This window comes from Python bivittatus, unplaced genomic scaffold, assembly GCF_059951505.1.
Source record: "Python bivittatus isolate LINGU-HERP-01145 unplaced genomic scaffold, Pbiv_v1 ctg000700_np1212, whole genome shotgun sequence".
Taxonomy (NCBI): domain Eukaryota; kingdom Metazoa; phylum Chordata; class Lepidosauria; order Squamata; family Pythonidae; genus Python; species Python bivittatus.
Window position 1 is genome coordinate 82,757,160 of NW_028277098.1, and position 236,916 is coordinate 82,994,075.

General features: G+C 39.5%; 4 protein-coding genes across 6 annotated transcripts; 1 reads left to right on the top strand and 3 right to left on the bottom strand.

Annotated features, from left to right (window-relative positions):
• Positions 1-10,751: 10,751 nt before the first annotated feature.
• STK4 (serine/threonine kinase 4) lies at positions 10,752-87,168 on the bottom strand. Its single transcript, XM_007426738.4, has 11 exons — positions 87,011-87,168; positions 81,153-81,233; positions 77,040-77,168; positions 72,187-72,301; positions 71,704-71,868; positions 70,448-70,615; positions 68,775-68,912; positions 68,125-68,253; positions 66,531-66,717; positions 47,698-47,849; positions 10,752-14,096 (listed from the first exon to the last, which is right to left on the bottom strand). The coding sequence occupies exons 1-11, from the start codon at positions 87,040-87,042 to the stop codon at positions 13,938-13,940; spliced, it is 1,455 nt and encodes a 484-aa protein (XP_007426800.1). The 5' UTR covers positions 87,043-87,168; the 3' UTR covers positions 10,752-13,937.
• Positions 87,169-90,024: 2,856 nt separating this feature from the next.
• On the top strand, positions 90,025-110,557 carry TOMM34 (translocase of outer mitochondrial membrane 34). The gene is made up of 7 exons (XM_007426740.4): positions 90,025-90,246; positions 92,861-92,960; positions 94,820-94,972; positions 96,170-96,336; positions 97,955-98,102; positions 106,790-106,916; positions 107,445-110,557. Exons 1-7 carry the CDS (start codon positions 90,126-90,128, stop codon positions 107,547-107,549), a joined length of 921 nt encoding a protein of 306 aa, XP_007426802.1. The 5' UTR covers positions 90,025-90,125; the 3' UTR covers positions 107,550-110,557.
• PABPC1L (poly(A) binding protein cytoplasmic 1 like) lies at positions 96,850-133,780 on the bottom strand. The gene is made up of 15 exons (XM_088153276.1): positions 133,167-133,780; positions 131,707-131,900; positions 130,921-131,036; positions 129,446-129,585; positions 128,435-128,529; positions 128,011-128,148; positions 125,964-126,059; positions 124,198-124,464; positions 122,982-123,072; positions 122,573-122,701; positions 121,737-121,876; positions 120,818-120,911; positions 113,252-113,382; positions 111,537-111,625; positions 96,850-97,880 (listed from the first exon to the last, which is right to left on the bottom strand). Exons 1-14 carry the CDS (start codon positions 133,357-133,359, stop codon positions 111,542-111,544), a joined length of 1,908 nt encoding a protein of 635 aa, XP_088009402.1. The 5' UTR covers positions 133,360-133,780; the 3' UTR covers positions 96,850-97,880; positions 111,537-111,541.
• A 6,632-nt stretch (positions 133,781-140,412) lies between these two features.
• Positions 140,413-159,580, bottom strand: YWHAB (tyrosine 3-monooxygenase/tryptophan 5-monooxygenase activation protein beta). 3 transcript variants are annotated; one of them, XM_007426742.3, is made up of 6 exons: positions 159,455-159,580; positions 151,782-152,083; positions 147,828-147,951; positions 145,767-145,930; positions 143,024-143,119; positions 140,413-142,601 (listed from the first exon to the last, which is right to left on the bottom strand). In XM_007426742.3, the coding sequence occupies exons 2-6, from the start codon at positions 152,073-152,075 to the stop codon at positions 142,545-142,547; spliced, it is 735 nt and encodes a 244-aa protein (XP_007426804.1). In that variant the 5' UTR covers positions 152,076-152,083; positions 159,455-159,580; the 3' UTR covers positions 140,413-142,544. The 3 variants fall into 3 exon arrangements, with proteins under 3 accessions (XP_007426804.1, XP_007426803.1, XP_025021526.1); XM_007426741.4 differs by having other exon boundaries at positions 159,347-159,486; XM_025165758.2 differs by having other exon boundaries at positions 159,459-159,477.
• Positions 159,581-236,916: the final 77,336 nt, after the last annotated feature.

Sequence of the window (236,916 nt, forward strand, 5' to 3'; positions counted from 1 at the left end):
TGACACATGTACTTTTATTGACAGAAATGCACAAATGGTTTGCCACTACATTCTTCATGGTGTTTTTTAAAATTTTCAGTAAAGCTAAAGCTCTAACGTTTGCCAGTAGTCTTCCACCCAAGATAGGCTTCTGTACCTAAGCATGATGATATCAAATGGACAAAATATGCATTGTGACATCACAATGCAAGCCCTATCATATCATGATATCACACACCCCTATGTGAAGCAGAAGTTATTATTGCAACATCATGACTCATGTTTGTCACTTGCTGCTGCCACCCACCCACCCCCCATGCCTACATAAGCAATTCTATCTCTACTTAGCTTTTTCAAGATCAGCTAGGGGTCGGCAGGTGCTATCACATAGAGGTGGGCTTCAAAATGATGCTGTTCACTAAAACATTATTTGGTTCCCGTAACCAGGAGAGCTATACAAATAAAGGAGGGTGGGTTGGATATGTTGAAGTACTGTAATTTACACATTTTCCTCCCATCTGCTGCAACTGAGCCTCAAACAAGAACTTTGATTTTCAGGAATTAGCAAATTTCTGCACAGAGTTAAGATAAAGCTTCTTCTCTGCTTCCAGTTGCTACAGATTAAGGCACTTTTGAAAGCACAGCTGCAGCTGAAAACCAAGCAGCCTATTCTGCTACAACTTCTATCAGCACAAGAACTAGAATGGAGAGTTTCCCCTGTAATGAAATTGTGTGTAAGGTGGAAGAATGAACTCCCTCTTTGCCAATCACTTCTTAAGTAAGTGTTTTTCTGCATCACAGAACATTTTGTCTTTTTTTATATATATTAAAGAGAAGGCAATTCCAGCATCTATCATGAAAGTCTCAACACTAAAAAAATGAACTCAGAAATATATCACCTCCAGCACTGGTTTCTTTGCCCTTCTTCAAAACGGATGCCCTGCAGGCATTGTGGGAATTAAAATCCAGGTCCAGGAAATTCTCGCTGGACATGGAGGATTCAATAACCAGTGCCAGCCTCTTCTTTGCCTCTCATCGAGAGTCTGCAAACTAAGATAGTAAAGTAAGAGTCTGTTCCTCCCTACTGAAGGAGCGAAAATGTCACTGGTTCCAGAGGGTCTCACTTTACAAACATAACTGTTTTTTTTCTTTTTTCTGATACTCATTGAAGCTGGCTGATCTCATGCAGTTCTGAGTATTTAAGGAACTCAGACTTCTAGTTGATCAAACATGTTTATGTAAAAGAACTAAGAAGAAGAGTCTGCTGTAGTTTTGGCCTGTGGCCAGTTAGGGTTTCTTCCTATGACTTTCATTCTTGGGAAGATATTAGGTCTCAGAAACAGCATCCTTTTTCTCTTTTGTTACAAAAGGCAGATATATAAAAGCAGTCCGCATCTAAGCCCTAGCTTATCATACTGCTTCTAGATCACCTTCATGACAGGTGATCAGGAATTGCCCAAAGGGGAGTGAATAAGCTGGTAGAGGAAAGATATCATTATTGATCCTTTGCCTCAATCACAGTAGCAAGTAAGTTAACCCACTTTTACACCTTGTTTCAGTTTGGTCATAAATGGCTCAGCTTGGCCCTATTCACTTCTACATTTCTCACTGGTTTATAAAACTGGGAAATTGAATCCAATATTCAAAGAAAATGTTTTTACTTATCCAGAGCTGTCTGTTGTATGACCCCAACCAGCATGACTAGTTTGATTCAAAGTTTTTTATGAATCCAGAAAACGGAGTTAATTTGTTAAACTATGGTTCAGTTAACTATAGAAGGCATGTCTTGTGAGCACAGAGAAGGATGGGCTGGGTTCAAACGGTTTAATCATAACTTGTTACAGGCTGGGTTCACAAATAACACAAAGCCATAAAGTATAGTTTATCTTTCAAAACAGTTGGGTTCAGACAACATTCAGAACCAAAAACAAACATATCTCATTATACTGTAATGCAATCTGTGGATTCATCAATGCAATATTTTCTTATTTCCCTGGTTTTCCTTCATTTCTGCCTCCAATATCTGTTCCGAAGCTATCAAAAATAAACCAGCTCAAAATCTGCATTTTCATGCCCTCTTCCTATGTAAAGAGCCTTGGGTGTTCCAAGGAAAAGTTTCTTTTCCATTCTTCCTCCTGTTCCCTTGCATTTTCAAAGAAAAAGGGAAGCAAACTTTCCCTACTCTTTCTGGAATACCTAATATGATCTTCCAGGGATTACCTATGGAAGGCATATTAAGAGAGAAACCTTACAATTCAACCTTCCCAAACTGGTGCTCAAAATATATACTGGTTTGCTGGCTGAGGGTTATGGGAATTGCAGTCCAACACGTCTGGAAGGTTGGGAAGGATGCTGTAAATTTTAAAACAGTGACTACAGCATTCCCATCACGTTTCCCTGCCTTGGTTTCAATGGGGACAGCAATTTTCAAGTTTTCTGCTGATTCAAGATAGCACTTCAACTCAGCTGTGGGGAAAGTAATATACAGCTACATTAGTACTTTGTTTCCATGGCTACTGCCCATTTCTTTCAGTCTCCTCTTGCCACTCTTTTTAATTGCAGTTCTGGAACAGATGTCTTTATGTTGCTTCTAGGACTAGAGGCGCTCATGTTGCCGTAATCATTTCACCCATGCTTTTCAGGAGTGTTTCAAGGAACTATATTAAAAATTAAGGACTGTCCTTTTGTCTTAGTACATACTAGAAGTCTGAATTGATAGCATTTTCAAACTAAGGTATTAAAACTTGTACAGCATATGGTAGAAATGTTAGACCTGCTAACAGTAGATGTGGCTAATGCTGGCTATCAATTCTTTACCTTTTTCAGTCATACAGGATATATCCTGGAAATAACTATTGGGTAGAGTCATATATATTTTCATTATAGATGCTGCAGATCAACTTACTACTTGTTATGGCAAACTAAGAATGAAGGCCTCTCCTCACTAGCAACTTGTAGCATCTTCTAGTGTAACTGAGCTATCATTGCAATCAAAAGCTTGTCCTCATTGCTGTTACATCGGCATGATAGTTGGATGGCTCTGGAAGGGGTTATAAGTCACTAAGACTCAAATCGCCATAGAAAAACTTTAAAAAGTTCCTTCCTCCTACTACCGCTTTGGTGGTTTTCATGAAGAGCTTCTCTGCATTAATTGTAGTCTCTTTAAAATTATATACTTTGCTGCCAAAGCTTGTGGGTACTGACGGAACAGGTGCTTCATGCATTTTACATACTTGCCCTTCTACAGAACCTTTAGCATGCCATAGTCCAATCACAGAAGCTGTAATCCTAGCTGTTACATTTAATACACAACCATTTGCTGTTGTAAGATTTGCATTATGAAAGTAACTAAAGTTTAAGAAAGATTAAGATTTCAAAGACATGGAGAGAAGATTCTCTTTGTGCCAGTTGAAGCCACTAGACAAATTTGTATGTCCCAAAAGCAATTTCTTCTGCTCCCCCTTTCTTCCTCTGCTTAGGTTTGGAGACAAGGAATGCATAGAAGAGTTCAGTGTGGTAACATAGCAGCTGTTCAGACCTTATATCTGAAGAACCAAGCAGCAGAAGCCAAGAACGCTTGCATTGTTTATAAACCAGATACCTCAAAAAGACGTTTCAGAAATAGTATGTAAGAATCTGGCCGATCCAAATCTTATGAACAGACTCTAACCCACTGATCTTTATAGGAGAAAGTACAGTACAGGTAGTTCTCACTTAATGACCATTTGTTTAATCATGGTTCAAAGTTATGATGGCCTCAGAAAGGATGCTTTACCGCCCATAAAGCACTTTGGCCATCGTAAAATGTTGCACTGCCCCCCCATGGTCACGTGGCCACATTGCGGACACTTGGCAAATGGCTCACATTTACAACCAGTTTCCAAGTGCCCTGAAATCATGTGATCACCATTTGCAATCTTCTTTGTCAGCTCCCCCATTGAAAGCCAGGAGGGAAGGTTGCAAGCAGAAGGGATGCAGTGGTGTGCAGGAATGGGACTCAAATCCTGAAGATTTGAGCTCTGTCCCTTCACAGCGGGGTGAAGGAAAGACCTCAAATCTTCAGGATTTGAGCTCCATAACTCCCCACCACTGGGAGGTTTCCCCTCCCCTCTCAGTGGTGGGCAGGCATGGACCTCAAATCCTGAAGATTTGAGATCTGTTCCTCTAGCCCCAGGAAGGATTTCCTCTCTGTCTCCGGGGGGTGGGGGGTGGGGAAGGCAAACCCTTCAGCTGGCTTTAGGAATGTCTGAGAGCAAAAGACCTGACTGCTGGGAGGATTTCAGCTCCACGTGAAGCTGAAACCATCTGGCAGGCAGCTTTTTCATTCTCCGAGAGCTGCCTGCCTGGAGGATTTCAGCTCCCTGCTGAGCTGAAATCCTTCAGCAGACAGCTCTTTTGCTCCATCCATTTAACCTGGGAAATTGTTTAATGACCGCAACCAGGAGTGCCTGGATTGCAGTCGTTGAGCGAAGCAGTCATGTAGGCATCTTGCTTAATGACCACTTTGCTCAACAACCAAGATTTTGGTCCCAATTGTGGTCGTTATGTGAGGACTATCTGTAAGGCAACACTTTCCAATAAAACCCATAGCCAGACTAATCATTTCACAAGGAATGGCCAACAAATCACTAAGTTCTTCAACAGAGGTAGCTTATTATGGTAATTTCAGTATTAACTTAGGTCTAGGGTAATGCTGTTGGAACATATTGGGGAACAAATACACTTGTCATTTGCAGGGAGCAGCCATAAACTGCATAGCCATCTTCATTTTTTGTTTGACCTAGCAGAGTTGCAGTTAGAGATAATTTCAGGGGTACGTTTGGCTTAGAATATCTTCTTTCTCACTTTCATTCTGGCACACCAGCAGGGCTCCCTCCCCTCCCACACCCACACCATTTTTCTTCAGAGATATTTAGTTTCTGGCTGATTGGTTGACTGGTTGGATGCTAATTGACAGTGTTCTTGAAATTCCCTGGCTCAGATTACCAGGAGCTGGCCTTCTTTCCAGATGTCTTTGAATCCACCTTGTAGAATAAAAGGCAGCCTTTCATCAAAAGATTAGGTAGGATAGAATGGTCAAGATACATGTTTCTGAAAGGGCCACAGACATTAATGTGGAAAGCTATACCCTTTCATCAGGGCATGGGTTAATTATCCTAGAAATACCAGGATGTTTCTCTTATCTTGTAAAGCCTTCTTAGTTTTTCCTATAGGTATTCTGTTTTCTACCAATGATCATTGTCCTTTGCTGCATTATGTTCCCCTCTGATCACATGGCTGGGTATTTCCCTTTACCACAACCCTCTTTTTGTGTGTCAATTTAGGATTGGTTGTCAGCTTCATGTCCCTGATGAAGTACATTATAGCCCATGAAGGTTGTGTCATGTTGGTTAACCTTCAAGGTACCACAAAAATCTTTGTTGTTGTAACTTCACCCCTACAAGCAATGCTTCGGGAAAATACAATTAATGGAGTGGACTACAAGAAGCAGTGAACATAGTTTTCATGGCTCTTTATTTGATTATTTTTGTTTTAGCTGTTGTAAAGCTATTTTGCTTAAATTATATTGTTTCTATTTTGATGCATGAGATTCCATGCTTTGTGGTTGTCTTGAATCACAAAAAAACAGGACAAGCCTTAAATAATCTTTCAGTGGTCAGGTTTTGTACTAATGATCTTTTCTTTTACCAATTGTGCAGCACAATTTCATTCTATAGTTTGTTATTCAAAGGATTAGTATACCAGCTCTACTTCCTGAAGTTTTTCTTCTTAACTTTCATTACATTTGTGAATTTGGTCCTGTGATTCTGGTCAATTTCTGATCACTAGAGAGCAATCATTTCCCCATCTTGCCCAGAGATAAACTTCCTCAAGGAGTTAACAATGAGGGTTGGAGAGATTCCAGCAACATCCATGGGTCAAATTTCACTCACTTCTGATCTAGCTTGCCAATAACTAGCCAAATTGATTCTGCTTCATAATTAGCATTTCCTTTGCTTTGCACTGTATCCCAGTTCCTTTTCAATCTGCATGTTGTAAATGTATGAATGTGGGGGAAGATGTAATTGATTTTCCAGCATCCTCTTGAAAAGAAGATTGATCTTGAAAAGAGTATCTTCAACCTCCTAAAACTTGGGGGGGGGGACACCAAGAATATTTGTAAAAAGGATTATCTTTGTTGTGGAATGGAATTTTACCCACAAGCGTCTCAGGCTGGTATTGGAGGATTGGTAATGACTACTATGTATTACTAGGCAAGAAGGGTACAGAAGGCAAGTTAGTACAGGGACTGTGCATCTCAGTGCATCTCTTCAGCTAAAATCTGGAATATAATGAGATGGTGGCTGTAGAAAGATGAAACTACTGTGTGAAATGGAAACTACCAGCCATAACACATTTATTTATTATACCTACAAGTCACTTTTCTATTAAACAATACCCAAAGCTATGAACTATGATAAAATTTACATGAAAAAGAGAACATGTTATTTATAGATCTCAGAACTGGTCCAGCACTGAAAACAACAGACTCAAGACTGTCAGTGAATGATGATGATGGCACCATAGCATAACGCTTGGGAAATCAGTTCTGGAGAATGATATCATATATTTAAGCAACTAGAAAGTTTTATCCACTTCCTAATGTGCCTGGGTGTCTTATATGTATTGTTTAAGCTTTCTTATTTAGGGTTTTAACATATTTTAGGGTACTTGATTTAAGCCTTATATTTATAGGTATTGTTCCCTTCCAGCAATAAAAGGTAAGATACAGTTTCCCTTGAGTTGAACTTCAGTGTAATTCTTTTGTTTTTAACAAGACGGGTATGATTTGCCATTGTCTTCTTCCAGAATGTTGTCATCTTTGAGTCAGTCTTAACTCCTCCCTGACTTGTCCAGGCAGTATTCTTGGCAAGGTTTTTCAGAAGTGGTTTGCCGTTGCCACTCTCCTATGGCTGAGAGAGTGTGATTAGCCCAAGGTCACCCAGCTGGCTTTGTGCCTAAGGCTGGACTAGGACACAGAGTCTCCCAGTTTCTAGCCTGATGCCTTTAACCACTACACCAAGCTGGGCTTCATCCTTCTCAGTGATGATAATCATCACGTGCCATCAAGTTGTTTTCAACTCTTAGCGACCACCTTTCCATGCCAATCTATTCCTGTTCTTTCAGGTTTCCCAACAGTACATTCATCACTACTATAACTGAGTCCTTCCACTGGTCATCCTCTTCTCTTTCCTTCCACCTTTTTCAGCATCAGAGCTTTCTCAATACTCATCTTCAGTTTGATGAGGAACTCTTGATGAGTGTATGTGTGTACTTTCGAATCAGTGTTGGCAACTGCCTAGACAAGTCCCTGCAGTTTTCTTGGCAAGATTTCAGAAGTGGTTTGCCATTGCCTCCTTCCTAGGGCTGAGTGACTGGCCCAAGGTCACCCTGCTGGCTTTGTGCCTATGGAGGGACTAGAACTCATGGTATCCTGGTTTTTAACCTGGTGCCTTAACCTCTACACCAAACTGGTTCTCTTTTGATAAGTATTGAGTACAATATTCAAACCAGTTATGTACCCCATCATCATAAATAAAGCTCACACTTAACTAGCTTCCTATCAGCATTCTATGAGACACCTTGTTGTTAAATCAAGATATATTACATCTAAAGCATCCCCAGAATGTATTAAGGAAGTTACCTGATCAAAAAATGAAATCTGTTCATGACAAATCCATGCTGTCTTGCTTTCAAAGTGCTTACAGATTAATCTTTTCTGCTCTAGAATCTTCCTAGGTATCAGTGTCAGATTGACTGGTCTGCAGCAGCTGGATTTTCTTTCCCCCTATCTGCTAGAATTTTTCCAGGATAATACATAAGAGCTCAGCCAGATGATCAGTTCCCTCAGCACTTTAGAATGCAATTTGTCTGGTTCTGGAAAATTAAAGAGGTATTCCATGATTATGTTTCTACCAATTTCAAGGTTCAGTCCTACCCCTTCATCCTGATCTTCACAATTTCATAGTGGAATACTCACTTTCCTTTGGAGAAGGCTAAACCAAAATAGGAGTTAAATAACTTTTTGTTGCCTTTTAAGATTTTACTATTTTCATTGAGCAACTGTTATACCAATTCTTTTCCTGTTATTTTTAACATATCCAAAGAAAACCTTTTTGTTATTCTTTGCATCCAATGCTAGCCTCAGCTTATTCTGAGCTTTCACTTTCCTAACACTAGTTCTACAGTACAAGTTATTGGTCTGTACTCTTTGTGACCACTTCCTCTTCCCATTTCCTGTACCTGTCCTTTTTTTGTTTGCAGATTATCACTGTTTTTATATAGTCATATTGTTGTCTTCTGCTGTCCTTTTTTCCATCATGTGAAATTGTTTGCAATTGCTGGTTCAGTATTTTCTTCTTTAAGAACTCACATCCATTTGGATTTGTAAATCAAGACCTTTTGTCTGGATTGCTACTTGTATTTGTAGCCCCAGTAACCCCTAAAATTTTTCAGGATCAGTACTTACATATTGATGGCTGTATTTGAATATCTTTCAAACCTTCATCCATTTGTTCTTGTCCTGCCCTCAGGCATTAAAGAAAACAAATTCACATTCTCTTTCCTGTGAAAGCCCTTCAAGTATTGGAAGACTGTCATCATGTCTCGCCTTTAGCCTTCTCTTTTTTAAGCAAAACATGCCCAGTTCATTTAACCACTCTTCACAGCATTTAGAGTCCAAGCCTTGCACCATCCTTGTCACTCTTCTCTATACTCTTTCCAGGTCCTCAGCATCCAAAACTGGACACAGTATTCCAGGTGGAGTCTGACCAGTGCAAAGTAGAGCAGAACCATCACTTCCCATGGTCTTGACATTGTATCTGTGATGTAACACAGTTCAAGACTGCATTGGCTCATGCTTAATTTGTGGTCTACCAGGACACCCAGATCCTTCTCACAAGTACTACTGCCAAGCCAGGTACTACCAAAATGTTCCTGTACATCTGTTGTTTTCCTACCTAAGTGCAGAACCTTTAATTTCTTACCATTGAATAGCATTATTTTAGATACAGTTCAAAGTTATCAAGAATCCTTTGAACCCTGAACTCATCTTCTGAAGTATTAGCAATCCCCCTATCCAGTGTTGTATTATCTGTAAATCCTCTCATCTAAGTCATTTATAAAAATGTTGACACTGGGCCCAGGACAGAATCCTGAAATAACCCTCTGCATAAGTCTCTCCATGTAGCTATAGATCCATTAAGGACCATGTATTGTGTACAGTTGTTCAACTGTGAATCCATCTGGTAGTGGGACCATCCATCCCATATTATTCAGTTTTATCAAGGAAGAGACTATGGCCAATTTTATCAAGTGCTTTACATCTCTTGACCAGAAAGGAAAACTCACAGCCTACATGCCACCAAAATATGACAGCAAAAAAGTGCAGCCTGCAGCTATAAAAGGGTTTCTATTCTGCCACAGTGTATTTCTTGAACATTCCATTCTCTTTATTTCATATAAACCAAACTTGTTAAAATAATGTATAGCATATAGGGGGAATCATCCATAATTTTTTTACATTCATTTATATTTCAAATTTAGACATCACCTATCTCATGAGGAAGTGACTCTGGGCAGTTAATATATTCAGAAATGAAAGATAAGATTTTGGGATATATATGCATCATTTATGGTGCATATGTATGTGTATATATGCATGAATCCTTAGTCTGTTTTAAGCAATTAAGATTTATAGTTTACATGTTGTTGTTTTTTTAAAAAAAATGTTGGCAAAATAACCAAAAACCTCCAATGTAATTATTTCCTGTTGCTGTCCTTTATGTATTCTACAGGATTTTGTTCATGTATACACATTAATCATGAGATTTAAAAATATACAATCCCCAACTAAAATAAGAGCGCTCCAAGGTTAGATTTTGATCTGTGAATCATAAGACATGTGGTGTGCAAAGACTGCTGATGCATTCTGCCTATCAGTGAAGGGAACTGGGACACTCAGAGACCTATGAAAGCATGTTTCAAATGAATATAGGCTGTGCACACACCATTTACAACTAAACTTAGTCAACTGTATTTTCTACTATGTTAAACTTAGCTTACATGGTTAGTTTGAGGTTCAGTGTGTCACGTAATTCAAGAAAATTGGACTGAGCAAATCAAGGTTGATTGTGGGTATGACTGCCATGAAAACACAGCCCTAGCTTGCAGCTTTCACTGGTTTATGTGCACAAAATGACCTATAAAAGTGAGAAAACAGGAAATTGGTTGTTCATTTAGAAGCAAAATCCTGGGTCCAGTTAGGAACATTTGTACCTGCTGATACAAACAGGAGAATGATTGTTTTACATGCAGGAACCAGTACCTCATTCACTGCTATTCCTAATATTTTCATGTATTTGGCAAGCAGATGGAATAATTTAAACAGGAATAGTTTAAAAGGCACCTAGGAGCTGTGAATAATGAATATATTCAGCCCATCCAGAATCAAAGCCAGGGAACTGCTGGTCTCGAATAGTTTTCAAACTTGCAGCCACTCCAAATTTCTGGGATTAAGCCTGAGTATGCTGCTCCTCATCAAACCCTACAACCTCCAGACACTGGGAGCTCAAGGCAACCCAAACTAATGGAGCATGAAGAGCAAGCCACAGGACCTGGGAGCAGAATCTCCAAAACACATTATCCAGTTGTGCTAGACATCATCGGAATCAGATTTTCCCCAGGAAAACAGATTTTATGGCAGATAAAGACAATATTTTAGAATAAGCAGAACAGTTTATTTTTTTCCCATGACACAAATTATGTTTAAAATCCAAAAAACAATTCCTGTATTTAGCTAAATAAGATAAAAAGTTACTTTCTTTCATATACAAACCAAGGTTTTAAACAATTATATACAAAACAGCCAGATCTCTAAAAAAGATCATTTCAAATTACACTGGTATAACTTTTATTACAAAACATTAAAGCTACTGGCTTCACATTTAGTTTCTCACAGAACTGAAACTAGATACTGGATTTAAGACTGAAAAAGGAAAAGGTGACAGCTTACTCAGAAGGCTTCAGTTGGTACATATGATCCATGTGAATGGAATGTATATATACTTTTAAAATACAGCTTGGATGATAGATGAAGTGATATATTCCTGTAAAGGACTCCAAAATAGGAAACAGAATCTCTTGTTTCAGCTGAAGTTACTGTAAAGAATAGGCATTCTGAACATAATTCTCAATTCTTGTAGCTTTGGAAACTGAGGAAGGAACTCAACTGCTATGATTGCTATACTCTTTCACTCCCTTTTTTTCTCTGCATTTTACCCAGAAACAAACTAGAATCTAGTTATGTCAGGCAGAGATCTTTTCCTACCATTGCTTGAAGTGAAGAATAATCACCAACTACCCCAGTAAAGCCAATTATTTCCAACCAAAGGACCATCTTTCCAATTTACTCAGGATTTACATGCATGAGTCACATTTTGCAGAAGCATCATTACCAAAAACAAAATGTCTTTAATTCAGAAGCTATTTAACAGATTACTAAAAGAGCTTCCCACTTTGTTTGTGTAGATGGAATTATACAGGAATGAGAACTATATAGGGGGAATTGTAAGGGTATAGATTAAAGAGATAGATGCAAAAAGAATTTAATCAGTAAACAATGGCACAGAGAGCATCCAGTTTTAGTTAAGTTGAATAGCAAATGACAATGTTTCTCGTCTTCATGGCAGATTTCTATTTGCCAGATTGTTTAACTAACAGAAACCAACAAGTTTAGCCTGTATGTAGTACCTGTCTAACATGGCTTTATATAGAACATAATTACTTTGGTTTATTATTTAACACTTTCTTTTTCAGCCCTGAACTTATACAAAAGGTTCGCTAATTGAAGTGGATCAATTAGTTTGGCTTTTCCCAAGATCTCTCATTCCAGGATGAGTCAATGGTATTAATGATGTAAGTTTTCAGAGAGAGAACTCAGTCAAACTGTTTTATAGCCAACAGTCTTAATAGTAGTATTTCCTTAATATCAATACTGAAAAGAACATGGGCTTACTTAAAATTATCAGATTCTTCTCTGAGAAATAAGAAGGGCCTGTCCTGACTCAACAATTCCCCATCTGACTTTGATTCATAGAAGATAGACAAAGTTGTAGAAATTAAAGTTTAAAACATCTCTTGAATTTGTGGACTAAACAGAATCCTTCTTCCCTGCTCTGCTCTAAGGGAATACAAAATTCAGTACATATACCCATTTGACAGTCTGCAATTTGGTGTGATAAATATAAAACAAATGTTTCCAGGTCTTGAGCAGCAAGAATGCAATCATATACTTCCATCTTTGTTCCTGTGGAAAAGTTATCAAACTGCAGTGTCATGAATTGTAGACAGTCACCAGAATTATAAGTTGTAGGCACAGTCTTCCATACACAAATATGATACTTCAACCATTCCCTTTCTATGCATCCTCTATAGGTCAAAAGAACCTCTGAGGATTAATGTACTAGGCACAAGAAGCTGCTGCAAGAATCGAAGAATTTCAAGTCTCTTTTCACATTCTGAACTCTGCATAACAATGCAGACCTCTTTGGAGTTTGATTGTTACATTCCAATAGTTTCATATATGTTGTGGGAGGAGAGGAGGAATATTTCTGTGGACACTTTATGAAACTTAGCTGCCATAGGCACATTCCACCATAAGCATTCCTTAGTACAAATCCAACCTTGAGATTTACACAAAGTATCTCTCCGTGAAGGCAACTGCTTTATCACAGATGTATCATGGTGTTTTTTAACTAAAGGGTATTTTGAAATTAATTTGGGTCTCAAGATCTTTATTTAGATCTTAACTGGTATGTTTACTTTTTCAATAAATGGAAAAGTTTACTCCAGTTTAAATTCAAAACTAGTACCACAAATCTTAGACAAATTCAGCTTGAAATAGCAAATTATATAAAGGACTACAATTCCTTAACTATTTTAAATAACATTATTATCAAAAGAGATTCTAATTTTTCCTGAACTGCGGGGACTAACATTCCTCTGCTACCAGAAAGTCTGAAAAAAAAATACTGAAGGTTTAAGATTCATTATATGACAGACATCACTGAAAAGATATTAGCATTCATTCAGAGTTATGCTCCTAGTAAAAACAAAAAGCAAAAAAAAATGTAACACTGAGAAATAATGCTTTAAAAAGGATATCAAAAAGCATGGAGCTCTTAGAAGTTTCTAGACTAGATAAAGTTCATATTCCTTTTCAAATGCTGGAGCAGGACATGTAAACTTGCCAATGAACCACTTTTCTTTTTGAACTTATTTCCAAAGTCTCATTAAACTAATAAGGCAAAGCTGAAAGTAAGGGTTATTTAAGACCCAGTGGTTGCTACAGATCAGAGTTAATGAACAAATAAAATGATGAACTTTTTATTGAATCAATTTAGATAACAGATTAGTGTGTAAGGACTCTGATTTCACAAACACTTTTAACAGTTCCATGAAAAAGCAAAAGTTTGAATTCCTATACTCCACCTCAGTATACAAGTAAGAATTACTGTTTTGTCTACTTGGGTTCTTCACACAGAAATGTACTATTCATCATGACAGAATATACTTATATATATGGTTTGGAACTGAACTGTAAAAACTGCCTGGAAATCTGAGTACCAACCTTCTTCAAGTCCATTTCCTACTGTTTCACAGATTCTAATACAAAGTTTAGCAACCAGCTAAGTCAGGATTTCTCAAAAGCAACATGCAATGTATCTAAAATCTACCTACCATTCATACAAAGCATGATCTGTTCATGAGGACTCCATTCAATGGCATACCTGAGTTAGAAAAGGTGCTACAGTAAATGGAAGGATCAGATACCAAATAGAAATCCACCTACACAGTAGTCATAGAAGAACAGTTTATTGTTAGGAATGATGGACATCTATTCTACTGCCAGGTTTTCCTCAGAAGTTCTGCTGGCGTCTTTTCTTTGCTTCAATAGCATCTAGAATTGGTTGCCGCTTTGACTGATACCTTTGGCGAACCTCTTCTATCTCCTGCTCCATCATGGGATCAAGTGCCCCAAGTCGTCTTTGAAGTTCTTCAACGGTCCAGTTCCTCAACTAAAGAAACATAGAAGGCAAAAAAAAAAAAAAGAGTAAACTTGCAACAGAGGAAAAGCAGGGCTGAAGAAATCGGAAGATGAAATCAAACATGGATTGGTTCTAACTAAGTGATTTGCTGAGCAGTAAAGTAGAGGAGTTTTACTTTTGGTAAATAAGTAATGAAATTTAGTGTTAATGCAAGGAACCAATTACTGCTTCAGCCTCAAACTGCCTTTCCAAAAATGCACTTTTAATCATGACTTTCATAATATCTGATTTCCAGGAACTGGGAATATTTACCCTTTGTTAATTCAAGAAATGATGCATTATTTTGTCTTAATTCAGCAGAAAGTATCGGCATATTATGTACTGTATTAAATACTCCAAGAGAAGTATTTACAGTACAATGACTATCTTAAATTGTTAACTATAATACACACAATATTACTTATTTTGTGGAGTTTCTCTGAGTTGTGCTGCAAGGTACAATGTATCTTCCCTTCCCCTACCACTGGGAACTTCTTTGAACTTGTTAAAAATAGATAAGACAAAGAATATAAGTCACTTAGCAAGAGGACACAGCTTTTGGTCTACTGGTTAAAGAAGATTATATATTATTCATACACATTAACACGACTTTAGCCAACAATCCTTTAAACATATTAAACCAGCTAAAATTTTACGCTACTTTTGTAACATCTGCTTCAGAAAAGATAATTCTTCAACATGCAACCCTCAGGAACCGAAATCATAGAATGAAGTATAATGGAAAAGCAGAAAATATTAATTCAGTGTTGAATGGAGTGTTTTGATTAAAACTTCCATTGCCTCAAATCTCTAAACAGCTGCTAGATGTCTGGTTAAATATCCTCTTCCAGCCTTACAGTTTTTCAAGAAAAAGTACTGAGTGCTTCCAAGATTAAGCCAAAGATTCCCCATTAATATACATGCAAATTTACATAGAAGGATTACTAGATACAAACACACGCACACACACAAAGGACTATTGCAAAAAGAATTTTGACTGATTTTTCATGATGGGGGGGGGGGAAAAAAAAGCCAGAAACGACCTATCCCTTTCCTTTCTCAATTTGCAGATAATTGAGATAAATAAGCCAGACTCAGGTTTGCAGGTGAACAAAATAATCATGGCCAGATTTTTGTTTTCTTCATTTATTTTTCCAAAATCCAGATGGGCAGAATGCATGAAACAAACCAGGAATAAGACAGGATTTTGGATTCAGACACAAGCTATAATTTTAAAAAGCCAGGATTTATATACTAATAACCAGTAGTTTACAAAGAAATACGTTGCCAAAAATAAGTCATTCTTTTTTTCACTGGTTGGATTTGCATGTCATGTTAAGCCAAAAGTAGTAAGTCACACTGTGGTATGGTAATGTATCAGCCAGGCCATATTCTTCTGATATAGAGATCCATGTTTCTCAGTCTGAATTCTATCAGCATTCTTGCAAAGTTCTTAGTAGAATTCTGCAGCTGTTATACATTATTTATTTGCATTGTTAAATTCCTTATCAATTTTACTTTAGTGTCTTCTGCTGAGAAAAGGGAGAAGGAATTGAGAAGAATATCATATGTTATAATGTTATATATTATACAGTCAGGTCCAGAAATATTGGGACATCGACACAATTCTAACATCTTTGGCTCTATACACCACCACAATGGATTTGGAATGAAACAAACACAATGTGCATTAACTGCAGACTGTCAGCTTTAATTTGAGGGTATGTACATCCAACTCAGGTGAACGGTGTAGGAATTACAACAGTTTGCATATGTGCCTCCCACTTGTGAAGGGACCAAAAGTAATGGGACAATTGGCTTCTCAGCTGTTCCATGGCCAGGTGTGTGATATTCCCTCAGTACCCCAATTACAATGTGCAGATAAAAGGCCCAGAGTTCATTTCAAGTGTGCTATTTGCATTTGGAATCTGTAGCTGTCTACTCTCAAGATGAGATCCAAAGAGCTGTCACTATCAGTGAAGCAAGCCATCATTAGGCTGAAGAAACAAAACAAACCCATCAGAGAGATAGCAAGAACATTAGGCGTGGCCAAAACAACTGTTTGGAACATTCTCAAAAAGAAGGAACGCACCGGTGAGCTCAGCAACACCAAAAGACCCGGGAGACAACGGAAAACAACTGTGGTGGATGACCGAAGAATCCTTTCCCTGGTGAAGAAAACACTCTTCACAACAGTTGGTCAGATCAAGAACACTCTCCAGGAGGTAGGTGTATGTGTGTCAAAGTCAACAATCAAAAGAAAACGTCACCAGAGAGAATACAGAGGGTTCAACACAAGATGTAAACCATTGGCGAAACTCAAAAACAGGAAGGCCAGATTAGAGTTTGCCAAACGACATCTAAACAAGCCTTCACAGTTCTGGAACAACATCCTATGGACAGATGAGACCAAGATCAACTTGTACCAGAGTGATGGGAAGAGAAGAGTATGGAGAAGGAAAGGAACTGCTCATGATCCTAAGCATACCACCTCATCAGTGAAGCATGGTGGTGGTAGTGTCATGGCGTGGGCATGTATGGCTGCCAATGGAACTGGTTCTCTTGTATTTATTGATGATGTGACTGCTGACAAAAGCAGCAGGATGAATTCTGCAGTGTTTCGGGCAATATTATCTGCTCACATTCAGCCAAATGCTGCAGAACTCATTGGACAGCGCTTCACAGTACAGATGGACAATGACCCAAAGCATACTGCAAAAGCAACCAAAGAGTTTTTGAAGGGACAGAAGTGGAATGTTATGCAATGGCCAAGTCAATCACCTGACCTGAATCCCATTGAGCATGCATTTCACTTGGTGAAGACAAAACTGAAGGGAAAATGCCCCAAGAACAAGTAGGAACTGAAGACAGTTGCAGTAGAGGCCTGGCAGAGCGTCACCAGGGATGAAACCCAGCATCTGGTGATGTCTATGCGTTCCAGGCTTCAGGCTGTGATTGAATGCAACAGATTTGCAACCAAGTATTAAAAAGGAAAAGTTTGATGTATGATTATTATTCTGTCCCATTACTTTTGGTCCCTTCACAAGTGGGAGGCACATATACAAACTGTTGTAATTCCTACACCGTTCACCTGAGTTGGATGTACATACCCTCAAATTAAAGCTGACAGTCTGCAGTTAACGCACATTGTGTTTGTTTCATTCCAAATCCATTGTGGTGGTGTATAGAGCCAAAGATGTTAGAATTGTGTCGATGTCCCAATATTTCTGGACCTGACTGTATGTTATATAATGTCCCTCAAACAAAAAATTCACTATGAGCATGCATATAATGGAAGCTTGAATATGGTACTCCCAGCTTCTCAAAACAATGATGGCACAAGCACACATTAAAACTGATGTCTGGATGCATGGTTGAGGTGAGAGCATCTATTGATCTTTGTAGCTTTGGAACCAACACCACTGAAAACAGGCTAGAGAAGGACGTCTATTTAATGGGAGCCACTAAAATTCAGAAACAAGGCTTCAAGGTATCAGGAGAGGATCTCACTGTATGTCTCTTTTGAAGTATCAGCCCTTGTCTAGACTTTCTCTTGCCCTAGTAAGTTTTTGCACTACTGCAGAAAATGTACAGGTAGTCCTCATTTAGTGGCCACAATTGGGACTGGAAACTCAGTCATTAAAGGAAAGCAATTGCTAAGTGAAACCATTACTGTGCTTATGATCTTAACTTCAGCTTTCCGTTGCTTTACAGATCTGTGAAGGTCATAAATGCGAGAATTAGTCATAAAGTTACTTTTTCATCACTATCATAACTGTGAACAGTCACTAAATGAGGCAGTCAGTAAACAAGGACTACCTGTATTAGGTACTGACATAGAAAGATATGTAGTTGCAAAAATTGTATGCTCAATCTGTTTGTTGAAAACATCTGTTCAGCTGTTTGTGAATAAGCTGGAAGATCAAATTTATCTTTAACTTAAAAATACAAGGTCAATTTTACATGGCAGATTATTTTCATATTCTGAAAATAAGATAGAACCTCATTTGTTTCAGTTAAAATTACACACAATTGAGATGATTTAATTGACAATTTCTCAAAATGAAGGGTAGTACAAAAACAAAAACAAAATGCAGTAATATTTTTTTAGAATTCTCTTGGCATCCCAAAAGATTTCCTTGGTCAAAATTAATATGTTCTGTAAATGTTTGCTACTGCTTAAGCAAAGACACTGCCTCTATATGCTCAGAAGCTAGAAAATGATAGTAGTATCACTGCTAGATCAACTCAGTGTGCTCTTAAAATGTTTGATATATTTGGCTGTCAAATGTAACACATTCCAAAATGTATCCAAAAATACACTGCAGTCTGAATGACAAGAGGTCCAATATCTTCTTCCTGTTTGTAAGACATGTCTATCAAATAGTACTTCTTAGTAGGAAATGAGATACAAATGCCTAGAATAAAAATAGTTTGGGTGGTTACTATCCTTTTCCATGTAGCTATAATGCTCATAAGAGAAATACATTAAATCATGTACAAGACCCTGCCGCTCTCCTCTTCACTGGCCTCAGTGTCTGGGTTTTGATATCAGGTACGTTAAGGTTACAGCAGGAAGAGAGATATGCACAGCTTCTTATGCCACCGTGCTTGCTGCATATGGTCAGTGTCTCAGTTGCACAGAGACAGCAGTGAACAAAAATAAAAGTTGTGTGCAACTGCAGCCTATTCCTAAACCAATCTATTGTAATAGTTCAGGGCATGCTATGAGAAGGGAAGGGGGCTTTCTGATGCTTAACATCGACACCTTCCCCACCTATGTGAGGAAGAATATTGCCTCCAAAATCATAAAATGACATGATTTCCTTAATACAGAAATAAAGTCTATCCGTAATGGGCACCCACTGAACTTATTGGGGCCCCGTTATTTTACCACATAAAGCCAGTGTGGCCAGGGTAGGGAAAACGTCAGTAGTATTGTTCATGGATTCTTCTGCAATTACTCTTGTGCTCAAAATATTGATGCAATTTGCTTTCTCTTGCACCATGTTTCCTTGTCACTGTTAACTTCAATTCATGAATGTCCAACTCTAGGTTTGTTTAAAATCAGATTTTAACTGTTTGTGTTCTATTTTTTATTGTTAGTTGCCTTGAGTGCCCTCTAAGTAAAAAAGCAGGCTCTAAACTGAATAAATGAAAATGTAATTTTAAAAAAAAAATTATTAGCATATCTGCTTGAAATAATAGAGCAATTGAGGTAAAATACAGGAATAGGAAAGGAGATGAGGGATGACATGGAGAACCAGTGCTCTCAACCTACTTTCAAACTCCCTATGAGAGGGATCAATTCCAACCTTTGATATCTGTCCTTCCCTGCATCCTGATCATGAAAAAGGCTGGTATTGGCCAGAAAGAATGAATGTTTCTACCCACTTGTCTTATTCTGATTGAATCCCTGTCTACTTCAGCCTAACAAACTAAGTGTCACTCGACTGATTATCCCTGAAGAAAGTGATTATCCCAGTAAAAAAAAAAAAAAGCTGGCATCTGAATTAGAAGTTGATAAATTTAATCTGTACTGTGGGCCTTTAACAAATCTCCATACATAACCTGCACTGGAACCTTTACTGACTATTTAATGGCATATGTCTAGTATGAAGATCTAGGCAAGATACACTCTGAATAGTTACAAATACCACCAGAGACTTTGTCAAGTTTGAAAGAACAAATTATTATTATTATGCAAGTGTATCTTTTGATAACAAAATAAGGTACAACTTTTTGCTAAGGAGATAAACCGTATAATGCTTCGTTCTGCAATTATCCCTTAAAAATATTTGTCTGCTTGAGATTTTGATTGGTAGTTTATGCCCTTAAAATGGTCTTTCATCTGTTTTAATAGCATGGCAGTATAGCCTTTGTGATTTACTAAATTGCAGTGAAACTAAATAGTGAGAAGAAATACCTGAGAGCCCAAAACAGGAACATTAGTCCTAATTCACATTCTCAAGAGCACATCACTCAGTAACTTTAAAGTATCACAGACTGTTTTGACTCCAGATACCATTTTAAAACTGCAATATGGCTGTTTTCTCAAGATGGAATGGGAGAAGTACAAGCACTGCCAGAACTATAATAAAATAGAAGAGCAGGAAGCTGAAGCATGGGGGATGGGATGCAATGAATAAGTACAGACCTCTCCAGATGCAGATTAAGTGACACTACTCCATTCCAAATACACCATTAACATCTTCTACAGATTAAAGTTTTCAGATCATAAACTAGGTCCTGACAGAGGGCAGACACATTAGTCTATTTCCAGTCTCCTAGTAGACATGTATTCATTCATAAGTTCATTCTGCCCGTTTCCATCCAAGATCACCATAGAACAAAAAATTGAGAAGTGTGAAAATTAAACAATTATCTTACAACCAACACACAAATCTGGAAAACACAAACAAAACTGTTTACTTAACAACATAGACCAACTGTAATGCATGAGCACCTACTCTGGCAGTCAACTTTGCTGATTATATGAAATACTGAGTTGAGCTACTTGATAAGAAAAAAACCCCCAAAATTCTTGGTCAGGCAATAGTTTTATCAGCCCCCCCCCCAAGCAAGGATATATTAGAAGAGGAATAACAGGCTGAGCTAAAATTGAAATCATGAAGTTTATGTGAAGACAGAATGAAGATGGAATGAAGGAAAAGCTGCAGCCTCAAATGAATTATTTACAGAACATATAGAATTAGGCTCTACTGGAGTCAGGCAAGTTTCAATATGCCTGGGAATTCATCTTCATGCTGTATTTCCTGGGACTACAAAAACTCTGCTCTCAAGCATCTCATAAGCAGATTGTGTTTAGCCTAGCATGCAACAAAATGTTGAAGCCTTGGTACAATCTTGGCAACACAGGTGTAAAAAAGAAAATAACACTGCCTAGGAAGGCAGGCTGATAATCTTCCACTATCACATTTTATCCCATTGTCATATGGGAGAAAACTGCATAAGAGTTACAAACAACATCAGGCAGTGCTTAGAACATCTACGATGACAACACAGCACATCACTGTTCCTCCTGTTCCTCCACCCTGTAAGTGTTATAAGGAAATAACGTAGTTATTATAAGATGCAGAGATTCATTTCCCACTTTTAACCAACAATATTTTTATCATTTCCCTACACTTGTTTAAGTGTCTTACCTTTGAAGAGGGCAAATTGTAGCATGGATATTTCCTTTTTCCTAATGAATATGGGATTCGAAGCTATGACATGGCTGAATTGGCTTGTAGAGAAGGGACCTTCCAGCTGCGTCCCCTATTCTCTGGAAACCCTCCATAAAGAAATTCGCTGGGTATATATATTTCTTTCCAAGCCAGGTAGAAATCTTTTTATTCAAAATGTTTACAGTGTTAAGAACTATTTTTAGTGCTTTTACATCTTCTGATTTTTACCCACATTTGGTTTTGTGTGTAAAATTATTTCTATCCCTTGCTATTATTTTAAATGTATCACATGTTTTATTATACCATTATTTGTTTGGTATTTTATGTTTTAACTTACCTGTTCAGTATCCAGAAAAAAGTGGTTATTAAGCAAGCTGAAACTACAATCAATAATTCAATAATAACCATTCTGCAAGGACTAAAAATGGCATTGGACATGCTTTAATTATCTAGGTTCTAAGAAAGCATCGCCATTTAAATTTGCTTTTGAAAATGTTCAATTATGACCTGAGATGACTTCTGACATTAGAAATTACATTTGTTCTAACGTTAACAGGGACCCAAGCATCATACATAGCTATCTGCATGCTTGTGGAGGTTTTTCTAAAAACAGTGAAAACATTTTCCGAAATACGAGGATCCTTTGCAGCAACAGCTACTGGGGAAAAAAATGCCAATGATTCCCAGCCCTTCACATGCTCATAAGCTTCTCTGGACCCCAAGCACTATTCTGCTGCCAACGAGGCAGCTGGGCCAGTTTTCCATACAAATTTCATTCAACAGTTATTTACTTAACATTTGTTCTAAATAAACACCACAACAGGTGGCATAACATAGCTGATCTTAACTGATTTTGGAAAAGCTAAGATACAGATTAGTACCTGGATGGAACATCATCCGGAAAAGCCAAAGTGATGGTGTAGCCTTGGAAATTGAAAAAACACCCCAGAAAATGGTAACAGCAAATCTCTTCCATACTATTGCCAAGAAAACTGCATGGCACCAGGAGTCCAGCTTGATTCAAGCGTTTACTATTTCTGAATAAAAGCAATGCCCCCAATCCTCTCCAAACCTTTATAATAAAGTGCATAATTTAGTGTTCTGAAACATTTAATGCACCAAACCAAAACAAGCATGAAGCACAGGGTTTAGTTAACCAGTAGGGCTTGCTTTATATACTGTACTGAAGATTGCAAATTCAGTGCTTAGACTCTCCTATTCAAATATATCAGCTTGCAGACTTAGTAAAGAGTTATCTTTATCTGAAATCCTGAACAGCCGTAGCTTCTGGGAACACTGGGCTTATAATGTGGCCCACTGTAAGGAAATTTCACATGCTTGAGAAATGTAAAATGATTTTAATCACGTATTCCCAGGCTTCTATAAATGAGTTATATAGCTCTTATCATTTGAGCCTGTTCCATCTGGATGACTAAGTGTCCTATACACAATCTAAAAAGATTAATACTGGAGTAATCTACTGCAAATGGTAAGATAATACTTTGTTTCCCTTCAAAATTGAAAAAAACTGTACATAATACCCCACTAATTAATTATAATTAATATTTATAATTTTTCAAATTCAGGCACTGATTTCTTTTAAATATACATACTAGTCAGTGGTTACTTACTGCAAAATGGAGATTCTAGCATCTGCTTTTTTCCCAAAAGGAAATAACCATATTTATTGCTTTCCCCTTCCCTTCCTTTTTTGGTCTTGGCCAAGCTTGTCTGGTGTTGGAAACTTGTGCATGGTTAGACTTTGCCGGTGGAAAGGGAAAGGAAGTCTATCAGGAAATTCCAAGTCTTTAGACTGGAAGGGAAATTAAAAACAAACAAACACACCCAAAAGGCAGCAATATAAACAGAAATACTACCAAAAAACCTCCAGGAATTCTTTAAGAATGAAGCTAAATTTGACAGAGATTTTACTTTTACATATGTATCAGCTTAATGGTTGCATAAAGCAATCAATTAAAAATAATTCATTTTAGTACAGTGCATCTGGGCCTGTAATAGTTAAATGCATATATACATCTGTCTAAAGGAAGGAGGTTATTTGAGGGGGCGGGGAAGAAAGAAGGGAACGAAATAGTCAATCTACATTATCAGGAAGAAAAACTGCTAATGGTTACTATAAATACTTGTGCACAAGCTGACCCTCAAATATTTAACCAAAAAATCATGAAAAATGCACCACCCACAGATAAGCTGACTCTCAACATTTTTGTCAGTTTTAATTTTCACAATTGGCTTATCTGTGGGTAATCTATGGATATCCATTTTCCACGGTATTTTGGTGGAACATTCGATGGTCAACTTATCTGTGGATGGGCTTATACTCGAGTATATATGGGATATATGAGTACTTTAAGAAAGTATTACCATATATACCTGCAGATAAGCCCATCTGCAGATAAGCTGAACCCAATTTTTCAGATGTATTTTGTATCTAAAATTCTTGGCTTATTTCTGAGTATATATAGTAAATAAACAACTTAACATGGGAGATATTTTTTTGTTATGCTGAAACGTATTTATTAATGCTAAATTTGTGCAATCAATTGTCAAGAGTCCTGTAAGTACTTATGCACTCATCTAAATTCAGGTCAGCTTTGATTGGTGAATCTGTGGGCAAAGTAATTATTTGCTTGTGTCCCAGAAGCAGAAGATATGAATCAGGAAGAAGCCTTTTGAATTATCTAACTATCCTCTTTCATCAATGCCAGCAGCATCTTATTTTTGACATTCCCTATAATACAGTTACAAATTATATTCTACAACTAGCAGCTGCAAAACTAAACTGGGCTCTCTGATTGATTTCCTTTTCAGGGCGGGGAAGCGGCATACTGGGGAAAAAAAACCAGAACTGAAAAAGAACTCATTTACAGAAAATGTCACCCCCAAACAAAGGCATCTTAAAGCAAAGGTACTCTGGAAAATAATTAAGCATGTTCAGCGGCCTTGTTTACACTGGTGTTCTGTATAGTTTTTGTGAACTGGCAATGACAGTGAAGTAGGTGATGCTCCATGGGAAAGTGCAGTCCAAGCAAAGAAAATGCAATGTTAATGACTGCATGAAAAGCACAGGTTTAAGCATGAACAACAACAAAAAGAGGCTAAAGGAAATCCATTTGTAGAACATTCAAGGTGGCTAACAAATTAAACAACCCCCAACCTGAAAAAACAAGAGTTAAAAAAAAAGTTTAACAAAGGATAATAAAAAACCAAATACCAAAATCATTAACATTTGCCATTCTGATTATGTGCTGTTGACTCTTAGAGACCACGTTCTGGCGAAACAGGTATACTTAACTGCTGCTTTATAGGAAGAAGTGCCAAACACAACTCCTCAAAGAAGAAGGCCCTTCCCTGGGAATACAATAAATAGACTTCTGAAGGCAGGGTCTCTTCAAAAGGATCTCTCCTGCTGATATCCTTAATATCCTCGCAGGTGAAACAGGTCCCTCAGACCATAAGCCATTTTAGGGTTTTAAAATGTAACGCCAATACCTTAAATTGGGCCTGGAAAGGAACTGGAAATCAAAATAGATCTTTCAACATGGGCACCTTCCAGCAAAATTCTTTCAATTCATGACTTAACTATGACATTTTTAGATGAAAAAAAATCTCTTTGGAGGGGTATTGCCTTTTGTAGCCTATTATCACTACTAAAAGGATGTACAGGCACCCCCAGTTTAAGAATGAGTTCTGTTCCCAAGGTCTGTCTTTAAGTCAAATTTGTATGTAAGCCGGAACAGTATTATTGTATAATACTGTATAAGTAGTATTGTGTAATTAATTGGAACCACTGTATATATAACTCGAATTTTGCTACAAGAGGCTCCATTCTTAACTATGGGTCATCTATAACTGTTCTTAACCCGGGGACTACCTGTACAGCTTAGTACTCCCAAAGCCAATATTCTCAAAAGGTTTGATGCACACACACAAAGGCAAATTCCTCCCCCCAATACACACACGCTTTTTTTTTTTTTTTTAACATTCCTCTATAATGAGAAAATAGGGAAGTTTGCTAGCTGTATGTTTGCTATGAAATTGAGACTGTGCACTATGACTGATGCAGCAGGCAAGGTACAAATGAGAAGCCAGTATCAGAAGAGAACTTGGTCCACCCCATCTGCATCACAATACACATGAGAAGACAGGATATGTTATTAACCAGGGACTCTACAACATTGACAAGTCTTAGGATTCATTCTTTTAGTAAGCATTTTTAAAGCCTGTAGCATACAATCATAAACACTGGATGATGTCTGAATACAGATAGACCTCGCTTAACGGCCATTCATTTAATGATGGTTCAAAGTTACGACGCCCTCAGAAAAAGTGCTTTACAACCTGAACTCACACTTATGACCACTGCACCCCTGCAGTCATGTGATTGTGATTTGTGATGTTGTTAAGTGAATCACCATAGTCGTTAAGCGAATCAACATGGTTGTTAAGCAAATCATGTGGTCATTAAGCGAATTCCAGCAAAAACATCCATTGGAGAAGCTGGATTCATTTAACATCATGATTCGCTTAACAGCCACAGTGATTTGCTTAATGACCATCATAAAAATTATCATAAAATTGGGTCCAGTCACATGGTGACTCAATTAACAACCACCCCGCTTAACAACCAATTTTCCAGTCCCTATTGTGATTGTTAAGTGAGGACAACCTGTATCCTAAAAACAGCAATTAGTAGAAACCAAGCAGGAAGTAGCTGCTGCATCTGAACACAGAAATGACTAAGTATCTGGCAGAAAGATGACTATAAATAGTTTTTTTTAATGTCTGCATATCCCCTTGGAGTGAAAAGTATTCTAATTACAAGAACATAAACATTCCTGATTCAGTAACCTTAACTACAAGAGTTCTAGAATCAATACATATAATACAATATGCAATCTGGGGGTCCACCTGGAGTCACGACTCCTGCTTGAGGAGCAGGTGGCAGTCATGGCTAGGAGGGCCTTTGTGCAGCTTCGTTTTGTGCACCAGTTGTGCCTATTCCCAGATCGGGAGGCACTGCTCAGCCACTCATGCTCTAGTCACCTCCAGATTGGATTACGGTAATGCGCTCTACATGGGGCTGCCCTTGAGGAGTATGCGGAAACTTCAGCTGGTACAGAATGCAACAGCATGGGCAGTTATGTGTGCTTCCAGAACAGTATGTCACACCTCTGCTCTGTGAGCTGTATTGGTTGCCATTTTGCTTCTGGGTCCAATGCAAGGTGCTGGTTTTAACCTTTAAAGCCCTTCATGGCATGGGACCAAGTTAACTAAGGGACCGCCTCTCCCCAATTACTTCTGCCCATCCAATTAGATCTGGCAGAGAGGGCACACTTTGGGTCCCACCTGCTAAGAACTATCACTTGGCAGGTCCCAGGAGATGTGCCTTCTCTGTGGTGGCACCTGCCTTATGGAACATTCTGCCCCCTGAAGTGAGGTTAGCTCCACCCATTAATGTTCTGTAAGGCCCTCAAGACCTGGCTTTGGCATCAGGCCTAGAGGTTCCAGGGGACTGGAGATATTTTAAGATGGCTCTTATTGTGTTTAATTTACTCTCTCCTGCACCTGATGATCATATTTTTAATAATTGTTTTTTAATAATTCTTTTTATATATTTATTGTTTTATTTTAATTGTTGTACACCACACAGAGTCACTTCATGTGAGATGGGCAGCCATATAAATTTGATATATAAATAAAAATAAAAATAGATATAAGCTCCTTTTCAAATAAAAGTGTATGAACCTACAACCTCTTCTAGTACGATATGTGCTATGATGATAGGGAATTTTGGAAGCTGCAGTACCAACACTCTTAGATGCCACCAAGTCTGAGAAAGTTGATCAAGGCTACATGCTCAGTTCAAGTATTGGCAAACACGTTAAAAAACTGGTCAGTGTTAGTATGAACTCAATTCACATCCCAGTAAAAAAGACCAACAATCCTCAGCAACACAGAGGCAATTTTTAAAGACACAGATAAGCAGATGCAGAACAGTCTCCCTGTTCCTAGAAAACTTAAAGCATTGCTTTAGATCTAACTGATGGACAACTGCAAGCCATCATAAAGATATATAATCTCAGACTGTTTAAATTAAAAACAGCTGTCACTAGAGGCAAAGGGCTATATAACTCTAAATAATATTGGATGAGATTAATTATCAGGATCCACTTCCAATGGATTTCATCCTTTACAGAGAAACTGCTTCAACTATTCTGATGAATAAACTATGTCAGGAGACAGAGATGGAAGAAATAATTCTGGAATCTATTCTTGTAGACCTCTTGGCAGCTTTTTGATATCATTAATCTTGGTATTCTTCTGTATCAGTAGGGGAACTGATTCCGTTCCTACCTGGAAAGCAGATTACAGATATCTGTACTAGGTAGTAATACTTGGCTCCATGGCATTGTTATAAGATTCTGCAGCATTCTCTTTAGGTCTCAGTTTTTAATGTATATGAAATATATGAGCATGGTCAGAGATTATGACAGAGATATGTGACTGCTGGAAGACCTTAGAATCTAGCAGATCAACAGCCATTAAACCTCTGTCCAACTCCTATCATGTCTCTCAATTTTCCTAGTGTTGGATTTCCTAATACTGGAAAGACCCAGACTTAGAGGTTGTCAGAATGGATTTATAACATCAGTTTTCTCTCTCTGACAGCAGAGCAAGAAATTCAACATCTCTTACAATGTTGAGAGATTGGGGCTACCAAACTTCAATGCAGTTCCTCAGAACTGGCTAGAGGGATTGTATCTCACTAGTCCTCAAACAGCTATACTATTTTCCAGTCCATTTTGAGGCACAATTCAAAATTCTAGTGGTTATTTACAGTTCCATGTATATTGAGAGGACATTCAGCTGGCAGAACCTGGCCAATCTTATTTAAGTTCTGAAGCTAAACAGAAAGGCCTGGTTAGCAGATGGATGAGAAACCACCAACTCTAGGGATGTATGCTGAGAAATCAAAATCAAATTCCATAAAGTGGCAATGGGAAAGCACTTATATACTGTTGTTAAGAAAACTATACAAATGTCCCCATGTAGTCGACAGGACTTGAGCTCAACTTGGGGGAATCTTTAATTTCAAATATTTGGGAACTGGGTACCTGAAAGACCACCTTCAGTTGTACAAACCTACCTGAACCTTGAGGTTGTCATCAACACCATCTCTTTGCCCTAAATTTTACTACTGACACTAAGAGGATGGAGAGCAGGGAGAAATTTTTCTCATTAAATGTCATGGAAGGCTCACCTGGGGTCATTTAGGCAAAATGTTAATATTTTCTCTAAGGTTTCAGAGAACAGTATAAACTGGCATTTTCATGTTTGACCTGCTTTGTTGAATTTTATGTAAAGGTTGGCTTTACATACTGTAGGTAGTCCTCGACTTACAATCATTCATTTAACAACTGTTCAAAGTTACAATGGTGCTGAAAAAAGCGACTAACATCTGGTCCTTGCACTTACGAATGTCACAGCGTCCCTGTGGTCACATGATCAAAATTTGGTTGCTTGGCAACCAGCATGTATTTATGACTGTTGCAGTGTCTTGGGGTCACATGATCGCCATTTGTGTCCTTCCCAGGGCGCTTCTGACAAGCAAAGTCAATGGGGAAAGCTGGATTTGCTTAACAACCTCAGTGATTCACTTAATGACCACAGTGATTTGCTTGCTGGCATATATATTCTAGCCCTAGCACAAACTGGGGAGTAAGAAGATGTGAACAGAAAGTATCACGGACTGGAGATAACTGAAAAGGAACATCAAGTGCTGTATGGGAATTCCTGTAAATTTGCATGAAGAGCTATTAATATTTCAGAGGATCTAAAAAATAAAAATCTTAGCACAAGCTTCTACTTTTAATGCAGCTTAATAATTTAGGCATATTGGACAAGAAGATACTGTGAACAGCAACACAGAGCGCATTCATAACACTATATGCATTGCATTTTGATTGAAGATGTTGCAAAGTGGTGGGGAAAAGCACTTTATTCAATGATGTAGTTCCCTTATCAAGGACTGGAAGGCTTGAGAGACTTTAACTAATGTTAAAGTTTGGCATGAAAAATATGGGGACACATTTGCCATGTGTGACAGGGTTGCCTAGAATAGGGAAAATGGCAGCTCTCTTTAGAAGACAAACAGCCACCTAATCAGGAATGTGGAGGCACATAGTTCTTCAGATTCAACCAACCATCCTGTTATTTTATTTTTATTTATTTATATGTCACATTTATATAGCCGCCCATCTCACACAAAGCGACTCTGGGCTACTTAAACAAGGAGAGGGACTCCAGATACCTTGGGAAAGAAGGAAGATGTTGTTTGGAGAATTCCTTATGATGATTTTTTTTCTAGCAGGCAACTGAATTAGTGTTTCTTCACTCACAGGGGCCCAGGGAAAAAAAGCATGTATTAAATATGAATATCACCCAGTTTGCTAACTTCTTGTGACTAGCACTCATTTCATAATGATTTAAGTTCAATCACTCTAACAAATAATGTTATTCTGCCTAGATTAAAAAAATTGTTTCAGGAAAAGAAGTTGGAGTTTAATGAATAGTCATCAGGATCTATATATTCCCAACCGCACACTACCAAGTTTCAGCACTGTTGGGATGATCTAACACAACGTTAAACCGAATCCAGGTACATGAGTAAACTTCAATTTAACATAGTCTGTTGAGAGCAACATATAAAAGAAGAAGTCAGATGAGTAGAAGGGTATAGAGGAAACTCACACCATTGTGAGGAAACATGGCTGACTAAACTTTGTGAATTCTACAATTCCATGTAAATACAGAAAAACTGGGAATATGAATATGATATGACTAAGTACCAAAAGAACACCATATTTATCAAGTTTTTTGCCCTTATACTTACAAAATCATTTTGGAGATATGAAGTATCTGACAAAACCCCATTTGCTACAAATTTTTACTAACATGGGCCTTTATACTTTCCCGTGATTAGATATCAGAATAACACAAAACTAATGTGTGCAGACTTACTTTATGAAGTGATGGGGGGGAAAAACCTGTTGTTAAATTCTTCCCACCACAATATATTATTTTAGCTGAAGTGTATAATTCTTATGGAGACATTAGTGTGTACAATGAAACTGATGTAACAGTGAACACCTGCAACGCAGTAGGAATTACATGTTATTCTGGGTATATGTATGTGTTTGTGCATATGTGTGTATACACACACACACACACAAACAAATCCATACATGCATGTATATTTGCTTTAGATTGGAAATGCTTCTTTTGCAGAAATTGAAGCTGGACCATAATTTTCCAAGACTTAAACAGTTTTTAAAATATAATTTCCCAAGACTTAAGCAGTTTATTGTTGAAGGCTTTCACAGCCAGCATACGAAGGCTGGTGTGGGTCTTCCGGGCTGTGTGGCCATGTTCTGGAAGCTTTGTTTCCTAATGTTTCGCCAGCATCTGTGACCGGCATCTTCAGAGGGCAGGAGCACAGACAGGAGAAGTTCTCTCTGTGCCCAGGATGATGTGACCCTGTTGTGGGTATTTATGGAGATCAGCGAGGGTGCCTGAAGGGGGTGTGTGGGGTGTGTGTGGAGGGTGTGGGGGGGTTGGGTTAATGAGTGGCTGCTTGTTTTGGTGTCAGATATGTGTGTATCTTCTTGGGGGTTAGGCAGGGTTTTTTCTATTGAGTTGTTAACGAGTGGCTGCTGAGGGTGATTAGCATGTTCATTGTGTGAATTGTTCACGCATCCTGGTGGCTGAGCTGATCTCTATAAATACCCACAAAAGGGTCACATCACCCTGGGCACAGAGAGAACTGCTCCTGTCTGTGCTCCTGCCCTCTGAAGATGCCGGTCACAGATGCTGGCGAAATGTTAGGAAACAAAACTTCCAGAACACGGCCACACAGCCCGGAAGACCCACACCAGTCTTAAGCAATTCTTTAAAATATTATCTCCCAACCACTGAACAATTTCAAACCCATTTCTCAAAAAAATCTGGTGAAATACCACCATATCACCGAAGATGTAAACTACATACAGAGCATTGGTGCAGCAGTAGATGTAACTTTTAAATATTTCTATACTACTGAAGGGCACAATGGTCCTAATTCCTATACTTTTCCATCTTTCATTCAGCCCAATGCTTGCTTGCTTCAGCAGTATGAATATATCTACATTTGGTATTAACTGGAGTAACAATTCTCAAAGAAGATTTTTTCCCATGATTCACTGAATCGTCGGTAGAATACTGACAAAATCTCCTCCACTAACTCTGCACAGTAAGTAAATATTATCCCCAATCCTATAAAAACACTGAAAAGAGATCCCACTCACCAATAACAGACTTCTCAAGGTAAGTTCAGTTTATAGGATATCAAAGTGTGATACTCCTGAAGCAGAATTATTCCCCTGCCTACTCCCTAGTTCAAGAAACGGATCTCTGTCTTGCTAACTCAGTTTTATGAAACACCAAAATGCAGCGGCTTACTCCACAAAAAGAAGACAAACAATAGGGTTTGTTTGCATTTTACATAGCATGGTATGAAACCACCATTCCTAGAGAGCAATCATGATTTATAAGTCAGAGTATGAATTCAAGTATGAATTTGCAACTGTATTAAGCCTATGAAAGGGCATAGTAGTGGGGAAATTCAGACTTATGACTGTAAGCTGAACTGAAATCCTGTTGTGTTTGTGAAAAGGAAACATGGTTTACTAAAATCAAGTTATAAAAGGAAAACATGGAATTAACAGAATTTTTATTCTCACTTGGACAGTTTGATACTTCTGATCTATTTGCTTTGTCCAATTCTTCTGTACAGAAATGTAAGCAATATTATTTTACTTGTACAGACTATTAGGAATGTGTGTTGCAATATCTGCATTAAAGAAATTATATTTAGATTAAACAGATACTTAGAGTCACCCATGTGATCTAGAGACATCCATAAACATGATTATTTATTTATTTAGTATTTCGATTTACCCTTACCTCAGCTGTTAATAGATGCTAATTGGTTATGGCTAATAACGCAAGTAAAACAATTATAATAAATGGCATAAATTTACATTAACCAGAAACTGCAATGATAAGTAAACCTCGTGTTTACACCACCCAGTCAATCCTAAAGATTTCTGGAAAAGCCAGCTTTTGCCAATTTCCAGAAGGCTATTAGAGTGGGGCTATCCTTACCTCGTGGGGCACTCAGTTTCCTAGGACAGGACCCACACAGAGAACACGTACTGCCAACTCCCTCCCACTATACCTTAAGGTAGATAGGTACCTGCAGGCAGGATATGCATCTTGGCCATACAGGTAGTCCCCGGTTTAAGAATGAGTTCCGTTCCCAAGGTCTGTCCTTAACTTGAATTTGTATGTAAGCCGGAACAGTATAATACTGTATGAGTAGTATTGTGTAATGAACTCGAACCATTGTGTATTTAACTCAAATCTTTTGCTACAATAGCCTCTGTCCTTAACTATGGGTCATCTGTACCCCAGGTGTTCTTAACCCGGGGACTACCTACACTCTATTTCTCAGGTATTGTCTCAGGGAAAACAAGCAGTGAGTTTTGAGCTCCAGTCTCCATACCCTTTCTTTCTCTAACCCTCATGTTCCCTAGAGAAATAGATACCCTAATTTCAATCCTGCAGGATAGGAAAGATTTTAAAATGTATCACCTCATGACTCAAACACCCTTTTCATGTGTAACACAGGGCCAAGACTTTCTCTACCTACATTTCAGTTTAATTCTATGTAGAGAAATCCTGAGTGAACAGGGTTTTATACACTATATCTTTGTATACTAATGAACTAAGGTAAGGCAAATTAGTTAGCATTCAAAGATGTATTATGGGTATTTTGCCTGATCTGGATGTGTGCTCTTAGCTTCATGAATTACTTTCCGTTTCTAATTAGTTAACTGACATCAAACTAAATGTTCCTGCTTAGATGTAAAAGAAAACAGTAATTTAATATAATCGTTTAGAGGGGGAAAGAATGACAAAGAAGCGTGTAAATCCCACATTTGGGAATGTACATCTAAATCGGTCCAATGCTTCAGTTTGCCAATACTACAATACTTTTACGTCTACATGTACTACAAGTTTCATTTCTGCTAGCATTTTGATTTTGATACAAGCTTGCTTGAAAGGGAAGAAATCTCAGGGTGTCTCAATTGTCTTGTTTCATAAAAGCCAATTACAAACATTTCATCTACTAAATATTTAAAGGACATCGAAAGGCTTTGATAATTTAATCTAATAACACACAAAGGACACTGTCTTTCTTACTTTACTCCTATCCTGTAACTGAATTAAAAAAGCAAAGGTCAGCTTCTCAGGATCAACAAAAACGAAACACAGAGCTTCTTCGCATAGACATATATTGTAGTTGAAGCATTAAAATACTTACAAAGTGAGAAATGTTGGCTGTTTCATGTGGGCATATTTTCTTCTTAAAACAAGTACTTCTTTTTCTGATTTTTAGACAGCAAAGCACTTAAAAACTTGACAACACAATAAATCAAATTACTAAGCTTTGAAGGTCATATATGAGAACTACTTTTAATACACAAAACCCTGGAAGAGTTCAGCCTTCAAAAATTTCTGCCCCCATTTGCAGAAAAACATATTCTTCAGAGAGCCCTTGAGGAACGTGTTTTTCCTACCCTTATTTGAATATTATGGTTATTACAGTATTGCTATTCTATTATGCTTGTTGCTATGAATGGTATTGTTTTATTTATTTATTTATTGTGGGATTATATTGTCTTTTTGTATGCTGTTGTAAGCCACCATGGGTCCTAAAAATTTAGTACCAAACAAATTTGATGAATATATATCAATAACATAAACAATGTAAACTTTGTGCATTTAAATTCATTTTCTACAGAAATTATTAATCTTTATTTTGTTATTGGGCAATGGTGATGGATAGATATAAAGCAAATTACTAAAATGCAAACTTTTAATAGGGAAGGGACATTCATAGGTCATAGGATATTATTTACAACTTACTTAAGCCATAGAATACTTTGTAAGCTGCAGGAACTGATTCCATAGCATTCATAACCGATGAGAAATCAAATCTTGCAGTTTCAATTTACCAACACATTAACTATATTGAGCTTCTAAGAGCCTGAATCAATCCTCTGCAGTTAAAAAAAACAAAGAATCATCAGGCCCATGGGATAATTTCATTGAATTTGATTACATTAATTCATTCTGAATTACACATGAGTAATTATGCTTATAGCCAATAGTAAAAAGAAGTTACAACTACCCTAGCTTTCAAACTTAAGACAGGTTTAAGAAAATTTATTTTCTTAAATAAAATGTATTTAACACACATATTTTGAAGACCTCACATTATCTCATTTACTCCTTGTTGCAATACTTTCCTGCAGTAATTCTAGAACTATATTAACTTCACAAATCCAGACACTTGAAAAGGGGGAAGAAGTGGGTAAAAATAGCTTAGGAAAATGCACATACGCGCAACATTGGAATAAAGAGAGATAATCACCCTTCCTGAAGACGCTTCACAAAGGAGCAAAAGAGGCTTTATTACAAACAGCTGCAGTATGATTGCATTCTTAACCATCCTACTTCTGACTCTGCATAGTACTTCTCACTTTTAATTCTAACGTACTTTAGCTATTTAATTTAAACTAGATCATTAAAACCAGTTACTCATCATGATCTCTATGATTCACAGAAACAAGTTACTAGCAAACAACCTTACCAGGATGTGGGATTCATTTTATTTAGAAATAAAGCTGTCCAACTCTACAATAACTCTGGAGGGCTTATAGAAAAAATAATAATAAAATACAATTAAAAATGCCCAAACTCTGTAAGAAAAACAACCATTAAAAGACAATCAAACACACAGGACCCACTACCCACTCTAACCCCAAGCCTGGGTTACATTTTCAGGGCTCTTTTCAGCATGGCCAGGGTGGGGGCCAGATGTATTTGGCAGAGGGATGGTGTGCCAGAAAGTATGTTTCCTAGGTCTCATCAGGTAACAATACTTAATGGATGGGACATGGAGCATGCCAACTCTGCCCAATCATACAGGCTGGGCAGAAACCATGGAAGACAGAAGGTCTTTAGATAATCAGACCCTATGCCATGAAGGGCTTTATAGGTAATAGCCAACACCTTGAATTGCACTCAGAAGCCTACTGATAACCAGTGCAGCTCACGGAGCAAAGGTGTAACATGGACCTAACAACCTATGTCTATAATTATCTGTGCACCACATCTGGGACCAGCTGCAGCTTCTGAGTGGCTTTCAAGTAGAGCACATTGCAATAGTTAAGAAAATACTGACAATACTGCTCTGCCATGTAACCCATATTTTGGGGATCAAATATTAAGTCAAAACTGATGTATAAAAGCAGAATTTTGGAATCAAGTTGACCTCAGGACAATGGGCCACTCTGCAGGAAAACAACGTAGGAGGCCATCATTTTTACCGAATAACTGCAAATATCCTTTCCCCCTACCAATACCAATACAAGAAGATCATCACCCATTTCAAAAATCACTATAGCCCACTTATCAAAGCACTGTAAAAAAAAAAAAAAAAAAAGATCCTGGACTTGAGTCACTCCAAAACCTAAAGCAAATAATTAAGGATACTTAGGAAATGGAGCAGGTCTATCAATATGGAACACAAAAGCAATCCATACAGGGAGATTGTGAACAGAAGGTTGCAACAGAATACTGGGCTGTGTATAGCACAAACTGGTGAAATTTTGTGGTAACTGTAGAAAGAATCCTGGAGGAAACGGATTATCTGGAGCCCTTCCAGTCAGGTTTCAGGCCTGGATCTGGGACGGAAATGGCCTTGGTCACACTCATGGATGATCTCTGGCGGGAGCAGGATGGGGGCAGTGCATCCATCCTTGCTCTTCTTGACCTCTCTGCGGCTTTCAATACCATCAACCATGGTACCCTTTTGGGACGACTTAGAGAGTTGGGAGTGGGCAGCGCAGTTTTGCGCTGGTTCTATTCCTTCCTCCAGGGTTGATCCCAATCAGTGTTGATTGGGAGCGAGAGATCCAGGCCACGGCCCCTCCATTGTGGGGTGCCACAGGGTTCAGTACTATCTCTGCTCCTTTTTAACATCTACAAAAAACCACTGGGTGAGATCATCCACCACCATGGGATGAGGTATCATCAATATGCCAATGATACCCAGTTATACATCTCCATCCTGGGTGATTTGAGTGATGCCGCAATCACCATCTCATGGTGCCTGGAGGCTGTGGGGGTCTGGATGGGGAACAACAGGCTTCAGCTGAACCCTGGTAAGACGAAGTGGCTATGGATTGGAGACCACTCTGTATCTGAGAATTTACCATCTTTGGTTTTGGACCGGGTGGGACTGCCCCAGACAGGCCCGGTGCATAATCTGGGGATCCTCCTGGACTCATGACTCCTGCTCGAGGAGCAGGTGGCAGTCGTGGCCAGGAGGGCCTTTGCCCACCTTCATGTGGTACACCAGTTATGCCCCTTCTTGGATCAGGAGGCTCTCCAGTCAGTCACTAACACCCTGGTCATCTCTTGGCTGGACTACTGCAATGCGCTCTACATGGGCTACCCTTGAAGAGTATTCAGAAGCTACAGCTGGTTCAAAATAAAGCCATGCAGATGATATTAAGTGCCCCTAGGATGGCACATGTAACACCTTTGCTGTGGGAGCTGCATTGGGTGCCAGTTTGCTTCCAGGTCCCATTCAAGGTGCTGGTTATCACCTTTAAAGCCCTACATGGCATGCACCCTGGTTACCTGAGGGACTGTCTCATCCCCACTACATCAACCCCTCCCACCCAGTCAGGGAGAGAGGGCATGTTGCGGACACTGTCAGCGAGAGAATGTCTGCTGGCAGGGCCCAGGAGGAGAGCCTTCTCTGCTGTTGCCCCTGCCCTTTGGAATATTCTCCCCCAAGAGGTGTGGTGGGCCCCTACCCTCCCGGCTTTCCGAAAAGGTTTAAAGACCTGGCTCTGCCAGTGTGCATGGGATTATATGGGCTCTTGGGGGTGGTTAGCACCCTGACGACGCTCCCTTGAATTATCCGCCAATTCTCCATCTTTCTTGGAAGCTATTTATTATCAGGATTGTTTTACACTGTATTTTAATGAATTTCATCTTTGCTGTAAACCGCCCAGAGTCGTTTCAGTGAGATGAGCGGTGACAAATTTGATAAATAAATAAATAAATAAATAAATAAATAAATAATCCTTGTTACATTGTCAAGATAATTGATGGAAAAAAGTTGGACTCTGATTACATTAAAAAAAAAAAAAAAAGATCTCCAATCATGAAACTCACCGAGTTGGCTTTGTCAATATTGTTTCTCATTCCAAACTATCTTGGAGAGCTATTGTGAGAAATATAACTACCAAAGCATGCTCTACTCTGACATGGTCAATACACCGAGGAAGTGGGTGTCTTGATTCCTTTTAACTTTTTATATTAGTGATGTTGTTAAATGATTTAGAAAGGAAGTAAAGAGCCATCTTTTCAAGCAAACATCCCTGCTTTGCAGTTAGAAGTTCACTGTATGACATACAGCCAGAATGAGATCACATTTTTCAAGCTTGTAGAGCACCTCAGTGACACTGCTGCAACAAAGACAGTAGCTAATTGGGAACTAGGCTCACCAAGGTCAAGAGTGAGTCTGTTTCAAAAATACATTGGCAAACCTTGCAATCAAATCTTGTACATATTAGTCAGACCTGTTTTTGGTGGCTTTTGTAAGTAACATGTTTTGTATCCTTTATTATTGTTGGTCGCATATTCAGTCAGATGTTTAGACTGGATTTGGGATTTTTATCCACCTACAGTGGTACCTCGAGTTACGAACGCCCCTCCTTACGAATTTTTCGAGATACGACCAGCTCCAGCCCCAAAAATTTACCTCGACTTGCGAACTCTGCCTCGAGTTACGAACCGGATCCGCGGCCATTTTCCCTGCTGCCACACGGTCACGGCTTCCTGTGGGCGAGATCGCGGTAGCAAGGAGACGTTCGTGAGGCTTGTGGTGTGTTTTGTGGCGTTTGGAAGGTGTTTGGTGTGCTTGTCAGCATGGCTCCAAAGAAAATGCAGAGCAGGCTTGGCAAGAATAAGGCTTTGAAGAAAAAAGTGACAATCGAATTTAAGAAGGACATTATAGAAAAGCACGATCGTGGTATTCGTGTGACTGATCTGGCCTTGGAGTACAAGATGGCCAAGTCGACCATCTCGACTATTTTCATGTTTTTGTGGTTTAAAAATAAAATGCATATGTTTCAGAACTACTTAACCGTATGTATTTACATTGAACCTTATGGGGGAAATTTGCCTCAAGTTGCGACCAACTCGAGTTGCAACCAGAGTCACGGAACGGATTAAGTTCGTAACTAGAGGTACCACTGTACTGAGTCCTTCCCAAGGATCTGGGATAGGCAGATGTTGTTTCATGGTGTTAAAGGTATCATTGCAGGATGTAAGCTGTTCTGAGTAAAGCTGCCTTTTGCAATTGACTGATGGTGATTTTGTCAATGCCAATGATCTTCAAGTGGTGCTCCAGATGTTTTGGGATTGCACCTAAGGCGCCTATTACTATTGGTACTATCTTTGCTTTCTTTTGCCACAGTCATTCTGTTTCTATTCGCAGGTCTTTGCATTTTGTGATTTTCTCCAGTTCTTTCTCTTCTATTCTGCTGTCTCCAGCTATTGCAATGTCTACTATTTTTGTCTTTCTTATCAACAATTGTTAAGTCAGGGGTGTTGTGGGGCAGGTGCTTGTCTGTCTGGATTCTAAAGTCCCAGAGCACTTTACCGTCTTCATTTTCTATTACTTTGTCTGTTTTGTGGTCCCATCAGTTCTTGCTTGCAGGCAAGTGGTATTTCTGGCAAATATTCCAATGCACCATTGTTGCTACTTTGTCATGCCATTGTTTGTAGTCAGTCTGTGTGATCTTGCAGCAGCTGACTAGGTGGCCCACTGTTTCTTCAGCTTCTTTGCAGAGGCGGCATTTGCTGTCTGTTGCTGTCTTCTCGATTCTGGCTTTGTATGCATTTGTTCTTAAGGCTTGGTCTTATGCAGCCAGAACTAGCCCTCTGTCTCTTTCTTCAACTTTTCTGCTCTTAGCCATTGCCAGGTTTTGTTGTTATCTGCTTTGCCTGCTAGTTTTTTTGTGTACTGGTCACGTAATACTTTGCCTTGCCATGTCTCTTTTCTATTCTTCATTTGATCTTTCTTGTAGGCCTGTTTGGTCTCTTCAGTATTCAGTAAGCCTTCATGGTGTACTAGCTTCAGTGCATCTTCTTCACTGTCCTTCAGATATTCTTCCAATGCCCTTTTTTCTTCTTCAACTGTCTGGTGTACTTGCAACATTCCACACCCGCCTATGCTTCTTGGTAAGTAGAGTCTGTCAACATCGCTGCATGGATGAAGGACATGATTCATTGTCATTATATTTATGGTTTTCCTATCCAGGGCTTCCAGTTCTGCTTGAGTCCAGTCCACTATTCCAGCTGTGTATCTAATGACTGGAATTGCCCAGATGTTAATTGCCTTGATAGTATTTCCTCCACTGAGTTTTGACTTTAAGATCGTCTTCACTCTCATGATGTATTGACTACTAACCTTCTTCTTGACTTCAATGTGCTTGATGTTGTCAGCTTAAAGGGTGCCCAGGTATTTGTAGTGATTTTCTTCATCCAGATTCTTGATGTTATTTCTATAGGGCATCTTGATGCCTTCAGTTTTCGCTATTTTTTCCCTGTTGATGGCAATGGTGGCACATTTGTCCAGTCCAAACTCCATTGTAATATTTTGGCTGTATTAAGCAGCGATTCCATTTCAGAAGGTGTTTTCCATACAGCTTCAGATAGTCCATTCAAAGGATGTGGGATAGCCTGGCAAAGGTTTTGATGATGTTGTTGTTGTTATTATTTAATTTATTCCTTACTTCCGTTTTTTCAGAATTCTCTCTCATTATCTCTAAAACTCAAGAATATACTGATAATCTCACTGAGCTATGAACTTAAATTGAATCAGTTCAGCTATTCAGATTAGATATACAGGAAAACAAAACATTCTTAATATGACCTTCTGTTATAAACAATGTTTAAGCCCTAAGAGTCTTTATACTGCAGTGAGTTTGTTACAAACATAGCAAAGAAAAATGAAAAAAAGATTATATTTTTGGAAATCATATCAGTGTGAGTTTTCAAAACTCTGAAAAGAATTAAGGAAGAACCTGTTTATGAAGTGGGGTTTTAGCTCAGTAGGAGGAGAAAACAGAAAGGAAAAATGATCATATTTGAAAGCAGAAATGGGAAACAATTCAAGCTCTTAGCTTTGTGACTTTTTTCAATTTCAAATATGGACAGAAAAGTTTCTAAATCTAGGAATGAAGTACCACACAACTGTGGATTTGCAATGGAATTCCAAAATTCTCTGGTGTGCATTTATATGACAATCCTCAAGTTTATCACAGATACAATTTCAAGCAATTATATTCAGCAATACACAAAGAAATACATCATCCTAAATGAGAATCTGCAAGGAAGGGTGAGATGGGGGCATATTACCTTACGAGGAGCCAACTTAGAACACCAATCCATTACTTCAATAAAAGAAAACCACAATGTTTATACTTAAGCGGACATTCTAGCAGGATCTTCTAATTCACATATAAAATATGAACGATGTGGCTTAGAAACTACAGCAGGCATTTGAAGTGCAGAAAAATACAAACCATTCTGATTTGTGCAATGCAGCCCAATTTGTATCTATGCAGTAGTAACTCACTGATTACAATCACTCACAAGTAATTATATATAGATTATATCCTTCATGAACCAAGTTTCCAACCCTCCTGATTGCAAGATGAAGTCTCAGAATCCAGAAGTGTGAAACAAAGAGAAAAGAATTTCCATGCAAAGAGCAATGTAAGGAGGAAAAAACCCCACAAAATATATACAGGTAGTCCTCACTTACCGACCACTCATTCAGTGACTGTTCAAAGTTGCAACAGTGCTGAACGAGTGATATTTATGACTGGTTCTCAAAGTTCCGGCTGTCACACCACCCCTGCAGTCACATGATCACAATTTGGGCACTTGGCAACCAGCCTATATTTATGACAGTTGCAGCACCCCATGGTCACATGATCACCATTTGCGACCTTCCCTGTCAGCTTCCCACAAGCAAAGTCAATAGGGAACTCAGCAGGGAAGGTCGCAAGTCACTTCCATAAGTCCCCCTGGCCTCACTGCGCTCACACAGCACTCTACTTTCCCCAGTCTCCCTGTGCTTGTGCGGCACTGTGGTCTCCTTCCCTTGGCCTCCCTGCGCTTATGCATGGCCTGCGTTGGGCCTCCCCCATCTCCTCATGGCAGCCCTGTGCTCCTTACCTGGTACTCCTGCTGCTTCCCACTTAACAACCACATGTCTTGGAGTTACAATGGCAACCGGGACTGCTGGGATTGTCACCGCTAAGCAGCGAGGTCATGTAACACTGCGCTTACAACCACATTGCTAGCGATGGCAAATGTGGTCCCAATTGCTGAGTAACTCAAGAACTACCTGTACAGCTTACATAATTGTATGCTAGTTACAGAAATCTGTTTTTTCAAATAAGACATTGAGTTATCTTAGTATGGAATATTGTTTTCTTATAACCCTTTAATCACAATATTTCATCTTTTCACGATCTGCCAATGTTATGAAATGGTATAGGTTCTGACTCTGAATAGTCTTTTCAAATGTTACAAGCTCAAAACAAATTCACATGTGTTATTAGAGTTTTGTTTCAAGGTCAGAAAAACATATGCCTTTTGTTTGATCTTGGAGCAAAATGTCATTGATCTGGATCCTTCTAAACACAGCAAATGAAACAAAACTTGTTCATTATGAACACAGCAGTGTTTAGCCACATAAACAATTAATACAGGATCATTTACCTCTAGGTGAAGTCAATATTATTAAACATTTTCCTTCTTTAAAATATTAACCTATCACAATTAAAGGATTATGAGTGATTATATTGGAAGGATTTTTCCCCACTTATTTGAAAAACTAAGTATCTAGTGTCTTGGTTGCATTTTTTTTCTTCTTCCTGCAATCAGTCACAGGAAAAGATGGAGACAAAAAGAAAAAAATCTATCAGACTCAGTGAAAGTCCTATTTTTTCTTCCCCACTGCCTCTCATGCAACCATTTCACATATGCTGAGATTCTTCCAAGATGCTATAATTTGCCTTGGGAGGAGGAAGAGACTTCCAAAACCCACTGCAGCACCAGAGAACATATGAGATGGGGACCAAAGGGAAAATCTTTATAGCTTCATCTACTTCTTCAGCGCTGATTTCAATGGATGGTCTTCCCGCAAACTAAATGAAGGAAGGGAGAAAGAATTTTCTAAGAACTGTATATTACCATTTTTAGCTATGCTATGCTGGTCTGAGAGTGTTGAATTTTCCTGTGGATTGTCATTTTATGTTTTACTGTTAACTACCCAGAGTTGACTGACTGGGGCAAGCAAGCAAGCAAATAAATAGTGCTTCCCCTCTGAATATGACCTCTTTGCAGTAATCAGATTTTAGAGAAGATCTTGTTTGGCATCAAACTTTTCTCCAAGTTTGATTGCTGCCAAGGGGGAGTAGGAGGAGAAACATCAAGTTTAATATTTAGAAAAAAGAAAATAAACTATTTGAGGGGTATGTGTAGAGAGAAGAGAAGCAAGATACCAAAGCATTTATAAGACAAACAACATCGGCGCAAAAAACTGTAATACATCATCAGGCATATTGGTCATTGTAAACGAGAGCATATTTTCATTAATCAATAAACAGTAAATCACTTGGCATTTTAAAAGGCCTCACTATCAATCATTTCCATAAAGCATAATAGATGTTTCCTCTGTGCAACTGGTAAGACCATTAACATTCCTTGGAGCTGTTTTGAAGCACTTAATATATCAAATCTTAGAAAGTGAAATACGCTTGAGGATACTGAAAGTTTTGGTTACTTGACCTTTGTTATGGACCTATTCTACTGTAAAAGTTTTCTACAGAAAACACACTCTGCATATAGAAGATTCCAAACTTAATACTCAGCATCCTATGGGGTTATTCCCAAACAGGGAAAGGCTTTAGAGCTGCTGTTGGAGAAGAAACTATTAGAGATACAAGAATCAATCAATGATCCGATTTAAAAATTTACATAATTTAGCCTGGACTTGAAATTATACAACATATGTTAAAACCTATAAAGCCTCAAACACTATTCAACATTTTCCACAGTCAATCCAGGCAACTGGATTGGCTAGATTTAATATTTGTTCTCTCAAATGTCAAAGCACTAAATTCTCTGCAATGAGTTCCATGACTGGTGATTGGCCCTGACCCTGTTGGCCTTTTGCAAAGCACTTAAGACCTGGATGTGCTCTACAGCATCAGGATCGGGAGGTTAGATGGCCCCTGAGATGTTATTGTTCTGCTGAGTGACTACTGCAGGTTTTTCATGCTTTGTTGATACTGGTTTTTTGCATTGTTTATAATGTGTTATTAGCTGCCCAGAGTCACATCTGCGAGATGCATGGACATATAAATCGATTTAGTAAACTAAAAAACTGAATAAATAAGTGTATCACACATACACAATGCTTTCAACATGTTGAAAATGGGGGCATGAAGCACTTTCTTTTACAATTGCTGCACATTTAAAAACATCAGATTGCACCTTACCTCCACGGTATACAATGAGGTAGGACTAGGACTGCACAGAGCTTTGGATTTGGAGTACCAGCCCTATGAGGTAGACTAGATCAGGAAACTGACTCCACAGGAAGACTAGAACTGTGTTTTATTGAGATAGGCTGTAGTAACAGAATCTTGCAAGTCTGCTTAGTCAGGGAGGAGCCACTCAAGTCTCTTCCTAACAGTATCTCCTTTCCCCAGGCTTAAAGAATGTTCCTGCCCTTGTTTCTGTAATGGCTTCTGAACATTCCCTTCAAGGCCATCTCCATGGCTCTCTACACAGAAGAAAAAAATGTATTTCAGAGCATGACACTCAACATGTCTCAGCAATTCCTTAAAGGATCCTGCAGCAGCTGCAGATGGCAGCCATTCAATCTTGGAGAAAGGACACTGCTGCTTAAAGCAGCTGCTGGCAGGTGCAATATGGGTGCCTCCCTATAATCCAAAGCAGCATCTCTCCTTCAAATCTGCATTGCCACAGGCAGCACCAGACCAGACCTGTAATTTGTGCAGTTGAACCATTCATATACCACTGAGTAACTCCCTAATAAGCTCCTGACTGCTTCCAATAGTTTCTACAAAAAGGACGAGTAACTATTTTGAACTAGAAGCACATTTGGAATGTTGGGGGGTGTGGCAGATGCACTTAAGATGGCTGTCAGGATGGACCTGGCCAGATGGAAAAACCCATTTAACCAGAAGACAAGTCAGCCCACCCAGGATACTCTTTTCTATCCCACTGGAGAAGCCAAAAACATCGCTACAAATAAGTACAATGCTGGATGTCAGCACTCTGCAGTGCGCCAGCTTCCTACTGAACACTTTTTGTTAAAAGAGAATTTAAAGTAATATGTGACACTGAAAGTGTCTAGAACACACTAGTATTTACGGCATGTATGTAAACAGAAAATTCAGTTATAGAATGACATGCTAAAAGGATGTTTAGTATATCACAGAAAAAAAAATCTCCTTTGATTTAGTCACACACCTGCAATAAAAATACGTGAATTTGCTAATTGGTGGCATCTAAGTGACTTTGTGATTTCTTGGACCTGGCCAGAACTTGGATGGGAAATCTCCAGGGAACCCCACGGCTGTAGGCTAGACTGAGAAGTCAAAAAACAACTGTGGAAAAAAAAGCTAGATTAATGGCAAACAAATTCTGTATTGTTGTCAGGAGAACTACGTGAAAATGTTTAACTTGAATCAAGGGAGACTACTTTTTTTTAACTAATGAAATGTAATAAAAGAACACCCAGTTCTTTTGAACTAATGAAATAGTTAGAATAGAATAATAGAAACATAACTAATGAAATGTAATAAAAGAACCACTTTAATGTGGTTCAACAGCTGCGAATGATGTAGAAATGAAGGCAGTTGTTCTTACTGGCTTTTCCCAAAAATATTTTTGTCAGGTTATGCTGAGGGATAAAAAAAAAAAGTCATTTAAAAAAAAACCCTCTATTAAACAGAACTTAATAATTGCAATCTCCATGTTTATGTACACACAAGCAGGTTGTCTAGGAATTATTATCTAGGCCTGAATGTTCATAGTGAATAGCCTTATCCATGACTATTCTGGGTAAATCTGCATTGAGTGTCACTATCTTCTTACTGTTTTTCTGACGTCTCCCAATTTACAAATGAAACTGAGTGGGCCAAATAATCTTGAAGAGGTTTAAAGCAGATTAGAAATGCAATATAAAACTTTTCTGTATTATAAAAATCTGAACAGTTTAGAAAAAATAGAAAGGGAACACTTATCAACAAAACCTTTGAATGAAAAAATAAAATAATTTGTTCAAAACTGCAACAGTATAACACTAATTATATAACCTGATGTAATGCTAGTCAAGTCTTTGCTGTTAAATTACTACAAGTGCTCTTGATTACTGTAATCAGTAATTCTGTACACAGAACTCTTCCACCCAACACTCATCACCTACAAATTTTCATGCTAAAGTTTATTCCTTTAGCTATTAGCTACACAGAACACAGCAGGAAAAAGGCTACATCTTAAATAACGGATTTCCTTCAGTAACAGTTTATGTCAACCAGAATACAATTCTGTTTTTAAAAGCTGAGCACTAAGTAGTACATGATACCTCTAAAGGCACATAACTCTGAAGAAGATGCTTAGATTTTTTTTATGCAAACACTTCTAAGTAAAATCCCTGGTCTGGAAGAGCAGATAAAAAGTTACCTGCCCAAGAGTTAATAAAAATGACAGTCTGAGCAACTAGAAATCTGATTTGGTATACAGTAGAAATATCACCGTAATCTAAAATATTAATGAAACTACTATCAAAATATTTTCAACTGCAAGAATCTTGTCATTTGTATTATGCTGACACAAGATTTCAGCCCTTTATATTTCTATATAAAGAATGGAAGACTAGTTACCATATCTCAGAAGGCATCATAGAAATATACAGAATGAAATTCTGCAGTTCACAGAAGAAATTTATCCACATAAAATCAAAAGGCTCAAAAAGGATCACAATAATCTTATTCAGATTCTTAAGAACTTAGCTAGATCAACACAGATCTTACAATCTATCTAGGGTACACAAAATTAGAATGATTTTCCAAGCTCTGTCAGTGTCAACGTATTTTATTTATTTATAGCATTCATACCTTCCTTTCAGCCACAAAGGCTCCCAGAATGGCTTACAAATCAATAAAAAGGAGAGACAGTCTCTGACCTCAAACTTACAATCTAAAAAGAATGGCCTGAAAGAAAAAAAGAATGGGAAACGAAATGGAAAGCAAGTAAATTCAGGCCCAGGATCTTTTATGTTACCTAGCTCCATTAACAACTATCTGAATTAGCTTTAAAAAAGCCAAAATTGTCAATCTTATGATTAGCTAAAACAATTTAAAGAGAAGAGTCAAATACTTCTGGACTGTCAGTCGGGCCCAAAAACAGCCTGTTGTTCTCTCCCTCTGCTGCAATCTGATAGGCAGGGCTGCTGAACAACATTTAGGAGACAAATAAAGAAAACTAGTAGTTACTCTGGTCCACTTCTCTGTCTTTGCTGCGGCTTGAAGGAATGATTCAGAGAAAGATTCTATTAAAAATGCTACAAGAAACACTTGCTAAAAATCTACCTCTCAATAACAAGATGGTTACTATAGCTTCATGTTCTCTGGCCTATAGGAAAAAATTCCTCTTAATCAAAACTAGTTTACAGAAGACAAATAACACTGTAACAGCCCAAGCAAACCAAGTCAATTAAATTTAGGTCCTCCTATTCTTACAACTTTTCAAAAGGTATTGTAGGATAGACTTCAGAACTTGTCCCTAAATGTGCTACTGAGAGATCCCAAGAACAGTGGCCACAATAATGATAACCATTTAGCAATCAAAACTGTTATAAACCATTTTCACAGTAACTGATTTACTCACAATACATTATTTGTATTCTAAATGCTTTTAAATTGTATGCTTTAAATAAACACTTTACATTTTTGAATATAATACTAAAGTATTTTCTGTGTTTTTTTTTCAAGTTTGCCTTTGAATTGGTTATTTCTTTTTATAGTAATAAAAACAGAAAAAATTATAATGCTAGAACAGGCCAGGAGTATTTTACTTACAAATTCATAATCACCATCCAGAGGAACTCTCCAATCTGAGGAATATCTTTCAGGCACCTGCCTTCCATAGCTGTTTTGTCGATTCTCTTTTTCCTTTTGTTCAAAATATTCAAGGAAAGATGGTCTGACAGACTGCAAGGTTTCATCTCTCCCTACAAGTAAGACACATATGCTTATTGATTCAAAAGAAAAGGTGTTTAATGTATTGATAACCCCTTTTAAGCAAACATCACAATCAATTACATCAATCTCATGACTAATTCCAAGTAAATCTAAAAAATCTGATTCACAAAGAACTTTGCAAATATGTCACAGCAGCCTATCAGCCTACCCGTGAATGTGGCAAGCAGTGAGAAGTAGGCTTCCCTTCATTGCTGTTACCACCATAATCCTATACTGCGTTCAATCACTTTTTGTCTTTTGCTACCACTCCTCTAGGTGTCTTTTTACTCACTTCATTTCTCAGAGCTCCTTGGAGAACTATGGCACACCCTAGGATTAGTTAACTTAGTAAAGGCCACTCAGGAGCAATTTCATCCAATACTCTTACACTCTATCTTATCTCCACTGCAGGAGGTCTTCCATCAGGGATTGATTTTTCAAAAATGAAATAAATGCTGGATGATTCAAGTAAGAGGATAGAAATCATATTTCATTGTTTAGAAGAGAAGCAGGAACAAGTTTAGCAAGCCTAATTTATAAACTGGAGCAAAATTAGGAATACCATTAATTGCATTCATCTCCTATCTAATCACTCAGATTAGAATCTTTAGGTATCAATCAATTTCTATACCTCAAAACCCATGTTACATCACTGTAGTGCCCCAGGGCAGTGATTAACATGAAGAATTAAGACGAGGAAGATCCTGGTTCAAGTCCGTTGTCAGCCAGAGAAGTTCAATGACTGCCTTTGAGCCAATTCCAATCTCCCACTTTAGCCTAGTCCACAGTACTGTAGCTATGGGGGGGGGGGGGAAATGGAGGAGATAATGCTATATGAAATCTAGAGGTCCTAGAAGAAGGGCAGGCTATAAAGTTAACAAATAGAGAATGTTGGGTTTGAGTTATAAACCATTAAAATATTTCAGCAGCTGTTTTGCTTATATTCTAAAGATCGTTAAAAACACATTAAAGATGTTATCAAGGAGTTCTGTCTCAATGTCATTTTAGATAATGCAGTAGGAAACTGTCTTCAATAATCTCCATTTCACACAGAGAAGAGGAATCAAGTAAAGACTTCAAGAGCAGGGGGAAAACAACCCAGTATGTAGCTGGTGCATTTGTTTTATAGTATTCACTAGCAATAGCCTACTCTCACTATGTCATGAGATGTGAAAGCTTATGCAAATAAATGCCTCACTTTATAACTGGTTCTTACTGTATTTAAGGCATTTTAGACATATCCTTTTAAGTGACCAATCCGGAGCTAACAAGGAAAGCATCATTCAAAAGTTCTAGTTTCTCAGCAGAGGCAATGGAATAGCCTTGCTTCTCTTTTCTTTTTCTACTCCACAGCTTGATGGAATAGCTAACTGAGAAAGGGCAAAAGGCAACAGATATCTTAGAGGAGGGAATGGAATGTCAAGCTTCTGTTCACTCCCATGAACATTCAATTATGAGGCACACATTCTTGTATTGAACAACACAAAACACTTTCAGAAGCATTCAACAGATTTCTCCAAACTATCCAAAGCAAGCATAAGATGTTTTTACAAAAGCTTCTGTTTCACAGTAAAACTACCTCATTCAATGAATTTTGAGAAAGGTCCACCTGATGCTGCCCAACATTTGTAACCCACTCCTCTTTCCACTTAAAAGGCAAAATTGTTGCATGATATTTATGACTGGTAAACCTTGGAGTCCTCCATGTCAATGCAATTTATGCTTCATGGTTATCCAAAAGCTGCATATTAAATGCCAAATGAAACATTTGGTCTACAATTTTATATGCACTTATGTGTTATGAATGTAGTTGGAGTTCTCAATGAACAAGCATAAGACTGCTTTAAAACTACTGTATCAGTTTCACTGTACAATATTCTACATTTTAATGGTTTTTCTTTTCTTTTACTTTAAGGCATTCTAAAGCTCTTGTGTAATAAAGCAGGCTAGAAACATAATTTCTGCAACACAAAAGGTAAACTGCATGGCAATTCAGAATGTGTACCATTCTGGGAAATGGAGTAAAAAAAAATATATCTCCCCAATATATTTTGAAGTTTCTATAAAACTCATAAAAAGCTTTTCTAAAGTACAACATTCAAAATCATTATTCAATAGCCAATGGTAACACAAAATGCAAAATGTTCATCTTGATCCAGGATAGCTGTAAATGTTTGCTGAAAACAGCCAAATTTGCATTGTCTGCTCAGAAATACAAACATTGGTTGAATGATTTTCCCTTAATGGACATTCCACAACATCAGCATAACCACTAAAGAAGTATCACTCCAGGTCCTCATTAATCTTTGGGAAGATTACCTTATGCAAGGCCTTCCCAACCAACATCAGTTATCATGGAGGAATCTACAAAAGATAGTACCACCTTCAGTTATATTTTAGGTACAATATTTTCACATAAAAATCATGTCCTACTGCAAAGCCAATTAAAATGCCAACTGTTAACATCCTGTATTTCTCTATATTTTAAAAAATGTGATCTGCTCTAAGAGGCTGGCCCATGTAATTCTAGAAGTATGCTGGCTAATTCATTAGTCTGATGTTCTCTACAAAACATCCCCATGTGAATGGAATTCATGTAAAATGACTGTCAAATACAGTTTCTGCAAAATGAATCATAAGAAGACATAAGATAAAATCATCAATACTCCCAGCTTATTTACCAAGATGATTCATATATAAATGCAATATTGTTTTGAAGTGTGATGGATTCCTGCATGTAAATTGCCACCTACACACATTTATGAGTTTGCTCTGCAAGATCAAATCAATGTGTCCAAATTGTTAAAGAAAAATCACTTCTGGCTTTAAGTTGGTAATGCAAAGTATGGTTAGTCATAGAGGTTATCACAGACAGTCTAGGAACTCACATACAAGAAGATGTGGAACTGAGTCCTGGAATACAAACTACTCCTTAAGCCAATACAAAGTTCACTCACAAATCCATTTTCCCCACACATACTTCCTAAAGCAAATACAAATACTGTACACATATGCACAAATAACCCTCCAACCAGAAAACAAGTAGAAACCCTTGTGCTGTTTCTCTTCTCTTATTATCTCTCCCCCCAGTTCAATTACCCCTTATTCTTGCACCTCTCTACCACTCACCTGATGTTGTCCAATCACTTACGCTGTTCTTCAACATCAAGGGCCTAAGGCAGACATTTCCTCTCTCTCTCTTTTTGTTTGTTTTAAGCTTTTTCCGTAGTTGGGGTATGCTTCTAAAGCTAAGGGTTGGTCTTCAACAGCCATTTCCATGACGTGAGAAGGCGTTGTTCAAAAATCAAATGAAAATAGTGGTAGAAATACTGGCTCTTTACTTTGGAAGCACAGCCCAGCTATTTTGCAACATTTTATTTAAAAAAAAGGGAGAGACTATCCAATTCCCGGGGATAATCCGGAAATTCCAGATCTCAGTAACTAAAGAACAGGTATTTTAAGTTATTTGCCAAGCTGCTCAGAACCAATCTTTTCTAAACAACGTTGAATTGAAGAAACAGATGTTTGATCAAATCACAAGGAATCCTGACTTGATGTAATATATGAAAATTAGCAATGTTATGTTTCCTGGCATCATAGGTTGAAAGAACTGGAAAAGTCATTTACTCAAGAGCCATCTTGCCAGATTATATATTACTCAGATAAATAAATAAATGGACCACCAGATACAAAGCAGTTTCACGTATTTCCAGACCATTTATTTATGGCAATAAATAAAAATTAAAGCAGCACGCAAATCTGAACTTTTTATTAATGTTTCATAGCTATTCATACTTTAGGCCTCAGGCAAGATATTATACAGACCTGCCTCATTTTAATGTAACTATGTAAGGACCTTAGGAAGTTTCTTAGGCTTTCAACAAGAACAGAACTATAATGCTTGGGGAGGTGAACAAACAAGAGATTTGCTTACTCCTGAATGAGCCAATTTACTCAGCAGATAGTGTGACATTTCAAAGAACCAACCCTAAAGAAAGAAAGAGATGCCATCTAGCGGTCTCACATCTCTTCTTCCCAAAATTGTTCTCCTTCTAATTCCTAATGATCCAAAAGAAATAGACAGTGGAGCCTGCTAGAAGAGCAAATGAGAGCGAGATTTTCAAAAAAAAAACAGGTGAGAAGCAAAGGGTTCACCTTGAGCTGTGTTCCATAACAAAAGAAAACTTTTAGGGCAAGGATAGGAAACATAGCACCAAGGGTACAAATGTATCCCTGGATACCTACCTGCCTTGGTGCCACCAGAATCGCTATCCCACTTGACTTTTTAAAAATGATTCCCTGAACATTTATTTATAGCAATGTTTTTCAGATCTCACAAATACCCTACTGGGTGGTAGAAAACATTCTGCGTGCTATGGTCTTCTCAATGCCTCAGAGAGTGGGTGATGGCTTGAAAAATATTGCAAATTCAGAACATCTGATATTCTTTTATTATCTGCACAAGTAGCTAGCTCTCCATAAAAGGTTCTTACCAGGAAAGAGAAGAAAGATCTGCCCTAGTAATATCAGAAGTAAAGTGGAGTGAAACATTTGGTTTTAGGATTTCTGTAACTTCTACCCTTTTAATAAATCTGGTTAGAGAAGCCTATTTGAGAATCTTGGTCTGGGATTGGTTGTCAAAAGTTTTGACACTGTCTGGTAAGATCTTCTGGCAAATGAGAGCTCAATGACAGGCCATGCCCATCACTGCAGCCGCCCTTTGAGTTAATCTCCCATGTGCTATCAAACCCTAATTCCAAAAATTTTATAGATCAACATTTTTATTATTTGTGATACTATATGTCTGTTGTGACAGACAGAATAAAAAAAAAAAAACCTTTATAAGGATAATATTCTGTTCATGGCAGAGACAAATGACAAAGTGAACTCCCATAAAGAGATGGTCAATTGTTAACATTTCAAGGCATGGAAGGTAATGTGCACACACAGTCTAAAATATCAATATAAATCTTTAAAATAACAATAGCAATTCAACTAACACTCCTAGAAGTATTCAAGTATAAAAGTAAAGTATGGATTTCTGAATTATTAAAGACAAGATTTTTTTTCTGCTGCTTACTGCAATTTTCCCTTTGAATTTCACTTTACACAATGATATGACAAAGTGCCACAAAAGAAGATGGGTTATGTACAGGTGCAAAAAAAACAACAACCCTAATTCAACCCAGAAATATAGATTACCACAAGTCTTATATTTAGCAATGAGAGACTGTGTATTATTTCATTATGTCATAACAACAGAGTGAAAGCAAAAGTAATAGTCAATGGCTATTTGAGAATGAACAAGTTACTCCTTTTTTTTATATATAGTAATTTTATTAAAAATTACAATTACAACAGTAAAGACTAATAAAAACTGAAAAAATTAAAATAATAAAAAGAAAAACAGAAGGTGCAGAAAAGAAAAAAGAAAAAATAGAGATATAGAAAATAAAAAATAAGAATATAGTAAAGAAAAAGAAAATAAATATATAAAGAAATGACTTCCCCCTTTATCACAAGTGTAAACAATTTTAACAACTTATCATCTTCTCTTAAAGTATAACAAATGATCTCTTCTTCCCATATCCCATCTCTTATCTACAAACAAATCCATAAAGCCTTGTCCTGATGTCAGCAAAAGTCCATTAGGAGGTAACCAGAGATAACAACATATTGATTTTAACCTTGATCAAATAAACCAACTTTATATTCCTTCTTTATGATCTTTAAAGAAGGATCTTTAGTCCCTTCAAATAATGTCCTAGAAATTTATTTCTTTTCATTTTTTCTTTGTCCCTTCTCACAAAATTCTTCAAAATTTTAATAGTAAGTTGCTTTTATAAATCCAATATAGGAAAATTATCTGGGTCACTTTCTTGGTTTGTTATTTGTATATCCCTTTTAATTATTAAGACATCAGCCAGTTTCTTTTGTATGTCCAGTATAAGATCTTTTTCCATGTCATTCTTGTAGCCTGTCATTTTTAAATCCACTTTCGAATCAGTTTTGATCTTGTCAGGTAAAACTTGTTCCTCTTCCATAACATCTTTTAAACACAGTGTATCTACAGAGATAGACACTATTAAAATTAACATCTGGGTCCATTGTTCAAAAATATCCTTCAATATGTCCAATGTTAAAATATTTTGCTTCATTCTGTATTTCTAAGTCGGGTTTGAATGTTCTTCTCCTTTAATTATAAACTCTAGTTCCCTCTGGTGTCCAATTTTATCATTATGTTTTTTTTATAAAAATTCAAAACAAAAGCATTTTCCCACAGAAAGGATTCTTTATAATTAATTCCAAAATCTTATTTCAAATTTATCTCAACCCTTAATCTGTTTGTAACTTTCTAAAATCAAAGTTTTAATCATCCTTTTGCTGTTTATTCCCAAAAATTTAAATTAGTTTAAATTAAAACTTAAAAATTAAGTTCTTAAACTTGTAGCTAAAACATCTTTCACTAAGGATTGAAGGAAACTCACCCAGTGCTGTAAAATGTGTCAATCCAAAGGTTCCTAATAACTGAAAAGCAGTTATCAAGTAATTTCCGAAAGTGATTACAAAAAGAAATATGTGAACCCAATGTCCTTTTGAAGGTGCTGACTGCAGTTTCAGCAAAAAGATGACTATTTCCTCATCTCCCAGAGTTCTAAACCCACCAGAGACCTCTGTCTTGTGGTCTCCTTGTGAGGAGCAGCTGTCTGCATAAGTTGTGGTCAATCTCAGGTCCTCTCCTTGTCCAGAAAGAAAGTATCAAAGAGCCAGTCTACTTGCCAGCTCTTCATTCTTCTATAGTCATCCACTCCGCTTTTCGGAGCCATCATCAGTCCGCCATTTCTTCACCGGAAGTCTTGAACAAGTTACTCCTTAGTAAGTTAAAGAACATGTAGTAGATATTAACCAAACTGACGTGCTGGTTTTTTGGCTTCTTTGAATTTTTCAGATAAAGTGTTATGGTACTTTCATATAGGTTCCAACTTCTAAATGACATCACATAGACAAATGGTGCCTCTGCAACATCTCATTTTGGTATATGTACTACTGTGACTAGAAACACTAGCCAATTATATTAGAAATTCCCATTTGATAGAACAGTTGTCAAATGAAAGCATTTTCATTATCGCAGTCCTGGATCCAAGGTCTTTTGTTCCTACCGGAACAGAAACAGGAAAAAAAAGTATTTGGCTATGACAACAGCACTATTCAGATGAAAGGTACTTAAAGGAAGTACACATAAACAGTCTAACAATTAGCCAGTAACAGAGATTTAAATTTGCTGATGGAGAATCCATGACAGCCAGTCTTTGTTATTCTGAATAAGGGGGGTAAGGGGTATCTGCAGCCCCCAGCCTGATCCAGCCCATTTTCAAACACAATCTTTTTTTGGGGCCAGCTTCTCCTCCCATATCAAAATCGGTTGCATTACGTTCAGTTTCCAGAAAGTTATAGCACTGATGGAAGATGGACAGAGTCCTGATTCCTGTTACATAACTTCTTCCCAACATTTTGTTGGGCTGGGAAGAATAACTAGAAAGCAAAAGTATGAGGAACATAGCTTCTGAAATTCTTTCTAATCTCTTTATCAGCAGTGGCTATAAGAGGTATGTGTATATTCTTCTGTGTAACAAAGTTATATTGCATCTGTGTGTGTGTGTCTGTGTGCGTTTTTGTTCCTGCTTTGTATTGGGAAGGCCAGGGAGGGCTGCAGACAATTTTCCCTGAGTCCGGAATGGAGGGAGAGACTTAGAACAGAGCCATCATCGACATTCTGAACCACTACCCAACCATTTCTCCCATAGGGGCACACTGAGGGAATTTTTTCCCCCCACCACAACTCTTAGTCCAATCCAACCCCTTTTTAAACTTAATCTTTTTTTCCCCTTTTTCTTTTTTTGCTGGCTTCTCCTTCCTCAACCCCCTGCCACTAAATCTGGTCCTGTTCTGTTCAGTTTCAGAGGAGTTATCATACTGATGAACATACACAGATGGACCAAGTCCCAACACCCTTTATACAGTTCCTTTCCAACATTCCTTACATTGGAAAGAATAAAATGATATGCATGATTTAACTATTTTTGTCTAAACACAGCATCACCACTGACCAATCCTACAAAAATAAAAGCAGATTTCTGTAAGTTTACACTTAGCAAGTGACTATAACCTAACTGACTTTAGCATATGAAAAATTCAAGGTCCAACATGGATAGTACAGGGGTGGGAGACCACCAGAAACTCCTACACTAAAATTGGGAAGTCAAAAGAATGCTGTGTGAGAAGTAGAAAAGAACAGTTTAATTATTACTTCTGTTACTATAATAAAATCCTCAGAACACCCAGCACATGGAATTACAACAATCCAAACAAGAAGGGATGAGGGCATGCATGACTGTAATCAGTGATTCCCATTCAGGAGAGGCTACAACTGGAACACCAGCTGAAACTGGGCAAAGGCCTTCACAGCCACAGCCTCTATCTCCTCTTCCAGCAAGAGCCATGATCCCAGGAAGATCTCCAGGTTATAGGCCTGATGTAACTTTGGATCACTTTTCTCAATAATCAATGAACAAGTATAATGTTTTTGACTCATTTGTTTAATGGGTTCTCTTTTTCTAGCTCTAGGACTTGTGAGGAGAACAGATCACATTTTAGGTCATATTTATGTAGAAATGTTGAAAATTCAAAAGGGTTCACAAACTTTTAAGCACCACTATAAATGAATGCAAAACTTGAATGTAGTTATAGAGATGGAACAATGGAAGTTCCAGTAGAAAAAATATTAAATTTACTTTGAATATTATACTCAGAGAGAATTGATATAAGATGCTTTACCATTAGTATATTACTCCAGTTATGATTGCCAGAATGAACAACTCCTTACCCCCGAAATGCTGGAAGTACAATGAAAATAACAGATCTTTCTTCTATATTTGGTGGCAATGTTGCAAAGCCCAACAGTATTACAAAATCATTCATTGCAAAATGCAACAAATTTTGAAAGTCATAATTCCATTCCATCCTGAGATATTAACATTTATTAAACTGTGTATTTTCTCAAAATAATACAGAACCAACATTGTATGGGTTGACAGCTGCAAGGATTATATTCACTTTCTACTGCAAAAGATCTTTGATTCTGCTATGGAAGAATGGCTGGCTACACTGTGGGAATATGCTTCAATTTCCAGAATGATAGTATACTTATAAAGTAAATCTGATGTACAATTCAAACTTATTTGTTAACCATTTTTAGACTATAATTCTACACATGGAATTCTGCCACATCTATAATTTGGGTTTTAGATTTTATATTTAAATTTAATATATAACCTCTATCTTATTTACCATATTCTCTTAATGCATTATTCATTATCTATAATTTGTCTTTCCTTCTTCAGTTTTCAATTGTGTTAGCCAAATATTTCTAAAGCTCAGACACGTGCTTTGATTAGAAATTGTGTATGAAAAGTTTCACAGTAAAGTTTTTAATGTTGTATTAAAATACATTGCTATATGATATTTTAGATTTGTTTGGCTACCCAAGATTTTTTGGCTATCTGTCCCTATTTTATTGCTGAAATTGTTTTTTTGTAAATTATCTCTATGGCTATTCTTCTATATTGTTATAAACTTGTATCTGTACTGCATTAGTATTATTCTTTTCCTTTTCTCCTTGCAGATTATATTACCTAGCTTGTAAGAGTAATTAAATAGAGGAAAAAAGAAAGTGAACTACTGTATCCCCAAAGGATCAATGACAATACCTCACCAAACCACATCTCATCTGCTTTAAGTAAGAACCTGATATAGCCTCTAAAATGTAGCCTCCAAAATGACTTGGGACAATCTCATGCTTGTCATGATAGTTATGAAATCCTAAGCCAGAACTTATTTCTCCTCTGCCTTCCAGCTTTATTTGACTTCCATCTCCACTTCCAATATTGTTCCTTCTGCATATTCCTTTAAGGTTATATTGTGGGAATAAATTGAAGGGAATTGGGAAAAAAGAAAAATAGTTTGCATGGCAGACTTTTAATTTGAAGCAACATCTAAAGCAGTGATTCTGCTTCAGCTCCCTATTCTTAGTAAAGATAAGAACGTAATTACAACTTAGAAATGCAAATTATTTGTTCTTCTACAATCCTCACAACTGAGCTGTAGATTAAAATACTAAATACAGTTCTTGAAACTCTGAGCATGGGACAGAAACCTCACTCCTGAAGATGACTTTCAATGGAACCTGGAGTACCACCCTCCTGATCCTGTTAGATTGATTCTCAATAGCACAGAGCTTCAGTAGTACCCGTCTGAACTATCTGCAAGAACTGGGATTGAAGGAACCCTCTTACAGCAATTCTCTTCCTCCATAAGCAGTGTTAATATTGATGGAGGAAGAAAGTTCATGGTTCTAGTCACCCCAGTACGGGTTCAACAGGGTGTGGCCTATCCCTAGCTTATTTAATATTTATATGAAGGCTCTAGCAGAAATCATCTGTTGGTCAAGGTTAAGATTATCATCACTACGCTGATGATACCTAGCTATAAATCTCTACCCTGGGCCAAAAAAAAGATTAAATAGATGTCCTGACCAGGGGTCTGGAGGCTGTCAGGGACTTGATGAGTTGAAACAGGCTCAAGTTGAATTCCTTGCGAGACAGTGTGGCTGTTTGTTCAGAAATCTTCTGGCGCCTGAGATACTCCAAATTTGGCTCTGTATTTGGTTGCATTCTCCCTGACGGAGCAGGTCCTGACCTAGGACTTCAGTAGAACCTCTCCGTTTTGCTTAAATATTGCTTGTTTGGTTTTGACTTAATAAGTATGAAGCCATCCATTATATTCATAATCAGTGGTTTATACCTTAAAGCTGTATAAAACTAGCCAGGAGTTTTATTCAGTAAACCCTAGTTAAACAAACTATGACTACATAGTGTATAAGCCAGGTCTATGATTAGAACAGAAAGGCATGCTCAGCACAAAGTAATCAACTGCCATTTATTCCTATTTTTTATGTGCTCCATCTATCAATAAAAACAATCTTGTGATAAAGTGCTAAATAGTTAGACGTTAGAACTCAACTTCATGAGTCAAGTGTATAATATCAATAATGCTATATGATTTGAGTACTCTTAAACTTTACAACTGATAGGGTGTTTTTTTTTTAATCCATAGACAGCCATTCTGGAGGACAGAAAGAACTAATCTGCAACCATAATAAAGCCATCTGCTATAACAGTTATTTTTATTTTCAATACTGGGAACTGGGCATACGACGTAACAGAAAAAAAAAAATCCTGTTATTAAAGCACCTTCAGCTCTCCCTTATAAAAAATGTGATCAATAATGCTTTGTCTACACATTTAAAGAATGCTATTCTGAGGCTCCTATATTTAATTATACTGTTTCAGAGCTCCAATTTTACTGAGAAAAGAGAGCCATTGCTCTATATGAAAAATTACCAAGTGAAAAGTTTATTGAACTGAAGCAGCTGAGCTTCACTTTTCTAGTGTAATGCTATTACATTACTACTACTACTACTACATGACTTGATATGTGCTGGACAGTGGCTTCTCCCTTTGAAAAAGTTATTTTACTGTGTAGTGTTATTGTTACTGTTTATTATTTTTCTGTTGCTATCCAAACGCACCGTTGATCTTGCTGTTCATCACCAAAGACAAATTCCTTGTATATATTTTATACTTGGTCATTAAAGTATTTTGTATTGTATTTGTATTTGTATGTGGGAATGACCCTGGGAGGCAGGAGGAAGAGCTACTGTATATGTTGCTGTGCTCCCACAGGCTGAGGCAAATTCTGTCCCAGCTGTTGTTAGTTGCATCATGGCATTCTGTAAATGGGTTACTTGTACATCTACCTGCTGCTAGTGTTGCAACAACACTACAGCTAGGTGCTTGAGAAATATCTCACTAAGCTTCTGAAAGTTATTCATATTTTGGTCTTGATGGAAATCCCGTAACTTTGAACAAATAAGGAGAGTCCCCAGATTATACAAGCCCTGATTTATGTAAACCTGTTTTCACACTGGGGGAGTGTGTGTGTGCAGAATGGCAGCCACAATTTTGGGTATAGTCAAAAATGAAGGCCATCATTTTACATATGTGTGCAATGCACAATCTTATATATAGAACAATTAGCTTATGGAAGGGTTCCTGAAATGGAATCTGTGTGTAATCTAGGGATTGTGTCTACTAAAAAAACAAAAACAAAACCACTCTTCTAAAAAAGCCTTTCCAGCCTCCAAGTTCAGCAATAAAAACAGCACTTTGAAACTTGCACATTTGCTACTTTTGTGATGTCACAATCTCTTCAGCCTGAATGTTCAATGTAAGCACATAATGCTGATACAAAAACATATATGAAGATTAAAAGGAGCATATTGAACAACATACTTAGTACAGGGGAAAGCATTAGCAAGATGGCAAAACTTGCATATTCAACACAATCAGAAGGGAAACTAAATCAGACTACAGAGGAAAGCTGGACCAAAATGCCATTTCTTTGGATGTTGATTCCTGTAAGTTTGAGGCACACCCAGAGTAGTTTTAACAGCCAGGTTGTATTGCCCGCACTGAAAGGGATGAAATTCTCCACTAGTTTTTCCTGATACACAGTACTAATACGAGGGAAATCAAGAGTGGCAAACATTAAAAATGAAACTAAGGAACATCCTAATTCACTTCAATAAAATGTATGTTATTCTTTTAAATTATACAACTCATGGGGAGGAAGCAAACATTTTAATTCACTCAGGGAAGTAAAAGCATTGAATCGCCTTGCTGCCAAAACCAATAAATCAAAATATGAAAGAATGTTACTCCAAGCACCGACCTTGAAAAGAAATGTACAGTACTAGCAAACATCCCACCTCTCGGTCCAAGCAACAGATCAAAAATAATACAAATGAAGGTTTTCTCAGCAGGGTCTGTTTTACTTCTCAACATGCTTTCTCTATTTCAAAAGGTTTTACGCCAGCCTTCATCAAAACAGATTTCAGGATGGTGTAATGGAAGACGACACGCGCTTGCAGGAACTAATCAGAGCCAAATACAAAATGCCAGGGGAGAACAGAAGATTCCCTACTATGCCCCATGAACCAAGTGTTATATATTTATGATGCATGGAACTTTCTCTGAAAGTATTTCTGGAAAAAAAATAATCCGTCAGGTCCAAAAGGTAAAAACTGGTATGTATGACTTTTATCACCCACCCATTCTATGAGGAAGGGATTTATAATTCCTTTTTACCATTTAACACCCAGCATGAAATATGAGCCACTCTAGGATATTAATGACCTCCATTCAACTGCATTTAAAACACCATTTAGTTACAGTGATCATTAAAAACTCTTTCCCTGAAGAATCTTACGCAAGGCTGATAAATTTTTACAGCTAAATCAATTTAGTGGAATGTGAAAGGAATTATTACTGCAGAAGTGATAAGGAGAAAAACAGAGCTCTAGAAATAAATGTTTGCAGAGCACTCCACACATTGAATATGGCACAAGTCACCTTGCTAAAAAAATGAAATCAATTCATATTAATATGGCAATGACATTAAACTGCAAAACTGGAGTATGGACAAGTATACAAAGCTATTTTGATTAACAAGACTTATTGTATTTTATTGCTGAGTAGTACTAATAGGGAAACTGCAGACACCTCCACACAAGATCTCTGTAGTGGTTCGAAATCAGCTCCAGCGTTTCTTGTTCTCATGAAATCAGTAAAGCATGGGAACAGAGTCAATTTATTACATGCTTCATGTAACATATATGCATATATGAAACCACAGGAAATTTAGTCTTTTCTCTGCAACTCTGCAACTGTAGAGTTTCTGACCTGTCTGCTCCCTGAGTCTTGCCTTACCCCATCCCTAATGCCTCCGGTGGAAACTCTTACCACACCTCGACTCCTGGTTGCTCTCTCCCCCCACAATATTCTTCTCTATGTTTCAGGGCCGCAAAGACAGTTGCAGGTCAGCTTCACACTGGTTTTCAGTGGATTGGAAACAGTGATGTAGCAGTGATCACAAACATTCTTTCCATGCTGTATACAAGGTTCCAGTTTCAATCCACAGCATCTGTGGATGTGTCTTTTTAAACTCATTCTCCTGAAAACTGCTATTTGCACTCCACAACATGCGTCTCCCTGCATTTCTGTGTTATGAGCTCCCTTCCTTTTTCTCAGCTTATGACTCTTTCCTATTAGTTTTTGTGTTTTGCTTCCCGGACCTGCCAGTATCCCTTAAAGAAGTGGTGATAGCCATGCAGTCCCAAGAAAATATGTATTTGAATTAAAGAAGTGTCAATGGGGTGCAAACATGTTCCTCCCCACACCCGTCATCACCTCCTTTAAAGCATATTTTCCTGGGTCTGCATCTACAGCAGTGTTTCTCAACCTCGGGAACTTTAAGATGTTTGGACTTCAACTCCCAGAACTGAATGGCTGGCTGGGGAATTCTGGGAGTTGAAGTCCACACATCTTAAAGTTCCCAAGGTTGTGGAACACTGGTCTAGAGTGCGACCCCCAGGAAAAGGTGCAGGTAAGGAGGCCCAGACAGATGCAACAAACATGTGCATACCCTCACTGAAACATCTTTGCTGCTTTGGAGCCAAATAGCTGTACATCCCCTGGTTTACCATGAAAAGCAGAAAACTCAGAAAAAAGTTTCCTGACGAATATAATGTTACCACCAACATTTCTATCAGTCTCTCCTTTATACATCATATATTAGGCACATACAAACACACCAAATGATCCTTATGCAATGTTAGAATAATTCAGTAATTCTTTTTAACACTGTCAGTAACACCAGGGAGAAAACAAGTACTGAGAACAACTTTCTACTAATTTGAAGCTATCCTGGAGCTCCCTCTTTTGATTAACTGCTCTCACTGCTGTATTTTTAGCTTTATGTTCCATTAGTTCATTTTTTTCTGTTTATGTCAAGTAATGTTAACACAATACTATAGTAAAATTCATAACTCAGTACAATCCCTATTAATTTAAATAATTAAAGTAAGAAGACTACATATGGAATGCAAGACATCCTATTTAGAAATAAAGTATCAAAGGTCTTTAGTAGGTTAACAAAAATTGAGTGAAGGTTGCAAATTCTACAATGTATTGAAAGAATCAAATTGACAGGAGTTAATAATTTAGATCAAGTGTCTTCTCTGCTCATCTAAACCCCAAACTGTTGCACTATTTGTCACTGAAATGCTACAAATCCAAATAAAACCATGGACTAGGGAATTATGGGAAAAATCTGCCTATAGCAGAAAAGAAAAAACATTCAATTTTAAATTCCTTTCTTAAAATGATGTGCTTGAAAATAAGTACTGGATAAGGCATTTATGCTTTGTTCTCAATCTGGAGGGAGCAATCAGCATAGTTTAAACAAGCATTTTATTGTCATGTCCACTTGTAGTATAAGCACCTGTAAATGGTCTAAGTAGTAACCACCCCTAATCTCTGTGCTAAAACATCACCTATCACTCACACTAGCCTTTTCCTTATTTAAAGCTTAAATTTAGTATTAAGCTTAATGGCAGATTCAGATCGTTGAACTCCTTTTTGTTTTTAACAGCTTTCTATTAGGCTTCACAACTCATTATGGGTTCTGCACCTTCATCTTGTAACACTCATACCCTAGTTACAATCAGGAAAACATCTTAACAAGGAAATACACTAGCTGCTAGGTGGGCCAAGAATCAGGTCAGGAATTTATGAACCTCACAGTACAATCCAAAATGCATGTTTGATATTCAAGGAGATCCAGTTATAAAACTCTAAACTTTAGAGTCTAAAGCATAAACTCTGCAGATAGAAGGGCATGGACTATAAAATACTACAGAACATCACAGAACTGAGAAACTGCAAGAGGAAACAGAAAGATAAAAGAACAAGCCATCAAAAGAGACAAATCAGCTGTTCAACTAGCACTAATGAAAGTGAAAGCACCAAAAGTATGCCAGTACAACCTAGATGATGTTGTAAATTCAGTTGCTTTACCAGTTTCAGTTTCTGGTGAGCATGATGGGACACCCAGTCTTTCAGAGCTGGAGAGTGGGTCAGAAAATTATCTTTGGAGTCACTCAAAAGCTTAGGCTCTTTCCTTTACTTAAATCAGAGTAAAGACAGAGTCATGGTGATCACAAATGCTGGTTGTACAATACAGGTGAATTAACATTTCAAAGATTTAGTGCCAAGTAGAACAAACTGAATAGAAGATTAACAATCCAGCTGCCAGTCTGCGGCAACACCTTGTTTAGGGCAAGGCTGCTGGTGGACCAAGAATCAGGTCAGGAATTTATGAACCTCACAGTAGACAATTCAAAATGCATGTTTGATATTCAAGGATATATGACAGCACCGAGCATAGAGTTCCAACGTAGAGCTTATGATCACTCTAGTTTTGCAAGTTGGGATATCAACTGCAAGGGTAAATCAAGAAACACACTAGCTGCATCCACTTGACTCCCTTATGCATGGTTAACTTAGCCAAGATTTTCTCAGTTAACCTTGTTTTCTAGGTTCTGCTGACACAGTGATCTATAATCCAACCGTGCAGATTTGGTTGACACAACTTAGTAGGCTAAAATATGATGTGCTAATTTATGGTTGTGTGTCTCTTATAATCACAACTATTATTTTCTCTTTATTGTTGTTTAGAATTGAGACTTATTGAGAGCTATTGGGACCATTCTTATGCTGTCAATCATTAAGTCCTCCAGAAGAAACTCTCACAATAAGGCTTGACTTCCAAGTAAGCCCTTTTCAAGGGAAGACCTATTCTTCAAATGTGCATGTCTCTTTAATCTCGAGCCCACAGAAGCTTGTGTTTCTTGAGCTTTGGTCTTGTTTTTCAGACTTGGGTCTGATTATTTAGCTTCTTGTACTTCTAAACAAGGAGTGGCCCCCAGAACCCCATGATCTTGTTCCCAACATATCAAACATCTATGGCAAAATAGCCTAATTTCAGGAGTATGATTTTTTTTCTTTCTCTTGCCCTGCCCCCATCCCCCAAAGAAGTGGGAATGCAAGTGGAAGGAAAGCCTCTACTATTCTGATCCTAACACACACACACCCCAGCTTAAAAAACAGGCTGAAATCTTATCTCCAAAATTTGGCGGTAAGGGGAAGGAACCATCAGACATATTTATGGTAGAAACTGATGAAAGCACCAGAGGCTTCCTGCTTTCTTTCTCACCCTAAAAACTTTTCAAAGCACAGCAAACTGGAAAAAAATGTTTAGCCCTGCACCCTCTGGCGATGTTACCATGTCACCCAGATGTTTGCTGCGGAGAGGTTACTTTGCAGGTCATGTTTTCTAGTGGTAGAAATATTTTTCGGAATATGAATGATATCATAGAGTAAAACATTACTTTGAATTTTCATTTCATTTTCATTTGTACAATGGTATTAACAAAATTGCAATATTTTAAACAAAAAATCAGCAGATGCAACTACATAGTTTAAAAATCATTAATTTTTTTTAAAACTTTACTTTGATAGTAATAAAACTCCATAGAGAGATCAATCATTGGACAAGATAAACATGAGCCTGAAGGGTCTGGCTGCATTACAAAAAGCCATTTAGGTCAAAAGAAGAACAATTCTAAAATTTTCCCATGGAAAGAAATAATCAGAAAAATCTAAAATATGTGAAAATAAAAATAGCCAACAAAAAGTTAGAGCAGCAGCTAACTACATTGCCTAATTAGTGTTATAATTTGAAACAGCAAACATATAAAGCAGGCTGTCTGCCACTGATGCTACCCCAAAAGCCATGCAAATCTTTCCCTCTCTCCTTGCCAGCTAGGTAGGATATAGGACAGTGGCAGAACCCTTTCACTTCCATTATACTTCAAGTTTATACTAATGAGAGATGGCAGCAATGACAACTACAAGCTGATGCTTTTCAAACCAGGTTGCCAGAGGACATTTAATATCCCAGAAACATCTGTGTTTCAAATATAGCCCTATCAGTAACAGTTTGGGATGGCTGATATTTGAGAAATACAACCCGATAACCTGAAATGGTCCTTCTGGGGCCATCTGCTGTGCTAATGTTAAACTGAGAAAAAGAACGGTAATGTTTTACTGCAATAATAATATATTTCTTTTACCATGCATACTCACATATAAGCCCATCTGCGGATAAGCCAATTCTCAAATTTCTAATCAAAATACCATGAAAGATAAGCTGACCCACATTTTTCATAGTATTTTGGGTCTGCTTATCCACAGATGGGCTGATCCACAAATACATATGGGAAATGCAGGTACTTTAAAAAAGTATTGCCATATATACTTGTGGATAAGCCCAACCCAACATTCTGGGTGCATTTTGGCACTGAAAATTCTATCCACAAGTATATACGGTAAATTATTTTGTTCAACAGCTAGCACCATATTTAGTAGCTGTTGCTACATAAAAAGTTCATTCACAGAGTTTTCTACTAGACCAACTAGATTTCTGGGAATCTCCTCCTAAAACAAGGAAGTTCTTCTCACCTAGCAGAAATAACCAAATTTATATGAATTGCCACCTTTCTAACAATATCTTTTTAATACAGTTTTCTCCAGATTGAGTTCCTAAGCATCCTTGTCCTTTCACTGAATAATAATAATTTAAAAAGCACTTACTTTTCATGGTCCCCTCATCTTCCTCATCTTCCGCATTTATGACCATTGTTCCCAGTTGTGATTCTAAAGTGGCATTGTATTCTATCATGGTATTGATACCATCACTCATTCCACAAGCAGCTCTGACTGTACCACCCTCTTGTCCCCTTGCTCGAACCATGGTCCTAGAATCAGTTTCATCTTCTTCCTACATTGAGAGATAAGAAATACTTCTAACTTAAGTAAGACATTACTAGATGTCTAGAATAATTCAAGGCATCAGTAGGTCTCCAATTACCATTCAAACAATAGTGAAACAGGAGTATATGGTTTGTATCCAGATATACTTCTAACTCATCAAATAGCAACATATTTTGTTTCCTTTTTTGGCCACCAATGGACAGCAAAATATTCCTTCATGAGATTTATTATGTTATTGGAAGGAAAGACAAGAGGATGACCACCAGTAAGGTGGATGAAATTACAGTGGCAATGGATACACCATTGGAAGACCTGAAGGACCATGCTAGGGATAAATCATCCTGGAGAAAATCGATCTATGTGGTCGCTAAGAGTGACACCAACTTGATGGCACATAATCAATCAATTAATTCTGTTATTAAATACCAAGAATGCAAGGCATGGGAGCTAGGGATATTAAGAAGTTTGAAATATATCAAATGAACTGCAGAGAAACATCTGTAACAGAGCAACCACATATCTACTGAACTGGCTTCAATATACCCAAATGACCCATAGACAATATGCTAGGATAGCCTAAACAAAAAAGAGCCGCAAGCTTATAATGAGAGGGTAGCAAATGCTGCTTTTTGCTGTTTCTGACCTCTTCATTAGAGGAATTAACAAAAATCAGTAAGAAGACAGCCATGCTTAGAAAATAAAACAGAAGAAAAAAGCAAACTGAGAAGATGATATAACTCCTGGAGTAGATGATATATAACTGATAGACTGCTCTATCAGTCTATCTAGTTATAAGCTGCTCTATCCAGCTCTATCTAGTTCAAAGGAGGGTTCAAAAGCCTTGCCTTCCTGAGAATGGCAATAATGCAACCAGTATAGTTTGTTTGTTTATTAGATTATACCCCATCATTCCTTTAGGAGCTCAAGGCACCATAGATAGCGCTCCTTCCTTATATACCTTGTGGGGTTGAGCCTTGGCTTTCTAGACCTTTGCTGGAACCTGGCAATATCTCATCACTCCCAATACACACAAAAGCCATAGAGGGTTCGAGTGATCATCTACCATCCACAAAGCAGATGGTCCTGCTATTTCTCCTCCTCATAGAACAGGGAGGAAAGAGGTGAGGGCCCAGGCTGATGGTAAAGACTGCAGCGAGTTCATCTTGCAGTCTGTTGATGCTTCACCTCCAAAGAGATGGGTTTTTAAAGGAAACTGAAAACATTTAAGAAATTAATTACTGTGTTGTTTTTAATTTATAGTTTATGTTATATGCTGCTCAGAACTGGTTGGAACGGAGTGGCATAGAAATACTAGTAATAAATAAATGAATATTAAACAACAGAGTCAGCTAAACAGTATGGAAAAAAGAATTTATAATGATGCTACAGAAAGCTTAATGGCCTTAGTACTCACTGAATTTTCTTCATCATCGTGAAACAAGTCACGCTGTTGAGCTTCCTGAATTTTTAGTTTGATATCCATTGCCTCATTAATCAGATCGCGCAGGATGAAAACTCCTTTGGCATTTTTTACAAATGGGTGCTAGAAAACAGATATTAAAATTATTTTTTAAAAAAAGTTAAATGCAGTAAGAAAAAAAAAATCAGAACCCAATAATACGTTAATACGACTCCAAAGATAATGCTGGAAGCAAATCAATCTAACTTTAATGCAAGACCAAGTCAATCTTGTTCAACTTATGTAATTTATACGGGAAATGAAACTCTGATGTGCTGTTCTAAAATACTTTGATAGCCTAGAACAGGGAAGACCAATCTGCAGGATTCATCCAGTCCCTTTTAGCATCCTTGGAAGCTCCCAAATACAAGCAAAATTCAGTGGCATGATTTTTCAAATTTTGGTAAAATGAAATTAAAAGCCAAAAAAGCAAAGCTTCTCATTCTCTCTCTCTCTCTCTCTCTCTCTCTCACACACACACACACACACATACACACACACACATCAAAAGCACAGAAGCAAGTTCTACTTTGTTAAGCTTCCCAAATATGTGGATTGAGGGAAGAGCTCCATATTCCTTCCATTCCAGCAGAGCAGATACTGACCTGAAGCAACTGCGTAGCAGTGGCTCTTTGTTCTGGACACTTCACAAGACACTGTTTTACAAAATCTGTAAATTCGTCCGACCACAGTTCTGGCTTTCGAAATGTTGGCGGTGGATTTGTTGGAATCATGAAAATTGCCTGCGAATAACAACATTGGTTTCTGCCCTTTGCTCATGTTATAAAAATACATAAGCAAAAAATAGATACACAAGAAAAATACTTACAAGAGCCTAAAGCGCCAAAGCTTCCCTACCATTTTTCTGTAGGACAAGAGTGGGGCAACTAGTTGCCCCAAACCCCACACGGCTCTTTTTCCGAGTCACTCAGAGCCCCTCTGATCACAACTACTGAAAACTGATGACACGATTTTCTGCCATATTGAGGTTGGAAATAGATGAAAACTATAGTATTAATCCTGAAGTAGGTATTCCAAAAACAAAAAAAGTACTAAACTTCCTCAAGAAACCAAACCCTGCCTATGTGTGATATGGGTCCACACATATTGTTATCCTTAGCCTCCCAGAAAGTGTTAAAGGATAGCAATTGGAGAGCACAAGGCTGAAGCCGGCCATAACAGTAGCCTTCCCCAATATACCAGATGCAATGGCATCCCAACATCTTTGAATGGCCCAGACTGGAAAAGCGGTCCTAGTGGTCTTCATCCTCTGTTCGGTATAATTAGCAATGGCACTGCAATGTTTTCAAGATGGGCTACTTTACATATTTGCATCCAAAATAACTTATCTTTGAAATTTACTGAATCCAACTTCCTGCTTAAACTGGGCTGAAAATGGTAAACATTCTATTTCCTAAGAACAGCTAACAGAAAAACATAGATGCACCACTTATACAGGTAGTCCTCGCTTAATGATGGTAATTGGGACAGGTAACTCCATAGCTAAGTGACACGGTTGTAAAGTGCAATGTCATGTGACCGTGCCGACTTATGATAGCAGTTGCGGCAATCCCAGTTGCCACTGTTAGGTGAATCCCATGTGGTTGCAGTGTCCCGCAGTCACGTGATCACCATTTGTGACCTCCTGCAAGCTTCCCCATTGACTCTCCTTGTCAGAAGCTGGCAGCGAAGGTCGCAAATGGCGATCACATGACCAGGGGACGCTACAATGCCATAACTGTAAGCCAGTTGACAAGCACCTGAATTGTGATCATGTGACCACGGGGATGCTGCAACAGCCACAACTACGAGGACCTGTTATAAGTCCCCCTCATTCAGTGCCGTCCTAACTTTAAATGGTCACTGAACAAGTGGTTGTTCAACAAGGACTACCTGTAATGTTGATCCCAGAGGAACAGAACCAGAGGTTCCGGGCAAGCCCTAAAAGCTTTTGAGTATGGCCCCTATAGCCACACTAAAAGTGGACAGTAAACTGTAATTTTTAATGTGATGAGAGAAATTATTAAGCATCTGGGGAACAGACCATATTTTATTAATCAAATTTTTTCATGCGTGAAAAAAGTTAGGCAAATCTGATTTATCATACACAATCAGTTTCCTCACTATGCACATGGAATTTTATGAAATCGGTGTTTATAGACTATATCTAGCAAATAGGATTAATCAAACAAAAGGCAATAAGAACTAGGGCTCAATTTCACTACTGCATTAAAGCTACACTTATCCTTTTATCTTGGACTAGTTACCCAGCATTTACCCTCATTGGATGAATATCAGCATATGGAGGTTTTCCTTCAGCCATTTCAATGGCAGTGATACCCAGAGACCAGATGTCTGCCAGACAATTATATCCGATTTCTTGGATCACTTCAGGTGCCATCCAGAACGGAGTTCCTATCACAGTGTTTCTTTTTGCCATAGTATCCTATAAAGGGAAGCAAATTTTAAGGAAGTTAGCTATTTAAAAGGAATGTGCATTAATTAACAGAAAACCTGCTAAAAACATCTGCTGATCAAGTGTTCAGCAGGATTAAAAACATTTCAGAGATACTATAAACTATATTATAATTATATAATTATAGATACTATAAGCTACATTAAACATCCCTGAGCCAGTATGGTGTAGTGGTGACCCAGTTTGGTATAGTGGTGAAGGTGCTGGCCTAGAAACCAGGAGACTGTGAGTTCTAGGCTTCCCTTAGGAATGAAAGCTAGCTGGGTGACTTTGGGCCTGTCACTCTCTCTCAGCCCAACCAACCTCACAGGGTTGGTTTTGTAGAGAAAATAGGAGGCAGGAATATTAGGTATGTTCACTGCCCTGAGTTACGTACATACGTACGTACATACATACATACATACATACAAATAAAAGTGGGGTAAAAATATAATAGTAATATCCCAACTCCTAGAATTTTCAAAATATTTAATAGTAGAGATGGTCAAAACACTCTGTACAGAATAGCCTGGTTCAGGTTGACCATGCCTGCACTGGAACATATAGCTTTGTTCCAGGAAGGAGAGGCAAGGGTTTTCATCTAAAACCCAAACAACCAAAGCATTCTGGATTTTAATTTGTCTAAACTATGCCTGTCCTGAGAAAGTTAGCAAAACCTCCAGAATATGATGGTTTGTTCTGGGATGAAAACAATTTTTCCCACTTTGTGCACATCCAAGTCAACAGAAATGGATTCAAATGAAAATAGACATTTCTAAAAATCTAGAGCTTACAATCTTACAAAATCAGTTTATTTAAACCAGGTAGTAGTTCTCAGGTGACCATCTCATTATTACATAGTAAAGTTTGCATCCAGAAAATGAGTATACTCTTGCTTGGTTTATATATCACATTAAACTATGTTTATTTGGATACTGGCATTCTGTGACATATGCATCCAGTCATTATGGTTTATAAGCCATCATTAATAGTTTACTATGCTCCCAACTGTTGCTTGTTAAACAAACCAAGTCTTTGCACAAAGTATGAAGATTTGCATAAGCAATTTCTACACTTACGGTAAGCTGGCCGGCTACCCCAAAATCTGCAAGCTTAGCATGGCCTTCTGTATTGAGTAATATGTTGCCAGCTTTGATGTCACGGTGTATTTTCCTCATGAAATGTAGGTATTCCAGTCCTTTCAGTGTTGATTGTATTACTGTAGCAATTTCATCTTCCATCAGCTGTAGAAGAAAATTTACTAAATGAGCAGATAGTTATTACTAACTATTAAGATTCTATTACAGTTACTTAAAATACATATCTTCTGTTAGGATAAGGGATGGAGAATGCTACAGGAGGATATTACAACTTGCTCATCTCCAGTATTATTTATACAGAATAATTTTCAGCGGAACATAGAAGGAATGTTCAATTTATGAACTTTCACATCTTTTATCACTCAATAAATCAGGCTAAAATCGATAAAGTTCATCACTACCATTAAAACTTTTATCCAAAAAACCCTCAAGCATTTATTCAGATCCTGAAGCAGCACATACCGTTTTATTTCGTAGTCGAATTATATCAGACACAGATCCGGCACCGCAATATTCCATTACTATCCAGAGGTCCGTGTTCTTAAAATAGCTGCCATAATATTTGACTACATGAGGACTAAGGAAGACAGAATGTATTACTGAATTGACTCAAGTGCACATTTTGCAAAAAAGCCAGCTAAGAATCAGCCTAAAACGTTAGGATTTGGGGAGTATTAGGATCCTAAGTAAAAACATAAACTCATAAAAAGGAAATCCCTTTCCCTGGCCTTTCAATTGTGCATTTCCACTCCTATTTCAAAGGAGTGTATTTTTGCATGAGACAACTCATGCAAGTGGAAGAGTTTAATTTAGCTGGCTTGCTCTGAGGATTGAAGCTGGCAAGGCAAAAATCAAAGAGCTGCAGACCTGCAAGACCATTATGTAAACATGGGGGCAGGGGCCTTCCACATTCCATTCTGGGAAAAGAGCATCAAAATTACTGATACCATGAAAGGGCAGGAGAAGGAGACCTAGGATTTAAATCTTGGGTGTCCATCTGACTGTCTCTTTCTCTCACACACATATACAGGTAGTCCCCCAGTTTAAGAACGACTTCCATTCCCAGGATCTGTCCTTAAGTCGAATTTGTATGTAAGTCAGAACAGTATTATTGTATTAATACTGTATAAGTAGTATTGTGTAATTAACTGGAACTACTGTGTATATAACTCGAATCATTGGGTATTTAACTCTAATTTTGCTACAATAGGCTCCATTCTTAACTACGGGTTGTCCATAAACCAGGCATTCTTAACCCAGAGACTACCTGTACCCCAGGCACAGCTAGATTCCTGTATTCTGCAGCAACTGTGTAGCTATGACTTCTTAATTTGCAATAAAAGTTTATTTAATGGTGTTAAGTCTCTGAAACCTCTGTTGTTATCTAGCTATTGACTATGGGAGTGTTAGTTGAGTATCTGAAGAGTATCATATCAAATCAAGCTGTGCTTTTGCGAAGTCCAGCACCTGCAATGGCTACCCAATATTTAATAGGGAATATACTATTTGAAAGAAATAAAATAATTCAATAGGAATCAGAGTAGTGCGAAACATTATCTAAGTTGAGAATTTCAATACTTATTCCTCTAGGAATATTTTAGTTTCTTATAATAATATATTTAACAGAAAATATTGTGCAAGATATATTTCCACTGTTTCCAGAATTCTCTCTCTATATTATTTAACATTTAAAACATTTCTTTAAATAGTGATACATGGTGAAAACATTCACCTAACAAGGAGGTTCCCCTGCTGTATTGTTCTGTAGAAATTCTTCCATTGTTTCAAAACATTACTGACAATGAATGAATGGTTCATGAATGGTTTACACATTCTTACTGTGAGAAAGGTAAGTCCATCCATTACACACACACACACACAATTCTTGCTTCCTTTGTACAGTCCTGAAAATCTGCTCTAAGGCATTTGGGGATGGGGGAATTCTTGTAAGAAGGTTAGACCAAGGCAAAAAATGTATTTCCTCCAATAATTTTATTAAAGATTATATAAAACAGATAAAAATAATACAAAAACCTAATACAAAAATACATTAAAAGAAAAAAAAAGTGTAAAAAAATCCCCCCCAAAAGATAAGAAGAAACTTCCCCCTTCATCCCAGCAAATATATTCAACATTAACAACTTATCACTGTCTCTTAAAATACCACCAAATACATCTTCATTCCATATTTCACCCCATTTTCTATAGACCCATCTCTAAATCCTCAGCAATCCTTATTAATCAACAAAAGGTATAAGAATTAATAAGAATAACTAACATCATAAGCATTTAGTCCCCCTTTCCATTTAAACTTAATTGCCATAATCCCTCCTTAATAATCAAAATCTAATCCCAATTAACAATTAATCATTACAAAAAAATTAAAAAACCATTAATCACCAGAGATAACAACCTATTAGTAATCCCAATTAACAATTCAACATTACAGAAAAGTAAAAAACTGATAAACATTACCAAAAATAATAATCCCTTATTTATATACCAAAAATAGTAACTTAGATATGATAAACTAATCCATTATACCCAATTGAACATTTCAAAAAAAAAAAAAACTATCCAAAGTAACCATTAAACATCACCAAAGATAGCAACCCGTTACTTAACCATAATCAAATAATTTATATTTTTTCTTCTTCCATTAATCCTGCATTTCCTCAATTCTTTCCTCAGATCTCAGTCTCTTCAGCAAATGAAATAATCTATTAACAGTCAAATGAGGCAGCTTCACAGTTTTAATATATTTCAGATTGCTATGATTACTCATTATTAATCTACTATAAATGCAAATGCATAATTGAACTATGTGAACTGCTTTCAGCACCATTAGGTTTTTCTCTAAACTTAGATATATATTTTTTAAAATTATCTGAAATTTGGAGTATTTACCAATATTCCAATAATTTTCCAATAAAAATAAATCTCCATGTAAAGGTTCTGAACACAACATTTAAAGCTCATTAACCCTTTAAAAAAAAAATACTGTGGTTCAAGACGATTGTGGGAAATGAACAGAGCTCTCTTATTTACAAAATTCAAAACAACCCAAAGACACCAGAGTACATAAAGGAGATCAATATGGCCAAGTTAATAGAAACATTCGATGAGCTTTTAGAATACAGACTTTCTTGATACTGGTTTAACAGGACAGGAATGCAATAACTAAAGGGCGTAGGTGTTCAGAAAGGACAGAAGCAATAGAAGGGGAGGACACATTTAAATGTATATTAAAAATATCCACAGTTGCACAGATATCCAGGGTAATGACCTAGGCCATGCTGTTGAGAGCATCTTTATTAAAATAAACAGAAGGAATAAAAGCAACACAGCTGCTGGTATCCACTATCATTCTTGGAAATTCCAGGAAATTCCTGACAACCTTCTCCTTTAGAGGGAAAAGGTAGGAGAAGAGAATGCGCTATACCTCTCTTGATCCTAACCAATACAAAAGTTTTGGTAGATGAAATGGAAGTCATGGAAACTTTGGGGGAAGTTACAAGGTAATGGAGTTTCTGCTATCAAAAGCAAAGTTGAATGTAACTGTGATGGAATGGTTTGATGAAGGCCGCGCTCGGGGAGATAAGCATTTCCTTAGCCCCCAGCAGGAGCGTGGGAAGGTTAAGAAGTTGAGACTGGCACCACCCTAAGGAATTCACGGTGTTTTGGCTTGCTGGCTTGGGAAGTTTAGATTCAGTCTGGAGAGATTCTGTCTTGGAGATGGAAGCTAATAAATGCAACAGAACTGTATCTGTACTTCTCGTGGAGTTCTTTGGGCTGAACCTCAGTAACTGAGTAATATCTTGGACTTCAGATTTAATAAACTCAGAGCAATGAAAAGCTGATCCCACGGTAGGAAAAGCTAACAGAGAAAGGTGCTCAAAATGGATGAAAGAGTCTTAAGAAATAAAATATTAAAAGCACAATCATGAATAATTCCAGGAAGAGATAAAGGAAATGTGGCAGCACAAAAAGCTTAGCACAAATTAAAAAAAGGACACATATAGAAGTAAAAATGAGAGACAGGATACAAAGTAATAGCATATACAGGTAGCCTAAATTTGCAGGCAGTATCAGGAAAGTTAAAGTTCAAAATGAGCCAGTCAGTGAAGGATGTCATGAATGACAAGAGCTTCTTCGGGTATGGGTAAAAGGAAGAAAAAAAACATGTTAACACCTATTCAGTGAAAAAGGCAAAATGCTAACAGTTAACAAAGAAAAAGCAAAACTATATAACTCTTACTTTGATTTAGTCTCTGAGAAATCCTAGAGAACAGGTGACAGTCCATTCAGACAACTGTAGGAGGGCAAAATGGAATTCTGAATGCTACAGGCTATTCCATCTGAAATTTTTAACTGGAAATATTCTACAGCAGATTATAAAGAGTTTGATCTGTAGGCACCTTAAAATGGTGCAATGATTAAATCTTGCCAGACTAAACTTATCTAGTAATTTCAACAGTAGATTGTGAAATGCTATAGACATAATATATCTTAATTTCATATTTAAAGAGAACAAATCACTAGCTAGAGAAATAGGATGAAATTAACAATGCAATTTAAGAGAGACAGATGCAAAGTTCTTCTATTGTGAAATAAATCAAAGGCACAGGTATAGGTCCCCCTGGTAATAGCACACATGAGGTCTTGGAATTGTAGTTGATCACCAAATGACTATGACCCAGCAGAGTGACATAAAAACAAATGCAATTTTAAGCTGAATCAACAGGAATCTAGTGTATAAATCACAGGAAGTAATAGGTCTATTATATGTTGAATTGGTTAGACCTCACTTTAAGTACTGTATGTAGTTCTTGGCTCCACATTTCAAGAACAATCAGAGGCAGAAAAGGAAAATAAGATGGAGAATTTTATCAGAAGACACTATAGGAACTTGCTATGTTTAGCTGTGAGAAAAGACAAGTTGTGAGGGGGGGATATGATGACACTTCTAAAGTATCTAAAATTTGCTAGTTACTATATTAAAAATACAGCAAAAATAAAATAAAGCTTTCCTTAGGTAAAAGAATGGTCTCCATTGCTTTCTACCATTTTGAAGCAACAAAGCACTGCAGGAATTCTCTATCTTCACTCGGTCTCCATAGAAACATAGGGGGAAAAAGGACAAACCCGTCCTTTATTTCACCCAGCACATAATAGAGAAACCATCTCTTTCCTCCCATCAAACTATAGAAAAAAGCGACATAACCGCCCACATAATTTTTTTAACAGTATTTTAGGAGAATGAGGAACAAGGGATCCCCCACTGGTGAGTGAAAATACTGAATGCTGATACTTACCTATCACACTGCTGCATTATTGATATCTCCTTAATAATCTCCTGCAAATCAGACTCAACAGGAACTTGCTTAATTGCAACAACTTGGCCTGTTTCTTTATGGATAGCTTTGAATACGCTGCCATAGGATCTGTAACAAGAAACCCAAACCTGAAACTCAGCAAGGACAATAGAAGAAACCTGATCATTGTGCTGGAATGCCTCATGCCAAATCTTGACCCCTGAAAAATATATCTTTCCCTTGCTTCTTTCTCAAAGAAAGGAAGAATTATTTCTTTTTTAAAAAATGCAGGCACACATAAGATTTCACCCGTCAATTATAAAAGCACAAAGTGGCCAAGGGATGTCTTTCTGTTTTACATTAAAAATGACCATATATACATCCTCAACAATATGAGATTTTCTTCCTATAAATTTAAAGTCTGTAGCACTCCTGGACTGGTTATAAGAATGAATATAAGAACGTAAGCAGTGCCCTGCTTGACTGGACCCTTGCCAATCTGGACTAGTAGTGTGTTCTCACAGACTACATGGTCAGGTGACCATTCAGTATGGAGTAATCAAAAAGATTTGTCCAAGAAGAACTGCTAGGGCAGAAGCTGCTATGTGATCTTCACATACACCTTTCTGTTACAGCAGACTTTCTTTGAATTACTGTATTCTGTAGGAACAGAAGCCTGTGTTTGAAGACTGGATGGTTAAATACATCCTGTATTCCCTGTTGCATTTCTTGAAGTGATCTTCTAATAACACAGTGTCATACAGCTGCATGACTATTCCCAGAAGCACTGCTGACGTAAACTAGTACAGAACTTCACCCTGCAGTAAAACTAGTGCAGGACTTCACCCTGCAGTAAGGGCAGGCAGAGAATTGTAAATGAGAATAGAGATTTTCTCTGCCACCTGATACATTTTCTAAAGTTAGTATAACTTCCATGTGAATTTCTGAATAAATTCTCCCTTTTCCCTATACCTTTCACTTCCTGTTGTTTTGATCCCGTTCTACACAAATGTGTAAAAAAAAGGAGAGCAAGACTTTGGCAGTGTTATACTGCATGTTCAAGCACTCTACCTTGCACAACGAACTTACACTAACTCTCCTAATATCAAGGCATACAGTGGTACTTAAAAGTTTGTGAACTCTTTTGAATTTTCAATATTTCTGCATACATATGACCTAAAATGTGATCTGTTCTCCACACAAGTCCAATGACTAGATAAAGAGAACCGAATTAAACAAATTAGTCAAAAACATTATACTTGTTCACTGATTTATTGAGGAAAATGATCCAAAGCTACATATGAGGCTTTGCACACAGCATGGCTTCCTCAATTTGCCAGAAATGGACAACCTGAAGACACGGCAGCCCCCTTTTGGAACCCCTCTAACCACAGCAGCACAGAGTTTCCTATTGCCTTGCGGCAGGAAACTTACAGAACCTAAAATAGGCTAAACAAACAAAATGCCAGAAAGGGAGGGTGGGGGACAACAAAAAAGAAATTTTAAGAAATGGTTTTAAATGCTACTAACAACTTGACTCACATAGAAATGTTTACTTTACTTTAGAAGACAGGAACTACAATATTTATCTTCTGATGTATGTCTCTGCTTTCAGCCACCATGGAAATACAGAATATCTGACATTACAGGAATAGCAGTGGCATAATCTTTGGTTACATATTGCAAAAATGTAGATAGGAACAAAGGCTCTGCATAGAAATGACAAAACCATTTCATGGACCCTACTAACTGTACCCTTTTAGCTTTTTTTCCTCAGCTATGGTAGTAAAATCTTAATGGTTCCTTGGCCTGCTCAGAAAAAGTCTGCAGAGTAGTAGTGATGGAATCTTTAACAGAATTCCCGTCACTAAGCAACGTGGTTGTAAAGCATGATCTCACGTGACTGCATTGTTTAGTGATGGCAATCCCTGCATTCCCCATTGCCCTGTGTTGTTAAGTGAGCATCTCCTCACAACTACCTGCTGGCTTCCAACAACCAAAATCAGTGGGGAAGCCAGCAGGAAGTTGCAAGTCCCAGGTGGCTCACAAGCAGGCCAACAGACAGATAAGTGGCTGCTGCCAGGTGGGAGTGGGAGCAAGGGGGTGCACGGGTGGCTGGGGAGGTGCGGCGCAAGCATGGTAGGGCGTGGGGTGGCTGCTGCCAGATGGGGGAGGGTGTGCAAGAGTGCACAAATGGCTGGGAAGGTTGTGTGAGGGTGCGCAGCACGGGCACAGTGAGGCGGGGAGGATGCACGGGTGGTGGGGAGGTGACGTGTGAGCACTGTAAGGCTCTAAGAGGGTGCATGAGTGGTGAGGAGGCATGGCGCAGGCATAGCAAGGCTTGGGGTGGCTGCTGTCAGGTGGGGAAGGTGTGCGAGTAGCCAGGGAGGGTGTGCGAGTGACCTGGGAAGGTGAGTGAGTGGCCAGGAAGGGTGTATGGGTAGCCAGCATGATGCGAGCACAGAGGGGCTAAGGGAGTGTGCACAGGTCGGGGAGACTTACCCAAGTAACCTGGCAGCCTCTCTTGCCGGCTTTCCCATTGACTTTGCTTATGAGAAGCCAGCAGGGAAGGTCAAATTATCACATTCACATGACCATGGGACTCTGCAACTGCGGTAAGTGTGAGCCTATTGCCAAGTACCCAGATTGTGATCACATGACAATGGGGTGCTGGGATGGCTAGAGCTTTGAGGACTGATTATAAACACCACTTATTGAGCACTGTTGTAACTTTGAATGGTCCCTGAACTAGTGGTCATTAATTGAGGACCACCTGTATACATTTTGTTCGTTTGAGTACCCAAATGCATACAATCATAAACATCATCAGCAAACATTATGTACTAATTTAACAAAAAAAGCCACAGCAACTAGTGTAACCAAAATTCAAAGTAAAACATTGTTTTTCCTACATTTCAAAGCCATTAACCTATTTTAATTGGTAGCGACCTCCCCAACTTTACCCCACCTCCAATCCAGCAAGGCATGTTCCAGAATTTAGTATTCTGTTTGGCTAAGCCAGTGATCTGAACATGGAAGAACTTTCTGTAACTCCACTACACAGAGATCTCATTATCTGATCAATTTTAGACTGGCAGCTGCTCTAATCCTCTACAAGCTTAGAGGACTGGTTAAAATGATCCAACCCAGTTCTCCAGTGGAACTGGGGCTTAGGAGCACTGTTTTGCAATGGTTTGAGTCCTGCCTGTTGGGAATGCCCAAAAAATGGTGCTGGGGGACTACTCTTCAACATCTGGATCACTGATCTATTGTGTTCCACAGGATTCTGTCTTGTCTGCTATGCTGTTTAACATCTATAGGAAATCAGTGAGGGAGGTTTGGAGCTCTGGAGTGGGATGCCATTAATTTACTGATGACACCAAGCTCGACTGCTCCCTACCAAGTAACTTGGTAAGAAGAAAGCAATCAGTATCCTTGAATTCCTCCTAATCTTGATAATGGGCTAGATGAAGGAGAACAACCTGAAATTAAATCCAGATTAAGACAAAGGTGCCATTGGTAGGAAAAAGCTGGACTCTAGGACTGAGGTGAAACCTATTCTGGATGATGCTACATCACCCAGAAACAGCATGTTCACAGTTTGGATGTGCTTCCAGAACCCCAACCATCACTGAATTTGCATGTATAGGCAAAAATTATGTTTGCATAATTACAGTCCATGAAGCCATGTAATCTTTCCTCAGTGAGTGATTAGCAATAGTGATCAGTGCCTTAATTACAACTGCTCTTGACTACTGCACTCCACTTTACATGGGACTGCTCTTGAAAAGAGTCTGAAACTGTAATTCAAGCAAAATATGGCAGCCCAGTTACTGATTGGTACAACATTTGATGTCTATAATAAAACTTCTGCACACCTCCTATCTCCTGGAGTACAAGTCACTCTGTAACTAACTTTCTCTACTGCATAAAACAAGGTTTTGCTCTGAAATAAGCAGCCTGGTTTATTTACAATCTTCAAAATGACTTGCTGTTTCAAAGAGTTATGTTTACCTATGCATATCAGGAAATGACACCATTCTTATATACACAGCTATTATCTCTGGTAGCATTATATACACTGTGGTAAGGATGCTTATGTAATTCACTTACCCTTCTCCAAGTTTTTCTAACACATCAAACACTTCTTCAGGCTGTTTTGTCAAACTATCTTCATCTAATTTTCTTAGCTGCCTGGAATCAAATAATTAGACATTGTGTTATCAGATTTCGCTGGACAGACCTTCAATCCCAGCTCAATATCAGCAGTAAATATATTATAGTTTGTTACAAATTCTTCTACCAATACTGAGTGTAATCCATACATATACAACAACACACTTTTTAAGGACAGGCAGAAGAGAGACACCAAAAGTTCCCAGGCATCCTGACATTTGCATCAGCTCTTTCTCCTATACTGGAAAGTATTCCAATTCATAAAATATTTTTTTATCCAAAATGCACTATTCATAATGAAATGTTTTCTACATAGTTTCCTGAAAACTAGATATTCATTTTCTGAATGCAAAAAGACAAAAAGAATCAGCAGCATATGCAAACTGCACAATGAATTTAAAAGAGGAAATACTGCTAAGACTTTACCCAGGAAATGGTGAAACATGAGAACAAGTCTTAATGATAAAGCTTTAAGATTACAGAATAGATTCTGGTTTGGAATAGAAAACAGCAAATATGTTATCCTTCCCAAGCTGCAATTTGGGTAAGTGTTACAGCCACAAATGGTTCTAGCAATGCATTTTTAAATGAGCCACAATTGGCTATTTTCATATATCATGCTAATCCACATGTATTAACCATATTCATACATTTAACCAGTTAATTCACTTTCAAATGTTATCATAGCACATTTGACAACTACACACACTAGTTCTCAAACTCTGATATTTATTTATTTGGTAAATTTATACAGATAGTCCTTGTTTAGCAACCACAATTAGAATGGGCAACTCCATCGCTAAGTGGGAAATCATGTGACTGTGACTGAGCTTTCCAGCTCAAAACTGACGAGACTAATCAGTTTCACACCTTTTGGCTTTTGTTTGCCTCCTACAGGTAATCCTTGACTTAGGACCATTCATTTAACAACTGTTTGAAGTTACAACAGTGCTGGAAAATGTGACTAACAACTGGTCCTCACACTTACAACCGTCACAGTGTCCCTGTGGTCACGTGATCACAAGTTGGGCTCTTGGCAACCAGCATATATCTACGATAGTTGCAGCATCCCGGGGTCACGTAAGCGCCATTTGCAACTTTCCCAAGGGGCTTCCAACAAGCAAAGTCAATGGGGAAAGCCGGATTTGCTTAAAGACATGATTTGCTTAATGACTGCATGATTTGCTTAACAACCATGACGAAAAAGGTTGTAAAATCAGGCACAACTCACTTAATCACTGCACTGCTTAGTGATGGAAGTTCCGGTCCCAATTGTGGTCATAAGTCGAAGACTACCTGTAACCACTTCCCTACCTTTTGGAATATACACCCCAGCACTGGGATAATTAATAAGAACGGAATTAATGTTTGTATTTACATTCATTATAGAGAAAGGGATTACAAGAGAGCAAGCGGGCACATAATGGGGAATACACATCGAAAGCAATGAACTGGCACTGGCAGCCGTGAGCATGCTACGCAAAAAGCCTGGTGTATTCCCCATTATGTGCCTGCTTACTCTCTTGCATTCCCTTCCTCTCCAATCTCTCCACTCTGCAAGGCAGAGGGGGGGGAAGAAAAAAACCAAGCAATTTCTGTAGGCAATCTCTCCTGTGTCTGACCCATTCTCCCTCCCCCTTGCAGAGCGGAGAGACTGGAGAGGAGGGGATTACAAGAGAGTAAACTGGCATACAATGGGAAATACACCAGGCTTATTTTGTGTAGCTCGTTAGTGGCTGCCAGCACCAGCATATTGCTTTTGATATGTATTCCCCATTGTGTGCCTGCTTACTCTCTTGTAATCCCTTTCTCTCCAATCTCTCTGCTCTGCAAGGGAGGAAAAAAGATAAACAACAGGTCAAGCAGAGAACACCTACTGACTGTAATGATGATCACATGACTGTGGCAATCATGTGACTGAGGGACAGTATGGTCATAACTTGGAACTGTCACTGAATGAGGCAATCAGTAAGCAAGGATTACCTATATAGCTGTATATATAGCTCACAATATATATAATACATACATAATAATACACACTATATAACTCACAAATGTGACTTTGAGTGACATACAAAGTTAAAAAACACAAGAAATAATAGAACAAAATTACCAAAAAATAACAAAAATCATTTTTAAAAATTGAAAACAATAAAAACCATTAAAAAATGTTGCAAAGTACACTCAGTTTCCCTATTAATACAGCCACTTTACAGGCCCTATACTCATGTTACTAGATCCTCAAGCCGGATGGCAAAGCTATGTCTTCAGGCCCTTCTGGAAGGCCAGCAAGGTTGGGGTCAATCTGATCTCAGGGGGAATGATATTCCAAAGGGCAGGTGCCACAGCAGAAAAGGCTCTCCTCCTGGGTCCCGTCAGATGACATTCCTTGGTAGACAGGACCCGCAACATGCCCTACCTGCCAGACCTTATGGGACAGGTAGATGTAATTGGGGAAAGGTAGTCCCTCAAATATTTATGACCCCCTAAAGTGATAATGAATAAGATTAAGTAATAACTACAAACTACAAATTCCTATTTAATTATTTAGGGCTCGACCTAGTAGCTTAGCCAATCCCCCAAAACTCACTCTAGACTTTCCTCTCAACTTTGCCTGTACAAGCCCACAACAGGTTTGTGCAAAGTAGGAATGAATCGTGATAATGGTAAAACTGGTCAGCTTTTTTACAGATTGTGACCCTAACCCCATCCCACCCCACCCCTCACATTTGCTTGTAACTCTCTGAGTGGCCACAACCCACAATTTTAGAACCCTTGATATACACTCCCTGGCTTCACTAAGTAATTGCCTCAGATAAATATCACCAGTCAACTCACCAACATGTTATTTTATGTAAAACTGCTCCACTTTTATCATCATAAATTAAGAGATTTTAACAGAAAAACATTAACCCAATTTTAAAGTCACTTGTAAAGCTGCTGAAAAGTGATTGCAAAATTTCATAGTTATCAGCAATCTAAAGAAATGCAAGCATATTGTATGTAGGATAAACAAATCAATGTATACAGCTATAGACTAATTATGAGATACTATCAAAACAGAGAAATGTTACAAAGCAAATAATACATCAAGTAAAACATGAAAGCTAAAAAGATTGAAAAATAATTGGCAATAAAAGAAAAAAGGAAACAAACAATAATTGAGAATCCTAATTGTTCATATTCAAGTGACTATGGAGCGGCTGAGATGGTGAGGGACACACATGAGCACATATATGTATATATCTATCACCATTGCTATTGTGGAAAAAATGTAATTCATTATGCCACAAAACAAAGGAAACAGGTCTTTTTGATCAGTATGCAAATGCACTATCCAAAATTGAAACCAGCTACAATCTCTAATAACAGTCTAATGTTACAGAAATTCCTTCAGACCTCAATTGTCTTTAACTTGGGTTTTTTCACCTATTGCAATGGGTAGAGTACTGTATTTGTGGTTCTCCAGATATTAAATTGCAATATCTATCTATCTATCTATCTATCTATCTATCTATGAATGAGATTTAAAGGCTACTTGACTCCACAGAGCTTACACTACAAAATAGCAAACGATAAAAAGAAAATCTCATGTCCAGACAAGCACACTCCCTATAACAGAAAACACAACTAACAGGAGCTCCACATATACCCTATTCCAAGGCCTGGAAGAAGAGCCAAGTTTTCAGTTGTATTAACTAACTGCAGCTTCGCCAAGCATCGGAACAAATTCTGATTAACCCTAAATATGGTAAATAGGAAAAAACATCAAACCATAACTATAAACATGCAAGATCCAGTTTGACAACTGATATTCATCTTCCTAAGAACTTCTCTATGATTTAAGACAAAGAGAAGTCATGTTCTCAGGGATCTAGTCTCATCCTCTTTTTAAGTTTTAAATCTGGAAATATAGTTGCATGCAAAGATTTAGGTAATCTTATTCAAATTGCATGTTTCAATGAATCCCTAAATAAACAGAAACTGATACAACCTTTGCATGGTTGACAGTTAAGCACATCTCTATAAACTGAATGCATACTTATGTGCAGTTGTTTACAGATGCAAAATAAGAAAACTAAAAATACTGCAGGTGCAAAACTTCCAGTTGATTCAGTGCATTACTTTATTTTATTACATGAAAATCTGGAAAGAAGTCCAAACTTCTGCACCTGTCATACTCTTAGTTTTTTTATTTTGCATCTGCAAGTAATTACATTATGCATTCACATTTGCAGAAAGATGCTGTCTTTAATTTTGCACCATGTATAGTTGCAAATAACTGTATAGTCAAAAGTAAACTGCAATGTGGATTAATATATTCTTAAATATATAATGAAGCGTACAGCATTACCTTTTATTTAAACAGAAAGATAATGTATATCTAACTATCATTAGGTTTTCTTCCATAGTTCCATATTCCTATTCTGCTTTCTGGAAAGCAACTTCCTTCCAGATAATACCAATATCAAGCAGTTCTTAATAAATCTCTGGAAGTATTATGTAAATGGTTTTAGACATCTTCAGGTATCAAATTAATAGCAGTGTTCACAAAGTACTGTCACCGACATAACTTTTATGCTAATTTCATTCCTATATTATGATCAAGTTTTTTTTTAAAAAGTGGCATAAAAATCTAATAATAATTCAGTAAATTATATAATTTGCAATCTACACACACAGAAATATTTAATACTTTAAATGTCAAAACATGACATATAAAGCATGATTTAGGCAATTAAAACTGCACAAGAAACTGTAATTTTGACATTTAGAACTTCCCTTTATGCATTTTAAGTCACTGGGTGCTCCTTTGTTCACTTCCCCTTACCATGTTTTTAAGCAAGCAATGAACTTTGGTAACTAAAGAGCAACTTCCTGTGTAGATGGTGTCTAAAATGTCTGATACACATCAGAATGTATACATGAGAGCCCATCGTACGTTAGTTCAGTTTGCGCTCCACCTCCTACAGAAAAGCTGTTTCTAAAAAGACAACATATAACTTGCAAAGACTTCCGAATTCATAAAACACAACTTTCTTACTACTCACTTCTCTAATTTTATGCTGATGGTTCGACCCAAAAACTTGGAAATCAACCCTAACTATAGAAAACCACATGTTTTAAATGCCCAGTATCCCTGCCTGAGGGAAACGTATCTCAATATTTGGAAAGCTACTACCAGAGTCATCAATAATGGGATTTTACTCCAGGTCATCCTGCCTTAAGATGATAAGTCCGTATCTTTAGACACCATCATGTAAGTTTTGTCACACTAATGGTACCACTGCATTTTGGTTTTGTAACAGAAAAAGAACAAGCCTGTGCATTTCATTTCTGCTCTGGTTTTTACAGTGGAATATAACACGACAAAGGAAAACAAAATACACATATAAGATGACCCAGTACAGAAGCTTGGAATTTCAGGTGGAACTTAAATCCAAAAAAAGTAATTGGACTAACGGAGACAGAAGAGGCAAACAGCTGCAAAACGCAGACGCGACTCCACCAATAGGAAACACGCTGTGCACCCACTTTGAGACAAAGAATTACAGAAGGACGTCTGTCCTTGAGCACAAGATGCAAGCCAACCCCGGCCAGCGAATGCCGGCGGAGCAGGGGCACGGGACTTCCTCCGCAAGCAAGAGCGGAGAGGAAGTCTCAGAGGCAAGGAGAAGCGCATCCTGCGCACACCCCCGTCGCCTCGGCTTGCTCTGTCCTCGACGGCTCTTCCACCTTCCTAATCGCACGAACACGCCCTTTTCTCTACGGGCCCCCAAAGTCCGGCTCCTCACCGGCGCGGGTGTCGCAACTGCACGGTCTCCATGGCCGCAGGAGCAGCAGCCGGTGCGCAGGGCTGGGATGGTGCGGAGAATCAAAGAGGGGCGGCAGTCACCGGCGCGCCATCCCGCTCGCTTTCTCGCAGCTCTACCCGCTCTGACTGAAGGGGTGGCCCCGCCTCCCAAACAGCGGCTGCACTTCCGCCTCAGAGCAGCCTATCAAGGCGATGCCCGCAAAAGAGAAGCCAATGCGGACCCCGCCCGCCCGGCAGCCGGGCCTGACGGAAGACAGCGCCGGGGGTGGAATGGGGGGGGATAAAATTCACAGCCCGACCAACGTGGTTCGCAGGTCTCGGCGCCAATTCTCTCCGGGCTTTGGTGGGCGTGGCTACGTCCCTCCTCCTTTTATTCCTCCTTTATTCACAGGGGAGGGGGGCGATGGGCTCGCGCGTCTTCGAAGTTTGAGTAAGATGCGGCAGGCCTATTAACTTTGGAGGTGTTGGATTCACACATTGCATTAGAAGATGGTTTACCAACTACCGTGGGGGAATTTACAGCCTGCGCTAATCTATGTTCCTGTTATCGCATAACTTCGTTTTGTTGTTGCCCATAGGATCAGAAAACTAAAGAAAAAAAATTTTTTTTAAAGGACTGAAATGTGCTGAAACTGCCATCTGAAATCTCGCAAGATTTGAGGCAGGAACTTCAATCTCCCAAGATTTTAACAATTTTTGAATATATATTGGCAAAACTGAGGGACCACCTGCAGTGCGAACCCCTAACCACAGGTTGGCAATCATTGGCTGTGGGTGTCACACAAAGCCAACTTCTGTGGTTTATATTCCAATGTACTGCACAAACCCAGAAAATTCTGTTAAGTCAACACATTCACAGCCAGTAACTGGCCCAATGTATTTCACTAAGCTACCAGGCTGAGTAAACATTTGAATCTGGTAATTTACCTATCCTTATTCAAATGTATGTTAGCTATTGTACAGTGGGGTTTTAACTTCTGAATAAACTCACAGAATTACATTACATGTGGTTGTAATCTTATACATACAGCTAGGGCTACTTCTGAATATACATGATTAGGATACTGTAAGCATATGGTCTTAAGCACACTGAGTTCAGCAGAACATTCCTGATTATTTGGGATTGTTACTATCTGGATTCAGTTTTAAATCCATATACATGGAAGAAATCTCCTTTGAATTTAGTGAATTGTGTTTCTCATTAAATAATGCAGGGATTTTATATCTATCTATCTTAGCATGCATCTGGCTAAATTAGAATGACCTTAAAAGGTTCTAACTGGGGTCAATTGTATTATAGCAACTTCCAAGAAAGTACTTGGTATTTTAAAGGCTAATAAATTCCAGGCTTGGGGACTGGATATAGCAGCATCAAAGGGGATCAAAACAGCAAGATGGCAATCAAAGGGGCAGGATTGCAACGCTATATCCACCATTTATCTGTTTAAGCACCCTTCCTCCCTCCCTGCAGTCACCACTGCCTAGATATCTATCAAACCACCTCTTTTCAATTGTTTCTGTCCAGCGAGACCTGGCAGGGTCTGCATTCTCCAGGTCTTAGAAAAGCAGCAAAGCAATCTTGCAGGAACCAGGAGATGAGCCTTCTCTGTGGCCATCTCTGCCCTCTCGAGCAATGTTTCCCCAGAAGTTTGTACAGCCTCGACTCTGTTGTTATGACTTTTTCAACAGGTGATTGGTGACTCTTGGTGTAGTTTCTATTCCCAACATGGGTGGCTTTTATTTACTTATTATTGGCTATGTTTAGCCTATCTTAAACTCTTTAGTTTTGTACACTGTTTAGAGTTGCTTTGGCCATTGAAACAGCTAATAAATTGCTTAACTAAATTGTCTGTGGCATAAAGCTCATTAACAACAATCTGTTAACCAATAATGCAGGAGTGGGCAGGGTACAGTGGTTAGGAGTTGGCCCATTTTTTGTAGGTTTGAGGAAAAATTAAGGGGCAAAAGGAGTGTGTATTACCTGGGAAAATTCAGCTCTGCTGGGATTTTTAAAGAATAAAATGGGCACCTTAACTCTCTGCAAAGCTTAAGGCACCCATTTTACTTTTAAGGATGGTATATCATGAAGAGTCCTGAGGCTGGACTAGAAGACCCCCAAAGCCCCTTCCAATGGTATGATTCTGATGTTTAAAAAAGGGAAAAACAGGATTCTGAAGTCCAGAACAGGCCATGGAGGCTGTGCGTAGTCTGCAGGCAACTGGCGGTCTATCCTTATATTGTATAAGGCAAGGATATCCTTCAGTGATGAGTTGGGGCTGGATGGCACAAACAAATGGGTATACACTTATATATAAATCTAAATGCAATTAATTAAATACAGCTCATATTATTATTGTCATGTATTTAATGATTCTCCCTTCTGTGGCATTATAAATTTCAACACTGTAACAAATTTGGGTGGGACAAGTACAATTTGTGGTCCTCTGTTGCAAGGTCCCTCAAGGCTTAATCTTCTGTGCAGAATCCACCCCTTCAATAGAAAAGCATTCCGCCTTGGTCCAAAATTTGCACTGTCCTAGATTCCCACCCCATGGATGCTTTACTGTATGTCTGTGCTAAGCCTTTTGCTAGAAATGGGATGACACCCCCCCCTTTAATAATCTCGAGTATAACACAAATGCCACTCTCTGTTGGAAGGTCATTGCAACACACACACTGGCTGAAGTTAACATCTGCCTTCTCTCTCTCTCTCTCCTACTGAAACTCATTTCTGTGCAATTTTACGCGAGATTACTGCTTATAAATGTATTCGGAGATTATTCCAGAAGGAGCGCGCCGGGCTTTCCTCCCACAGAAGGAGCTCGAAATACTCAGTTGGCTTCACCTCCCTGTGAGGACCGTACCCGTCGTCCGGGCAGGTAGCTCTCCCCCCCCCCCCACAAACCGCCTTCCGAGCCCCACGCAGGGACCGCAGTGCCAGATCTCCCCGCGCACGGGCGCCCCTAAAGGAAGGAGGCGGGGCGTGGCCGGGTTGCGCCGCCCCTAATTAAGCCGAGCACGGAGGAAGGAAGCGTCTCCTCGTTTCTACGCCGCCAGCCGGTGCCGGCTTTCTCGGACCTCCCTCCCCCATTTTCATGGCTCCTGCGTCGCGGATCGCCGACCTGAAGCAAGCAGGGAACGAGCAGTTCCGCAATGGGCAGTACGGCCAGGCGGCTGCGCTCTACGGCCGAGCTCTGGAATTGCTGGAAGCGGCAGGTACCGGCGTGGAGCGCGAAGCCCCGCAAGGCCTCGCTCGGTGTCCGGGGCGGGAAGTTCGGGGATGAGGGACCTCGGTCTAGGAATCCGGGCAGCCACCTCCTTGCCCCTCTTGTAATGCCTCCGGCAGGCGTAGAAGGGGTTGCATCCTCAGCCGTCGGGGCGGCCCTTGCTCCGTACCGGCTTATTCCCCAAGTCTGACTCCATTTACTTCTTTCCTGCTGTGAGCGAGTTTTGGGTAAGGTGGGGCGGGGGCGTCTAGCTGGGCTTCAGAGCCACCTCCGGGCACCTTCCGTGTTCGGCTGTTTACTTTCTCTGCTCCAGAAAAGAATAATTCGGTTTCTTGTTGCTGGGTCTCGGGGGGGGGGTGATATTTACGTCTGTATTCCACATTTAATTTGCAAAGTCATGAAGGGCCTTTACGGTCTCTCTCAGAACATCTCCGGGTGATGACTTCACCCATTTCATAGGTGGGTGAAACTGAGGAGGAGAGATTCCCTGGCAGAGATGAGACTTGAATCTGTTGAATCAGCGATTGGGTAGTAAAATGTGCAGGCCACTATCTTTAATTTTGTCAGGGACAGGCAGAAACTTAGAGGGATACATAATTCAGAATTGGGTCTGGCCTGGGTTTAGAGTAATACCTATATTCCAAAACAGGTTCCTAGATGAATCCTAATGTATATCACCACTCGTTCTTATTTGGGCTTAAATCCTGCCCAGACATTAAAAAAAAAAAAACTTTTGTGTTAGTGACTAACATTTTAGGTTATTAGAGCTAGGACCAAGCTTGAGGATCATGATGTGTAAATGTACAAACAAGCCCACAAAGATGACTTTACTACTCTATACATGTGGGCACCCAGAATATTTTAAACAGTACCTGATGGCAGAATATAAAAACTCCATCCCATTAGCTGGTTTTGAGCGTTGTGGGCTTGTTACCAGCTTCTTAGGTAGAGATGAGGTGCTTTATGGTCCTCTGGATGAAAATGGAACAGCATTCTTTCTCTCACTACATATTCTTAGAATTGCAGCCCGTGGAGTACATAGACCAAATGTGGCACGTCGCGGTGGACATACAAGTAGAAGAACTTTAGGTCTTCATAATTTCTTGGTCTTAAGTTACTGGGAGCCTCTGAAACCTCCTTCATAATAAGCTTTAGACTTATTATGTCAGCAAAGCTATCTGCTGCAGTCACAATGAGAGAGTTTTGGCCACTGGCAGGAAATGAAAGTTATGTGTGGAGCCAGAAGTTGGATAGCTCACACGAAACACTTTCTTTTCCTTTCTATTGCCTGAGCCTCTGAGCATTCATAGGAGTGGCTCAGCCTTAAATACTTTCTGTTTATTTCTGCCCCCCCCCCCATGTTCCTCATGGACTTTAAGGTGAGGCACAGAAGCTTATCTAACTGCCTTCTAGCTTCAGCCTTGTCTCCCTTTCACTTATGTACTTTTAGCCCATGGCTTTTCCTAAACATGAGAGATAGCAAGCTTCTAAACAGAAAGCAACATTCTGGAATGGTGGAACATAATGAAAGGCCTCAGATGTCCAGTGAATAAATGAAGGAAACCAGAAGAGTTAAAAGGCCTTTTGTGACATAAGGACCATTTTTAAGGAACATTTCTTTGTCCTTATAAAACTAGGGATGCTTGTATTGTATATTGTGAGAAGGAATGTTAAATAACTAATATACAGTTATAACGGTGCTTGAAAGGATAATTAGCAGTAATTGAAGTCTTTCTATAATTTGTTTACATATCGTGTGGTCTTTTGTTTCTAATTATGTATGAATAATGATACAAAAGTTTACATGCTGCCTGTTGAAAAATAAGGCAAAAAGTTGCTAGCTCTGTCTCTCTTCCTTGACTAAATTCTATTTTAAATTGTATATGAACATTATTTAGGTACCCATTCATATACACTAACACAGCAAACATACATGTAGGAAAACGTCATTTTTGAGTGCATGTATTTATATTCTTTGGTACTTATATTCAATTATAAGGAAATTGGTAGACCATATTGGTTATTTTAGACATGTTTATAGTTTGAAAGCCAGTGTATAAGACTGGGTAGTGTTGAGTTTTATATCAAGTGAAAGGTCCATAGACCTTGGTAGTGTCTATTCCTGCGAATATGGCCTTTTTCTAGTCTTAACTGGAGATGCTGGTGTGTATGGGTGCATGTAAATTACATTTAAATGATCCTTCCTTACCAAAATTAGAATTAAAAAAAATTGAATTTAACTCAGTCATAGGAGCTAGGGAGAACCAGTTCTACTTCCAAATAAAAAGATATTATTGAGAATTGGACTTATTTCACAAAGTGGGTCTTTTGTTGGCACAAGATAAAAATATCATATATTCATGATAATATATGAAGTGATAGAGAAAATTCTGTTACTTAAAAGCCACACAATTCCTTTGATTTTTCCCAGTTATGACTTAAGACTATGTAGAAATCAGTGGGCTTAAAGCTTTACATGGACAGCAAAAGGTATTTCAAAAAGAGGAGAATGTGCTAAACCCATCTGTACCTTACCATAAACAAATGTTGTTCTTATACTTAGAACATGTTCCTCATATTTTAACGCTTGTCTCTACACATAGGGGATGTGAATACAGAAGAAAAAAGTGTTCTGTATTCCAATCGTGCTGCCTGCTATTTGAAAGATGGGAACTGTAGTCTTTGCATTAAGGATTGTTCTGCGTAAGTAGCTGCTCTCCCAAGAAAAGAAGAATGAAAGACTAGTGCATACATCACTGCTTTTTACTTCTTGGCTGCTCAATGCTTGATGTTTCTCATAGTCTGGTTGGGACTGCCCATAAAGAAAGTAACCCTGCTTGTTCAGAACTGTGAAAAATTCTCTCCCCATCTAGCTTTTCTTCTTTGTAGAGGCTGCATACACTACTTTATATCCAGTTACCAAGAGTTTCTTGATAGAGAGGAGAGGGGAGCATGGCATCCCTGATGGTTAGAAGTGTATTCTTTTAACTGACGAACTGTAAGAAAACTAGGAGAGGTTAAAAAATGGCTCACCATGATCCTTAAGATAGCAGCAGCCATAACTGCTGACAAGGAGTTAGTACTACAGCAATTATGTTTGGGAAATGTAGATATTTTTAAAAAATGGGAGTGTCATGTTGGTTATTTAGGTGCCATCAGGTTGGACGTCATCCCTGTTGATTATTTGGACAATATTTATTTATTTATTTATTAAACTTGTCCCCACCCATCTCCCCCCAATGGGGGACTCTGGGTGGCTCACAACATATTAAAACAATAAATAAATATACAATTAAAATTTATAACCGCACACGTTTACAAAATAAAAGGAAAGGAAAAAAAATCCAGGAGGCCGATAGTAGCAACACCAGGCCTCTAGGGGGCTAGCCAACCCCACATCTGATGACCTCCCTCCCCAGGTCAGATGGCAGAGCCAGGTCTTCAAGTCCCTCCGAAAGGCTGAGAGTGAGGGGGCCTGTCTCACCTCCGGGGACAAGATATTCCAAAGGGTGGGGGCTACAGCAGAGAAGGCCCGCCTTCTGGACCCTGCTAGTCGGAGTTCTTTTGCCGAGGGGGTCCAGAGCATGCCCTCTCTGTGTGATAGGATGGGACAAGTTGAAATTGTGGGGGAGAGGCGGTCCCTCAGGTAGCCTGACCCCATGCCATGTAGGGCTTTAAAGGTGATAACCAACACCTTGAATTGGACCCTGAAGCAAATCGGTACCCAATGCAGCTCACGGAGCAATGGTGTTATATGGGTCCTTTGTCGGACCCCAAAAATGGCTCGTGCGGCTGCATTCTGGACCAGCTGAAGCTTCCGGATACTCTTCAAGGGTAGCCCCATGTAGAGCGCATTGCAATAGTCTATCTGGGAGATAACAAGGGCATAAGCGACTGTTCGAAGGGCATCCCGATCCAGGAAAGGGCGTAACTGGTGCACAACCCGGAGTTGTGCAAAAGCCCTCCTGGCCACGGCTGCCATCTGCTCTTTGAGCAGGAGCCATGAGTCCAGGAGGACCCCCAAATTACACACTGGGGTCTGTCTGGGGCAGTGCTACCTCATCATGCTCACCATCGTGACCTGTCTGTGCAGCTGATTGAATTGAACAGATTTGGCATTCATTTTATAGGTGATTCAGAAGAAAAAAATTTATTGTCGCAAGAGTAGAAGATTAATATTATTAAATAAATATGCATTCAACTTAAGTAATGGTAATAAAGAGCTAGTTCTGGGGGTAGGAAGTTGTAATGGAGCAGCCATTCTTATATCACAAGCACAATATTTATATATCATACTCTGTTTTATTTTCTCTTGCACCTTGCAAACATTTGTCAGAGAAACAAGCACCATGTAGATATTTTATCCTCTTGGACCAGATGTTTCAAGCTGTTCAGATAATTCAGCCAAATTTCAAACATTAAGCAAATTTAATTTAAATATTAAATTAGAAAGTAAATATTTATATGAATGGAAGTTGTATGTACATAATCTTTCCAGCAATTAAATATGAACATTAACTTCTCTGCTCCATGAATTATTGTTTTCTCCTCTGCTGATTTAGCGCTCTGGATCTGGTCCCTTTTGGAATCAAACCTTTGCTGAGGCGTGCAGCAGCCTATGAAGCTCTTGAGCGATACCATTTAGCTTATGTGGACTACAAAACTGTATTGCAGATTGATTGCACTGTTCAGGCTGCACACGATGGAGTTAATAGGTAATCCCTTTCTTCTTTGTGTCTAATGAGTACACAAAAGTGGCTAAATAATCTGGAAATCTGATGCCATCCAGATGAATTGGACTAAACTCCTACAGTTTGTGACTCTTGCTCATAGTGACTGAGAGTTATGAGAGGTGACACTCAAAATACTTAGAGACTATCAAATTACTTAGTCCTTCAAGTAATATTATAGATTACTCTAGCCTCACTTAGGTAAGAAGTGCATGTTATGTACAGAGATGTGCAAAATGTTCTGCGCTGAAAGTTACAGCTTTGGAATAAAGCATACTATTTATTTATATATTTACTGAGTTTATATTCTGTCTTACCTCCAGGAGCTCAAGGTGGCACACATCACTCTCCCTGCACCATTTTTCCCCTAGCACACATGAGCTGGAACCATACCAGTATTAAGTTTCTTGTCAACATGGAGGCCATCAGATGTGGAGGATAGGCAATGGGGCAGACATTAATGCTATGCCAGTGCAAACCAGCTCTTTCTTGGGAATGCTGAAAGAAATACTCTAGAAATGGCCATAATGCCCAAGAAATTATTAATCAGCTACCAATTCATTTTTTATAAGTGACTGCCATGAAATGGTTATTATGTAACCAATAAATTCTTCTAAACTTATCAACCAAAATATCTTTCTTCACTTTTTTCTGGCAACAGACACAAATTTGTCTACCAGATAACATTTAAAAATAATTTTTCACACAACAAAAGTCACAGATTACTTCAAGAATGGGCAGAGGATAACATGCAGCCCTAGCATCCCATTTCTACTCCACCTTTATGGGATGTAAGCTTCTGTTCCCACCGAGCATCACCCCCCCAAAGGCCAACACCTCAAATGCAAGCGGGGGGGTGGGAGTGCCATTACCTGTGATGTCATTTCACTGGATGGCCTTCCAGTCAAAAGAGGCTGTATTGACATTTCTGACCCATAAAAGTTACCCACCTATAATCTGTTTGCATCAACATGGATTACATTTGTTTGAAGAAAGTATCACTCTTGGTATTCAAGTAAATACTGACTCTTTTAAGAGCGAGTGCAACGTACCCTCTCCCTGAGAGACTTACATCCATTTGTAGATTATTCCCCTCTGGGAATAATTCTTCATCTCTTCAAGAAGATATTACAGCAGATAATATGCATTACAATAAGTTTATATGTAGCTCTCTTCATTCAGAATGACAAAGGCTTTATTGGAAAAAGATGGTCTTCAATGGCGCCAGAAGTTACCCCCCATCCCAACTGTTCCTGTTTCTGCTCAGAGAAGGTGGGAGCCTCCTGCAGGAAGCCAGGAAGCTGCTCCAAGAGGCAAAGCAAGTAATTCTGTTCCTGTAACAAAGCAAGGTCAGTAGCCTTCTCATTTTGAGAGAGAGGAACAAACAACAAAGCATCAAGCTTAAGGAATCTGAATAGTAGTTGTAGATATAAATATTTTGGATCTGTAATAAGTATTCTAAAAAAATCATGCATAATTCTTACTAAGTGGTAAGTGACTAAGGCATCTTTAGCTCACATATACTTTTCTAAAATATGTTGTCCAAACAGTCACTTTCATTTTCATTGTGTTGTGTTTCCAAGGAGCCACAAGTGCATTTTGGAATGGCTGAGGGAATGGAGGAAGACAGAATCTTTTTGGGTGAAGAATGACTGATAAAAAACATGTCCAAAAACTTGCTATCAGCACGCATCACATCAATAAATAAGCATGTGGTGACCTTTTTTCCCAAACATTGGAGTCATAACAGGATATGATATTGTACCAATGTGTTGTTCTTTAACTTCCAGAATTTCCAGCCAGCATAATATGTGGGAAGCATCAGGTTAAAGAAAGCTGGCAAAAGCCCTGCATTAAATTCCTGTCTTCATCCTAGGCTGTCTTGGTGAAATTGAACAAAATCACTTCAGAGGCAAGGGGATGGAGGAGAGGGAGGCTTTTGTTTAGGAATAGCTCACACACACATCAGATGAGGAGATGAAAAGTTTCCCAGAATTTACCACTTCTGACTGTAGATGAGGTGTTTGTATCATAGAATACAATCTCAATCTCCATATTCAGACAGACAAAATCCATCTATGCATACAAAACAGAATGAGGAAAATCTGTGTTAAAATTCTTAATCATGACTAACTTATTTTATGAGAAAGCATTTAAATGTGCACTATTCAGCCTAGAATTTCAGATAGGAATACAGTCTAGGTACAGTTTTACTTTTCCATTGTTGTTTGATGTGAAGTAGGTCTGTGTAACTTCTGTATCAAACTGAATGGAACCCAGCTGACAAGCATTGTGCTCGCTGCATATATGATTTAACCAATCACTGCCACACAAACATACACTCAGTTTTTCTTGTCTAAAGCAGGCAACCAAATTGAAGTTTTCAGGATCACAGTTGATTATTGTACACAATTGTACATTAGATAAATTTGCACATATTTTCTTGACATGTTCAGTCCATTTTCATTCCCTATCATCAGCACCATGGACTTGGTATTAGACCCCTTTTTTAAATTCAAGATTAAGAATTTTCTAATGTTATTACATAAAGTAATAAACTAGACTTTTGCACCGATACACTTATATTTGTGTTCCTTAAGCTCTGGTAAACATTAGTAGGAAACTTGATTTTTTTTAAAGAGAGTGGCGTTCTATATGAATTGATATTAGGAAGGAGTGAAAAACCTACCATTCCATGCACCACAACCAGTTTCTGGTTCAGAAAATTAATTCTGGAAAAACATTGGACCACCTTTGTAACACTTGAAGTACCATGTTCTGTAGGAGAAGTGGTTAATTTCTGGAGTGGCAGGTTTTGTACTTCCCAATCTTAAGTACTGTCATTCAGCATTCCAAGCGTTCAGAACTGGATTTTCATTCCTGATATTCTCTCCTGTAATAATAAATGTGCAATGAGATGTTTTCATTTTACATTAATTTGCTGTTTTTCTTGAATATAAATCCCAGTGCCTACAGCTGCCTCAACTGAACGAGCAAATATGCTGAAACTAGAAGGAAATGAATTTGTGAAGAAGAGCAACTATAAGAAAGCTATTGAAAAATACACAGAGAGCATAAAACTCCACAAGATGGAATGCACAACTTACACTAACAGGTAATGCTCACGTAACCAAATCAAAAATAACAATCATTAGCTTGATTGTTAAGTAATCAGATCATGCCACTGGCTGACATTACATGCTAAACCACAGTTTGATTAATTATGGGTAACATAACACTAATTCATAAGTATTATTTTTACAAATTAAAGTTTTATTATTTTTAAATGGGTCATAAAAAGGAATTATCCTGGAGATTATATGTATTAAGCCAGCACCACTATGAGCAGCACTCTATGCAACTATTTCCCATATAGTTTGCTGCAATTTTGGGAGCTACTCAAGGCTGATTGCTGCTTAAATAGTGATCACTCACACTGGTCTTGGAGCACCATCTGGTGAAGTGAGATTTTACACATCCAATGACGTAATGAATTCTAATCTGAATTGAAAACAGAAATTATGGCCTCACCAAACTCCACTGAACTTGCAGAGTTTAGAGCACTTATTAGAGATAACAAAGCAATTCAGATAAGTTGATATGATGAGGAACATGAGGACTTGGTACAGCATCTCCAAACATTACACCCCAAGGACAGAGAAGGAAATAATTGATCTCCTTTTATAAAAACCATGGTTCAGTCATGAATATTTTGCCCATAAGGTAGACCCCAGTTGTCAATTGTACAATATAAAAAAACTATAAACAGCTGATCCACATCAAAAAAGAAAACATCATGAATGAGGGGAATTAATTGCTAAATAGCAGCTAAACTAAATCATGCCTCAACCTTCTGAAGATTGTTAACTTTCCATTTATATGCAGAACCATCATGCTGGGAATATCGTATTTCTGTAACAAGGTGGGAAGAATTTTTTTTTCATATTTAGAGCAGGTAGATTCAACAATCTTCTTGGAAGAAATTATTTATTTATTTATTACAAATATTTGAAAGCTGCTTGATTCACCAGGAAGATTCTGGACTCTCCCACTTCAGCCACATGTTTCCGGATCAATAGCTTCCAAACTGATCAGTCAGCTAAAATCTGAGAAGCAGCTGAACAGGTGATCCCTCCAGCATTGATTACCTTTTTGCAGCTAAATCTCTAGCACAGTACCTCAGTGGAATGAAATTAGAATTAGAAATAAGATGCCTCTGTTCATAGGCATCACAAGTGGGGGGAAGAAATGAAAATGCATGTGTAATGTCATCACAGCGATTTTTTTTTTTTTGTCTGCACTCAGTCATTGCTGACCCTGCAGTGACTGCTTAGACGAGTCCTTGCAGTTTTCAAGGCAATTGTTTTTTGGAAGTGGTTTGCCAGAGCCTCCTTCCTAGAGCAGAACCCAGCTAGCGAGCGCAGGAGGCGGGTTTCCGTTGCTTCGCGCCCTTTTCGGGCTTACCGGCAACTGCTCCCAACTCCTTTTTGCAAGGCGCCGCCAGCATTTTTCCTCCCACCGGAGTGAGAGTACCCATTTATCTACTCATGTGAGTTTTCGACCTGTTGGGTTGACAGGAACTGAGGAGGAAACAGGAGCTCACCCTGTTAACGCGAAGGCTGGACTCGAACCGCTGAAGCGTCGACCATTTCTGGCCGGCAACTTTCAGCGTCATTAAGCCGCTGCGCCATCACATCCCCCTCATCACAGCAATGCAAGTAAATAATTGCAGCATTTGTGTGGTGACATCACACATTTTCATTTTGATGTTATGGTGTGCCTGAGACCATTCAGACCAAATTTCTAGAGAAAACATTTCAAAGTATGTGGCATTTTGAACATAGCCCTCTGTATAGAGGTGGGCCTAATAAAAGTTGAACCTGGGGTCTTGATGAGGATATTGTATTTTTGCTTAAAGCTACTTTTTGCATCACAAGGCTGGCTTTGTGATTTCATAGACCCTTTTCATACATCCTAGTAGAGCAAGGTAGAGCAAAAACTGCTACAACATGGGGGTTTGCCCCCAGATGCTGGTGGGACTGAGTTATTGTCAAGAAAGGAAATGTGGAAACAATCTTCCTGAATAGATATGCAGAAAGATCAAGGTAGAATCTTTGCGAGTGCAGTAGCTGGGATTTGGTAACATAATCCCCAGGTAGCCAGATATCTCACCTTACTCTCCTAAAGTATTGCAAAGTATGCATACTTGTGCATTTTAACATCTCCAGCAGTTCTCAAAGACACTCAATGAAAGAGTGCCCTGTTGGAGCAGGTGTAATGGAAACATGGACCCATGTTTTCTGTACAGGTAGTCCTTGGGTTACATCCATTCATTCGGCGACCATTCAAATTTGTGATAGTGCTGAACAAGGAGGACTTACAACCAGTCCTCAGAGTTCCAGCCATCGCAGCATCCCAGAGTCATGAGATTGCAGTCCGGGTGCTCAATGTTGCAGTCACAATTTCCAACGTTCCCTGCCGGCTTCCCACAAGCAAAGTCAGTGGGGAAGCCAGTCGGAAGTTGCAGTCACATGACAACCTTGCTTAACGACAGCAACTAGAACTGCCATCATAAACCAAGGACTACCTGTACTCCCTCTTCTATGTGAATATCTACAATATCATGATAGTCTGTCCCCTTAATACAAATGTTTCCAGATGCTCTGGACATTTTTTAATATAAGTGGTTTACTTTTAGACAAGGACTGAAATCAAATGGCAAGGAGCAAACTATTTTTCAGCCTGTTGGGTACAGCCCCATCATATGGAACAAAAACTACAGGAAAATAGAAATCTCATCAGTGTATCTTATTGTATTTTATATTGAGCTTATATCCATCTCTTATTTTGTTATTATAATTTGAAGCAAAATAATGAATATTTTTGCTGCTCTGAGGCTGTAATGATATATATAATGCTTTGCCTAATATATGAACCAAGACGCTGTATCATAGTGTCAGGGTACTGGAGAATATTTTGATTATCAGTTTAAAATTATCCTGAAGGCAGACCACATTAGTAAATACTTCATTCACGGAAAACACATCTACACATGCCCTTTCTTTCTTCCATATTTCTTCTTGCTTGAATAGACTTTATTTTAGAACAGAATTTTCCTGTTCTACTTACAAGGCATTTATCTGTCTTTCATTGTAAGTTATACAGGTAGTCCTCGCTATCTGACCACAAGAGGGACTGGAATTTAGGTCGCTAAGCAATTTGGTCTTTAAGCAAATCACAGCTGATTTATGACCTTTTTACAATGGTTGTTAAGCACCATGGTCATTAAGTGAATCCAGCTCCCAATGGACTTTTTTGCTGGAATTTGCTTAATGACCATGTGATTCACTTAATGACCGCAGTGATTTGCTTAATGGCCGTAGTAAAAAAGGTCACAAATTGGGATCATGTAACCATGGGGATCATAAACCACTTTCCCCAAACTCATTGTAACTCCAGACCATCATTAAACAAATAGTTAAGTGAGGACTACCTGTAGAGAAAAAATATTTTACCCCCATTCTCTTTTGAAGGCAGTTTAGATCATTAAGTTAAACTGTGCCTGTGAACTGAAAAAGACCAGCATCCCATTTGCATTATATAAGAATACTGAATTAGAAAAGCCACTAACAATAATAATCAAACAGATAACAGTTCGCAAGGGGTGTAACGCAGTGGCGGGAAACCTTTTGGCAGATTGCAGTTCCATTTTTGCCTTCTGTGGGGCTGCAGGAACATTACTGGTGAAAAGAAACAAGTTGTCATTTTGTAGGCTTTTAGGAGAAGTTTAAGACATTCTGATTTTATTCTTTAAGCCTTCCCAAAACAGAAAAATTCTGGGGAAACATTGTGGACCTACAAATGGGGTGCTGGAAGGCCTTAACTTAGACCCATGGGCTGTTCCCACTTAGCATAATAGCAATGGAAGGAGGTTCTGAAGATTCCTACGCTTAATTCCTGTGGCTTTCTTATATTGCTCTGGTAATATGGTAATGTCCAATTTGTATCTCTGTATGATGGCATTTTAAAAAGATGTGTAGATTTAAAATGTTCCAAGTAAAACACATACTGGCAAAATGGCTTAGATTCTTAGCTAACATAAGAAAAGGATTAAATTAAATCACACAGCTACCAAGCTAAATCCAAAAAGTACAGCAAGCTATTTTTATTTTTATTTTATTTTTTTATACACATACACACACACCATACATAGTGCTATTCTGAGAGCCAGCGTGGTGAATGGTTAAGGTGCTGGACTAGGAGTAGGAAGACCTAGTTTCTAGTCGTCCCTTGGGCATGGAAGCTGGCTGGGTGATTTAGAGTGAGTCACACACTCAATCCTAGAAGTTGAAGAACATCTGTCTACCAACCTGCACTGGATCAACATGGTAGATTACAGTACATTACCTTCAATAAAGAAGCCTTCTGAGCTTGGTTGTTTGCTTGCAGACATTTCATTATCTGACTAGGTAACATCAGTGCTGCTGAGTGTGGGGTTTGCTCCCTATTTATATACAGTAGCTTGCCCTGCCGCTGTTGGTGGGTGTATGGTTTTCTCCTGGTAGTTCCTTAATTAGGGTATTGTTTCCTGCTTGTTTTTCTGGTGTTAATCCCTGTTTATCTGGGTGTTGGTTGCTGGAGAGGATGTCTTTTTGTTTCCTTCTTAGTTTTTTATTGTCTCTTTTGTATGGTGTGTAAATGTGGTTTATTGCTATGTGTCTATTGATGGCTGATTTGTCTGAGTGCCAAGCTTCCAGGAATTCCATAGCATTTTTGAATCTAGCTTCGTCTAGGATGCTCACAGTTTCCCAGTTGAACACTGGGAATTTACACACTATTCAAAAAAGACAATAAGAAGCTAAGAAGGAAACAAAAAGACCAGAGCACTTCCTCTCCAGCAGTCAGATGTGCCCAGCTGGGTTCTGGGTGTGGCACCAGCCAAGACCCCAGGTTAGGGGTGGTGGGATGCCAGTGGTCATCCAAGACACTTGGGAGGCATCAAGGGGTGCTGCTCCTCAGATTGCCAGGTGCAAGACCCTATTTGTTAAGGCTCTAAGAGGGATCAATTGGGACTGCTGCAATTGTACCAGCCTCCCTGCTGCATAGCAACCTCCCTGCCTGAGCTTCTTGACTTCATGGCTGATTTGGCTGTGGAGTTCCCTAGGCTTATGGTCTCCCCAAGATTTCAACTTGCCTTCTTTGGGAGCAGGGTCTGAGGTAGCTTGGGAGTTCATGGCCATCATGACAGCCATGGGCCTGTCCCAAGTCATCCAGGGCCCATACGCTTGACCTGGTTTTTCCTGTCAGAGCAGTGGCAGGGTGTTCTGGAATTGGAGATATTGGTTTCTCCCGTCATGGTCAGATCACTCCCTGGTGAGCCTCTAATTCTCTGGCTGTACCCCCTGCCGCCGCCACAGGGAGGCTGGGCCTATTAGATCAGCCTGCCCCAGACAATTGATGGAACTGATTGGGTTCCAGAGGGAGCTTGGGGTTGTTCCGGAAGGTCTGCTACATGGTCCAGCCAATGCCTTGGTAGCTGCCTGGAATGGGAGAGCGGCTGCAGCTTTGGACTAGATTGCACCTGAGTGGCCTCTCCGCGCCCATGGCTCTCAGAACTCTCTGTGGTATACGGAAGAGCTAAGGGAGCGTCAGAGAGCTAAGAGACACTTAGAGCGCCGCTGGTGAATGACAAAGAGCAAGGATGATTGAACACAAACTAGAGCCACAATTTGAGCCTACTTCATGCCTGTAAGGTTGGCAAAACGTAATTATTTCTCCACCCTTATCACGTCCACAGGTAGCCTGCCCAGTGGCCCTGTTTCAGGTGACCCGATCCCTCCTTGGAGGCAGTAATACTGGCATTCACCTACAAGGTTGCTGTGAGGAATATGCTGCATATCTCGTGGATAAAGTTGCTTAGAGTCACTTGGGGTTGCACTCCTGCCTTAGGGCGGAACCAGTGGAAGTTACAGGAGCTGAGTCTTGCACGGTTATTTGGGAGGAGTTCAAACCTGTTGAACCTGAGGAAGTGAACATGGTTCTTGAAGTTATTCGTTCAGCCACTTCTGTGTTAGATCTGGGCCTCTTCTGACTGGTCAAGGCTGCCCAGGAGAGTATGCATGATTGGGGAAGATTGTGGAGAAAGTGGTCACACAGCAGCTTCAAAGGGCCCTGGATGAAGCAAATTATCTGGACCCTTTTTAGTCAGGATTCAGGCCAGGTTATGGAACTGAGATGGCATTGGTCACATTCTTGGATGACCTCTGACAGGAGCAGGATGGGAATAGTGCATCTATCCTTGCTCTTCTTGACGTCTCAGCAGCCTTTGATACCATCAATCATGGTATCCTGCTGGACTGGCTTCAGGAGTTGGAGATGGGGGTACGGTGTTGTGCTGGTTCTCCTTCTTCCGGGGTTGGTTCCAGTCGGTGTTGATGGAGGGGAGAGGTCCAGCCCGCAGCCCCTACTTTGTGGAGTGCCGCAGGGCTTGGTCCTCTCTCCTCTGTTATTTCACATCTACACACGTCTGCAGGGTGAGGTGATCTAACAGTTTGGGGTGATGATACCTAGCTTTATATCTCCACCCCAGGCCACTTGAGTGATGCTGTGGATGTCCTGTCTGGAAGCTGTAGGGGCTGGATGGGGTGCAATGGGCTTTGGCTCAGCCCAAGCAAGACTGAGTAGCTCTGGGTACTTGCGCCTTGCAGTGTCAAGGTTTTTCCACCTTTGGTCTTGGATGGGGTGGCACTGCCCCAGATGGACCCAGTGCGTAATCTGGGGGTCCTCTTAGACTTCTGGCTCCTACTAGAAGAGCAGGTGGCATCTGTGGCTAGGAGGGTCTTTGCACACCTTCGGGTTGTGCGCAAGTTGTGCCCATTCCTAGACCAAGAGGCTCTGCTCACAGTCACTCATGCTCTCATGACCTCCTGTTTGGATTACTGCAATGCACTCTACATGGCACTGCCCTTGAAGAGCATTTGGAAGCTTCAATTTGTGCAGAATACAGCTGCACAGGTAGTAAATGGTGTTGGATATTTGACACATAATACCACTGCTTCATGAGCTGCATGGTTGCCAGTGTGTTTCTGGGTGCAAATCAAGGTGCTGGTTGTCACCTTTAAAGCCCTTCGTGGTTTTAGACTGAGGTATCTGAGGGACTGTCTTCTTCTGGTTGTTTCTATCCATCCAATCTGGTCCAGCAGGATGGGCATGCTCTGGGTCCTTGTCAAGGAATGTTGGCTGGCAAGGACTAGGAGGTGTGCATTCTCTGCCGTGGCTCCTGTCCTCTGGAACATTCTCCCTTCAGACATTAGGATGGTCCTGATCCTGTTGGCCTCTCGTAAAGCCTTGAAGACCTGGTTATGTGCCCAGGCCTGAGGCCCTGAAGGTGTTAAGGGCCTGGTTTCCTGGTTATATGAACATCTCTGGTTATGATTTTTCTTGGCTGCTATATATATTTATGTATTGTGTTTGTACTTGGTTTTAATTGATTTTATGATTGTTGCCCAGAGTCACTTGTTTGAGATGGGCGGCCAAAGAAACGAATGAATGAATGAATGAATGAATGAATGAATGAATGAATGAATGAACAAATGAACAAATGAAAAGACCAGAATATATCCTCTCCAGCAACCAACAACCAGATAAGCAGGGATTAACACCAGACAAACAATAAAGCAGGAAACAATACCCTAATGAAGGAACTACCAAGGAAAAAACCACATCCCCACCAACACTGGCAGGACAAGCTACTGTATATAAAAAGGGAGCAAACCCCACACTCAGCAGCACTGATGACGTTACCTAGTCAGGTAATGAAATGTCTGCAAGCAAACAACCAAGCTCAGAGAGCACCAAGGACTCCACAGTTCATCCCTGAGCGGCTCCTCTATTGAAAGAAGCCTTCACCCTGAAGTGAATTGATTTAGGATTATGTTTTTCAAACTTGGCAACTTTAAGATATGTGGACATCAGCTCCCAGAGTTCCACACATCTTAAAGCTGCCAGGTTTGAAAAATATTACTGATTTAGGATAGTAATAATAATAATAGCAACAACAAAAACAGTAATCATACTATTCTACAGGATCAAAGATTTCAATTTTCCAGAAATATTCTATTACATTTGCAAAGGGCTTGATAATATTTTCAAGAAGGCTCTGAAAATTAGTTTCAAAAGTCCTCAGGCAGTGCCTGGGGAACAAAATTTTCAATGACCAGATGGCACCAGGACAGTATCCTATCTTAATAGGAAAACTAGAAACATCATGCAAATTAGTAAGGGCTGCAGTCAGTATATTTGTGAAAAAATTCTGGAGAACTACTAGCTATAAATATTGGATTAGCCAGGTGTAGCATTCTGCATTTTTAGAACACACATTACCATTTATATGTATGAACTGAAAGAGATCTTTTGTAGCAGTTTAAATAAAAATTCTAGAATAATATCAAGGTATATATAACTGCAGTATTCTCAGCTAGTATTGAGTAGTATGTCACTGTGCAAATAAATTAATACTGGTGGCTACAACTAATGCCAAATAATTACAGCCATTATAGTTTCAGGGATATGGAGGGAGATTTACAGAACAAGCTTTTCAGAAAGCATGGATATGTTGCAAGATGTGTAAAGCCTTCTAACATCTTTAACACATCCATTGTATAGAAGTAAAATCTAAGCCAAATATTTTAAAATATAAATGGGATATTAGCACCACTAGTCTTTAAGAGATGAATCAATAACTTGAATCCTAAATTGTAACCAATTTTTGAAGACATTTATAGGTTATTTTCTATATTTCAGGGCTCTTTGTTACCTGAATCTGAAGCAGTACAAAGAAGCAATTCTGGATTGCTCAGAAGCCCTTAAAATAGACCCAAAGAACATCAAGGCATTTTACAGACGAGCCCAAGCATATAAAGAGCTTAAGGTAAATAACTTTTTTTGGAATTTTAGATAAGTGCACAGTCAGCATTGGACACCCAAATTTATATTGATCAGTAAGGAAATAACCCCATTAGGTTCTCTAAGATTTTTCTTCAGAGAGTATTCCTTAGATGTAGATCACCTTAACGGCATTGCATTTAAAGAGCCAGTTCGCAAATTTGCTGACACTGTTCAGTTTGTAAAAGCTTTGGTTTTCATATGCTGTTCTTAAGCCTTTTGTTCTAGTGGATAGCTATGGGAGCTGCTTATCATATTTTGCTTTTTACTTGTGTGTCTTCTGTGTGAGTTAAAAAAATACCAGTCCAAACAGTCCTTTCTTTGCTTATGAAAGTGGACAGTGCATGCAGGGGCTGGTCGATTCCTAGTAAACTAAAAGAAATAACAGTATTAAGAAGATTGTCTACAGTTAAGACAGCGTGGCTGCAACGTAATCACCAAAATATTTTAATCACTTCATTAGGTATTTTTCTCACGCAGGAATTCACAATTTTAATTGATTTTGTTTCTCTAGGACTATAAATCCAGCAAAGCAGATATCAACAGCCTCTTGAAAATTGAACCAGAGAACAGTGCTGCTAAGAAACTACAACAAGAATTAAACAAGCTCTTAAAATAAGATAGCTAAAGAGAACTTTGTGCTTTTCTGATATGTTTTTCTTGTTAAAAAAAGATTACTGGGATGCAGTTACAAAACCTTTCTAGACCTGCTGATGTTTCTCTGGTTCCTTCCCTTATAAAAAGTGTTCATTCTTCTTCCTCAGTCTTCTAAAAGTTCTGTGTTATCTCTTGAGATCTGCAGCTTTCTAGCAAATTACTTCAGAGAGGAGCTAAGCTGCAAGCATCTCTTCTAGAAAATTGTTTTTAATTAGAACACTGTTTGTCCAATGTATTTCTGGTGTGTTTGCAGAGACAGAACTATTATAGTGGCTGATTGATTAAAGTCTTGGCATAACAAACTGGCAGTAAGACTTTCAAGGATAGATCCCTGCTTTGCCTTAACTTTTATGGACTAGGCTTTGGTGGAACATTTTGGTCTTCAATGTGTTACCTGGAAATCTAAAAATGCTTTTGTCCTTTACCAAAGAATTTGGCATGTAGTCCTTTCTTCATTCTATATGTACCTTTTAGCAGTTAACTTTTTAGAGTTCTTGGTAATTAAGCTTAATTTCACGTTCTCTGAAGTTAAATACATGTTTGGAATCTGTTAGTCTTTTCCAAAGATACTTTTTCATTTTAACCTTGTTCTAAGCTAAAGTTCATGTCATGGTGGAGGAGGGAAGAGGTGATCAGTTGAGTGTGGCACAGTCTCAGGTAAAGGGGGCTGCTCCTACTGTATATCTGCTTACAGTTGCTTATCTAAGACCTAGATTCTTTCAAGCAGCAGATACTGAAAAAATCAGAATGATTTAAAAAACACCTCTGTAGATAGGAATGAGTCATGCATACTGGACAACTCACCATATCCCTCACACTGTCCATGTTTAGATGGGCCTATTGAGCAGTTTTAATTTGGGAACATATGGGTGACTTCACATTTTCCTATCCTGCTATAGAGAATTAGATTGTAGGACGGAAAACACTTTTGTTTAGTATTCAGCCTACTATGCTGATACTCTACTTGAGTGGAAGGAGAATTGAACTTCCAATTGTTATTTAGTAATAATGCTATCCAAGATTTTCCAATATGTCACCTTTTAAAAAATCCTTACATCTTTTACAGTACCTATATAGCTGTTGCTACTCAGATTATGCTGCCTCTGCAGCTTTTCCAAGGTGGGCCTGTAGGGAGCCACTTAGGGCATTGCTACTACTTGCCTTAGTGAGAAGAGAGCTTTGTATGCTTCCTCTTACCACAGACCTGCAGGGTAGAGACTATGCACGAAGCATTTTGAGAAGGTCCACCCTCAATATTGCACTGTGGAGTATCATTTGTCTCTGGAAATTTTAGAGAGAGAAAGTCTTTCTTTGGGCCTTATTGCAAGGAATAAAGCTTGATTCTTATAGTATCTATCAAGTTATCCTGTTATTTTGAACTTTCAAAATAAACAAACTGTTATTTTAGGCAATTTGGAAAAGTGAGAGGCTTTGTTGAGCATTTTACACCATGACATTCATTTTCCAGAGGAAAAGTGCGTTCAGGTTTGAAACAACCCTGAGAACATCTATGGGCTGTTGATAGGATTTAGCTAAGGGTAGCAGCATCATGAGTGTGGATGCTGTAAATCTGCAGAACATCCTGAATTGCAACTTTTAGGATCCCTGATCATTGGCCATGGTGGCTGGAACTACAGAGTTCTACAGGCCCCTTCTTTTGGAGTAATTTGGCCAACTGGAGAGGGATTCCATGCATCCCCAAACTAAGTGCAAGCATAGGCCCAAATGGTAATATAAAATGTAGCTCCAGTAATGTGAATGATACCCCCATACATGTCATGAAAATCAAAGTTTATAGTGAGTCTGGCTTATCGCAGTATGTTGGATGCCATAGACCAAAAGACCCAGGGCTCTTCAAACTAAAGGGAACATTATCTTGCATCTCCACAAAACCCCATTTGCTTTTTGGGTCTCCCTCGGCTGGCAAGTTGGTCAAGGTATCCCTCCAAACCAGCTCCTGGATCAGGAGGCTCTGCTCACAGTCACTCTCACCTGGATTAATACAACATGCTCTACATGGGCTGCCCTTGAAGACTACTCAGAAGCTATAGCTGATGGAATTCAGCAGCATGGATAATTATGGATGCACCTCACTACCCCCATATAATATCACCCCTGCGTGAGTTGCAGTGATTACTGGTATCCTTCTATTGCTATTTAAAGGATAGGTTACTGCCTACAAAGCCCTTCATGGCATAGGACTAGGATATTTGAGGGACTGTCCATTTCTCTGCTCAGCCAAGAATATCAGAGTCGGCATGCTCCAGGTCCTATCAAACAATGCCTTCTGGAGGGACCCAGAAAGCATGCTTTCTTTCTTGCAATTCCTGCTCAATAGGACAGCATCCCCCCTGAGATCCAGATGGCTTCAACCCAGCCAGCCTTTAGAAAGGCCCCAAAGACCTGTCTTTTCCCACAGCTAGCACATCAAGATGTTGCATGAGCCATCAGTGTGTTAATACAGGTAGTCCTTGAGTTACAACCAGTTATTTAGCGACCGTTCAGAGTTACAACAGCACTGAACAAATGGTACTTACAACAGGTCCTCATAGTCCTGGCCATCACAGTGAGCAATGGTCACGTGATTGCAATTTCCAACGTTCTCTGCAGGTTCCCATGAGCAAAGTCAATGGAGAAGCCGGCAGGAAGTCGGAAGTCACAGTCACATGAGGTCCTCACTTAATGACCCACGGGGTCCTCGCTTAACAACAGCAACCAGGACTGCCAGAACTGTTGTCACTAAACGATATAGTCATGTGATGTTGCTCTTAGTAATGGCAGTTCCAGTCCCAGTGAATTTTGATTTTGATGCTACAGATCTGTGTGCTTTTTAATGTTACTTTTCCATCTGGATTTTTATTATTTATATTCCTTTGCTGATTTCAGTGTTGCTAGTCACCAGAGTCATTTGCAAGTGGACAGCCATATAAACTGAATAAAATGAATACTAAAATAAACATTTGAAGAGTTTTGAATCCACCCACAAACAAAAAAGTTGGTTGTTTCTGCCATTTCTACAGTAAATGTGAAGAGTAGCATCTAGAAAAGGAGACAAAGGTTGGTGAAGTGAACTTTCAGCTCTTTTATCAAGTCAACAGCAGGAACAAATAAAATACTATTACAGGCCCCTAGCACTGATTCAAGCTTAAAGTTACTAAAAAAAAAAGAACCAGGATCAAAAAATGAATTTCCAAAAAAATCAACATAAGAGAATTGTTTTGTTCCATTTTCACCTTCCTACTGCATCATTATATACCAGGCCTACTAGGATTACGTATGGAAAAAGTAACTATAATGGCTATTCAATGCAAAAAAGAAAATAATTCAAATGGGGCTAGATTTTTGCATGAAGAACTAGTTTATACAGATATTCACAAAATCTCTGGTAGCATGAAGATTTCCACCTTGACGCTGCTCTATTCAGTGTGGATTGTCCATTTTCTTTTTTTCCTGCAAAGACACGTTTTAGTTTTAAATGGAGAAGCCAAGACTAAACTCTTTTCTTACAAAATGCTGCTGGTTAACAGGTTTTTAAGAGCTTCTTTCTTAGTTTCTCTGCCTCAGCAACAGCTTCTTTCTAAATCAGCAGTTCCATTTCAATGTGGAAGGGAGCATTTGCATCCAATTCCTCAATTGTAAATTAGGCCTGTCCTTCCTGATGGTCCTTCTTGCAGTCTTTGCGCACTTTAAATATATTATATCCTCAACATACGTTTCCTGCTAAAGTGGCGTTTCTCAATCTCAGCAACTTTAAGATGTGTGAACTTCAACTCCCAGAATGCAAGTGGTTGAGATTGAGAAGCATGGTGCTGAAGAGCACTGCACAGGGGAAAGTAGTGTTCACAGTGGAGGAGGGGAAGACAGCTAGGACAGCATATAGAGTTGGTAAAATTGCAGACAGTGTGGAAATGGAAAGCTAGGCTCAGCAGACAATGCTTACTCAGCGCACCTTCATCAGGGGAGGAATGCCATGGAATTGCTCTTGTGGGTTGCTTCAGAGATCTGATGGGCTTGAAGCACAGCTACTGCTTCCTCGATCTAACAAAGGCAAAGCCAGAGACAAGATGGAGGTTTAGAAAAGTCGGTTGCAGAGACTGCAATATCATTGTTTCTGCACCCAAAGAATCCAAACATGTTCAGCACAAAGCCTTTAAAAGGAAACTCCACTTGAGTTTTGCAAGTACAGTAGTAGCACATGGTTCCCCAGCCGGAGCCCTGCTGATGCTCTGAGATTAGAACTCCCAGAATTCCTTGGCTCCAATTCCAATTCTCCTGAAAAACCTCAAGTTGGAGAAGACTATAATAATATACTGAGAAAACCATTTTTGCCACAGTGGGCCCTGTTTAACAGATCTGGGAAGATGCCTTGATAGTCCAATTCATCTGTTTCCTTGTTGGCTCCCTCTCTGCTTGGCACTGAGCCCGCCTTTGCAAGCCTTCTGCTGAATAAACTTGCTATAAAACATTTTGGAGAGGGGCTAATAATTAAGAGCAATTCCACCTGCTTAAATATGTCTCATTCAAATTCAATTTTTTTTTTAAATCAGCATATGAGCTTTTGAAATACACAGAACTCTTTTTCATGCCAATGAAGATGCAGGAGAGGAAAGAAACAGATGTTTCTCAGCACAGAGATAAAGTAGCCCTAATACTTCTTTTGACTTAAAAAAAAAAGTTCTTGCAAACAGTGATGATAGGTTAAGGCCAGACCATGAACTAAAGTACTGTAGCCAGTCTGTCCTTCTAGGATCAAACCTGCTTCAGCACAGGTACATGAATGTAGATAACATAACAGGCTATAAAAACAAACACCTTGAAGAACAGATCCTTGCCAGTTTAAATATAATTTTCAGTGCAATCCTTCCCAACTTTTTTTTATCATCCCCATTATATCTGCTCTTAACCTCCAAGATTTTCTTAACACAGTTCCTTCCCATTGCCTTTTTCAACAAATCCAGCATTCTCACACTCTATCATACTTTCTTTAGACCAGAGTTCTGAAAATTCTCATACTCATAGTAGCACTCACATATTATGCTAAAATACATCAGACCAGCAATGAATGCATTATCGGTACATGCAGCCGCCAGATTTCTAAGTCAGAAATCTGGCAGTCAGTTGGGGAACAACCACCAGTGAGTGCTGTTTTCATAATGTCATCCTTACGGGCTTTCTGGAGGCATCTGGTTGGCCACTATGGAAGACAGAACATTGGACTAGATATACCTTTGCTGTAACTCTTCCAGCGTCCCTATGCTCATAAGGTTGACACAGGATTGAAGGTCTCCAGGAGTGTATACTATACAATCAACATCTCTAGGCTGTTGATCTCGGTTCTCTCCTCAAACTACCATTATAATGGTTTACCGCTGAAAAGTTAAAGAGGATGTGCATTTGTGCATCCATGCCACCCTTGAAGGACAATTACATAAACCCCAATCGTGTACAGTAGAACAAGGAATAATCAGGAGATATAAAAGTATAAAGCAGGTGGAAAATCAATCTGTTTGGGAAAAACTAAGTGGAAAGACATCCATGGAGACCCTACTAACCTGAGGCAATTTAACCATGCAGACCAACCTAACACAAAGCAGGACAGTTCATTTCAGCTGAAAAATTTGGAATTGCAGGATTAGGGCATTTTTAAGCATGGAATCCCAGTACCTTAGACTGAAGGGATTCTGGTGACTCCAGCATAAGTAGCAGATCAGAATTATCTATCTCCAACAGCATGCCTGTAATCTTTCCAGCCAGGGAGGGGTGCCTTGCATGAATTAGAGGATAGAGACGTTCACCTATGCGCAGCAAAAAAAGGATAAAAGCATGCATCATGAAGAACTGGGAAACCTAAATTTACCTTGTGTTTTATGAAGTGCCCCAGCCAGAGAAACTACATTCTAATTCAGCCCCACTTCTTGGGCAACTATCCGGGCCCACCAACACCAAGACTATGAGGTCTGGGAAGTCATCGTTTTAGGTTTCCTACAATCTTTGAAACATCTAGTATAAAACAATCATTGTTAGGTACTGTGGGAAATTTTAAATGGCAACTTCTTAGCTAGCCATTACCGTTGCTAGGGAACCCATATCTGGAAAGTAGGTTCATTAACATAGGAAGTAGAACCTAAAATGGCCCACCATTGCTTCAGTCCTAGACCTGTCTGTGTTCTGTCTTTAAGCTGTTGGGTAAGACTGAGCTGGGAGGACAGACTTCATCCTCCGCTGCAACCCATGGCTCCTCATGGCCACCATAGTTAGAAGATGATACACAGAATAGTATGGACAACCCAACTGACAGACAGTTTGGTGTAGTGGCTAAGGTGCTGGACTACAAACTGGGAGACTGTGAGTTCCAGTCCTCCTTTAGGCATGAAAGCCAGCTGACCAGTGATTCTCTCTCAGCCCAACCCACTTCACAGGGTGGTTGTTGTGGGGAAAATAGGAGGCAAGAGCATTATGTACACTGTCTTGAGCTGAACAAATAAAAAGGTAGGATATAAATCTAACGATACTAAAAGATGCCTTGATGACTATGCTGAATAGGTGTTTTTCTCTCATTATTCTTCTGTCAGCCATACTGTACTTATGTGTTACTTTTGTGGGTCTCTATCTCTGCATCAAGGCTTAGTGTTGCTCCTTAGATATTTTAAACTGAATGGGCTGCCAGTAAGGAAATACATGGACAAGTACATTCACATACTTGCTATAAAAACCAGATAATTTAAACTAGAGTAGGCAAAATAAAGTAAAGTAAAGTAAAATAAAATAAAATAAAGGAACATGGTATTTCAGTGAGCAGCAATGGCTATCAGTACTATGGTTGTCACATGGTTTGAGACAATAGCACAAAAAATGTGACAACCACATTTATTCTCCTACCACCCAAAAAAAGAGTGCAGATAAATTTCCCAATTTCCCCCCAATCAGAAGATTATTGAAGTTAACTGAAAAGTTCAGAAATATCAACATCTATTTAATAGGCAATTTATTCACAGGGAATACTGTGAATATATAAATGTTATATACAAGTTATAAATAAATATAACTTTAGATATATTCAGAGTTAAATCTGCCTGATCCTTAATCTTCAAGCCCCTTGAAGAATACTGGAAGTATTTTGAAAGTCCTCCTCCAGATATGCCTGAGTATCACTGGGCTCAGTGAGAAGTCAAATGCTTCCTTACTTTGCTTTAATGTAAGAGAGTTGGGAATTGTCGAAGGCTTTCACGGCTGGCATACGGTGGCTGGTGTGGGTCTTCCGGGCTGTGTGGCCGTGTTCTGGAAGTTTTGTTTCCTAACGTTTCGCCAGCATCTGTGACTGGCATCTTCAGAGGGCAGGAGCACAGACAGGAGCAGTTCTCTCTGTGCCCAGGATGATGTGACCCTGTTGTGGGTATTTATAGAGATCAGCTCAACCACCAGGACGCGTGAACAATTCACACAATGAACATGCTAATCACCCTCAGCAGCCACTCGTTAACAACTCAATAGAAAAAACCTGCCTAACCCCCAAGAAGATACACACATATCTGACACCAAAACAAGCAGCCACTAGTTAACCCAACCCCCCCCCACACACACACACCCCTTCAGACACCCTCGCTGATCTCTATAAATACCCACAACAGGGTCACATCATCCTGGGCACAGAGAGAATTGCTCCTGTCTGTGCTCCTCCCCTCTGAAGATGCCTGTCACAGATGCTGGAAACAAAACTTCCAGAATATGGCCACACAGCCTGGAAGACCCACACCAGCCATAGTTGGGAATTACTTTTCATGACTCATGTTTTACCCTCATTAAACATCTTGGTGGATAAGACCCAGCGAGGATTCCTTCTCCAAAAATTAGTCAATCGGACATCCTGAGAAAATGACAACTACTGTAGTATGTCCTATTTGCTTTCCAGCCTTTCTTATTCAGAAATGTGTCACTTCTAAGCATTACATTTTTCACTCTTTTACACACTACATGGCTAGATCAGCCTTCACCAACCTGGTGCCCTCTAGCTATTTGGGGACTTCTGGGAACTGAAGACCCAACATATCTTGAAGATGCCAAGTTGGGAAAGGCTGAGGTATATCAATCCTTCAAAAAAGTAAAGCAGAAGGAAAGAAAAAGTGATAATCACTTAGGTCCACACACATCTTGTGTGAACAGGTTCTCTTTTGTATAATATCTATTGAGTGTTTTTATAAATATCTGTAACAAATAATATTTAGACAGAGATTTCATATCTCACAGTGCTTTATGTGCATTAGCTATATTTAATCTGAACTGCAAACTTCCAGGCTGTCAGTATCCCTCTAGCCCACATTCTGGATTGGTTGGGGGTGGGTAATAATGCATGCTAAGGCCACTCACATCAGACTTTTGGGAGACACATGGTTCTAACAAGATTCTAATCAAGGACCTCCTGATTTATCACATGGTTTCTTAAATGCTATGACTCACCAGCCAACCCCTTGTTTTTGCTGTCCTATTACCACATCTTAGGTAAGAGCAACTAGATGACCTAGGCTGATCTCAGAAAGCTAAGTGGACTTCATCCTGATTAATGTCAGATAGGAGGCCACTAAGAAGTGCCTAGGCTTTAGGCTAAGTTGACAAAAACATCCCAGAAGACAACAATGGCAAGCCACTTCTATATTGTTAACAAAAAAACTACACAGACTGTCCATAAATGCATTAGAAGCTGAAGTTGACTGAAATAAGCTTTACCATTTGATTACCAAGTGAATTAAACTGAAAAACTCAAGATTTAGGATTCACCAAGGTAATGCTTGTCCTCCTTCTCTCTCCACTACTCACTGTAATAATAGTGTTCTTTCACCCCTTTTTCCTGCTTTCTTCTAAATACTATGAAGTGCACATGGGCAACATTGAACTAAGTCAAGAAGCTAGATTTTCCCCTTAGAGTATCTTGGATCTGTATTGTCCAGAAGCCCTTGAGCAGAGGAGAAAAACACCAAAGACTGACTCCAGGACTCAGTATTGTTGGCCAGAAGCATATCATTCAGGGTGAGGCTGATAGAAAGCTAAGTTTGCTGAAGATAACTAGATAATAATCCTCATTCTTGCAATAGAAAAGAAGTAGCATCTCTCCCAGGACCTTCTCACTACAATTTGGTTTATTCTTATATTCATCTAAGAGACTAACCTTCTGAAATATATGCCCATGATACTATACACAATTTGGCTGTGTAAACAAAAACAAAGGGAAAAGTATTTAAATTGGACTGCCTGTGAATGTTATTCTTGTGCAAGTCCAGAATAAACACACATCCTCAGTGCCTGGCGAAAGAGATGTGTCTACTGTATTGGTGAATAAAGGAAAATGAAGGAACTAAGGAAGAAGAGAAAAGATAATTTGTCTAGATGGAAGAGATTTTTTAAAAATACGCTGGAAGATTATAGACTGCCATGTCTACCAAAAAAAGGGGGGAGCGATCCCAAAATAATTACTGATAAACTGGAAGGACAAAACTTGCTTAAGAGAAAGATGCTGCTAAAAGCATGACTGAAAGAAGGCAGAAGAGCTGGAGAAGCTGTTGCCTTCATTTCAAAGACAGGAACGATCACTCATGCTCTGCGCACCTCTTTTTATCCATGAACAGAGGGTGTGTATTGACAAGGAAAGGCACAGCTCTATCCATGTAGGTTCTCCATAGAAATGAATACTCTGGAAAATCAGAATTCTCAGTCTTGATGGATAGAGAGGGTCTCCATTCCAAACACCTACTTCTACATCTAGAGGGGAGGGGAAGGAGGAGGAGGAGGAGGAGGAGGACACTCTGGCTGAACAAAGTGATGCTGTGCTCATTGATAAAGAAAGTTCTCTTTCAGAAAGTACCACTGTTTGCTGGTTTTTTTCCCGCTCCTTTAAATCAAAAGAGAAAATCTAGTGACATCACTAGAAGAGCTGTAACCAAATTCCACTTGAAATATAATTGTACACAGTTCAGCTTCATCAGCTGTTTTAGAAGATAGTGGCTGCTTAATCAGTAGGAAGGGCTTCCTGCTCCATGAAACCAGGGCCCTAAGAGATCCCTATTGCTAGGATTAGGGCAGTTGCTAGGGAAACAGGGTTTCACCAACACAAAGTGAATAGCAGATAATCCATTGCTTATTTGAACCCTGGGTGAAATGGATACTCAGAATATGTTTTCATATTGTTAATTGTCAGCAGCCAACACAATTACTTCCCTGCTGTTATTATAAGGTTAATTACCTGGTTTTTATAATTAAAAATTAGATCAAACTGGAGGGGGGGGGGTTATGACATGCAATCAAAAGAACACCATATAGAATTTGTAACAGCAGTAAGGATAACAATAACAACATAAAATATTGCAGCAAAATTCAGCCAAAGGCTTATGAGAATAAATATCTTCATTTGGAACCAAAAGCCTAAAATGGTTATTGCCACCTAGAATCAAGCAAGGTGGGAAGAAGTTCCACAGTTGGCATGTTATCATTAAGAAGGTCCTTATTTCAAGTCATTGCACTGTAGCCCATCCCCACAGGTGGGACCAGGAGAAAGGCTTTTTGGCCATACTCAGTAAATGGGTTGTTTGCTATTAGTGATGTCCACTACAATACTTCGGTCTTGAATTATTTTTGGCGTATACATTAGAATTAACACCTTGAAATGGGCTCAAAATCTTAGCAGCAGCTAAACCCTTGAGCACCTTGCTTCTCCATCCAGTAGAAAGAATTAAAATGAAGTTCTGTACAAAATATAAGCACTATACAGTAGTCCTCGCTTACCAAACCACTCATTCAGTGACCATTCGAAGTTACGACGGTGCTGAAAAAGGAGACTTATGACTGGTCCTTGAAGTTGCAGCATCCCCACATCACATGATCACAATTCGGGTGCTTGGCAACCAGTGCACATTTACAATGGTTGCAGCACCCTTTGGTCACATGACAGCCATTTTCAACCTTCACAGTGATGTTGTATTTAACGACCACAGGTGATTTGCTTAATGACCACAGCCAGTACTGACAAACTGATGTTGTAAGTCAGGTGCAGTCACATGATTTTTCACTTTACAATCATGTCACTTAGCGACAGAGTTCCTGGTCTCAATTATGGTTGGTGAGGATTACCTGTATATTATAGTGGACTTTAGGATATGATTAGACAATTTAACTTTACAATTTAAAAGATAAATTGTAAAATAAAGATGGGTGACCACAAACCACAGTCAGCATCCCATATGTACCTCAGATGGTTCAAATATAGCAACACAGGTATGTGTACACGTTTCCAGAATTAAAGGCTGGAATAAAAGTGGAAAGCCCCAAATCTCAGGTTGTTTTTTTTAACCAGATTTTGACTCGATTTTCAATTTTTTCAGGGATTTAAGGATGGGAAATAAAGGGGACATATCTGCAAGCCAAACTGCTTTTGTACCCAGCCTCCAAACCCATCAAAACTAATACATATATATACACGTACACACACACTGATAGTTTGTCCCAAACTATTTTTTACTTCTTTCAACATTCAGGAATGGTTTAAGGATGTAAATAGGAGCTATTTGCCTTCCAATCTTCCTGGCTTTCATTTCTACCTTTAAATTCTGCAAACACAGTGATAGCAACATGTCACCAGTTGGTTTTTTTAACTGAATTGTAGCCCGTGACCCTCAAACTTGGCCTACGCCTGCAACAAAAGATGAATTAGAGTACGCAAAGCCAGATTAGTTAACCTTAAAGCTGGATAACTGTAATGCACTTGTGGGACAGCCCTAGAAATTTCAGCTGACCCAGAACAGAACACAGCAATACAGGTTATGAATGACATGTTACAGACATGAGATACCTGTAACTCTCACTGATTTGCATATAAACATGGCACCCATGAAGTAAATACACTTTTGAGAAAACCAATATGAATTTCAAATGATGAAAGCAAAATAATTTCAAATCTCAGTGGGAAAAGATTTTTTAACTTTATAATTTAATTGGTCAGCTAAAGTTTTCTGTACATTTTTCTCAAAGCACAAGTGGGAATAGGATGTAATAGGGACACTATTAAAGCCTTTTAGGTTGATACGGATATAGATTCAAGGTTATAAATATTATATAAATTTGAACTGATAAAATTATGTTTCTTCGATAACAACTCAAGACAAATATAGACTGAACTGAGCAATAAATGCTGGAAATGAATGGATGCATGCTTTAAAGAGGTGGGTGCGCTCCAGTTACATTCCCTTAAAAATTATCATCTGGTGGGACCTTGGAGACACAACTTTTCGGTGCCTGCCCCAACCGTTTCAACAGCCTCCCCCCTGAGATTTGGAGGATCCCCACCTTATTGGCCTTTAGGAGGGCTGTGAAGATCTGGCTCTTCACCCAGGCTTTGGGCTAGGAGAGAAGTGAGCCCAGCAAATGTAAGCGTGTAGGAAGTTATATGATGTTGCAGCACTGTGTTTGGAATATATGGGGTTGGTTGTTTTATTTATTCTGTTTTTATTTAATATTATTGTGAGCTGCCTATGATTAATTTGTATAAGATGGGCAGTCATGTAAGTTTCTAAATAAATAACTAAAAGTAAAATCTTTACAGAGTTCGTAAAAAACATGATAGGCAGACTGAACTGCCATATAGAACAGGCATAATACAGGTATTCCTTGCTTAACAACCACTCATTCAGTGAGCATTTGAAGTTATGACAGCACTGAATGAGGAGTTTTATGACTGGTCCTCATATATGCAGTTGTTGCAACGTCCCCACAGTCACGCGATTGCAATTCGGGCACTTGGCAACCGGCTCACAATTATGATGATTGCAGTGTCCCACGTTCATGTGATTGCCATTTGTGACCTTCACAGCCAGCTTCCAGCAAGCAAAGTCAATGGGAAGCCAGCAGGAGGTCACAAATGGTGATCACATGACATTGCGCCTAACAACTGCACAGAATTCACAGTATTCAGAACTGCCACAACTGCAGTCATAAGTTGGTGCAGTCATGTGATGTCTCACTTTACAACCGTGCTTAGCAATGGAGTTCCCAGTCCCAATTACCGTTGTTAAGTGTTAAGCAAGGACTACCCATACATCTGTTTAGGGGGAACTAAACAATGTTTTCCAAGCTAAACTATCATAACATGAAGACATAAAACATTTGATTACAACTCTTTCCCTCAGAAAGACCTGGCTGAGGGGGAGGCTCACAGTGCTGTCTACTAGAAGAGGACACACGACCACTCACCAAGTATTTGTTTCTGTTCTTGAGGAGGGGCTGCAGCCAACATGGATGTCGTCAATGGCTCCTGTCCATGGATATGAATGACTGGTTCTACAGCCTAGAGCCCAAGAAACAGAATATATTGAGAAGAGCCCTTCTATTCCTATAGTTCCCTACTGAAGAATTAATACCAATTAATGGTACTCTGTGAAGAATGCATTCATGACAGCATTTCTTCTCTTTGCAAACTCATATAGCAGCTTTTATATAAGCCTCTTTCCAACCTCAAATCCCATCCAGTGAAAGGATTTCTTTTCCCTCCTGGCCATACTGAAGAAACAATACAGTACCTTTGATTTCTATGCACCATGCAATAAGCAATATATAGATTAAGTGAAATTAAAAGATGGAATGATGTAATACAGTGTCTCCTTTTCATACAGAAAGCCATATGCCTAATCCTTAATATCTGAAAGCAAAGCTGTCTTAAAGTCTGGAAAGCTGCTGTTAATCATTGTAGCCCAAGGGTCCCCACTGGACAGATATTGAAAGCACTTTGCAGGGTACTCTCAATCCTATATTTGTATTTTTTAAAATCATTTCAGTGGAGCCCAGACTGATCATGCTGGAACTGGTCAAACTCTTCAAATAATTGTATTAATTAATTTATTTAAAACATGTCCATGGTCGTACCAGTCCCAAATGGGCCCAAAACTGGAAGTTCATAGAAGAGGATCAAACTGAGCTAGATGGCTAATGTTCTGACTCAGTGGTTTCTAAATGAGTGAGTGCTCAGTGATACCTACCTCAAGACTAATCCCAAATCAGAGTCCCAGCTCTATGTATCTCTTTGCTACAATTTCCCAAATTCAACATGACAAAAATATCCCATCTAAGAGCAGTTTGAGTGTATGTTTTAATTGCACAGTGGAAGGATAGTGACCTGTTGCATTGGCAGAGGTGTTACTGTGCCCAAGGGCTGGACATTCCTCACAGCTGAAGAATACTTGTACTGCGAGATACCACGTGAGAAAGTTGGAGAAGAGGGTGCCCTTGCACCAATAGTCTGGGTTCCAATGTTGGCTGGAATAAAACCAGAAATAGTTTGAAGGATGGCCTTAATTTTTCCACAACATTCTCTTTTTTAAAAAAACAACTTTTTCAAACAGTACAGTTCTTCATTGTACCCAAACCTGAGGAGATACAGGCCTGTAATATTCTTGCCAGATCTCATGTGCATGATATGGTACAAAAGAAGAAAGATATAATCAATGACACTCTAGGAAGAAAGGCTAAATCAGACATGAACTCTTGGTGATCCTTTTGTCCAGAGCAGGCTCCCAAAAAGTTACCTTTTCCACTAGTATGCAGTCAATGCATATAGCCCTATTAAGCCCTAAATTTAATTTCTTGGGTTACACCTTATATTAAACCATAATATGTCTTATTTGTTTTAGCTTTGTGTAAACTCATTCTATTTGACTAACCCCTACAGGCTTGTTCAATAAGCCATAACTAAACAAAATCCAGATTTAGCATTACATGGTACTGTACTCCCAGACTATGTTTTCCAGTCATGCTACACAGCAACAGACTTCTAAAAATTAAGTTTTATGTTAAGAAATAAGTAGTGCTTTGTAGAGTTTACTAATGAAACTTTCAGGATCACTTTCCTCCCTGTTTCTGGTCAGCTGTTCCAAAACCAAGGCAAATCCATTCACTTGCGAGATATAAATTGCATTCAGCTGGATGATGAACTATCAGAACACCCAAACGTACCCACTCTCTGGCCAGTGGATGGTACTCTGGGAACTTGAGTGGAGGCTTGTCTCATAGTGCTGATGTTGGAGAGGAGGCGCCGAGGAGGTCCACTAGTTCTTACCATTGGAGTGGCTGCATGATAGGATGCTAAAGACAAGTAAATACTGTCAGTCAGAAACCTTGTTTATAGATGAGATCATAGCAGGAGTTAATACCAGAATTCTGCTTCATTTGCACTACTGAACTTGCAATTAAGACCACCATCCGTGTACACTACCCCACAATATTTGAATCATAGTTTGGTTGCTATTTTCAGAACATTTCTTAGTCCCAACACCATGCCATCAGTGGAAGAACTTCACACGTGGGCAACCTCACATCTTTACATTTACAGATATATTTTCTTGATAATAACATTTCAACTCACAAGGAGGTCTGGAGGATTGAGTATTCCAGCGTGGGGCAGGCCGGACTGGGGCAACTGGACTAGGACTGTAGAAAGTTGTTCTAGTCTGTGGCTGTGAAAGAGGAGGAGGAGGTGGCATGACATTATTATGTAGTCTAACAAGGTATTTATGTTTACATCTATCCCATAGCATTTTGAAATATACGAAGGAACCAAAATGGAGATTTTATAAGTTCTGTGGTTTTTATTTTTGTACTTCCAGTATTATTATAGATTTTTGCTATCCTCCACTGGGATTATAAAGTCAACAATCTAAGCAATGTTTCCCAATTTGGTGCCTCTAGATTGGGAATTTCAAGTCTAGCTCAATGACTGGTGAATTTATTAACATATCCAGCCAGGTTTCTTGGCAACAATATAAAAATATTTTGCTATGGCCTTCTTTTTATTTCCCAGTCTAGCCTTCAGTTATATGAATAATTTCCAGTGAATACTGCTACTGGCATTGTATTGTTTGAAGCTGCTGTCAACCTAGTGACCTTCCAGTGTATTGAATTATAGATTTCAGTCAGAGTTGATGAATGAGCAATAATGGCGCCTCTCTTCACATGCAACAATTCACTTCATTCCTTATTTGAAACAAATCATAGCTTGTTCTTCAGACTTCTCCTATAGCCCTAGAATCTGAGGGCATTCAAGTAAAGGTGACTGGGAGAAGATTTAGAAGAGCCAAAATAATACTTATTCAGAGAGTACATAATTAATTTGTGGAATTACTGACCACAATAATGATGATACCCACTAACAAAATTCTAACTTAGTGTTACTGTACCAAAAAGCTAATTTTTTCCAATTTTTTGTTGTAATATTTTAAGGCTCAGATAAATCCTTTAACTCTCTGTGAAGATTAAGGAGAACACATTTCACTCCCATCTCTGGGAAACAAGAAGGCCCCAAATTATCATCCAGCCCACTTGGGTGATACCATAACATCATTGGCATACTTGTGCGCCCCCAGGCAGGGCACAAAGGCAAAGGAGAGTCCCCAGCTTGGAAAAAAATAGTCCACCCTAATCAACACTCACATGCCTGAGCTATTATTTTGCTTCTGGTGCCTGATGGCACATTTTAAAATATGAGGGAGAAGTGTTTTCCTGTTCCTTGAGTTCCATGCTATAAAATGCTATTAACTTCATTTAAGCTTCCCTAATGGAAGTGGCATTCTTATAGGCCATACCTGTGGAATAGAGGGCAGGAAGTAGCCTGCAGGAGGCTGGAAAGAACATAGGAGTGGACCAGGCAAGGCCCTCATGGTAGCCAGTCTCTGCATGTATTGGTTGGTGAGAATGGCTTTTCTCTCCTCCTTCCGTTGGGCAAGGGCAACATACAAAGGCTTAGTGCTGACGATGCGCCCATTCATCTCAGTCACAGCCTTTGTTGCTTCTTCTGGGGAAGAAAAACATACAAACCCAAAACCTTTGCTGTGTCCGCCCTCTGTCATCACCTGAATGGAAAATTAAACAAAGTCCACTGAGCCCATGACTCTCCAATATGCACAGACAGGGACATCCACAGAGTATGGTCAAACCAGTCAAGATGGTGGTTGCAACACTGCAAAGTTCCACCTGTTTTTATGTGGGTCCCACCTAGAAAAACAGGCAGAGCTTCAACTGCACTTCTGTGGCCATCACCTTAATTTGTTTGGCTACATCCTGAAGACACCCCATGCACAGAACAAGTAAAGAGAAACGGATCAAAAAGAATGAACCAACAGCTTTTCCAAATTCTCTTGGGCATATTCTGGAAAAATAAGCTTTTTAAAGCAGTTTGCATGGATTAGGGTTATACAACTTCACATTTGGCAAATAGGAGATGGACTAGGGGTTAAGATTCTAAAAAGTAGTGATTCCCAGCACATCAGAACAGTGGATGGAGTCAGGAAAAAATTATTTTTGATTTGAGGTTGCCATTGCATGAAATGTAGTTAAAAATGTCATTAATAACGTTTGCTCTCTACTCATGTATTTAACAGTTTTCTTCTGATACATTAATAGTTATAATTAAGAACTTTTGGAGACATTAAAACTCTAATTTAAATTCTTGGTTTCCATTGAAAGCTAACAGTATATGGAATAGATTTCTCTTCACTCTTCTCCAAGCACAAGTCCCAGATCTTTTCCAAAACATTCCCCAACTCCAGAACAGATTTGAAGATGCATGAGCTTCAGAATCTGTCTTGGTGGTAAAACAGTATATGCCAGGGAAATGATGCTAGTTGATTCAGTCCTAAATGTCCTTTTCCAGCCCTTATTATAAACTTCATATTATACTCTGCCAAACATGCTACATACCTTCTAACACACAGTAATCAATATATTAAACTGGTTTAATATTATTTCAAGACTACATAATATTTCTTCCCTTTCCCCTCTCACCTAACAGAGAACTTGCAGAAATTTGGCTCTACTGTATAAATAATCGTATATCTATCAGTAAACCATAGTGCTATCCCTCTGCATTTAAGGACTGTACAAAACAGATCTGAGTGCCTTCAGACAGAAAAACTAGATTAAAATGTTTTAAATAAAAAACACAGCAATCAGAATTACTGCAGAAAAGACAAGGCATAGGGCGAGGCAAATAATTATAATTACATGGAGACTGACTTGGTGTCATAAAATAAGCTTTGGTTATTGGGCAGTTTAAACATTTTAATAAATAAATTAAACAAAACAAATCAAGGAGTGGTAATGGATTGCACTGTTCCACTCTGCAAGTGAGAGCTCCTATGATTATTATCCCTTCCATATCATGCAGCCCGACATATTAAAGCAGCCACTAGGTTTTGGTAAAGGACTCAGTAGATCATGAAAGAAGAGATCATTCTTTTGAGTCCAAACTGCATTCTGAAAGGATACAGCCCAGAAGTATCTTCAGTTGGTGAGAACAAACACTAAGCCTCCTCATCAAATATGCAAAGATACTCAGTTATTAGAATCTGACCTTGGCACTTGTGATGGTTCCGTAGGGTGAGAATTCTTTCCTCAACTGCTCATCATCAATCCCATCGTCCAAGTTCTTTACATACAAGTTCACTCCCTGAAAGCAAACAAGCACAGCCACTTTCTTCATAAATTATATTTAGACGCTACTTTTGCAATTACATACATACAAGTAACATCAGTGGATCCACCATCATAAGGCTGAAAGACCCCTAAGTGCCATCTAGAGCAATACCTAGGGCTTAGGATCAGTTTTCTCTGACTATTGGTCATGCTGGCCAAAGATAAAAAGTGTTACAGTTGAAAATATCTAGAAAACATCCCTGGGAAGAACCGTTCTATACATTAACTTTCAAATTCCTGTAAGCGGACTTCACATTGACCTATGCTAACTTCTATTATTTGCTATTTACCCAGCGCCTAAATCTATATTATGTTTTATTTTTATTGAACTTGTTCTCTAGTGTTAGTTGTTTATTTATATTTACTGTAGTTTACATGCTGCTAACGAGGGTCAGAGCTGTTTACAGCCAGAAGGAGCAATGCAACGTTAATATAGAAATGATCATAACCAACACAACAGAATAACAGCACCCTGAGGATCAACTACAACAACCAATCCATGGCAGGAGGATCCCTTTAATTATCAAACTATTGCAACACTCTCCAGAAAATCAAATATTAATGGTTTCTGAAAAACCAGTAGGGTGGAGGCCAGCCTAATCTTGAGAAGAATGCTGTTCCCAAGGAGGAGGACAGCAACTGAGAAGGCTCGTCCCCATGGTTCCCAAAGTGGCATTCCTTAAGAGAAGGGACCTGAAAAGAGCCCACCCTTCCCAATCTTAATGAATGGAGAGAAGCCACTGGGAGAAGACAGTCCATAGATATCTAGGTCCTAAGTCATGTAGCCATGTTCAGATTTTACAGAAGAAGAATAGCTGGCCAGAAAGATTCACCTAGATATTTCAAGTAGTCCTAACTCAAGTGATCTCCAAGTTCTTTCTGCCTACTGGACGACAATAATCTACATATACTTTTTCATGCAACAAAGACAATGAAGAGCCAATTATTAGAAAAAAATGCTCAACTAAAGAGTTCCCATTTTCATTTGAATCCCAGCTCAGCATTTTCTGAGGTAATCAGCCTATACATTATCAAAACAGGAATATCCATTAATCCAGATATGGATATATGGATGAGGATGACAGAATTGGACTACTTGAAAAGTATTTCAAACTACTTTGTTAGCTTCCAATTCAGTTAGTACTTTTACATCTTTACCTACATTTCTGGTTTTTGTTTAGGGCAAAATATACAGAGTTTATATATGAAGTAAGACATATGCAGGAAACTTGTTCCAAACTAAAGTAGAGAAAATACAAGAAAATGAGGCTTGTCCACAGTTCTCAAACTCATCTTGTGAAAAGGCACTCTGCTTATTAACCAAAAGGCATAGAAAGAAGACAGACATTGCTACACTTATTTTATCACAACCTGATACCTGCTGTTCAGAAACATCATAATCGGTAGTCCGTTCTTCATCCAGGCAGCCCCCATTCCCCATCTGCCTCCTTCTAGATAAAAGCAACACTGTAGAGTGAACCAAATTGCTAGGTTCATAGGAAAACATCCAAGGTATTGGATAAGCCAACAACAGTCACTTAAAGTCAACTCATTGCATTTCTCTGTTCAACAGGTCCTAGTACTGAATAGAAAAGGGGCTGAGTGTGTGAATGGAGGGAGAATGTTACTGTAATAAAGCTCTTGATAAAATACGTAACTGTGCTGCTGAATCAAATGAGATATAATACAAGATATTGAATCATAGCCAACCATACACAGGACATTTGAGATCATATAAGCAGAAAAAGGCAGTTTAGTTCAATTGCCTATTCTCAATCTCCCTCCTGGTCCTGTCTTCTTCCACCTCTGCCCCTTCCTCCAGCCCTCTTATTCTAGCAGAGGTGCATTTTGGAGTTCAATGACAGGTTTCTAAAAGACATCCAATGTTTATGTACCAGACACACCTTGCCTTCAGCTCATATTACCTGATATCGGCTCATTCTTTCCTGCTTGATTTGTTCAAATTTACGCTTCAGCTCACTTTGTCGCTCAATCCTCTTTTGAGCTCTGCCAACGAACACTGTTCGGCCATTGATCTCCCTCCCATCCATGTGCTCAACAGCCTGCGGTGAGAAGAGGTGACAGGCAACGCCATAAATTTATCTCACAGGAAATCATCTCATACTTTATCATTTAATTTTTAATTTATTTATTTTAGTCAAGGCCTGCTTTGAGCTGGCCAAAGAATGAAATGCTATCCTACCCCAGCCTAAAGAAATAATTGGATAACTAGTTCAACCTGTGAAGAGATACTGACTTAAAAACCCTATTAACTTCTTATTATGGTCCCCAAGTCTTTCCTCCCACCATTAACAGAGAATGGAAGAATGAGAATGAAGATTAACTTGCCTTCTGAGCATCTTGATGCTTCTCAAAATTGACAAAACCAAACCCTTTTGAGTGGCCTGTATTATCCATCATGACCTTGACACTCAAGGTCTTTCCTGGAAGTAGAACAAATACTTTCAGGCTAATACTACAATAAGGAAGGTTTTCAAGGAGTTCAGAGCCACAAGGGGCTCCACTCCACCTAAGGATAGTGATGGGTACATACCAGTAAATACCATATTCTTCTATTACATTTAAACTTTTGGCTCACATAAAGTTCTATTCCAGGGAGGCATTTTTCATGTCTTCAGAGTACTGTCTCAATTTAAGTTTGATTTTAGTATCAAAACTTGGATTTTGCACCAGGAAATCCAAATTTGTTTCATGGTATTTTGAGCCACCCAGAGTCACTTAAATAAGATGGCTGGCCATACAAATCAAATTATATTATCATCATCATCATCATCCTCAAAATCTTAGGCATCCTTTTCACTTTATGTATCTTACAATGAAGTCCTCCTCTTACCAAATGTGTCCATTTGCTAGATAGCTTAAGACAAACAGATCAGGTATTCTGCATGTACTGACTGGCAAGGATTTTCTAACTCTGATATTATTAGAAAGGGAAAAACATTTTTAAACTAGCTTACATGTAAAAATATAGCCTACCATAATCCTGTACCCTCCAGATATAATGGTTACCAGTTCTCATATTTTTCGGGGATCATGGGCAAAAGGCAAAAGGATTATGGGAGGTAAAGAGCATCACAACTGAATGGCAGTAGACTGAGAAAGCTTTCTGATATATATCCTTAAAACAGATGTAATATTATTGTTACCCTTATGGCTTAGATTATGATTTCATACTCTTAGTTTACAGTGGAGTGTTTTTGCCTGTTTGAAGGTAGGTCAGATCACAATGCTGGCTGTGTCTTCTGCTATTTGCTCAGAAAACTGAAGCAGCACCCATTCTGTTAATCTAATGCTCACAACCCTTATTTTATAAGCAGTGCTTTTAAATGCCACCCTTACCAAATTTTGAGAATATTTCTTGCAGCCTCTCATCAGTCATGTCATCTCCAAAGTTCTTGATATAGACATTAGTGAATTCCATTGCTTTGGCTCCATATTCCGCTTCACGTTCTCGGCGGGACTTAAAGTGGCCAACAAATCTACAGGGTCAAGACAGGAGACATAAAGCCAACTCCTAAAAGGGGATTGCATAGATCAGTGTTGTCCAAACTTGGCCACTTTAAGATGAGTGGAGTTCAACTCACAGAATTGCCCAGCCAGCCATGCTGGCTGGGGAATTCTGGGAGTTGAAGTCCACTCATCTTAAAGTGGCCAAGTCTGGACAACACTGGCATAGATGAAACCCTTAAAGACCTCCTGCACTCTTGTTATTCAACTGGCAAAGCATGCAGCTAGGACAGCTTTTTCCTCGCAGTTCTGCAAAGCCAAGGTTTGTCTTCTCAGGTGAATCTTTTAGAAGCCAAATTTTGATAAATTTCAAAAAGAGGCAGGATTGTGTGCCTTGGTACATTTGCAAAGGTATTTTCTCTAGGGGAGTCCAGAGCTTAAACAGTGATGAGATTGGGCAGTGTTTTTTAATTTAATATATTTTTAAAATCCAGATGCCACCCTTCAAAATAATATTTTCTAAGTGTGGCTTGCAATACCTTAAAATCAATATTTTTTTTAAAAAAAGGTAAAAAAAAACCAAGATAAGTTTAAGAACTATGTTTCACAGAATTTAAATTATTCATATATAAAAGGGAAAAATAAAAACTGCTTTACTACATAGTTTGTACCAAACTTGTAGAATGTTTTCAAGGTGTACAATATCAGTTTAAAAAAAAAAAAGAACTTGAGATAAAAAATCTAGAAGGGTGTCTGCAGCATTCAAGTGAGGACCATAGTTGGCTTTTGGGTAGTAGACCCTTATTCAAGGTGACATACTGTTAACAAGTATATGAAACCAAGATGAAAACTGTTTTAATATTAAATTCCTGTATTATAAAATGATGTTACTTTCCCCCTTACATTAAATGATATCCTTCTTTTAATACACTCTGAACTGAAATCTGATGGCAACCTGGGGGCCACATCCAAGGGTTTTGGGGCCACCTATAGCCTTGGGCTACTTCTAGTCTAAAAAATCAATCATGACCTCAATTGTGAGTTGAAAGTTAAGCTTCCAGACAAAATACTATAGCACCCACTTCAGAATATAGAAAGTGCCTTATGCTGATCAATCTGTCTGGTCTGGTAGACCTGACTGACTTTGTTGACCCTGACTGATAATGGATCTGCTAAGTTTCAAAGATTCAGACAAGGCTCTTCCCAGGAAATTCTAGGACTGGATCTGGACTTTGTACATTCAAAGCACACATCTATCACTCAGACACAACTGTTTCCTTAAACTATACTAGAATTGCAAGTTATTTCCACTGTAAAGGACATGCTGAAAGTCATTCTCTGCACCATCTGCTCAGGCTTCCACTTACACCTTCCGATCATTTAGCAGCATTCCATTCATTGTATCAATTGCTCTGTTTGCTGCCTCATGAGTCTCAAAATGGACAAAGCCATAACCCCTAGATCCATTCTCATCACAAACAACCTGTTAAGACATTGAAGAACAAGGTGAGAGAAAGAAAATGAGGAAAGTCAAAACTTGGAACTGACAGCCAGTCCATTGCTTGCCCTTTATATTCCCAATCTCTGTTATAGGACCCAAGTATTATAGCTATCACCTCCATTTCTCTGACTTAACCTGAAGCCATCTCAGAATGTTGGCTTGAAGTCCCATACACTCCAAGTAGTCTGGCCTGTTCATGCTGGATGGAGATTATGGACATTGAAGGCTACCATATTTGGAGGGGCATCAGTTTATAGACAACTGTTCCAGGGAGAAGAAGAAACAATATAATCTTGAATCTAAAATAAATCTTGCAACTCAAGATTCTGTGTCCCTCAGAATCAGCTGCTTTTCTGGGGCTGTTGTAGTAATTTTGACAGCCAAGAAACCATCATCTCTTGTCCCACCCTGAAAAGATGCTGGGAGAAAGTGGGGAAATAATCTAGATGCTTTGCTCAAGGGCAAAATAATTGGAAGTCTCGTTCAATTGGAAGCCTCGTTCAACTGGAAGCCACTAAATACTAATAGATACTGGAGCCTGAACTTTGATAAGACTTGAATACATTTTAAACTTCAGGACAAAAATGCAATATCACACACACACAAAAATGATAGAACCACATTTCATGATATCTGAAAAGGTTGCACCTACTTTGCAAGAAAGAATATTTCCAAAAGCCGAGAATGTATCATATAAGGCTTTGTTATCAATGGAATCATCCAGATTTTTGATGAAGATGTTCCCAACACCTGATTTCCTGAGTCCTGGATCTCGCTGAGACCACATGATACGAATGGGCCGACCTTTTATGACTTCAAAATTCATGGTGTCCAAGGCCCGTTCAGCTTGAAGAGGAAAAAATAAAAGCACATTCATTTACCAACAGGCCAAGCAGGCCTGGGAAAGACAAATTGTGATGCACCTAATATCTAACTTTTCAAATAGCTCAGCATTACCAACATAGATGATCTCCAAGACTTGAACATAAGAGATGGGATAGGGGTTTAAGAAATCAGTGGCTTCTGGAAAATATTCCTAAAAATTCTAAGCTTAAATAATTGCCACTGGGAATGTCATGCCTACTTCATCCATCTTTATATTACCTGGTTTTCATGAGTTGTTTGCAGGTGAAATCCTAAATTTAGAATGGAGGATCAAAATGAAAACTGCAGCACAGAACTGATAACATGTGGTATCTCCTATCAGTTGCATTTTTCTTTAGCAAAACTAAATCATTTTTTTTCTGATGAAAAGCTTAAAGAGTTTGAACATTTGATGGGTCAGGCATTATTTTACTGGGAAACAAGGGCAGTGTCAGAAACCACAAATTTAGAGGGAGGTTGACAAATTCAATTTATGTTCATTAACATTTACAAGCTGATCCATTGTTGGTGTTTGAAAAAATAAAATCCATAAGCACAACTTTGTGCATTGAAAAATTACATTTGCAATTGGCAGAATATGAATAGATGGGGTGGTCCTTGCTCCAGCATTTGCTTTCTGAAGACAATATGATTTTTATCATTTTTTAAAAATCAAAAGTGCTATTTTGGAAAGTTCTCCAATTTCTTCAGGTTGAAATACATCAACTAGTGACATCTAGGCTACTAACAGTAGCAGCACAGACTGTCATTAAGAGTTGGAGAAATGAAAAAGTCACATTTTAAAAAATGGATCAGTAAGTTTGACTGTTAATACAGTTATGAAAAATGAGAAAGACATAGACAGGAAAATCCAAATATTCATGAACCTCTTTTACTGAATACAGAATAAATTAACATGTAGCTATTGATAAATATTTGTGTCACTTTCTCTTATTAATCAAATTAAGTTCAATATCTTGATATAATGCATATATGAAATACTAGTTCAACGTTATTAGGCATTATTACATTTACTTGAAAAAGATATCACCCAGAATTTAATCACTCCTCCTTCACCACCTGAAAAAGGAAAATAAGACTGAAGAGGAAACCACATCCTCTCATTGCCTTCTTAGAAAATCTAAAGCTTTTAAAGATAAATTATTTGGAGAAAAATAGTCAAAGAAAATATATTTGAGTATATATTGCATTTGTGTATCAATATTATTAAAACAAAGAAGTTCTCACCATCAGCAGGCTGTTGAAAATTTATGTATGCATAACCTAGAGATCGTCGTGTGGCAACATCTCGACAAACTCTGATGGACATGATGGGTCCAGCAGGTGAGAACTTCTCATATAACATGGCTTCAGTCACATCTGGATGCAAGTCGCCCACATAGAGAGAAGCTAATGGATATCCTGGACCACTAGCATTCATGGCCAATCATCTAGTTTAACTTTGGAAGTGAAGCAGAACCTAGTTACTACTATGTTGCATAATGTGGACTTTTGAGACACAAAAACAACATGGGGTTGGAATAGCTATGACAGCCTCCATGTAACTTCTGACTGAGTCATTACCAGTGTCTGACAGCAGTGCAGTGAACAAACTCACATGGTATTGATGAAAAAATATTAAGACTGGACTACATTCCAATAACATATAATTGGAAGCAAAGTATGTACAGGTTCTATACACCCAAGACTACACAAGCTTGAATCCAATCCCATTTCCTTGTAGATTGCAATAAGACTAGGAGGGGGAGCAGTGGAACTCAACTCCCTATATCTAGAACACCAGAAATGAGAACTTACAGCTATCAACCCAAGATCCAAAGAGGCTGCACAAAGAATAAATGTGGCAGCTACCAAGGCCATTGGAATACTCAAAATAATCTGAAAATGAGTTGCAAAGACTTTTGCTTCCACCTCTACCATTTCCCTTTTAGTTCCTTCTTCTTTCAAATGTTATACATGGTTTCCTTTCTTCCATCTCCCAGGAAACTGAGGATTAGGGTTAAAGTTCACAGAAACCACCTTTGTTAATGCTATGAGACTGACTTCCATAGCTGGCATTATCTCATTTGCTGTTTGTCTAGTTTTCAAATTACTGAGAGCAGAACTCATGGGGTTTAGGCTATTTTACTTTAAGGAATTCTTTTGTTGTATTTTACACATTTATACAAGGTGACAAAGCTGGTGTCAGTTTTTAAAGGCTGATAAGACTCTTAATTGCAGTAGACCAGGGTTTCCCAGCCTCAGCAATGCTAAGATGTGTGGATTTCAACTCCCAAAATCCCCCAGCCAGCATGCTGGCTGAGGGATTCTGGGAGTTGAAGTCCACACATCTTAACATTGCTGAGGTTGAGAAACACTGCAATAGACAAATTTGATACTTCTTTGGAAACTATTTTATCTTCATAACTTCTTGGTGAGGTGTAACGGGCTGAGGTATTTCACTGAGCAATTATTCCAAGATTGCTAAACTAGAGTAACTATCTCAAGGTTGCTAATTTTTTATGGCCAAGCAATACTCAAAGCCAGGCCACACTATTCAAAGTCCAACACTACTCTCACAAGAGGTCATTTCTGAAATGATTTCATATTGGAGGAAGAAAGCAGAAGGTCTTAGAAACTGATTCACACACTTCCGCATATGCATATATGGGAGAAATAATATATGAAGCATCTTATATAAATTTTGACAGTAGACAGATTCATAAGTCAGAGACTCAGATGAAATTGCACTTTCTCTACAGGATATCTCAATCATAATCTCACACTTAATATTCTGAAAGGGGATGTTTAGCTACTTCCTCATATCATCTTCTCTCTAGGCTCCTTTTAAGTTTCCTCTCCTTAATACAAACAATTATTCTACTGCTTGTTCATTTGCAGAAAAAAAACCCCTTCATGATGTAGATAAAATCTACTCTTACATATCCTCCCTCATTCTTCTAAAGATGGAATAGTAAGACTCTTCAACTACAAACTCATAGTGTTAGTTCTTACTGATGAATTGTGTTTTCTGTATTTTTAAAAAGTACAGGGGTGATGAAGAGTTTTGAAGGGAAAGACTGGCTAGGGTACTAACGGTGTGCTTCTTTAGTTGCAAGATTCAGTGCAGTACCAGTTATTTCCTAATTATTCAAAACCACATCAAATGAGAGCTACAAATGTATCTAATCTTCCTAGGAAAATGATTTCTGGACATTGTAAAAAAAAGATTTTAAGTTAAAAAAACTCTCAAATGTATCAATAGATAAACTGTTTACATTACTAGTAATTCTTAAACATTGCTCCTTTACAATCCTCAATTGGTCAGGCTAGGTTGGGGCTGATAACAGAGGCCAAAACATATGGAGGAACCCAGGTTGTGGAAGGTAGCACAGATGTTTGATTTGAAGGCAAAACTATGTTTAAAATGGCCTGTATTTCTGGGTAATTAATTCAGAAGAAACTCAACAAAACAACTTTTTTTTAAAATGAAGACAGTTGTCTGTTTCAATCCTTATCTATACAATCATAATACCTCAGATTAGCCTTTCTCATTCTGGTACTCTCAATTTCCACAATACTCAGCCCATCATAACCAAAGGACTTGATAACAGACAATTCTGGGAACTGTAGTCTCAGCACAGCTGGAAGGTATGAGTTTGAAAAAGCCACCTCCAACCACATCTTTCCCATTATGGCTCAAAAAGACTGGGAAAAGAGGTAGCATAGCAGTTTTAATGTTTCTCCATTTAAAAGTGTTTCAATTTCAAAGACATGGAGGCTAGGTACTTTGCTCCTGGCATCACTACTTAAATTAAGAAAAGCACATACGATACATGTTTTCAGTAGATGAAAACACTTACCACAACCATTCTCCTACAAATATGCACATTTGCCAGATGACCGATGTTTACTTCTCCTTACCTTATTTTTCCAATAGAGCTCTATGTCCTCCCTGCCCCCACAACCTATCTTCACAACACCTCACTTAGCTTGAGTAATAGGGTGACTGAATCAAAGTCACACAGCTGGTTTGTGGGGCTGAGGGGAGACCTTAAGCAGCTGTGTGTGCACAACACACTGAACTACATATTAGCCAATCATATTTTAGCACAGCATGTTGTTTAAACCCAATCCATGTGGTTAGCTTATGGTTCTTGGGCTATGCGAACCCAGAAAATTAGGTTAGTTGAATAAACTATGGTTAAGTTAAACACAAGTAAGCATTTTATGCAAGCACAGCCACTGGCTGTGCTGCAAGCCATAAGAAACCAATCCATTGCAGGACAGGACTCCAACAGATTTGGGCTATTCAATACAATACACCTTTGAGTTAAATAACTACTGCAACAATTCACTTGCCTAGAGTACCTCTGTCCAATTTACCTCTGAAAATTAGTTCCCCCTTCCCAACAAAATGGGATTGCTCTTTCAGTAACTATGCTGGGGCTCAGATTTCTCCATCCACTCCCCCCCCCCCTTCCATCACTCACTGACTCACTTATGGCTATGCAAAACCACCAGCAAAAGCTCGTGTTTAGCACAGGTGCTCTCTAATGTGGATGAGGTTCTCAGAATTCCATAGCCCCACCCCTTTCACTCACAGAGCAGCAGGTGTGACCGCCAGACAGTTCCGGTTCCCACCATTCTAACCATGCTGCTAGTCCCCTCCAGTGAATCGGACAGGAGTAGGCAAAAAGCTTGTTCTTCTCAGCAGCACGGAGATGAGAAAAACATTATAGCAAGACTCTAGCTTAATGTCCACTTACAAGAAGCTTCAAGAACCATACATTTATCTGTGATTTAAACCAATTGCTTAGGTAATGAGCTATTAATGTCTAACTACACTGAGCTGATACAAAGTTCTGAGAAAGGTATCCAGGGATGGGGATCAAAAAAGTCAAGATAGTAGCTGTGACTGAGCATTTGAAGCCCCACCCCATGTTTAATGTGCATGGCATGTGTGTACACATAAAAAAGAGGCAGGGGTTTGGTGGTGGCTGCCATCTTGACTTTCTTGACACTCCCTCAGGTATGCCCCTTAGTGTTGGGGTTAAGGAATTGTATTAGGACCTCAGAAATTCAGGGTGAAGTTCATTTTTCATAGTAATTCATTGGGTGATTTGGGCTACACTTTCTCTTTGAGACCAATTTATCCCAGAGTAGGTCTTGCTAGAAGAGGAAATGCTAACATATGCTGCCTTGAACTCCAAGAAGAAAGGTAGGGTATAAACCTAACAACCCACATTTTAGTCTAGTATGTTAATTCCATTCTTTTGGTTAGCTTATGGCTATCATGAAAATTGGACTAAGTAAATTGTTCTCAAGCCTATAGTTTTGAATACAGCCAATGTTATTATCTATGCCAACACTGAAATTTTTAAAATTCTGATATGTGAGGATTACACTGACATAGTCTTGTTAAGATACACATATCTATATTCTAGGAATAAGAGAGGACAGAAAAATACCAGATCCTTCTTGTAAGCAATTCACTATCTATAGGGCTGTAATGAAATAATCTAGACCTAAGGCAATTCAATTCTGCACCTAATTTCCCATGAAATGTAAGAAGTATTTGGAAACTCATATTTGAAGACTACATACACCCATATCTATGCTAAAATTTACAAAAAAATAATCTCTGTGGAAGTGCAGACGAATCTCTATGGAAGTGCAGACAAAAATAGACTTTAAAAAAGTTATAGGAGCGAAAACTTTTTATTTGTGTTACTCAGATAAAACCCTGCTTAACTGGTGAACAAAGTATACAGAGCTATCGATCAGCAGCACTTTGCCAGAGTTGTATATGCCAATTTTCTTTGCGGACATATTTCATGGATAGATGGTCTTAGTTTCAGGTTGCAGGCATAGAACCACACTTCAATAGTGCTGTAATGCTGCTCTCACTAAGCCTCCCTGAGCAAACTTGAGACCTGGCTTATCATCTCCCCAACAGGAAACCTAATTGATAGGTCAACATTTAGTGGGTCCTGAAAACCCTGATTTTTCAGGTCTACTTAAAATTCAAATCTATTTTAACCGAGGGGTACTGCTATTACCTCAATTGTAGAGTTTTATTCCAAATTTGAGAATGAGTATTTCAACAACAGTAAACAAAAACCATCAGCTTCCAAGGAAGCTTGTCACCTTATTGAGGGGAATAGAAATGAAGGCGTTAAGATAATTTATCATAGAAGGAATAGAGACCAAAAAGATTAGGTCCATCTGTAGTCCATTGTGTATCCATTACAGATAGACCTTGCTTCATTCAGCGTTGTCTCATTCAGCAACCAGTTACGATAGTGCTGAAAAAAGTCTACGACCAATGTTCGCATTTACGACCTTCGCAGCGTCCCTGTCACGTGATCGCCATTAGTCAGTACATGTTGTGCTGTGCCTTTTTTTTTTCTCTAACCTTGCAGAGTGGAAAGATTGGAAAGGAAGGGATTACAAGAGAGTAAGCAGGCACACAATGGGGAATACACTGTGGGGAATACACATCAAAAGCAATGCACTGGCAGCTATGAGTGCGCTACGCAACAGCCCAGTGCATTCCCCATTGTGTGCCTGCTTACTCTCTTGTAATCCCCTCTTCAATGAATGTAAATACAAACATTAATTCCCTTATTATCCCAGCATTCCAAAGGGCAGGGGAGTGGGGAAAAGGAAAGTAGTCACGGTCACATGATTTCCCACTTAGCAACCACTTTGCTTAATGACAGAGCTGCAGGTCCCAATTGTGGTTGCTAAACAAGGACTATCTTTATCTTTCTTGCCTCTCAAACTGATGTCCCAATGGATGGATTACCTTTCCCATACTAGAGTTTTTTCAGCAAAAATAAACCAGTCAGACTTTCTTCATGTACTGTATGCAAGTGATTCTCAGATTTTTGTTATAGAAAGATCAAGCCATTTTTTCCAATTTATGGTTCCAACACCCCCAGTATGTTCTTTCTAAACCGATCGTTCAGATAGATATGCTCACCTTCTTCATGACTCTGGAGTCAAGACATAAAATAGTTACATTGCTCATTCCTTGATGGCTGAATCCCTGGCATCTGCCTCTTTGTATCTTTCTAGGAAAAATCCACAACTGTGGAATGTATTTGGATTGGTCGGGGAAACAGCCAGCCAGCTCCTCTTCTGTTGCTAGAAGACATCCTAGGAAACTAGAATCTCACTAAACCAAGTCTCAAAGAAAAACTTGCAAGCACCAACATCTGTGGAGAATGGGATGGGATGACACATGCATCATGACATAAATGAGGTGACTTTCATATTTGTGTTGGACATTACATAGACATGCCATCATGTCATTACTGTGGCTTGCTAGGACACCTATGCTTGGGATATGTAGCATACTTCCCATAATGTGATCACTGAATTTGAATAAAAATGTAAAATAGCATAGCTCAGCCATTCCTGTTAGGCACTTGATCACAACATATAGCCCAGAAATCTGTGATACTATGTTCTTGTGACACCCCTTCCTATGAATAAAACTAATTTCAATGGGGTTCACATTGGGCAAGAATAGGCCACTTGCTTATTAAATTCTAATCTATTTATTGCAGTTCTCAAAATTTCCAGTATTGCACCCAGCACTGGGACTTGCTCAAGCAATCTGGAAAAGCTGTCAAAATTTGCTCCTGCTTTACCTCTGCAAGCTTGAACCAAAACAAACAAATCACTATGGCCCACTTTGAAATTGCTTGTGACCATTTTGGGAGTCTCAGCCCAGCCTGAGAATCCCTTCTAGAAGCTCCTTCGTATTTCTGAGTCCACTATAAAATATAAAACCATGTAACAATCTTATTTTTGTAATAAACATAGCTTCTGAAAAAATGAGTTCATACTTCATTTCAGAAAGAATCTGAGGACCACAATCCATTTTGATATTTTTAAATATAAAAAGAATCTAAAAACATTTCAAAAAAAAAAATTTTTTTTTTTGCATTTACAAGAAATGCAAAACTACAGATGCAGAGAAATCCATGTGAACTAGATTTTTAAATGAAAGTGCCAAGGAGTTAATACATGGATAGAAACATTGAGCTAATTTCAGTAAAAAGAATTACTATCTTATCTGGGTTGTTGCAATGTTTTCTGCAATACATGGGTCACTTTAGAAACCCCTCCCCAAATATTGTGCTATAACCCATTCCTCTATTTGTAAATGTCAATTCCATTCCATAGATTACTTGAGCAATGTAAGAGTTATGTTATCTTTGTTTCCCATCTCGCCCATTGTTTGTAAGAAACAAATCTGCACTGAAAAGCTAAAACACTTGGGCATCAGGCATTGTCACAACAGCTGTAACTCCAGTGATACACAATTTTTTCTCATGGCCACACAAAAATAGCTCATCCTTTGTCTTCAGGCTGCTGCCATGGCACCTAGATTCTCCAAAATGTGAAGACTAGCTTTAAGATACCCATATTGCAAGAGATTCAATGAATATTTTAGTTGTGTCCAGATTAAAACAAGTACTCAAAGTAAATACTCCATTTTATTAGATCCAATATTTATATCAAAGGGCATTTTGTTCTGAAACGAAGTTTTACAAGATGAACTTCTCCGGCTATGACATGTTTGCTTTTCAACTCCTTTCAAAAGATGCAGACTATAGTATACCTTAGTTTTATGCCATTTATGCTGTTCAGCACTGGTGATGTTTCCAGGAGAATTTGACAGTATAGTATACGCTATCATGTTATAAAGTACAATTTTATTCCATGTAGAAAACCCAATTTCAATATTTTGCTCACAGAGAAATAGTAATAGTTTAAATCATTTCAGACCAATAGAAAAATCAGTTCATAGACATCACCTACACATTAATTACATCAATTGCATAATCTAATACAATCAGTATAGTTAGGGTCCCAAAATAACATAGCCATTCCATCATATCGAATGTAGCCATAATTCTATCAAATGGCTGTGATAACGTAAAAAAAAAAAAAAGAGAAACTACAAACTGATAAAATTTTTTATTTTTAAATTGTTTTACACTTTCCTGATTGTGTAGGGTGAAACTAGAACTGTTTAAAAGACATACACAAATCTAGTACATCGATAACCAGGTATTTCTTTTTGCTATACTATTCTCACAACCACATGTGTGCTAGTCAATACAACCATCACAGAAGCAAACTTTAGGCAAAATACTGGTCAGTAGAAACAATGCAAAAAGAGCTACCAGATATACAGACAGGCTCGGTTCCACATTCACTACTGCATTTATCAAGCGCCAAGTAAAACTGCACAATTTGTTCAGCTAGTAGAGGGGAATTTCGAAGTCAGTGCATGAATTTTTCTCTTCAGCAAACAGTTGAACAGACAGATGGACTCTAAAAGCCAAGTGGAATGTCACAAGCAGAGAAATGATACTGAAAAGACCAATAAGAGGAATATTATAATCTTCCACTGCATTATTCATGCAACTACTACTGAATTCCAATCTTTGACTGGACAAATTTGTATATAATATTATGGTCTATATTTCTAAGGAAGTCATGGGGGATGTCGTATACGAGCCTGATATGTGTTTTGAACCAGGAGTGGCAGATATTCATAGCAAAGAAACTATAGCAGCAATAGGCCATCAGCGTCTAAGTGAGACCTGTCCTCCAGCATATTTTAACTTTTACCATTGCCAGCAATCAAACCCAATTACAAGGAGCCTCTAATTTAAATTACAACAGGGGAGACACAGTTTGTACCAAGAACTCAGATATTTAAAGATACAGGTTTCTTTCCTGGAAGGAATTTTTAACTTTTTAAAATTGGAAAAGAATTCTATTTCACACAACTATTCTGCAACTAATAAAGCCATAAAAGTAGAAATCCTGGTGAAATTCCATATTAATCCATTAGTCTACAAGGTAAATGTATAACACATTACTGAGGAAAATGATGTTGCCCATGGTAAGAGCAGTGGACTATCTGCCCAGAGGCAAGGCCCAGATTTTCTGCCACTATTAAGCATTTGGAAGTTAGGCTTTCATTTCCCCTTGGCTTTAACTGAAGTCTCAGAAAAGATTTAAAATTACATGAGCATTTGGCTAAAAAGCAGTGCGTCCAGCATCATTTTTTTTTTAAAAAAAAAGTCAAAATGAATGTGCCTATTTAATTCACAGAAGTGAGCTTCTGAACTGGAATACCACACAGTAGATTGTTCCCCTTCCATGTTGCAGTATCACAATATAATCTCTATAATTTTCTGTACAACTTTACAGCAGAATTGTACGTCAACAACTTTGATACCAGATTATAATCCTTCCAAGGAATTACATGATTTGTATCTATTCTTCCATCATCTGAGTTTTGTAAAGTCAACTGCAATCACAAAACCCATAATCACAGTGTTCAGTTAAAAAAATATAAACACGGTAATCATAACTGCAAGTGTTCATAATAGGAAAGGTTCAGAATGCCATTGTTCAACTGATTTCCATTTGACATACACAGAACACCAACCAATTTTTTTTTTACCCCACAGACAGTTTGCTACGTTGAGGTTGTGAAGTCGATGTACTATTCTTTTTGCTTGCTGCACAAAGGAATATAATGTGTAGGATACAGAGTGACATTGAACACATAGTGAAGCACGACAGACATTAGTTCTCGCCTTCTCCAGCTTCCCCTTCATCTCCCTGGTTTTCCGATGTCCATAACTGCAAGAAAATACAAGCGTGTTTATGCTAAAAACATGCAGTTAATTGTGCTGGTCTAGAAAGCAGACCCTGGGCAATCTATTTTAACACTGACTTGGCTTCAGCATAGCACTGAAGGAAAACAGTTTACAAACAATGAACTAAAGACTACAGATTATATGCAGTTAAAGAAATGAGTATATAAAGCCTATTAGTAGAAAACAAAGATTTGTTAGCAGACTGGAAAGGACATTTGTTAAGTTTTCTAATAATAATAAAGCTTGCTTTATCAAGCTTTATGCTATCTCTCATAGCATTTCCAAAGATAACATTATTTTCCACAGGACTATTATCTCATAAATGGTAAATAACTGTATGTTTAGAACAGTGTTAACGATATGAAGCTCCATAGAAATTAAGCCACTTTTTCCGAAGTTACTTACAGTAAGATTATCTCTAAGTAGCTGCATAATCAGAGTGCTATCTTTGTAAGATTCTTCATTCAGTGTGTCCAGTTCAGCTATTGCTTCATCAAATGCCTAAAACAAATTCAAGTATTATTTGACTTGTTTTTTCTGCCATCTCCATCTAAGAAACACATGATTCACTTTTAAGCCTAATTACAGCTGGCTAAATGGGAAATACTACTGATATGGTTGAAGTTGGGCTCCAGGGAGCAGCCGGGTTTATTGCTGTTGCACTGGCCTCTCTGCTGCACTTCCCTGTCTAAGCTGTTCAACTCCATTGGTGAGCTGGCAGTGGCAGCCCCGCCCCAAGTGACTAATCGGCCCAGATGGGTTGGGGGGATGCTTCGTTTTTTTCCTGAGGATCTGGTAAGCAGTTCAACCAAAGTCTTAATCTCTGCTTGGAATGAGTGTGTGATTAAAATTTTAAATCAGATCGCTCCTATGCAGCCTCTCCTTGTTAGTCAATCCTGTGGAGCTCCCTAGCTTCCTGAGCAGCTTTGGGAGATAAAATGACAGAATAGAGCACCACTGTAGAAAGACAAAGAGTGAACCAGACTGAACATGCCTAAGAGCCCATTTTGGGGGTAACATTGTGGTGATAAGAGCAGCAAAAGCAGTTATTTTTCTGCTCTTCACTTGCCCATAATAGCTGGACAGCTACCCTGTTTAAAGTAAGCCATTCCCTGTTGGGGAGGGATGGGTCACAGGCATATCCATAGGGCCACTGTGAGAAATACTCTAGGCATTTGGTGGATAAAATTGTTCAGATATGCTCAGTTATATTCTAAGTGGCTAAGGTACAATCTTGTCCTGTTCCTTGGGAAGTGTCTGATCCTATGAAGCCTAAGGAAGTAAATAAGATTCTTGTGACTGTTAGTCTGACCACCTGTTTATTAGATTCATGTCTCTTCTGGTTAGCTAAGGCCTCTCAGGAAGTGATGTGTGGTTAGATCAGTGCAGTGGTAAATACATCTGTGTGAGAGAGGATGGTTCTACCTGCCTTAAGGAGGCAGTGGTGCATCCCCTCCTCAAGAAGTCACTGTTGAATGCAATCATTCTGAGCAATTTTCATCCAGTCTCTAACCATTCCTTTTTGAATAAGATTGTTGAGAAAGTGGCTGGGCTACAGTTTCACAGGGCCCTGGAAGAAGGGAATTATCGACTTGTTTCAATGAGTTTCAGAGCGGGGCATAGAGCCACAGCACTGATTGCACTTGTTGATGATCTCTGGCAGAACCTGGATGAGGGTGGTGTGACCGTCCCATTTCTTCTTCATCTCTCAGTAGCTTTTGATGGAAAAGAATGCAATCCTTTTCTACTGGTTATGAGGTTTGGTAGTAGGAGGCACAATATTGCAGTGGTTCTCCTTCTTTCTCCATGGCCAGTTCCAGTCAGCACTGACAAGTGAGGAGAGAGCCAGCTCAAAGCCCTTGATTTGAGGGGTGCCTCAGAGCTCAACACTCTTACCTATCCTGTTTAACATCTACATAAAACTGCTAGGTAAGGTCATCCATTGGCATGGGGTCAGGTATATCTTGACCCATGATTGACCAGTGATGCTGCCTAGGTCTTATCCCAGTAGCTGGAAGCTGTGTGGATCTGAATGAAGAGAACAGGTTTAAACTCAACCCTGACAAAACTGAATGGCTTTGGGTACATGATTCTTCCTGTGCCAGAGTTCTCCATTATTTGTTCTGAATAGGGTGGCACTTCCCCATACAGAACTGGTTTGTGACCTGCAGGTCCTTCTGGACTCACAGCTCCTGCTTGAAGAGCAGATGACAGCTGGGGCCAGGAAGGCCTTCACACAGATTCATCTGGTGTGCCAAATGCACCCTTTCCTGAAGGAATCCCTCCTCATAGTCATGCATGCCTTGGTCACTTTGTATATGAATTACTGCAATGCATTCTACATGGGAAGGTTCGGCTAGTCCAGAACAGAGTGGTGCAAACTGTTATGGGCATGTGACATATGCTATGTCCATGCCACATGAGCTTTGGGTGCAATTCAAGATGCTGGTTACTACCTATAAAGCCCTTTATGGCACTGGGCCTGGCTATACGAGGGATCACTTCTTTCCTGTTTCTGCCTGTCCTGTAAGATCTGACACAACAGGTGCATTTCACGTCCCATCCATTAAGCAATGTTATCAGATGGGACCTAAAAAGCACACCTTCTCTGCTGAAGCACCTTTTCTTTGAAACAGAAACCCTACTCCCAGTTCAGACAGCCCCAATCCTGCAAGCTTGAACAATCTGAAAACCTGTTTTTTCCCCCCAACCTCTGAAATAGGTCAGGGCATGCCCTTCTGACCTGCACTGCCTGTTCTGATATGTCTGTTCCTCTATTACAATATCTAAAAACAAAATGAAAAATAAATCAGTTTTCAATGTGTATGCTTAGTATTAGTGTTGAGTTGGGTATAAATCTAAATTGTAAATTATATAACTGGATCTAAATTAAGACCATAGCTTGTTTTTGCCACTAATACTGGAATGCTTTAGAATTTAAAAGCATCACATTTTAGATTACTGTTGTCTAGAGGCTATTTCCAGTTCCAGCTAGTTATTTTAGCTTAATATTTCATTTAAATACATTAGACGCTATAATTCTCAAATATTAATTCAACCTAAACCAACAACTGATGTTCCCAAACCACTTAATGTGTACCTCCTATTTTTCCCCATTCACCAGTTTTCAATAAAATTAAGTCCTTACTGTCTTCGCCAGACTACAGGCTTTCTCAGGTGAGTTTAGTATCTCATAGTAGAACACAGAGAAATTAAGTGCCAGACCAAGTCGAATGGGATGTGTTGGTTGCATCTCTTTCTTGCTGATTTCAAATGCTTCTTGATATGCCTGCTGAGAATTTGCTACTGTTGCTATGAAGAAAGATAAGTTTATTTTTAATGCCTGTTCATATGAGCAATCAAGAAACAAGTAATGAAAATCTTTAAGAACAATTAAGCTGAAATGTTCTTTCACAACTATTTTGGTACAGAAAAGCAAACAAATTAGTTTGTTATATTTTTAGTACATCCAAAAACAAATGTTCTTGGGAAAGAATACTTAAGATTCCCATCCAAGTATTAGCCAGGCCCAACTTGCTTAGCTGCTAAGCTTAGATAAGTTCAGCCAGGTGCTGTCACTTGTGAGTCAACGGATACAAAATACAGAGCCAAGGTGACATTGTATTATACAATTAGGCAACAAATTAAAGGCAACAGTAGGGCTGCTTTAGATTACAATCTCCACAGTCCCTAAACAGGGAAGGAACTGGGAGGCTGACTGAAATTGTAGGCTTAGAGGCCACCAGCACAGGAGGATGGTAGGGGTTTCCTTGGGATTGGATCCCAACCTTTTGGCCTTGCCTCCACAGGCATGCTCTGTCTCAGCTGGATTTCTTTTGGTGAGTTGCTGCTGAGAGTAAGTACTCTGCTCCTTTCTTCTCATCTCCTACTTTCAATGCACAGAGCCATGGCAGAAGCTCAATTGCTACTTGTGTCACCAATCTTTCTGCAGGGCTTTAACCCTCAGAACCATAAAGCCTGTGCCTGTTCTCTGGACTACTTCAAGGAACTGTCATTTTGATTGGCTGGTGAGGGGATAAAAAGCAGATGGGGCTTGTATCAATCCATTAAAGCACATCATAAAGTAAATCACAGGGCTGTACCCTTCATCAAATAAAATCTTGCAGAAGTTCCTATTTTATGGCAAGACTGTTTGTTCTTGTAGGCAGCGAAGGGGTGGTGATTGTGGGGGTCAGGATCTAGCCTAGGAGACTTTCTGAATTCCATGGGCGTGAAGTGTTTGTGGGGGAGATAATGAAGATTTTGGTTTGGAGGGAGCCAAGCAAGGCATAACTCATGACAAGCAACTAAACATTTTTGCTTGGTTTTCAGGACTTCACTACAGGGCTGAATTAACATCGCCTAAACAACTGAATCCTTCTACAGCATGATCTTAAATCTAAACATTCCCCATTCTGTTATCACAAGCTTAAAATCTTTTTTAAAAAGTAGTAAGATAAATGTGTCAATCAGTATGAGAGTATCTAAAGATTACATTTGGTTCCACACATGCAGAATTGCAAAGGATTTTTTTGAAATGGGAAAAGAGAAAAATATCTACAGATTGCTGTCTGTATAGTGGTTTTTGATCTAACAGGTCTCTCCACAATGGTATAAAAGATTGGGGTTGGGAAAGGTGAAGCATGGGAAATTAACCTAAGTTTCTGCCCATCTGTTAGCTGAAACATCTGGAATAGCACAACTGGAATCCAGTTCCAGTCTGAAAAAGATAGGTTAAACAGTAAAATAGCAATAGCTTAGTATAATGTGTGGGGATGTTCTTTTCACTAACATATGCACAGCCCACTTCATTCCAAGATTTTAAGGTACATGAAAAATTAGACTTCTATAAATATATATAGCAAACACATTTTATTCCATACATCTGTGACTTTACAGGGTTAAGATGTGGAGAACAAGAACAACAAATGACTCATGCTTTCTGCTTCCTACGCATATTTTAACATTTGAAGTAAAACGTTCACATTTTCTCTTGTGGTCAGATCTCAAGCTCTCCTTGCACTGGGAGCACTGGTTAACTTGGAAGACTTAAATGCAATTGAAAGTCACTTCTCCCCTGTATTATCAACATCTGACAATCCTGAGTCAATGTAATTTGAAATGTTGGAACAAACCTTTAAAATGTTATCTATAGCTCCTATAGAACATCATTAAAAAAAACCCCTACCAAATAAAATACTTCACCTACTTTGCTTGTTGTCACCGGATGCCACCTCTGAAAGGTATCTGTAGTAATCGCCTTTCATTTTCAAATAGAAGACTTTACTTTCTGGTTGTGTGGCATTAACAATAAGGTACTTATCTAAGAGTTCCTGAAAAACATATTAACCACATAATTATGTATGCTGTTGCTTCAATTTATCACTATTTGAGATGAATTTTAGCAAGTAATTTTCTGATGTTTAATAATGTCCTCAACACAAGCTAGACCTATACAGAATAAACAAGTGGCTGTACTCACCAAATAAAAATCATGGACACTCAAGTCCTGCTTACTAAAGAACGAACACACACAGATGAAACCTCTCCTTTCAGAAAATAATGAGTGAACACATCTAATAAACAGGCAAATAATTAGTGAGCATACCTAATAAACAAGCAAATCAAAGCAATTTTAACTACATTTAGACTAATGGTTCAAACTCAAGATTAATAAGAGAATAGCCAGCCATATAAATAGTTTCACCTATCTGCATTTAGAGTAATCTACCACAGCAAGCACAACTAGCAGTTTTTACCGACTGAACCAGGTATCTTATTAGAAATGGAACATAAGAATCATGGTAAATGTACAATGAAGACAAGTTATCCTACATTAGGTTACTCTTCTTATTCATTTCGCTAACCAGCCCAACCCCACTTTCAGGACCATTAGCTAAGGTTCTTGAAAGTTCACTATTTAGAGGGATAAAAAGAACATAAACAAAGGCAAAGCTGCAGAAGATTAGTCTGCTGGCATTCTCTCCTTCGTGAAAGTATCTGGGTGGGCAGGGTCTCTTGTCCCCATTACAGAAAAAGGACATTTGCAGGGAATTCATTGTTCCATTTTCCCGCAGTGGGAGAAGGCATCCAAGAGTGGGGCATACTAAGCAATCCTAAATAGTGGAAGAGTTTTAAATAAGGTCTAACTAGTGGGAGGAACTACTCTTTGCAGTACTGTTTAGCCAAAGGAGAATTCAAAAGAAGGTAAATATTTAACTTCTAGTAGTTGCAGTTGCAAATTATCTGTCATGCACCTATAAATGAGTGCAGTACATAGAACAAAAAACAGCAAATAATAGTATAATGCAGTACAAAAATGTAAGATCACAACATAAAGAAGCCTCTAGGAAAATCAACATGTATACATTCAATTTTTAAAATTTTAATAGCTTCATAATGCCCAAATAAAAGAAACATATGCTTTTGTAAAAAAAAAAAAAAAAAAGTTTGACAAACAATGCAGAATACCACATAGCTACCTTGCACATATCTCCTAGAGGAATATTAAAAGTAATTAAGGTGATAGCGCTTTATCTAGAATTGGCCATGACCCCCTCTGGGACATGAGATGACTGAACTCAGTAGACAGGGCAATATCCCAACACAGCAGGCCTAATGGCATGGAAACTCTGTAACCAAGGGCTGTTTGTTTCAAGGACATATAGAGGTAGTCGGTGACACTGAATTCAAAGGTTCTGGTCTGGTAGCCTTTTATAGCCTACAGAACTTCCATTTTGTGCCATGCCTTTTCTAACACTGACTTCAGTCTACAGGAAATGATGGGAGCTAATTTCAATATAACCTTTGACACTATGGTGTAATTCAGCCATAGGGCTGGGAGATATTCTTGAGGATAAGACCTTGAATCTTGAAAGCCAGCATGTCAAGGTAATGGCTATCAGCAAGGCTTTTCCACAAGAAATGGCTCTGAAAGTTTAGACTTGGCATACATGTTCCACATTGTTTTAGCTAAAGCTCACCTTTAGGGCCACAGCTCTCTCTGAATTTCTACAAAACCAAACCACTGATGACTTAGCTAATATTCACCCTCTATATGAGTTAAGTTCTGGTAGAATGAACTAGAACAGTGTTTGTTAAAGTGTGATCTGAAGACCCCTGGAAGTCTCCCAGGACCCTTTCAGGGGTCTGTGAAATCAAAATTCTTTGACAGAAGTTGAAGACATTTGCAAAAATGTAAAACCATTATCACTCTTCTCATTATTATTTTTGTTTGTTAAAAATATAGGGATTTTTCATGAAAAATATTTTATTTATGTTAATATCTAATGGGTTTAATATTGTTATTTTTACGTGATTCAATAAATATTCTATGAATGTGTGAATTTTAATTTTTAATACAATAAATACCAATAAATATAACCCATACAAACAAAAGCTCTTTTGGGGTCCTCCATAACTTTTAAAAGTGGAAAGGGGTCGTGAGAGCAAAAGGTCTGAGAAACACTGAACTACAGGAATTGCTTGGACCATAGGATGGAGACTGGCAAAAATGAATGCAGCTGTATAGCCATTTGTAAGGCCTCAAGAGGCTTTGTAGGAAGATTTTAGTCCTCCAGTCTTTTGGTGTGTCTTCTCTATTCTTATATACAATCATACAGATCACTAATGTAATAACTTGGGCATCAACTAGGTGCCCCTTGAGGGATTCCAACACTGGTTGCACACAGAGAATACAGACAAGTTGAAAAGTTCAGGGAAAGGAAGACTTCCAATTGGTTGGAAGCACTCAGAAAAACTTCTGTTGTCTGAGTCATGTTAGAGGTCTGTGACAGTGGTCAGCCCTACCCCCTTGATTCCTAGGTTCTTGTGAAATTTCTTAATTGAGTAAAGTCAATTTTCTGGATGTATCTAGAATAGGATGCTATTTCTCATTTGCTACAATATTGCCTTTCCTCCTAACTAATGAAAGAGAGAATGCAGAGCCCACAAAATCCTCATATGGGGACAGAAAGTAATGTCCTAGCGCCAGAATTTTCTACAGCAACTTACTCCTTCTCCACTTGCAAGAAGTTATGGTGAGTGGGTATCTGACCATGACTGAGGGAGTCTGAGAGAAAAGAAGTGTTGACTGTATTCTGCTTACATATATATTCCCCCTTTATAAGCAAGGTCATTTGGTGGCCTTGCTTAGCAAAAAAAAAAAAAAAAAAGCAGTTCCCATCTTATGATATCCTCAAGTTGGCAGGCGCTAGGTGTGCTGGGAAGAACTATCTTAGCATCACATTAATTGGACCTATATTCTTTCTTCTTCAGACCTTTAGCAATGAGCAGAGGAAACTCATACATATTTAGCTGTATATCCCCACCAGTACCTTTAAATATACTGAGATCCTCTTAATAAAGTCAGTGAACTGATCTGAATACTTTTCTATTCTGTCCATTGTTTGAATCATCTGACTTTCTAGAGTAGAGATGAGCCCATTCTCAGCACCAGGAGTCAGGAAGCTCATTGCAAGTTATCTCTATTGCCATGACTGCCACTGATTGCTTTTGAGGGATTATCATACCCCTTGAGCCCCTACTTGATCCCTGATGTTACAATCTCAGATGCTGGAGAGGTTTTCTCCAACAGGGACAGCATTGGGCATGCTGTGCATGTGGTAACAGGTTGAGGAAAAGACAAAGTGATTGAAAAAAGAAAGGCAAAGTAAAATGTACAAGATTGCAGAGTTTTGAAAGGTAGGCAGGAAGAACTGGAATTAGAAATGGCCTCTTTTTCTTCAGGAAAATCTGAAAGTCTGAACCTACCTAGCAGAATAAATGGGAGGAGTAACCCACTACTGGATGAACAGCTTATAATGTACTTCTATTAATTTTGTGGATTAAACAAAGAAAAAATTACGCAAGGGAAAAAGGGATCATACTAAATTCTTCTGAGTAGATATCTGCCAAGTATCAGGCAGAAATCTCCAAAGGTCTTGTATATATAATGATAAGTTTTTAATGCATGTAAGTGCGTAAGTTAAATATTAAGCCTTAAAATATTTCTTTCAGCAAATTAATTACATTTTTTTTCCTGTTGAACTATACTAGATCAAACAAGGAATAAAACTTATCCTGCTGACCCAATACTACAAGTACTTTTAGAGATAGTATACTTTAGGAAGTGCTGTGATTCAAATTGCTACTGGACTCTTACCAGAACATCATTGCAAATGTCCTGCAACTCAGCCTCAATCTTCTCACGATATTCTCTTCCCATCTGCTGTTTTTTCTCATTCCGTTCTGTCTTCTGTTCAATGCTGGAAATGACACGCCAGGAAGAACGACGAGCACCAACCACGTTTTTGTAGGCAACAGATAGAAGATTCCTTTCTTCGTTGGATAGCTCATGACCCTGCTCAGTGACAGCCTTCATGGCCGCAGCCATATCATCATAGCGCTCTGCCTGTTCAGCCAGTTTGGCCTTCTGTACAAGCTCACTTTTATCCATCGTTATTCCTAAAAAGTGGGGAAAATCTAAGTACCGTATAATGTATATTTCATATTCAGTGTCCTCCAAAGGTATAGAAAAAAAAAATAGTAAAAGCAATATACTTTTAAGTCTGAGCCAAAACAATGAGAAAAATTTGCTTATCAATAGTGTAGAAATTACACTGAGAGGTTGAGCTTCCCAGAGAAGAAATAAAGTTACAAATCTGCAATGTCAAGACAACTGATAACTAGCACCAAGCCTGAAAAATGAGAATAAAGGTGTCCATTAAGCCATGGGAAAGACAAGAAAAAGAAGTATTGGATTTGAAACTGCCTCCTCATACTGACAGACAACCATCAACTACTTAAAATTGCCTTATCCTAGTATGCAATAAAAATCCAGACAAGAGTTTCATGTTCAGTACACAGCTTCTACCGAGCTTGAACCAGGGAACCAAATAGGATTTAAAAAAAAAAACACCTTTATTTTGTTTACTAGCCAATTAATTTCTGATCACTACTTTTATACCCCATACTTGTTTTATCATAACATCTCTAAAAATTTGGTTGCATCACTTCCAAGTATTTGCTAGGAACATCAAATCCATGCACTATGCATAAAAGAAGAGATGAATGCCAGCCTGCTGTGAACTGGAATCTAACCAACTTAAAAAAACAGAGCAAGATAACTGAAAAATAGATCTAATTAATAGCAGATACCCTAAAATGATAGAATGACATGTCTCCCTTCTGTAACAAAGAAGGCTTATAGACCCAACTTTATATGCAAGTGATGGAGATATAGAACAGGCAGAAGTAAGGGCTGCCTGGATTTGTCTTCCAAAGAATTAAATCAGAGCCAGACTGAAATGTAGACAGCCTTATATTTTTCATATTCTTTGTTCCAAGTTCATATTAGAAGCTATAGAAACAGGAAGTGGAATTCCACACCAAAAAGTATATGTATATGTACAAATCTTCAAAGCATTATCTTCTAAGATTGAAGAGGGGATTAAGATTTCTCTTTTTCTGTTCTACAATCAGTGCAACAGCAACACTATGAGAGTCACTATGTGAGATGGGCGGCTATTCAAATATGATAGATAAATAAATAAATAAATCACCCAACAGATATTTAGAACTTGTAACTCTCTCATTCTTAAACATTTCCAATATAAAATAAAGCTTTGAAAAATACTCTAGAAACCATTTCTATGGAGGATTTCTGGGGAAGCAATGGCAGACTAAAGATGGCTCCGCTTCAGTGGAGCTGACGACTATGGTGGAACAAGGAGCTGGCAAACAGATGGGCGCCTCAAAATTCCTCTCCAGATGAAGGGGAGGACTTGGGGTTACCCACAAGTGCTCCATACAGAGGCTCCCTGTGAGGCCATAAAACAGCAGTCTCCGGCAGGTTTTAGAGCTCTGGGAGTCGAGGGAAAGTCAGCTTTGCCCAAGCCGCAGTTCAGAGCCTTCAAGTGGACACTGGGTTCAGCCACTTCCTTTCTTATTTCTGGAAATTATTAACTGCTTTTTGGACATTAAGAACTTTCAAAACAACAAGTTTCATCACACTGGGTGATTCTCCTTCAATCCTCAGCAAAAGAAATTTTATGTAAGTTTAAGGATTTTTTAAAAAAAATATTTTGAAATAAACAGCAAAAGGGTGATTAGAATGTTGATTTTGGAAAGTTACAAATGGACTAAGGGGCCAGATGGATTGGAAATAAGATTTTGAAATTAATTCTAAGAATCCTTCCTGCAGGTTGTTTAAAATCCTGTTTAAAATATATGAAGCTTTTGAATCTAAGTGTAAGAAACCTTCCCATGGGAAAATGTTGTGGATTAGAGAAAAACATGATGTCAGGCCCAGCCCAAGAACACAGTGAAATAGTCCAGTTGAGTTAAGTTCCTTTATTTGCTTACACCATATAGACAGAATCTTGCCAGACTAAATATATACTACTGCAACTAGTGGATATACCCTGGGAGATTCTAGGGAGTGGCTATCCTGAATCTCTTATGCTTCCCATGCTCCCCCTGCAGACTGTGTTGTCTTTTGTCTCCTTTCCCTTCCTGGTATGCACCCCTTCCCTCTTGATAGCCTTGCTCTCTGTTGCTATCCACCATATCACCCTCCCCTTCACAGATACATTCGATGACACAGGAGGAGACTTTGAAGGTTGGACACTAGAGGCAACCAGAAGGAACTAGAGATTATAATTAAAGGAGAAGAGACCCACTAATACAGAATGAAGAAAAATATTTTAACTTTGGAAGAATTCAAGGATATTTGGGAACAATGCATTCAGAAATTTGTCTTAAGATTGTCTGCTACCATAAAAATGGGTTTAAAATAGGAGATAGAAAAGGATACACCTGAGAATCAGGCTGTTATGGATCTGGATTTAAAAAGGACAAGTTACAAGAATGATATAGGAAAAGATGTTACACTGGATTTACAAATGAAATCGGCTGATGTCTTAATAACTAAAAGGAACATACAATAAATCAGAAGAGTGACTTTTTTCTTTCTCTCTGCACTTTTCCTTTTTCTATATTATTCTTAGTTTGTATTAGTTTTTATCTTTGTCTTTGTAAACTTCAGTAACTATTATTATAGAAATCATTTTTATGAACCTCTTACAACCAAAAGTAAAAGAGACACAAAAATAGCTATAATTGTTAATACAGTACTTGAACATTTTAGCAGCAGGAAGTAACTTTCAAGATTTTATCCTGAGAAGTTGAAAGACCTCAGCAATCTTTGACAAAGAGCTAAATCTGAATTATGGACAATATTAGCTTTAAATCAATCACAACATTTTCAGCTCTGTTAACCTCACATACTGGATTTGGTGTCTCATTCTGCTAGCAAAATGGTATCTGCAGAATAATTCACTGTTTGTCCCTTCTCGGCATCCTGAAGTCACTCTGCAGAGTTAGAGGATTCTCCAGAGCAGACTTAGAGTACATACAGTGAGAGGAGGAAAGCAAAAGTCTTTTAAGCTAAACAATGGATGTAGCCCTTCATGATTAAATATTGCTCACTTGAACAAACTTCCCCTGAAATAATTCATAAATACATATAGCTTCTAATCCAATTTTTTGTTGCTCAATTTATCATACTACTTGAATATCAAAGAATGGAAGTAGCTATGCTTCAGAAACTAGGACAATCAACAGAAAATCTTAACATCAAGTTCACCTGCATCTATAAATGCAGTTGATGAATAAAGTGGCACTCAGAAATTTAATTCTGGTGGACGTAACAGGTCTTCAAAATCTGGGAATACCTCATAATGGAATATAACGTATTTGCTGCCAATTTTAAAGAAAGGATTGCAGCTGATACCCTAATTGTCCTCTCTGCTTGGGAGTACAAAACCAAGACATTATGTTTCTGGAAGTAGGAATCATGAAGTTAAACCTTGCTAGCCACTAGAAATAATAGTTCAGGTAATTAAGGCTTATAATCCACACTGCATTAAGGGAAGCAAAGATACTTGAATTGTTCACAAGCATGGCTGTTTATATCTTCTTATTCTGGGATAATTACTTTGCTTCTGATTGAGTTACATAATTCATGATATCAAGTATAAAAGCAAGAAAACAAACCATTCTACCAAGGGATAGTTGTTCAAAATGGTAAATGTGAAAAATTGCTTAAATTGTTTTTAATGTTATTGGTTGCTTTATGATTAAGTATATGCCATTCTTCCTCAATCAAAAAGTATAAACAATATACAATATTAATATTGTACTTCATTAGGCGTTATCTATAATCCCTGAGAAAAGCATAAGAATGACCAAGAACGGTGTTGTTTGATCAAAAGGAACAAGCTTGGTTGAGATTTTTTTAAAATATCTAATTTCATGCCTTACAGGAGTTCCAGCATGAAATTTTGTTCATTAATATCATTAAACTTTGTATTTTACTGTGATAATAGGTTTTATACACACACACACACACATATATATGTTAATATATAACATTTATAACAGAACTTGTTAAAGACTCTGGAGACAATACATTCTTTCAAAAGAGGTAGGTTTTTTTTCATTAAGCTGCATGGGGTTAGATGAGTGAAGGAACAGTCTGAAAAATGGGAAAGTGTTTGGAAAGGGATCTCTGAACAAAAAGATTCAAACCTTAAAACCATTACTCAAATTGCATTTTATAAGAAAAGTCTACAAGGTCAGGATTCTTTTTCAAAAAAGTTCCTTGGAAACTGGCAGTTGCTTATGGGAGAAATAGAATGCATTTTATATTTTAACACCTTTTAATAGATACTGAAAAAGATATGAGAGAATCCATTAGCAAAACAAGAGTTTGTTCAGGATCACTAAAATTCATATTCCAAACTGATTATAGTAGCTTTTGAAGGTAAGTTACAGTTTCAGTTGTGGAAATATCATTCATGGATATTTTATTGGCTAGGTTCACACAATTTATTAAGCCATGATATAATCTGCTTGATTATGGATTAGCATATTACTGTATTGTATATGAAATAAGTCAGTGTTAGAAACTAAGTTGGAAGGGGCCATTAACAATCATTAAATCCAACAACCAGGTCATTGCAGAAATCCAAATTAAAGCATCCCAAACAGTGCTCTCTAGCCCAGTGTTGTCCAAACTTGGCCACTTTAAGATGAGTGGACTTCAACTCCCAGAATTCCCCAGCCAGCTGGCTGGGGAATTCTGGGAGTTGAAGTCCACTCATCTTAAAGTGGCCAAGTTTGGACAACACTGCTCTAGCCTATCAGAACAATGGATCCCACTACCTCTCTGGGTAACTGGTTCCACTATTATTTTTAAATTTTAAATTTTATGCTGCCAAATCTTTTAAATTTACAGCAGATTACAATAGCACAGAAACACAATACAGTAAATTGTCCAAGGTAAAAAAGCAAAACAATTTGCAATCAAAACATAAAGAAGATATAAACACAACACAAAATAATTGGATAACAAATTGCTCTTGCTCTTGGAGTTTTTAACTTAACATTTAATTTGAATCTGCCTTCCCGTAACTTAAATACATTGTTCTATGTCTCACATTTTTTACCTTGTTTGTAACCATGATCTAATATGTTGTGCAAACACTGCCAGTCATGGCTTATTTTATAAGCTATGGCTAATCATGATAAAAAAACCCAGATTCACATTTCTGCGAGCCACATCAGACATTCAAAACAAGTAACAATACTTAAAATACCACAGAAAAGGAAAAATAGTATTGAAATCCCTAACTTGTATAATACATGAAAATGGATTTAAGTTTTTTAATTATGGAAAACTAGGTCTTTGTTTATTACTAAATATTAAAAATCCAGAAAAGAAATGGATCCTAGTTTTCTTAACAACCAATTTCAACCCAATTTAAATAATAGCAAGACAAGTATTTGTCCAACAATTAGAGATTACCATTAGATCACAGATGCTGGAAATAACACAATCAACAACCAAATTTAGGAAATTTGTTTCCAACATAAAGAAGAGAGAAATGGAGAAGGGGGAGAGAAAAAAAGCTTCAAAAACAATCAGCAGATTTCTGTTAATAGCAAAGATAACTCCCTTTATAATTCAGGCACACAGACATGCTGATGCAAGACCAACAGCAGTATTGACAGATACTGCAGATTATGTGATGCTCTCCCAACAGGCTGCACAGCTGGTGGTGACTTTTCAGGGAGTGCAACAACAGTATATCCCTGAAGTCTATTCCAATAATATGGCAATAAGTCACTTTACCTTTATGGAAGAGCAAGTTTTTGCACACATTGTATGACTTATAATTACCATAGTTAAGTGAATAATTAGCTATGATTGATAACTCATATCTTACAAAATGGACAGTAGTCCACAGTACTTTATAAATATTAGATTATACTGTTACTAGCATCAGCATTGAAACAAACATGTCCTTTCTATATATAGTAAATTATGCTTATTAATAACTGTGTGAACAAGTTATCCATTTTTCTTGGCAACAATATGGTAGTGGTTTGCCACTGTCTTCTTCCAGGATGCTTTCTGAATCTCCAAGTCTAGCCTACAGCTCTAGGATTCCCTGGTAGTCTCCCATCCAAGTACTAACCAGGCCCAGCCCTGCTTGGTTTCTGAACTTGGAGAAGGCCAGCCAAGCGCTGCCATCTCCCAAGACACTCTAGATGATGCTGGCTTTCATTTTAGATTACACCCAGTGTTCTCAGACTAAGGGGAGAGGCTTCCCATGGGGAATATTCAATTGTGATAAGTTCCAAAGAAGAACAAAATTCTGGAGCAAGTGCAACCTTTAAAAAATGGCTCCTCAGATTTACATTGGGATGTCTCATCCTTATAGATCCAATCTGCTCTATCATTCTAACCCAGCTGGGAAAGAGATGGATTTGCTCTTTAGACATGTTCACACTCTATTCCTTTTTGCTAATGGAAATCCTGGATTAATAACCCAAACTTCCAGAATTTCCAAATCTACAACTGCATGCAACCATAACTTCTTCTGTGGTGCTACGTAAGATGCAAACTCGTTTTTTTTAAATCACTGAATTAGAAATACAGACCAACTCAGAAGACACACGACACGAATAATTCTGCTCCAGTCTACCTCGGAGCCTAGTTATGCCATTTAAGCCACGGGGTTCAAGGAACCGGGGCGCCGCCGTTCCAGGGGGACAAAGCGTAAAGGGCGGACAGAAGGGTTACGTTGAAAAAGAGGCCCGCCCTCCACTCTCCCTGCAACCGTAACGGGCGCAGCATGGCCTCTCCCAGAAGCGTCCCCGAGAACGAAGAGCCCCGTCTCCGGTTTGTTAGGCGCAGGTGAGTACGCCCATGCTTGGGCGGCGGCGGCGGCAGCAGCAGCAGCAGCAGCAGCAGCAGCAGCGGCAGAAGGTGACTCAGCCAGGGCGTGGCTCTCCCAAGCTAGGTGACCCCTCCCGGGAAGCCTCGCTCGAGCAGCGGAACAGGAGCAAAAGCAGCGCGCGAGAGCAGGCGGCTCCCCCTCCCTCCGCTTCAAAGGCGGCGCTCCCGTGCCGTTAGCCGGGCAGCCTCGGGGGAAACGTGTCGGGAGACCCCGCGGACTTCCGTGGGCCCGTCGCTTCTGCCTCTCGGGAAGGGCCCCTCCGAGAACCCTCCCGCGGGGTCCAGCAGCCGAAACCGAGCAGGCCTCGGTTACGCTTCCCCCTCCCTTCCGTTACGGGAGGAGGGAAGGGCAGAGCGTCGCCACCGCTCAGCGGCGCGGGCGGGGAAGTTCGGAGGGGGAGTTTTGGCGGGACAGCGCTCACCTGGCCGGGTGCGAGCGCGGCAAAACGGGTAGAGTGTTCAGGCCTCGGATCGCGGGCGAAGCAAGCGTGTCGGCGCGCAGCCACCCGCTTCCCTCTTACCACACTTACACACCCTGCGGCTCCTGCGGCTACTTCCGCCGCCAGGGCCACGCCTTTTCCGGCACGGACACGCCTCTCCTTCCTCCCCGCCCCCTTTTCTTGTCCGCTAAGCCCATTGGGCGAGCCGGACCGCGGAAAGGAGTGGGCCGGCGGCAGGCGAGGCGCGGGTTGCTTCGTAGTTAGGGCAACAGGCGTGTGCATTTGCGGGTCTGCGCTGGGGGGAGACAGAGGTGGTGGGTTTCTTCACGAAGTGCCTCCTCCTGCTGTGCAGCCCCGTCCTTGGCCGCTGTAGAACATTCATTCGCTTGGCTCCACCCTTTCCTTGGTTTAGCCCAGCCCGCTCCTTCCATGGGCCGGATCGGCCAGGTGCAGGATTTTCCGAAAGATGCTGAAGGAGAACCAAGCGGGGAGGTGCGCGCTCCCCTCCTTGCCTTTCCCGATGGTAGCTTCTCGCCCTGACCGAGCTTTGCGGCTGGATCTCGCAGCCGACTCCAAGAGGTGGTGGTTGCGGAGGTCCGGGGGGCGTTTGCCCTTCCCGAGAGGAGGAGGCCGCCAGGGTGGCCACTAGAGGGCAGCAAAGGGAGACCGAAAACTGAGCCCTCGCCGCCCTCTAGCGGTCGTCTGGATGTTTTCACACCAGATGTTGCGGCTCTAGTGCAGATGCGGCCTATTTTTTCCCGCTGCTGCTCCTTCCCGGAGTTGCTTGGATGTGTAAACCCCAAGAACAGTTTTGCTCTCTCAGATGCAGCTGCTTGTTCTTCAGCTGTTGACTACATGGGGTGGGGAGCCCTCTTTGGCAAGGCTTGCCTTCTGGCCCAGAGAGCTCCTGGACGAGCTCAAAGATGAAGGCCTTGCAGGGGAAGGTTTTCTTCTGTGGTGTCTCGGATCCAAAAGTACACTTGGCAGCTCTCAGCGGGCATGTCAGTTGTAGGCCAGCCCAGGCCAAGGGCATCTAGTGGGGAAAGACTGCATTCAAGCAACCTGCCAATCCCAGGCCGCTCCTCACGGCCCCCAGTTGTGCTATGGATGGCTTCCAGTGTTAATACAACAATATGTTATTTGTTTCAGTTGATCCCGCTAGGTAGGCAGGCTGTAGTTTATAACTTACATATAACTAAGTCAGGTTATGTACAACTGTGGCTTAGCAAACCAGCCATAATAAAAGTAATGCTCTCTATCTGAATTCAGACCCTGGTAACAAATGAACACAGTTGGGCATCTTTTGGGGCAATGGTACAAAGGGATTTTTTTTTTTTTTTTTTGCAATGGTTGCCTTCTGGAATGTTTTTCTAGTTGAATCTGTGGCCATGGGATTTCCTTGTGGTCTTCCATCCGAGTACTAAATAGGTCTGACCTTGCTTGGCTTTTCAGGGTTAGGGCAAATCCACAGAGCCTCCTTGCTCCTGTGGGAGAAGGACACGTCTATATACCTATATTATCTCGTCCACCCATGGCTGAGGCTGCCTGTGGACACTCCTTTCTGAAAGCACTCCTTTCTGGGAATGGAAATGGAAAATTGAGGTGGGGAGAAGAAGCAAGATGGCAATTCTGCCTCAAAGTTTACTGATTTCCTCAGTGGCTATTAACTATAGCATTTATTTTTGCATTTGTCTTGGACTAATATCCAGCCACGTGGTGTAAATGCCTTAACTGAAATCCACATTTAATCCTGAAACTTCCTGGGTAGCTTTGGACCTGCCTCACGGGGCTGTTGTGAAAATGAAGTTGGACCTGTGCCCTTCTGCCCTAAGCTCCCTTTTAAAAAGGACAGGGTGATATAATAGAAATAAAGGGTGCCCTTGTTCATTCCCCCTTTACTTTGTACCTTGCTTATGGGACCCTGCAGGATAAAGGAAAGGACATTTCTGTGCATCATGTTCTTCTTCAACCCCATAGAATTCCTCTGTCCAGATCAGATTGGCTAGAAATTTTATTTTAAATGGCCCATGAAGAAGTAAATAGTTTTCTCATACTTAAACCTAAAAATGGTCCATCCTTTGGAAAGAAAATAGAGCATTTATCAGTGTGGCAGCTGTTGGCCTGAGTAGAAAAAGATTTCATATACTAGCTGTCCACTTCCTGTTATGCTAATGAGAAATTCCTCTTTTATGTTCTCATCTAGATTTGTGGCCTAGTTCCTAGTAATCTGGGTGGGTGATATTTGTGCTTCTGAAACACGATTGAGCCCTGATAAGCCTCCAGGTTAAAGGAGTGTCCTTTCCCAAGCCAAAGCTCCTTACTTGAACAAAGACACATATTTCTATGATAAACGATGTGGGTGGAGAAAATGTATGCCTGGAAGAAATCCAGTTCGTTTAGACTTTCAGATAGAGTCCTTTACTTCTGCCAGTTGATTACAGCAGATCATCACCCTGTAAATGCGAAATAAATTGATTCCTCTCTGCCTGATTCTACTCAGCTGGGGAAACCTCGGTATTATAGTACCCTTACTTTGTCCCTGTCCATTCTAACTAGCAGAATATCATCCTTTTGTCAGGAGGAGAACAGGAAGCAAGTCCTCCTTCTGGAACCGGATGCTTCAGCTGTGCTTGGGAGAAGATCTACCTGTCTGTTGCAATTGGCCTGCCTATTTAGTCATAGCCATGAAATTTCTTAGGACTGTGGAGGCACTGAAAAAGGGAAGACAGGTGAATGAAAAAGAGCTAGAATGAGTCTTTAGACATATAATAATAATACTGCAGCAAAGCAGGGATGTTCGCAGGGGGGTAAAAAAAGTCAAGATGGTAGCCACAGCCATGGAATCAAAGCACCACCCATTTTTTATGTGCAGAGCTTTGATTGCATGGTTGTGGCCGCTATCTTGACTTTTGACCCCCTCCCGTGGACACCCCTGCAGCAAAGTTGAGGGAAGCAAAGTATTAAGAAAATACCATAGCAGGGCATCAATAGAAGGGTGGTGCTTGGGTTACAACCACTCATTCAGCGACCATTCAAACTTGTGACGGCACTGAGCGAGGGGGACTTACGACGGGTCCTTGGAGTTCCAGCCATCGCAGCATCCCCACAGTCATGTGATCACAATTTCTGAAGTTCCCTGCTGGCTTCTCACAAGCAAAGTAAGTGAGGAAGCCAGCAGGAAGTCGGAAGTTGCAGTCATGTGAGATCCTCGCTTAACAACCCGCGCAATCCTTGCTTAATGTTGGCAACCAGGACTGCCATTACTAAGCAACACGGTCACTCAACATCACACTTTATGACCGCATTGCTTAGTGATGGCAATTCCAGTCCCAATTTCCATCATAACTCAAGGATTACCTGTATATTCAAGGAATCCATTTACATCAGAAATGTCTTGCTAGCAAATGTTATCATAGACCTACCTTGAATTTTTGTGAAAAAAGTGACATAATACTTTAAAAAAATTCAGTACCTCCATACATACATCCCTTCATGTCAGGATGACTATGATCCTGGATACAATAATAGCCAGTGGCTAATTTCAAGCAGGAGTTTAATGCTAGATGAAGTCTTCTTGATTCAGTTTCATGCTCCTATTTTTAAGAGTGTTTACTAGGACTAGTTTTTAAATACATTCTTTTAAACATAATTTCTTATTGTATACTACCTTGAATGTTTCTTTGGTGTCTAAAATGCTAAAAATAATATACTGGAAAGGCAATTGGCTGCAAACTGAACACAGCTGTGTGATAGAGTTGCAAAAAAAAGATAAATATAATTTTAGACAGGATCAGTAGACATATAGTTTTTCAAATCACAGGAAGTATTATTTCCACTTTATACTGTACAGCATTAGGCAGACTCAGTGCAGGGACTGTGTCTAGTCTAGTCCTGGGTATAAGCTTCAGGGAAACAGGCTCAGAGAAAGATTAGGAAGAAATCAAGAGAATAGAAGCTATGAAGCATTGAAAGAACTGGGAATGTTTAGCCTTGGAAGACTAAAGTGGGTGGGAGGGATGTTAGGACATTATTCATCAAGTATCTGAAATAATGTTAAGCTCTGTTCTCCATCACTGCAGAGTATAGAATGCAAAGTCATGGGTTCTAGTTATAGGAAGGCAAATTCCAACTGAAGAAAGTTTGTAAAAGAAGTTTGACAGTGAAACCAATTACTGAGAGAGGCGGTGGGCTCCTGTTCTGTGACTGACCCCCATTTTTTAATTGACACCTGGAAGAGAGGCTGCTTTGAACAAGCAAGCTCTTCCTATTTACTCTCGTGGAGTTGTGAGATCACAAACTTCTCACTAGATAATTATTTCCCACTTTGTCTTAGCTAGGTGCCCAATACCTGTCATATACTTAGCAATGTAGCTTATTTATTTATTTACCAAATTTATATAGCCACCCATCTCACAAAAAGTGACTCTGGGCAGTGTACAGTAATTAATTAAAACAATAAATACATAAAAAACAGTTATTATAATCATTAATATGTCACCTTCCCATGCTGATGCCTAAACTAAGTAACTGGGGTTGGGGAGAGAGAGCGAGGTTGAAGGGCTATAAAACTTGCCCAATGAAAGCAACCCCTTTGTGAGCTACTTCCATGGAAAACTTTCCTCACTGCTGAGACTCACTGTGGTTGCCCGGGAGTGGAGTTATTTGGCGCTGTAAGTATGAGGACCTTTTTAATACATCTTTATTCATTGTAAGTGTCTTGGTGTCTTCTTTGGGGTTCTCTTTTTTGGTATCCAACCCACAAACACACTAGCCAGCAACGACTCCCCTTCACTGAAGGTGTTGAAGCAGAGGCTAGACAGCCATCAACTGAGGATTGTTCCATTTGGATTCCTGCACAACGACCCTTGGATTCCATGGGCTTTGAATTCTGTGTGTCTGTATAAAGTCCAGTATCACCTCTCTGCCCATGGAATGGCATCTAACAGCAAACAGATTCCTCCTCTGCCCCCACCTCCATCCAGCTGTCTCCTGATTTCAGGAGCACAGAAGTCTGTAGAGGAGACAGGTGGAAGGGAAAGTTATGTAGCACACAAAGAAAACTTGCACCCTTAAACTTCCTTTAATCTGGAAAAAAAAATGGCATAAGTGCTTCCAAGTCTATACAAGCTTGATGTAAGGTTTGCCCCGTTCGACAGAGAAACTCCCATGATACGTGTGGTTCACAAAAGAGGTTTACTCATGCGTAACGTAGCAGTCACAAGCAAAGCCAGGACTGGCTTGGTACAATTGCATCACTCGTTATATTCCCCCCTTCCCGCGCTTTTTTCTGCCCCGCGATCGCGTTACCGCTGCGGATTATCAGCCCCCCAATAATCCCTCTTGATTGTCCATGATGGCAGGTTCGGTCAGGGTCCATTGTCCTTGATTGGCAGTCCCCTCCGGCTTGGGTTGGTCCCTCCCCGTTACGTGCAAGCCCGAGGGTTCTGTGCTGCGTGGCGATCTTGTTTTGCTGCCTGCGGCCCCGTTCATTGTTGGCTCGCGCCGTTATCAGTGTATAGTTAAAGCTTCCGCTGCGGTTTTCCTGTTTGGCTGGGCGCAGGTGGCCCATTAATTAGCGGCGCTTTCAGTTCCTCTTTTCCTCGCTAGCTACCACCAGTGGAGTTCGCGTGGTCTGGCTGCGAGCTTCCCCGAAGCCCCGTGCTGACCGAACCTGACATACCGCCCCCCTGAAGACAACTCCCCCCCTGACTTTATTTCGGTTTCCCGGGGTATTTATTGTAAAAGTCCCGCACTAGGTCCGGCGCTCTTATGTGGGTTTTGCTTACCCATTCGCTGTGGGACTTGGGAAAATGTTTCCATTGCACTAGGAGCTGGACCTGCCCCTTGTGCCTCCTGGCATCCAGTATCTGGTTGATCTCGAAATGCTGCTCCCCACCGACCATGATGGGTGGTGGCACCCCCTCTGCCTTGTGCCAGGCGTTCCCCGGCTGGTGCAGCTTTAGCAGGCTGCAATGGAACACCGGGTGGATCTTCCCGAGGCTTTTCGGGAGCGTCAGCCTGACGGTTACTGGATTGATGACCTCTGCAATGGGGAATGGCCCCACAAACCTCGGGCTGAGTTTTTTCGATGTCTGGTGCGTCTTTAGGTTTTTGGTTGACAAATACACCTGGTCCCCCACTTTCCACTGCCCCTCGGGGAGTCTCTTGCGGTCCGCATGTTTTTTGTAATCGGCTTTGGCTCTTTGCAATGCCGCGTGCGCCGCTCGCCGGGTGGCGTCGATTTGGGCGAACCAGGCGTCCAGGGAGTTGATTTGGGATTCCGGCTGAGGCAACTCCGGCATGGGGACGAAGTCTCTCCCGGTGGCTACTTTGAATGGAGAAAAGCCGGTACTCTTGTGGACGGCGTTATTGTATGCTACTTCTGCGAATGGTAGTAGCTCCGCCCAATCGTCCTGTTGGTGCCCCACGTAGCAGCGCAGGTACTGTTCGAGCCCCCCGTTCAGGCGTTCCGTGGCTCCGTCCGTCTGCGGATGCGCCGCGGAGGAAAGGGCTTGCTTCGTCCCCACCCGCTTCAGGAACTCCCTCCAGAACCGCGCGATGAAGTTGCCACCCCGATTGCTGACGACCCGTCGGGGCGTGCCGTGCAGCCGGTAAATATGTTGCACGAACAGCCTCGCCAACCTCTCTGCCGTGGGGACTCGCCGGCACGCTACAAAGTGCGCTTGTTTGGAGAATAAGTCCGTAACCACCCAAATGGCGGTCTTCCCCTTACTTTCCGGGAGCTCTACTATGAAGTCCATGGCGATCTCTTGCCATGGGCCGTCGGGCTCCGCTACCGACTGGAGTAACCCCCTAGGCTTGCCTTTGGCCCCTTTCGCCGTCGCGCACACCGGGCAACCCCCCGAGTATGCCTCCACGTCCTTCCGGAGCGTTGGCCACCAGAACTGCCGCCGAATTAAGTGGAGCGTCTTCACGAAGCCGTAATGCCCCGCGTTCCGGCTGTCGTGGGCTCTTTCCATGACCTCCCGTCGGCACCCCTCGGGCACGTACAACTTCCCTTCATGCCACCACAAACCCTCTTGGTTGGTTAGCGCTTCTCGGTTTTGCTTGAGCCAAGCATCCCACTCCGCCGCCTCCGCGAACCCTTGCTTTACCTCAGGCGCCGCGTCCTGTCGCTCCCCCTTGGTCTGGCTCCGGGTCACCGCCTTTGCAGCCAGCCTGCTGGCAGGGATGATGGAGTCCACGATCTCCTCTCGTAGGCTGGCGTGCTGGGGCATGCGCGACAACCCGTCTGCTAGGAAGTGCGCTTCCCGGGGATGTGTTTTAGGGTGAACCTGAACCTCCCGAAGTATTGGGACCACCGCGCCTGTTTGGGGGATAGCTTACGCGGGGCCTTCAGGGCCTCGAGGTTCTTGTGGTCTGTCCACACCTCGAATGGTTCAGCTGCCCCCTCCAATAGATGCCTCCACGTGGCTAGCGCCCACTTGACGGCGTACGCCTCTTTCTCCCACACCATCCACCTTCTCTCTGTCTCTGTGAATTTGCGGGAGGCGTAGGCGCATGGGTGGATGGCCCCCTCCGGACTGGGCTGGAGCAGGACCGCCCCCGTTGCCACGTCTGATGGATGATAAACCGCCGATCTGGGTCGGGATGGCGCAGGATCGGCTCCGCTGTGAACCGCCGTTTTAGCTCCTCAAATGCCCCCTGGCATTCTGCAGTCCATGCAAGTGTCATGCTGGGCTTGGGGGGTTTTCCAGTGCCCTTGGTTTTTAGCAAGTCTGTTAGGGGAAGGGCGATTTGGGCGAAGTTCGGGATAAACTGTCTGTAGAAGTTCGCAAACCCCAAGAAGCTTTGAAGTTGCCTCCGGGTTCGCGGCGCTTCCCAGCCCAGAACATCCTTTACTTTCGCCGGGTCCATCTCAATTCCCCGACTGGATATCCGGTAGCCGAGGTAGTCCAGCTGCTCCCGATGAAACTCGCATTTTGATAGCTTCGCGTACAGCTGCGCCTTCAGCAGTCTCTGGAGCACCGTGCGCACCAGGCTCACGTGCTCCGCCAGGGTTTCGGTGTAGATGAGGATGTCCAGGTAGACCAGGACGCCCCGGTAGAGTAGGTTGTGCAGCACCTCATTTATTAGCTGCATAAACACCCCCGGGGCCCCTTTTAATCCGAACGGCATCACGGAAAACTGGTAGCTTCTGAGCGGTGTGTTAAACGCCGTTTTCCACTCATCTTTAGCGCGGATCCTGACCCTAAAGTAAGCTTCGCGCAAGTCCAGTTTTGTGAACACCCTCCCCTTAGATAGGTGCGACATTAAGTCCTTCATCAGGGGGAGGGGGTATTTGTACTCGGTGCTGATTGCGTTCAGCCCCCGGTAGTCCACGCACATCCGGAGCGAGCCATCCTTCTTCTCCCGGAATAGTACCGGGGCCGCTAATGGTGACTTCGCGGGTTGGATGAATCGCCGCGCTAGGTTCTTGTCTATGAACTCCCGCAGAGCCCCCATCTCCCTCATTGACAGGGAGTACATTTTCGGTTTGGGCAGCGTTGCCCCTGGCTCTAACTCGATGGCGCAATCACTGGGTCGGTGTGGAGGGAGCTGGTCGGACTCCTTTTCCCCGAACGCCGCCGCCAGGTCTCGATATTGCCTCGGGATTCGGCCGCTCGTCGTGGGTTCCCCGGACTCTGTCTCTCGTTTTACAGTTGTTCCGCCAGTCGCCGCTGCCTCCCCATGCCTCGGGATCGTTGCGAGTCTCCGGGGTTCCGGCGCTGCTGTTGCTGCTGTTGCCGCCCGGGTCTCGGGCTCCGTCTGCTCTCGCCCCGCCTCCCTGTGCCTCGGATCCTCCACTTGCCCGTCTGTGGTTGCGGTCGCGCCCGTTGCCACGGCCCGGTCCCCTCTGCTCTCGCACTCCGCCAGCCTGTCGACCCCGAATCGCACTGCCTCCGCCGTCCAGTCGACCTGTGGGTTCCGTCGCCGCAGCCACGCCAAGCCAAGCACCACCGCGTAGTCGGCCACCGGGACCACCACAAATCTTAGTTCTTCCCGGTGGCTCCCGATTGTCATCTGGACCGGCTCGGTGTAATACTGAGCTGGCCCCCCCCTGCCAGCGTGCCGTCTAGCTGGCTGAATGCAATGGGCTCCCGGAGGCGCCTCAGCTGTAGTCCGAGTCCCGAGACCACAGCTGGGTGCATCAAGCAGTGGGTGCAGCCTGAATCCAGCAGCGCCCGCAGCTGTGCCTCCCCTCCGGATCTCACCCCCCGGATGTGTATCCTCACCCAGAACGGAGGGCAGTCCTCATCCCCGATTGGGTCCGCGCGCCTCGGTTCCCCTGCTCGCACTGGGACGCCGTTCAGTGCGAGCGCGCCTCATTTCCCGCCGGCTCCGAGTCCTCTCCGGAGGACGCCGTCTCCGGGGTCAACCACCCCCGCCGTCCTCTTTCGGTCACCGCCGCCACTGCACTCTTCCGCGGTCGGTCGCCGGCCCTTTTCCCGGTAGGACGCGGGGGCTTGACTTTGGGCCGTGGTGAGGCTCCTTCCCGCTCCGTCGGGCACTGCGCCACTCGGTGGCCTCTGCCTCCGCACCAGAAGCACAGGTTCGGGGTTCTGGTCGCCTCTCGCCCCCCGGTGGACTGCCGCCGACTGCTCCGCCTTTCCTCTGGGGGTCTCTCCCTCGGCCGGTCCCTTGTCTGGTCCCGCCGCCTCGCGCTTTGTTGAATCTGCCGCCACGCCGACTCCGCCGTTCCGGCCAGCCAGATCCAATCTTTCACTGTGGACGGGTCATCCCGTCCCAGTGCCCGCTCCAGGATCTCTGGATTGAGCCCCCTCTTAAAATACTTCACCCTCAGGGACTCCGGCCAGTCCGTGAGCTTCTCTACCAACCTCCGGAACTCCAGGGCGTACTCCGATACCGACTTGTCCCGCTGTCTGAACTGCAGGATGTCATTCTCAGCCCGCTTGGCGCTCAATGTGTCCTCAAATCTGTCCCGGAGCGCCTGCATGAAGTCCGGGAAACTCCGCAGTTCCGCTGCGTTGGCGTCGTATAGTCCAATCACCCAGCTAGCCGCTTGGCCGTCTAACAGCTCGGCCACGTAGGATACTCTATCCTCGTCCCTAGCGAATAGGTGACCACCCCTCTGCATAAAACCCCTGACGTGCGTCAAAAAATGCGGCAGTTGTTCAGGGTCCCCTGAGAACTTCCCGGTGATGCCTCGAAGTCTCAGGGCATCCGCCGCCCGTCGGTCCACCGACCGGGGCATCGTGGGCGGTGCCGGCTGGGGTGCCGGACTGCCACCCCTGTTGCTTGTGCCATCGCTCACCGCCGATGGTCCCACTCTCTGTAGCAAGGTCTGGAGCATCGCCTCCACGGCGTCTAGGCGCCGCTCGACCCTCTCCTCTAGTCAGGCGAGCTTCTCGTCCCACTCGCGGTTCCGGGGCCCCGAACCCCGGGTCATCGTGACGCCTGAGCTGTCTGGCCCTTGGTTCACGCACATCGACCACCGCTCGGTTGGAGGGTACCCGGCCCTGGCCGCTGTCCCGTCGCTCCCGGGTGGCTCTGACCGTCCCTCCTCGAGCCTGGGTTCCTCATGCTCCAGCTGACCCACGGATTCCTCGTCGCTGGTCATGCCTGTATTAGAAAGGGAAACGCTCCTCGGTGGTACCGGGTAGCGCTAATGGTGAGTCCTGGCTTTATGTAAGGTTTGCCCCGTTCGACAGAGAAACTCCCGTGACACGTGTGGTTCACAAAAGAGGTTTACTCATGCGTAACATAGCAGTCACAAGCAAAGCCAGGACTGGCTTGGTACAATTGCATCACTCGTTATATTCCCCCCTTCCCGCGCTTTTTTCTGCCCCGCGATCGCGTTACCGCTGCGGATTATCGGCCCCCCAATAATCCCTCTTGATTGTCCATGATGGCAGGTTCGGTCAGGGTCCATTGTCCTTGATTGGCAGTCCCCTCCGGCAGTCCCCCGTTACGTGCAAGCCCGAGGGTTCTGTGCTGCGTGGCGATCTTGTTTCGCTGCCTGCGGCCCTGTTCATTGTTGGCTCGCGCCGTTATCAGTGTATAGTTAAAGCTTCCGCTGCGGTTTTCCTGTTTGGCTGGGCGCAGGTGGCCCATTAATTAGCGGCACTTTCAGTTCCTCTTTTCCTCGCTAGCTACCGCCAGTGGAGTTCGCGTGGTCTGGCTGCGAGCTTCCCCGAAGCCCCGTGCTGACCGAACCTGACACTTGAAACCCGTTTTAATGCAAATACAGAAGCTCCAGTGTGCTTTGACATGAGCAATAGCCCAAAGAAAATACCTTGTGTGTGATGGATTATGACTCAGATTGTGTAGGTAATTCAGATTCACATATTTTCATGGATAATATGCTGAACCAGGAAATTCAGACCCAGTAAGAGTGAGTGTTATAAAAGAATGCATGGAATTGTAGAATTTCAAACATAAATCTATCCATCTGAAGAAAAAACTTAAATATTATTTTATAAAGGATGTTTTTCGGTATTCAGTGCATATTTAAAGTAGCTTCAGAGGATGTGGATACCCTAACAATTTTATAAATGGCCTCAGGTAATAGATGTCAGAGAGCAAGGGCAGAGGCCTTCAGGCATTTGCCTCAGTTGGAGAACTATTTTTGCCAAGGCTGGAGCAGTCCTATTAAGCCATTCCTTGCTGAACCATGTAAGGGTGAATAAGCCCAAAGGGAGCTCATTCAATCTGCCAAGTTAAAGTCACTGTTTGGCCTAGTATGATATCCAGAATGGACAGCTGTGTCCTCTTGCTTCCTGAATGAGTCTACTATTCCTGATGTGCTGGAAGATACTATCCAATCATCTGTGTAGAATTAAAGTTCACCTACCAATACAGGTAAGGGTTTTTCAAGCAGCAAAATGTTATGGGCTGGATCTTCTGCCTTGAGAACATGACAATCTGTGCCGTGAAAAATTACCATGCTGTTATTCACTGGGAACTGCAATAAATGTTTTCAGGACAAATTGTATTTGCTTGAGATAGAATCTCTGCAGAATTATTTCGGTCCAGCAGATGGCAGCAAAGCCGAGACGGTTGGAGAATGTGGCTAAAATCTGAGAAAGCTATTATAGTCTCAGGCAGTCCTGTCCTCTCAAACATTTCTTTTTGTATTTTAATGCAGTGCTGCTAGTATCTCAAATGAGTTAAAAAAAAAAAAACACCTACAAAATGTTTCTTTATAGAAATTGGGATAGAAAACTGAAACAGCAGTACTCAGTGTTTGATTACATGTCATCAAGTTATTGTTGACTCTTAGCGACCACATAGATGGATTTTCCCATGATGATCTGTCCTTTATCTGATCTTTAAGGTCTCCCAACAGTTCACCCATTGCCACTGTAACTGAGTCCATCCACCTTGTTGCTGGCTATCCTCTTCTTCTCTTTTCTTCTACCTTTCCCAGCATTAGAGCCTTCTCCAGAGAGTTGGGTCTTTTTATGATGTGTCTGAAGTAGGATAATTTGAGCCTGGTCATCTGTGCCTTGAGTGAGAACTCTGGGTCAATTTGTTCAATGATCTATTTGTTTGTTTTCTTGGCTGCCATGGTATTCTCAGGAGTCTTCTTCAACACCAGAGTTCAAAAGCATCAATAGTCTTCCTATTCTGCTTTTTCAGAGTCCAACTTTCACTTCCATAGAATGTCACAGGAAATGTCACGGCTTGTACAGTTCTGATCTTTGTAGATAGAGACACATCACAACATTTGAATATATTTTCCAGGGCCTTCATGGCTGCTGTACCAAGTGCTAGTCTGTGGCACATGTCTTGACTGCTTGTTCCTTTACTGTGTCCTGTCCCAGGCCAAGCACACACAAGCACGCAGAGAGGTGGTTGCAACCTTTACTAAATAGTATCTGCAAAGTAAATAAGCAGCAAGAAAAATGAGAGTGCAAATACATGCACATGCAATAGAGAAATAAGTCCCCCAGAGTTTAGCGAGCTTGCCTTAAAAGAGTTCCAATCCAAAACAGTAGGCAGAAGAGTGGTCAGGCAAAGCCTGAGGGTCAAAACTTTGTAGGAGGTTCCTCAGTTGGTCTGGTTCCAGAGTCCAGGTCATTAGGTTTGCAGGTCAGGAGTCAAGGCACATGGAATAGGAGTTAATGTCTGGTTGTCGTCAACAGAGAGGCTTGAGCTCACTGCTCTTCTTAAATAGGAGTAGCCCTGGTGTTGCTCGTTTGGGAGGACAAGGTTCCTTCCTTGCGAGTGACCTCATGGAATGCCTTTCCTCTCCTCTCCTCTTGGCACAGCAAGCCCTTGCACTGGGAGGAGGTGGCACTCAGCCTCTTTATCTTCAGAGACCCACGGCAGCTGTGGCTGCTGGTTACCAGACAGCCCCACCTCCTCTGCCTACAGCTGTTCAGACAGCAGTTCGTCAGGTAACTCTGGAGCTGGCTGCTCATTGTCGGTCTCCTCCTCTGAATCTGAGCTCACCATGACATACTATTGATGGTTGATCCTAAAAGGCAGAAGCTATCCACCCCTTCAATATCTTTACATAGTGAACAATCCTAATAACATGTTTCAATTTATAAAATATTAACCCCATTTTTCTTACTGAGGCATTGTTGCAACCTCAGCAAGCACAATCATGTTCATTATAAACAATGGCCAAGTGAGAATGCACCAGTTCCTTCTTAACACCAGGATTTTGAGATCAAAATTACTTTGTTGATCTAACATAACCATGAATGCCATTTATGAGAGTTTTATACTGAGCTGCAGGGACTTGATATAACATCATAGGTGTTCCAGATACAGCCAAAGGATTAAAGATGTGGGTTCCCTGGTTAATGGAAGAATAATATTGCTTTGGACGAATTGAAGCATATGATTTCTGCGTGTAACATGCAGTTGGCATGTGAATATTATCTGGAAGGCAATAGGTTCAGGATGACTGACATACAACATCCAGCAAGATACCTTGTTAGTCTCTTGCCTAGGGCTACCAGATCTGGAGCAAAAATGAGAGGTTCCTGTATCTCTCTGCTGCCTTCTCACAGTCACTTGTTTGCATGCTAGAGTTTCATCAAATCAAGAGAAAGTCCATGAGGGTCAAGAGATGTGATTTGAGAAATCACACTGGAAACTGACACACTGTTCCACACTACTGAAAACTGAGGGCTTATTGAGAACTCCTGATGTCACTCCCAAAGTAGTGTTGGAGAGACATCAACCCCATGTTATATCCTATTGATTTCCATGTCATTAGGGTAGAGGTATCCGCAAAGGACTCCCTGTTTGCTCCTCTTCTTGATAGGAAGACTGATGCTCCTAGACATGTAACTTCCTTAATAAACTTTACTTGCCCTTTTGGACTTGAAGCATCTGCCTCTAGATCCCTTTAATTGGTTTTGTTCTACTCACACATATGCTTTGCTAATTACAGTTTGCAGTGAATTAACTAGAGGATTCCAATCTGTTTTTTTTAAGTGTCCTATAACTTCAGCTACTTATAATTAGGCCATCTAGAAAGATTTCCCTCTCTTGAGTAGATGCCTTTCCTCAAGTAAGGGGTTTGGTCATGAGGAGGCCTGTTTTTAGCCTAGCTGGATGCTTTTGCATTTTGACCTTAAGTGTCTGGAGCTGGAGAATACAATGGCACTTTCCCCTAACCTTAGTGAGCCTTCTGACCTGGCATAGGTTTGGATCCAGAACCTTGCCTTCAAAAGGTTTAGAACTCCCCAGAATGTGTCCAAGATGTAGCAGAACAGTCTCTGGCCAATTCTAATTCTGAAGACTCATTGTAATGTATCGTCGAAGGCTTTCACGGCCGGCATACGATGGCTGGTGTGGGTCTTCCGGGCTGTGTGGCCGTGTTCTGGAAGTTTTGTTTCCTAACGTTTCACCAGCATCTGTGACCAGCATCTTCAGAGGACAGGAGCACAGACAGGAACAGTTCTCTCTGTGCCCAGGATGGTGTGACCCTGTTGTGGGTATTTATAGAGATCAGTGAGGGTTCCTGAAGGGGGTGTGTGGGGGGTTTGGGTTAACAAGTGGCTGCTTGTTTTGGTGTCAGATATGTGTGTATCTTCTTGGGGGTTAGGCAGGTTTTTTCTATTGAGTTGTTAACGAGTGGCTGCTGAGGGTGATTAGCATGTTCATTGCGTGAATTGTTCACACGTCCTGGTGGTTGAGCTGATCTCTATAAATACCCACAACAGGGTCACATCACCCTGGGCACAGAGAGAACTGCTCCTGTCTGTGCTCCTGCCCTCTGAAGATGCCGGTCACAGATGCTGGTGAAACGTTAGGAAACAAAACTTCCAGAACATGGCCACACAGCCCGGAAGACCCACACCAGCCACTCATTGTAATGTTCTTCCAAGGGAGAACTTGATAGTGAATCAGCTTGTAGCTTCACACTTAGATAGCTGTATGCCTGAAAACCTTCACTTTCCATTCACAATATGGGACGCGGCATACAAATTGACTAAAAGAAGCATAATCTTTGCAAAGAATCTAACTATTCTCAGGTGTCATCACACACACACACCCTTCACTTTTTTAATTACCAGAAGATCCCCATGAAAATGAGCATGGTAAATAATTGAAGACTAATAACCTTCTCTGCTAGAAATTACTTTTCAGGTGTCAGGAGCCATATCTGAGGGAGATCTGAGATCATAATAGGAAAAGTCATTGTTGAAAAAAGGTGACTGATGTTATCGAACTTTGGATTATATGGGAAAAATTGATTGATTATGTACTTTTCTTCTTGCTAATTACTGTGTAGGGACAAGCACATTTTCTGAGAGTATGATAGATGTCATACTATATGAAATGAATATTTTGCAAGGCTTATGCTTATTGGTGCATTACAGAGGCATCTACGTAATGCTTTGCTAGACAAAAAATGATTTTGCTGGATCAGACTGAAAGTCTGTCTAGAAGCCAGAAGATAAGCCTCTGAGACAGTGATCTTTAAACTGAAGGTAATTACCCAAGGGGTGGGGTTAAGGAGTAATTTGGGCATATCCTGGGGTTAATGGAGCAATTTGTAATCACTTGTTTGTGAGTTGAGGATCCAGTTTGAGCCTGCCACTGCCAAGATGCTTGTGTAAAACAACAGAGTGTTTTTTTCTATTTTTGGTGGGAATAACATTATTCAAGGCTGGGAAAAGGGTAATTGGGTCAAACAGTTTAAGAACTACTGCTCTGAGAAGTATATAAGCAGAGCAGAAATACAATACACCTTCCACATATTCTTCCCCAATGTACTACCTCTGGACCAGGTGATGCAAAGCCATCTAGACTATCAGCCAGTGGAACATGTATTCTCCGTGACTTTAGTCAATTCCTTTTGAAACCATTTAAGACACACCTCTTTGCAGTGCTTTTGTCAGGTTCAGCCCAAAGAACTCCAAGTGACAATGCAAATACAGTTCTGTTGCGTTTATTAGCTACAACCTCCAGACAGGAAATCTCCCCTAGTTCCCAAGCCAGCCAGCCAGCCAGCCAGCCACAACACTGTGAATTCCTTAGGGAGGTGCCAGCCTCATCTTCTTGAACTTCCCATGCTGCTGCTGGGGGCTAAGAACATGCTTATCTCCCTGAGCCTGGCCGTCACAAGTTCATTCCATCACATCTTTCCATAGTTTAATTACACAATTAAATAGATGACCCCTCAACCTGATGTCCTCCAAATACAATGAATATTAACTCTCATGATCTCCAACCACTATGGCCTTTTGAAATCCAACTTGACATAAGTTTGAAGAAAGATGCGTTGGTCTATTTCATTTTGTTTCAAACTTGGCAAACTTAGGATGTGTAGAATGCCCCAGCCAGTTGGAGTTGAAGTCCACACATCTTAAAGTTGCCAAATTTGAAAAACACCAGTCTATTTAGTCCAGCATTTTGAAAAATGATAGGCATGTGTCTCTATATGATAGGCACATGCGTGTGCGTGCACATATTGGATCCTGGATCCTGAGCTTGATAGGAATACACTAGCATTGAAAAAACAATCATTAGTGAGGAAAACAATTAAGACTTATATGGAAGAATTGAATTTAGTAGACCCCTTGTGTTTGATGTATCCAACTAAAAGAGAATATACATTTTATTCAAATGTACATCAGAATTTTTTTAGACTTGATTATTTTTTTTAATATTGTCGACTTTCTATCATCAAATGCAAGAATATAACATTGATGTTTGTTATGTATCTGATCATAGTGCAACTACCTTGAAATGTGTGTTTCAGAAACTTGTTATCATTTCTTAGTGAACGGTTGGGTAAGCTATACAGAATGTACAGCATTTGCCCTTTGTGTAAAATGGTGTTATGAGGATTGAGTTGGCTTTACTCTCAGCACCAGACTTTCCTAAGAGCATTCCTTACCAGCTATTTTTCAATTAAATTTTTTAATTCAGCAAGCATTGCTATTCCAGAAGTGCATCTAACCATTGGCACAGGTTATCTCATTTGTCTCATGACAGATGTGCATGCCAAGATCTTTCCAAGTAGTCAGATATCTTGAAGTTGTTGAACAGGTTGCTGCTACAATCAGCATTACTTCAGAGATCCAGGGAACTTACATCGCATCTAGCTTTGCCATCACAGTTTGAGTGGGATGGAAGCTGTAGAAATCTGACTAGTTACAATGTCACTGAAAGTTTTACTGTTTATTTGTTTTACTATCAAATATTCATAGCACAACATTATTATCTATCGCTAATAGTATTAAGTCTGTCTAACTATCTGCCTGCCTGCCTGCCTGCTAATTTAGGCACAGTTCGCTCTGTTCTCACTAATTTGTTCCCACCTGTCAAACAGAGATGTAGAAGAATACGAATACAAACTTGCTCAATCTGCATTTCCCAAACCAATATGCAGACCTTTTCCAAATCCACACTTTCCCCATTTTTAAAATTCAATTTGCAAGGGAAGAAAAAACACACAAAATGCCAATACTAGGGGAAATGTGCCTTTAGAAGTAATAGTAGGGAAATGAGTGTAAGAAAAATGGATTGCATTTGGGATAACATGTTGTATTGCTTCCGCAAATGTGGACCTTTTCTTCCTCTTCTTCCTCATCATCCAACATCACCCTCTTCCTCATTGCAGTGGTATAATTTACTTCTGCATAATACTTCAGAGTGCTTCAAGTGTTTTGTCTCTATTACTGGAGGATTCTTGATCTAGAGTAGATCGAGATGGTATTCCCAACAAGAAGCGAGAGAGAAAGTTCTTGTTTTTGGCTATAGAAGCCAGATTTAGATTGTGAAATATACTGGTTCCTAGTTAAGCCTCTTAGTCTTTATAGCATATTATTTTGCGTGTTTTTTGTAACATATTTACTAAAGAAGAACTCTAAAGAAGATGTTTATTCTAAAGAAGATGTTTAGGAGTCAAAAACCTGCAGTCCCTTTTGTATTATTTTGGTTGGCCCCAGTAATGGTAATGACCACCTTTGGGATTTTTGAGGAATTCAATGTTAAATGTTGCACAGTGCTACCAAATGTGAGAGAGTCAGTATTGTGGTGTAGTGATTAGCAAGTGTGACAGATCAATGACTGTCTGCTAGCCTAACTAATCTGACTGAGACTGGGAGATTGAAAGGAGGAGTGGGAAGCTCGCTACCCTGGGCTGTTTGCAGTAGAGGGGAGATGATGATGATGATGATGATGATGATGATGATGATGATGATGATGAAAATAATAATAATAATAATAATAATAATAATAATAATAATGGAGAAAGAGAGAAAAAAAGTATGAAAGATGCACCCAGATACTTAGATTATATTTTCTGGATAGTTTTCCCAATTGAGATGTGAGGAACAATATTGAAAGAAAACTATGAACTTTTCTAAAAGGCTGTGATTGCAGGACATATTTACTGTTTTTAGAAAATTCTCTCTGCTGCACACAGTTATGATTCTCAGAGAAATGTCTTTTTTTTTTTCTGCCTGTAGTGAGGACAAATGTGGGTAAAAAGAACAATAAATCTAAATCCAATCTCAGAGGCAAAGGAAAGGCACATGACTCACAAAGTGCTGGTGGTTACCCTAAGAGTTGTCTGTATGAGGACACCTAATTTTTCTACTGTGCCATAATTCCAACCGAGACACTCAGCTCTGTACTGGGGAAATATATCTTAGGCTTCATAGAACCACTGGTTCTTCACTGATACTTGGCATTGCTCCCCATTTTCTCATAATATTGCTGCTCATACCCAGAGGAGATACAATTCTATAAGAACACCACCCTCAAACTTTGTATCTGGAAAATACCTCAGCAAATCCATAAAAACAAGAATTTCAGGGACACTTCCAAAATAATGTAGTATCATTCATGAGATGACTCTGAATTTAGCACCACCCCCACCATCCCCAACAAAGGAAGATTACAGAGAAAAACCCAGATTTGCTTTCTTTGCTATATTCCAGACAGTCTAAAGGGCCCTATGATTTTAAAGGTAAATTATTTGGAAAAACGATTGGTTTTTATTTCAGGTAAATGCAGTAGTTTCATTCAAATCAGAAAGAAATCCAAATATGGAGACTTGAGCAGTGCTAGGCAGAGATTAGTGCATCATTTGAAAGAATACTTTCTTTAAGCAAAGTATTAATACTGTACATGTGATCAGAACAGCTGGAAGCCCAAAGATAAGTCTTTTATTAATGTTTTACATGGCAGGAACATTGACCAGTGCTTCACATCTGTGCAATGTGCGCCTTCCCCATCATTTAATCACATTTAGCAACAGTTTTCGACCTCTTTTTTTTTTTTCCCAGAAGCAAGAAATAAATCATTGCCCCAGGAGACAAGTGAGTGAGGCAACATTTATAACAGCTTCGGGGCTAATAAAACATTAATTGCACAGTTCTGAAATAGGAATAGACAGATGCTTACTCCTACTGGTGAGAGATAATATATCCGGTCTAAGCAGATGGGCCAAGGCAGTATTTGGGGAAAGTTCCATTTCTAATTTCTCTGGTTCCTGAAGACAAGGTGTCAAATGAATTTGGACAAAAAGCTTGGCTTAAGCTTAATTTATCATCCCTCAGTGACACTGAATCTGATCAGCCAACCAAATGTCCACTGCAATGTTCACATTTGCACATAAAATAAGGGAAAACATGACTTTTATATAATAACTTGACAAATCCCAAGAATGCATATGACAATATCTGAAATTAGGGAACGGTCCATTTTCACTCCACTGGAATAAACGTAGCGATTTCCTCTACCTTCACACAACAGATGATGCATGTCAACAATGTGACTGTGGAAACAAACAGACTGAACGTTGCACACTGAGGCTCTGGTTTCTGTCTTTGAACATGAGCTGATTTCATTCCTATAGTCATGATGGTGCTATGACAGTTGAGCTTAAAATCCAAATTGCATATGCTTGGAGTATAGGAGATCTGAGCAAGCCATGACATAATAAGTGTCATGATGCTATTACACAAATAGTATGACATTTATAATTTGCACCATTTGAGGACAAATTATACATTATTATCTTGGTGGACATTATGTTACTTGCCTATCTGCAGATGTCCATAGCTGGGAGTCTTTTTTGTCCCCATTCATCCTTTTAAGATGACAAACTTTTTTGTGTTTTGCTCTAACCTGTCGAAGTTGTGGAAATAGTTGTGAACCATATAATGGAAGCATTATGGTGGGAAGGGTTATGTTAGTTGTGTGTGTGCTGTAGCTGAATTCACATAGCCATCTAAGAGAGGGGGCTGCTTTAAGATCTTAAGTCCAGAGTCTACAGTTATCTGCCTCAATGGCCATAACTTTCTGATGTAAAGACAGACAGTGATGTTCATCAAGTATTCCTTCCTATCCTACTGTCCTCAGTGACTGCTGAACCTCTACCTCTTCATATTATACTTTTCTTCATGAATCTAGAAAACTGAAGTTCTGTTTGGTCAGATGAAAAGTATCCACTGTTTTTGCCTGTTTGTTCTTGAACTAACGTCAACACTTTGAGGAATACCAAGTCAGGAAATCAACTCTGGAGCTCTGTGGTTGCAGAGTATAATAACAGAATCTTGAGATCTTGACAGGGATTCTCTCTCCTCCCTCTTACACCAAAGAGTATCAAGGCAGGGCAATCTTGAATTTCTTTCTCACTCCCTCCTCCCTTCCAGGGGCTAAGCTAGTGTTTATCTAAGGCAGTGTTGTCCAAACTTGGCCACTTTAAGACGAGTGGACTTCAACTCCCAGAATTCCCCAGCCAGCATGGCTGGCTGGGGAATTCTGGGAGTTGAAGTCCACTCGTCTTAAAGTGGCCAAGTTTGGACAACACTGATCTAACGACTGTTGAATACCTTCTTCAAGGCCGCTTCTGTACTCCTTTACTGCTAATAACTGAACTGGATGAGACCTATATAATATTTCAGTATCCAGAAAGTATGTGTGTTAGTTTTACACGCACACACACACACGTCTGACTGATGATGTTTTACAATTGCTTGCTTTCATTTGACTAGTTTCCTTCAAGTGTCATGGAGAAAATTATGGGCTTTTTAGAGAGAAGAACACTTTGCCTCTGCTGAGTGCAATTCTGCTGGGTGAGAAATGTTCCCCATGATCACAAGCAATTTCCATCTCATTCCTGAATTGTACATTTCCATCACATTATTTATGTTTGAAAGAAACATCAGGACTTTAGACAGATGATGTCAAATGTAAACTGATTATCTGCTTGCCCCACCGCATGGCCTTATGGCTTTTGTGTATGCAATGAGGAGAAAGGAAGAGGAGATAGGGATAGGAAGGTGAAATCATTTACTTTGCATATTTATGTCATTTTACCTACTTTTGCAATACATTTCACCAACACTTAAAAAGTATATTAAAGAAATGTCCGAGCCATAGTAATGGGGCAGGCTACAATTTTCCTGGTTTCTTCCATTTATCCCAGGGTTTGTGGGAGAGAGTTTAAGGGTAAAAAGGGTAAAGCTCATGTATAAGAGCTAATTCTGGCAAGATAAGAAACAGCCTGAAATTAGATCACTCAGGTACCATAACAAGGGACAGGTGAAAATCATTCCTCCCACTTAAAAGAGTGAAGCCTCTGATCCATTGCACAATCTGGGCAAGAGAAAAAGGTGCAAGATGTGAGTCTTGAGTTCATTCTAAATTGGGCTTTCATCTCATACCTAGCAGTCACTGATATTCTTAACAGTTTCAATATTTCCTGCAAGAAACTTAATTATCCTTGAGCATGTTCTTGAGGCATGTCTATACACTTCAGAAAACACCACCAAGATATTATGTAGGTATTTGCCTGTGGAAACCAGGTATCATGCCATTCCTGCAGCAGAAACCAAAATGGCCATAGAGGGACAGTGCCTAAAACTACCAGAAGGGAGGGGGCAAGTATGATGAAAGAAAAGAGCAAGCAATAAGAGTTGGGAAGACATAAAGCAAGGCTTGTAGCAGGAGAAGATGGAAAACATCACTTTAAGAAAGGACCAGCTAATATAAATTAAGGCAGCTTCACAGCCATGGACTGGAGAGGAGACAAGGCAGGGTCATGAGGGCATGTCCTTACCTGTTAGTGTGGCATCATCAAGCTGCCACTGGAGGAGATGCATGGATTAGCCCCCAGTTAGTATAGGATAAGAGCATGGATATTCCTTGACAAGGGATTCCTGACCCTGGAAAAGGATACTGGGTTTTGCATAGGAAAGTGTGAAAAGCAGGCCAGTATCAAAATTCTTGGCTGCTGAATAGATGGAGTGTAAGTGCATTCATGAAGAGTTCATTTGCAGAAGCTAATCTTCTATCTGCTCAAAGTTTCCTCTCTCCCTCCTATTCAGAAACTTGATAAATAAATCTGTTGTATTTTTCCATATGAAGAATAGTGTAGGGTTTTTTTTATGGTATGATTGTGACTTGGCACTAGCCTGCTTGCTGATATACAGCAGGGCTGATGTGTTATTGCTACAAATCTAATGCTAATATTTCAAATACCAAGATCAGTCTCAAATAAGGAAGAAAAACTATCAGCTACCACGCTGCAATCACTTGAACTATGGTCATCACAAAAAACAAAAAAAGCTTTTGACATTGATGGGGTTGGGACTGAACACTGCTCTCCATCCCATTATGAGATGAAGGCAGAGATGGTGAAGTTCCATCTGGAGGGCTCTAAGATGGTATCTATTCTGCAATATTAGAACTATACCTAATGCAAGTATATCCAGGAGAGAAAGAGAAACCAAAGAAGAGCTAAAAAAAAAAAGCAGTTATGTGGGCCTTTACCCCAGGATGACTCTGGAACTCAGACTCCTTGAAATATAAAAATACTTCCTTCTACCCCATGTAATTGATACCCCTTAGTTACAGAGATAGTGAGTGCATTGCAGATGGCTTAATAGTCCAATAGCTGACAAATCCTACTTCCTGAACAATCTGTCTCTGCACTTTTGCAGACTCAACCATTAGCACTGATTACATTGCTGGTTATTTGTCTTCAGATAAGCTCCCTGGCCCCTCAGTTCAGTAGCTTGAAAAAGAGACCATAGTCTTAGTGTATACACTTATTCTGTTTTTAATTCCTATAAATGGATGTTGCAGTTCTTTTGCTTCAAAAACCAGAGGTGGACCAGAAGTGTCAATACTATTGTTTTGCTACAGCTTCTTTTTGTCTGTATACAGATACAGATGACCTTTTGAAATTCATTTAAGTGTTCTCCTTTAATTGTAATCTTTAGTTCCTTCTGGTTCCCTCTAGTGTCCAACCTTCAAAGTCCCATCCTATCATGTTTTTTTAAAAAGAGAATTCAAAACAAAAGCATTTTCCCACAGCAAGAATTCTTATAATAAATTTCAAAATTTTATTTCAAATCCATCTGGACCCTTAGTCTGTCTGTAACTTTCCAACATCAATGTTCTAATTACCCTTTTGCTGTTTATTCCAAAAAAAAAATTGTATTTAAAACTTCTTTCACTAAGGATTGAAGGAGACTCACCCGCTGCTCTAAAACTTGCCTTTGCAAAGGTTCCTAATAGCTAAAAAGCAGTTAAGATGCAATTTCTGAAAGTGATAAAGAAATGAGGCTTAGCAAACCTTATGTTCATATAGGCTACATTATGGCTGTGAGCTTGATTGAAATCCCTCGACTCCCAGCCACTCAGCTCACAAGTCAACCACAAAAAACCTCAGTTCCTGCAGTCTACTCACAAGGAGCAGCTGTCTGGAGTAATGTGGGTGATCTCACGATCTCTCCTTTTTCTGGAGAGATTTCGTCCACGTGTACTCCAGACAGAATTCAGTGTCTGGCCGTCGATCTCTGCTGCAGTGCCATCTCCACTCCTTCGGGGACATCTAGTTCGCCAAGAATCCTCACCAGAAGTTGTGTACCTTGTTGTGTGTTGATGTGTTTGTGTGAGTGAAACACATACTGATCCACCCACAAATGTGGACTGGGAGATTGGAGAGGAAAGAGCCTCTTTGCCTGACCAACAATGATTTGTAGGGGATATTGATTTGAAGAGGGAGAAAGATCTAGTGGCACAGTAGCACTGAGAGCTCTCAGGTTGAAGTTTCCTGCTTTGCATTTCAAATCACCTCTTTCAATCAATCAGGCAGACTTTTGGGGTGGGTGGGTATTTGACATAAGTATATCAATCTTTTATTTCTCTGACAGGTGTATCACTCTCCCAGATTAATAGTTGTATGAAATAATTGCATAGATGCTGCCACTTAAAGGTGATGACCTGGGAGAATGATAGTTGTGTCAGAAGAAGCACACAGGAAATAATTTCCCTACCTGTAGGTAATGCTGGGTGGGCTGGAAAAGTGTGGGAGAGAATCCACCAGTAGCTGCCCTGAAACTACCCTATGTTAAATTGTGTAAGAGCAGCAACGCTGTCAGCCTCATGACTAAGGTGGGGGAAAGGTAGTCTGTGGAGATGGTGCAATCTAAATCAATAGACTTTCCTTCCACCTTAAGGAAAATACATTGATGTGGCTGTGAGAAAGAGTCCTGAGTGGGCCATTGTCCCAAATTTCTCCAAGGGAAATAACAATTTTCCAATAAGTTCTTAAGGTTAGGACTTTCTCCTAGGAGTCACAGCAGCCTTGGGAAAAGTTCCCGCATAGTATCTTCTAATGCAGGGGTGTCCAACCTTTTGGCTTCTCTGGGCCACATTGGAAGAAGAAGAATTGTCTTGGGCCACACATTAAATACACAAACACTAATGAAAGCTGATGAGCAAAAAAAAGGTCTGTGCATAATTTTCGTGATATCCGCCACCACAGATAAGCAAAACGTCCTCCCATAATAATCCTAATTATGCGACACCCTGTTTGGAGAGTCTTTTAAAATCATCGAGCAGGTCTCAAGTTTGCGATCACTAATATAGAAAATGAACATATCTAAGTAATAAAACTTCATTGATTTTTTTGATATTTTTTATAAAAGTAAAAAAAAAGAGGGCAACATAAAACTAGTGGGATATTTGACGTTGTATTTGAGAAACTAATGCATCAATATCTGGTTTGATTGAAGTAGTTGCAATTCTCAGTGAGTTCTCAAGGTGCTCATCAGATATTTTGATTCTAATTTCACTCTTAGAGTGCTTCATTTTTTAAAATAGTTGCTCTAAAATGTAGGTGGTACCAAAAAGTGATGGCGTGAATAAGGCGTGATTGTGAAGTGAGGGGTATTTGTTTCTGGGAAGATAGGACCTATAAAAGCTATGGTTTTTCCAGTAGTAATGTATGGCTGTGAGAGCTGGACCATAAAGAAGGCCAAGCGCCGAAGAATTGATGCCTTTGAACTGTGGTGCTGGAGAAGACTCTTGAGAGTCCCCTGGACTGCTAGGAGGTCAAACCAGTCAATCTTAAAGGAAATCAACCCTGATTGCTCATTGGAAGGATCGATAATGAAGCTCAAGCTCAGATACTTTGGTCACCTAATGCGAAGAGAGATCTCTTTGGAGAAGACCCTGATGCTGGGAAAGATTGAAGGCAAAAGGAGAAGAGGACGGCAGAGGATGAGATGGTTAGATAGCATCACTGAAGCAATGAGCATGAAACTGAGCAAACTCAGGGAGGCAGTGAAGGACAGGAAGGCCTGGCGCAATATGGTTCATGGGGTCACGAAGAGTCGGACACGACTTAACGACTAAACAACAAAGAGACATGATCAAATTTTTCTTTAAGTTGAACGTCAGATTGTAGCTCTATGCATTCCATTTGAAAATTGGCAGGTAACATATTTATGTCGACTGAAAATGGAGTCGCAAACATACCAAAATATTGATTATTTTCCCAGAAATCTTGAAATCTGTTTTCAAATTCTTGTATCAAATCGAAAAGCCAAGGCTGCATATTTTTCACTATCCACAGGACTGTGTTTAGCCAACTTGTCGAAATGCATAACATTGTTTGCCTTAATTTGAGCTTGCCATAATTTCAGTTTCATTTGGAACGCTGTTATGGTTTGAAACATTGTATTGATAAGTTGGTTTTCACCTTGAAGATGCATTTAAATGAGTGGTTAAATCCACTAAAAATGCTAAATCTGTAAGCCAGTTTTCATTGTCAAGTTCTGGCACAAATTTTGTTTTTGATATCATAAACAACTTGATAACATGTCGAAAATCATAAAATCTTTTCAACACTTGGCCTTGACTTAGCCATCTCACTTCCGAAAAGTAAATGATGTCCCCATAATCAGCATCAACACTTTTAAGGAATTCCTGGAATTGGTGATGATTTAATCCCTTGGCCCTTATGACACTCACAGTCTTGATGATGATTTGCATGATGTTATCCATTTTTAAAGCTTTTGCACATAAATTTTCTTGATGTACTATGCAATGATATTTCATCAAACGTGAGTTTTGGGTGGCAATTGCATCATCTTCTAATAATTTTACAAGTCCCTCTCTTTTACATACCATCGCTGGGGCACCATCAGTAACTATACCAGATATGTGGACAATGGACAAAGAAAATCGCTTTAACTTATTTTTTTACTGCTTTGTATAAATCTCTTGATTTAGTTGTGTCTTTTAATGGCACTAAAGAAGCCATTTCTTCAGTGACATTATATTCGTCATCAATACCTCTAATAAAAATAGCAAGTTGAGCTGTATTTGTAGCATCAGTGCTGTCATCCATCGCCAAAGCGTAAAATTTAAAATTAGCAGCTCTACTCTCCAAACCTCTTTTGATAGATTTTCCAGTTTCTTCAACTTGCCTGGCTATAGTCTGGTGAGACAAACTTATTTTAGAAATATCCCCCTTTTTTTCAGGGCAAATTATATCTGCCATGCTTTCCATACATTGCTTAATAAACTCACCATCAGTAAATGGTTTTGATTTTTTTGCTATTAAATATGCTACCACATAACTAGCTTTTACAATAGAATCTGTCTGAGTTGTAACTTCATCTGTAATTTTTCTTTTTTTGGGTTCTGTTCTCTTTTGAGATGTTGTAGAAGCCATGCTGGGATTAAAAAAATAATAATAGATAAGGGACTATATTTACTTTTATTATGAAAATTAATTGACAGGAAAATAAAAAGCAAGGTTTGGGCCCTTCCACATCTCGGCTGCCAATGCAGCGCGAGGCGGAGGCCCGATTGTATAGGTAAAGCGCGGCGGGCAGTGCGTGAGGCGTGGCTGAGGTGTAGAAGTACCCTTAATAATCAAAGAAAGCTTACCTGTCTTCTAAATAATATTAAATGTCTATTGTTTGCAATGGTAGGTTGACATATTATTGATAATCACTGTGTTTCACTCGCAAAGTCACCACGAGCACATGTAACGCCTGATGGTGTCAATTCGACTGTCTGCGCTTGGAAGATAACACACAGGAAGCCGAATACTGCCGTAAAACTGAAGCCACGCATGTGTACAAATAGCAAGAGTATACGTACGTTTATTTTATGTGACATTGGAACATGACATTGTCATCTACAAAGTTCACGCTTGATAACCGTACAATCAAGTTACAAAAAAAAATCACCAAAAAATCTCATAATGTTTTAAGTAAGTTTACGATTTTGTGTTGGGCCGCATTCATAGACATCCTGGGCTGCGTGCAGCCCACGGGCCATCGGTTGGACACCCCTGTTCTAATGGAAATAGAGATTTTGAAACCCAGGTAGATTGCAGATTGCTGGAGAAAAATTGCACAATGGAAGACAGGACATTAATTTATACCAGGATTCCCCAAAGTGGTTGATATCGACTCCCAAGGGTCAATGGGACTATTCAAGGGGTTGATAAATGGCTGGGGATCAAAACGGGGTCAGTAAATGTAAGTAACTTAGTAAACTAAGTCTCTTGAACACTTTTTTAATATCAAAAAACAGTATAAGAAACTATTGACCAACAAAAAAAAAAAAAGATATGAAATCCACCTGGCAATGACTTATTGAAGCCACTAAGAGGAAGAATTCTTCCTGGTTCTGGCATCTACTTTCTCATCGATCTGCGCGATCCTCTACCGTGTTAGATTCCCACATAGCCCCAGAAATATGGGAACTTCACTTTCGGAGACTATATGAAGATTCCTCCACTGAGATGGAAATACAAATGAAAGATGGCCTAACCAAGTGGCCTCCTGTTTCAACATCTGAAATCAAGATGTTAACTGGTCAACTAAGAAAAGGGAAGGCCCCGGGAGCAGATTTTATTCCAGTAGAAGCATTGAAAAATTTCATGGAATGGTGGCCTCCGATGCTAGCATCCCTCTTTACTTACATTGATAAGACGGGACGAATCCTGGAGGATTGGGGCTTGGCTATTATAGTCCCAATCTTTAAAAAAGGCAGAAGGGATGACCCTACAAACTATAAGCTGATTAGCTTGCTAAATACAATCAGCAAATTATATGCTAGACACTTACAGGAAAAACTCAAGGACTGGATGGTCCAGAAGAACCTGATAGCAGATGAGCAGGCAGGATTCAGAGAGGGACAAGATACCATTGAACAGTGTCAAGTCCTTCAACATCTGATAGAAAAATATTCCAGCAACAAGATAACATCATTGTATGCTGCCTTTATAGACCTCAAGGCACCCTTTGACTCTGTTTCTAGGACCAAGCTTTGGGAGAAGCTGGAAGCTGCATCAATAGACAGCAGGCTTCTCTATTTAATTCGGGCGCTACATACTAACACCACCCTTAAGGTTAAATGTAATAGGCAAGGGTTTCTTTTAAAACCAATTAAAGTACAAAAGGGGGTGAAACAGGGATGTATCTTGGCTCCCCTACTCTTTAACTTTTACATCAATGACATGGTGAGATACCTAAACCACCGGACTTTCACCCACCTAAATTAGGGGTTCGTAGCATTGCCCTGCTGCTTTATGCAGATGACGCAGTTGTCCTCTCTAGGACACCGATTGGTCTAAGAAGAGCCCTGAGAACTCTGGTCCAATACTGTGCAAACAATCTTCTAGATATAAACTATCAGAAAACAAAGATTATGGCCTTTTCCAAAAGACCAAAACAACACTTCTGGACTATTAATGGTCATAGAATAGAACAAGTGAATAGTTTTAAATATTTAGGTATAATCATGTATGCTTCCAGATCAAGGAGAGCTCATTGTGAATACGTGGCTGATTTAGGTCTTCATTCCACCAATGCCATTTTAAAAATTTTTTGAAGTAAAGGGGGGTATTTTGTCCCAGCAGCTCTCAAACTTTTCCAGGCAAAGGCACTAGCCCAACTTCTCTATGGGTCTGTTGTCGGCTCTCCAGCTTCAAGTGTGACATACTTGGAAAGAGTCCAAGCTCAATTCATTAGGGTGGTCCTGCAAATGCCCAGATGTGTCTCCAATACACAATTGCGCTTGGAAACAGGCACGATAAAGGTCAAGTTGAAAGTGTGCCTAGCTTCGCTGAATTTTTGGCTAAAAATAAAGTACCACCTGCAGGGCCTAGCTCCATTTATCCTTCAGGATAAATTTCAATCCTTGTGGAAAAAGGACATCGGGTTCAGCCTAAGTTAGGCTGTTCTATGGCTGAGATTCTAGCGATGGAATATGAGCAGGCAAGAATGGCCATAAAGCAAAGGACAGAGGATATAGAACGACAAGCAGATTTAGGGAAGGTTCCATCCTTTTTATGTCCGTCATGCAGCAAGTTTACTGTCACTGCTGCCAGATATCTAGTGCAGCTTGAGCTCCCCAGTCATCGGAAAGCATTCTCCTTAGCTCGTTGCCATGCTCTTCCTTCAGTGGTGCTGGACAGCAAATATAAAAAAATTCCATTAGCTGCAAGACTTTGTCCTTGTGATGCCAAGGAAGTAGAAGACATGGGCCATGTTCTCCTCCGTTGTATCTTTTACCAAGTCCCATGGAGTAAATTGCTCACTCCCTTGATCAGCAAGCAGCCTGGCTGTCAAGAATCAGATTATCTTCAAATGCTTCTTATGGATGACCGGCCTTATGTTACAGCGCAGGTAGCCAGGTTCCCAGCAATAAAGCCAGCAATAAAGATAGGAACAGGCGTCAACATCGGATAGGAAGCTAGCTGAAAGGTTCTGCAGTAATGGATTATAGTCAACTAGTATTTTAGTTTTCATTAACAGGTACCTTCTGCTAGTCCTTAATAGAGCAAGCTCCTGCTATATAGATATATTTTATATAAGTCCAGACATTATTAAACTCCATATAATTTTAGATATTATTATATTTTAGATGTCATCAAATTTTTGTAATTTTAGATGTTATATTTTAGGTAAATTGTAGATACTATCTTACTTATATCTTAGACACGGACTGTTTCGTCTGAATTGTACCTATGATTTTGTGCCAGGTTGTCTTATATACAGTATGTATCCTAAATATGTATTAAATGTTATCTAAAGATTTCTTAGTTTTATAAATGAACATAAGTCACTCATGAACAAACTTTTTGTACTGGTTAAGACTGTAATAAACTGAATCTGAAAATCTGAATCTGAAATGGGTGGGGTCAATAGGTGGCCAACTGGGGTTGATTAATCTTTTGGGGTCTCTGTAGAGTTCCATGCCAGTCCCTAGTCCTGAAGGTGAGGTGGCTAGCAGCAAGACGGTGATACCCAGGGTTGGATGGTCAACCGCCAGTGAGAGCTGCCTTGAGCAGTTTCTATTATTGTTGTTATTGTTATTATTCATAGTACTATTAATTAGACTATTTATTACATTGTTTTCATATAATAAATGTTTGGGGGTCAATAAACAATCTGAAACTTCATGAAGGGGTTGATGAGCTGAAGAGTTTGGGGACCCCTGATCTATACCCCTTGGCTGTATTTTAACAAAATACTGCTAGTGGAAGAATACCACATTCCTTCAAATAGCATTTCACCCCAATTATCTTCTGATTCTGATTTCTAAATCAAATTCTCTTTCATCAAATTGAATAAAAATTAATAGACAAGAGAATTTATTTGTCTGGCCCTAGTTCACATATGGAGGCAGGCAGGACCAGGAGCAGAGGTTGTACAGGAACATATTGATTGAGTCCACACAACGCATTAAACTGAAAATGGTTTGGATAGTTTATAAACTAATATATTCTATGGATCTGACCATTGTCTTAGTATGGCCATCGCATGAAGCCATAATATGTTGTGGCACAGTGTGTTATCTGAACACAGCAGTTTTGTTAACCTGGATGTGGTATATTATGCAAATACACAGCAGTTCAACCCTCCAAGTCCAGAAATAACCTCAAAAGTTTCAGCATGCTGAGGAATAGGAAGTGGAAGCTTCCTGCTGAGTCACACATGCTCCATTTGTGGCGAGAAGACACACACTTGCAGCCTTTCTCCTGCTGTGTATTTCTTGATGAAAATAGTATTTGGCTTTTACGAAGGGAAGAAAAAAATAATTAAAACTTCCCAAAGGGCATATTTTATTGCTGTTTAAGCAGTCATCCAGGGCTTTGCACTTCAGCTTGTCCTCTGCTAAAGAGCACATGCCAGGTTGATAAATAATTATCAGTTTTGCTCTGTTCAGTGCCATTCAGTTAAGGCTATAAATGCCATCCACTCATTCTCTACCACCCAAATCTGGTTGCAGGTCTTGGGGCTGTTAAGCTGTGAAAAGCCATGTAGACTGAAGCACAGCAATCCTGCTCACTCTGGCTTTGCATTTCAGAGACATACATGATTTATTTCACTCCTCCTCCTAGCTTGTAATGTATTGGGTTGCATTTAAAGAAATAGCTGTTCATTTAAAATGGGGTCATCCTGACAGAATGAAGCATGGGGAGTAAAAAGGAGATTTCCAATAAAAAAAAAAAGATCATGTTTATATAAGGCCACCCAATAACATTGGTCTCTGTGTAATTCATATCTTGTATGTAAAATATATTGTTGTTCGGTCAATCGGTTGCTTCTGACTTGGAATTCAACAGAGATTGTTTTGCAAGGACTGTCAGTAAATGCTTCTTTGAGTTCTTGTAAATTCATGGTTGTATAAATTTTTAAAAATATTGTATAATATTAGTAAAAGGATTGATTATATGCCATCAGTTGTTGTCTCCTCTTAGCAACCACATAGATTTTCTCCATGTCAATCTGTCCCTAAGCTGGTCTTTCAGGTCTTCCAATGGTGCACTCATTGCCACTGTAACTGAGTCCATCCACCTTGCTGCTGGTCATCTTCTTCTTCTCTTTCCTTCTACCTTTTCCAGCGTTAGAGCCTTCTCCAGAGAGCTGGGTCTTCTCATAATGTGTCCGAAGTAGGATAATTTGAGCGTGGCCATTTTTGCCTTGTTTTCTAGTAGAGAGAATAGAAAAGAATGAAAAATGAACATAAAGTCCAGTTTAAAATAATGCATATCAAATTTTGAAAAGAGCAGAGAGAATAACAATCCTGCTGACACCAAAATGGCCTTAAAGAAGGCATCAGGAGAACTTCACTTGGGAGGGCATTCTGCAGAATGGATACTACCAAGTAAGTCCACTTTTTATTAGCCAGCCACTGATTTTGGTTCTAACTACAACTGGTCCAGAATGCGGCAGCACAGGCAGTGATGGGCCTGCCTTGGTACGACCATATTATATCACTACTTCATGAGCTGTATTGGAAGCAGCCTCTAGTAGGCTTCCAGGTGCAATTCAAGGTGCTGGTTATTACCGATAAAGCCCTTCATGCCATAGGGTCCAGTTACTTCAGGAACTATCTGTGTGCAGTCGTTTCTATCCATCCAGTGAGATTAGGCATAGTGGATACACTTTGGGTCCCATCAATCAAGCAGGCTCATCTAGTGGGACCCAGGAAATGCCTGCCCTCTGCAATATTATTATCCCAGAGATCTGGATGGGTCCCACCCTGATGACATTCAGGAAACTACTAAAGACCTGGATATTATCCCAGGCTTTGGGGCAGGGTGATGGTTGAATCCCTGTTAGATGCGGGGAGGGGGTTGGTTTATATGGACCGCTCAAGATTTTTAAAATCTTTTTTCTTATTTTTTTCATTGTAAACTGCTCAGAATCATTGGAGTCCACAGCCTCTAAGTTATATGTATAAACACGCGAACTATATCAAACATATTGTTAAGGTCACATCAATTCCTTCATTCTTCTAATGCAGAGCTGTTCTTTTGCATTTCCTTGAAGAAAATCTTTTGGAAGATATAGCCAAGGAATAGATAAGGTTGAAGACAAAAGTGAGTAAAGCCAGGGATGACAATGGTATTCTCTTTTTATCATCCTTCTTTCCCTTTCTTTCTCTCTCCTCTTCCTTTCTTTCTCCTTCAATCCCTTGCACAATAGCCAGGCTTAGAAAAAAGGTCCCATTTGTATGAATGGGATATTTCTTTTAAACAGAATTGCTGGAAAAGAGAGACTAAGAAAAGAAGATTGTAGGATAAATCCAAATAAGTTCTCCAACTCTGCTGTAATGTGTAACCTAAACATAAATGTGTGTTACCTACTAACACAATCTTTCTGCTACTGATATAAAATAAATAAGTCTTGATGCAAGGAAATAAGAGTATATAAATCTGGCTTAAAATGGCAATATTTTAGGGCTCTTTTTGTATTGAATATATAAAATAGCCCTCCCTGGTTTTGATTGGACTTCCATAATCCCCCAGCTCACAGGGTTGTTGACCCTGAAATATTATAGGACTTAAGGTTAAACTCAATTCAAAGGCTGTAGGTTGGTGAAATGGAAATAATATAATACTTTATTGTTCTTGCTGTAACAGTTTTATACAGCCAGTTGCACAGGAGTTGTACTTCATCTGCTTTTTTTTTTCCTTTTGTTTTCTTATGCTGTCCCATTTGAAAGTATGCCTGTCTTCCCTTTAACATTCTTCCAATGTTTTTTTTAAGGAATATATTCATCTCCATTTTCTACCTCTTGTATACAATCATGAAGATAATAATTTTTCTCAGAAGAATGAAATAAAAGTCTACTGATGTGGTTACATTTTTACATTTGCTGTGAGAGGAGGACACATTTCAAAATCATGGGAAAATCAAGCTCAGGGGCAGTGGGAGAGGTACAAAAGCAGAACAGCTGCTGAACTGTAAAGAAGTTAATATAAATCCTGTAGGCAACAGCACTCCAAAGACAGCATTTGGATCATCTAATTGAAATGCAGTTGTTTGACCTTATCATTTACTCTGTCCTCTGTGGCTGATTCAATATTCTTTGTTTTAAGGGGAATATTACTTCTTATGAACCATTGTTGCTTTCTGGTCTATGCCATCAAGAATGAGTGGTACATTCACATCACAAATGATAATGTGACTCTTCAGTTTGCTTTAAACATTCATTTATGTATGTACAGCATGAAGGGCTCAGCAATCAAATGGTATTGGCTCCAGACTCTTGATATCTACAGCCCATCTTAGATGGCAGCATCTAGCCAAATTTAGCTGAAATAAAAAAAGCTCAATGGCCAAACCTGGAAGGGAGATGCCTGGGAAATACCATCACTGGAGGCTAGATTGGGAAGCTGGGGGAAAAAATCCTGGAAAAAGGCAATGACAAACACAGTATTTCCATATTCTTATCAAGAAAACAGCATGGCTGTGTCTAAGTAAGTCACCGGGAGTCAAGCTCAACTTAAACCTTTGTAACTTTGTGGCTTGATTACAAGCTATTAACACCTCTGAGCCAGAACCATCATCTGTGGATTTTGCAAGCACAGAATATGAACTCTGACTAGTCAGAACTCCTACCTCTACAAATCTGTGCGTGATGAAGCAGCTTCCTTTAGACTCAAACTGATCTCACTCAGCTGAAAAGCACTGCTGGCTTATGAAGTATCAGAGCTCCCCAACATGTCTCAGAGCTCTTCATAAAGAAGGTCCAAAAGGAGGTAATTATTTTCCCCATCATAAGATTATTTCCATATTTTAGAAAAATATTGTGTAAAATGTCCATCAGAATCTTTGTGATTTATTCACAGTTTTGAACACATCTATAAATTGAGGCACTGATGCTTTGGGACACATGCAAAACTCATGGAATATGCTATATCAAATTGAACAGCACAGGAAGATGTGAAACTGCCTTATAACACATGAATTTATGATGTTATTTAGTCCATTACTGCCTGCTTCTGACTGGCAATAGCTCTCCAGAGTCGCAGGTAGAGTAGATATATATTTTCCTGTCATACATTTTCCCATTCTTTTAACTGGAGTTGTCAAGAATTGAACTTGTGGCTTTATACAAATTGTGAGTTCCATAACTGAATGTATGACTCCTCAAGGAACTACACAAATGGTAAATAATTCCTATGGCCAAACCCAGTTCTTTCTATGTTAAGCCAGATTTCAATAGGTAGCTAAGGAAGAACAAGGCAGTATGAAAACCACTCTTAAAGTATAATAGATTTTCAAAATAACTTCCCAATTATATCCTGTCCATCAAAGAAGCATTCTTTTTTTTTTTTCATTTTGAATGACTATTTCATAGAACTAAACTGACTTCAGTCCAAGGAATTATATGAATTTTGACTAGTTAAAATCCTCTATTATTAAAATATCCTCATATTGTTTGTACTGTACTTAGGAAGAAAGTTTTGGGAAAATACAGTAGCTTTCTAAAAATGCCTCTTGGGACATGTCTGATTTCTGAAAACAAATAATTTATCTTCCAAAAGAATATAGTGTTTTCACATTTGGGACAGAGACACTGACCTATTCTGACAACCAGCTGGTAGTAGCCTCTGTTTTTTCCATGATATATATTAGTTGACCTTCTAAGTAGCTCATCAAATTCACTCTAGGATACTCTTGCTGTCTATTTAAATCCCTCATATAATGCACTGTTTGAACTGATTTAGCAATAGTATCAATGAAGTGCAGGTGCCCCAAGTTTTAAGCTACAGATTGATAGTAAGATGTTATATAATAGATGAACAAAATCTGGTGACTCTGTAAGAGATTATCCTCATCCCCACAACCCCCAGGCCATTAAATGTCTGATCTAGTAACTTTTATGTAGATTTGTATCTGGATATACATGTCATCCCAATATATCTGCCACGGGAGACACATATGTATAATTGACTAAGTATCCTAAGCCTGTATTTGCATTGTGATCCAGCTGATGAACCTTTAGTAGTTTTAGTAAAAAAACAAAGCAACAAAAACCTTTAGCCCTAGTTCTGTATGGTCCCCAAGATTCATTATCATGCCTCTCCTTTCTTTGGAATGATTATGTGCTATCAAGTCAGCATCGACTCTTGGCGCATAGATTTTCTCCATGATTTTTTGGAATGCTGTACACTATTGAATTTTGCTAGTGAAATGATTGAAAACTGATGGTGCTGCTTCCAATTATTTTGAGCAGAAAGCTACAAAAATGTAGTATTATGCCCTAAAATAGATTTAACATAGCTAAAAAAAAAAACCTAATTAAGCAAAGAAAAAAAAACCCACTACAAAACAACCACGAAAGCTCAGCCCAGTTCACCTGTGTGATAAAACTCAGCCTACTTTTTACACCATCACTCCAACCAGTACTACCTTTCCCCCAAATGTTATTTTTAATCCTGAATCACCAGAAGCTTGTCCATCCCTACTATAAGCTTCAATAACTGGGAAGACTGAATATGATCCAGTCTATGGAAATATGCCACCTGGACTCCAGATGATGCTGAATCTTCTTTTGTCTTCTGGTATCTATTTATTTCACTTATCTATTTCACTTTCTTCTTATTTGGAAAAGCTGGATGAAATTTGTGGGGATTTTTTTTTTCATTTCAGATGTAAACACTTCAGGGGGAAAAAAAACTGAATTACCATCACCCCCTGTTTTTGAAAACTAATTTGGACTGCTGTGATAAAAATAGATTTTGGCCCAGATGAAACTTTGCTGTGATTTATAATTAGCTGAACTATCACATGCTCCATTTGTACTTTGAGCAAGGGCACCATTAATTATTACACAGTCCAGGCAGACAGCACTGGAAGTTATAACTAAGCTGAAGGTGAAGAACAAGCAGAAGAAAGCTTAAATATAGCTTGTTTGCAGACATTTTGCTGAATATGCTAGAAGCTGTTAAAACTTGCCTGATGCTTAAAGCTAATCTTCATTTAGTCTGACTTTGTTCCTTGGCTTTTTGAGAATGCATATGCAGCATCAGGATGAAAGTTAAACTGACCCCCTCCCCACCAAAAATCAAGGTCATTCTGTCCCCTAGCATATCAACTTCCATCTGATAGTAGTAAAATACGGTTATTCAACAAAACAACAACACTTTATTGCTAACTAACAGAACAAGATAGATTTCCTCACATTTTATTAGATTTATTTCTACCACCATATTTTTAAATTCATGTACATACTACCTTAAAATTGAATGGATATATAGGTAAAAGTTGAATTATGGGTCTTATTCCTCCCAAATCTGGCGCAGCTCTTCAAATAAGGCTTCTGGGTTGTACAAGCCTTGCCTTAGATATTTTCCAGCTTCAAATGTTCAGGTATTGTTTTTCCAATGCCTGTATTCAGACAACACACTAAGCCTGGTTACTGAATTAACCCTTTTCTACCCATAGTCCACTGAACCATAAACTAAGCAAATGGGATGGGTCCATGCAACACATTTTTTTTAAAAAAAACTAATAAGGTTGAAATTAATCAGACTTGGCATGTTAGAAAATGCAGCCACTAGTTTATAGCTAGTGGTAAAGCCTTTTGTGTAAATTCAGGCAATAGTATGTATTGTAATGGGTCTATGAATGAAGGACAATAATGAAAAGGCAGAATTGTACCATTGCTCAATAAAAGTAATGTGAATCTAGTTTGAAGGGATTAAAAATGCACTGTCTTGGTCAGCAAACACTTAAGTTTTAGGCATTTTTAGAATCTTATAATGTTTATGGAATAACTTAAACATCTGTATTTTGCATTTGATTATTTCTCACAGAATTAGAATAGTTGCTTGCATAACATTTTCTAGTCCACTTGAGGATTTGCAGTGTGTGTGTATGTATGTATGTGTGCATATATATGTGTCTGTGTGTGGGTGTGTATGTGTGTGTGTGTATAGATATAAATATAATTCCCCTCTCACCTCTATGGGTGGTATGTGTCTTCCTGTCAGGCCTAGCCCAAGGAACTCCAAGAGACAATGCAAATTCAGTTCAGCTATGTTTATTAGCTACAACCTCTATCAAGAATCTTCCCAGACTGAAACCCCAGCTCCCAAGTCAGCCAGCCACAACGTTGTGAATTCCTCAGGGAGGTACCAGTCTCATCCTCTTGTATCTCCCACGCTCCTCTGGCGAGCTAAGAAAATGTTTATCTCTCTGAGCCTGGCCTTCATAATTCCGTTCCATCACACTTCCTCAATCTCGGGTCCTCTACCAGAGGCCTGAGAGTTTGAGGGTTCTGCACAGTATCTTAGCTGTTCCTAGCACTGCACTCTTCTGCACAGAGAGCTCTGATGTTGTTCCTGGGATCTGTTGGAGCCATTCTCCCAGCTTAGGAGTCATGGCCCCGAGTGCTCCAACTACCACTGGGACCACTTTGGCCTTTACTTTCCACATCCTCTCTAGTTCCTCCTTCAGGCCTTGGTACTTCTCCAGCTTCTCATGCTCCTTCTTCCTGATGTTGCTGTCACTTGGCACTGCTACATCTATCACTACCGTTGTCTTCTCAATATCTATATATACTGTATATTGATATTGATATATATTATCAACTTTGCCTACTGTTTTGCATCAAAAGAACTGAGAATTATAACTGAAGAGCATCTAGTTACAAGGCTAGAAATAATATGCTTATCCAAAACATAAGTATGTGTGTATATACATTCATTTATTCATATTCTTTCTTTCATTCAGGATCTCAAAACACCATACATAACGCTCTTTCTCTTTTCTCACAATAATAGTTCTATAAGGTAGGTTGAGCTGAAAGAGTGAGTGAGTGACTGACTGGCCCAAAGTCACCCAGTGAATTTCTGAGGCTACAGAGGGTGTCCCTGCTTCTGTCTAACACTTAATTGCTACATTATACATAAGTGGCAGTTGGCTAGATAGGTAAATATCTCATGTCATACTACTTCCTGTTCAGAATAATTCAGAAACATTTAAGAGGTTAGAATAATTCGACACCATGATTTGTGATTGGAGTTATATAACCTTTTGAGATTATCTTCTGTGCTATCTTAATTTAGGGTTATCTTAATTTAGATTTAGAGTTCAACTCCAAGAGTACATGGACTGGTGCACAGATTTGTGTAGTTTACATTCCTAGTTCCTGAATAACCTAATTTTGCATTAATGCAAGGAAATGCTGATAGGTCAGCCTCTTCTTTTGTTTCTGCCTGAGAGAGGCATAACATGTAATGAATAGTTACAATGGTTGCTTCATGATCCAGCATTTTTTCTGCCTTTATAATCCACATAACAAATAACATCAAATTAAACTTTGGGTACCACAAACTGTCTGTTCTTTCACATAGGTTTGGACAGACTCGTCATCTTAAATACATTACTTTAACAGCTTTCTATGCATGTATGATTATTCATTCATTCTTTGCCTTCAGTTCTTTAAATCAGCAAAGATGTCTGTCTGTCTGTCTGTCTGTCTGTCTGTCTGTCTGTCTGTCTGTCTATCTATCTATCTATCTATCTATCTATCTATCTATCTATCTATCTATCTATCTATCTATCTATCTACTCCAGCTTATATGTCACTCCAGAAACTGGGTTTATGGAAGGTAGACCCAATATATCAATATATATTACTCTTTGTTGACTGCAGGTATATTTACAGTGGTGCTTAAATATGTAGCTTTGGATAATTTTCCTCAATACATAAATGAAGAAGTATAATGTTTTTTGCTAATTTATTTAACTGAGTTCTCTTTATCTAGTTTTAGGACTTGTATGGAGAACTTATCACATTTTAGGTCATGTTTGTGCAGAAATATTGAGAATTCAGAAGGGTTCACAGACTTAAGTATCACTGTACAGCAGATGGAACTTCAACCCATGTACTAATGATATCCAGATTGCACTGGACTGTACATGAGGCTACCTTTAAAGCTGGTCCAGAGACCTGGTGCAAATGCAAACCACTGATTATTATTGGGTGCAAGTTGGTATCATGACATCCAGCACCTGACCCTTTCAATCTGCAGTCAAAGACTCTGATGAGAAATCCTCTGTAGGACAATCAGTTCCATTTTCAGGATCCTCCTAAGTAAAGATTACAGTCTTCCCATCTACATCCAAAACAGAATAATTATCAAGCAGAATCTTAGTCTTGCAAATGTCAGAACTGAAAGAAAAAATCAGGAAAGGGCTCTTTAATAGTCCAGAAGTCTCCTTCAGAGTCAGTTGCATCTTTAGGTGTAGCAGTCCTTGGATTCTGTTACTAGATAATTTCCAGCAGCAATCCATGGTCTCTTGTACCATTTTGACCAGAGGGCCCCTGTATTAATTTGTCTGCTATGCTTGCTGGTCTTTTCACCTGAAAACCTCTGATTTGACCTTGACCTTGTCTGCTGTATCTCTTACTTTTGTAAGTGTACCTTTCTCCTGTTCTCAAAATTCCAAATGTGCCACTGGCCCCAAAAGTCTAGAGGACCTCTCTATCCAATATCACTACTGCTGGTTACAACTGCTGTTAAGTCCACTATTTTCTGCAATGATGCAAGAAACAAACTTCTAAAAATAGTCCTTAATTCCTATGTATTTTAAGTGTCGTAAAAACCCCCCAAAACATCTATTTTCTGTCTGCTAATCCCACCCAGCAATCAAATATTTCTTTGTATCGATGCCTCTTCTTTTTCTCCCAACAATATATTCAACACAAAGATTACGTTGAAAGAAAATAATACAAGAATGATGGGTGGAAGAGGATGTCATGTGAATTGAAAGTGTGATAGGTGGTGCTGAGTTAAATCCATCACTATTGTAGCTGAATTCTTCCCCTTTTATATGATAATTAAGGGCAACTCAAAAACTTTACTCCTTGCATATAACATATATTTTATTTAGGTTCACTCATTTTTCCTTCATTCATGTTTAGCATACTGATACCACAGCATTGGATTCTTGCCAATGGGATACCTGGAAATGCCAGGAAATACTTAATTAGCCCCATTTCTTTACATGTTAGTGGTGGTAGTCTCACAGCCCCTATACAGAACCCTACAACCAGGCAAATGTTTGAATCCACAATTTGTGGGGATTCCATTGACACAAAAGTTAGGAGTTAGCAGCTAATTATAGAAATACCAAGCAAAACCTGACTTCAAGTATAACATGACCAGAGGGAAAAACCAACTGCATATGAAGACAGGATAATGATATTTTTTATTTGGCTCCATCTCATTTGGTAGAAAGAAATTGCAGGATTTCAAATATACTAACCCCTCCACCCCCACCCCCCATTACTTTCCAGGAATGTTGATATGCAGAGTTTAAATGGGTACTTTAAGCTGAAAAGTAGGCTATACAAGTAGGATTAAGTACCCTAACATATCAGTTATTGAAAGATGGCTGTTTGAAGCCTATCTGGAGAGATTCGGCTCATATAAAGAGCGCCTCTTTTTCATACTACATACCCATAGCAATAGTATGTTCTTCAATTATAGAATTCATGTCACTTAAGATAACTGCATTAAGAATGCTAATTTTCAAAGTCCTATCTAACTGCAAATGGCCAGATATCCGGGCCTGCTCTGATCTAGACGATACTGCAACAGGCTGTTTTATTCATTGTTATAGCTCAGTATTGTTATAGATGAGCTGAAACAGTCAAAAAGGAGCCAGTGGTTGTTTTGGGATTAAGCCAAAATTTAGAGCCAAAGAAGAGAAAGACAGCTATTGCTCATGACAAGTCTTAATCCAAGCTGGAAACTCTTTATAGCTTACCAGTCTGGGGAGACCCTGTATTTTATCAAAGCAATAAGGAGAAGTCCAAATGTTGAGGCTACCACATTGCCCATCAAGATGCTCCAGTTCTTCTTCAGTTCTGGTTGTTCTAGCTCCAATTCTAGTTTCAGTGGAGAAGAAATGGACTAAGAGCAATAACAATCCTTGGCAAGTACCGAAGAGGTTTTATTGCTCTTGGGCCACTCCTTCTCCCTTTGAGATATATCAGTATGTAGTATGCATGCATATAAGGACAAGAGAGCCCATAATACTACATTTATGGATGGGAGAGCTGTGGAAATGTATATGGCTTGGGCATATGATGAATGGCCTATGTTCTGCTATGTATATCCTTCCTCTTAATCCCTAGTGTACTGGAACCCAGTAGTTCAGTACAGTATCCTAAGCTATGATTTAATCATGGCTTGTTGAACAACACAATGGCCTAGTTGCCACACAACACTAAGCTACAACATATCCTCTTAGAATAGGTGAAACCAGGGCAAAAAAGTTGGAAGAACTGACAAAGCCCACAATTTTAATTTAATTTGCATCAAAATGTAATGAAACTAAAATGTAATTGATTAAATAAAAGATTTCAGATCATTTCTGAGTTAATTTAAGCTGAACATGAGAGACTGTCCATTCCCTGTCATAAAATAATTTTAAATGATGTGTCTTGCTCCCCTCTGGCTTTTTAAGCAGACTCTCTAAATCATGATTTATTTAAGCAGGTGTCATGAACCTCATATTTTATTTAGTGTTGAAAGCATCAGTCCTAGTAATGAATTAGTTCCTCTGTTTTCACTGTCCTGAACCTGAATGCCTTCATTCACATAGACATGAAAATATCATATGTACACCTGTATCGGACAAACCTGAAATTTAAAAAAAAAAACTTATTTGCAGAATTATGGTGCACACATAGGAAAGCTTATCCTGTGTTTCAACAAAATTTGTGGAAATCAGCCACTGAGAAAGATTATGATGATACAGCTTTATTTTAACAGCCATGTTTATAAGAAGAAAAATAATCGTATCATCTTTGTAGCACTAGAGATGTAGGCTGGTCCTAGCAATATTGAGAAAGAAAAAAGATTGCTTCCATTTTTCTAATCCAGACAAAAACAATAAATATTTCCATTGATCAATGACTTGATTTACTGACTTGAAAAAAAACAAGCAACCCCTATTTTGTTTATAGAACTGACTTTCTTGATTCAAAGCTGAAAGCAATTTCCAAACCCCTCACCTCATTTAACCCACCTCTGCCTAAATATCTTTCAGCAGCAAGTAATTGAGGAACCAAATTAATACATCATCAAAGAAGAAAACTAAAATGGTTACAGTTACAAGCATTCATGTGCTTCTTTTTATACATAGCCAAGAATCTTATGTGATGCAGTCCTCTTAATGGCTGTTAGAATGATCCTCATATTAAACTTGCAAAGCTTAAGATTTCTCTACCATAGAAATAAACATTATTATTTGCTAACTGTTATTGAAGGGACATATCAAATTGCTTTAAATTACCAGATATATGAACCAGTTCAATGGTTACTCTCCTGGCTTAGCTCTAAGACAGAGGGACCAGACTTACAGCTCTTGTACTCACAAGGAATGATGCAGCGCCAAGTCTGTATCTCAGCAAGTCAAATAATATTCAGTACCATGGATAGTACACAGCAGGGCTTGTCTGTGGCAGCATTCACTAACTCCTGGGTCCTCATTGCGACCAGCAGTACTCCTCCAGGTCTCTGCTAAGCTGTCCCACTTCAATTTGGACCCTCAAAACGGCTTCTGTGTATGCTTTTGTATGCACACTTCTCCTTCTCCATTGGATCAAATGGCCAATTGAATCCATTGCATGGATCCACTGTTGATGTTTCATTTCAAGAACTGAAGTTTGGAAGAAATGATTCAAGGCACAGCACTTTGATTTCCAAACTGAGACATTGGTTTGCATCAAACTGCTGTAATGGTCTGGTTTGAGATGGGCCCTTGAGGCAGAGTAGCCTATTCTAGATCTGGACCCTGCATAAATCTTGGAGGCATTCATAGAAAATAAAAAATGATAAAGAGCTATAACCTAGTGCTCTGTTAACAAGTATACTCACCTGTCCAGAAGTAAAAAAGATTAAGTTGAGATGATAGAAAACATCTTGGGAAGATAGAGGGCAAGGAGTGGGTGAAGCAACCTCACGACTTTGTGTTCTAGTAAGCAGATGTTTTCTGTCTGGCTACTTCATTCTAATAGCTAGTTTGTGAGACTGCCATAATATGCTCTCAAAATTCCAGAAATGCTCACCAGCCCCAATATATACCAAGTACTAGAGCTAAGGGTAGGACTTCTTCCTCAGTCCAGAAAGCCCAGAGATGGGAACTGAAATTGGGTACTCTACAGTTTGTCAGACTCTTGAGTCTACTTCAGAGCATTACCAAGGCCCTGACTTAAAGAACTGATGTTATCAACTTCAGCAGTAATCTGGAGCTTGTCAGTGGCCAGCTTTAATAGAGGGCAGTCCACAATGGGATGGCAAAGTTCAGCTGTGCTTGTTCCAAATTTTGAGAGGTTTGGATGAGATATTCTCTTCTCCTACTTTCCATTATTACTGCTATCAAATTATTTTTCTCTGCCAAGTTAACATCCTTGGTCAAAAAGAGCAAGACTAGAGGATATGAAGCACAAAATAGCACTTTACCAGCAGCTAAGGTGTTCAGCTACAACTCAAGTCCACCATTAGCCATGGAAAGTCTCTGGGTGACTTTGGACCAATCACCCTTTTGTAGCCCAACATATGTCACAATGTTCTAGAGACAGAATGAAGAGAGATCCCTATATATAAATTGCCTTGAGCTCCAGAGAAAAGATGGAATATAAATCAAGCAAATACATTTGAAATTAGAAATAAAGTTACTGCTTTTCCTTACATTTGGAGAAATGAGCAGACACTAACAACAAGAGGAGCAGCTTCAAGGCCAGATGCACAAGGCTTAACAGTGAACCTCAACAAGTTTCTGATGGTATCTTGTCTTGGTATTCAGAATCATCAGAACTCACACTGAGTTTCTAGGATTTAAGCTTACTTTAATCTACATATTTCAAAAGCTTCTCTTAAGGTAGAAAAGGCAGACTGTGCATGTGGAACATTCCAAAATAATTGGAAAGACTAAACAAATATCTCCATTTCATAGAAATTAATGGGCTGTAAGTATTGCCAGTTCTGGCATATCTGTGTTTCTTATTTTCCAGTCTCAAATAGGATTTGTCTTCTTTCTACTTCCATGAATGTTTTTAATAGCTTGTATAAATATCCAGATGTAATTTTGTGTACTTTTCTTTGAATCCATACATTGTAATGCCATTTTGCAAAAATGGTAAAAATATACATTTTTTTTATTTATTAAATCTGTACGCCACCCATCTCACTGTATAAGTGACTCTAGGTGGCTTACAAGTAAAAAGAAGCTATAAAACTCTTTACAAAAATATACAAAGTTAAATGACAGAGAGAGCGTCCTCAAGCCACCAACCATCCCCAGTGCTGCGAACCCCCTTGGATCCCCATGCTAGTTGGCAGAGCCAAGTCTTAACACTCTTCCAGAAGGCCAGAAGAGTGGGGGCCAATCTCACCTCAGGGGGCAAGATGTTCCACAGGGCAGGGGCAAGGGCAGAAAAGGCTCCCCTCCTAGACCCTTCCAGTTGAAATTCTTCAACCAACAAGGTCTGTAACATGCCCTTCCTGCCAGACCCGGTGGGATAGGTTGATATAATAGGGAAAAGGAAATTACAAGGACATTTCTTATAATATAATGTATTTCATAAGATTTTTACTAATGTAGTTTATATGTACTTTTCCTAATGTTTACATTTTTGTGACCTTTTTTAATTGGCGAGGCACATTGCAAAAAGTATGAATTTTGAAGGGTAAAAGAATTTCAGTTTATATATTGCTTTGTAACAGTAACATTAGATGTATCAAAATGCAGACCAAACCATTCCCCTCCCCCTTTTTTCTGTTTTTTAGGAAGTGGTTCAAAGGTGGCATGGCTACCTAAAAATAGTTGATGTTGACACACTAAAGTTGGCAAGCTAATGCCCAGCTTTTCCAAAATGTGCTGCAGAAAATCTGGAACAAACATGAAATTGGAAGAGATTAGCAAAGCAGCTGATTTATTCTAAGCTAATAACATACCTGGTCCAGATGGCTTTTCTACTAAATACTATTATAAAAAAGATGTTGGTTAAATGAGGAAATACAAGACTATCACTTTTAATATAGATCAAGAAATTGAGGCCTGTATACCTATGGAAGTCATGCCCCTATTTCAAGAAGCTGTCCTAGCTAATTGTTGCCATTTTGCCTTTGGAAAGACTTTAATTTTTATCCTTCAATCCCATCTTTCCAGAAAATAAATGTGCTGTAATAACAAATATTCCAACTTTTGTAAACAATTGACATGCATTTTGTGTTTTTATTGCTTTTTTAACAGTAGTTCTATGAATATGTGATTCATAGATTTCCCTTTGTTAGTCGCATTAATCAATTTTATTTCATTCTTCTGTGAAACGTTTGAGAGTATGATGGAATTTTGAATGGACAAGAAAAACAGTGCCACGTTGTAGTATCCTGAGGCTTCCTATCAATGATGTTTTCTCCAACCTGAAGCCATCAACCTGTATTGAATTATAGCTGTCATCTTCCCTGTCTACCAGATCACTTGGTGTATTTGGGGAATGTTGCCCTAGACTAAAACAGTTTTATTTATCTAGCACCCTCTATTATGTGTACTGTAGTTCATGCTGGCTGGGAAACCTTCCAGGAGTTGAAGGTTCAATATATCTTTGTGGAGCCAAACTGGGTAATGCTAGTAGCTGAGAAATGGAGTGGAGAAAGGTTAACATAATTAAGTGCTATTATGCTCAAATGCCTAAGAATGCAATATTATTCATTGTATCTTATAAGTCAGTAGGTCTAGCCAGTGGGGTACAGTTCCATTGAGAATGAAGTCTCCAAAGCACCAATATGGCCGATTTTGCCAGGCCACTGACATATCCAATGTATTGACTTCTTTACTCCCATCCTAATGCTAACTTCCTCTCTTTAATCATAATTTACATGATATTGGACAACTTATAGAAGGGACAGATACAGTAAAAGCCATGTTTTTCTATTACTTGTCCTTCTAGTGAAAAACAAATTGGCTGGTACAGTTTTGTTATTCCAAAGTGCTACAGAGCTGAGAAATGTTTCATTTACTAATATTTCCATATCAATATTTAACATGTAAGAAGCTAGTGATGCTTCTCTATCCTCTGGGGCAAATGTCAAAAATGTCTCTTGAAGTTAGCTACCATGTTATTGTTTAATTATCACACTTTTTTTTCAAAAATGCTCAGTCTGGGACATATTCCTCTTTCCTTTCTCTCCCATTTTATCCATGCAACAAACTTTTCCAATGGCTGACTGGCTCACCAGTGTGCACTGAACTCCATAGGTAGATGGGAAATTGAACTCAAAGCTTCCTTCTCTTAGTCTAAGTCTTTAAGCACTACACCATAATGGCTTCATTCCTGAGTAGGCTCCCCAGTTTTTCCTGAATATTATCACAACCACACTGCAGATAGCAAAAGTACAGGAACAGGAACAAGGTACCACAGAGACCCAGATAATTCTGTCCTTGCCTCTATTTTAGCAGCAGGCCACAATATTGTCATACCTGTGTTCATCCTCCAGTGAGGTGTCCCATCATCTGCCAGCACAGCCTTTTTGTATTCTTTCTGTATTCTTCTTCTTAAAACAAAGGAATAAATGATCACAGATTTGAGATCAGAAATGGCAAAGTTCAAAAATCAATAGGGAAACATTTGATCCTCCTAGAGAAATCTCTCACTGGCCTTACAGCAGCCATCTTTGAACAAAGAATCTTCCAAATCAGAACTGAAGCTGAAACAGCTTACTTACAATTCATTGTGTTTTGACTTCATTTGCTGTGACTTGAATACACACAAATAATCTTTTAAAGTTACAATACTCTTGTTAATCAGCTACTAGTACAAGGATGTTCATGTTACTGCTCAACAATTCTTTTATAAGCAGTTTTAAGAGTGCATTTATTAATCTCTGTACAATCTACATTTTATATTATTTATATTATATTATTTTTGTATTTATAAATAATATGTATTTATATTTATATTATATTACATTTATATTATTCTGACCTGTTTATAGTTCCTTATTCTTCTAGCTATCTCTGCACCTATAACACAGGATAATCATGTATCCAATTAAGCAGATTCTAGTCCACAAACACATCTGCTATGTTACATTCTTAAGGTGCTATTATAAGGTCCATTGGTTTTGCTACAGGGAATTAACATGGGTATCCTTTGGAAACCAGATGGCAGAGGATGAGATGGTTAGATAGCATCACTGAAACAATGAGCATGAAACTGAGCAAACTCAGGGAGGCAGTGAAGGACAGGAAGGCCTGGCACGATATGGTTCATGGGGTCACGAAGAGTCGGACACGACTTAACGACTGAACAACAATAACAACAACATCCTTTGGAAATGGCTAAGATAAGAACTGTGATGAAATCAGTTTCATGTAAAAAGTCTGGGGAATATTTAGTGACACTGGAAGAGCTTGAGGTTGACCACCAACAGAAATTTACATGAGAAATGAGTGCAAAATACACGAGGGGGAAAAAGAATGTGCTGCTAAATGTTTTCCATAGTGTTCTTTAGAAGAAAGAGCTCATATCTTTTTCATTCAAGATTAACTCTAGGGATGGGGTTGCTTATTAGTTTTAATTAATATGAAGGAAACTCTCTGTGATGGATTCCTGGGAATGAAGACATTGAAAGAAAGGAGATAGGGAAGAGTAACATTATAGAACTCCATTAGATATAATTTGATTTTTATTTAGAAGGGATTTTTATTTAGAAGGGGAAAAAAAATCTAAATTAGGAAACAAAAGAGTGTAATGGGATCTCAAATCTTTATGCAAAAATTTAAGTTGTACATTTGTACATACATTTGGCCTATTTTGCTGCTTTTGTCCTTTGTGCAGAAAGACTCATACTGGATAAAGCAATGTTTCAGAAATATGGTGGATATTCTTCAGACCCCAGATTTCAGAATTCCCCCCCCCCACACACACACATATATTGCCAGCCCTTTGAGGTTGTCCAGATTGGGAAACAGACTTCACAAAAAGATCAGAACTATATTTTATTGAAATAATGTATTATAACAGAATCTTGCAAGCCTCACTGCATTTTCCCTTCCCCCCTTATATCCCAGGTAGTCAATCTGAGTCTGTTCCTAATTATTTCCCTTCTTCCTGAGTTCAAGCCATGTTTCTGCACATTTTGTTTCTGAATAATTTCAAAATAGGGGGATAGGGATACCTTTATTTTACAAAGGGAAATCTTACAACTCCCCCCCAAAGAATTACAAATTAGAAATGCCTTCAAGTGGTTCGGAAATTAATCTTAATAATAAAATTATTTTCTGTTTTATCTATTTTCTACAAGCTCTTTATTTACACTATATTCTTTAAAGTCCAATTTCACTATATTTTCACATCTTTCTATTCTATATCTCTACTATATTTGTTTATTGCTGACCTCTCTATTTCACTTGTCTTAATCCCTGTGTATATCTATTGTCACTCTCTATAGAGCTATACTCCTTTTTCTACAAGTTTGGTCTGTTTTTTTATCTTGTTTATTTTCTGCTTTGTATTTCTGTTCTGTCAAGCTCTTTACTTTTTTTTTCATCATTTCTCCTTGTCCCTGGCTGGGCTTCTGGTCTCTTCTCCTCTTCTTCCAAAAGTTTGCTGCATCTGAGGGAAACAGCTCAAAGAACTTTTATCTCACGCCATTCTGAGGGAAGGAAATAAACGCCTCTCTCTCCCCAGTTTTCTCAGCTGCAGCCTCTTTTCCTGTTGCCTCTTCTCATCAGGGCTGTCTATCTTTCAGTTTACCTCTTTACTTTGACTCCTGGGCTTTGGCTCTGTTTATTCAGCCTCTTCTTCATAAGGCCTGTGGCTCTAGACCTCCCTGGAAGCCATCTTGTCTTCCCTCCCCCTCCTCCCCCTCTCCCCACCTCTTGCACAATGCTGCTCTTTGATTGGCAGCTGAGTCATCCTGATGATGGGGGTGGGCCAAGAAGGGAGTGGGAGGAAAGCACCCAGGAGCTTTTAATCAGCTCAGGCAATTTGTCCTTCCACACTCTGGTTTTAATGTATAACTTACGGGTAGTTCTCGTTTAATGACCATAATCGGACTAGCAATTCCATTGCTAAGCAAAGCAGTTGCTCAGTGGGAAATCACATGATTGTGACTGTGTTTTCTTTTTCCCCACTCCCCTGTCCTTTGGAATACTCACCCTGGTGCTGGGATAACTAGCAAGAAGAAAATTAGTGTTTGTATTTACATTCATTGGAGAGGAAGGGATTACAAGAGAGTAAGCAGGCACACAATGTAGAATACACTGGGCAGTTTGTGTAGCGTGCTCGTGGCTGCCAGTGCCAGCATATTGCTTTCAATGTGTATTCCCCATTGTGTGGCTGCTTACTCTCATCCTTCCTTTCCAATCTCCCAGCTCTGTGAGGGGGGAAAAAAAGAAAAACAGCAGGTCAGGCACAGGACAACACATACTGACTGTAACGGCAATCACGTGACTGAGGGATGCTGCAAAGGTCATAGATGCTGGCATTGGTTGTAAAGTTATTATTTCAGCACCATTGTAACTTCGAAAAGTCACTGAATGAGGCAGTCGGTAAGTGAGGACTACCTGTACTTGAAGGGGAGAGAAGTACCTAAAGTCCATCTTAACAAATCAGCATAAAGTACCTTTTTAAAAAGTCAATAAAAATGTTTAACCTTGATCTGCTTATTTCTGTCCACAAGGATGGTGCTTTTCTGCTTCCCCTGAATGTGCTGTAAATACCTTGCCTTTCAAGTTGCAACAGGGGGAGCAGTTTTGATTATTATTCTTTTGCAGCTCCTAAGAACTCAGAGGTGGATGTGCAAAGGATGGAGCGTGAGTCAGCCTTGTGGAGGTGTTCTGATTGCCTTTTTGTTCTCCAAATTCCAAAAACTGGTCAGTTCCATTAGACAATTATACCTGAGGCATTTACTTTTCTTTTTTTCTTTTGGAATAAATAGCAAAATCCCAAGTTATATAGTAATCAAGGTGGCTTCATTTATTGAGCTCTGAAGTGATATTGTGACAGGACCAGAGGCACAGAGCAAATCAGCTGAAATGTTACATAATCCAGTTATGGTTGATGGAAGTTGGATCCTGCTGACCATTATGGTAGCCAAAGTCAGGGCTCTGTGTGGGCAAAATCCCCACTTTAAATTCCCACAGCTCCCTTTCAGAAGAAAAGACTGCAGATAGTGCTGATGGTAAACATCTGTGCCTGAGACTTTGTAAAGTGTTGCCAGAATACATGAACAGGCAAATAATGGAAGCATTTTCTGAGTTATGCTCTATCGTTTTGTGTATGCATTTATTTATACATGCTGAGAAGCCAAACACAGTTCCATAATTGTGGGGTTGTAGGAGAAACCCATCTTCTCCTGTTTGTTCTTTCAGAGCAGCATAACCAATACAATATAAGAGAGGTAATGTCTTCCCACAAACTGGCTTGCTTTCTTGAGATGGAAGTAAGTAAGGATTAACTGCAAGATACTGTATTTGTTATGCAGCCTAAACCTCAGTTCAGGGAAGGTCAAATACCTCCTAGAAGTGACCTTTTAAAGCAAACTGTAGTAGTAAAAAAATAAAATTCTAGATGGTATTATGAGGTTTTAGACTTAAAAAAAAAATCTCTCTCAAAATAAAAAGCTGATCTGTCCGTTTATGTGATGCATCTCTCAGATTTCAACTTGGAGCTAGAAAGTCAGTGTTGAAATTTCACCTCTGCCAATGAGTCATGGGTAAGTCTCAGCATCTATCATGTACCTGACTTGTACTAGTGTAGTTGCCGCACTGGCTTCTTCAGAGCTGGACTGTTGGTATGTTAGATAAACACATCATTCAGATGATCCATGTTGGTAAAAGTAACTACATGTAATTTGATTAGTCTGGCAGCAACTGCAAACAGAACAACAAGAACCATTAATTCAAAAAGTGATTGATTTGAATGCTATAAAATCAAGAACTCAAAGTAGTGTATGTAACTAACCCTTGGTCTGCTTGCTTGCTTATTTATTTATTTAAACTATTTATATGTGACTTTGCGCAACACAGCACAAAACCACAAAATGTTCAAAATCTTAAACCATTTCCCAAAAGTACTCACACAATGTCTTAATCTGGAGCTCCAAGGAAAAAAACATCTTTTTAAAGCTTTATGGAAGGACAGCAGAGTTGGGGCCATCCAAGTATTGGGCAAGGAGTACATTGTTCCAAAAGGCAGCATTGTGACAGAGAAGGCATTTATCTTGGACATTGTTTCAGGGAAGGGAGCTGAAGCATGCCCACCTGGTCAGATCTCATGGGACAGGCAGACCTTATCTTTTTTCCCCACGAAAATAACTCTGTGAGGTAAGCTGGGCTGACACTGAGTGATTGCCACTTAGCTTCCATGGCTGAAGGTAGACTAGAATTTGGGTCTCCCCACTCCTAATCCAACATCTTAAGCACTACACTACACTGGCTCTCATATTAAGTTTATATGAGACTGTTTAGGATTTGGCATAACACTTGCCAAAGGATCAGCTTGGTCTGGATATTCACTAGATATCAAGTATAGACTTGATGCTGGTATAGTAGGGCAATTCCAGAATAGCATCTGTTAGAGTATTATAGGAATTTGAACCTCTGGATGGAGAGATGCTTAAAGCTTCTTGATTCTGAGCTTTTGATACTTTGGCACAAGAGTTATTGGCATGAAACTTGTACTGTTGTATCCACATGACTGTCTTGTACCTTGAATATATGATGGGGTGCAGATTTCTTGGTGCTATTTCCCATAGGTAGATTGATTCCAGTCAGGCATGTTGGCTGTTGTATAATCAGTGTGCCACTACATGGCTGATATATGCTAGCAAAATTTCTGGATTTTCTGGCTTTTGAAGTGTTGTTTTCACCACAGTTTTGTTGCCAGGAGCCCATATGGTCCTCTCTACACTATTGCCATGACATTCTGGCAGGGTAAACTAACTGCTGCCATAATGGACCCATAGGATTGCTTTGTAGATCTATTTCAAGGTATGCAAGCAAGGCCAGATTCAGAAGCAGAGGATGACATCAACAATGTCAGTAGGATAATTTTAAATTGTGATCTTTCTCATATGATTAAAAAGCCTGGAAGTTCTAGATTGTAATATACCCTTTCATATATTCATTTAGCTGGCATCTTTTCAGTGGGTGTCTACTTTGGGAACAAGGAAGAAGGGAGACAGAGAGGGAGTGATTGGGAAAAAAATAGGTAATCTCTGGAATTCCCAATCTAGCTTTGTTTGGATATAAATGACTATACCTCATCATCTCAGAAGCGCTAGATCCTACAGAGGCTCGGTTGGAAAGTTTGAATCCTTCTTGTTTTTTCTATTGCTAATGGCTAGAGCCTCCATGCTCTCAGCTTTTTCTACAAAATTTCAGCTTTAGAAACCAACTCTAAATATACATGACAAAAATGGCTAAGATGCCAGTATAGTCTAAGCCAGTAGATCTTAAACTATTTGACCCAGTTAACCCTTTTCCTGGTCTCAAATAATGTCATTACTCCCCCCTCCCCCCAAAAAACCCAGACTTTGTTTTACACATGTGTCTCAGCAGCGGCAGTCCCACACTGGACCCTTGACTCACAAACAAGCAATTACAAGTTGCTCCATTAGCTTCAGGATATGCCCAAATTACTACCTTGGCGGTAATTGCCCCCACTTTAAGAACTACTGGTCTAACTAGGAAGATAACATATTTATATAAGCATACTTCTAAGAACAGATGATGATGATGAAAGAAAAGAAAGTTGATATAGCAAACTGGGTTTATGACTGAGCTATGAATCAGGACAACCCTGCTGGGAACATGCATTATTTAAACAAGTCACTCTTTCTGCCTCTCAAGACTGAGGTTTTTACAAGGATTTTCAAATAAGTAATGTAGGTGACAGCCAGTTTGGTGTAATGGTTAAAGGCACCAGGTTAGATGCCAGGAGACTGAGTTCTAGTCCTCCCTTAGATACAGAAGCCAGCTGAGTGACGTTGGGCCAGTCACACTCTCTCACTCCTAGGAAGAAGGCAATGGAAAGCCACTTCTGAAAATGTTACCAAGAAAGCTGCATGGACTTGTCCAGGCAGTCGCCAGAAATCATGACTGACCTGAAGACACACATAAAAAGCACATGAAAGAGTTCAAAAGCACTGTGGAAATATAAAACATTTCTATAGCTTTATGACTCAATGTTCAGACACATGAAACGCAAGCATGCACAATTAAATTCAAGTGTAACTTGAAAAGCTGCTTTTTGAAGCTCTGTTTATTTGGTATAAAAATAATCAACATCAGTAAAGATTCTTTGTAATCGAAACAAGTAACTAAATGGTGCATGAATCAACCAAGGTTTACAGCTGACAGCATGCTTGTCAAAATGTTTGTCTCTGTGTAAAACTCTTGCCACCATTTTCCTTGCCTGCAGGGTAATGCAAATATAAAAGCTATTAAGACCCCATGAATGCACAGATAAATATTCAGCATGGTTAACATTTCATAGTAGTGTCACAGGTTCTTTTTAAACAATGTCCAATTTGATTGACTCATACTCAAAAGATTCACCAAAAGCACTGGACCCCAAACACTTGGATTTTTACATTTCCCTGTAAGGATTGGGGAGATGTTTTATTTAAAAAAAAAAACTATCCAAGATACAAAAGTGAAATATACAAACATACATGTGCAAGTTCTTTCTGTGGCTATTATCTTATTCTACACTCTATTTCTATTACTGATACTATACAATTTTCTCTGTATTATATTCTTCTACTATTACCATACTACACTATACTATTACTTCTATGCTATATTATACTATTACTAGTATACTATCACTGTTATACTACTGCTATTACTATAAGAGTATAACAGTGCTTTACTCTTACAGACCTTGGTCTGTCTTTAAATTCTCTCTTTCTCTGGGATTTATTCTATTATCTTTTCTTCTTTATTAATGGGCAGCATGTAAAGCACTTGCACCTTCCCAACATTGTGCCTAGCTTTGCTGTGCCTCTTCTTTTTCCTCTGGACCCTTCAGTCTCTGTGAAGAAAAACACCTTCTTTTATTTGGCTGCTTTTTCTGTTTGTTGCTGCTGCAACAAACATGCACATCTCCTCCCGACCTGTTTCAAGGTTGCAGCTTTTATAAGCAACTCCATTGTGCTACCGCTGGGGAGAAGGCTGAGATAGGAGGGGAGGAAGCCAGTACAGGTACCCGCGAATGTTTCTCAACAGCCTGCTCTTCCACAGGTAGACTATTGAATACCCTGGAAAGCTCGTTGGGAAAAGATCTGTACCTTTCTTTGTTTGACTCTGTCCCATTCTTAGCTCTTGGCTCTGCTTCCTCCTTCGCTCAGGCAGGACCACAGCTTTGGACTCTGTTTGAGGCCTGACCTGCAAAAAATTAAAAATCTCTCTTGAAAGCCAGTCAGGTGCCCAGCCCTTTGCACAGCTCCTCAGAACAAGAAGATGATATCATCTCTCAGTGAGCTTCTAGATAGAGATGAGACTGGGATTTGTTTTTGTGATTGTCATTATGCTGCTTCTGTTGCAGGAGAGTATCCTCTGACTCCCAGTGTTGGTACATGTGATAACACAGGTATCTTCAGGAAACACACATCCGGGGCAGAAGCAAATGCCACAACTTATGGCCAAAGGAATGCCATAATAGTGGGTCTTTCTTTGGCTGATCTTTTGGTAACCTCAAAATTCCATGCTGAAACTAACAGGAAGATGAAGCACCATTCAATATATCAGTGGGCTTTTTACCAGTGGTAACTGCCTGGTTCATCCCAGTAAAACAACATCTTTTACAAATGTAAAACAGCTAGAAATTGAATGTGGATTCTCCTGGCACCTTGGAGGGTTGGAGGTTGCCTTAAAATGGGCAGGGGAGAGACAGTTTTATTTCTTTAAAATAAAATATCCACATGTTTATTGAAAATAACAGAGGCTTTTGCATCTTAAAACAGTTTATAACTGAATAAGAATTTGTAGATCACAGTCCACATCATGAGATGCATGGCACATAATTCAGAGAGAGGAAATTATTACAGTATTTATGTACAGTGTGATTGCTGGGAGGGAGGACAGAGAAGGAATGATGAAACAAAAAGTGAGAGATAAAATTACTTTAAGGGTAACCAAACATAAAGCAGCAGTTAGGTGTGACTTAGATCTTCTTGCACTGAATAACTTATTAATATGTGTAAAAAGTAGAGAGCCACTTTGGTATAGTGGTTAGGGCACCAGGTTCGAAACTGGGAGACTGTGAGTTCTAGTCCTTCCTTAGGCACAAAACCAGCTGGGTAACCTTGCGCCAGTCCCTCTCTCTCAGCCTGAGGAAGGAGGCAATGGCAAACTGCTTCTGAAATCTTGCCAAGAAAATTGCAGGGACTTGTCCAGGCAGTTGCCAGGAGTCAACACTGACTCGAAGACACACCTCCCACCCCACCCCCCGAAAAGTGTAAAAAGATAGAGACACCTTCCGGTCCATCATGATTCCAGTAACTAAATTCATACAGTTTCCGTGGCAGCATTTTGGAAGTGGTCTGCCATAGCCACTTTCTGTATGCCAAAAGGCTTCAATTTCTTCAGTCTCCAGATTTCATTTCAATCATGATCTTACTTTGGCTTTCCACAGTAAATTCTGTCTGGTTTTCAGAGAGTTCTCTTGAACATAATCCACTTTACATAACACAGTAGGGAAAACTGGATGAAAATGGCTCCTGGAATTCTTTCCAAATTCTTTACCAGCAGTGACTCTAGGAGGTATCTGAACTTTCTTCTGCCTAATGAAATAACATGTTGCATCTTTGTGTGTGTTTCTGCTCTTCTGCTGTATCTACTGTATATGCAAAAGTGTCTGCTGGGAAACTCAGGACAGGCTGCATATTCTCCAATCTGGGTTACATGACCAGGAGGGCAACTATGAATGAGAGAGTCAGGAGTCCAACTGTCTCTCCCACAATGATGCATCAAATAATTTTTTTCTGGGTTTTTTCCCCTGCAGCCACCAGCTTGATCTGGGCCATTTTCAAACTCAGTCTTTATCTTGCTGGCTTCCCCCATCATTTGAAATTTGGCCCTGTTCTGTTTAGTTTTCAAAGAATTATTACGCTGATGGCCAAGTGGACAGACCCCTTTTGCCCAACTGAATTGGAAAGAATAATAAAAAGGGAAAGGGGATCTCCCAACCACAAAATGATTGTCCGTTCCGATTATATGTGATCCATAATCTCAGCCAACTGGGGTTTATTTCATGAACATAATTAAAGAAGTTGTGACTTAGTGAGATCTTTCAACCGGGTCTCATATTAACTATAGCCCATCTATTGCATTGCGGAAATACCATGTTGAATTGGCTAAAATAGGTTTCCTTTTCAGGATAAGGGAACAGGTATTTAAAAAATAAAAGTACAACCAAAAAAATAAAAATAAAAGTACAACCACAACTGTGAACTATTATCTCTGAAGATATCAGTCACTCATTGTTTGGCCTAGACCCAAAAGTCAGCATTCCCAATCTCCAGATGTTCACTGGGAGTTCCAGAAGCTGGTTCTGATAGATCTGGAAGCTCAAGAAGTCCAACCTCATCTAAGCACAGAAAACTAAAGGAACAACATGTTGTTTTGGGGTTAACTCTGCCCTCATTTCTCTCTCCCTAGAGGCAACACTGAGACTGTAAATGCTGCAGAGTAGGATTCTAGTGTTTTTTCATTCTGTACAGTGCCAGCTACAGCAATGGCACTATTATTAATCATTATTCTCTAAGTCTGAATAAATTCATGTAGAGAGAAAAATGTAGCCAAGGAGGGTGTTCTTGCACGCCTTCCAAATGCTATACCCAAATTGCAAAGATTTTTGATTGACACTAGAGTTGGCTCAGACACATGGTTCTGACGTCACAACTATGCATACTGAGCTGTATGAGTGACAGTTCTATAGTGGGAACAAGGCAGCATCAACAGTATCTTGTTATTTCTCTGCTGAGGAGCTGACGTGCAGGCAAGGCAGAATACATGGTAGCTCAGAGAAATTAACCTTTCTGCTTAGGAGTTATTGCCCCAATTATTAAAATCTCACCAAGAAATTTCAATTAAGGAGCATTATGCAAATGATTTCTTATTCCTTCTTCTTCTTCTTCTTCTTTTTTTTCCTGAGCACAATGTGGATGAATAAAGGTTAAGGAAAAGGCAGCCTCTCCCTTAACGTTGTTGCTCAGTAGTACAGCTACTATTCATGCAAGTAGAAGCAGATTTAATACTTGGCCCCTACAGGGAATATTGAGAGAGATTCTGTTGGAAACTGGAGCATTACTGTCAGGTAGAGGTAGCAGCGCGAGGTGAGCTTCTCACATTCTCATCCTTTTTAAGGCTAACAGATCTGGGCTGCATAAATCTAGATTGGCACACGATGGCAGCAAAGGGTCAATCATCCTTTTTCTACTCTTTGGATTTTTGCAGCCTAGGTTTAATACAGTAGCTCTCATCACTGCCACATTTTCAGATCAAAACTACATGTAACATTGTTCACATCTTTAGCCCTGGCATAAGCTCATACTGAAAAGAGGAAAGGAAAGGAAAGGAAAGGAAAGGAAAGGAAAGGAAAGGAAAGGAAAGGAAAGGAAAGGAAAGGAAAGGAAAGGAAAGGAAAGGAAAGGAAAGGAAAGGAAAGGAAAGGAAAGGAAAGACTGGCTTGAGATGAACCAGATTGGGCTGGCAAGGGGTAATAAGATTCTAATACTGCTAAATCCAGGTTGAAATCAACAGCAGGAACACATATCCCTTTGGGAGAAGCCTTTGTTTCTTAGCAAAATATAGGTGCAGATAACATTGAGAATGGTGCATCTGCTTTGATCCTCAGTCTAAATTCAGCTCTCACTGAGCTGAGAGCTGTTCTTAATTTAAATTCCTAGTTGCATAGCTTCAGTCAATAGAACATTTAGAAAAGGCTGTACAATTTGTGATCTAGTAAATTAAACCCCATGTAGGTAATTGATACTGGCTTAATAAAAGTCCTCATCTTCCTGGATGCCTGGGCTTGCAGAAACAGGAAGGTTTGTCAAGCAGGTAGAACTCAGGACAGCAAAGGATGGCAAGTGGGTTACATTATTTGAGTTGGTGGATCATTAGACTGTGTAGTCCTAAATTAGACGAACAGTGTGAATGCCAAGCTGAAAGGAATGCCACACCTTCTCATGACCCTAGACATGTGTTCAACACGTGCAAATAAATAAATAAATAAGTAAGTAAATAAAAGCTAGGGACTGCAGCCTTATGCAGCAAAATGTTTTGTACCAATTGATAGTACTTAGATAAACACATAGGCCATTTGCAATTAAAATCAGGAGCATCGAGCATCCATTCACATTAATTTATTTTTAATTACAGCATACTTTTCATTAAAAGAAATATCAAGGTTCCATGAGATCATTATGTGAGATGGCTTTAGATATAACTGGGTATCATATACTGATTAATGTTAATAATAAAAATAATAAAATTCATCTTGACTCTATGATTTTATGCCATTAACTTTAAAAGCCAGAACAATGGAAGAGGAAAGAAAGGTATTTACTGGATGGCCTTGTTGAGAGGAACAGGAGAAGCAGCAGAAAAATCTTGCCAGTGGCTGCAGAGATGTTTATCTTGGCAACAGCTTCCCCCAGCCCTCTCGGGTTTAGATCTCACGCCTCTCCCAATCTGTTAATTATCACTGTCCGTCCTATTTCTTAAAACTGCTCATTATCTGTACTTTATTTAACAGGGTTGCAGAAGTTTTATCAAAGCTAGTATCTTGCAGGACAACCTGCTGGTAATTACATGGCAAAATCATTCATTTCTTGGCAACAATATGAAAACGGCCTGCCATCGGTTTCTTTCAGGGTAGTGTGTGTATGTGTATGTGTAGTGTTTTGTTTTGTTTTTTTACTTCCTAATCTAGCTGCCAACCTAGGGATTTCCTTGCGGTCTCTGATCCAGATATTAACCATGTTTGCCCCTGCCTAGTTTCATGAGATCAGCCAAGGTCAGCTAAGTGCTGCAAATTAACTAGACATCATTACCAACGTTGATGTCCCATCAAGTCATTGTTGAGTCTTAGTGACCACATAGATGGATTTTCTAAGCTGTCCATAACCTGGTCCTTCAGGTCTTCCAACAATGCATCCATCACGTCTATCCACCTTGCTGCTGGTCAACACTTTCTTTTCTTTCTTTCCACTCTTCCCAGCATTACAGCCTTCTCCAGAGAGCTAGGTCTTCACATAATGGGTCTGAAGTAGGATAATTTGAGGCTGGTCATTTGTGCCTTGAGTGAGAACTCTGAGTTGATTTGCTCAATGATCTGTTTGTTTTATTGGCTGTCTGTGGTATTCTCAGGAGTCTTCCCCAACACTAAAATTCAAATAATTTAAGTTGCTTTGTTACAATACCTTCATTTTGTATTGGAATTTTATGGCTGCTGTTATATTTAATAAAATAAACAAAGCTTCTTCACAAGATTATGACAGAATATCTACTCCTAGATTTTTAAAAGCAACCATCCTCTAGGTCTTGATCCAACATTTGCTTTCCAAGATAACCGTTTGTCAGAAATAAGCGGAAGAATTGTTATCTAGATTATCCTGTGCTTATCTTCCTTCCTTCCAATGTCCACTGTTTTATACTGTTGCCTAGGAAGGAATACTGTGGCATTTTCTTTTTTTTTTTCCCCAGTGGAATCCACTTTGCCTGTAAATATATTCACATAAGACTTTAATACTTATAATACTGTAGTGAATTTTAGAAGCAACAAAAGGGGCAGCTCTCCCAAATTACATGTGGAAGACTTTACATACTAGTGTAAACATGGTCAAAAGACAAATGCATCTTATTAAGCAGAACATATTTAAGCTATATCCATCTCCCTCCAACTCGTTACAGGGAACAAAAGCGCTTATTTGGTCCAATCAGGTTTAGCCTGAGAAGCTAAGTAGGATTCCCAATCCCCATTGCACGTGGGTCTCATGGTATTATTATTGATGTTTTTGTCAAATTCATAGAATCCACTGAACCACAACTGAGAGGCCAGGAACAAATCCTGAAATAGCTATGGATAAGGTTAACAACTCCAAGGTCTTCCTAAACAGCCATAACTATTTTAGATTACAGTTCTACCCATATGATGTTATAACAGTGTATTCCTCCTTATTTTTTATTTATACATGGGAGGAGAAAATATTCTTGCCATTCTCAGTATTGATCCATTAGCTATATTAACAGTAATTTTTTCCAATAAATTCAGATTTTTAAAATTAGCAGATATACTAAAAAAAAAAAAATCTAGATATGTTTCATGTGTGCTGGAAGGTTTTAATGAATGAACCAGAATATACACCTGACTATAAATAGTACAGGAAACATTAATTGATTAAATTCATGTGACAGGCTATTTATTGTTTTCATCCCAGTAAAAAATTGAGCTCTCCTTACCTATAGCAAGCTCTTTAGAACTGGATTTTCAAATGCTTACTGCTAGGCCCAAATTAAATACATTTAACCTATCTCAGCCCCACTTCACTCCCCAATTCCTTGTTCAGGCTTTCAATATATTTGCTGTTAAGCATAAATGAGACCTACAGGTAGAATTAAACTTGGATTTTCCTGCCTGTGTGAATTTCAAGCATATATATTATATCCTTCTTTCAGTACTTTCAGCTGTACCTTTCAATTTCTACAATACATCAGCTCATTATATGTAGCTTTAACTCATGGCAATGCTGCATTATGGGTTTTGTAATCCTGGGAAGCATTAAGAAATGATAAACGTATTGTCTGGGTATTCCTATGTAGTCATGGTTTTTATGCTTTTGGTGCAGAGGTTGTATATTAGTAATAGTCTTTAAAGCTAAAGATTCTAATACTAAATACACTTGGCTTAACATGTTGTCTGATCCTAGCCATAGTGGTTGTAAACTGTGGTTTGTGGCTTAGCATGTTCTGCAGGGCCAGCCCATTATGACTTATTTAACAAACATGGTAAGGTAAATTATAGTTTTGCTTGTGTAAACACATAGATTTGACTCACCCTTCCATCCATCCATCCATCCATCCATCCATCCATCCATCCATCCATCCACAAGTCTAGGCATCTGGGTTCAGATGTCAAATCTGATACTGAGAGCAGAAAACGGGGCATATTTCACACTCCCTTTCAATCTGCTGCTTGAAATAAGGGTCTCCCAATGCCCGATCAGTAGTCTCCCCTAAATTGCCTGTTGCATTCCAGATATGAGAACTTTAATTCTTAGAATTTCTCAGCCAGCATAAGCCATTCCTAAGATTTCTGGGAATTGGTCCATGAGTCTGGAGACTGCCCTAGTTGGGGAATTTGAAAGATGCCTCTGTTTTTCATTATTTAGTTATCAGATCTGCCTTTATTCCCCTTTTACAACTTGCTCAGTGCACACCCTAATCTTACTGCCTTAACATCTTAGTTAACAAAGCAAGTCTAATTTGTTTCATTTCCAACTATGATGTAAATGCAGAGGCCCTCGTGATTTGATGGAACTTTATCATGGCCAAACTGAGTTACAGATTAATTTCAGATTTTCAACTAATGGTCTTATGGTGTGAAGAGGTGTATCTGAGATGTAATGATCTTTTGGGAAACTATTTAACATGTGTTTTACTGACTTCAAATGTAATGTGTTGCATTTGGGAGCCTCTCCCTCCTGCCCATAAAGCATTCCTGAGCTACCTTGTTTTGTATTATCCTTGCACATATACTGTGAGGCACTAACAAGGATGGGAAATTTACATCTGGGATTTACTTCTGAGAAATTTACATCTGTTTGTTTGGAATTGGAGTTAAATTATGTCCAGCCATGGTGCTTGTTATTCTGTGGGGGTAAAGTGCTTATTAAAATTCAGACAGTTGAAAAAGCTCCTGTCTTTCCAATATTGCCTCTATTTGTGACACTTCCAGAGATATGAGTGGGAATGAATGAAAGTCATGTGAAGGAAGCAGACTGCCTACACAATAACCACACTTCCATTCTGCTAACTTGTTTTATTATGCTTTTCCATCTCCCTCCCCTGCTGTATATAGCCCAAAACATCTATTCCACGTTTTACAAAAGAAAGCTATATGGGTCAATATTTTCCCCATAAACAAGCAACTTCTGCTTTTGCACATGCAAGCAGTATCCATTTCCAAAGATAACAGAAACAAAGCTGTCCCTGACAGCAGCTTCCTATGGAAAATCAGCTGAGGTTAAGTGTAATGAATTAGGTAACAATGGAGGCTCACCTGGTAATACATTAACAGGATTTCAAATGTCATGAAACACTGAATAATGAAATAATTTATTACTGAACAATACAGAACCAGAAAGGCACAGCTTGCCAAACAGCATAAGTGATTAACTAGGTATTCAGATTCAATAGTTCACATGGAAATGACTTCACTGAAAACAATGGGACAAAGGACTTGTACCCTGAGCTAGAAACAACTCGTGTTCTCCAGTATGGATTGACGCAGAATCATCTAACCCAGCATGAGGAATAAGCAAACAGATTGTTGATTTTGCCACTTCTGGAAGTGGAGATCTCTGTTATATTATTTCAGTATTCCCATTACATTTTTTTATCCTTCTCCAAAAGAAAAGAAAACTACTGAAATTGTATCTGACTCATTTTGTTAGAAGAAAATGTATGACAGGTTCAGGGGTTTCCACAGGGTATTATAAAAAAGCTCAAGATGGCATTGTGGCTACCATGTTGTCATTTTTTTACCATACCCCATGGATACCCCTGAGCAGACTTATCCCTTCACTCCTTTGTTGTTCTGTGTTTGAAACCTTTATATATGCAAGAAGGTGGAGGAGTAAGAGTCATAGTGGAAAAGCTGGTTCCTAGATTAATAACATTCAGGAGATCATTATGTAAACAGCCAGCTTTTCTGTTATCCAGCCTCCTTGCTGGAAAACTGTTAGAAAATCAGAAACTCTCCATCTTCATGCACACAGGGATATATTGGTTTTAAATGGGAAATAGCTCAATTGCTCGAATTCTTGTAACCCCATTCTCAATAAACGTTGCTATAAAGACTGTGAGGAGACAATTGTGCTTGGAAAGAATCACTTTCAGTTTTAGATAGCTGCCAAAGAGCCTGACACGTGGTTTAATACAGGCAGGTGAGGAGAATGGAGTAGCTCTGTTAACTTATGTTGGCATTTACTGGTAAACCACAGAATTTTGGAGCTCTCTGTAAATATAGGGTACTTCCTCACACCTGGGTTAAGGTGCATTCCTCCGTTCTTATGTCATCAGAAAAATAGGCTGTCCAATTCACATAGAGATTGATAGAGGTCCTTCCCACTTCCAACATGCAGCCCACTGACCAGTTGACTGATTTTTTCCCCCCATAACACTGTAGTATTATGCATTTCCTGGACAATGAATAGTCACGTGGCAGATGTATAGACATGCACACATTCAGACATATCCCTCAACATCAGTTGGAACAGAGCTCTCCTTTCCACTTCACCCAACTCTCCTCCTAATTCTCACTGACCTTCAGATGGCATTCATTGGGAAAACACTGGTTCTCCAGAAAATTGATATTCCCATGTGAAAAATGACATCAACCACAAGAAAAGGATCTGTAAGTCAGCTCTCTAATTTCTCACAGCCCAAGTCAAAATGGCTACAGAGAACAGTGCCCAGAAACTGGATGGGACAGGGCATGCCCACAGCAAGCAGCCTTTAGTTGCTGAGCAGATGCCTGTCCTGACAAAGTCATTATCAACCTTGTCAACGAGATGTCATAGATTGTTCTTAGGGCAAACTCATAATGGGAGCAGAAGGGAAATATAACTTTAACAAAGGAACTACAAAATATGATTTGGAAGCAGGGTGAGGAGGAGATGGAAGTGACATCATGAGAACATGACTCTCAACAATGGTTAACAAGACATCTTTATGCTGAGATAAGTAAGATGTGAAGATGAGATGAGCCCATAATATTTAATAGATGAAATCCCTTGCGGCATTACTATATATCTATGCAGTGATCCAAAATCAAAGGGGAAAAGGTGGTTCAGAGTGCAGGTGGGCACACGTATAGTACCTCCCAGTACCACCTAGGAGGAAATGAGTGTTTACCTAGGATTAAATGGCAACAGCCCCACAAAATCCAGGTAAAAACTCCTTTAAGGAGCTGCCAAGAGCACCCCCGCATATTCTAAATCACCTTTTCCCTCTCAAATCTGGATACAGTGGAACCTCGGTTTACGAACTTAATTCGTTCCGTGATTCTGGCCGCACCCCGAATTGGTCGCAACCTGAAGCAAATTTCCCCATAAGGTTCAATGTAATTACCGTTAATCCGTTCTGGTGTGGAGGACAGGGAGGCGGCTATTGCTTGGAGGGAGAGTCCCCCTCCCTACGACCACGTGTCAGGGGCGGAAAATGGCCGTGGACCACGTGTCAGGGGTGGAAAAATGGCCACGGACCATGTCATGGGAGGGAAAATGGCCGCGTATCCTGTTCATACCCCGAGGCAGAGTTCGCAAACCGAAGCAAAATTTTGCAGCCGGGGCTGGTCGTAACCCGACAAGTTCGTTAACAGAAGCGTTCGTAACCCGAGGTTCCACTGTACTAAATTCCTACTAAACTAACATTGTGGGAACATCCAGGTTTGAATATAGCAAGATAATCTTTTTATTTGAGAACCTAGGTAGAGTCTAAAATTAGATCAATTAATGCGAACAGATGAAGAATAACTGTAGTTTGAAGAATTTCAGTACAAATATCAGAGTGCAGAATAGGAATGTCTTAAGTTAGAGCACACTGTAACATCTAGTTATGATCCAGCAGATCTAAATATTTTACAGTCCCTTTTAAATAATATAGAACACAAAGAAATTATTAATAATTTATTAAACTTGTATGTTGCCCAACTCTCAATGACTTAATATTATTATTATGGCTGATCACACAGTCAGCCAGATGTTTAGACTGGATTTGTTGTTCACCTACCGAGTTCTTCCCAAGGACCTGGGTTAGGCAGATGTTGTTGCTTAATAATATTAAAGGTATCATCACGGGATGTAAGCTGTTCCAAGTAAAGCTGCCTTTTGCAATTGATTGATGGTGATTGTCAATGCCAATGGTGTTCAAGTGATGCTCCAGATGTTTTGGAATTGCACCCAAAGTGCCTTTTACTATTGGTACTATTTTTGCTTTCTTTTGCCACTGTCGTTCTATTTCTATTTGCAGGTCTTTATATTTTGTGATTTTCTCCATTTCTTTCTCTTCTATTCTGCTGTCTCCAGATATTGCAATGTCCACTATCCAGACTTTTTCGTCTTTCTTATCCAGACGAAAATTGTTGTTAAATCTGGAATGTTACGTGGCAGATGCTAATCTGTAAGCACTTTAGCTTCTCCATTTTCTATTACTTTGTCTATTTTGTGGTCCTACCAGTTCTTGCTTGCAGGCAAATGGTATTTATTGCAGATATTCCAATGCACCATTGTTGCCTAGTTTGTCATGCCATTGTTTGTAGTCAGTCTATGCAATCTTCTTGCAGTGGCTAACTGTTTCTTCAGCTGTTTCTTCAGCTTCCTTGCAGAGGTGGCATTTGCTGTCTGTTGCTGTCTGCTCAATTCTGGTTTTATATGCATTTGTTCTTAAGGCTTGGTCTTGTGCAGCCAGAATTAGCCCCTCTGTCTCTTTCTTCAACTTTCCTGGTCTTAGCCATTGCCAGGTCTTGTTGTTATCTGCTTTGCCTGCTAGTTTTTTTTAAAAAATATTCTGGCCATGTAATATTTTGCCTTGCTATGTCTCTTCTCTATTCTTCATTTGGTCTTTCTTATAGGTCAGCTTGGTCTTTTTGGTATTCAGTAAGCCTCTATGGTGTACTAGCTTCAGTGCATCTTCTTAACTATCCTTCAGGTATTCTTCCAATGCCCTTTTTTCTTCTTCAACTGCCTGGTGTACTCGTAACATTCCACGCCCACCTATGCTTCTTGGTAAGTAGAGTCTGTCAACCTCACTGTGTGGATGAAGGGCATGACTCATTGTCATTATTTTTCTGGTCTTCCTATCCAGGGCTTCTAGTTCTGCTTGAGTCCAGTCCACTATTCCAGCTGTGTATCTAATAACTGGAATTGCCCAGGTATTAATTGCCTTGATGGTATTTCTGCCACTGAGTTTGGACTTTAAGATCTTTTTCACTCTTCTGCTGTATTCACTGCTAGCCCTCTTGTTGACTTCAGTGCACTTGATGCTATTGGCATGAAGGATGCCCAGGTATTTGTAGCAATCTTTTTCATCCAGACTCTAGATGTTATTTCCATAGGGCATCTTGATTCCTTCAGTTTTCACTACTTTCCCCCCGTTGATGGTCAGGGTGGCACATTTGTCCAGTCCAAACTCCACTGCAATATCTTCAGACAGTGTTGAGCAGCAATTCTATTTCAAAAGGTGTTTTCCCATACAGCTTCATCCATGTAAAGGAGATGGGATAGCCTGGCAGATGTTTTTGATGTTTGATAGCCATGGCCTGACTTGTTCAACATTGTTGACAGAGGAATCAATGCCATGACAAACAGTGATAGTGAGTCTCCTTGAAAGATTCCTCTCTTGATATTAACCTTTTTCAGTCTATCTTCCATTGTGTCATTGATCTTTGCACAAAAACTTCTGATGTTTCTAGTGATTCTTGTTCTTTCTAGGCACTTCATTATCCAGTCATGTGGCAGGGAGTCAAATGCCTTCTTGTAATCAATCCAAGCTACATTCAAGTTGGTCTTTCTTCTCTTACAGTTTTCCAAAATCATATTGTCAATGAGGAGCTGATCTTTTTGCTGTTTGGGCAGTTACCTTTCTGCTCAGATGGAAAGAGCTTGTTTTCAACTAGATGCTGTTGGACTGCATCAGTACCACAGTAGTTAGCAATTTGAAAGTTGTTGGCAAGCAGGTGATTGGCCTGTAGTTGCCTGGTGCTGCCCCTTTATCTTTCATTATCAGGTAGGTTTTGCCAGATGTTAACCAATCTTCAATTTCACCTTCTTGCAGTATATTTTTAAACTACTTGATAATGAGTGGGTGCAGACCAGTCAGATGTTTCAAACAAAAACCATGCCGTTCATCTTCACCTGGAGTGACTAATTCTTGATCTTCCTTGCCCTTTTCTTCACCATTTTTGCTGTTATTACAAGTTCTTTCGTTTCAGTTTCTTCTTTTTTCCTTCTCCACCTCCTTTATCCAAGCTGCATTCTTGTTGAATTTCTTTGGGTTGTCCCATAGCTGTGCCCAGAACTGCACTGTTTCTTCTTTGTCAGGTGTTGGCTGGTTCATTGAAGTCTCTCTGTTGATGGATTGGTAGAAACATTTCTGATTCGACTGAAATTGGAGACTCTGCCTATGGTGTGCAATTCAAGCTTCGTATCTGCAGATTTTCTTGGCTATGGCTGTTATATGCTGCTTTATTATTTCCAGTGCTACCTTGGTCTTCCTTGCCTCTAGGTGATATTTCTTGATCAGGTTTTCTTTGTTCTTCTTGTTTTTCAGCTTATTTTCTTTTATCTGTTCCAGCTTGCTTGCATCTGATCTTAGCATGCTGATCTTATTTTCCAATGTGATCTTCCATTTTGGTGATTCACTGTTTGGCTTTTTTTCTTGTTTGTTGATTTTGCATCCAAGATCTTCAGTTATAACCAGCAGTGCTGTACATCATTTGGTTTGTTTCTTGCAGTGAGCTGGTGCTTATATTTGATATTACAATATTGGAATCTTTTAATACTTGTGCTAGCTGTTTTTTTTGTAACAAGCTGCAATGCAGACAACTTTATTCTATTCTTTTTATGCTATTCTAGATGCTCAGCTATTCTTCATTTCAGTTTCTCTTTTTTTTTAGTTAGAGGACTTTGTTCTTTCTGAGGAGAAGGTAGAGGAGAGGGTGCCTGGGTTGAGAATGAGAATGGTTTAATAGCAATGCTGGCTTCCTCTACTACCAACTCCCCCTGGATTGTCTCTATTGTCTGAGCTACTTCTGCCAAGGCTTCAATTTCTTTGCCCTGGGTAGACCTTTGCAATTCTTCCATTCTACTTCTGTGAATTCTTTATTTCGTATTATAAATCAATGTTGATCTGCTAGCCTCTGTTCTGTTATTTCTGATTCTGGATGTTGTTCTTTCCAGAACTGGTGCATTCTTTTCAGATATCCTCTTCTTATTGGACTTGATTTGTAATAGCAAATAATTATTTCTTTGTTTTTAGTCTTTGTATATTTGCAATGAGTAAGCAACTTTTCTTCCAGTAGTCCTGCAGCAACTGGCCCTGGTTGCTCAGCCAACAGTCCTGAGTCCTGTAGTTCACTTATCACCAGGTTTCCAGGAACTAGAACACCTAGCACAGTCCTTGTTGACTGGGGTGATGACCAATCTGGTATAGGTTTCTGTAAGTTACATCTCACCATATTGTTTATGGGAAAGACAATCTTTTTCTGGTTCCTCTGATGAGACCTGTGTAGTATAGCTGAACCTCTGGCATAGCTTTCATCTTCCTCAGAGCACGCAAGCTGATAACCACATCAAGGTAGTGCCTCACTGGGGGTTGATGATGATGATGATTTTCAGTAGTCAAGTCTCCTTTGATCAAGCTCAACTCCTGGTGGCTTTGTGTTCATGTACCTTCCTTGGCAGGAGTACAGCTTTGTTTGCCATTACCTTCCTTCATGTTTTTTGACTTCCAGTCTAGCCTACAGCCTTTGGACTTCATAGTGGTCTCCCACAGAAGTACTAACCAGGCCTGACTCTGCTTAGTTTCCAAACCCAAACAAGGTCATCCAGGTACCATCACCTATTGAGAACACTTGAATATCATGACACCATAGAGGCTAAAGGTGTTGTTATAAAAGCATTTAGGCATCCTGTCCTTCTAGGTTATTCGATATGTTATACATGGATTTACCAGATCGGATAGGACTTTTATTATATCTAAACATATTTTAGCACACAGAGTATTTTGTAACATCAAGCTTATTATTTGTTTATTTATTTGTCAGATTTCTTTCCCATTATTATATTTTGGATGGAACTGGTTTCAATATTAGTAAAAGTCCAGTGGTATCTTTTCTTTGGGACACCAAGGAACCTTTGCAAATTCTCCAAAAGGCCAACTGAAGAATGAACCTCCATCTTGTTTTTCATTTGAAGTTTGAGTCATTCAGACTCTCTACAGTAGCAAGAAATCCCTCCACGCAAATGGAAGCATATGATGCTATTGTGCCTACACTACTTCTGAGTTTCCTGGGTGAGCAATGCTCATCTTCTGAGGACAGCTGGCACCTTTGATCCACTGCCAGCCTTTCTGAATGGGTTTCAAGAAAAGCCAAGGGAAGAAAGAGGCCTTCAGAAAAGGTTGAAAGAGGTTTCCACATCTGCTGAAACCTTCAGCTATGTCTGTTTCACTCAGATACTTATAATCAGTGAAAGTGGAATGAATTAAAAGATTAATGAGAAAGAAGATTCTGGAATTTGTGCAGAGTCCTATATTTTTATAGGAAGACTGCTAGGGTTTCCAGTGCTTCATTCCTACACAAAACAAAGTATTTGATATGACAAAATATGAGAGCCTGATGATTAATCAATTCTATTGTTTCCCTTTATTCCAGCCACTGACTGGGACAAAATATGCTTATATGTACAGTATTGTGCATCAGATCATTTATCTGTCAAACAGTAAATGTAAATGCTGAAAACATTTTAATATATAAATTAATATAGAAACAATAGAGTGCCCAACTAATTTAAAAGTAAATGTACAATTTACCAAAATTAAATGCTTCCTTGAAGGAGGGTATGGTATTCCAGCTTTTAAAGAGGCTGTAGTCTATCCTCTCTTCAGGAAGCCTTCCCTGGACCCAAAGATGCTAGACAATTTTCATCCAGTTTCCAACTTTCTTTTTTTAGGGAAGGCTATTGAGAAGGTGGTTGGGCCCTGGATGAAACAGATCATCTGGACCCCTTTCACTCAGGTTTTAGACTAGGATACAGTATTGAGATGGCATTAATTGCACTTATAGATGATCTCTAGAGGGACCAGTAGGGAGATAGAGCATCCATCCTAGCCCTTCTTGATCTCTTGGGGCTTTCTGTGCCATTGATCATGATAACCTTTAATGACTAGCCCTGAGGTTTAGGAGTGGGAGGTTTTTGTGATGGTTCTCCTCCTTCTTCCAGGACCATTTCTAGTTGATTGTGGTACTAGAGAGCTAGCCCAAGTCCCCTGTAGGAAGCCATGGAGATGCCCTTGGAGAAATTACCCAGAAACTGTTAAGATAACAAAAGGTTCATAAGCATGTTGTGAACCCAGGGTGTGATGGAATATATCTATGGAGAGGTATGATGGATTGCAGTAGAGATCTAGGTTCCTAGGAAGGAGGGTGGGACAAGAGACAACGCAATCCAGAACAGGAGTGTGGGAAGAAGAAACTTACGATAGCCACTCTCTCGAATCTCCCAGGATATATCTATTAGGTTAGCATAGTACAGATTTAGTCTGGTAAGATTCTGTCTATATGGTGTAAGCAATAAAAGAACTGAACTTGGTTGGACTGCTTCCTTGTGGTTCTCGGGCTGGGCCTGACACAGGGTGAAGATAAAGTATTAGAAAGTGATTCAGACTCCCCCCACCCCTGCTGCCCTCAGCTCCCTGGGGTATAACTGGGAGGGAAGGGAAAATGCAGTCAGACTTAAGATTCTAGTATTCTTGTGGAATCTTTTTCCTGAATCTGGACAACCTCATAGGGCAGACACCCATTTCTTTGTGGGGTCCTTAGGTCTCTACTTTTTCTCCACTCTTATCTATATGACACCACTGGATGAGGTCAATACTGGGTCAGATATCATTAATTTGCCAGTTATGCATCTCTATCATAGGCCAAACAAATGATACCATCAAAGTTCTTTCCCAATGTCTGGAGGCTGAAGGGTCTAGATGGAGAAAATAGGTTTTGGCTCAACATGGGCAAGACTAAGTGCTATGAGTTTTGTGTTCCCCTAACTCTGGGACTCTATACCTTTGGTTCTGGTTGGGGTTACACTCCTCCCAGACAGAACTGGTGCATAATTTGAGAGTTCTTTTTGACTTTTGGCTCCTGCTGGAAGAGCAGGTGGCAATTGTGACCAAGAAGACCTTTGTACAAATTCATGTAGTACACCAACTGTGCCCCATTTCTGGATCAAGTGATTTTGCTTATGGTCATACATGTTGTGGTCACCTCCTGTTTGGACTACAGTACTGAAATGTGCTACATAGAGTTGCCCTTAAAGACCACTTGGAAGCTGCAATTGGTCCAGAATGCAGCAGCCCATTTATGGGCACACTTCAATATGTCCACTGCTGTAATACCACTACTCTGCAGGCTGCACTGACCATCACCTAAAATGGCACAGGACCAGGTTATTTGCAGATCACCTGTCTCCAATTATGTCTGCTCAAACCATGAGATCAGGCGGAGTTGGCATGTTTTGGGACACTTCTATGAATAACATTTCCCCCAAAGTTTGGATGGCCTTGACTGACCTGTCCTTCCATAACACCTTAAAAACTTGGTTCTTCCCCTGAATATTGGGCCATAACACAGGAACAGCCTGTCTAGAATGAAAGATCTCAGATGAGACATACCCTGGTTAATTCTACTATTTCTGCTACTTTTGTTATCCTGTTACTTTGCTGTTTTCTTTTTTGTTCCAAGTATTTATTGTATTTTATTTTCTAGTTCCTGGTTTTTATGCCTCTGCAAACTGTACATTGTTCAGAGTTGCATTTGGTGAATTGGGTGGCCATATAAATCTAACAGATTAAATAAATAAATAAATAAATAAATAAATAAATAAATACTTGTATTTTTAAAGGTGGTACAGATATAATGGATTAGAGCATTTGATCAATGAATTTACACTTTTTTGCCATTTAGTACAAATAATTATGGACATTTCATTGTAAGATGTTATCTAAATGCAGAACCCCACGGATTTCAGGTTTAATCAAGCCACTCCCCCTCCCACTCTTTTATTTCCTTTCATTCTGGATGGAGAATTCTCAAGACATGGAAACTGTTATGTTATTTTATTATCTTTTGAGTTGAACCTAGTATATTTTACAAATATGGCATTTTTCATATGGCAACTGTAACCACCCTTGTTTTTCATTTTAAAACAGTTGCATTCGTTTTCATTTCATTTCAGATCATATTCTGATTTTTAAAGTTCTAAAAACCCTGGCTATAGCCCTTTCATGGACCATTATGTATCTCAGTGATGATCCAAGCCATGTATTTCGCATATCCACTACCATGACCTAGGGGTATTGATGAGATGATGGATTAAACTAAATATAATCCACTGGAGAAGCAAATGGCAACCATTACAGTATTCTGCCAAGAAAATCCAATAGGCATTCACAGCTAAGACAATAATAACCTGATATTAGAAGATGAGTCCACCAGGTTGGAAGGTATCCATCAAACTACTAGGGAAGAGCAGACAGCAAGTGTGAATAGCACTAAGGCTTACGGTGGCTGGATTAAAGCTGAAAGGATGTCTGGTTGCTGATATGCCAAGAGGCAAAAGGAAAGTTTGAGGCTGCAAAGATATTGCTGATAATGGAATATCAAAACCATGCAAACTTGGTGTTAGAGCAGAAATGCCAAGACTGAACACTGATATTCTGATAATCAGCTAACTGAAATGGGTCATTTGATATCAGAAGAACATCAAATCTACTGCAGACAAGAAAAACATAGAAGAAATTGAGTAGCCATAATTATTAGCAAAGAGGTGTCAAGATCAGTGCGGGATACAATCCCCAAAATGATACAATTGTCTCAATTCAAGTCCAAGGCAAGCCAGTTGATATTATGGTGACCCAGATCTATGCACCAATCAGATTCAGAGGAAACAGAAGTTGAATAGTTCTGTGGTGACTTGCAACACCTTGCTGACACAGTACCCTAAAAATACATCATACTAATTATAGGAGCCTGGAATGCTGAAGTAGGAAATGAAATAGCATCTGAAATAACAGGAAAATTTGGCCTTAGTGTGTAAAATTAAGCAGGAAACAGACTAAAAGATTCTGCTGAGGAAATTATAGTAAATACCTTCTTCCAACCACCTAAAAGATTACTCTACTTACATGAATATCTCCAGATGGAACTCCAGAATCAAAGTATGTACTCTGCAAGTAAAGACAGAGAAGCTCTATTCAGTCAGTAAAAACAAGACCTGGTGCTGATCATAGCTCAGATTACAAACTCTTTGCAAAACAACAAATTAATTAAAAAAGCATAATAATCAGACTGTAAGATATTACCTCAGCAATATTCCACATGGCTGAATATTAAGGTAAAGAACAAGCTTAATGTATTAGATTTCATCAACAGGGTGCCTGAAGAATTTTAAACTAAAACCCATGACAAGATTAAAGATGAAGTGAACAAAAATATCCTGAAAGCAAAAAGCAAAAGAATGCAAGATGGTTTTCTGCTGATACACTGAAAATAGATGAAAAAAACAAACAAAGAAACAAAAAACAGAATGCAAAAAGGAAAAAGCAAAAAACAAGAGACAGGGAAAAATATGCCCAATAAAAACTGAATTCCAGAAAACATCAAGGCTCAAAAATTCACACCAATAGTGACTGGAGATATGAAATGTCATCTGCTTCTTGGTTAAAGACCAAGATCTAGACAAAATTTTGAAGTGCAGAGACATCACAATGACAATACAGATGTATGTTGTCAGGGACTTGGGAAAACCCTCAGTTATAACAAGAATTAACATAAAGCTTAAATATTTTAACGTTTAAATAATACAAAGAAAATACAAAGGCAGGGGTCATTGGAAAAGTGATGTTTGGAAAATGGAAAGAAATAAAAAAAAAGAAACTGACAGAAGACAAGATGGCCAGGCACTATCACTGACATCATAAGCTTACAAGAACTCAGTAACTGGCAATCCAGGTAAAATGATGTCTATCTGGGCAGAAAAAGTCAAAACTGACCAAAGAACAATAGACTGTCCATTGAGATATATGTAGATAAGAGGGAGAAATCTCTGGAAGAATCATATGTTGAAATATTGGAGTTGCTTTGCACTATTGAGAAGAGACCACTGCTGGAGTGATTGGGGAGTGGGAAAAAGGTTGGACTGGCTTAGGATAAAAAGAATGTAAGACTGAGTTCTTAAGAATAAGTTTAGGTCAGAATTCTCCATCTGATGCTCATGAGCATCAATTGACCTATGCACATCTCTGGTACAACTCATCACCAGCCAATTTAGAAAATAAAGATGGTGGATATCTGTTTTGGTTGGATATATGTACTGCACAGAAAATAAAAAAGACAAAGATTAATTGAAATGATAAGGATCATTCCTAAACCTGGAGGGAATACTGGTAGCATCCTCACCCAGACTGTGTTTTGAAAATGAATGTTTTGTGAAGAATCATGTTCACTATCACAGCCACTCCATGCATATTTAAACTCTTCAAGGCAGCCATTTTTTAGGATGACCAATAACATTATTTTTAGAAATAAACAGGCTCTCAAAATTTTTATATCTGGACCCCTAACTTAAAGGACGACAGTTTGAAAGTATGTATAAAGAAATGCAAAAAAAAGTAGCAATACAAAGAAGTTTGTGCTATAACTGATCTTGATGTTTGTGTTCCATTCTTTCATGAACAAATCTGTTCATTTGTTACTTCTTGTCTTTCTTTTATGGTTTTAAAGCTTGACCACTAATCCAGAACTAAAGAGTCCAGCAAGGCATAGATATGTCCATGGATTCTGATTATTTCAGTGGTTATTTTCTACTTATACATTAATAACTCATTCATTCAGCTGACATGCTCTACTCAAACTGATAGCATGACCATCTGAAATCAATTTGAATAGACAGGCATATGGTTTTGAAAACACAGTTGTTTTTCTAGGATAATGTATATTATTGTTACATCCTTAGGGTGTTTAAAAAGGTTGGCTGATGTGATCCCCTGATTTTTGTGCAACATTGTATTTACTTACAGTATTACTCTTCTACCCCAGCCTTATGACCTACAGCTCTGATGGATTTACCTTGCTCCCCTTAAATCTCAGGTAACTGGCTGAACTCGTTGGTAGTGTAACTTCAGTGACAATGATTCTTTGGCATTTCCTGACCTACTGGCCATAAGAGGCAGTGGGATGTAGACAGAATCAAGGATTTATTCTGTCTCCCCTCTTTGTCTATCACTTTGCCTGTTTTCTGTCTGTGACATTATTAATTGAAGGAAGGGGTCCTTCTGCCTTTGCTCCCAAGCCTTTACCCACACAGCTCTTGCTTTCTGACCCTCCTCCTGGTGGGATGCAATTAGCTAGGTGCTAGACCTTCTGTATCTCTATAATGTATTTCCTTAAACACATCTTTGTGTTATAGTTATAAAACCTACTTTTCTAGTCATTGCTCTGGTTGGATTCCCTCTCTAGGGAAGGCTCATATGTGCCTACAAATTCTTTCCTTCCAATTAAATTTCTCAGCAGGGCATCACTTTAAGGAGGGCAGTTTCATCTTTTTATCTGGGAATTAAAGGTAAAAAATCCCTAAAATAAGCACATCTCCTGATAACCACAGCCACATACATAGGAGTTTTCATAGCTTTCTTCCAGTATGTCTTTTCACCCCTTTCCAGTCTAGTTTACACCTGTACTGTACTAACCAAATACTAACCAGGCCTGACTGTTTAGCTTCCAAGCCTAGAAAAAGTCATAGAATTGGAAGGGACCACAAGGATTCTCTAATCCAACCTTCTGCCATGTGCAGGAAAAGCAATTAAATCATCCATGAGTGGTGGGTGTCCAGCTTCTTCTTTAAAAGCTCCAGAGATGGAGAACCCACAACCTCCCTAGGCAGATTGTCCTACTGCTCTACAGATCTTACCATCAGGAAGTTTTTCGTTAGTTTTTTTGTTTTTCTTTTTTTT

Excerpts from the sequence above, each read along its gene's own strand:
- STK4 (XM_007426738.4), bottom strand. The coding sequence starts at position 87,042 with ATGGAGACCGTGCAGTTGCGACACCCGCGCCG. Across the intron at positions 68,913-70,447 it reads CTGATATTCATCCAATGAGG|GCAATTTTCATGATTCCAAC; the intron begins GTAAATGCTGGG and ends TGTTATTCGCAG. Across the intron at positions 66,718-68,124 it reads ACGATGATGAAGAAAATTCA|GAAGAAGATGAAACTGATTC; the intron begins GTGAGTACTAAG and ends CTCTCAATGTAG.
- TOMM34 (XM_007426740.4), top strand. The coding sequence starts at position 90,126 with ATGGCTCCTGCGTCGCGGATCGCCGACCTGAAGCAAGCAGGGAACGAG. Across the intron at positions 92,961-94,819 it reads TGCATTAAGGATTGTTCTGC|CGCTCTGGATCTGGTCCCTT; the intron begins GTAAGTAGCTGC and ends CTGCTGATTTAG. Across the intron at positions 98,103-106,789 it reads TGCACAACTTACACTAACAG|GGCTCTTTGTTACCTGAATC; the intron begins GTAATGCTCACG and ends TCTATATTTCAG.
- PABPC1L (XM_088153276.1), bottom strand. The coding sequence starts at position 133,359 with ATGAATGCTAGTGGTCCAGGATATCCATTAGCTTCTCTCTATGTGGGC. Across the intron at positions 129,586-130,920 it reads CTGCTAAATGATCGGAAGGT|ATTTGTTGGCCACTTTAAGT; the intron begins GTAAGTGGAAGC and ends TTGACCCTGTAG. Across the intron at positions 126,060-128,010 it reads AAAGAATGAGCCGATATCAG|GGAGTGAACTTGTATGTAAA; the intron begins GTAATATGAGCT and ends GTTTGCTTTCAG.
- YWHAB (XM_007426742.3), bottom strand. The coding sequence starts at position 152,075 with ATGGATAAAAGTGAGCTTGTACAGAAGGCCAAACTGGCTGAACAGGCA. Across the intron at positions 147,952-151,781 it reads ACATTTGCAATGATGTTCTG|GAACTCTTAGATAAGTACCT; the intron begins GTAAGAGTCCAG and ends TATGTTTTTCAG. Across the intron at positions 142,602-143,023 it reads TACTTAGAGATAATCTTACT|TTATGGACATCGGAAAACCA; the intron begins GTAAGTAACTTC and ends ATTTTCTTGCAG.